General features: G+C 42.3%; 13 protein-coding genes and 1 long non-coding RNA gene across 19 annotated transcripts; 5 read left to right on the plus strand and 9 right to left on the minus strand.

The window, feature by feature from the left end:
- Positions 1-911: 911 nt before the first annotated feature.
- LOC134659901 (uncharacterized) lies at positions 912-55,373 on the minus strand. Its single transcript, XM_063515607.1, has 43 exons — positions 55,135-55,373; positions 54,992-55,050; positions 54,886-54,915; positions 54,697-54,756; positions 53,763-53,994; positions 51,106-51,293; positions 50,072-50,287; positions 48,742-48,962; positions 47,376-47,571; positions 45,662-45,697; positions 44,933-45,001; positions 43,301-43,453; positions 41,712-41,942; positions 39,061-39,225; positions 38,409-38,596; positions 35,098-38,359; positions 34,977-35,059; positions 34,058-34,205; positions 31,555-31,715; positions 31,064-31,090; positions 30,148-30,234; positions 26,946-27,138; positions 25,520-25,609; positions 24,441-24,667; positions 22,617-22,844; positions 19,661-19,802; positions 19,250-19,375; positions 18,387-18,520; positions 17,430-17,526; positions 16,908-17,037; positions 14,513-14,664; positions 12,291-12,429; positions 11,034-11,192; positions 8,882-8,965; positions 8,511-8,647; positions 8,350-8,443; positions 7,744-7,892; positions 5,831-5,949; positions 4,412-4,561; positions 3,522-3,594; positions 2,509-2,655; positions 1,807-1,942; positions 912-1,024 (listed from the first exon to the last, which is right to left on the minus strand). Exons 1-43 carry the CDS (start codon positions 55,169-55,171, stop codon positions 927-929), a joined length of 8,853 nt encoding a protein of 2,950 aa, XP_063371677.1. The 5' UTR covers positions 55,172-55,373; the 3' UTR covers positions 912-926.
- LOC134659769 (uncharacterized) lies at positions 8,511-11,131 on the minus strand. Its single transcript, XR_010097831.1, has 3 exons — positions 11,034-11,131; positions 8,882-8,965; positions 8,511-8,647 (listed from the first exon to the last, which is right to left on the minus strand). It is a non-coding gene; the product is annotated as an uncharacterized LOC134659769 (long non-coding RNA).
- Positions 55,374-55,595: 222 nt separating the features above from the next.
- Positions 55,596-79,254, plus strand: LOC134659902 (E3 ubiquitin-protein ligase COP1-like). Its single transcript, XM_063515608.1, is given in 17 exon segments — positions 55,596-55,870; positions 56,565-56,750; positions 61,495-61,702; positions 62,144-62,342; positions 62,344-62,462; positions 62,563-62,655; positions 63,765-63,874; positions 65,327-66,324; positions 66,623-66,797; positions 67,137-67,286; positions 67,963-68,036; positions 69,441-69,607; positions 70,204-70,394; positions 71,132-71,287; positions 73,780-73,861; positions 74,729-74,924; positions 79,100-79,254. Coding segments are annotated over 16 exon segments (3,231 nt in total). The 5' UTR covers positions 55,596-55,870; positions 56,565-56,568; the 3' UTR covers positions 79,231-79,254.
- Positions 79,255-90,760: 11,506 nt separating this feature from the next.
- Positions 90,761-101,539, minus strand: LOC134659767 (cysteine-rich with EGF-like domain protein 2). Of its 2 annotated transcripts, none has more exons than XM_063515469.1 (8): positions 101,443-101,539; positions 101,150-101,320; positions 99,644-99,843; positions 98,783-98,957; positions 97,682-97,787; positions 95,562-95,700; positions 93,923-94,041; positions 90,761-90,947 (listed from the first exon to the last, which is right to left on the minus strand). In XM_063515469.1, the coding sequence occupies exons 2-8, from the start codon at positions 101,295-101,297 to the stop codon at positions 90,776-90,778; spliced, it is 1,059 nt and encodes a 352-aa protein (XP_063371539.1). In that variant the 5' UTR covers positions 101,298-101,320; positions 101,443-101,539; the 3' UTR covers positions 90,761-90,775. The 2 variants fall into 2 exon arrangements, with proteins under 2 accessions (XP_063371539.1, XP_063371540.1); XM_063515470.1 differs by lacking the exon at positions 90,761-90,947 and adding an exon at positions 92,772-92,852.
- A 7,009-nt stretch (positions 101,540-108,548) lies between these two features.
- Positions 108,549-113,511, minus strand: LOC134659904 (phenoloxidase-activating factor 2-like). The gene is made up of 6 exons (XM_063515609.1): positions 113,466-113,511; positions 112,615-112,750; positions 111,031-111,254; positions 110,409-110,587; positions 109,186-109,350; positions 108,549-108,725 (listed from the first exon to the last, which is right to left on the minus strand). The coding sequence occupies exons 1-6, from the start codon at positions 113,509-113,511 to the stop codon at positions 108,561-108,563; spliced, it is 915 nt and encodes a 304-aa protein (XP_063371679.1). The 3' UTR covers positions 108,549-108,560.
- A 2,753-nt stretch (positions 113,512-116,264) lies between these two features.
- On the minus strand, positions 116,265-126,149 carry LOC134659716 (phenoloxidase-activating factor 2-like). The gene is made up of 10 exons (XM_063515407.1): positions 125,995-126,149; positions 123,117-123,285; positions 122,531-122,645; positions 122,080-122,179; positions 120,789-120,901; positions 120,141-120,342; positions 119,683-119,710; positions 118,500-118,684; positions 117,756-117,920; positions 116,265-116,452 (listed from the first exon to the last, which is right to left on the minus strand). The coding sequence occupies exons 2-10, from the start codon at positions 123,283-123,285 to the stop codon at positions 116,288-116,290; spliced, it is 1,242 nt and encodes a 413-aa protein (XP_063371477.1). The 5' UTR covers positions 125,995-126,149; the 3' UTR covers positions 116,265-116,287.
- Positions 126,150-127,743: 1,594 nt separating this feature from the next.
- Positions 127,744-138,481, plus strand: LOC134659825 (phenoloxidase-activating factor 2-like). 2 transcript variants are annotated; one of them, XM_063515531.1, is made up of 10 exons: positions 127,744-127,846; positions 129,944-130,080; positions 130,769-130,858; positions 133,337-133,454; positions 134,009-134,197; positions 134,430-134,547; positions 135,092-135,197; positions 135,643-135,824; positions 136,771-136,935; positions 138,274-138,481. In XM_063515531.1, exons 1-10 carry the CDS (start codon positions 127,842-127,844, stop codon positions 138,451-138,453), a joined length of 1,290 nt encoding a protein of 429 aa, XP_063371601.1. In that variant the 5' UTR covers positions 127,744-127,841; the 3' UTR covers positions 138,454-138,481. The 2 variants fall into 2 exon arrangements, with proteins under 2 accessions (XP_063371601.1, XP_063371602.1); XM_063515532.1 differs by lacking the exon at positions 130,769-130,858.
- A 5,981-nt stretch (positions 138,482-144,462) lies between these two features.
- Positions 144,463-148,009, minus strand: LOC134659693 (V-type proton ATPase subunit S1). The gene is made up of 3 exons (XM_063515381.1): positions 147,052-148,009; positions 145,447-145,604; positions 144,463-144,691 (listed from the first exon to the last, which is right to left on the minus strand). The coding sequence occupies exons 1-3, from the start codon at positions 147,878-147,880 to the stop codon at positions 144,473-144,475; spliced, it is 1,206 nt and encodes a 401-aa protein (XP_063371451.1). The 5' UTR covers positions 147,881-148,009; the 3' UTR covers positions 144,463-144,472.
- Positions 148,010-148,452: 443 nt separating this feature from the next.
- LOC134659905 (zinc finger protein 107-like) lies at positions 148,453-150,061 on the plus strand. The gene is made up of 2 exons (XM_063515610.1): positions 148,453-148,855; positions 149,202-150,061. Exons 1-2 carry the CDS (start codon positions 148,564-148,566, stop codon positions 150,059-150,061), a joined length of 1,152 nt encoding a protein of 383 aa, XP_063371680.1. The 5' UTR covers positions 148,453-148,563.
- Positions 150,062-158,031: 7,970 nt separating this feature from the next.
- On the plus strand, positions 158,032-163,893 carry LOC134659747 (uncharacterized). The gene is made up of 3 exons (XM_063515440.1): positions 158,032-158,182; positions 159,561-159,634; positions 163,499-163,893. Exons 1-3 carry the CDS (start codon positions 158,086-158,088, stop codon positions 163,679-163,681), a joined length of 354 nt encoding a protein of 117 aa, XP_063371510.1. The 5' UTR covers positions 158,032-158,085; the 3' UTR covers positions 163,682-163,893.
- Positions 163,894-169,440: 5,547 nt separating this feature from the next.
- LOC134659756 (Fanconi anemia group D2 protein) lies at positions 169,441-174,548 on the minus strand. The gene is made up of 2 exons (XM_063515449.1): positions 173,951-174,548; positions 169,441-172,916 (listed from the first exon to the last, which is right to left on the minus strand). Exons 1-2 carry the CDS (start codon positions 174,513-174,515, stop codon positions 169,495-169,497), a joined length of 3,987 nt encoding a protein of 1,328 aa, XP_063371519.1. The 5' UTR covers positions 174,516-174,548; the 3' UTR covers positions 169,441-169,494.
- Positions 174,549-176,398: 1,850 nt separating this feature from the next.
- Positions 176,399-201,042, minus strand: LOC134659766 (heat shock 70 kDa protein cognate 5). Of its 4 annotated transcripts, XM_063515465.1 has the most exons (15): positions 200,809-201,042; positions 200,546-200,598; positions 198,084-198,171; positions 194,267-194,504; positions 192,790-192,951; positions 191,493-191,583; positions 190,059-190,221; positions 188,717-188,872; positions 187,556-187,702; positions 184,578-184,818; positions 183,326-183,535; positions 180,646-180,833; positions 179,677-179,817; positions 177,726-177,815; positions 176,399-176,516 (listed from the first exon to the last, which is right to left on the minus strand). In XM_063515465.1, the coding sequence occupies exons 1-14, from the start codon at positions 200,908-200,910 to the stop codon at positions 177,732-177,734; spliced, it is 2,064 nt and encodes a 687-aa protein (XP_063371535.1). In that variant the 5' UTR covers positions 200,911-201,042; the 3' UTR covers positions 176,399-176,516; positions 177,726-177,731. The 4 variants fall into 4 exon arrangements, with proteins under 4 accessions (XP_063371535.1, XP_063371538.1, XP_063371536.1 ...); XM_063515468.1 differs by lacking the exons at positions 194,267-194,504; positions 198,084-198,171; positions 200,546-200,598; positions 200,809-201,042 and adding an exon at positions 194,075-194,214; XM_063515466.1 differs by lacking the exons at positions 194,267-194,504; positions 198,084-198,171; positions 200,546-200,598; positions 200,809-201,042 and adding an exon at positions 193,853-193,996.
- A 637-nt stretch (positions 201,043-201,679) lies between these two features.
- LOC134659906 (zinc finger protein Xfin-like) lies at positions 201,680-214,118 on the plus strand. The gene is made up of 12 exons (XM_063515611.1): positions 201,680-201,891; positions 203,419-203,642; positions 204,794-205,441; positions 208,437-208,665; positions 209,422-209,588; positions 209,924-210,246; positions 210,286-210,417; positions 211,425-211,605; positions 211,796-212,116; positions 212,307-212,627; positions 212,670-212,801; positions 213,902-214,118. The coding sequence occupies exons 1-12, from the start codon at positions 201,766-201,768 to the stop codon at positions 214,116-214,118; spliced, it is 3,021 nt and encodes a 1,006-aa protein (XP_063371681.1). The 5' UTR covers positions 201,680-201,765.
- Positions 214,119-222,426: 8,308 nt separating this feature from the next.
- Positions 222,427-234,723, minus strand: LOC134659676 (uncharacterized). Its single transcript, XM_063515361.1, has 10 exons — positions 234,634-234,723; positions 234,380-234,436; positions 233,249-233,314; positions 231,888-231,998; positions 228,688-228,744; positions 227,462-227,575; positions 227,134-227,243; positions 225,883-226,064; positions 224,684-224,867; positions 222,427-222,594 (listed from the first exon to the last, which is right to left on the minus strand). The coding sequence occupies exons 1-10, from the start codon at positions 234,658-234,660 to the stop codon at positions 222,459-222,461; spliced, it is 1,044 nt and encodes a 347-aa protein (XP_063371431.1). The 5' UTR covers positions 234,661-234,723; the 3' UTR covers positions 222,427-222,458.
- Positions 234,724-257,111: the final 22,388 nt, after the last annotated feature.

Consider the following 257,111-nt stretch of genomic DNA (forward strand, 5'->3'; position numbering starts at 1 on the left):
GAGCATAGTAGCGCTACCCCCTCTGTCACAAATATACGGTAGTTTTACTCCATTTTCGAGTCAAAGTGTCTTTGTGTGACGTCAGTGTCTTTGAACGGACCAATCACGGCACGGGACTCGCTCACCTCGTCCCCCGCACCCCAGTATTTTTTACAGCGTCGGTTTCATGAAATAATTGCTCTAAACTCCGTCTAGTCTAGAGGATTCCTAGTCTATGGGTTCGACTGACGGTCAGTCAAGTCACATACAAAATAAACTAACTTATGTATACTTAATTTATCACACTGATTGGACGCGAGTTCTTAAAGTTACGCTGTTTACATTACTCCTATATTTTAATGTAAATCCTCGTAAGGCCCAATATGCTTTACGATGAACACTGCTTCTATGGAATTAGAACCTTTTATAAACCAAATAAAGTCGAATTTCATTTGTTTCATTATTCGTCCACCTGAATTAACTATGTTGTCACTTGAGATCATTAACAAAAAAATATATCCGTAACTAGTACAGTCGCCATCAGTTATATCAGAGCGGCCGAAGTGCTCTAAAATATCTGAACACACACTTTAGCGCCTTGATAATAGAGGTGTGGGGGCTATTCATAAATTTTAGGCGGGGTCAAAAATCGACAAAAATAGATAACGTAATTTATGAACAGCCCCTGTGTTCACATATTTGTGAGCACCTCGGCCGCTCCGATATATCTGATGTCGACTGTACATAAGGTCAGTATATTGAAGAGGCAGCCCACAGCTGATCGCGGTTCAATCCATACATATTCGTAAAACGTGTCTTTTTTCTTCAAGTTTCCGGAAATTTCGGAGAACTTTCCCAACATTCAGGAAACGTTCCGCAACTCGTACATTCGTCCAGGCCACCAGACTCCTCACACGTTCAGATACTGTGCAAAGTTAGTGTGGTGTTCACTCCCGCAGCAGGCCCCTGGCCTTGGCGGTGAGCTTGCGCACGCGGCCTCGCGACGATATGGACACCGCGGGGGCCTCCGACCGAGAGCTTGATGCTGTAAGTAAAGAACACACTGTACCAGGCGTGTCTCACTCCGCGATTTCGTCGCTTTGCTACAGGTAGCTAAAAGTACATCCGTTCCGCCCCAATTTTGGGGAAAACCATAAGCCGCGCGTGGCGCTGTCGCCACCTAGCAAAGTGCCGTGGCAAAATGCCGGGCAAAAGTAAAATAATATGATTCTTCCCGCAGTGCCGGCCTCGTGTCACAAGCGCATAGACTAGGAATCCTCTAGACGCAGTTTAGAGCAATTATTTCGTGAAACCGATGCTGCCAAAAATACTGGGGTGCGGGGGACGAGGTGAGCGAGTCCCGTGCCGTGATTGGTCCGTTCAAAGACACGGACGTCACACAAAGACACTTTGACTCGAAAATGGAGTAAAACTACTATGCTCAGTCTGGAGGATGTCTTGTCTGTGCACAAGTGTCGTGTGCCAGGCTGTTAAATTAATTAAATTAAAATTCATTTATTTCAAGTAGCGGTGACTCATATGTACAAAATTCAAATATTATCATTAAACAAACAAACACAAACATTTATATTTAAAACATATAACATTAAAATATAAAAAAATATTACAGCAACCGTGGTAGGCACATTGACACCCATCATCTACTTCTCAATGTGTCTACCACAGTGCTGCCGGGCGTATGCAGTCCGCAGCAAAATGTGATATGCGGACAAAGCTTGTCCGCAATCATTCCCAGGACGCTGTTGGAGCTGGCGCGCACACGTCGCACCAGGGACGCGGCACGTGGTGTGGTGTGGTGGTACGTACCGTGGCCGTTGTGGTGGTCGTGGGGCTGGCTGGTCGAGTTGACGTAGTCGTGGTCGGCGATGGCGGGCGCGCTCGCGCCGGCCGAGCGCCGCAGCAGCAGGGCCCCGGCCTCCATAGCGGCCTCTGTGGCTGCACTCTGAAATTACACTTATAGGTTATGACACGTCGCTAATAACCATAGCTGGTCAAGCAGATCTTGTCAGTAGAAAAAGGTGGCAAATCTGAAAAATGTAGGCGCGGAGGGATAACGTCCCATAGAAAATTTGAATATCGCGCCTTTTTTTACTGACAAGATTTGCTTGACCAGCTTTAGAATAGAATGCACGGGAAGAACCTAAAGTTTTTTAACAAATAATCCTAAGACTAGAAGCAAAACTATACGTTTTTATACTTCGACTTTACTTGGCCTAGTCGGTAGCACAGAATAATAGTATTATCATACAGAACGGACACGCACCGCCCCGCCCCGACTCGGATTACCTCGCCCCGCGACAGGCCGCGACATGAATGTGTGCCTAAGTCGCTCTACTGAGAGCATGCCAGAAGTCCGTCAGATACATAATGACGCGTGTACAGACGTGCCGCGCACACATATAAACGCAAATCATTGTTGATGTATGGCGTGTCCGCCCTGTCTCGGTAGTGACCCTGTCTTCAAAGGCAGCCAATAGTCCTGGGTTCGAATCCCGGTGAGTGCTTTACCTGTGCCGCGTGGTGCCTCCTCCGCTGATGGTGCGGCGTGGCGCGCGAATGATGCGGCGCGCGTTTACTGATAGCGGCTGCCGAGTCTTCCTCGCTGTCTTCGTTATATATCGCCGGCCTGCGAATTCGTAGCTTCACGCCGCCTCTCTAGAAAACGTTAATTAATTTTATTGTTTGTCAGAAAGATTAACTTTTCGACGCCGTGTCAAACACAAAAGCTGTCTCTCAGACGCCACGTCACCGAAGTGTCAAAACTGAAATTGAACTTTATGCATATGCACCTAGGTCTATGTTGCTCTGTGGTCTATGACCGATTAATACGTTTTTGGCATTGGACCTGCGGTACGTATATATCGGTCATTGGCGTCCAAAAGGTTAATCAAGCAAATATATAGTTTTGTTTAGTTGTTAGTGTAGTCCATTGTAGTGTATTGGGCCAGCGTGGGGAATATAGCCAAAACCCTCTCGCGGAAGACCAGCGCTATAGCATATGTATTATGAGCATATGCTGAGTGGTGTTCATTTGTAGCCTCTATAGCATCATCGATACTGTAATTATTGCATGTTAGTTACAGCTACAAGTTTAACTGTTTAGTGTATAAGACCTTCTTTTTAGGGTTCCGTACCCAAAGGGTAAAAACGGGACCCTATTACTAAGACTCCGCTGTCCGTCTGTCCGTCCGTCCGTCTGTCACCAGGCTGTATCTCATGAACCGCGATAGCTAGACAGTTGAAATTTTCACAAATGATGTATCTCTGTTGCCGCTATAACAAATACAAAAAAAAAAAAAAAATATTCAAGGGGGGCTCCCATATACCAAACACGATTTTTTTGCTCTATTTTTTGTGGATGGTGCGGAACCCTCCGTGCGCGAGTCCGACTCGCACTTAGCCGGTTTTTTTATATTTTATTCTATTATTCTCGTGCTTGAGAGGAGGCCTGTGCCCAGCAGTGGGACGTATATAGGCTGAATTATTATTATTATGTACATAGTTTTACTGGAAGAACTCACCCGACTGTGCGAAGGCCTCGATCTACTCGTGCCCGAGTGTTCTCCTTGTGACGCGTCGTTTTCTTGTCTTTCTCTGTAACAAAACCATTTACTGCATTTTTAGACCTCCGCACAACTGTTCTCGAAGCTCGTATGAGATAACTTCGGTCTTGCAAATCGGTTAAATGAGTTTTTCTCACAGACCGTTTGATGTAGGTACCTAAAATTTCGCACAGCTATAGCAAGTACCATCACTAACACTATGAATAAGTCAAAACCGCTTATTTCTGATTTTAGGGGGTTGAGAGGGGTAGGGTGAATATTATTTTATACCACAACGTTGACAAACAAGCAAGCGGACCGCCTGATCTTTACAGCCACCGCAGTCTATGGTCGTCCATAGACTGCGGTGGTTGCGTTTTGGTAAGAAAACTGATGTATGGAGTTAGAACTATTTCCTCTCTTTGGTAACACTGGAAACCTTACACACCATCAAGAAAGGAACACAACGCTACATACCTACCTAACTATCATGGTTGTGATAATAAAGTGTCCTTTTCATTTTCGACATTTTGGTCTGATTGTATTGAAAAGTTACCAAAGTTAATACAGGCGTATTATTGAAGTGGTTCGTTTTCACTACAACAACGAGTGGTTAAACTTAGTTAAGCTCATAGCAAAGCTTGGAAATCGGCATTTTTGGTTTGGTTGCGTCAATATCCTGTATAGTTGAAGTATTTTATGGTATGGTGATGTATTGCTGGTGGTGATGTTATGCTGAGTTAGGTCCATTTCGTGATGCACACTTATTGTTCTCTTCTGTTCTTGCTGTTGTTGTTTGTACATGTCCGTACATGTTTGTGATCGTCACGAATAAAAAATCTTTTAACTTTATCTTTTTATTGGGTTACCTGTATCGCTGAAGCGGTTCGTCGTCGCTAGAGCAGCGCGGGTGGTACGAGTGGTCGGACTCGTAGCGACGCTGCCCGTCTCTCTCTGGCGAATGCTCGGAATTGGATGAGCTGGACTGCGAAGAACCGTCTGTGAACCTCTCTCGTGTCCTGTAATAGTATGTGAAGTATTATGTATAGGGACCGTATTTAATTATTTGCTATTTTATTTATTTACTAGCGACCCGCCCCGGTTTCGCACGGGTTAACAAATTATACATAAACCTTCCTTTTGAATCACTCTATCTATTAAAAAAACCGCATCATAATCCGTTGCGTAGTTTTAAAGATCTAAGCATACATAGGGACAGACTGCGGGAAGCGACTTTGTTTTATACTATGTATGTAGTGATTACATACACACAACACAACCATCGTTACAGGCCAGGTATCCTAATTCGACAGTATGGAATTTGACACACAAGAGAAAAAGATTTTTATTTTTATTTGTAACATGACTGCCTCGAAGGCGTCCTTTATTTCTTTATTTTCACGCATATCTATTTATTGTCAATTCGGTCAGCTATTTCTTGGTAAAAATATTTTACTCGGGTGAAGTTGGGCACTGACGGTGAAGTTAGGTTTGGGCGTCCGCTCGTGTGAGCCCGCTTACTCTCATATCTCCATTCAAGACATCGAGCCATAGCTTTTTTTGTCTGCCGTGGGGCCGAGGCCGCCAAGGCCATTTCCGTCAGTAGAAAAAGGTGGCAAATTTAAAAAAACCGGCCAAGTGCGAGAGTCGGACTCGCGCACGGAGGGTTCCGCACCATCAACAAAAAACAAGCAAAAAAGCGGTCACCCATCCAAGTACTGACCCCGCCCGACGTTGCTTAACTTCGGTCAAAAATCACGTTTGTTGTATGGGAGCCCCACTTAAATCTTTATTTTATTCTGTTTTTAGTATTTGTTTTTATAGCGGCAACAGAATTACATCATCTGTGAAAATGTCAACTGTCTAGCTATCGCGGTTCGTGAGATACAGCCTGGTGACAGACGGACGGACAGCGGAGTCTTAGTAATAGGGTCCCGTTTTTACCCTTTGGGTACGGAACCCTAAAAATGGGCGCGTAGGGTTGTCTTTCCATAGAAAATTAGAAATTCCCGCCTTTTTCTAGTGACTGCGTGCGTTTGGCAGAGTATTAGCACAGGGCGGACACGCCATACATCAAAAATGATTTGCGTTTATATGTGTGCGCGGCACGTCTGTACACGCGCCATTGTGTTTCTGACGGAATCCTGACATGTTCCCAGTAGAGCGACTTACGCACACATTCAAGTCGCGGCCTGTCGCGGGCTAGGTAATCCGAATCGGGGCGGGGCGGTGCGTGTCCGTTCTGTATGGTAATACTATTACTTATTCTGTGGTATTAGTGTACATACCGCTTGGGCAGCTTGTTCCGGTGGCGGTGGCGGTGGCGGTGCGGGTGCGGGGCGCGGCGCGGCGGGGAGGGCGCGCTGTCGGAGCCCCGCGCTCGCTTGCGCCGCGCGTGCGGACGGAACTGGGGGGTCAGACAATACCACTCAATATTTTCCTAAGGCTCACGGTATAAAATGAACTGTCAAGATATTTCGCAGACGCCCCAGAGCAACGATGCCGCAGTACCGGTCGTGACATGCGATTTCTGAGCACGTGTGATTAGATAAAGCGGTGTATATAACTGTAACTATACATAATTAAGCATTCATCATTGGCGTTCGAGTCTATTACAGACTATACGAACAGTGTCAGGTAGGGCGACAGCGTTTTTCGTGGCTATGTAAGCCAATACGGGAGCGGCAAATACGACCACAGCAATTAAGCATTATAACACTCGAAATTCATCATTATACCCCAATCAGCGGCGGCTGGTAGCTATGTATTATGGGTTTTCACTCACAATAAAAAACAAAAACTAAACCTACACATTCAATTAACCGTCGCAAAGTACCTAGATGTCGGTTTCCGTCCACCCGGTCATTGAACTCTCTCATAGATTTTCGGTATTACGAATATCTTGACGACCGATAGACGCCAACTGCAGTTCATTTTACAAATGGATGTAATGTTTTTATTTAAATTTTATGGAAAGATATACTAAATTGTTAACACACCTACTTACTTATTTCGCTCCAAACAAACTCACCGCACGTCGCCCGCGCCCGAGCCAAACACAAAAGATATACTTTAAGACCTTTAAGTAACACGAAAAATAAAATAAGCTAGTTACTTTTATCACATTCACACAACACAACCACGGTGTTTTTGCATATTGATCTGAATAGTAAATATATAAGTTTTTGTTTTTGACTAACATTGTTACGAAAGTTCAAGGTCGTCCATAATTGAACTCGAGTCAATTTTGTAAACTTTTTCACATTCTCACGTTAAATTCATTAATTTTTAAACACCTCACAACAAACAAATTATGTGCTTTCGCTGTTTAAACTCTTGTTTCATTATTTATAATGAAAAAAAAGCCAAAATTGACTAAGGTCTGTTTAGAAGCAAGTGACAACAACAACATGAACATGGCGCGCGGGATGCGCGCGCAAGGTCAACCGGGCTCGGAGCGCCGCACCGATTTTGCCTGTTCCCTCATAGAAAATGTTCTGTTTCACCTGCGGACCTGTGTCGAAACTTCTCTTTCGCTCTTATTGAATTTCCTATTGATCGAATGTACTAAATCTTTTTCCATAGGAGCGCAATCCAAAGCGCTCCGCTTCGCACGTTACCTTTGATTTCTATGAAATTACGCCGAGTAGGTAGTGGTGAGCTGTCTATAAACTTATAATGAATAAAGGTTATTATTTAATTGGTATTGAGTTTTTTACGATAGATCTTAAATAGTAATATATTAAATAGGTGGTATAATTACATTTTGATTATTTATGGGAGTGCACCGCACAAGCGCTCCTTAAGGCCAGCCGCGCCTGACCCCAATTGGTAGAGAATGCCATTTGGCATAAAGTTCGCCAATTGTACATTGTAGTATATATTTTGTGCAATAAAGTTTAAATAAATAAATTATGCTGATGTCACATAATAACTAATATCGTGGAGACCGAGCTTTGCTCGGAATACATAGAAACTCAAAAATGCGCGTTTTCCCAGAGATAAGACCTAGGTAGATCGATTTTTCGCCCCCCAAAATCCCCATATAACAAATTTCATCGTAACCGTTAGAGCCGATTCCGAGATCCCCGAAATATATATATATATATGTATAAATAAATATACAAGAATAGCTCATTTAAAGGTATTAGATAGATAGATAATTTGTCTAAAATATTAATAATCAGTAATCAGAGCTCACCTCTGGACTCGGTTCATGTGCGGGTGAATCGTCGTCGTAAGTTAACGACGCGTCGTCGGCCGGTATCGACAACTGTTCCACTTCTATCTGCTCCGTGGACGATGATAAACCGTTAGAGGATGGTAAGTATAAAGTGTTGATAATGACAGCTCACCTCTGGACTAGGTTCTGTGCGGGTGAATCGTCGTCGTAAGTTAACGACGCGTCGTCGGCCGGTATCGACAACTGTTCCACTTCTATCTGCTCCGTGGACGATGATAAACCGTTAGAGGATGGTAAGTATAAAGTGTTGATAATGACAGCTCACCTCTGGACTAGGTTCTGTGCGGGTGAATCGTCGTCGTAAGTTAACGACGCGTCGTCGGCCGGTATCGACAACTGTTCCACTTCTATCTGCTCCGTGGACGATGATAAACCGTTAGAGGATGGTAAGTATAAAGTGTTGATAATGACAGCTCACCTCTGGACTAGGTTCTGTGCGGGTGAATCGTCGTCGTAAGTTAACGACGCGTCGTCGGCCGGTATCGACAACTGTTCCACTTCTATCTGCTCCGTGGACGATGATAAACCGTTAGAGGATGGTAAGTATAAAGTATAGATAATGACAGCTCACCTCTGGACTAGGTTCATGTGCGGGTGAATCGTCGTCGTAAGTTAACGACGCGTCGTCCGCCGGTATCGACAACTGTTCCACTTCTATCTGCTCCGTGGACGATGATAAACCATTAGGGGATGGTAAATATAAAGTACTGATAATGACAGCTCACCTCTGGACTAGGTTCATGTGCGGGTGAATCGTCGTCGTAAGTTAACGACGCGTCGTCGGCCGGTATCGACAACTGTTCCACTTCTATCTGCTCCGTGGACGATGATGATAATCCATTGGGAGACGGTATGTAGGTGTCTGCAAACAATACGTACATTTAGCGAGAAAATAACACAATCACTACATAGTATAAAACAAAGTCGCTTCCCACTGTCTCCCTATGCATGCTTAGATCTTTAAAACTACGCAACGGATTTTGATGCCATTTTTATTATAGATAAGAGTGATTAAATATGAATGTTTATGTATAATTAGTTAACCCGTGCGAAGTCGGGGCGGGTTGCTAGTATAACAATAAATAAGGTGTCGTACCTCTCTCATACGCGGGCCCGGGCTCCGGTGACGCGGTCGGCACGTGACCGTTCGCTATCTTTGTCTTTTTGCCCACTCCTTTACCTACAAAAATACATTAACATAGTCACATAAATAAAATTTCATTATATTATATTGGTTGTTGTATTTATAATTGTTGCTATATTTATGATTCTAGTGTCATACAGAAATATAGTACCTAAGCATAGAGTGCTCACTCCATACATAATTTTGGTACCAAAACGCCTATTATTTTCGTAGTCAAAATCTAGCATATAGCGGAATTATCAGACCCGCTACTTGATACTAGATGTCTCGAGTGTCGCGAGTGTCGCGACTCGCGAAAATTGTATTGAACAACAATTTATAACTAATATTACAAGTAGAAGGGGTAAACAATAGAGTTCCGGCTAATCCGGTTACATTATTATAGGTAGCTGAAAATTGTTGAGCATTAGACTTTTCGGTCGTAGCATCTATTGTCAAGTAGCAGTACTGATAATTCCGCTACTCGACGCTAGATGTCGACTACCGTCACAGAATAAATAAGAACAGAAGACTCACTCTCTTACAAAACGCGTCTGTTACGATCAGCACAGATATGGCCGCTAGGTGGCGACAGCGCCACGCGCGGCTTATGGCTTTCCCGAAAATAGGGGCCGAACGAATGTACTTTTAGCTACCTGTAGCAAAGCGACGAAATCGCGGAGTGAGACACGCCTGCCACTATAGTTCGTTTTTTTAGCATTAGAAAGAACTTGAAAGAAGATAAGCGATTTTGACATGTCTTTTAATTGAAAAACACTTTTTAAAAATCAATAACTATTACTTATGAAAGCAGAAGACTAATAAAAGATCGTATTAGATTCATAATTGTTACATATTTGCCGTAACTTATTTTTAAAATGTGTTTTTCAATTAAAAGACACATCAAGATTGTTTACCTTATTTCTAATGCTAAAAAAACGAACTATAGTAGGAGGGGCCTGAGGTCTCGAGCCTTCAACTTTGCCCGTCATTATTACTCTTTCCAGGCTATCAGGAGAGCGACGTGAGAGGTGTCCGAAGTATGCAAGCATTCGGTCTTGGCATATCGTCGACAACCAGCATTTTATGCGTAGCTCCTCCAGTATGGAGTGATTGGTACGCATTGCTGTCCTATTCGATGCCAATGATTTATAACTCAAGATAGGTTATAGGCGTTCCAAAATTGAAGCGCTTAACTTGTGACAAATTGGACAAGTTGCCTTTAGACAAGCGAGAAATGCGCACGTGCTAACGAGCTCCCGCACACCGAAAGAGAAAGAGACGACCTTATGTTTAATAAGTTAATAACGAGTGTGACAAATATGGATGGAATGAGAACATTAATCAAAAATAACAGATTTTTTTCGTAGGCACAGAAATAAATATGGAAGTATTTTTTGTGCTCCTCAAGTATGAGTATAACGTATCTATGGTTATATGTTATATAATATCATTGCTCGATGCTAGATGTCGACTACTGCGTATAGTTTGTAGCTTTCTAGTAGAGCCCGAAGGCTTATCCTATTGTCTATTGTTCAGTAAAACCGCACGTGCTACTTACCTGCAAAAAAGGGTCCTAATTATTCTATTTGGCACCTGAGCGCGGGCTAGTCCAACGCTCAAAAAACCAGTGTAGGTGCGCTCTCCGATAACGCGCCTTTGTTACGCATCTCGATGACACATTTTAGACTGGTGCTGTAGCGTTCGACTCGCCGGCACTCAGTAACCGAAGTACCGATTTTTTATGCAGGTGGTTGTGGCACGTGGCACGAGCGGTTTTTCTTAACAATAGACAATAGGATTAGCCTTCGGGGTCTATTAGAAAGCTACAAACTATACCTACCTGGTTTCTATTAGCACGTCTTCCCATCTTGCCGTTTAATAGATACATTTTTTGGAAACAGACTCACTAAATTATTAATGTTTTTTTTTCTCATGGACGTTTAAGGCTCCGACACAGGCGCATTTTGAGGGCGGCGCGTGAGCGGGACGCGCCGTTTTTACATATAAAACGCTCACGCCCCGCCCGGAAAACGCGCCTGTGTGACGGAACCTTTAGGTAAATGCGCGTAGCACTGATTTTGTCGAAAGTAATGTGTTATACTGTGACCGGGCAGTATCTCACCTTTCCTGTGCGCCCGGAGTGGCACGTCGCTGTCCGAGGAGGCCGGGTGCTGCAGGCGCGCCTGCGCGAGCGCGGCGAGGGGCTCCGAGCCCGAGCTGCAGCTGTCCGACTGCAGCCCGGGGGACGCCGGCCCCGAGACCACGTCGCCGTTCATGCTCTCTGCAAACATTCAACCGTTTAGGCTGCTATTCTACCTGGCCAACTTCAAATAGTACATTACTGCAGAGGCCGTGAAGTAAGGGATTGCAGGACGAGATTGCGGTAGACGGATAAAGCGAGTCTTGCAATCCCTGTTCCGGCCAAGGATTGTATAGTGCTTTTCTCAAACATTGATCGCTTTCGATCCGCGATGTACTTAGTCACTAAATCGGCTGGAAAACTATCCAACCAGCGATATTTTTGGCTAAAGTTAATTGGAACGTAAGTCGCTCCGCATTCGGGCCGGGAACGTGCGTCATCGTGCCTGCCGCGGGGAGCGGGGTTCGGGCCCGGGAAGCGGGCAGCCTCGCGAGCAACGCAGGGTGCCGCACTTCAATAGAGCAGCGGACAATAATGTACGTTTCATACTAACTCCCTACATTACTTCTTGGCCTAGGTCAAGAAGTAATGTAAGGAGCCATAAATGAGCAACTTCATGTCTTCATTTCGTGACATTAACACATACATTTTGGAGTATGTTTGAGAAAATGTGCATTGCGTCTCACTCTCTCACTAATTAAAGTGTGAGGCGCATATACACATTGGACAGGAGGAATACCGACGCATTACAGCCACGCGTAGGTTTGCGTAGGTACTCGTAGTTCCCTTGCCACGCGTCGGTAAATATAATGAAACTATAGTTGAAATCTTCTCAGAAGGCCGTTTTCGGCTTAATCCTTAAATCTATTAAACAAAAAGCGTTTCTTTGATATAGCTACCCGATGATTCGAAATAGATCTGAACCGAGAAAAATTTGCAACGATTATGATAGCACACGCAGTGTTATTTTAAACGTCAAACTTCTATGAAATTGAGACGAATAAATAACACTTGCACTGCGTGTGCTATCAAAATCGTTGCAGACTTAGCGTAAGGCCTGAGTGGACGCTCGAAACGGAGCGTTCGGCGGGGCGTGCAGCGTGGCGTCGGGCTCCCAAGTGATTTGAGCAGCGTGCACTAAGGCCGCTCCTATACGCTTGCATTTGTGCATAACATGCACGCTGCACGCCCAACTCGAGCGTCCACTCAGGCCTTACACTTATCCTGGTCTAACTTTACCTGCGTGTGACTCGATGCGTTTGCGGCGAGCGCGGCGCGTCACGCGCGTGGCGGAGCCGGAAGCGGAGGCGGCGGCGGGCACGTGCGCCTCCCAAAGCGCCGCGAACAACGCGGACAACCGGACCGTCATCGAGTAGATCTGCACAAGTAATGGAACATAACAACAATATCTTTATCTTATATCTTAAGCGTTGTACAGTCTTTTCATTTTTGTAAAAGGTCCTGGCAGAATATCAGCGATGTGGCTTGCCGCATCACCATGCTGAGCCAGCGCCTATTCTCTGCCACGACACATGGTTTTGTATTTGTTTTATTTTCTTTTGCTTTAAGATATTGTAAACTAATTTTTATGTTAATTTTAAGCTGCATGTCTTCTTTCATCTATGTACCATGTATGTTGTGGAAACGAATAAAGTTTTTATCTATCTATCTGGGAGACCGGCTCGGAAAACATATAAAAACTCAAAACGTGCATTCTCCTAGGGATGATACCTAGCTGGATCGATTTTTAGACCCCGAAAACCCCCATTCCCCAGCCCCAAAATCGTAGCTAACGTCCCAAAGATATAACCTTAAGAACAAGATGATTTTTAAGAACATTTAAAAAGGTGGCTCTAGGTGTAAAAGATCTAGAAAAAATAATAAACCCACAGTACACAACAGGTACATATAAAAAGTTATATGGACGACTAATAAGAATATAGGTACCAACAGTACGCGGCAGAAGTAGCTAAGCGGGCGAGGTAATCAAAATTATCTGCACAAGCTCGTATTTTCATAACCTCGTAAGACCCACCATATAAAGTTTTCAGATTTTTAATTTCAACCTTATTCTATACGCAAATTAGAACGAATTTAGTTTGTTTTAAAAAGCAATGAAAGAAAAGAAATGCTTCTTTATTTGGTTCATGAAAGGTTCAATTAGATTGCACGAATATGTACATTGTAATGTTTTCTTTTTTTTTATCACAAAGTACACAACAATTTATAACAATTTATATTCCTCGCCAAACTGCGATTGCAGTTTGTTGGCGAGATCGCGTTCATTTTTAAGTTTTAAACATACATATTAAGGTATTGCCCAATGCACTATATACTAAACTTAAATACATACTATCCAAAAAGCGAACATGCATGGCGATTATGATGATGATGATGACAATGACATGTACATTAAGTTTCAGGAGTTTAACAATAAGATAGTGCTATGATATGGTGCATTTTGAATACCTCCCCCGCCTAGCTACTTCTCACTGCGAACTGTAAATGACCAATATCTTTTAATGTTCGCATTACCTGACTCGTGTCCTGGACGAGCAAGCGGAGCAACACACAAACACACATCAACGTGCAATATTTACACACACATCGACATATTACGGAAGGGTCTCTATTGTTTCCCAAATAGTTTTAAGCCATAATGTATTGTTTGGCCGCATTTTCGTTAGTCATAATTCATTTGGTTCAGAAACGCGTCACTTATCAGGATTGCCATAAAACAAACCTAACCTATCTATAGGATAATGTAACGAAAATCCTGAAATGTTAACAATATGACAAACAATACATTATGACCTAAAACTTTATGGGAAACAACGGGACCCCATTATGGAAGCATGCGGACATAGTAGGCATCTACGAATAACCAAATACGAATACCGTCAATTGACAATAACAGGGTTTCAAAAGATAATTATTAATAATAGTTATCTTGATAATTAACGCGATAATTATCGTGATTTTTATGCCTGTTAATTATCGATTTGATAATAACCTAATAAAATGTATAAATAAATAACAAAAAATGTTTAATTATTTTTTACTATCAAATAATTCAAAGAAAATAAATATTGCACCATCCATACTTGGGATAATTATCCGATATTAGTCGGATAATTATCGCGATAATTATCAAAGACTTTAATTATCTGGATAATTTCGAACCCTGGACAATGAGGTATTCTACCAGAATTCCTATATACGCGATTATGATACTAATGCGAATCGTACGTCATTTCGGTGCGTGAGGAAGTGCTATTATATAATGTCGGCGGCCGATCGTAAAATTAGGCGGAACGTAAAGTCCCTGTGTAACGTTTTGACGGTAGTCACATTAAACCAATAGATAGGTAGGAAAGTTAGTTAGGTTGCCTCAGATGCCCGAAGGGCAAACCGTCCAGAAATAGCTACGCTACACTACTGTAGTATATGTAGTTACTCACCCGACTGCGCTTGTTGGTGTTGTACAGCCTGCTGTTGTGGAACACGAGCGCGAGGTCGCGGTGCACTTGTGCCGGGCGGGAGTAGCGGCAGGCAGCTAGCTTTTGTGATATGGTGCCCAGGTCCATGGGGTTCTTCACTATGCTTAGGTAATCTGGAGTATTACAAGTATATGAGATGAAGTTATGTACCGAGTGAACATGAGCAGGTTCGATAATTTAATTTTCTCAAACATACTCCAAAATGTATGCGTAATGTCACGAAATGAAGACATGAAGTTGCTCATTTATGGCTAATTTACATTTTTATTTTCTTACAATGTTTGAGAAAAGCACTATTCAATCCTTGGCCGGAACAGGGATTGCAAGACTCGCTTTATCCGTCTACCGCAATCTCGTCCTGCAATCCCTTACTTTACGGCCTCTACAGTAATGTACTATTGTTTAACCCTTTAAGGACTCATGTAGACGGCACGCGAACTCGTATACGATTTTAGTTACATTGTGGACCATTGAGGTTACAACACTTCAGCCGACAGATCAAATGACGCAATGTAATGAAACTCGCATGCGAGTTCTCGCACCGTCTAAATGAGCCCTAAACGTCACGCTTATTGTATACGGCGCGTCTTCGGGAACCTTGTGGGAACGCACGCAGGTTGATATTGGGTTGTAGCCGCGTGTGTCATTTGACGTTTTTGGCGGTTAAGAGCCAACAGGAGTGGTCATTTCTCCATACAAACGTACTCGACTGTTTCCTCCGTGGGTTTTGAAGCTAGAGCAATGATTTTTTCAACACATTTTAATATTGTCAATATCTGTGTCGGACTGTTTTGCTTTTTTTTATTTTTTGTTTTTTAAGGCGCTAGAGCCTTTCAAAAATGGCCAAAATGGCCTAATTGACTATGCCGCAATGAGAGGCGTGGTATTCAAAACTGATATCAATTAGCCAAAAAAGCAAAACGGTCCGACACAGATAATTTCATAATCATTTAGATTTACAAATTTGGTTACGATTGGTTAAGTTTTGGAGGAGGAAACAGTCGAGTACGAAACCTCGTTTTTTGAGATTTTTACGCAGGATTTTTCGCCTTGTCCTTATCGCACTAGTTTTAGGAACCGCTCCCGTTAGCGAGACGGGTATATTTACCTAAAATATTTAAATCTCAGCTCCTGTTTCGTCTTAAAGGGGTGATGGCGGACTCAGAGGTCTACAGGGCAACTAGTACATGACATGACTCACCTGGGACTTGTTCTAGCGACACGGGCTCGCGGAAGGGCCCGGCGTCGCTGGAGCCCGTCAGCTCCTGCAGCACGCGGGTGCACGCCGCGCGCCACGAGGTGGAGCCGGCGCGGCCCCGGGCGCGACGAGACTGTACATGTACAGAGCAACTAGTACATGACTCACCTGGGACTTGTTCTAGCGACACGGGCTCGCGGAAGGGCCCGGCGTCGCTGGAGCCCGTCAGCTCCTGCAGCACGCGGGTGCACGCCGCGCGCCACGAGGTGGAGCCGGCGCGGCCCCGGGCGCGACGAGACTGTACATGTACAGAGCAACTAGTACATGACTCACCTGGGACTTGTTCTAGCGACACGGGCTCGCGGAAGGGCCCGGCGTCGCTGGAGCCCGTCAGCTCCTGCAGCACGCGGGTGCACGCCGCGCGCCACGAGGTGGAGCCGGCGCGGCCCCGGGCGCGACGAGACTGTACATGTACAGAGCAACTAGTACATGACTCACCTGGGACTTGTTCTAGCGACACGGGCTCGCGGAAGGGCCCGGCGTCGCTGGAGCCCGTCAGCTCCTGCAGCACGCGGGTGCACGCCGCGCGCCACGAGGTGGAGCCGGCGCGGCCCCGGGCGCGACGAGACTGTACATGTACAGAGCAACTAGTACATGACTCACCTGGGACTTGTTCTAGCGACACGGGCTCGCGGAAGGGCCCGGCGTCGCTGGAGCCCGTCAGCTCCTGCAGCACGCGGGTGCACGCCGCGCGCCACGAGGTGGAGCCGGCGCGGCCCCGGGCGCGACGAGACTGTACATGTACAGAGCAACTAGTACATGACTCACCTGGGACTTGTTCTAGCGACACGGGCTCGCGGAAGGGCCCGGCGTCGCTGGAGCCCGTCAGCTCCTGCAGCACGCGGGTGCACGCCGCGCGCCACGAGGTGGAGCCGGCGCGGCCCCGGGCGCGACGAGACTGTACATGTACAGAGCAACTAGTACATGACTCACCTGGGACTTGTTCTAGCGACACGGGCTCGCGGAAGGGCCCGGCGTCGCTGGAGCCCGTCAGCTCCTGCAGCACGCGGGTGCACGCCGCGCGCCACGAGGTGGAGCCGGCGCGGCCCCGGGCGCGACGAGACTGTACATGTACAGAGCAACTAGTACATGACTCACCTGGGACTTGTTCTAGCGACACGGGCTCGCGGAAGGGCCCGGCGTCGCTGGAGCCCGTCAGCTCCTGCAGCACGCGGGTGCACGCCGCGCGCCACGAGGTGGAGCCGGCGCGGCCCCGGGCGCGACGAGACTGTACATGTACAGATATACGTTTACATTTTTAGGTTTAAAAACATCGCTTTTTGACAATAAAAACCACCAATTGAACTTTCAATACTTCGCTAAACTTAGCAAAAAACTATAGTTCGTTTTTTTAGCATTAAAAAGAAGGTAAGCGATCTTGACACGTCTTTTAATTGAATAACGCTTTTTAAATATCAGTAACTATTACTTATGAAAGCAGAAGAATATAAATGAACGTATTGGATTCATAATTGTTACATATTTGCCATTATTTATTTTTAAAACGTGTTTTTCAATAAAAAGACACGTCATGATTGCTAAAAAAAAACGAACTATAGAGGGTCATAAGAATAGAATAGAATATTCAAACAGAATGTTTTGAAGATCATCCCGTGTTACCTTAGTGGGCTGACTGGGCGCAGGTTCGTCATCCTCGGAGCGATAGGCGGCGGCCAGCTCATGGTACTTCGCCACCACATCTACTTCGCGCCAGTGGCTGTTGACATTAAATACATATGTGTAACGGTCAATATTAGTCTTGCCTCATAAATGTTAGGTAGGGTTGAATAAGTTTCATGTAGTAACAGTTTATGATGAGTCAAAAATTATAAATTACGCTTAATTATGTATTCAAGCTTAATTTATGCGACAATAATGTTGCATAAAAATTACAGTATTTGTTTCGCTCACAACATCATTAGTCTCACGCGCAAAAAAAGTTGAAACAGGCGTCCGTTTAAAATTAATCTTCAGCCAGCAATTACCTATCCCCCTAGACAATGATGTACTATTTCATAACATTTGCTCGTAAAACATGTCTCAGCACGCAGGCGCATATGAGTTATAACCGAAATAGTTACTGGACATTTTATGTTCAAATAGGGTATTTGACAATTTTTATGGTATGAGTTGATCAGGTTTGTTTTGAGGATCAAATGTCTGTATGGGACTCATTGTCTTAAAGCAATACAACAGTCACAAATGAAGGTCAAAGTACTCGCACTTTACTGACGAAACGCTTCTAACAAAATGGCTATACATCGTGACGTCACCATGTAACGTTAGAAGCCATTTCAATGTATGAAAAACAAGGAAATTGCGATTTTGTCGGTGAGATATTGCGTTCATGTATATGGTTGCTATACAATATTTTTTTAAATAAAATGTAAGAAATCGAATGGTATCATTTTTTTTTTCCTATATAACTTTAAGGCCTTGTATTTTTTTATTATTCCCATATATTATTATTTAAATTTCCAATGCATTGTGATAAATTGCTCATTTTCTATCTATTTAACTAGATTTAGTTATAAAATTCAACATGTGTCAAATACCCTATGTATTAGCACAGTTTACCTGATAATATAGAGCAGTAAGTCTGTGATAAGCCGTGCCTGGCGGACGATGGGCGAATGTGGTTCGTTGAAACGCTCCGCGTTGCTCGCTAGATAGCGTACGTCGAATTGCGCGGCCGCAGCTCGCCGATAGAACTGTCGAGAGAAATCATATTGTAATCTATTTAGAAATAGAATTATTTGATACATATAATTCTACTAGCGACCCGCCCCGGCTTCGCACAGGTTAAGAAATTATATATAAACCTTCCTCTTGAATGTCTGAACTGTCTATTAATAAAAAAACCGTTGCGTAGTTTTAAAGATCTAAGCATACATACAGACAGACATACAGCGGGAAGCGACTTTGTTTTATATTATGTAGTGATACGAGTTAAGGTCGTGTAGAAGGATAGAACAGGTTATTTTCAACGTTCGACGATATCACACCGCGTTTGGTAAGCGACAGATTCGTATCGCGCCGTGAAGTGTCTTACTACTGTATAAGGACACAAATCCTTTGACTGTAAGTGTAAGGCCTGAGTGGACGCTCGAGTTGGGCGTGCAGCGGGGCGGGGCGTGCGGCGTGCATGTTAAACTAATGCAAGCGTATAGGAGCGGCCTTAGTGCACGCTGCTCACATCACGCGTGAGCCCACAGCCACGCTGCACGCCCCGCCGAACGCTCCGCTTCGAGCGTCCACTCAGGCCTTACACTAAGACCATATTGTAAGGAGTGCGTTCGCCGCGGGCGGTTCCATACAAAATTGAACTATCGTTTGTGCAATCGCAGTTTCATATGGTCCCCAATACAACGCGCACCAACTCCAGTTTAATGTGAATCGTACATTTAACATTAAATTTTCTAAAATAAAGTTTAACTCACCAAGTGGTCGAACCTAGAACGAATGGTGCTGAGATCGATGGGGTATGGCACGACCAGCGCGTAAGTGGGGTACAACTGAAGATCCACCGGCGCTACGAAGGGTTCCGCCGCGGATAGGGACATCACCTATAAACAAAGATACATTTTATTACCTTTTTTTTCTGCCAAAAAAATTTTTTTGTATAAAAATGGTATGCTGTTACAAACTTATTTTGATTTTATATAAGACTTCAAACTCGTGATCCCAATACGATGTATCGATGACGTCAGCACGTCCGTATTGCACGTGCTATTCCGTAGTGCCAAAGTCATCTGTCCTTTGAAGTGGTAGTATTTTCGTCAGTTTTCTTGCTCGCACCCGTGCCGCTCCATCGTTTTGTCTCTTTCGCTAATTACAAGTATAATAGTTACCAGGTTGAGATGATGGGCTATAGCGCGGCACGCGGCCGCCCGGTCGCCTCGCGGCGGCCACTCGCTCGCTTCAGCTTTGTATAAGACTGCTTCTAGCTCGTGAGGCAACACTGGTACGGCACCGCCGGGCGCTGATGGTAATCTGGAAGGGAAAATAATCGGTTATTTACTTGAAATAGAGTCTATTTTCGGATGTACTCTGGAATCGGATAGGTTGTCCGCTGTCGATAATCTACGATTATAGTTTTAAGTAGCTTTCAGCAAATAGTCCCTTAGGGTGGTATGCCACCTGTCCAATAGGGTATTTGACTGTATTTACAATAAATTATTTTACACCATGCATGAAATAAAGCACCAAAAGATTAATTAACCTTTTGGCCGCCGGACCTAGTCCGCAAAGACGCTCACTCACACGCCAGAGCAAATTTTAAGTAAACAACTAATAAAAAGTTTAGGGATTGCAAATAGTGATATCGATATTTACAATTTATGGTAAAAATCTTCTCAATTTGGCTTTGTTCTTATCCAACTTTAATTTATTTCGAAAATGCCAAAAATTAACATATTTTTTACACACGACAATGTTAAAAATAAAGGTCTTTCTCATTAAAAACAACCACTAAACAATATCGATTCATGACGTAATATCACCGCACTAGGCTGTACAAGAAGTCGTTTATACAAGACAACGGCGCGCGTGGACTGTCCGCAGTGCAGACCGACAAGGACTGTTTCCGCGCGGATTAAGTAATAATAGTCTCTAGATCAACGGCGTAAGCGCTTGTCGGTACATAAACTTTATAAGCGTAACGTTAGAGCCGCGCATCGTGTGTCGATAATATAAATGTAAGTACCGGAACTGCATTGGGGAAAATTGCACGTGGGTTAATTGAATTGTCAATGAGTGAAGAACAATAATATTGGAAAAGGGTGGGGATCGGAAATGTTCGGGAATGCATGTTTCACATTCGACATGTTCCTTAGATGAGCTTCTCAGTTCCCGTATTACATCCTCCCTACCATGACAATTTTTCGTCAATTTCAAATATATAACATTCTCATAGTTAGGCGACACTGACTATATACTCCTAGCGTCCGCCTGTACCATTCTTGTGCGAAGCGGTCACTGCAGGGTATCACTCCCCACTACACTATCATCTTAAAATGAATCTTTTGTTCTGCAAATAAACCACAAGGACAGATTTACTTGTCTGACTCTACTATCAACAGCTGAAGAAGCTCCCTGAACTTCAGCTATAGTTAATGCCTGTCTCTCTCGTCTCGTTTCACGTATTCTAGTTACTAGTTACGACCAATTGGCATTTAACAAGTGTTCAAATGCTTAAATAAAACCAGATTTGCGATTTGATATTTATTTTGAATAGTCTCATATCGAGTTAACATTCCCATCCCTAGCTGTCTTGTATACAGGACAACGGCGACGAGGAACAAGAAAAACGTTGAAATCTGGAGCAATTTTTTTGAGAGCCTTATTATAAAAGAATGGATTTCTATAGCTGCAATAAATGCAATTTTTTTTTAAACAAGGACCTAAAACATTAACATGAGTGTAAAAAAGTATATAATTGATATTTTTTGCACATTTACCGAGCGGTTGAATTTTTGTCTTGTATACAAGACAGCGGCGCCAGTGTATCGTTCTATCGTTGTCTTGTATACATGCCAACGGCGGTCAAAGGGTTAATAGATAAACGTAGAACAGCAGATATTTTTAGACACAATTTCAATTTTAAAACCCGTAAAAACTAAAAAGAGTAGGTAATTTGATTGTGACGTCACAAGCTGGTGTTTCATATAAATTCCATAGTAGCAAAATCGTCTTGACAGTTCGAAAAAAGAAACTGATTTAACTAGTAGTCAAATACCCTATTTCTTTGTCCAATGTGTGTTTCGCCTCACATTTTGCTTGAGAGTGTGAGACGCCATGAGATTGCACAAACATATTGGACAGATGGGATACCACCCTTACATAAATCTAAGTCGTATGTGAAATAATAGTAGGAAAAACCGGCCTAGTGAGAGTCGGACTCGCGTTCCAAGGGTTCTGTACATTAAGTCCGACTCACGCTTGACTGCACATTTCTAATAGGTTTTCCTGTCATCTATAGGTAAAGAGCTATTTTGTGTATTTTTTTTCAAAATTTTAGACCCAGTAGTTTCGGAGATAAGGGGGAAATGGTCATTTTTTGCCTATTTTCTTGAATAACTGCTAAACTATCTATCCTCAAATTATAAAAAAAAATACATTTGAGATTCTTACAATGAGCTCTTTCATTTGATATGTAACACGATATAGTTTGAAAAACTTTATTTTTTAATTTTCTCATTTATCCCCCAAAAATGGCCTCCATATTTAAAATTCATTTATTTACGTTACACGTCCATCTTTGGGTCACAAACTTAGATATGTGTGCCAAATCTCAACTTAATTGGTCCAGTAGTTTCGGAGAAAATAGGCCGTGACAGACGGACGGACAGACAGACGAGTGATCCTATTAGGGTTCCGTATTTTCGTTTTGAGGTACGGAACCCTAATGAAGAGTATATCCATCATCATCATCCTCGCGTTGTCCCGGCATTTTGCCACGGCTCATGGTAGCCTGGGGTCCGCTTGGCAACTAATCCCAGGAATTGGCGTGGGCACTAGTCTTTACGAAAGCGACTGCCATCTGACCTTCCAACCCAGAGGGTAAACTAGGCCCGTATCGGGATTAGTCCGGTTTCCTCACGATGTTTTCCTTCACCGAAAAGCCACTGGTAAATATCAAATGATATTTCGTACATAAGTTCCGAAAAACTCATTGGTACGAGCCGGGGGTTTGAACCCGCGACCTCCGGATTGCAAGTCGCACGCTCTTACCGCTAGGCCACCAGCGCTTTTGAAGAATATATGAAGAAGAGTATATCCATATTAAACTGATGTACAGCAACGTACCTCTCCGGGTCCATGGGCTCGAGGTCCCACGGCGACAGCCGCTCCACTTCGCCGTTGTCCCAACGCACTTTGAGCGACAGGAAGTTGGCGGCGGCGGCCCGCGCCCAGCGCGCCGCCGCGTCCGGCTCGTCCGGCGCGTCCGGCACCGCGCCGCCGTCGCCGGACGAGCCGGACGTGTTCTCCAGCACCACGCCCGTCCACCACGAGTCGTCGATCATGCAGCGGAACCTGGGGCAAGAAAATCACTACATAGGTAGGGGGTAGGTAGGTAGGTTTAATTTAGGTTATATTTATATATGTACTGTGACGTCCAGGCGCCGTTGTGTACTGGGTGACCAAATGAAACAACTGTTATCGCTTGTGCACTCCGCAGCCACGCGCACGCCATGACACTTCCCTATGGAGTGAAGCTAGCGGGTAGTTGCGTCGTACTGTTTATTGTGTAACCGTCACATGTACGCTTTATTTTTATTTATTTAAGTATTTCTATTTATGTTTATGTATATTATTTGTAACAATGTGTATTCAAAACTTGCATTTCATTAACTTTAGTGATTGTACACTATTGTTTTGTTTGTCATTCATCGTTACTTCTGTTTTGTTTTATTCGTTTCCTCAAAGGTTAACTGGAAGAGATCCCATACAGGGATAAGTTCGCCTTTGTTGTATTTAATTTACTCTGTAACTATGTTTCTCGTGTTTTTATTTCTATGTGCAATAAAGTATATACATACATACATACATACATACATACATAGTATAAAACAAAGTCGCTTCCCGCTGTCTGTCTGTATGTATGCTTAGATCTTTAAAACTACGCAACGGGTTTTGATGCGGTTTTTTTTAATAGATAAGAGTTCAAGAGGAAGGTTTATGTATAATTTGTTAACCCGTGCCATAGAGAAATATAGTAAGACAAGAGTGCTCACTCCATACATCAGTTAGACTATTAATTTCAGTGTCTACATCTAGCATGTACCATATGTTCTTGTGAATAAATGATAATTCAATTCAATTCTAGCATCGAGTAGCGGAACTATCAGTACTGCTACTTGACAATAGATGTAGCATCGACCGGAAAGTCTTATGCTGTTGAGATAAGACTGTCCAGTCGGTGCTACATCTATTGTCAAGTAGCAGTACTGATAGTTCCGCTACTCGATGCTAGATGCTAATAGTCTTTTTGGTACTAAAACTGATGTATGGAGTGAGCAATCTATGTATTTTTTCTCTATGCCCGGTCGAAGCCGGGGCGGGTCGCTAGTATATGTATAAAGCACAGTTTTCCCTTTGGGCTGAAAAGTCTGCAGTCGCTGTGGAAAAACTAGTGTCTACTTCGGATTGATTGCCAAGTGGACTCCGGGCTCCCATGAGCCGTGGCAAACAGCCGAGATAACGCGAGGAAGTTAAAAAGTTAGGAGTGCTACGTGCGTAGAGGATACATAAGTGTACTAAGTAGTGATCCTGGGTCAGTACGACCCATAAAGGCTGCGTGTGAGTGACGTGCACTGTTGGATGTTGGAGCCGTACACGCACTCGTCACGCAAGCGGTGTGCCGTCTCTCATAAGGATCTGTATAGTACAACACCGCACGCGCACGTGCACGTCACGCACACGCAGCCGGTGTGCACAGGCCTTAAATGGTTTGCGCAATATTAGTGCTGTAATATAGCCTTAGTGTAGTTCAGCGGTCGGCAACCTTTTAGCAGCCAAGGGCCACATAGTAGTTAACGAAGTTGACGCGGGCCGCACTTTGTTAATATTTATGACTTTATCAGACATTGTCGTTTGTCAATATTATATACACATAAATACGCTACGCACCGATCGCCCTGAGTCCATCCGCGCGCGCAGCCCGCGCTATACTGCTGTCGCAGCACGAGGAAGTCGATGACATCCGGCATGTCATGGTACACGACCACAATACTGCCGCCGCCGGTCGCCGTGGAACTGCCGGCAGGGCGGGGTAGCGAACACGCCAGCCGCACGCACGCCACACGCGGCGGCTTGATGGCGTATTTGATGCCCACGACTTTAGCCGCTTCGCAGTCCTGAAGTGTTACGATAAGAAGACACAATTTAATGCTATATGTCGTACAGTTGAGTTCAAAAACATGTTCAGAAGCCATAATTCCAAAAATATTTTTACGGCCTTATGGGTGAATCAACTTTTTCTTGTCACTCGTTGCCATGGTTACGTTCCCCTGGGTCACTCTTTAAAACCTGATTTTTAGACATTTAAATTCTCCAAGTACGCTTTTTTGTGTAACTTATAAACCCTTTCCATAGAGGGTCGTCTACCAAGCGTGTCAGAAGGTGGTATACAATGTCTTCTAACAACTATGCTACTACTGTCTCTTGGCTGACCAGACAGAATAACAACAAGAAATAGTTGATCCACCTTTATAGCCAATGTATTAGAGCCATATAAACATGACATGAGAGGCGTACATAGACTAGGAATCCTCTAGACGGAGTTTAGAGCAATTATTTTATGAAACCGATGCTGCCAAAAATACGGGGGTGCGGGGGGACGAGGTGAGCGAATCCCGTGCCGTGATTGGTCCGTTCAAAGACACGGACCAATCACGGCACGGGATTCTGACACTTTAACTCGTAGATGGAGTAAAACTACCGTATATAGTGGCAGAGGGGGTAGCGTTACTATGCTCAGTCTAGAGGATGTCTTGTCTGTGGAGGCGTATAAGATAATTCGTATATGGGGCATTATTTATAAAAAGGGACGTTATTGTCGATGGCGCTTACGCCGCACGGCGTCGCGCGGCATTGTATTTATATCGGAGCATCGTTAATAATGGCGTAAGCGGCATCGACAATAAGGTCCCTTTTCACAGATAACGTCACAAATATCGATAGAAATAAACCACTATTTTTGAACTTACGTAGACATGAACGTTTTCCCACGGCCTGTCCCGTGGCGACACCGGGTACAAGTCCTTTTCTGACACGGCTTCCATATATTTTTGATGACCCTGAAATTGATGAAAAACGAAGGCATATTTTAGAAGAAAAAAGAGTAGACATTTCAAATCTTCTTCTTCCTCGCGTTATCCCGGCATTTTTGCCACGGCTCATGGGAGCCTGGGGTCCGCTTGACAACTAATCCCATGATTTGACGTAGGCACTAGTTTTACGAAAGCGACTGCCATCTGCCCTTCCAACCCGGAGGGGAAACTAGGCCTTATTGGGATTAGTCCGGTTTCCTCACGATGTTTTCCTTCACCGAAAAGCAACTGGTAAATATCAAATGACATTTCGTACATAAGTTCTGAAAAACTCATTGGTACGAGCCGGGGTTTGAACCCGCGACCTCCGGATTGAAAGTCGCACGCTCTTACCGCTAGGCCACCAGCGCTTTTTTTCTGCGCCCGAGTTATCTGTAAATAAAGGATAGGTTGCACGTTGCATCTGTATATAGGCCCCGTGCATGAACTATAGGGGGTAGCACAGGAGTTGTCAGATTTTTGGCGCGAGGCGTAAATGTGTCGTTTATGCTTCCGATGTAGCCCACAAGATGGCAGAACCTAATATGCACAAGGAAACGTGCCGACGAAAACGGTAGATGGTAGTACTTGCTTTGGCAATGTACATGTGCACATATGTTTCCGATTCAGGCCACAAGGTGGCAGACCCTCCAACGCGCACGGTCACTATGCAGATAGGTTGAGTCATTTGCTATCTTCTCATGCCTAGAAAAAAAAATTGCCCACTGTTTTACTGACTGCTGCCAAGGACCATATGGTCCTTGCTACTGCGCACGTAACAATTTGAAATTTACGAAAACTGGTGTAGAGCTGAAAAAAAAGTCCCCATTTTTTTTTTAAGCATGAGAAGATAGCAAATTATTCAACCTATCTGCCATTTTAATTTGGCAAATGATGTACCAAGCACTCTGCTTGCTTAGATCTTTAAACCTACGCAACGGATTTTGATGCGGTTTTTTTAAATAGAGTGATTCAAGAGGAAGGTTTATGTATAATTTGTTAACCCGTGCGAAGCAGGGGCGGGTCGCTAGTATATTTACTTATTTATTTAAACTTTATTGCACAAATTTATACAAAAATAGTACAAATGGCGGACTTAACGCCTCGGGGTATTCTCTACCAGTCAACCATTGGGCTAAACATAGACATTATGTTTGGTGCAGAATTGTAAATGGTGGATATGGTGATATATTATATAAACTTGGTCAACCAGATCTTGACAGTAGAAAAAGGCGGCAAATTTGAAATATGTAGGCTCGAAGGGATATCGTCCCATAGAAAATTTTACTGACAAGATTTGGTTGACCAGCTATAGTACACTCACCATCCTGAAGTACACGACGGCGTCACCCATCTGCGGGTGGTAGGGCGCCTTGCGCGGCGACACGGCCGTGAGCCACTCCCCGGGCCGGTACAGTTCCGGCAACTCCGCCGGCGCCGCGCCGGACCCGGAGCCGGACGCGGCGGCGCCGTTAGCGGCCGCCGGGCGCTTCGGAGCTGACACGCTGGGACTGTATCTGGATATGAAGATGATTAGATTTTGACATAGACTAGGAATCCTCTAGACGGAGTTTAGAGCAATTATTTCATGACACCGATGCTGCCAAAAATACTGGGGCGCGGGGGACGAGGTGAGCGAGTCCCGTGCCGTGATTGGTCCGTTCAAAGACACGGACGTCACACAAAGGCACTTTGACTCGAAAATGGGGTAAAACTACAGTATATTTGTGGCGGAGGGGGTAGCGCTACTATGCTCAGTCTGGAGGATGTCTTGTCTGTGGGTTTTGATAATTGAACAATTGATTGCTGGTGTGATTATGTAAAGTGAAGACAGAAGTCGTCATAGCTCGTCCAAACTTCGAGCGTCACCGGCTTCCGGCACGTCGGAAGGAAGGAGCCCAAGCGATATCTTACCATACAAATCGTTCTGCCCTTTTTTGGGTGGGGAAAGTGCAGAATTCGATAAAACCACAAAAACCGGCCAAATGCGAGTCGGACTCGCGCACGGACGGTTCCGCACCATCAACAAAAAATAGAGCAAAACAAGCAAAAAAACGGTCACCCATCCAAGTACTGACCATAGAATTAATATGACTAGAACAACTGTCAATCTTCAAAAGTGCGACCAAAAATGAAATGCAAGTGTGTGCGTAAATTGTCTATGTGAGATCAAAAATAGTGATATCATGTTACAACAGATTAATAATCTGTCGATGTTTCATTGCTTTATCGAGTACTTTTTCAAATGTGTTATTTTAAACGTTAAAATTCTACGACATTATGATGTATAAATAACACTTGCACTGCGTGTGCTATCAAAATCGTTGCAGACTTATCTTAATGTAACTCTTACTGTGTTGGAAAGTGAAGTTTAAATTTACCGCTAAACATGAGCACCTTCAAAAAGGTATAATAATCGTTATTATTTGAAGTCGGTTATAAAAGCTAATATCTTAATGATGTCTTGTGAAGAAATAATTACATAGCTATTAATATACCGACAAGTTATCGATACTGTCATATGAACATTTTGTCAAGCCCTAGCGTAAAGTAACAGGTTATGTTTTTACACAAAATATTTTAAATTATAGACTAATATGATAAAATATTAGCACACGAAGGAAGAAAAACTTATAATGAACTTTATAAACCGGCTTATGTATGTATGTATGTATGTCACTTTATTGCACATAAACAGGTTTACATAAAACGGACAAAAACACACACTCGTACACTTTTTTCGCTGTTAATTTGACAAAATATCGTTATGAAAATTTCGCTCGGAATATCATAAATCCTCTGAAATGAGTATTTGCTTGGATTATTTTGCACTGTAACACTGAAATCCGGCACACTACAAGACACCATCTTCACTGAATTACTTTATTTAATACTTTTCGTCCTAATCCATGTATATTTTTCAATTTGAAAATTACCGTGATACGCTCTTGGCCGTCCGCGGCCGTCGTCAAACTCAAAAGTGGTTACGTTTTCTCATTGGTAGTCTGACTTTTTCGCACTCATGGGATGTTCATATACGTGATGGCTTCCCTTTCGCACACTTCAGCTGTCTGTCAAGCGCGAGCGCGAATTGTATGTCTGTGGTACTGACCCCGCCCGACGTTGCTTAACTTCGGTCAAAAATCACGTTTGTTGTATGGGAGCCCCACTTAAATCTTTATTTTATTCTGTTTTTAGTATTTGTTGTTATAGCGGCAACAGAAATACATCATCTGTGAAAATTTCAACTGTCTAGCTATCACGGTTCGTGAGATACAGCCTGGTGACAGACGGACGGACGAACGGACGGACGGACAGCGGAGTCTTAGTAATAGGGTCACGTTTTTACCCTTTGGGTACGGAACCCTAAAAAAGTATCATGTTGTCTTGATGTTTTGTACCAGAGAGCCTTTCGGCTTTAATCGATAAAAACTAGTAGCCGATATCTGAATACGAATACTATGGCGCTAAATATTCATTCTAAAGGGGCCCACTGATTACCAGTCCGCCGGACGGTATCGGCCTGTCAGTTGTTCGGAACTGTAAACTTTTTGTTCTAACTGACATGCCGATACCGTCCGACGGACTGTTAATCAGTGGGCCCCTTTATATAGGCTCGATTCATCGCACAATACTCGTAGCAACATATGAGTAGTTCATGCAAACCAACTTCAGAGGGAACTACACGAGTCTGTAAAATGAGTTTTAAAGCATCCTAAATTTTGTTTCCTTAGGTTATATACTTTAGTGCAAGATATGACATTTAGCAATTACGTATTCCGAGTTAGGGCGGTGTCAGTCAAACTAAATTGTAAAAGCCTTTAGATGGTCGTTAGGCCTGAATTTAGCAAGTTGACAATCTGGGGCCTATTGCATAACATTTTACAACTCATAATACAAGCGGACGCCTGTTTTCGTTCCCTTTTATTAGAAATAGACTTCCGCTTGTATTATGAGTTGTAAAATGTTATGCAATAGGCCCCTGTAAAGCTTTGGATTCCTCCGAAAACGGTGCCGTCATATAGCGGCCGCAAAAGACGGCCGTCTTTACGGTGGCGACATGTGGAAAGTACCACGGCGTCATAACACACCGTCATCCACCAAGGTCAAAGCGGCAAATTTGAAAAATGTAGGCGCGATGGGATAACGTCCCATAGAAAATTTGAATTTCGCGCCTTTTCCTACTGACAAGATTTGCTTGATCATCTATAATTTACTTGGAGGATGAAATATCATCAGAAGAGGAAAATAATCGTAGTACGGAATCACTTATTCAAATCTCGTGTCATTTATTCCAAAATGGCGTCACCGCTATCTAATAAAACGTTCACGAAACTATCGACACCGTCATGACGGCCGTCATCTTACGTTACGTTGACAATCAACGTAACGTAACGTCGTCTGGGAAACCGCGCCATCTTGTTTACATAGACAACGTTCTAGTGACGTCAGTCAACGCTATATAGCGGCCGTAATATGACGGCACCGTTTTCGGAGGAATCCAATGCTTAACAGTGTAGACGTACCGTCTAGCAGCCACGGGGCGTCGCCGAGCGCGGGTGGGCGGCGCCAAAGCAGCGCCCGCCTCCCAGTCTGAATATGCTGACGAAGAACTGGTGACAATACACAAACATAACTCGTATACATATGTAAAAAAAACCGGCCAAGTGCGAGTCGGACTCGCGCACGGAGGGTACCGCACCATCAACAAAAAATAGAGCAAAACAAGCAAAAAAACGGTCACCCATCCAAGTACTGACCCCGCCCGACGTTGCTTAACTTCGGTCAAAAATCACGTTTGTTGTATGGGAGCCCCACTTGAATCTTTATTTTATTCTGTTTTTAGTATTTGTTGTTATAGCGGCAACAGAAATACATCACCTGTGAAAATTTCAACTGTCTAGCTATCACGGTTCGTGAGATACAGCCTGGTGACAGACGGACGGACGGACAGCGGAGTCTTAGTAATAGGGTCCCGTTTTTACCCTTTGGGTACGGAACCCTAAAAACTTAGCTATAGTCGGAGTATAGTCGGGTAAGGAAAGGAATTATATTTGACGGTTATAAAATTACAATGTACTTCTTAATATCCTGTCTAAATGTAATCACTTTTATTTGAAGATTTAACAAAAATTACAGTTTGTTTGAACCGGATCCCTTTCTTTGGCATAATGATTGAAAGTCATAATGTAACGATTGTCAGATTAACATTAGTCATAATTCTGAAACCGTTAACTTTTTAGGATTGTCGTAAGATTACGAAAATGCGTACAAACAATAGGTACATTATGATTTGAAACTTTATGGGAAACAATAGAGACCCTGTTTGAACACACTGAGCTGAACTGTCACTTAGTATTTGGGACAAACAAAATTCAAACCTGTTAACGTTTCTAAGACAAAACAGAAATTTATTGTTAAACTATGTTGGTATGTACTTACTTGCCACTTTTGGTACCGGAATGTGAACTGAAAGATAAAAAAACAAGTTTATAATTAATACTAAAATAAGGTTTTTAATTACACAACTAATACTACAAAGTTGAGGTAATAAACAAGAACTTTAACCCTATTCTTGGCAAAATTAAAAAAAAATCGTGAATTTTAGCCTCTTAAAATACAAGATGGTGCATGTATCTCTATCTTGTAAGATATCTATACTTGGTCAACCAGATCTTGACAGTAGAAAATGGCGGCAAATTTGAAAAATGTAGGCGCGAAGGGATATCGTCCCATAGAAAATTTGAATTTCGCGCCTTTTTTACTGACAAGATTTGGTTGACCAGCTATACATTGTCAGAAAAGGTGTTTTAACAACATATGAAAATAGATTTACATTCTGACCAAGTATTTTAAATAACAAGCAGTAATAAACTTTATTGGAATGCACGAAGCCGCATTTTGAGTTGTAATGAAATTAATTGATATCATACCTAGAGTCGGTGAGATCCAAGGAGGACCGGCTCGAGCGCGAGTGAGATCGCGAGCGAGAGGAGCGCGAGTGCGAGCGGGACAGCCGCACGGACTCGTCGGAGGTGTCATTGTCCGAGCTGACCACTTCCAGCGCCGACGGCTCTTCCACAACTCGACGGACCTAAGAGAAATATACGAAAATATAGCCAAGGAACTTAGACCCTTGTTGTATTTTCAATTAGGTTGAATTTCATTTGTTCGAAAATTATACGAGACACATGAAATGCTACCATGAATCTAGTATTTTAACTGGATCGGGCATGAGGGGTGGGGAGAAATGACCGAACGGGACAGTCTTATGTATCTTTCAGTAGGAGTAGCAGCGAAAGCGCTATTATTGTTTGTCCTTGTCACAGTCTCACTTTTTTTATTCCCCATCATAAATTAGTATGGATTATGGTGGGCAACAAATAAATTCGACTAATCATAGTGTCGTATTGCCTATCTTTTGTCCCTCACGGAGGCACGCGTATACTACTTCTATAGGATCCTACCTTCTATGGAAATATACGAAAATATAGCCTCGTGCCGCCCACCACACAAAATTATAGCCAAGGAACTTAGAACCTTGTTGTATTTTCAATTAGGTTGAATTTCATTTGTTCGAAAATTATACGAGACACATGAAATGCTACCATGAATCTAGTATTTTAACTGGATCGGGCATGAGGGGTGGGGGGAAATGACCGAACGGGACGGTCTTATGTATCTTTCAGTAGGAGTAGCAGCGAAAGCGCTATTATTGTTTGTCCTTGTCACAGTCTCACTTTTTTTTATTCCCCACCGTAAATTAGTATGTATTATGGTGGGCAACAAATAAATTCGACCAATCATAGTGTCGCATTGCCTATGTTTTGTCGCTCACGGAGACACGCGTATACTACTTCTATAGGACCCTACCTTCTATCTTCTATGGAAATATACGAAAATATAGCCTCGTGCAGCCCACCACACAAAATTATAGCCAAGGAACTTAGAACCTTGTTGTATTTTCAATTAGGTTGAATTTCATTTGTTCGAAAATTATACGAGACAAATGAAATGCTACCTACTTTGTTATTCATTAACGTTGACATTCCATCGAAACTGAGTGTACATACTTAGTGTAAGGCCTGAGTGGACGCTCGAGTTGGGCGTGCAGCGGGGCGGGGCGTGCGGCGTGCATGTTAAACAAATGCAAGCGTATAGGAGCGGCCTTAGTGCGCGCTGCTCACATCACGCGTGAGCCCACAGCCACGCTGCACGCCCCGCCGAACGCTCCGCTCCGAGCGTCCACCCAGGCCTTACACTAATGTACATTGGGCGGCACGAGGATAGTAGATGTTCATAATACCAAAGATAATTTAGTAATAGAGGCGTATTGTCAAAGTACATTTCCATCGCTCGAAAAGATGGCGCTATACCTTTGGCCTATCTCCTGTAGATGGCGACACCTTTTGATATTGATTTAATAAACTTATCATCATCATCATCATGATAAATTTAACTATTTAACACATATCAGTAAAATAACAAGAATCAAAGTCAAGTTGCGTTCTAAAAGTTTTAGTGCTGTGTCGAAAGATGGCGGTAAATTTGCTGTGACTATAACATCTCTCTCTCGTAGAAAAACGCTGTAATTCACGTACCACAAAAATGACGCAATGACGCAAATGACGTACCTACCTAGTTAAGTTAGATTGTATAAGTTATTTGTTGACATTTTATATTCATTATTTTATATACTTTAATAAAATAACCTCAAGAGAAAAAACAACAACAAATATTTTATTAAATATTTCAGTACTGTATTCAGTACGTATAATTATGTCAGTCAAGTTCTTAGCACAGCTCCATACAAAATATCAAACAGATCCATCACTATTCACACTTATTTTATATTGTTCTGTACCTATATATGTAGTTTGCTATTGTGTCGTTTAAGTACTTGTATTATGTATTGTGTTATTTGTCTCAGTGTTTTATGGGCTAAAAGCCTGAAATAAGTTTTTTTTGAAGTGAAAACTTCTTTAGCGGCGCTGGGCACTTTTTAAGGTGGGGAATAAATCATAAATTCGAGACAGCGTAAGGCGATCACGTGACCGTAAGGTCCGTAAGGTTTAGATGGCCACTCATTTAGATGGCATTTAAATCAATAAAGAAAAACTCAATGACATAATTAAATAAAGCTACACCTTGATGAAATCGCTAATAAAAGTGAACTCTAGTACTGGTGAATAAAACTCAAAATATCATGACCAAATATATTTAGATGCGAGGTCTGCAAGGTAACTTTACAATTTCTATTCGAATTTTAAACAAGCTCACTGACCAGCAAATAGCAATTTCGGAACTAAAGTTTTTCAATAGAAAGGAGGATGGGTCAATTATACATAGTGCTGCAGACATTTTGGACTATAGTCATTGAGTTTTCACTTCTGTCGGCATTCCCGGAGTGCAACCCGTTGCTTTTTTTATAGTTACCGGCTGCGCCTGCGGTCTGGGGCGTGGCTGGGGCCTGGGGCGGGCGCGCGCGCGGCGCCGCTGCGGCTCGGGCGCCGTGCTGATCATGATGGGGCGCCGCCGCATCTCCCGCCGGTACCACGCCAGCTCGAACGCGTTCATCGCCGACCTGAAGTAACATGTTATTGTTAAAAAAAACCGGCCAAGTGCGAGTCGGACTCGCGCACGGCGGGTTCCGCACCATCAACAAAAAATATAGAAAAAAAATCGTGTTTGTTAAATATTTATTTTATTTTATTTTTAGTATTTGTTGTTGTAGCGGCAACGGAGATACATCATTTGTGAAAATTTCAACTGTCTAGCTATCGCGGTTCATGAGATACAGCCTGGTGACAGACGGACGGACGGACAGCGAAGTCTTAGTAATAGGGTCCTTTGGGTACGGAAGTCGCAAGTACGCAAAGTCGCTTCCCGCTGTCTGTCCTTATGTATGCTTAGATCTTTAAAACTACGCAACGGATTTTGATGCGGTTTTTTTAAATAGATAAGAGTGATTCAAGAGGAAGATTTATGTACGTGCGAAGCCGGGGCGGGTCGCTAGTAATATTGTAATGAAAAGTCTGTCTGTTAATCTGTTACCTCTTCACCGCTGAACGGATTTAGATGAAATTTCGTATGTTTGAAGTCCAGTAAAGGACATAAGGTAGTTAATTTTTATTAATCATCAGACAGATCATTATGTACTCCACTCAGACGAAGACGCGGGCAAAGCAGAGAGTTCACTGAATTCTTCATCAATCGACTCTCGTGGTTCATTTAATGCTTTATCTATATCGTTTAATAAAATTGGACAGCTTAAATTGAGTAGCCGATGAACAGATGGCATCATGGCAGGCATGAGTCTGACATGAGCCCGCCGTGTGGTGTACTGTGTACTCACCCCTGCTGGTGCTGCAGCGCGGTGACGGCGGGGGGCGGGGGCGCCACGAGCGGGCGGGAGGAGGGCGGCACGGGCACGTCCCGCTGCCACGAGCCCGCCGTGTGCCGGCCGTGTGGTGTACTGTGTACTCACCCCTGCTGGTGCTGCAGCGCGGTGACGGCGGGGGGCGGGGGCGCCACGAGCGGGCGGGAGGAGGGCGGCACGGGCACGTCCCGCTGCCACGAGCCCGCCGTGTGCCGGCCGTGTGGTGTACTGTGTACTCACCCCTGCTGGTGCTGCAGCGCGGTGACGGCGGGGGGCGGGGGCGCCACGAGCGGGCGGGAGGAGGGCGGCACGGGCACGTCCCGCTGCCACGAGCCCGCCGTGTGCCGGCCGTGTGGTGTACTGTGTACTCACCCCTGCTGGTGCTGCAGCGCGGTGACGGCGGGGGGCGGGGGCGCCACGAGCGGGCGGGAGGAGGGCGGCACGGGCACGTCCCGCTGCCACGAGCCCGCCGTGTGCCGGCCGTGTGGTGTACTGTGTACTCACCCCTGCTGGTGCTGCAGCGCGGTGACGGCGGGGGGCGGGGGCGCCACGAGCGGGCGGGAGGAGGGCGGCACGGGCACGTCCCGCTGCCACGAGCCCGCCGTGTGCCGGCCGTGTGGTGTACTGTGTACTCACCCCTGCTGGTGCTGCAGCGCGGTGACGGCGGGGGGCGGGGGCGCCACGAGCGGGCGGGAGGAGGGCGGCACGGGCACGTCCCGCTGCCACGAGCCCGCCGTGTGCCGGCCGTGTGGTGTACTGTGTACTCACCCCTGCTGGTGCTGCAGCGCGGTGACGGCGGGGGGCGGGGGCGCCACGAGCGGGCGGGAGGAGGGCGGCACGGGCACGTCCCGCTGCCACGAGCCCGCCGTGTGCCGGCCGTGTGGTGTACTGTGTACTCACCCCTGCTGGTGCTGCAGCGCGGTGACGGCGGGGGGCGGGGGCGCCACGAGCGGGCGGGAGGAGGGCGGCACGGGCACGTCCCGCTGCCACGAGCCCGCCGTGTGCCGGCCGTGTGGTGTACTGTGTACTCACCCCTGCTGGTGCTGCAGCGCGGTGACGGCGGGGGGCGGGGGCGCCACGAGCGGGCGGGAGGAGGGCGGCACGGGCACGTCCCGCTGCCACGAGCCCGCCGTGTGCCGGCCGTGTGGTGTACTGTGTACTCACCCCTGCTGGTGCTGCAGCGCGGTGACGGCGGGGGGCGGGGGCGCCACGAGCGGGCGGGAGGAGGGCGGCACGGGCACGTCCCGCTGCCACGAGCCCGCCGTGTGCCGGCCGTGTGGTGTACTGTGTACTCACCCCTGCTGGTGCTGCAGCGCGGTGACGGCGGGGGGCGGGGGCGCCACGAGCGGGCGGGAGGAGGGCGGCACGGGCACGTCCCGCTGCCACGAGCCCGCCGTGTGCCGGCCGTGTGGTGTACTGTGTACTCACCCCTGCTGGTGCTGCAGCGCGGTGACGGCGGGGGGCGGGGGCGCCACGAGCGGGCGGGAGGAGGGCGGCACGGGCACGTCCCGCTGCCACGAGCCCGCCGTGTGCCGGCCGTGTGGTGTACTGTGTACTCACCCCTGCTGGTGCTGCAGCGCGGTGACGGCGGGGGGCGGGGGCGCCACGAGCGGGCGGGAGGAGGGCGGCACGGGCACGTCCCGCTGCCACGAGCCCGCCGTGTGCCGGCCGTGTGGTGTACTGTGTACTCACCCCTGCTGGTGCTGCAGCGCGGTGACGGCGGGGGGCGGGGGCGCCACGAGCGGGCGGGAGGAGGGCGGCACGGGCACGTCCCGCTGCCACGAGCCCGCCGTGTGCCGGCCGTGTGGTGTACTGTGTACTCACCCCTGCTGGTGCTGCAGCGCGGTGACGGCGGGGGGCGGGGGCGCCACGAGCGGGCGGGAGGAGGGCGGCACGGGCACGTCCCGCTGCCACAAGCCCGCCGTGTGCCGGCCGTGTGGTGTACTGTGTACTCACCCCTGCTGGTGCTGCAGCGCGGTGACGGCGGGGGGCGGGGGCGCCACGAGCGGGCGGGAGGAGGGCGGCACGGGCACGTCCCGCTGCCACAAGCCCGCCGTGTGCCGGCCGTGTGGTGTACTGTGTACTCACCCCTGCTGGTGCTGCAGCGCGGTGACGGCGGGGGGCGGGGGCGCCACGAGCGGGCGGGAGGAGGGCGGCACGGGCACGTCCCGCTGCCACAAGCCCGCCGTGTGCCGGCCGTGTGGTGTACTGTGTACTCACCCCTGCTGGTGCTGCAGCGCGGTGACGGCGGGGGGCGGGGGCGCCACGAGCGGGCGGGAGGAGGGCGGCACGGGCACGTCCCGCTGCCACGAGCCCGCCGTGTGCCGGCCGTGTGGTGTACTGTGTACTCACCCCTGCTGGTGCTGCAGCGCGGTGACGGCGGGGGGCGGGGGCGCCACGAGCGGGCGGGAGGAGGGCGGCACGGGCACGTCCCGCTGCCACGAGCCCGCCGTGTGCCGGCCGTGTGGTGTACTGTGTACTCACCCCTGCTGGTGCTGCAGCGCGGTGACGGCGGGGGGCGGGGGCGCCACGAGCGGGCGGGAGGAGGGCGGCACGGGCACGTCCCGCTGCCACGAGCCCGCCGTGTGCCGGCCGTGTGGTGTACTGTGTACTCACCCCTGCTGGTGCTGCAGCGCGGTGACGGCGGGGGGCGGGGGCGCCACGAGCGGGCGGGAGGAGGGCGGCACGGGCACGTCCCGCTGCCACGAGCCCGCCGTGTGCCGGCCGTGTGGTGTACTGTGTACTCACCCCTGCTGGTGCTGCAGCGCGGTGACGGCGGGGGGCGGGGGCGCCACGAGCGGGCGGGAGGAGGGCGGCACGGGCACGTCCCGCTGCCACGAGCCCGCCGTGTGCCGGCCGTGTGGTGTACTGTGTACTCACCCCTGCTGGTGCTGCAGCGCGGTGACGGCGGGGGGCGGGGGCGCCACGAGCGGGCGGGAGGAGGGCGGCACGGGCACGTCCCGCTGCCACGAGCCCGCCGTGTGCCGGCCGTGTGGTGTACTGTGTACTCACCCCTGCTGGTGCTGCAGCGCGGTGACGGCGGGGGGCGGGGGCGCCACGAGCGGGCGGGAGGAGGGCGGCACGGGCACGTCCCGCTGCCACGAGCCCGCCGTGTGCCGGCCGTGTGGTGTACTGTGTACTCACCCCTGCTGGTGCTGCAGCGCGGTGACGGCGGGGGGCGGGGGCGCCACGAGCGGGCGGGAGGAGGGCGGCACGGGCACGTCCCGCTGCCACGAGCCCGCCGTGTGCCGGCCGTGTGGTGTACTGTGTACTCACCCCTGCTGGTGCTGCAGCGCGGTGACGGCGGGGGGCGGGGGCGCCACGAGCGGGCGGGAGGAGGGCGGCACGGGCACGTCCCGCTGCCACGAGCCCGCCGTGTGCCGGCCGTGTGGTGTACTGTGTACTCACCCCTGCTGGTGCTGCAGCGCGGTGACGGCGGGGGGCGGGGGCGCCACGAGCGGGCGGGAGGAGGGCGGCACGGGCACGTCCCGCTGCCACGAGCCCGCCGTGTGCCGGACGCCCTCGTTGCGCCACACGCCGCCCCCGCCGAAGCCGAGGCCGTTGACGAGGCCGGGAGTCCGCTCGGCCGCTAAAGCCTGGTGAGAATGAACATGGCTTCATGACACAAATAGTGGATACTTCAATCCAAATACTAGACGATTCGTCGGGGACTTTCGCAGTGGTTACCCTGTAAATGATAACTCATTTACACATCTACTGTCATCTGGTGTCATTGTTTCATTTTGACTAACAGCTCAAACTCATAATTTAAACTACAAACCGGTTACACGCAGCAAAACATATAATGACACCGCAATCAACGACAATAACTAGCAACTAGAGATAGGTACATATCTCAAATAATTGGTAGACCTTACAACACACTAGGTACTTTCAAACCTAGCGTGTTTGCTGTTCCGTCCCTAAAAGTTAGGTGTATTCCCAACATAACATGGGACGGGTACTAATAGTAATACATCAGTTGCTAACGGAACTCTACACTGATATTTTTTTAGAGGGGGAGGGGGAAGGTTGGTGTTGGGGGCTGATTGTGACCGACCTCAATCATGACGTCGATGCGGCTCCTGGCGTCGGCGAGGGGGATGAGCTGGTCGAGCGCCAGGTTCTCGCGGCCCGGCACGAGGCGCTGGTACTCCGGCGGGTGCGGCGCGCCCTCCACGTCCACCAGGAAGGGGGGAGGCATCAGGTGTGGGGGGATCTCGGTCTGTCAACAAAAATGACGAATATTGATATCGTAAAACTATTGTCCGTAAGTCCAAAAACAAAAATCTTTCAATGGTAGACGTTACCTGCTCATCAAGGGCTTTTCCAGTAGCGTCTCTCAACAGAGGCCGATAGTCCGTGTGGAAGAACAGCTCCGGAGGCAGCTTGGACATCAGCTTCGGTCCTGAAGCCACCGACAGCAGCAGTAGGTGTCTACGAGCCTCTAAACCTAGCTGTGACTCAATCTAGTCAAGTTACCTGCTCATCAAGAGCTGTGCCAGTAGCGTCTCTCAACAGAGGCCTATAGTCGATATGGAAGAACAGCTCCGGAGGCAGCTTGGACATCAGCTTCAGCCCTGAAGCCACCGACAACAGCAGTAGGTGTCTACGAGCCTCTAAACCTAGCTGTGACTCAATCTAGTCAAGTTACCTGTTCATCAAGGGCTGTTCCAGTAGCGTCTCTCAACAGAGGCTTATAGTCGATATGGAAGAACAGCTCCAGAGGCAGTTTGGACATCAGCTTCAGCCCTGAAGCCACCGACGGCAGCAGTAGGTGTGTACGAGCCTCTAAACCTAGCTGTGACTCAATCTAGTCAAGTTACCTGCTCATCAAGGGCTGTTCCAGTAGCGTCTCTCAACAGAGGCCGATAGTCCGTGTGGAAGAACAGCTCCAGAGGCAGTTTGGACATCAGCTTCAGCCCTGAAATCACCGACGGCAGCAGTAGGTGTGTACGAGCCTCTAAACCTAGCTGTGACTCAATCTAGTCAAGTTACCTGCTCATCAAGAGCTATCCCAGTAGCGTCTCTCAACAGAGGCCTATAGTCGATATGGAAGAACAGCTCCGGAGGCAGTTTGGACATCAGCTTCAGCCCTGAAGCCACCGACTGCAGCAGTAGGTGTGTACGAGCCTCTAAACCTAGCTGTGACTCAATCTAGTCAAGTTACCTGCTCATCAAGAGCTATCCCAGTAGCGTCTCTCAACAGAGGCCTATAGTCGATATGGAAGAACAGCTCCGGAGGCAGTTTGGACATCAGCTTCAGCCCTGAAGCCACCGACAGCAGCAGTAGGTGTCTACGAACCTCTAAACCTAGCTGTGACTCAATCTAGTCGTTACCTGCTCATCAAGGGCTGTTCCAGTAGCGTCTCTCAACAGAGGCCTATAGTGATATGGAAGAACAGCTCCGGAGGCAGTTTGGACATCAGCTTCAGCCCTGAAGCCACCGACAGCAGCAGTAGGCTACGAGCCTCTAAACCTAGCTGTGACTCAATCTAGTCAAGTTACCTGCTTATCAAGGGCTGTTCCAGTAGCGTCTCTCAACAGAGGCCGATAGTCCGTGTGGAAGAACAGCTCCGGAGGAAGCTTGGACATCAGCTTCAGCCCTGAAGCCACCGACAGCAGCAGTAGGTGTCTACAAGCCTCTAAACCTAGCGGTGACTCAATCTAGTCAAGTTACCTGCTCATCAAGAGCTGTGCCAGTAGCGTCTCTCAACAGAGGCCTATAGTCGATATGGAAGAACAGCTCCGGAGGCAGCTTGGACATCAGCTTCAGCCCTGAAGCCACCGACAACAGCAGTAGGTGTCTACGAGCCTCTAAACCTAGCTGTGACTCAATCTAGTCAAGTTACCGGCTCATCAAGGGCTGTTCCAGTAGCGTCTCTCAACAGAGGCTTATAGTCGATATGGAAGAACAGCTCCGGAGGCAGTTTGGACATCAGCTTCAGCCCTGAAGCCACCGACAGCAGCAGTAGGCGTCTACGAGCCTCTAAACCTAGCTGTGACTCAATCTAGTCAAGTTACCTGCTCATCAAGGGCTGTTCCAGTAGCGTCTCTCAACAGAGGCTTATAGTCGATATGGAAGAACAGCTCCGGAGGCAGTTTGGACATCAGCTTCGGCCTGAAGCCACCGACAACAGCAGTAGGTGTCTACGAGCCTCTAAACCTAGCTGTGACTCAATCTAGTCAAGTTACCTGCTCATCAAGAGCTGTTCCAGTAGCGTCTCTCAACAGAGGCCGATAGTCCGTATGGAAGAACAGCTCCGGAGGCAGTTTGGACATCAGCTTCAGGCCTGAAGCCACCGACAGCAGCAGTAGGCGTCTACGAGCCTCTTAACCTAGCTGTGACTCAATCTAGTCAAGTTACCTGCTCATCAAGGGCTGTTCCAGTAGCGTCTCTCAACAGAGGCCTATAGTCGATATGGAAGAACAGCTCCGGAGGCAGTTTGGACATCAGCTTCAGCCCTGAAGCCACCGACAGCAGCAGTAGGTGTCTACGAGCCTCTAAACCTAGCTGTGACTCAATCTAGTCAAGTTACCTGCTCATCAAGGGCTGTGCCAGTAGCGTCTCTCAACAGAGGCCTATAGTCGATATGGAAGAACAGCTCCGGAGGCAGTTTGGACATCAGCTTCAGCCCTGAAGCCACCGACAGCAGCAGTAGGTGTCTGCAAGCCTCTAAACCTAGCTGTGACTCAATCTAGTCAAGTTACCTGCTCATCAAGGGCTGTGCCAGTAGCGTCTCTCAACAGAGGCCGATAGTCCGTGTGGAAGAACAGCTCCGGGGGCAGTTTGGACATCAGCTTCGGTCCCGAGGCCACTGACAGCAGCAGGAGGTGTCCGTGGGCGTCTGCGGCGGCCAGGGCGCAGCCGCCGCCCCATTTCGCATCGAAGATCGCGCCTTCCCCTTGCCCTTCGATTTTGTTCAGGAATGAAGCCAGGATCTGTGAATGAGATTCAAATTCAAATTCAAAATTCAAAATTTCTTTATTACATAAGACACACTTTGTTTATAATGTACAGTGATGGAGCCACCCGGTAAGCAAAAATGCCTGTGTTGGGTGGCGCCGCTCTTCCTTTAGGTGACATAACTATTATAATAGAACATATGCTAAGCTAATTAACTCTAATTTACTGGCTAAAATTCTAGCTTATAGCTACTACTTACATTTAATCTAGACTTATGATAGGTACAAGAATCCAAAAAAGAAATGTATATGTATCCCTCTTTATGTGTGTGTGTGTGTGTGTGTGGGTGTGTGCGTGCATGTGTTCTTGTCTGTTTGTGTGATATTTCAGTCAAGTTCAATGTAGTAAAGTCTCTGTCTCATCGTAGGTTAAGGTCACCAGCCAATTTGTAACTTCTCTCTTGCAGTCATAATAATGTTTCAAGTAAATTTCAAGTTGTTTGTTCACTTTAACTTTTTGTAAACATGTGAAGATTTTGGGCAGAACTGTCTGCGAGCAATTGAGGTCCTTGTATTTACAACTTCCGCTACTACAGCTTTTTTTCTTTTGTTCTTGTGATTTGTATTATAGGGTAATATTTTATGTTTTTTTAATGTGATATTTAGAATATTGAGAGATATTTCTTAGCCTCAGAGTAAAAATACTGTTGTATCGAGTACCCTAAACTATTTCTTTTTTTGTGTCATAAGAGTTCATCATCCTCGCGTTGTCCCGTCATTTTGCCACGGCTCATGGGAGCCTGTGATCCGCTTGGCAACTAACCCCTAGAATTGGCGTAGGCACTAGTTTTTACGAAAGCTACTGCCATCAGGCCTTCAAACTTAAACTAGACCTTATTGGGATTAGTCCGGTTTCCTCACGATGTTTTCCTTCACCGAAAAGAGACTGGTAAATATTATACATATGATATTTCGTACATTAGTTCCGAAAAACTCATTGGTACAGTCAGCAGCAGAAGTTGCTACGCGGGCGAAGTGTTCAAAATGATCTTGACGAGACTTTATTGTTAAGAAAATAAGATCGTGTCAAGATAATTTTGAACACCTCGCCCGCTTAGCAACTTCTGCTGCTGACTGTACGAGCCGGGGTTTGAACCCGCGACCTCCGGATTGCAAGTCGCACGCTCTTACCGCTAGGCCACCAGCGCTTACATCATAAGATCTAGTTATGAACATAATTGTGACGTTATCTATGAAAAGGGACCTTATTGTCGATGGCGCTTACGCCATTATTAACTCCGATATAAATACAATGCCGCGCGACGCTGTGCGGCGTTAGCGCCATCGACAATAAGGTCCCTTTTCATGGATAATGACCCAATTAGCGAACTTACCTCGCCAGTGCTAGCGTCCCATATGAACAGCTGGCCGTCGTGGCCCGCGGACAGCAGAACCCCGGGTAATAACGGATGGGCCTCCAGTACATAGGCCTCGTCCTTGTGGCCTCTTAGGACTCGCACCATGCCGCACGTACGGGAACACCACACCTGTTAACCAAGCAGTGTATTAACATAGTGATGTAATGAATGATACTTTTTAGGGTTCCGTAACCAGAGGATAAAAACGGGACCCAATTACTAAGACTCCGCTGCCCGTCTGTCTGTCTTCGGGCAAACTCGGCTGCTTTCGGCTCAGCATTGCTCCGAGCAATTATTAGGGTTGACACAACTTGACGTCCCTTAGCGAGCACTATAGTATCTAATTTAGAATCTTGAGCGTAGTTAGGGACTCAAAAGCGCACGAGATGTAAATAACTTTGATCTCGTGTAGTTCACAAAACTTTTCACCTCAGCAGTGAGAACATATTAGACAACCTGAAAAATGGAATCCTTCTTCATCACTTACCTATTCACTCATGTTTGCTTAAGATATACTAACAATTAAGTTTAATTACCGCAATCAAACACAACAACAAAACTTAATAAATTTCAGTAAAATTGGTAATAATATATGGAATCAACGACCATCAATTGATTGACACTTCAATCAACCACTTTTTTTTTGTTAAAAAAAAAACATTGTAAGATACGGTCCGAATTGCGGATACTTAATATTTGTAAACTATAGTAGAGATTCTTAAAAGTATAATTATTTATTTTACGTGATATTCTGTGTATTTTTTGAGTTTATTATTTTAATCGTACAACGTAAAATATAGTGTTTTTTATCAAACCTTAAACTTTATTTTCATTAATTAATTATTAAGAATTCATACTCGTACGTGTTTTGGAATGATGCGTTCTGACGTTTTTCGGGGGTCTATTATAAACCGTTAATATACCGTTGAATGTTGTTTGAACATTTTTTGTCTCTTTCTTTTTGTTAACGACGTGAAAGGGACAGAGATAATAGAATCCAAGTACTTCGAACTTGTATTAGACCCCGCATGTTGAAATGACATATGAATATTAAGGTCACTTGAGTGTAATTTTGTCTCACTCAGTGAGCAAAATGCGATTTTGCTCACTGTTTTTAAGTAGCAAAGTACCCTTGGTCGAGCTGCTGAGGTGAAAAAGATATAGCTAATTTAAATCACTCACTCGCGAACGACACATGTCTATAGTTCGTTTTTTTTAGCATTAGAAATAAGGTAAACAATCTTAATGTGTCTTTTAATTGAAAAACACATTTTAAAAATAAGTTACGGCAAATATGGAACAATTATGAATCTAATACGATCATTTATAGTCTTCTGCTTTCATAAGTAATAGTTTTTGATTTTTAAAAAGCGTTTTTCAATTAAAAGACATGTCAAGATCGCTTACCTTCTTGCAAGTTCTTTCTAATGCTAAAAAAAACGAACTATAGTCAACTCCACAGTATAGTATAGTGCATTTGAACGCGGCCCGCCTCACGGCACGCACATAGCGTCTGAGCCTTTGAGATTACGTCATTTACGTCACCCAAAAATGAACAACTTCAGTTCAAGTTTTGTCTCATTTCTGAACCCTCTTAACACAACTTACTCGAATGGAGCAGTCGGAGACAGCAGTAATGATGTAAGCATCGCTTAGGTCCCAGCATACCATTGTAACCTGTAAACAAACAATGAATTTCTATATATTTTTTGGACCCATGGTGTAAAAGTTAAGGGGGGGGGGGAGGACATTTTAGCTAGTTTTTAGGGTTCCGTGCCTCAAAAGGAAAAAACGGAACCCTAATAGGATAGGAACTCGCGTGTCTGTCTGTCCGTCTGTCACAGCCTATTTTCTCCGAAACTACTGGACCAATTAAGTTGAAATTTGGTACACATATGTAAGTTTGTGACCCAAAGATGGACGTGTAACGTAAATAAATGAATTTTAAATATGGAGGCTATTTTTGGGAGGGTAAATGAGAAAATTAATAAATAAAGTTTTTCAAACTATATCGTGTTACATATCAAATGAAAGAGCTCATTGTAAGAATCTCAAATTTTTTTTTTTTTATAATTTTAGGATAAATAGTTTAGCAGTTATTCAAGAAAATAGGCAAAAAATGACCATTCCCCCCCCTTATCTCCGAAACTACTGGGTCGAAAATTTTGAAAAAAATACACAAAATAGTTCTTTACCTATAGATGACAGGAAAACCTATTAGAAATGTGCAGTCAAGCGTGAGTCGGACTTAATGTACGGAACCCTTGGAACGCGAGTCCGACTCGCACTTGGCCGGTTTTTTGCTGTTGTTTGTAAAATCAAAATAATATAACCAACCTTTAATTTCTTGCCGTCATCCTTGCCTGCGTCATCCTGTTGAGGAAAGTTTACTATTAAGTTTCCGTCACACAGGCGCGTTTTCCGGGCGGGGCGTGAGCGTTTTATATGTAAAAGCGGCGCGCCCCGCTCACGTGCCGCCCGCAAAACGCGCCTGTGTGACGGAGCCTTTAGATATCTTGACAAAATATATTTTTAGACAAGATATAAACTTGGGATAATCACCGCATCGAGTAAATATAGAATTGGACATTCTTCTGTGAGAAATGTTACTACTTAAGAGGATAGGGAGCGATCGATTCTCAATACATAGTTCTTATTTTCCTCCCAGGATATTGACATTATGGAAATATTTTTAACACAATTTGATGTATTTTATTTAATTTTAATCATAGTTATGCCCCACTGTTTAATTTTTTTCGATTTTATTTTATTATAAGTCTTAGAAGCTTTTAAACATTTGTATGAAACCTGTTTTTCGCTCCTAACTCTTACAATAATTATAAATTAAAAAAAAAAACCCAAACGTTTGATATTTTCAATTATGTTAACGTGAGGGTTCGCCAAAAGAAGGTGTATTTGAGGCTTAATTTAACAAAAGGGGGCCCACTGATTACCAGTCCGCAGGAGGGTATCGGCCTGTCAGTTACAACAAAAAGCTGACAGCTCCGAACATAGAAGGTAGCATCCTATAGAAGTGGTCTACGCGTGCCTCCGTGAGGGACAAAACATATAAATTCAACCAATCACAGCGTCGCATGCGACGCTATGATTGGTCGAATTTATTTGGTATGGTGGGCAACAAATAGATTCGACCAATCATCCATACTAATCTATGGTGGGGAATAAAGAAAAATGTGAGACTGTGACAAGGACAAACAATAATAGCGCTTTCGCTGCTACTCCTACTGAAAGATACATAAGACTATCCCGTTCTGTCAGTTATCCCCACCACTCATGCCCAATCCAGTTACACTAGATTCATGGCTCCGAACAACTGACAGGCCAATACCGTCCGGCGGACTGGTAATCAGTGGGCCCCCTTTAGAGCAAAATAACGGACGGAGTAGTCTAAAATAACGGACACATATTTTTTTAAGCTAGAAATTGGCCTCCAAAGTACTGAAAAGTGTCAAAACGCTCTAACTTCTGTAGAGAGTTTTGTTCAAGAAAATGGCTAGTTAATTACTGGTTTGAATATGTTGGAGAACATGAAATAAGGATGTAAAAAACCGGCCAAGTGCGAGTCGTCCTCGCGCACGGAGGGTTCCGCACCATCAACAAAAAAAAGAGCAAAAAAATCGTGTTTGTTGTATGGGCCCCCCAATATTTATTTTATTTTATTTTTAATATTTGTTGTTATACCGGCAACAGAGATACATCATTTGTGAAAATATCAACTGTCTAGCTATCGCGGTTCATGAGATACAGCCTGGCGGTCTAGCACAGCTTACGTTCTCGCGCGCTAGTCCATACTTGAAGTCGCGCCAGATGTATGGAGTCGCGCGCGAGAACGCAACTCATGCTAGATCGCCTGGTGACAGACGGACGGATAGACAGCGAAGTCTTAGTAATAGGGAACTCACTAGACTGGCACAGTGTAACTTGGAGCCCGACACGAAGCGCAGCCCGCGGTGCGCCCAGGCTATACTGTCCACCGCCTCCGTGTGGACGGCCGTCTCGAGGACTCTACGGTAGTCTATGGTCAACTCACTAGACTGGCACAGTATAACACCGTGTGGCGCCAGGCGGAGGCGTGCAGCGCCCACACGCAGGCGGCGCCGTCCTTGGAGCCCGACACGAAGCGCAGCCCGCGGTGCGCCCAGGCTATACTGTCCACCGCCTCCGTGTGGACGGCCGTTTCGAGGACTCTGCGGGGCCCGCCGCCTTCGCCGTCGACCATGTACACCCTGAGGAATAATTAAGGTTATAGTTTGTCGATTTCTAACAGACCCCGAACGGCTTATCCTTTGTCTATTGTTAAGTAAAACCGCATGTGCTTCTACCTGCCGAAAAAAATGGTTGGGCCGTTTTTACCGGTTATTGAGTTACTGCTATAAGGAGATTGCAATAAGGTCAAAATGAACTAATGGAAAAATATTTTTCAAGGCTGTGTGTGGCCCATTTGACTCGCCGGCACTCAGTACTTCGGTTACTGAGTGCCGGCGAGTCGAACGCTACAGAACTAGTCTAAAATGTGTCATCGAGATGCGTAACAAAGGCGCGTTATCGGAGAGCGCACCTACACTGGTTTTATGAGCGATGGACTAGCCCGCGTTCAGGTGCGAATTAGAATAAATAAGACCCTTTTTTTTTCAAGGTAAGTAACACGTGCTGTTTTACTTAACAATAGACAAAGGATTCGCCGTCGGGGTCTGTTAGAAATCGACAAACTATACCTTCAGGACTTTAAAAATAAAGTCACAATTTAATCTAATCTACAAGTCTTCCCCCTAGAGTCCCATAGTTTACGATAGCTAAGACAATCTAAATTCAATACTTTGAAATTTAAAGTTCAGTATTTGGCTTTCAGCTTTCCCGGTGGCGGTTAAGTCAAATTTCCAAGAGACTTCTCCGATCGCGATGACATCCGCTCCATGTACTGAACAGGCTGGAACAGGAACTGGCCATCACGGGACTACGTCCAGAAGACCGTGGAGTGGAAACTAATGGTCCTTCGAGCCAGATCCTCACCTGACGTGATGATCCTGCGACCCTGCAGCTAAGAACGCTCCTCCGGCAGACCAGGCAGCACATATTATGTGGCAGGCGCCTGGTCGCATCCTCTCCATGTACTGAACAGGCTGGGACAGGAACTGGCCGTCACGGGACTACGTCCAGAAGACCGTGGAGTATAAACTAATGGTCCTTCGAGCCAGATCCTCACCTGACGTGATGATCCTGCGACCCTGCAGCTAAGAACGCTCCTCCGGCAGACCAGGCAGCACATATCATGTGGCAAGCGCCTGGTCGCATCCTCTCCATGTACTGAACAGGCTGGGACAGGAACTGGCCATCACGGGACTACGTCCAGAAGACCGTGGAGTATAAACGAATGGTCCTTCGAGCCAGATCCTCACCTGACGTGATGATCCTGCGACCCTGCAGCTAAGAACGCTCCTCCGGCAGACCAGGCAGCACATATCATGTGGCAGGCGCCTGGTCGCATCCTCTCCATGTACTGAACAGGCTGGGACAGGAACTGGCCGTCGCGGGAACATGTCCAGAAGGCCACTGAGCCGTCGGTGGACGTGGACGCGAGCCAGCGGACGTCGCCGCGCGCCCAGGGCGACCAGTGGACCTGCAAGTAACTTAACCTTGTAACCTCTCATACATTTTATAATAATTATCAGAGCCCGGAATTCTCGTAGCATTTTTGAGCTGTCATAGGGACTTCTCGTTTATTGACTTCCGATTATACATATGTATATCGATAAATACAGAATACAATATGTAAAATATGATTACGAGTAGAAGTAAACAACATGCAGTCTTATCGCGAATGAGCGATCTCTTCGAGATAACCTTTGGATACCAACTTTTAGGAAATATAACTGATAATTATACTATGAAATATACCCTTATTTTCAAGAGTTTTGAAAGTTCATTCAGGAAGTAGTTTTGGTGAATTTACTGAGGTTTTTTTTCAAGTGCATCAATAGGGGGTATTACTGCAATGTTCTGCTGCCAGAGTGCAGCACTAAGCTAGCGAGTAAACCATAGAGTAACTTATACATACTGTTTTTTTACAAGTTTTCACAGACAATAATATATGACATTGATGCATCAAGGCTGTTTGTTAACAAGGGCCTACCGGTAAACGCGAAAATCGAAATTTAGTTATCTGTGTAAGAGTGATAGAGAGGTTAGATATCCATCAGGATAGTGGTAGTAGCGCCCCCTACGCAGTTTTGCGTAATATTCCCTATTTGAAGAAATGAAAATGATGGCTTTAGTGCAAAACAGACGAATGGGGCATGAGCCTATCAAATGACCACGAACGAACGAACGACTGTCACGAACTGTCAAAACGATTTGCTAATATCATAGAGAAAAAAATACATAGATTGCTCACTCCATACACCACAATAGACGTAACGCCGACCGGAAAGTCTTATCTCAACAGCATAAGACTTTCCGGTCGGTGCTACATCTATTGTCAAGTAGCAGTACTTATAGTTCCGCTACTCGATGCTAGATGTAGACACTGAAATTAATAGTCTAACTGATGTATGAAGTGAGCACTCTTGTCTTACTTATATTTCTCTATGCTAATATGGAATTTATATGAAAACATGCGTAGATGTTTTTCTAATAATTATCTGGTGTTTTATTTCGTGCACAGTTTGAAACAATTTATTTCAAGTAGTGGAAGGTCTCAATTCGAAAATGTAATCTGTTGGTACTTACAGACGTAATGGTTCCAGCATGCGCGTGTAGGACAGCTAGCGGAGCGCCAGTAGCGAGGCACCACACCCGCACAAGTCTGTCGACGCTCCCGCACGCCAGTAGGGCTCCGTCGCGGGACAGACACACGTCGGTGATCTCGGCGCCGGCGCCGCGAAGCGTCGCGACGAGCCGCCCGTCGTACGCGCTCCATACTTTTACTAGAAGATCGTCGGCGCCCTGGAAAGAAGACGGAACCGAATATTTAATATACAGTGTTTAAGTCAAATACGGGCAATAAATTAAACCAGATATAGAATTTACCCATCTTATCATTAATTAAGATGTTTTTTTAAGTTACACTTAATTATGACCCCGTGATTAATTTTTTCCACATGTACCGAGCAGCAATGTACTGTAAACATTAAGAAACAGAAGATGATAATGACATTACGAGATACGAGCTTTTCATAGTAACTGCCAACAAGCGTTGACAGTTACTTTAAAAAGCTCGTATCCCGTAACGTGTGTGGTGTATTACATTGCGGGCCGAATGTTAAAATTTAAATGGTTAAAATTTTCAATGCATTTCTAAGTAAAATCTATCTCAATATACTTTTTAGGTTCTATGCTAACCAGTTAAATATTCGCCCGTATTGGATTTACACACTGTATTTTATTTTTATGACAGTGACAGTGGTCACGAAAAAATCACGAAAGATCACGTTGGGGGAGGGGGGGGAGGGGGGTATAAAAAGACCTCACGTGTATTTTTCTACAGTGAACGAAACTAAGAAAAAATACCTACCACATCATGATTAGATACTTTTTCTCGGTCTCGTTAAACATAAAGCTCGCTATTATCTTATTTTACGAAATTTTGGAGCGCGTAACTTAAAATTAGGTCGAATGAAAAAAAAAAACGAAACCACGTGAGGTTACGTGGGGGAGCGGGGGTAACCAAAAACCTCACCAAATATCACTAAGGGGGGGGGGGGAGTCAAAAAGTAGCCGAAATCACCTCGCGTGATTTGTGCACAACCCCTTACATAACTCACCGTCACAACATATCGACCGGAGCAGTCAAACGCCAGACAATAGACAGCAGACAGATGTCCCAGGGTCCTCCGTCTTAACTGTAGGCCTCCAAGCAGCCTTGGTGGCAGGAGCTGCGCCGCCGGCGCCCGGGGAGCGGTCGCTCGGCCTCCGATGATGCCTCCAAGCTCACGGGAGAGCAAACGGCGGGCTGTAAATAAAACAATCACGTTGATCTTTTTATTGTGAATGATCGGACCAAGCTAAATTTTCATAAAAAGCAACGGGTTGCACTCAGGGAGTGCCGGCAGAAGTGAAAACTCAATGACTAGTGCAAAATGCACTATGTATAATTGAGGTTAACGCCATCTAGCGTTACTCGAGTTATATTAATACCAGTTAGAGCGAAACTCACTAGATGGCATTTAAATCAATAAAGAAAAACTCAATGACATTACATGTAACAGTTTTTCATGACATTCGAGTTTTTCTTTATTGATTTAAATGACATCTAAATGAGTGGCCATCTAAATCTTACGGTCACGTGATCGTCTTACGCTGTCTCGAGTTTAACATTTTTCCCCCAACTCAAAAAGTGCACAGCGCCGCTAAAGAAGTTTTCACTTCAACAAGTGCTACTTAGTATGTAGCTTACAGGGATATGTAAGACATTCTTATGGCCTAGTATGTGCAAAGCTAGCGTGGTCAGAGTCTAGTTTCTTTCTATACAAAATAGTTGGTTTCTATCATGTGTAAGGCTCCAACAAGAAAAGCCTCCAAAGCAAATTTTGCCTGAATGTTTATTTACATTCTTTGACTTATTAAGTTATTACATTTTCCTTGTAGTAGAATAATAAAAGAATTATGTAGCACAGCCCTTAGTTCCCACACAGACGTGTAGACACACCCTCATACACACGTCTGTGAACCCTCTTATCTTCATACATTCACCATTCATCACATTCACTCTAAACCAATCACTCAATCACCTCGCGTGCGCCATACTGGCAGTCCGATTCCGTTTGCCTTCCGAGATGCAACGCAGGCGACCTTACTATAATAGGACCTTATGACACATCAGAGGTCTGTCATCATCAGAGATCGGACAAATTTGCGACATTGCTCGCAATAATGTGGACAAGACTCCGAAATTGATTAAATAATTATTCATTTAATTATTTCAATTAATTTTTTACTTGAGATTTAATTTTGTTCCCTCGTCAATAAATAGCACTTAAATATATTATTGATATAAAAAAATGAGTACCTACAGAAAATTTGGAAAACATACTGATTAATTTCTTTAATAAATTTACATTATAAGAAATCTTTGTGTTTTTTATTGATTAGGAATCAAAATTAAACCTCAGGTAAGAAATTAATTAAATGATTAATTATTTAATCAATTTTGGAGTCATGTCCACATTATTGCGAGCAATGTCGCAAATTTGTCCGATCTCTGGTCATCATCCCTATTGTCGTAAGGTCTACCGTCTGAGAGGTCATCACTTAAAGTTAGAAAGGCATAAGTCCCACAGTAACCCATATAAGCACTTTTTGAGCAACCGAGTAGTGAGGGCTTGGAACAAACTCCCTGAAGATGTGGTTTCAGCACAAAATGTGAACCAATTTAAAAATAAACTAGACAAGCACACCTATACATCTACTTGTCAATGACAACTGTCAATGATTACTGGATACAGGCAATATCAGTTGTCACAACTGCCTGCCTGCTTATAGAATAATAATAATAATAACTGCAGCCCTGACCACCGGCAGCTTGGGTCTTGCCCCGCTGCTGGCGGCACCCTAGGTTAGGTTTTGTAGCGGTAACTCGCTACCCGCTCCGCTCAACTTATGGCACTTGGACCATCGGCTAGGCGGCATACGTCACACGCCCCGCACGCTGCGCGCATCACCCGCCGTCGCCCGGCGGGCCGGTTCCCTCGCGGCATCGGCACCCACCACTCGCTCTCAGACCGCGCTCGCATGCGCCCGCGCACTTGTTTTATATAGCTTCTGCTTACGCGTAGTTTAAATTGTAACGCTTTAACTTGTTTGTTTATTATATGTAGTTTAAAAAGTTGAAGTTGCTTTTGTCATTTCATCGCTTCTACGCTGTCGCCCTCGCTTCGCACAAACAAAGGCTTACGTGTAGTGACTTATACAGTTACTACAGTTTTTTATAATATGTTTATAAGTATTTTGTATTGTTTTTGTAAGTGTTTTTGTATTTTATTTTTATATCCATATTGTAAAAAAACAACCTAAGAGAAATAAATAAAAGAATAATAACTATATCCATAAACGCAATATTTCACCGACAAAAACGCAATTTTCTTGTTTTGTCCATACTACAAGATGGGCTCCCAGAGACCTTGACGTCACGTTCCCTTATCGTTTTGTACGAAACGTTTCGCGAGTGAAGTGCGACTGTCGGCCTTTGACTACAATTTCTGACTTTTGTGTTACTTTAATGCAATGGGTCCCATATAGACATTTGATCCTAAAAACAAACCCGATCGATTGATACCATAAATGAAAATTAGTCATGTAGCCTATTATAATTTGTTTTTATTTTTATAACGTAGGAACCCAGTCGCAGCGAGATAGAGGGAAAGAGATGAGATAGTCATGTTAGACAGAGACACTGCACTATCTATTATACTCAATAACCCACCGAGCGTATGGTCCTTCTTGAACGCTGAATATTTCGGTCTGGTCCGAACCAACGCGTCTCCGAGCAGCGAGAGTCGCATGCGCAGCGATGAAGCGGGAGCGAGAGGGAGCAAGCTCGTCGAAGGCGAGGGAGCGAGAGGGAGCGAGCTCGTCGAAGGCGAGGGAGCGAGACGCAATGCGCTCGCGCATACTGCTGCCAGACGGTGCCATGGCACGTCTCTGTACTGTGCTGCCTGTGGGATTTAAAACGAAAATTCATAAATTGCATAATATGTACATAATTTCGTTATCTAACCTCTCTCTTCTGTGAAAACTTAAGGCACAGTATGTAGGTAAGTTTTTTTTCTCGGGAAACCATTTTTTTTTTGTTGATACATTACAAAAATAACAATCGTCACTTGTAGAGAATAAAAGCTTATGAATATTTTATTTTATATTCAGATTATTAACTGCATGTTAAAATACAAGTGTAAAATAACAACAATCAGTTCAAAAACTAAAAACAAGTATTTCCATGTTTCGAACTTTGCCGCCATTGACGTAGGCAACAGCGTTCGTGCGTCATCGCCGCGCGTCAGCCAATCGCGAGTCAGAGCGGGGGCGGTCGGCGGCTAGAGCGAGACAGCGCTTTCTAGTCAACGCTGCCGCCGCAGGATAAACAGAGACGACAATACATGCTATTACGCCAGCATCCGTCCTTGTGATGCATGATATTACGAGATTTTTGCAAATTCTATAAAATCATGTTTTTTATCACTAAAACCCCCCAAAAACATTTTTCACTATTTCCCAGCACATTTTTACGATCATTTTGATGCATCACACGATTTAAGAAATTTCGTCGATTTCTAGCATTTTACTTATTTCAGGACGCACATCTTGTTAGAAAATGTAAATAAACGTGAAAACTCCTGAAAAAATTAATGAAAACTCACCAATTCATTGTACGACTGGGAGTGCTCTTCGCCCTGCCAGTCAAGGCGGCGGGGTAGGACCTGCGGAAGGCAAAGTATGTAAAAACTTTTCAGCAAACTTTCAGCGTCTTTGACAGCCCCTACCACGTGCGTTTGCTTTCAAAACAATAATAAGCTCTAAACCCGGCACTAGGAAAAGCTCAGACTCACCTCTACGCTCTCGAGCTCTTTCAACAATGTCTGCAAGAGAAAACGTCTAAATTAGTAACTTATCGGACACAAAATTATATTCTACGTAAATTTTCAGTCGAATTACCTTTGCAGTTTCCCTCAGCGGACCGCCCGAAAGAAATTTCGCTATCAGAAAGTAGAGTTCTGAAACCGGGAAAGGTAACATTACAGTTCTCGTATGTCAGTTGATCGTAACTTGCATCTCGGTTTTTGAAGCACTGCACTTACCGGGAACGACCCTAGGGTCCTCGTTGGGTTCCTCCATTATCCTAGTATTTTATCCTGGGTATAAAACACCACACACATATCACAAACACTGGAAAAATCGAACAAACATTTCACCATCCGCTTTACATTGTTGACGAACGATAGTGCAAACCTTTTGTAAGTAAAATGGCGTACGCTCGGTTGATAAAGCAGGCAAACACCTTGTTTTTTCCCAAGCTGCCAGTGCGTTGTTCTAGTTCCGTGCATAGAACATAGATGGCATGTCAAAGAAAATCATTTTAAATGTTGTACAAAATTATACATATTCAGATTATAATTCAGATTTCAATTCTTATTATTAGTAAACAATTTCGTACATTGGTGTATTCTAAAATGCACGTACTGGTTAAAATTTCTATAAATTATGCCGCATGTCATCATGACTATTTTTTATTGTTTTGACATGGTTTTGACTTTTGACATAGCAACACTGGTGCTCAAAAGTCAATCGAGGATGCAGCGATGGCAGGCGGTGGTATCAAATATTTGCTAAAAAATGATGGGTTCTATTAGAAAACTGTTATTTCGAGGTACTAAAAATCGCTTGCGAGCTGGTGTACAACTAGCAAAAGGTCGCAGTGCTCAAGTGACGAAGCCTAAACGCGTGCAAACAGTGGTCTCATGAAAGACAAAGTGGTGCCCAGAAAAACCACTAGAACTGCTGGATTACAAGCTCTACGCGGGATCAGACGACTAGGTAAAGTTATAAATGGTATAGTTGTCTTATTTTGAGCTTATTTATTCATATAAATCGCGGGAAAAGGCTGAAATTATGATTGTTTTGATCTGTATAACCACTCCTGATCAATAATTGTTTATTGATCAACACCTATTATTAGATGACCCTTATTGTTCACAGCCTAATAAATTTAATGCCCTTAAGGACAGCCAAATTATATTTAGCAGTTGAATTGTTGCTAAAGTTGGAAAAAGTTCTTTGCAGTCAAAACAAAGATAGAGATCTATCTATAATTTCACTATCAATCTGTATAAAATAAATAAAATGTAAAATTAAGGATCTATTTATCAGCTATTTGTTTTTTACTAACAATAAAAAAGGATTATATGTATTGAACATCAACTCACTGTTCACACTATATTGGGACATCCCGATAAATTTGGGGAACCTAGTCACCCTCTATACTAGGCTTAAAAATACAAATAACGGTTTATAATACTTAATACTTCTAAATCTGAAGTAACCACGACTTAGAGTAGAGGCCTTTGCCAAGCAGTGAAATATAGTCTTGCAACCCAAATTGATAATATGGCTGGCTAAACGAAATATAATAATAGAAAATGTATTCAGGTTACCTGTAACCTTTTCTTACTATGGCCAATTGTGGCATTAAGACTTAATAAATTTTTAACAACATTCTGATTTTAAACAGCACCATGTCAGGAACGGCTGGTTCAAGCAGCAGCGCAGCCCTGGGAGGGCTCGGGGGCTCCTTAGAAGACAAGGACTGCGAGCTATTATGTCCGGTCTGCTTTGAGCTCATTGATGAGGCATATGTGACGAGATGCGGTCACTCATTCTGCTACGCCTGTATTGCAAAGAGTGTTGAACAACATAGGTAAGTTTTTGTTTACAATTTTGTTTCTGCCCTCCGGCCGGAAAGCTTAGACTTTCGGCCTGCTGCGCTAAACGAGCATGCAGATTTCCTGCTCCGTCAAGCAGAAAAATAGTAGCAGTTGTATCGTTGTATGTAACTAGTACCTCTGGGTTGTAAATAAAGCCTCAGATTTTGACAATTGCAAGTGATCTGAGACATTTCTTAATGTTCGTGAAACGGAAAACGATAAACAAATTATCGGGCCCGACATCGCTTCCGATCGCAGGGCGTCCGTCAGGATGGATGGATGTAAAGCCTTTAAAAAAAGAAAGGGAAAGAAGTCTCTGTTTATACTTACTTGAATTTTTAGTCGCTATCACGAAAGTTTAATATCGAGGAAAGAAGTCTCCCTCAAATTATCTCGCTCGACATGTCTTTTGGGGGCGAGAACGCACTCATGTCTCAAGTTTGGCTTAAAGGATTCGCATCCAGGCCATAACTGTTAAAAAAAATGTCTCATACTCGTTTATAGCCGGTTTAGGCTCGCGGCTCGGCTCGCGGCGCGTCTCGTGGCTCGCCTCGAGCGCGTAAGCCCGTCGAGCTACTGATTACACTCTCGCCTCGTGGCTCGGCTTGTGGCTCGTCCCGTGGCTCGTAAGCTCGTCGAGCTAATATATTTTAAACACTAACAGCACGGCATAAGGTTTATAACCGAATGACAAGCCGAACGCGAGTGTGAACGCAAGCGCGCGTCCCGCGCAAGCCCCTTTGGCTCGTGCCCAAAAAACCGCTCCTCCACGCGAGCCAGGCGAGCGCGAGCCGAGCCGCGAGACGAGCCACGAGCCCAGCGCTTACACTCTCGTCTCGTGGCTCGGCTCGCGTGGAGGAGCGGTTTTTGGGTACGAGTCAAAGGGGTTTACACTCGCGTTCGGCTTATCATTCGGATACAAACCTTATACCGTGCCGTTAGTGTTTAAAGTGGATTAGCCGGACGAGCTTACGAGACAAGAGACGAGCCACGAGGCGACAGTGTAATCATTAGCTCGTCGTGCTTACGCACTCGAGGCGAGCACCGAGCCGCGAATGTAAGCGGCCATCAAGTGTTTCTTTTCGTTTCGAGTCGAACATTTCTGTCTATGTCCAGGAAGTCGAGTTATACGTAAGCGCTGGCAACAGTATTGTTACCTTCCGGTAGTTCCCAGAACTGACAATTGAAAACAAAACAAAATTACAAAGTAAAGACAAGCTCAAATAAGGTCAAGACGTAGTGGATTGCTGACTTCAGGGGTATCAAATATCCTGCGAAGCTTCTACTCGCCATTTTAGTCCCACATTCAATATAGTGCTCTTTCTTGTAGTACTATTTAACATCTCGGAAAGAAAATAAGTACAATTAAAATGGATTCGTTCGAAAATTTGTTAAAAACACTTGAAGGCATTGAATTTGATAATTACCCTATGAATTGGAGGTTACGGCTCTGGGGGTTTTGTTTTAGGCATACAAGAGAACAATTTGAGGCAATGGCAAAAAAACACGCTGCAAGTACCGAGGACGAACCTATAACTGTCTTCCAAAATATGAAACTGTTTGAAAAGTGCCACCTGGAAGAAGATTTGACCTTTTTCATCCACGTGTTCTTTAAATACGGTAACGTATGCAGGGCAATGAGAGGAGCCGGAGAGACTGCGTCGGCTGTCATTAAACAGAAATGCGAGTTTTATAAAATTAAACTCGAAACATCACCAGGGCCTAAGCTGACTTATGAACTTACCCTGTCTCGAGTGGTACGGGCTTTTCCAGTGCATGCTGCTACTGTGATCTTGAAGGAAAATATCCAAGGAATTTTGGCATATTCCTCATTCTTCAAACAGGAACTGCCGTTGATAATGCAACACCAAATCTTCTCCGGCTTGATTCCGTCTACAGAAACAAAAGCTGAAATAGAACGCATCAGAAACATTCTGGAGCCAATTGCAAACATTTTAAACATGGAAATACACGTAAATCTTTCAGAATCTGAAAAGAAGAGAGAATTGATGAACAAAACAGTTAGTGAGGTGCTTTTATCTTCGAGGGGACATGTTTTTAGAGCGATTGAGAGCAGAGTGGATGAGGATGATGTGAAGTTAGATATGCTGACTAAAGCGGGGATCCTCGAGGTACAAGATGGTGAGTTCAAAATCACGGCCACAACTGCTGGACTTGTGAACAAGTATAAAGATATAAACTCTGTCTTCTCTTTGAAATATTCAGTAGCAGTAGCAAAACCACTGTTATCTTTAGGAGAAGTTTAAGAGCATAAGATGTGTTAAAAGAAGATGTTTAAGTATATAAGATGTGTTTTTTTAGAATATATTTCAGTGTATGTGTTTGTGTTTTTCAACTATTCAATAGCAGCAAAATCAAACTTATCTTAGTAGCAAAATCAAACTAACTATGTCTGCCGTTACCACAAATGTCTCTGGAGTTATCAAAAAATCACATTTACAATTGAATATTTGTTAAATTTCAGGTTTCATATCGCAAATCACTTGTTTTAATTTTTAATATAAAATGATATAAATAATTATGTTTAACCGCTCATGCTAATATTGATTACTCCATCAAGCGAAATATTCCAAATTTTAAAAGTGGTTCTGAAAGTGGAATCTTGAGCATTGTAAGAGTTACACTTTGCCACTAAGTGAAACACAAAAAAAAAATCACCACACCAACGCGAGAAAAACATAATCTGTAAAACATCAAACAAAATTAAACCAAATTAAATTAGTAATTAAATAGTAACCAATTAAGTTATTAAATATTTATCATTCAAAATCATATTTTAAAAGTAAATCCTACCAACCAACATTAGGAAACAACTCAAACTTTGGTTGTAATTACTTTGCGACTCTTGTGGATAAAATGCAACTTTCTCATCACTTTGTGAACGATCAAGAGAGCTTTTACGAGCTGGTGTCGTGTAAAAAAAATTGATTACCTTATCATCTCTCTAGAATACTTTAAAGCTTTTGGTTTTAAATAAATAGAGGTGTCTAATCGTATCTATGTAGTACGTAGGTTCACATTGTATCCTTAATATGTAAGTACTTGTTTGTTTTACATTTTATAGCCATTATAATTTTGTTTATTAATAAAGAATTGTGTAATGATGTTTGTTTTTATTTGATAAGTCTTTTTTTCTTACTTTTAATCTTTATCAATGATCTTCCTAAAAATCTTTCTCTTCTTCCTCGCGTTATCCCGGCATTTTTGCCACGGCTCATGGGAGCCTGGGGTCCGCTTGACAACTAATCCCATGATTTGACGTAGGCACTAGTTTTTACGAAAGCGACTGCCATCTGACCTTCCAACCCAGAGGGGAAACTAGGCCTTATTGGGATTAGTCCGGTTTCTTCACGATGTTTTCCTTCACCGAAAAGCAACTGGTAAATATCAAATGATATTTCGTACATAAGTTCCGAAAAACTCATTGGTACGAGCCGGGGTTTGAACCCGCGACCTCCGGATTGAAAGTCGCACGCTCTTACCGCTAGGCCACCAGCGCTTCCAATGATCTTCCTAAAAATACAAAGTCTAAAACCATACTTTTTGCGGTTGATACTTAGAACCATCATAGTCAGGAGACAAAACCACCTTACATACGAGTCAGATATCAATGATGCATTGACAGACATACATAATTGGATACCTACTTGATAATAATCTACTTAACAATCTGAGTAAAACACAGTACATATATGCAATTTAATTCTTCTAGAACGACGCCTTGATAAGTTCCTCATATTGCATCATAGATATTTTGCTAAGACTGGAATTTTTGTATAGTCAACAAAACTTACATATTTGCGATTTTTTTATTATAAAAATGGTATTAGAATTCTTGTTTTTTAATGTAAATATTAAAATAAAAATGTCGGAATCTAGCAAGTTTTGTCGTGGATAGATGACTCTTAATAACACCTGTTCCTTGTAGTTAAGATAGTTAGGTACTAGTTAAGACTATCGATTATTGCGATGCAATATTTTCAAGTTTTTTAGTTATGTTTTAGTTAAGTACCTAGTTTTTTAGACCGGATTCCTGGCTGAATTAATTTTGGTTTGATATGATTTCATATAAATATATTAAGAAACTTTGCTTAAAATATCCACACCCACACACACTTCCCATAATTTGTCATTACAAAATCTGTGCAGAGTTAGCTAATTTTCGTAATGAGTACCATACATTTTCTGGGTAACTTTGTTTACGAACACTGTTCATAAACAAAATTGTTTATAGATGCTGATAATCTGAACATCGAATCGAATGTTCGCAGAATTTAAAGCCGGGTCCTGACGGGTGTAACGTAAGCGTAAGAATACGCGTAATGGTGTAATACAGCGTCAACGTGTGGACGGCATTGCGAGCGCCTTTGTGTTCGCGCTAAATACCTACAGCCGATGGATCGGGTACGAGCGTTATATGTAATATCTCGTAGTGCTATCCACACGGAGAATTCCTGTTACATTACACAATACACTTGTCTGGACTCAGCTTAAGCAGATTCGGCGAATTGTTCAACGAACGCCAGTAGCGGGAACACAAAGGAGCTTGCAATGTCGTCCACACGTTGGCGTTGAACACGTAATCTTACGTTACACCCGTCTAGACCCGACTTAATATATACGCGACGACTAGTCGAATACTTTCTTCTTTTAAAGTATAGTCAGTAATAAATGTTTTTAAAAAGGAAATGTTTGTCAAAAACTTATTATATTCAGACGGTGTCCAAAATGCGGCGCAGCAGTCGCCAGCCGCGACCACATGTTCCCAAACTTCATGCTCAACGAGCTGGTCGCGCGGCGGAGGCTACGCGCCACTCGGCCTCCCTCGCAGGCCTCCGAGGGGGGCGATGCGGCGAGGCTACGGGCGTTACTAGCGGCAGAGAGCGCGAGGCTGGCTATGCCTGACGTAGAGCTTATGTTAGAGGTGAGTCCGTCTCTATAGGTCTCGACGTGAGGCTCCCGGCGCAACTGTAACCAAAATTTATGCTCAACGAGCTGGTTGCGCGGCAGAGGCTGCGCGGTGCTCGGCCTCCCTCGCAGGGAGCTTATATTAGAGGTATTATGAAGACAATCTAGGGTTATTAGTTATTACTCAAATGTCAGTTCCTAATGGTTAGATATGCTAACAATGATGCTTTTGCTATAATGTTAAATTAAAGATAACGATAAAAGATTTTTATACGTGACGATCACAAAACATCTACGGACGTGTACAGACAATAACAACAGCAAGAAAAGAAGAACTCAATAAGTGTGCATCACGAAATTCCTCTTTGTGGTATGGCATGTATTGTTTGTTTACATTCTTTTAAGGTCCTAATGGAAAGGTAAGTGGTTAAGTCTGACTGTATTTTAACTTGTCCAGGTGCTAACGCGGCGGAAGCGTCTGCTTGAAGCCGAGTCAGCGGCCGCGCACCACCGTCTCCTGTACGAGTTCCTGGCCCAGCTGCACCGGCATCGCCAGCAGCAGCTCCAGCAGCTCGCTCGTGAAGCGGCCCTTGTTCAAGCCGACATGGAGCACGTGGCCGACACGCTGCGGGTGAGTGCAGTGGCCAGTACTCCACCGTCTCCTGTACGAGTTCCTGGCCCAGCTGCACCGGCATCGCCAGCAGCAGCTCCAGCAGCTCGCTCGTGAAGCGGCCCTTGTTCAAGCCGACATGGAGCACGTGGCCGACACGCTGCGGGTGAGTGCAGTGCACCGTCTCCTGTACGAGTTCCTGGCCCAGCTGCAAATGTTTGCCAATCCCAATATGATGATGGTGTTAATGGATGTGATGTTCACAGGAGTTGAAGGCGGGCGCGGCGGGGCTGGCCTCATTCCCTTCGGAAGACGGAGAGTCCGGACCAGCGTCAGATGCTGTTAAAGCTCTGAGAAAGGTGAGCTATTCTATTGTTTTCTATGTCATGAGTGACACAATCCATACTTAATGTAAGGCCTGAGTGGACGCTCGAGTTGGGCGTGCAGCGGGGCGGGGCGTGCGGCGTGCATGTTAAACAAATGCAAGCGTATAGGAGCGGCCTTAGTGCACGCTGCTCACATCACGCGTGAGCCCACAGCCACACTGCACGCCCCGCCGAACGCTCCGCTTTGAGCGTCCACTCAGGCCTTACCCTTAGAATAGAATAGTTTTTTATTTGTATACACACAGACAATAGACATACATAGAAATAACATAGTGACAAATAAAGTGTCACGAAATGGCCCCATCTCAGCATGTTGCTGGCGACTTCCAGCGCTGATCTGACTTCCATACTAATATTATAAATGCGAAAGTGTGTCTGTCTGTTACCTTTTCACGCTTATACCGCTGAACCGATTTGGAAAAAATTAGGTATGGAGATAGTTTTGGTCCCGAGAAAGGATATAGGGTAGTTTTTATCAATCATCATCATTAATCATTCCACGCAGACGAAGTCGCGGGCAGAAGCTAGTATAATAATAAATCCTGAATTTAGGAAGTAGTACCTATGTTAATTATTTTGTGCCCTACTCTGGTCCTGTAAAGAGGTTTGACAAAAAAAGGAAGATTCGTGAATGGGGGCAGCGCACAGTCTGCTATTAAGGGGTCTTTTGCCCAACAGTGGGCGTCTTTCGTCAGATTAGATGGACTTTAGGCAGCTTCTCGCCAATCGTCGCTGATCGGCCAATCGGAAATACGTATACTTTAGCCATCAAACCAACAGGGAACACGAAAAATCGTAATTTTAACCGTTAAATGTATGATTTTTTGTATAATTTCCTAATAAATTGAAATAGATGGGTAATGTTGTATGGATTGTGGGAAAAATAAAGAAAAAAAATCATAGTAATTAAAAAATAATTGCATATTGTGCCGTGGGCCATCAAAATATACGATGTAGATCTACATCATAATGCATTTAAGGGTTAAATCTCCAATAGGTAAAGTTATGTCCAATATTCTTTGACTTGATCGAGTGAAGACTTTAAAAGAACATAATACTTAATCATTATCATGTCTTTTTAGGAACTAACGGAGCTGGCTGGTTCCGTCTCCGACAGCGCGGCGGCGCCACCGTCGCCGGACGACGAGGAGGGCTTCGCTGGCGCCGCGGGCGAGAACCCGCTACACAACAGGTAAGTATCTATAGCACAGAATAAGTAAAGTATCATCATACAGAACGGCCACGCACCGCCCCGCCCCGACTCGCATTACCTCGCCCCGCGACATGAATCTGGCGGACTTCTGGCGTACTCTCAGTACAGCGACTTACCCATACGGGTGTCATTCTGAATCCCTAACAACGTTTGTCCTAAAGTCACTTGCCCTAACTGGTTTGTCCTAATGGGCACATGCCCTAACGATCAATTCTCATAACGATTATTTTCCATAATGTAAGGTTCTGAAAAATGGTTAGGTTTTAGAACTTGCTGCCACAAGGGTTAGGTTAGGGTTAAAACCCTCGCAAAAAAGAAAATATGCTTAATAACATTAGGATAAGAAACCAAAATTAGGGTTTTTAGTGTTAGGACAACTGATCATTATGACAAACAGTATTAGGAAATGCAAAGATAGGAGAAAAGACTTTAGGGATTCAGATATAGATCCTACCCACACATACACAATGACGCGTGTACAGTACAGACCAGGGCTCAGAACCGGTTTTTTTGTAAAACCCAAAATAGCCGAATATTTTTAATTATTTTATGCTTTTTTCCGTAGGACTGAATCATGTATTTGGGTAATAACTTCGTATTATTAGATTGTCCCAATAAAAATGAAATAATAAACCAAAGAACGAAAAAGAACGTAATAATACAGGTATTTTTTGTATGAAGAAAAAACCGGTTCCGAGCCTTGGTACAGACGTGCCGCGCACACATATAAACGCAAATGATTTTTGATGTATGGCGTGTCCGCCCTGTGTCTATAGCTGGTCAAGCAGATCTTGTCAGTAGAAAAAGGCGCGAAATTAAAATTTTCCATGGGACTATATCCCTTTGCGCTTACATTTTTCAAATTTGCCGCCTTTTTCTACTATACTATACTATATATACAGTGCAAGTTGCACCATCCACGCGTGAATTTGAAGCCAGGCGACGCACAGAACTCTACACTAAGTGTAAGGCCTGAGTGGACGCTCGAGTTGGGCGTGCAGCAGCGCGGCGGGGCGTGCGGTGTGCATGTCAAACAAATGCAAGCGTATAGGAGCGGCCTTAGTGCACGCTGCTCACATCACGCGTGAGCCCACAGCCACGCTGCACGCCCCGCCGAACGCTCCGCTTCGGGTGTGCACTCAGGCCTTACACTAAGCGTGACGAGCTAAAGGCCAGACCACCTGTGGCCATCACATATAATTACGTCGGAGGGGTGCTGACCTGCAGCGAGTGTGGCCGCACATTTGCTGCAAAGATTGGCTACGTCAGTCACCTGAGAGCGCACCAGCGACACTCAACAGTAGAAAGCAGTCTTTCGTTAGAGCTATCGTACCGATCTTCCGATCGTTCGTCGTTTCTTACTCGACGCTGAATTTTCCAATCTTTTATTTAAACTAACCAATCGCTACTGACCCCAGTTCTCTATTCTAGCACGTTCAACAGATGGCGCCGCCTGGTGGCACACTTCGAGGACTTCGTGCAGTGCTACTTCGCGCACCGGGCGGACGAGCTGTACTTCCCCGCGCCCGCGGGCACGCCCGCCCCGCTCGTCACGTCCGCGCCGTCCGTCACCACCGTGGCCTCGGTCACTACCGTGGCTGGGCACGATGACCAGGTCCCGGACAACGATCCTACCAGTAAGGACACTACTTGCTACTTCCTCGCACCCGCTAGCACGCTCGTGACGTCGGCGCCGTCCGTCACCACCGTGGCCTCGGTCACTACCGTGGCGGGGCACGATGACCAGGTCCCGGACAACGATCCTACCAGTAAGGACACTACTTGCTACTTCCCCGCCCCCGCTAGCACGTTCGTGACGTCCGCGCCGTCCGTCACCACCGTGGCCTCGGTCACTACCGTGGCGGGGCACTATGACCAGGTCCCGAACAACGATCCTACCAGTAAGGACGCTACTTGCTACTTCCTCGCACCCGCTAGCACGCTCGTGACGTCGGCGCCGTCCGTCACCACCGTGGCCTCGGTCACTACCGTGGCGGGGCACGATGACCAGGTCCCGGACAACGATCCTACCAGTAAGGACACTACTTGCTACTTCCCCGCCCCCGCTAGCACGTTCGTGACGTCCACGCCGTCCGTCACCACCGTGGCCTCGGTCACTACTGTGGCGGGGCACTATGACCAGGTCCCGAACAACGATCCTACCAGTAAGGACGCTACTTGCTACTTCCTCGCCCCCGCTAGCACGTTCGTGACGTGCGCGCCGTCCGTCACCACCGTGGCCTCGGTCACTACCGTGGCGGGGCACTATGACCAGGTCCCGGACAACGATCCTACCAGTAAGGACGCTACTTGCTACTTCCTCGCACCCGCTAGCACGTTCGTGACTTCCGAACCGTCCGTCACCACCGTGGCCTCGGTCACTACAATGCCTGGGCACGATGATCGGGTCCCGGACAACGATCCTACCAGTAAGGACGCTACTTGCTACTTCCTCGCACCCGCTAGCACACTCGTCACGTTCGCGCCGTAGGTCACCACCGTGGCCTCGGTCGCTACCGTGGCGGGGCACGATGACCAGGTCCCGGACAACGATCCTACAAGTAAGCACACCCGCTTAAATTAACCTACGGAGCGGCAGCTGACGTCAACAATCGAAATTTTGTTTGAAGTAATAAATGGACGATCCCTTACTTGCTACACTACCTCTTAGGTACTTTTCAATTTTTACTTTTCCCAGCGAAATATTAATCAAATCTTTATTTTCAGCCACAATGAAGCCCTCCTTCGTGAATGGCGACCAACGGCTACCTGAAGGCTCCCCCACCGAGCCCCCCCGCGCGCCGCCCGCTCCCTCCCCCTCCGCCACCCTCAGCAAGGGGGAGGGCGGGGGGGGGGGCTTGGACGCCTTTAGGGAGGACCTCGTCGCCTTCACTAGATACAGGTTAGTGTAACTAATGTGACCAACGGCTACCTGAAGGCTCCCCCACCGAGCCCCCCCGCGCGCCGCCCGCTCCCTCCCCCCCCGCCACCCTCAGCAAGGGGCAGGGCGGGGGAGGGGGCTTGGACGCCTTTAGAGAGGACCTCGTCGCCTTCACTAGATATAGGTTAGTGTAACTAATGCGACCAACGGCTACCTGAAGGCTCCCCCACCGAGCCCCCCCGCGCGCCGCCCGCTCCCTCCCCCTCCGCCACCCTCAGCAAGGGGCAGGGCGGGGGAGGGGGCTTGGACGCCTTTAGAGAGGACCTCGTCGCCTTCACTAGATATAGGTTAGTGTAACTAATGCGACCAACGGCTACCTGAAGGCTCCCCCACCGAGCCCCCCCGCGCGCCGCCCGCTCCCTCCCCCTCCGCCACCCTCAGCAAGGGGCAGGGCGGGGGAGGGGGCTTGGACGCCTTTAGAGAGGACCTCGTCGCCTTCACTAGATATAGGTTAGTGTATTTAAGGGGCTTCCTCACGCCAATGACCTTCGATCTGAGTCACTTCCCTTAGTTTTCTAATGTTTTTTGTACATTATTGTATTAACAGCAACGGCTTTAAGCAATACAGTATCCGATATTCACTTCAAAGTTCATAGTCTTCGAGATATTTGGCATCAGAGTAGAACAATATTAGGCCAAAAAACTGGTTTTCTGGCCGTAACTTTTTGTTAATTATTTTAAAATTAAAATCCTCGACACGTTTTTCGAGACGTCAAAGACGAACCCAAATATGTAGATTTCGTATATCTAAGATCCTTCACAGCAAACTAGATACGATAAAAGTGGTTTTTTAGACAATGTTTAAAAAAATCATAAAAAATAAGCATTCATTTCTTTAAAAATTCGGTCGACAAAAATGGAGATAAAAGATTGAAGAACTGATAGCCGTTTGTCTTATAATTCTATCTGTGGTGCAAAATTTTAGTTTCCTTTCTTGTAGTGACTGTTTGTTTACCTAAATAAATTAAAAAAATATATATTAGGAGATACGATTCAAAACTTGTCAAAAATCGATGAAAACCGCAGGTAGCCCCTTAATGCGACCAACGACTGCCTGAAGGATCTCCCATCGATGGAACACAAAATTTATTTATTATACTTATTTAAAATTTCGTTTTATTTTCAGGGCACTGAGGCCGTTAGCTACACTATCATATTCCAGCGATGCCATTAATTATTCCACCATCGTGTCTACTATAGGTTAGTACCATGACTATCCCTTTTAATGCTGAATTCAAATTTGTCTGTAGTATCGTAACGCCACCATTACTGTGTTCTGACTTCTGACGCGTCATATATTTGTCTCATTTGAAAACACTACTGAGTCCGCAAGCAGATTGTTCTACAGATTGAATGAATGAATGAATGAATGATAATTTATTCGAAACACACATACACAACAACACTAAAATAGATTGCACTTCGGGGAGTGTGCTCAAGAGCTACACGAGCTTATTCCACCGTCCCCATTCTACCATCGGACTTTTAGACGCACGGCCGGTTTCCATCCTTACTTGGTAGATATTCCACGAATCTGCACGAAGCGCTTTGCTTCCTCTTTCCTTATGCGCACTGCCAAGGAATGTAATTCCTTGCCGGCGTCTATATATCCGAGCACATATAACCCGGCAACCTTCAAATCAAGGGTGAACAGGCACTTTCTGGGCAGGCTCGCTCCATCGTAGGCCACGTCTTCGCCTCGGCCAGTCTGTGGCCATGAGTAAGCCCATTTTTAATAATAATAAAAAAGCCTATAGTTGGTCAAACCAAATGTCAGTAAATGAGAACAAAAAAAAACTATACTCATGCTTTTCTTTTGGGTGCTAGTACTAGTGTAAGACAAAGATAGTATGATTCTCTCTGTCTATGTTTGAAATGAGACAGTCCTTTGACAAACTATAAGTGATATCGTAGGACTAAGGTAGAAAGTCATTAGACGCAATCAACAGATAGATGAGAACACTAGTAAAACTATTAGAGTCGGGTTTTTTATGCAATAAACTTGCCAATTTAGATTGCAAATTTTGATTGGTCAAAGTTAAAATTCAATATCATATGGAACGGGCAACCTTCCCTTCCTACAGATCTCTAGGCGGCTTGAGGATATCGCAGCAATAACTACATATTATATAAAACAAAGTCGCTTCCCGCTGTCTGTCCCTATGTATGCTTAGATCTTTAAAACTACGCAACGGATTTTGATGCGGTTTTTTTTAAATGGAGTGATTCAAGAGAAAGGGCTCATTTAGACGGCGCGCGAACTCGTATACGATTTTAGATACATTGCGCACCATTGAGGTTACATCAATTCAGCCAGATCAAACAAATGACGCAATGTAATCAAACTCGCATGCGAGTTCTTGTCCCGTCTAAGGGCTCAATTAGACGGTGCGAGAACTCGCATGCGAGTTTTACTGCATTGCGTCATTTGATCGGTCGGCTGAATTGATGTAACCTCAATGGTGCGCAATGTAACTAAAATCGTATACGAGTTCGCGCGCCGTCTAATTCAGCCCTAAATGAGCCCGAAGGTTTATGTATAATTTGTTAACCCGTGCGAAGCCGGGGCGGGTCGCTAGTAGTCTATAACTTCCACGTTTCCAGAGTTCGACAAAGACGAAGAGTTCTTCGCCATCGCCGGCGTGACGAAGCGGATCAAGGTGTTTGAATACGAGGCCGTGGTTCGCGATGCCGTGGACGTGCACTACCCCTGCGCTGAGATGCAGTGCGCTCATAAAATTAGCTGCGTGTCATGGAACGCGTATCATAAGGTAGTGTATATAGCATCAAAGTAATACGAGGCCGTGGGTCGTGACGCCGTGGAAATGCACTACCCCTGCGCTGAGATGCAGTGCGCTCATAAAATTAGCTGCGTGTCGTGGAACGCGTATCATAAGGTACCTTGTTTATCTTTCAACTTATCGACAATATCGACATTCCTTTATGTGGGTTTACTACCTGCACTAATGGTCTCCGCTCGCTCCGTGCAATACAATGGGAAACTGATAACGCGAGCTCAAGGGTTTTATTGCCCTAGTCGTCTTTTGGGTTGAGGGCGAGTATAGGATGTTAGCTGACTGTGACTAGGCACTCTTGACAGTGATAATGGTAGGCCGCGCCATACTTTACGTAAAACTTAGTTGCGTAGTCGCCCAGCCGAAATTAGGTCTAACTTGGTTGGTTAAAGTGGCCGAAAATTAGAAAATTTAAACTTTTTATTTGGAACGAAAACGAATTATTCTGAGCTGCTATCAAGTAGTCGGTGTAGATGTACGAGTATTGTCCATCTTTTGTGAAAATAGGTTTAATTTCACAAAATGAGTGTCTAAACAAAGGTACAATTGACGATGAATTGTTTGTCGTACAGAATGTGCTGGCGTCAGCAGACTACGAAGGCACAGTAGCGGTGTGGGACGCGGGCACCGGGCAGCGCACGCGAGCGCTACTCGAGCACGACAAGCGCTGCTGGTCCGTGCACTTCAACCGTGCCGACGTGCGGCTGCTAGCTAGTGGTTCTGACGACGCGCGCGTCAAGCTGTGGGCGCTCAACGCCGAGAGGTAAGGTAGTATGGGACACACGAGCGCTACTCACTTGCGTTACTGGTCCGTGCATCAAATGTGCCGACGTGCGACTATTAGCTAGTAACTAACTAAGTAACAGTGTGACACACGAGCGCTAATAGAGCACGAGCGCTACTAGAGCACGAGCGCTGGTCTCCCGCGCTCTTTAATAGTGATAAAACTTGCATTGTGCCATCGCAACTTAATGTAGCTGTAGTGTGCGTGCTACACTCACCATTATGATCCTAGTTGTCCAAAAAAAAACATATGGTTGATATAGGTAAGCGTAGCCTCTACTATTTCTATTTCACTTATAAGTCAGAATAAAACTATACTCCATCGATACTAAGTTGTTCCCCTTTTACCAACATCACATAGCATAGTGTCTGCTTTACAGATCTTTAACACATTCAGTGCTAGCGCGAGTTACGCGCTACAAGCGTAGCCGATAACACGGGAAAAACCGTATGTAGCGAAAAGCGCCTACGAACAGTGAACTCGCCTAGCGAGTCGCTGGCACTGAATGTGTTAATGTTGGTTCGAAAATAAAACATAGCACTGCGAATACTGTTTGGCGGCTGACATCTGATTCAGAACTTGGAGCGATCATTAAAATATGGGAATATGAAAAATACTCAATACATTTTGCCCCCTAAAACCCGATTTCTGATATACAGATCACTAAATAAATGACAAATTTGAAAAGAAATCTAAAATTATACTGTTTTCTTCAGATCCGTGGCAACGCTAGAAGCGCGCTTCAACGTGTGCTGCGTGCGTTTCAACCCCCGTTCCTCCTGCCACCTGGCGTTCGGCTCCGCTGACCACTGCGTGCACTACTACGACCTTAGGGCCCCCAGGGCGCCACTAGCTGTCTTCAGGGACCACAGGTACCTTATGACCCACGACTCCTCGAGAACCACGGCAAGAATTGATGAGAGGGACGGAGATAGCACACATACCTTATAGTTACGATAGGTTGAAAGTGTGCTACGTGCGTTTCAACCCCCGTTCCTCCTGCCACCTGGCGTTCGGCTCCGCTGACCACTGCGTGCATTACTACGACCTCAGGGCCCCCAGGGCGCCACTGGCTGTCTTCAGGGACCACAGGTACCATATGACCCACGACTCCTCAAGAACCACGGCAAGAATTGATGAGAGGGACGGAGATAGCACACATACCTTATAGTTACGATAGGTTGAAAGTGTGCTACGTGCGTTTCAACCCCCGTTCCTCCTGCCACCTGGCGTTCGCCACACTGCGTGCATTACTACGACCTCAGGGCCCCCAGGGCGCCACTAGCTGTGTTCAGGGACCACAGGTACCATATGACCAACGACTCTTCAACGTGGCAAGAATAGAGAGGGACGGAGATAGCACTAGTGCATCGCGCGCTAGCGCATATTACACACATACCTTATAGTTACGATAGGTAAGTGTGCTACGTGCGATACAACCCCCTTTCCTCCTGCCACCTGGCGTTCGCCACACTGCGTGCATTACTACGACCTTAGGGCCCCCAGGGCGCCACTAGCTGTCTTCAGGGACCACAGGTACCTTATGACCCACGACTCCTCAAGAACCACGGCAAGAATTGATGAGAGGGACGGAGATAGCACACATACCTTATAGTTACGATAGGTTGAAAGTGTGCTACGTGCGTTTCAACCCCCGTTCCTCCTGCCACCTGGCGTTCGCCACACTGCGTGCATTACTACGACCTCAGGGCCCCCAGGGCGCCACTAGCTGTCTTCAGGGACCACAGGTACCTTGTGACCCACGACTCTTCGACGTGGCAAGAATAGAGAGGGACGGAGATAGCACTAGTGCATCGCGCGCTAGCGCATATTACACACATACCTTATAGTTACGATAGGTAAGTGTGCTACGTGCGTTTCAACCCCCGTTCCTCCTGCCACCTGGCGTTCGCCACACTGCGTGCATTACTACGACCTCAGGGCCCCCAGGGCGCCACTAGCTGTGTTCAGGGACCACAGGTACCATATGACCAACGACTCTTCAACGTGGCAAGAATAGAGAGGGACGGAGATAGCACTAGTGCATCGCGCGCTAGCGCATATTACACACATACCTTATAGTTACGATAGGTAAGTGTGCTACGTGCGATACAACCCCCTTTCCTCCTGCCACCTGGCGTTCGCCACACTGCGTGCATTACTACGACCTTAGGGCCCCCAGGGCGCCACTAGCTGTCTTCAGGGACCACAGGTACCTTATGACCCACGACTCCTCAAGAACCACGGCAAGAATTGATGAGAGGGACGGAGATAGCACACATACCTTATAGTTACGATAGGTTGAAAATGTGCTACGTGCGATACAACCCCCTTTCCTCCTGCCACCTGGCGTTCGCCACACTGCGTGCATTACTACGACCTTAGGGCCCCCAGGGCGCCACTAGCTGTCTTCAGGGACCACAGGTACCTTGTGACCCACGACTCTTCGACGTGGCAAGAATAGAGAGGGACGGAGATAGCACTAGTGCATCGCGCGCTAGCGCATATTACACATATACCTTATAGTTACGATAGGTTGAAAGTGTGCTACGTGCGATACAACCCCCTTTCCTCCTGCCACCTGGTTCGCCACACTGCGTGCATTACTACAACCTCTGGGCCCCCAGGGCGCCACTAGCTGTCTTCAGGGACCACAGGTACCTTATGACCCACGACTCTTCAACGTGGCAAGAATAAAGAGGGACGGAGATAGCACTAGTGCATCGCGCGCTAGCGCATATTACACACATAACTTATAGTTACGATAGGTTGAAAGTGTGCTACGTGCGTTTCAACCCCCTTTCCTCCTGTCACCTGGTTCACCACACTGCGTGCATTACTACGACCTTAGGGCCCCCAGGGCGCCACTAGCTGTCTTCAGGGACCACAGGTGAGGTGATGACTGACATGATGATGATAACAAGGAACAGTAAGGACCAGTTGCACCAAGCACAATAAGTGGACTGGTCACTCTGGCTGGAAATTAGGGTAAAATGCCATTTCTGACCGCAGCCGCACTACTGGTACTGAACGCGTCGCTGTTACTGTCAATTTCCATAGTAAAATGAACAGTAGTGCAGCTACGGTTGGAAATGGACTGTCACCTGACGATATGGTCCATATTTTCCTGTTTTTTTTGCCTTAAGTTCTTTTTTTTAATTATAAATGGGCTTACTCATGGCCACAGACTAGCCGAGGCGAAGACGTGGCCTACGATGGAGCGAGACTGCCCAGAAAGTGCCTGTTCACCCTTGATTTGAAGGTTGCCGGGTTATATGTGCTCGGATATATAGACGCCGGCAAGGAATTCCATACTAAACTAACACTTTTACTAACACTTTACTAATACTTATATTGTAAACAGGAAAGCGGTCTCATACGTGAAGTTCCTCGACGCGCGCACGCTGGTGTCCGCCTCAACAGACTCGCAACTAAAACTATGGAAGGTATGAAGATTTCCACTTTAATATCTCTTTGACAAATTTACTCATTTGTACTTTTACTGTACATTTGACTGTTAAGCCTTAACACAGGAAAAAAACCGGCCAAGTGCGAGTCGGACTCGCGCACGGAGGGTTCCGCACCATCAACAAAAAATAGAGCAAAACAAGCAAAAAAACGGTCACCCATCCAAGTACTGACCCCGCCCGACGTTGCTTAACTTCGGTCAAAAATCACGTTTGTTGTATGGGAGCCCCACTTAAATCTTTATTTTATTCTGTTTTTAGTATTTGTTGTTATAGCGGCAACAGAAATACATCATCTGTGAAAATTTCAACTGTCTAGCTATCACGGTTCGTGAGATACAGCCTGGTGACAGACGGACGGATGGACGGACAGCGGAGTCTTAGTAATAGGGTCCCATTTTTACCCTTTGGGTACGGAACCCTAAAAACGGGTTGCACTTAGGGAGTGCCGGCAGAAGTGAAAACTCAATCACTATTGCAAAATGTCTGCAGCACTATACATGTATAATTGAGGTTAACGCCATCGTTATTTCGTCGCATTACTTGACACCTCTAAGCACATCACTGTTAGTACTCGAGTTATATTAATACCAATTAGAGCGAAATTCGCTAGATGGCATTTAAATTAATAAAGAAAAACTCAATGACATTGAAGTAACAGTTTTTCGATCAGGTCACGTGTCCGTCTTACGGTCACGTGACACCTGTTCGAGTTTAACATTTTTTCCCCATCACAAAATGTGCACAGCGCCGCTAAAGAAGTTTTTTCACTTCAAAAGTTAAAATTAGGAATCTGATTTACTTGGTGGTCAAAGGGTTAAAATGTGTAATGTTTTTGTTTATCAGGTTGAATCCCCCCGCTGCGTCCGCTCGTTCACCGGGCACGCGAACGAGAAGAACTTCGTAGGCCTCGCGACGGAGGCCAGCGGGCGCTACGTGGCCTGCGGCTCCGAGAACAACGCGCTGTACGTGTACTACGCGGGCCTGTCCAAGCCCCTGCTCGCGCACCGCTTCGACGCCGTGCGGGGCTTCCTGGAGAGAGGTGGGTCCACACACTTGTAGGGCTCCCACCGAGGCCAGCGGGCGCTACGTGGCCTGCGGCTCCGAGAACAACGCGCTGTACGTGTACTACGCGGGCCTGTCCAAGCCCCTGCTCGCGCACCGCTTCGACGCCGTGCGGGGCTTCCTGGAGAGAGGTGGGTCCACACACTTGTAGGGCTCCCACCGAGGCCGACGTGCGCTACGAGGCCTGCGGCTCCGAGAACAACGCGCTGTACGTGTACTACGCGGGCCTGTCCAAGCCCCTGCTCGCGCACCGCTTCGACGCCGTGCGGGGCTTCCTGGAGAGAGGTGGGTCCACACACTTGTAGGGCTCCCACCGAGGCCGACGTGCGCTACGAGGCCTGCGGCTCCGAGAACAACGCGCTGTACGTGTACTACGCGGGCCTGTCCAAGCCCCTGCTCGCGCACCGCTTCGACGCCGTGCGGGGCTTCCTGGAGAGAGGTGGGTCCACACACTTGTAGGGCTCCCACCGAGGCCAGCGGGCGCTACGTGGCCTGCGGCTCCGAGAACAACGCGCTGTACGTGTACTACGCGGGCCTGTCCAAGCCCCTGCTCGCGCACCGCTTCGACGCCGTGCGGGGCTTCCTGGAGAGAGGTGGGTCCACACACTTGTAGGGCTCCCACCGAGGCCGACGTGCGCTACGAGGCCTGCGGCTCCGAGAACAACGCGCTGTACGTGTACTACGCGGGCCTGTCCAAGCCCCTGCTCGCGCACCGCTTCGACGCCGTGCGGGGCTTCCTGGAGAGAGGTGGGTCCACACACTTGTAGGGCTCCCACCGAGGCCGACGTGCGCTACGAGGCCTGTGGCTCCGAGAACAACGCGCTGTACGTGTACTACGCGGGCCTGTCCAAGCCCCTGCTCGCGCACCGCTTCGACGCCGTGCGGGGCTTCCTGGAGAGAGGTGGGTCCACACACTTGTAGGGCTCCCACCGAGGCCGACGTGCGCTACGAGGCCTGTGGCTCCGAGAACAACGCGCTGTACGTGTACTACGCGGGCCTGTCCAAGCCCCTGCTCGCGCACCGCTTCGACGCCGTGCGGGGCTTCCTGGAGAGAGGTGGGTCCACACACTTGTAGGGCTCCCACCGAGGCCGACGTGCGCTACGAGGCCTGCGGCTCCGAGAACAACGCGCTGTACGTGTACTACGCGGGCCTGTCCAAGCCCCTGCTCGCGCACCGCTTCGACGCCGTGCGGGGCTTCCTGGAGAGAGATGGGTCCACACACTTGTAGGGCTCCCACCGAGGCCGACGTGCGCTACGAGGCCTGTGGCTCCGAGAACAACGCGCTGTACGTGTACTACGCGGGCCTGTCCAAGCCCCTGCTCGCGCACCGCTTCGACGCCGTGCGGGGCTTCCTGGAGAGAGGTGGGTCCACACACTTGTAGGGCTCCCACCGAGGCCGACGTGCGCTACGAGGCCTGTGGCTCCGAGAACAACGCGCTGTACGTGTACTACGCGGGCCTGTCCAAGCCCCTGCTCGCGCACCGCTTCGACGCCGTGCGGGGCTTCCTGGAGAGAGGTGGGTCCACACACTTGTAGGGCTCCCACCGAGGCCGACGTGCGCTACGAGGCCTGTGGCTCCGAGAACAACGCGCTGTACGTGTACTACGCGGGCCTGTCCAAGCCCCTGCTCGCGCACCGCTTCGACGCCGTGCGGGGCTTCCTGGAGAGAGGTGGGTCCACACACTTGTAGGGCTCCCACCGAGGCCGACGTGCGCTACGAGGCCTGCGGCTCCGAGAACAACGCGCTGTACGTGTACTACGCGGGCCTGTCCAAGCCCCTGCTCGCGCACCGCTTCGACGCCGTGCGGGGCTTCCTGGAGAGAGGTGGGTCCACACACTTGTAGGGCTCCCACCGAGGCCGACGTGCGCTACGAGGCCTGTGGCTCCGAGAACAACGCGCTGTACGTGTACTACGCGGGCCTGTCCAAGCCCCTGCTCGCGCACCGCTTCGACGCCGTGCGGGGTTTCCTGGAGAGAGGTGGGTCCACACACTTGTAGGGCTCCCACCGAGGCCAGCGGGCGCTACGTGGCCTGCGGCTCCGAGAACAACGCGCTGTACGTGTACTACGCGGGCCTGTCCAAGCCCCTGCTCGCGCACCGCTTCGACGCCGTGCGGGGCTCCCTGGAGAGAGGTGGGTCCACACACTTGTAGGGCTCCCACCGAGGCCGACGTGCGCTACGAGGCCTGCGGCTCCGAGAACAACGCGCTGTACGTGTACTACGCGGGCCTGTCCAAGCCCCTGCTCGCGCACCGCTTCGACGCCGTGCGGGGCTTCCTGGAGAGAGGTGGGTCCACACACTTGTAGGGCTCCCACCGAGGCCAGCGGGCGCTACGTGGCCTGCGGCTCCGAGAACAACGCGCTGTACGTGTACTACGCGGGCCTGTCCAAGCCCCTGCTCGCGCACCGCTTCGACGCCGTGCGGGGCTTCCTGGAGAGAGGTGGGTCCACACACTTGTAGGGCTCCCACCGAGGCCGACGTGCGCTACGAGGCCTGCGGCTCCGAGAACAACGCGCTGTACGTGTACTACGCGGGCCTGTCCAAGCCCCTGCTCGCGCACCGCTTCGACGCCGCGCGGGGCTTCCTGGAGAGAGGTGGGTCCACACACTTGTAGGGCTCCCACCGAGGCCAGCGGGCGCTACGTGGCCTGCGGCTCCGAGAACAACGCGCTGTACGTGTACTACGCGGGCCTGTCCAAGCCCCTGCTCGCGCACCGCTTCGACGCCGTGCGGGGCTTCCTGGAGAGAGGTGGGTCCACACACTTGTAGGGCTCCCACCGAGGCCGACGTGCGCTACGAGGCCTGCGGCTCCGAGAACAACGCGCTGTACGTGTACTACGCGGGCCTGTCCAAGCCCCTGCTCGCGCACCGCTTCGACGCCGTGCGGGGCTTCCTGGAGAGAGGTGGGTCCACACACTTGTAGGGCTCCCACCGAGGCCGACGTGCGCTACGAGGCCTGCGGCTCCGAGAACAACGCGCTGTACGTGTACTACGCGGGCCTGTCCAAGCCCCTGCTCGCGCACCGCTTCGACGCCGTGCGGGGCTTCCTGGAGAGAGGTGGGTCCACACACTTGTAGGGCTCCCACCGAGGCCGACGTGCGCTACGAGGCCTGCGGCTCCGAGAACAACGCGCTGTACGTGTACTACGCGGGCCTGTCCAAGCCCCTGCTCGCGCACCGCTTCGACGCCGTGCGGGGCTTCCTGGAGAGAGGTGGGTCCACACACTTGTAGGGCTCCCACCGAGGCCAGCGGGCGCTACGTGGCCTGCGGCTCCGAGAACAACGCGCTGTACGTGTACTACGCGGGCCTGTCCAAGCCCCTGCTCGCGCACCGCTTCGACGCCGTGCGGGGCTTCCTGGAGAGAGGTGGGTCCACACACTTGTAGGGCTCCCACCGAGGCCAGCGGGCGCTACGTGGCCTGCGGCTCCGAGAACAACGCGCTGTACGTGTACTACGCGGGCCTGTCCAAGCCCCTGCTCGCGCACCGCTTCGACGCCGTGCGGGGCTTCCTGGAGAGAGGTGGGTCCACACACTTGTAGGGCTCCCACCGAGGCCGACGTGCGCTACGAGGCCTGCGGAACTTATATTTGCTCATATATACAGCGCTCCGACTCTCTTGTCACCCTACACTACACTCTACCGTACAGTCTTAATTTAATGTATGTACCATTTCGCATCCTGTCACAGTGACCATGACTTATAGAAGTAAGAAATGGCCCAGAAATCTAATTGAATGGCTGAATAATGACCATATAATTAGATTAGTGGCGGGTAAGCTTGTATAGTGGCTAAAATCTCACAATTTAAGTTGAGGCGAAAATTTAACGATGAATCAAAGGGAAAAATATGTTTCTAACAGCGACGGTGTCATGATATGACAGTAATTAGCAAATCACTATCTATGTATGTATGATGTATGTATAACACTGTAGAATAGACATAACAAAGTAAAAGATGTAAGTATATACACAGTCGCCATCAGATATATCGGAGCGACCGAGAGGTGTTCACACGCAATCTAACTCCTTGCCAATAGAGTGCGGGTTCCGATATTTGTGAGCACCTTGGCCGCTCCGATATATCTGATAGCCACAGTACAAAAGTATGTTTTCTTCTTGATAGTTAAATAATGTTTATTTTCAGGTACAGGAGGTGAAAGGCGGGAGGACGAGCCCTCAGAGTTTGTCTCGGCGGTGTGCTGGCGCCGCGCCCCGCCGTCAGAAAGACAAGTACTCCTTGCAGCTAACAGTCAGGGCACGATAAAAGTACTAGAACTTGTCTAGTCTGCCTAGGTTTCCTCTCGGAACTAGTGTAAGTTCTTCAAAAACTGTACAGATTTTGAAAGGGTCTTGGAGTTGCAGTAACAACTAGTAACCGTTGCTTGAGAGACTATATTGAGTACAGGGGCCTGTTTCTCGAAAGCTTGTAACTTGTAATACAAGTGGAAGTCCCTTTCTAGCAAAAGCTGTCGAAAAGTGACATCCGCTTGTATTACAAGTTACAAGCTTTTGAGTAACGGAGCCTAGATTGTTCTCTTGCTGTTGTACGGTAAATAACCGCTTACCGTCAGGCCTGTGTGTTTGTTATCCACGTATCGACATGTTAGGGTGTTACCACACCAATCGATCTATAGTCGATCGATGGTAGAATGGAACAGTCGACATCGATCTATCATCGATCGAGTTTCTACCTAGACCCTAAACCAATCGATCGATTGATATGGAGAATACACTACCGCTGCAAATCTATACAAACATGTATATGTACAGCTTTAAATAAATTAGCCCACATACATGCTATTAAAACAAAGAGATAATAAATAAAGTTTTAAATCGCCCATTACGGAAGGTTCTCTAATTCTAATAAATGTTCTATTTAGTCTGGTATTTTATCTTATAATATTACCCTCGTGCCAAAACCGGGTACTTCGAATAATCGGGAAGTAGAGAAATAACAGTGAAAGATGCATAAAATAGAAGTAATATTGAAGAACCAAATTATCATGTTTCTACAATTATTTACCTCATCTTTCTGATCAAGTTACAAATTGACTGACTTACGCTGGCGTGACTCACAGATCTAGAACAGGGATGTTGCGAATATCTGCATCCGCATCCGCAACCGCGGAACTTCCGCATTATTTTCAACATCGGCATCCGCATTAAATCGATGTGGATTTAATGCGGATGCGGATGTGGAACAGGTCGGTACAGGAACGTCTTAGCATCGGCGTAAGTGCTAGACTGCTAGGTAATTTAGTCATTAACCAAAAAACCTATTAGAAATGAGCAGTCAAGCGTGAGTGGGACTTAATGTACGGAACCCTTGGAACGCGAGTCCGACTCGCACTTGGCCGGTTTTTTTAAATAAAAATTACTAAAATGTAATATTTGACGTTTTTTATGGTACTATCTTGACATCTGCATCCGCGGATGTGAGCCTTTAAAAATCCGCATCCGCGGATGTCAAAAAATCGGCATCCGCAACATCCCTGATCTAGAATAACGCTAAAACGAATGTCTGGTCGCGTTTTATTCGAGAGGTGTAACAATGACCCTATCATCTCCCGGTAAAGCTCATGAGACTTTGCTTGGAGGATACAACTAAACGGAGTAGCCATTAACAGGCTTTCCCCTCTGTCGAAAATAGGCGGCCAACGGTCATACACAATGTATGGACTGACGTTTATCTGACATGGCTATTTTTACGTTACGCATACATTTGACGTTCCCCTCCCCCGCAAAAATCGGCAGACTGTTTTGTACAGAAAATTACAGACATGGCGTCTCCGTTTGATTATATCCTCCAAGAGACTTTGTATCAACTTTAACAGATGGATGTTCTTCCATCATAATCGTTGGGCATCTACATTCTTTTGCATTTTCAAGATTGAATTTTTTCATGATTTTCTCACTATAATAATATGTCTTCTGAAAAAATTTAATCCCTTTTTATCTTGCTTTATATCCAAACCTATACAGGGTGCTTCCTGTAACAGGAGCAATAAATTCAACTGTAGGCTGTACTCCTCAAACTGACCAACATTTGTTCAGCAACATTTGAAAATAACTCGTGTTTTGATTTTTATTACACTTTAAAGTTTATTCTAAGACGCAATGTATTGCAAATTTAGTTATGTTTAAAGCGTGACAAGCAACGTCAAACACACTGGTGTCAGCGTACATTGAAGGCAATATTTATTTTGTATGAAAAAGAGGAAGTCTAAAGGATTCATAATGTTGGTCAGTTTGAGGAGTTCAGCCTTTAGTTTAATTTATTGCTCCTGTTACAGGAAGCACCCTGTATAATTAGTTACTTCATCTAAGTAGACGACCGGTCTGGCCTAGTGGGTAGTGACCCTGCCTATGAAGCCGATGGTCCCGGGTTCGAATCCTGGTAAGGGCATTTATTTGTATGATGATACAGATATTTGTTCCTGAGGCATGGTTGTTTTCTATGTATTTAAGTATTTATATATATTATATATATCGTTGTCTGAGTACCCACAACACAAGCCTTCTTGAGCTTACCGTGGGGCTTAGTAAATTTGTGTAAGAATGTCCCTATAATATTTATTATTTATTTATTTATCTAAAATTCTTATTTCGAAGGATTTTTGAATTGTATCTATTATATGCAATAGATCTTCTCTTTCTCCGAGTACTAATCCGTCATCGACATATACTGCAAGGATAATTTTCCTTTCACCTTCCATGACAAAGATGCATTGATCAAGTTTCATTTGTTTAAACCCCATCTTTGTTAAGAACTCTGTAAACTTGATATTCCACATTAGTGGAGCTTGTTTTAAGCCATACAAGCTCTTGTTTAGTTACTGGATCTGTGGCTTGAATGGAACGAATACGCGATTACTAAGTGTAAGGCCTGAGTGGACGCTCGGAGCGGAGCGTTCGGCGGGGCGTGCAGCGTGGCTGTGGGCTCACGCGTGATGTGAGCAGCGCGCACTAAGGCCGCTCCTATACGCTTGCATTTGTTTAACATGCACGCCGCACACCCCGCCCCGCTGCACGCCCAACTCGAGCGTCCACTCAGGCCTTACACTAAGGATGTGTATAACTCGTAATGTGCGTAAGACCAATGTGTCTAATTCCGTCATAGGGGCTATTCCGTCCACGGGCGTATATTTGTTTCATTTTCAATCGTAGTAAAAAAACCATCTGCTTTTGATTGCTGAATCTAAAAGCAATCGCTGCTTTGTCAATGAATTTTTCAATTTTGTTCGTTGTTCGAGAAAAACGCGAAAAGCTCATTTAGACGGCGCGCGAACTCGTATACGATTTTAGTTACATTGCGGGTCATTGAGATTACGTCAATTCAGCCGATCGATCAAATGACCCAATGAAATGAAACTCGCATGCGAGTTCTCCCTCCGTCTAAATGAGCCCTAATGGACGGAATAGCCTCTATGCTTACATCAAAAGCCAGCTGTGGTGAGTTTACTATGCGAAGTACTCTAGTATTGTGTCGCTAGTACCCCGTGCCTATCCGTCTATGTGTTAGAAGTGGCTGATTGTGAGTAAGATAAAAATGTGTTGTAAAATATTCTACTTTTTTTCTTAGTACTAGAAAGAACTCCGTAGAAGTAAGCAGAGGGCCTACCGCGAACCACGTTCGACGTGTTGCCTCCCTGTCACACTTACGTACGAATTTACAAGTGCGACAAAGAGGCAAGGGAATATTTCATCTTCCTCGCTTTGTCCCGGCATTTAGCCACGGCTCATGGGAGCCCTGGGTCTTCTTGGCAACTAATCTCAAGACTTGGCGTAGGCACTAGTTGTAACGAAAGCGACTGCCATCTGACCTTCCAACCCAGAGGGTAAACTAGGCCTTATATCCTAACGAATGTTTTCCTTCACCAAAAAGCGACTGGTGAATATCAAATGATATTTCGTACATAAGTTCCGAAAAAGTCATTGATACGAGCCGGGGTTTGAACCCGCGCCGCTTACCGCTGAGCCACCAGCGCATTAGGAGAATATTTGGGGCATTATCTATGAAAAGGGACCTTATTGTCGATGGCGCTTACGCCGCACAGCGTCGCGCGGCATTGTATTTATATCGGAGTATCGTTCATTATTAACGATCGAACGTAACCGCCATCGACAATAAGGTCCCTTTTCATAGATAACGTCACATGAAACGCTTAATTAACTTCTGCGGAGTTATTTCTAGTCCTTTATAGGATGTTAATTACACCGTTGTAAATGTTGTTATGTAAAATATTTCACAATTTTATCGGTTAATAATTATATTATGAAATTTATGAATCTATTGTAAATGTTATATATTTTCCTCAAACAATGTAGCTTTATTTACCTCCATAAGTGAAGGGATGAGTTAAAAATAAGGACTTCCAATTTAGGTACATAATAAGTTGCGTTGCTTCGAAAATGACGCAGCTATTTCATGGAAAGAGATCGCAATATCGCTTGCTCCCTCTGACCCATAATTGCGTCTTTATTCATCTACAGGATGGCCTAAAAATACATACGTTGACATAATTATTTTGATAATTTTATAAACGTTTTACGATTGTGTACAAAATCTAAAGGATAATATTTTAAAAACAATACGTGTTGCTTTAGTTAAATGGTTGTAGTTTAGTAAAAGACGTGTAAGTAAGAAAATATTCCTGAAATTATTTGTCAACTAGCGTCCCGCTCCGGCTTCGTACGGGTTACCCTTTACAAATTATACACCTAAACCTTCCTCAATAATCACTCTACTGATAGGTGAAAACCGCATGAAAATCCGTTCAGTAGTTTTTGATTATCGTAACATACAAACAGACATACGCGGCGGGGGACTTTGTTTTATAAGATTTATAGATGTATTTTCGGGCCATTCTGTATTTAAATTGAGAGATGCTTTGTCTTAGCGATCAAGTACATTTTTCTGTGAGATTTATGTTCATAAGTCATTTTTTATATTAAATAAAGTGTGGTAGCAGAAACATCCCAGTTCGTGCACGAAAACTGAGGACTCATAGGCGAGGCCTGCACACGCTCTGTCAGCTGGCGATTCCTGGCCTGAGTGGACGCTCGAAGCGGAGCGTTCGGCGGGGCGTGCAGCGTGGCTGTGGGCTCACGCGTGATGTGAGCAGCGTGCACTAAGCCCGCTCCTATACGCTTGCATTTGTTTAACATGCACGCCGCACGCCCCGCCACGCTGCACGCCCAACTCGAGCGTCCACTCAGGCCTTACACTTAGTGTAAGGCCTGAGTGGACTCTCGAAAGCGGAACGTTCGGCGGGGCTGCCAAGGGATTTGAGCAACGTGCACTAAGGCCGCTCCTATACGTTTGCATTTGTTTAACATGCACGCCGCACGCCCCGCCCCGCTGCACGCCCAACTCGAGCGTCCACTCAGGCCTTACACAGACTTCATGCGCGAACTTTACTTTATGTTAATAAAGTGACTATATGTATTTGGCTTGGGAAATGTATGAAAAACTAATTCTTTGTGTAGGCTTTTAAATGGTATTAGTGTAATATAGATAGGTAAATCTCGCTCCATATGGTGCCAATATACTGGTCTCTCCCAAGTTGAAGTTTTATTTAAATACCCTAGAATTGAAGTAACGGATATACCTACATCCCGGATAGTACCCCCAAGTAAAACAATTAATTATCCTTTCCCACGCCATGTCAAACACAAACGCTGTCACTCAGACGCCACATCATTGAAGTGTCAAAACTGAAGTTGAACTGTATGTATATGCACGTAGGTCGATGTTGCTCTGTGGTCTGTGACCGATTAATCGGTCTTTGGCGTTGAACCTACGGTGCGGATATATCGGTCATTGGCGTCCAAAAGGTTCTAAGTATATTACGGTATATTTCTGTAACATAATAAAAAAATCCAGTCCAGTGCCTTAGAATTATTTTACTTAAAACGAAACAATGTTAGAAAGAAAAGAAATGAGTTGAAAAAGCTGATACTTATTCATCAAAGAATTTGGGGTACAGATGTGCAATACAAGGGTTCCTAACTCCAGAATAGATCTCGAGGCCAAATTTTAGATTAGGGGGTCTTATTAATCACGATGTGGGTAACTTCTCTAAGCGGGGTGGGGAGGTTACAGAGAGCTTTTCCACTGCCTCAGAATATTTCATAGAGTAGAGCGCGTTAATGCTCGGAAACTTGTTTATCAGCGCCACGGTGAGGGCAGACAGTTTGAAGCCACCATTCGCGCGTTCTAAAACGCCTGCCTTCGACAATATCTCCAGCTTCTCTTCATCCTCGTCTAAACGACTAACTTTGTCAACATGCAACTCCGAGTGCTGAATCGCGTCTTGGACAGTTCTAATCATCAGATCCTTTTTTCTTCTGGTTTTGCAAGTTTTACAGAAATTTCGATGTTTAAAACAACTGCTATAGCTTTTATTGCGTAATAGGGTCCCTTTGGAATCAGGCCAGAGAAGATGGTATGCTGCATTATTAGCGGCAGGTCCTGTTGAAAGAACGATGAAAATGTCAAAATCCCCGGACACTTCTCTTTTAATATCACTTTAGCCGTTTGGACGGGAAATGCCCTTGCGATTCTGGAAAGGGTGATGTCATTACAATGTCCTCGAGAAGGATATTGCATTTCAGTGCTGATGCCGTAGAGAGCGCACTTGTTGCGAATAAACACCGTGCTAGCTCCAGCTTTTGATAAAACCTTCTGTATATTACCGTATTTGAGGAATACGTGGATAAAGAAATTCAAATCTTGTTCCCGGTGACACTTTCCGTATAGTTCTAAGCCTTGAAAGACTGTTACAGGCGTATCCTCAAGAGCTGCGGGCTTTGCGGCTGCTACCTTATTAAATAGCTTTCTAGTTCGGCGTGGCTCATATTTAAAAGGTGACACAAAAGGATTGATCCAGATGTCACTGCTGTCAATAAGAGTACACTTCCTTATTAATTCCGAAATCTTTTCTTCTGGTGTTAAACGCCTCCCGGCCATTTTGTAATGAATTATGAAGTTAAATAAAATCGTAGCCCACTTTCCAGTCGGAGCACTAAAGCAGTTGTGGCAGCAAGTTGATTCACTTGATATGCGGCGACATATTTTAGTAAGCACTATAGCTACAATGGGGTTTTAAATTAGCAAAAAGCTAACTGAGGTCTAATCATATCTCAATAATCTAAGATGTAATATCATTTATTTACAAACAAGATATATACAGTGGTATTACTAAAAGAAATTACCTATAGACTAGCTTAAATCTAAAATAGGCCCTTGAGGCATTAAGATTAGTAATTGTTGTTTAATTTTTTGGCATAATTAAAAAACAAAACTGACAGGTAAAACCCCATTCTGTAACATGAGTTTACCTCAAATTTTGGGACCTGTCCACAGTATCCGCTCTAGTCCTTTTTTTTTAGCTCATCCTGATTATGATAACAATCAAAGGTGCATTGAAGTACCTTCGAACGCGAGAGAGCTTACACTACCTTCCCGAAGTTACCCAAATGAACCTTACTACTTCTCTATTCGCTTTTAGGTACAAAGCTGAAAAAGCACGCTATCGATGACAAGCGTAGCGCGTTGCTCGCGCTGACAGTAAATGAACTAGGTATTAAGCCAAATGGTTATGAATTTGCCTCTGTAAACCCCCGATGCTTCGGTACTTAGTTTACGGAGAATATCATAATGACATTGCTAATGTTGTCGCATGATCCGTGCATTGTTAATCGGTTCGTCGAATAAACATCACATAGATATGCCAATGTTTACGGACCGACTTATCTGACAAAACTTATGGACGGAAGAATGTACTTATTGGTGCATTTTATAAAATAGTTGTTAATGTAACTGGTATATGCATTAGGTATATAGGTTAAATTGCGGTGTTCGACAGGGGGGGGTTAACTTCGCCATTGTTTTATTCGTTTCCTCAAAGATTAACTGGAAGAGATCCCATACAGGGATAAGTTCGCCTTTGTTGTATTTAATTTACTCTGTAACTGTGTTTCTCGTGTTTTTATTTCCATGTGGAATAAAGTATATAGGTACATACATATACATAACTAATCTCTACTGGGTCAAGCAGATCTTGTCAGTAGAAAAAGGCGGCAAATTTGAAAAATGTAGGCGCGAAAGGATATCGTCCCATAGAAAATTTTAATTTTGCGCCTTTTTCTACTGACAAGATTTGCTTGACCATCTATATCATCCATGAGATATATGTACCAGTTAACAACTATTTTATAAATGCACTATGAATACACTAATGCATTTTTCCATTAATTCGTTTCGTGATTAGATAAGTAAGTCGTAATCTTTGGCATATTTGTGTGGATTGTTTATTAAGTTTGTTTATTCGACGAACCGATAACAATTTAAACCAGCGCCAGCGACTCAACCTGATGGCACGGCTAAATTTTTAGGTGGCATGCAAGGTGATGCTGATATAGCCTCCTAAGGCCAGCCATACAAATGAAAAATATAATATTCATCACTGAACGTACCTAACAAACAAATGCAACTCTGCTCCAATGGGGTATTACTGCAATGTTCTGCCGCCAGAGTGCAGCACTGGTATACCTACCTATCGTAAACCATAGAATAACTTATAGATATATGTTGTGCCTTAAACCTGTTTTTTGACAAGTTTTCACAGATAATAAAATATGACATAGATGCATCAAGGCGGTTTGATTATGAAGGCCTACCGGGAAACGCAAAAATCTAAATTTAGTTATCTGCCTCTTTATCGCTCGAATATGCAAGAGTGATAGAGGTTAGATAACGAAATTTAGATTCTTGTTTCGCGGTAGACCCTCAGATTGTGATGGATTGTGGTAGTGGCGACCCCTACGCAGAGTTTCGCATGATATTCCCTATTGAATATGACTAAAATTTCATCGAACTGATTAAATAGTACTTATTCATTCAGATAGGACCGTGAGCTTTAGGAGGATAAATACATTATAACTTTGCCACCCGAACGTCACCAAATTCATCTTGCGGTCCGGGGCTACAATGCAAAACCGTCTTTGTGGCCCTCATAAAAAAAAAGGTTGAGTACGGCTGATTTAAACGGATCATGCGATAAAGGCCACAACATACAATCAACAATGTAATTATGATATGCTCCGGAAACCAAACACCGTAGCAAACGGGGGTTTTACAGAAGCAAATTGATAACCATTTGACTTTCAAGTTACCCATATTGTTATCATAATCAGGATGAGCTAAAATAATTTGGACTAGAGCGGATACTAAGGACAGGTACCAAAATTATGAACTAAATTTGTTGAATGAATATCCCAGTCTTTCTATGGAACATACTAACTATGATATCATAGTTAGCAAGTTCCATAGAATGACAAAAGTTACATAAGTACATGTATTACAATGGGTTTGGCCGGTCAATGGTATTATGGCGCCGCCATGGTTTTAACTGTTAGGACGCATTTATGTGTTAGATGGAGCAAGTGATATTGCTATCTCATTCTACGGCATGGCTGCGTCCCTTGGAATGGCAGGCGCTAGCCCATTGTGTACACCTTTCCTTTCCTTTACTGGTCATCTTCTTGTTTTTTTAATGGCCTGAATGGTAATAGTATAAGCCAAATTTCAGAGGTAAATTATAAAAAGGCTCAACATACCTCCAATTTTCAAACTGCTAGTATTCCTAAAATACACATCACAGCCCAATAAATTGTACCTTGTGCCTCAAAAATTGTTAGAAATGAGACAATCCTTTGACAAACTATACATACCTACAAATTTTCAATATTACCCATGTACTTGGATATTCAAAAGTTCCTGTCTGAAGTATTTTAATGCACTTAATAAATTAATGTCCTTAAACTGAAGCCCCTTCGACGATATTTAAATTATCATAATCCGAAGTTCCTTGGATGTTCTAACCTTAGATACTTATCTACTTAATTAACACTTACTTATAATTAGTTAGGTAAGGTAAACGTACTAATGCTCGACATGCTAATGCCCAATAGATGACACCTTGTTGTCACCTCTATTGACAATGGCTTAAGTTTCAAGATGCCATGTACTGGGACCGCGTCGAGCACCAGTACGTTTGCCTTACTTAATGTGTAAAAAAATAAAGGCGTACTGAGTGGATCACAGTTTAAAATAATACACGTAATAAAACATGAACGGTTAGCTTTTTGATAATTTAAAACCCAATTGTAACTACCAGTATCCAGTACCTCCTAGTAAAATATGTAGCCGCTGTGCCACAACTGCTTTAGTGTTCCGAGTGTTCCGACGCGTAAAGACTACAAAGAGTAAGGATTTTCGTTACAAAATGGCCAAGCCTTATTTTGGTTCATGGGCCAAACAGATGGCTGAAATTACAAGGATTATAGATGAACATGGGGACGAGTGGATAGCAGCTCTTAGTTACAGATTTGAGCCACGCCTAACTAGAAAGCTATTTAAGAAGAAGGCGGCCGCACAACCCGCAGCTCCTGAGGATGAACCAATAACTGTATTCGAAGGCCTGGATCTCTACGAAAAGTGTCACCGGGAACATGATTTGACGTTCTTTATCCACGTATTCCTCAAATACGGTAGTATACAGAAGGTTTTATCGAAAGCTGGAGCTAGCTCGGCGTTTATTAGCAGGAAGTGCGCTCTCTACGGCATCAGCACTAAAATGCGATACCCTTCCCGAAGTCATTATGAGGACATCACTCTATCCAGAATCGCAAGGGCATTTCCCGTCGAAACGGCTAAAGCGATTTTAAAAGAAAAGTGTCCGGGGATTTTGACATTTTCATCGTTCTTTCAACAGGACCTGCCGCTAATAATGCAGCATACCATCTTCGCTGGCCTGATTCCAAAGGGACAATCGTATCAAGAAATAATAGATATCGCAGCGGTTTTAAACATGGAAATGTCTGTGAAACTTGCAAAGCCGGAAGAAAAAAAGGATCTGATGATTAAAACTGTTGAAGACGCAATTAAGCACTCGAAGTTGCATATTGGTAAAGTTAGTAGTTTGGACGAGGATGATGACAAACTGGAGATATTGACGAAGGCAGGCGTTTTAAAACGCGCAAATGGTGGCTTCGAACTGTCGGCTGTCACCGTGGCGCTGAGGAACAAGTTACCGAGCATTCGAGCGCTCTACTCGTTGAAATATTCTGAGGCAGTGGAGAAACTGAAGTCTAACTTATCTTTGTAAGCGTTCCCAATTAATTACATCCATTTGTTTGCAAAAAATAAGTTACGATATTCTTTTGTCACTTTTCTAGTTTTTTGGAGTATTAAATAATTTAAAAAAATACAATCGTTTGATTTTATAAATTAAGACAAGCTTCGTGGATAAGACAGGCTTATTACATGTTTAGTTAGGTTTTAGGTTACCGTCATAGGGCATTAACTCGCGTATTTGAATTACTTTGACAATTGCACTATATTTAGTAATAAAACAGCGCTTAACCACACCCGCTTTAGGCTACCCTCCCTTAAACTATCTTTCTATAGAACTTGCTATGTAAACAAAAGTGACTAGTAAATTGACATTCAGAGACAATTTTAATATGGCGGTTTGCAATACATAGTTAGCAATTTCCATAGAATGACACTTTACATATCTGAAGGAACCAAAATATTTTATGAAACCGCTTAAGCTTTATGCTTTGGTTTCCTCCGAAAGCGGTGCCGTCATATAGCGGACGTCTCCATACAAATACTACGACATCCATATTTAGCCGTATTTACGGAGACGGCCGCTATATGACGGCACCGCTATCCTAGGAAAACCGATCTTTAGGATAGGATAAAAGATGTATTAAATAAAAAGATTTAATAATAATTTTAGATTTATTGTTAAGATTTTTAAATAGTAAACAGCGGGTAGTCCAGCAGCGAGGCGTGCCCGCTGACTCTGCAGTAGTATTCTGCGAGCGCGATGTAGGAGATGGTGAGCGCGCCCACCCCGGCCGCCAGCGCGGGCGCGCGGCCCCATAGGACTCCGCCCGCCACCAGCAGGCCCAGGTACGTCATGTATCTGGGGACAAGTTGTTCAATACACTGACTTAAGAGCCAACAGGAGTGGTCATTTCTCCATACAAACGTACTCGACTGTTTCCTCCGTGGGTTTTGAAGCTAGAGCAATGATTTTTTCAACACAGATTAATATTATCAATATCTGTGTCGGACCGTTTTGCTTTTTTTGATATTTTTGTTTTTTAAGGCGCTAGAGCCCTTCAAAAATGGCCAAAATGGCCTAATTGACTATGCCGCAATGAGAGGCGTGCTATTCAAAACTGACATCAATTAGTCAAAAAAGCAAAACGGTCCGTCACAGATAATGTCATAATCATTTAGATTTCCCAATTTGGTTACGATTGGTTAAGTTTTGGAGGAGGAAACAGTCGAGTACGAAACCTCGATTTTTTATATTTTTACGCAGGATTTTTCGCCTTGTCCTTATCGCACTAGTTTTAGGAGCCGCTTCCGTTAGCGAGACGGATATATTTACCTAAAATATTTAAATCTTAGCTCCTGTTGGCTCTTAAACTTTCACGATTATTAATAGTAGTTTGTGTTACAAAGGATCAAAATGATGTATTTCCGTCAAGGGCGTACATTGAATCCTGAATGAGGGATTCGAGTGTTAACACCCAAGGCGAAATAATTTTGATACCGTGTGACACATACTGCTTTTCACATCAACTATGAGGAAATTGTTGTTCGAAAATATGTATTATTTTACAAAAAAAAAATAGTATGCAAGAAAGAAAAAATCGTGTCCTAGAACAGAAAAGTACCACTTTGATCCCTCCTATCGGGGAAGAAAGCCCTTTTTCGAATAGGTGATGTTAAAACATTATTAAATTGCACAAAGGGACAACGCCGTCCTCGAAACGTCGGAGGTAAATCATAAAAAAAAACATAATGTCTTCAGTTGGCGCAGCCCAATAGCGGCCTCTAACGTCAGAGTGGAGTGGACAGACGTGATGTCAAAATAATTAAACTTTCGTGCAATAGATGGCGCTGGGTATTGGAGGAACGCGAATTTGGATAGCAATGTTAGTCGCGCCTTGTTTTATTTTGTCCATGGTTCAAATTGACGATTTTGAAGTTAGTTAGGTATACTGGATCAACCAAATCTTGTCAGTAGTAAAAGGCGGCAAATTTGAAAAATCGCGGGTTAGCAACACTGTGTTCGAATAATTCCAAAATCGCGTCTCATCTGTGTGTTATCTGTGGAATGTGGATCGTGAATGACAGCCATCATCTTATTGTTTACATTCTGAATCGTTTCTATTTCAAGAGAAATCTCTGCTGTCACCATTACATACCAATATTATGCATGCCCTCAAGCAAAGCTAAGGTGCCTACAATGTACAATCATGCTCGTTGACGGTAAACATTACTAAAATTTGAGGTTATGATAATTCACTCGAACTGACGTATGAAGGGCGGAAAAATAAACACGTTTTGGTTCGATGTACATTGCTGCTTTTCTTAGCGCAATTCTGCTCTTTGAGTGTTACATGGTGTTACCCTACTTTAATTTGCAGTACATTGCTACTGACAAGATTTGCTTGACGCACTATATTAATGTTTTTATGTGAAGATGGTTATATTAAGATGAGAAGATATATACTTTGATACCGAATACCGATATGGCAAATAAAGAATATGATAAATAAAAAACCTAATGAGATTTATTAATACACATGATTTAAATGATTACTTACTTACTTACTAGTGCTAGGTAGTACCTATAAATAACTGCTTCCTAATAAATGTTATCATACATATATAAATACTGAAAGGGTTTTTAGTGTGTAGTATCCATCAATATACTACGATGTAAATAATTAAATATCCCACCACCAATAATGAATAACTGATTTACCACACAGTTCATCCGTTATCAAGAAGTTTCACATCTTCATTTATTCTGAAAATAAAAACGAAATATGCAAACAATTCAAAATAAATCACAAACTTATTTCGTCAGTCGGGTAAATTAAAAATTAACATTTTGGACGCCAATGACCGATATATACGCACCGCAGGTCCAACGCCAAAGACGTATTAATCGGTCACAGACCACAGAGCAACATAGACCTAGGTGCATATGCATAAAGTTCAACTTCAGTTTTGACACTTCGGTGACGTGGCGTCTGAGAGACAGCTTTTGTGTTTGACACGGCGTCGAAAAGGTTAAAATAGCAGACAACAAATGTTTAATACGGGTCAGTTAATTTTGCCCTTAGTTAAACTAAACCGATGGATATTGCCATCGTCATGCTAACCTGGTGGGTCAGTATTGCCCATAGTCAAGCTAATCAGAAGGGTCCATTATTCGTATAGTCAAGCTAAACTGGTGGGTCTATAATGCCCATGCAGTCATGCTAACTTGGTGGGCCAATATTGTCCATAGTCAAGCTATCCTGGTGGGTCTATTTTGCCCATAATAATGCTAACCTGCAGGGTCAATATTACCCATTCTTAAGAGCCCATCAACGTGCACACTAGCGCCACTGCTAAATAATCATGATTATTTGAATTTAACGAAAGATATTTAAAAAAGGAGTTAAAACGGACGTTTTTGTTTTGAGTTCATAGATCGACGAATCCAGGAACATAAAAACTAGCTTGATGTATGAAAAAGGTACTTTAATATAAGATACAGTACGTAGCGGCCCCCTTTTTTAAAATATCTTTCGTTAAATTTAAATAGTCACGATTATTTAGCAGTGGCGCTAGTGTGCACGTTGATGGGCTCTTAATCTTAAGTGGGTAAATTTTGCCCATAGTCAAGCTTACCTGGTGCGTCAAATTTGCCTATATTCTAACTAACCTGGTAGGTCAATTTTGCCCATAGTTAAGCAAATCTGGTGGGTCAATTTTGCCCATAGTTAAGCAAATCTGGTGGGTCAATTTCGCCCATAGTTAAGCACACCTGGTGGGTCAATTTATCCCATAGTAACTAATACGGTGGGTCAATTTCGGCCGTACTCTCACCTGGTGGTGGTCATCTGGTCCAACTCCTCGTCCTCGCGGTCGCGGACGCACATGTCGCCCTTCTTCGAGTACCCTTTTGCGCACTTCCGACACATGTCCGGACTGTCGCCGTAGCACCCCTGAGAAACAACGGGAAAATAATATGGCACTCGTTTATACTGACATGGTGTATGTATGTATGTATGTATAAACTCTTTATTGTACAAAACACAAATTTATGGCACAGGATAGGCAGTACAAAGGCGAACTTATCCTTTTAAGGGATTTCTTCCAGTTAACCTTTGTAGTAGATGAGAATTGATGAAGAACGGTAGACAAATATAGCACTGAGTACAATAGACTAGACTCTAGAGGATAGTATTGTATTGACTCTCAGGGTGTCAGTATCCTATTGGAAATGACTGAGCTTGTTTCAAATGACCTAAGTTGAAATGGAAATGGGGTTGGCCGGATGAAGTATTTTACATATGTCCTGCATAGGTTTTTCCTATTAATCCGCCAAATTGTTGTTTCTTTTTAGGGTTCCGTACCCAAAGGGTAAAAACGGGACCCTATTACTAAGACTCCGCTGTCCGTCCGTCCGTCTGTCACCAGGCTGTATCTCACGAACCGTGATAGCTAGACAGTTGACATTTTCACAGATGATGTATTTCTGTTGCCGCTATAACAACAAATACTAAAAACAGAATAAAATAAAGATTTAAGTGGGGCTCCCATACAACAAACGTGATTTTTGACCGAAGTTAAGCAACGTCGGGCGGGGTCAGTACTTGGATGGGTGACCGTTTTTTTTGCTTGTTTTGCTCTATTCTTTGTTGATGGTGCGGAACCCTCCGTGCGCGAGTCCGACTCGCACTTGGCCGGTTTTTTTAATTTAATGGCTAGCCTTTTAAGCTAAATATAATAGAACCAAACTAGAAACAATAAGTAACTTTGCTGGAGCGATGGGATACCGGTATTTTTTGTATGGGAACGAAAACGGTATTTTATCGTTCTTCGCTAATTATTTAATTTCTAATTGAGCAATCTAATAATACGAAGTCGTTACCTATAAACACAACTGAGTCCTACATTTCCAGTATTAAAAAAACGAAAAATATCGTTATTTCATTTGATATTTACTAGTCGCTTTTCGGTGACGGAAAACATCGTGAGGAAACCGGACTAATCCCAACAAGTTTACCCTCTGGGTTGGAAGGTCAGATGGCAGTCGCTTTCGTAAAAACTAGTGCCTACGCCAATTCTCGGGATTAGTTGCCAAGCGGACCCCAGGCTCCCATGAGCCGTGGCAAAAACCGGGACAACGCGAGGAAGATGATGATGATTGTTATTTCGAAGTTTTTGCCAAAAACCGCTTCTGATCCCTGGCTGGCGACCTCTATGCAAACTTTTGACTGACTCCCATGACCCTGATTGACCCCAACCACAGAATAAATAATAGTACTAAGTACAGAAGACTCACTCTCTAACAAAACGCGTCTGTTACTATCAGCACAGATATGGCCGCTAGGTGGCGACAGCGCCACGCGCGGCTTATGGCTTTCCCCAAAATTGGGGCCGAACCGATGTACTTTTAGCTACCTGTAGCAAAGCGACGAAATCGCGGAGTTAGACACGCCTGACCCAACTTCCTTGTTACCTTGCACGCGCGGTCGCACGCCATACATTTGTATGAGCCCATCGAGTTGAGACAGAACTCGTTCTTGCCGCAGATGCTGATGTCGTTACACTCGTTAATGTCGTGGCACCCGACATCCGGCTCAAACGTGAAGCCAGGCCTGCAGTGACAATAAGTTTCTTAAATAGGCTACAGGACTATTTTTTTATGGTATCAATCGATCGGGTTTGTTTTTAGGATCAAATGTCTATATGGGACCCATTGCATTAAAGTAACACAAAAGTCAGAAATTGTAGTCAAAGGCCGACAGTCGCACTTCACTCGCGAAACGCCCTATACAAAACGGCCATAGGCCGTGACGTCATCGCCCATCTTGTAGTATGGACAAAACAAGAAAATTGCGTTTTTGTCGGTGAAATATTGCGTTTATGTATATAGTTGCTATACAATATTTTTTTGGATGAAATGTAAGGAATCAAATGGTACCCTTACTTTTATCGTTTTTGGAAGTTAAAAAAAAAATTTTGAAACTTTCAGGTCCTGTAATTTTGTAATTTTTCAATATTTTATTTTAATATCCACATTATTGTGATAAATTTCTCGTTTGCTATCTATCTATTTTACTACATTTTGTTATAAAATTCAACATGTGTCATCATCCCTATTAATTTTGTATTAAGCAGAAACATCTGCGTCTGCGTCTTACGGTAGATAATCATAATTATTTATTTGCACATAAAAAGGGTTTTACATACAGGTGTTATTAAGTTACATTTCCAAGCATTTTTAGCTGTTTTTGACAGCATGCAAATGGGTCCTTAAATTTGTACTACATACGACTACCTTAAATTAACTTAATTACTAAATACATTAACTTAAATTAAACTAAAATAGAAAGCACAATAACTTAACTTTACAATATACACATACAGTCCCAGCCATTGATAGTAAAATAATTGAGTATGTCATGGTAATAAAACTAATAAAATATTAATAATGTAAATTTGACTAAAATTAATTTTATACATTATTATGCGCAATAAATTCATTAATGGAGTGAAAAATTTTCGCCAGTAGCCATTTAAAAAGCGCTATTTTAAATATAGTGTATGGTATCTTTTATATGCTGTGGTAGCTGGTTGTATATGGTGACACCCATACCCATATTGTATATGGTGATATCGTTAAGAGCCTCCCTAGGGCTCATATATGGTGGAAATATTCCCTGAATTGGGTACGGTCTTGGTAGCTCAGATGGCAGAGCACTGTACTAGTGATCCAGTGGTCGTGGGTTCAAGTCCCATCCAAGACAGTGAATTTTTCCACTTTTAATTTATTTCGAAGCTTAATAAGTCTCTTGTCAAAAATTCTGATACAGTCAGCAGCAGAAGTTGTTAAGCGGGCGAGGTGTTCAAAATTACCCTGACGCGCTCTCATTCTCTTAGCAATAAAGTCGCGTCAAGTTCATTTTGAACACCTCGCCCGCTTAGCAACTATTGCTGCTGACTGTACAAGCTTTTCACAAATGAAAGAAAAAGGTTTTGATCCGGATTTAATCTGAAGACCGCCTAAAGCAGTGGTCCCTAACCTTTTCAGTCCGGTCACCCCTATGACTAACTAGGAAACCTGATTTTACCCCTCCTCCCAATGGTAATAAAAAATAAAACGTGTACGTTTGTTGTATTGTTTAGGTTAGCTTATTTACCCCCGTAAAATACCAGTTTTACCCCCAGGTTAGGAACCACTTGACGACCGGTCTGGCCTAGTGGGTAGTGACCCTGCCTGTGAAGCCGCGGTCCTGGGTTCGAATCCCAGTAAGGGCATTTATTTGTGTGATGAGCACAGATATTTGTTCCTGAGTCATGGTTGTTTTCTATGTATTTAAGTATTTGTATATTATATCTATCGTTGTCTGAGTATCCACAACACAAGCCTTCTTGAGCTTACCGTGGGGCTTAGTTAATTTGTGTAAAAATGTCCATTAATATTTATTTACTGGCCTAAAGGAGCCGTTTGAACGCCACGCCTGTCGTGTGCGGCGCTGCATTGTGAACCTTCTTGGAATGCACTAAGGTTGATATTGGGCTGTAGCTGTGGACGTCCGAAGACGTCTGTCACGGTCAAGAGGTAAGATGGCTTACCGGCAAGCTACGCAGTCTAGTGGCGCCCCCCCGCGGCAGCCGCCCGAGCACGAGTAGTGGCACCGCTTACATTCCGGTCCTGAGCCTTCCGTAGCTTTGTAATAACCTGTAAGACAAGATTATGATACTATTAGAAGTATTAGAAGATTAAAACAAATTAAATTATTCTCAGAAAATATTTTAATTTGGTTTTTTCAAGTAGTAACACTACTAGGGTAATTCGCCAGTAACTGGCCACCCTAAACTAAAAATGAATTCTATTCAGCTATAAACAGAATTCGTTTTAGTATAAGGTGGCTAGTTATTGCACGACCACAGATAAGATAATTACTTGATATTTGACAACCCTAATTAGCCGAAACTCCGAAAGGGATAGTGCCTTACATTAGAAAGGGACAGCATGATTCGTCCCTGAATCGCTGCCAAACTTCGGTTTTGTAGGAAGTGTCCTTTTTGTACGGTAGTATTATTACTTATTCTGTGTCAATTCAATACGCGCCAGTGACACAGCGGTAAGAGCGTGCGACTTTCAATCCGGAGGTCACGGGTTCAAACCCCGGCTCGTACCAATGAGTTTTTCAGAACTTATGTACGAAATATCATTTGATATTTACCAGTCGCTTTTCGGTGAAGGAAAACATCGTGAGTAAACCGGACTAATCCCAATAAAGCCTAGTGTTCCCTCTGGGTTGGAAGGTCAGATGGCAGTCGCTTTTGTAAAAACTAGTGCCTACGTCAATTTTTGGGATTTGTTGTCAAGCGGACCCCAGCCGAAAATGCCGGGATAACACGAGGAAGAAGACTCACCAGTGACACAGTGTTGACACAGCTCGCCCTCGTGCCCCGCGTCGCAGTGGCAAGTCCCGTTCCCGAGCCTGGTGCCGTCCCTGGGCCCTAACACTCACCAGTGACACAGTGTTGACACAGCTCGCCCTCGTGCCCCGCGTCGCAGTGGCAAGTCCCGTTCCCGAGCCTGGTGCCGTCCCTGGGTCCTAACACTCACCAGTGACACAGTGTTGACACAGCTCGCCCTCGTGCCCCGCGTCGCAGTGGCAAGTCCCGTTCCCGAGCCTGGTGCCGTCCCCGGGCCCTAACACTCACCGGTGACACAGTGTTGACGCAGCTCGCCCTCGTGCCCCGCGTCGCAGTGGCAAGTCCCGTTCCCGAGCCGCGTGCCGTCCCCGCGGCAGCGCCCGCGCCCCCCGCACACCGCGCCGCCCGCGTCGCGGGGGCACGGCTGGCATGAGCGACTGTACTCGTGCTTCGGGCAGCATACCTGGGGCCGATTGCATAACAAACTACAACTAATATTACAAGCGGAACTCCTTATTTAATAAGTGAAATTAGAAAAGGAGTTCCGCTTGTAATATTAGTTTGTAGTTTGTTATGCAATCGGCCCCTGGTTAGAACATTATTACTAAATATTTTAAATAATCAAGTTGACAAATGTATTAAGAACTCTAAATTAAATTAGGTGGAAGACTTCACATAGATATGTGGTAAAACAAGAGCTGAGTCACATGGGTCACTTATAAAAAAAATATCTAATCTAAGAGTTACCTAATAGGAAGAATTAAGAGAGGATAAATATATTGACATACAAATAGAGCCTGTCTAAAGCTAACTCTACACTGATTGATAGCACAGCATTGAGAATTTAAAATAACACTAGGCTGTCCAACATGGTGCAGAGTTAACTTTATAGGTTTTTTTTGGTTCGTTTAAAAAAAATTATACAACTAAAACTGTGATTACTGTAAATTTTTAGTTTAATAGACTCTGCACTGCATTTTTTCTTTTCCTTTATCAGTGTTCTGACCAAAAGACTTTTAAATGGTCTGCATTATCGTTATTAATTCCAGAATTCTAGTATTGAGGGGAAATATCAGATTTCAATGCAGTATTGAGAGTTGTCCAATACTGGATGTCCTAATCATCATCAATTTACGTCTTTAAACCTACCTCAAGTTTATCAATACATATGTACTGGAAGAACTCCGGAGGCTCCTGCTGCCACCACCACTGTTCAATATGGGGTCGGGCCACACCAGCAGTCTCGAGGCACTTGCTCTTGTAGCGGGGCTCCTCACATACCCCCTGCAGGATGTTTGTCAGGCGTTCTTGGCTCCGGGTCTCAAAGATTGGGGCTGTGCGGTGTAGACCTGAAATGGAACATGCTGTGTCAATGAGCACAGTAAAAATTATAGAATATCAGATTGTATATAACGTATTATTTCATACTGGTCTTCAAACCAATAGTTACAAAAAACACACAATGTTGGGGGCGATCACTAGCATATAGAAGGAGCATCGATAATTGAGTTTATCAATATAGGAAGTCCCTACCTGTCAAGAAAATTTGCCCCACGGATTCCTATGTCTGGTCATAAGGCACAAACTATCGTATTTGTATAAGTATGTCGCTCAGATACACGTAATTATTGAAACATAAACATACTCCTAATTATTAAAATATAAACTGTAGCGAATCATACAGCTAACAACCGTCAACCGTTTACGCTTTATCCAAAGAAACTATATTAGTCCTATATTTTAGTAGTAGTAGAATGCTCTGCGGTATACAATCACAAAGGAAGAGCTTCACTTCTTCTGCTCTAAGTGTAAGGCCTGAGTTGACGCTCGAGTTGGGCGTGCAGCGGGGTGGGTGGGTGTTCAACAAATGCAAGTGTATAGGAGCGGCCTTAGTGCACGCTGCTCACATCACGCGTCAGCTCGACGCCACGCTGCACGCCCCGCTGAACGCTCTGCTTCGAGCGTCCACTCAGGCCTTACTAAGAGCATTCCATCGTAACGTAAGGGACATTCGGACACATTTTTTGATCTCCCAAGCCTGGATCTCGTTTGGCTTGCCATTTTTTAATGTAATATTGATATCATCTTAAAGCTGCTTGTTTTCTTAATAAACAGTTTAAGTTACTTTTACTATAATACGCAATTCAACAAATTAATTCGGAATTAAAGCAAATATTTCGTAAGAGAATTGTTACGCCAATACTTTGTCCTACACGTAACCATTACATAGTTAAAGAATTTTGTTAAACTTTTGACCGCCACAGTCGGCTGTGGCCATCATCGGAAAGTCTTGCCCAGGACGCCAACGACGGCTACAGCCGACAGCTCCGCCAATGCAATAGGGACTTGCGCGAGATTCCGTAAATTTGAATTTCGCTTGAATAATCGCGATCGCCTGGCGTCCAGGGTACGGGGTAATTCCTTCGCTGTCTGGCGTTCGAAAGGAATAACTAGATGAAAAACTTACCTCTACCCACATTGATCATAATCTATAAAGTTTTTATAAAACTATTAAAATTTTGTATAATTTCCATCTGCTGTTTCTGAGAAAGTTACATATAAATAACGTGGAAATATAGGTTATTATTCTTTATTATTTTATACTCTTGACTTCAGAACATAGAAGAAGAAAACAAATTAGAGCATATATGTTACCCTTTTCGAAGGACTCCGCGAAGACTTTACATGCATTACACGGGCCCGGGTCGTCGTTTCTAGTCCGGTGTTCCTCGGACGCTCTCACAACTTTGCTCGCAATAAACAGCGAAAACACGACCCAAAACATCTTAAAGCACAGCGTCATATCACCGCATGCACTCCTCAGACCTTTAATAAAGAAAAAATAAAACGAATACGCTACAAATGTTGACTTTTCTATGTTTAATCACTGACAGAAATATAGCATACAAAAAAGCTACTATTGTGACGTTAAATGAGTGTTAACTCACTATTTCATATAATTGACGCTGTGTTCGGCGTGTACTTATAGTAAAAGGATTAAATAGTCATGGAATTGAGCACTAGTTTCTACATATAGATAATATTATTATGATTTCATAATAGCATAAAATCAATAATGTGAATTCAAAGTATTCAAACTACATTTTGACATAATTTTGACATCTCGTTTCATGACAGTTATGTTTAAGACATCAAAAAACACGCCGTATTTGCTTTAAAAAAGGATGAATTAAAATGAAATATAGTTGGTCAAACCCATTTGTCAGTAAATAAGAACAAAAAAACCCAATGACATCTTACGTCTTACGCTCTCGCGAGTTTAACATTTTTTCCCCCATCACAAAAAGTGCACAGCGCCGCTAAAGAAGTTTTCACTTCAAAAACTCGTCCTTTTCTTTTGGTTGCTAGTAAAGGCCCCAGTACACAGTGGTGAAGGAATGTCCATGCCAAGCCATGCTTTGCAATGCGCAACTGTACTGTAGGCTAACATCACGTACCGTCATTGTAGCCAACTTTGCCTCCAGGGGAAACATTGCCCAAAACGACAATTTTAAACAAATTCCATACATAAGGTTTAAGTTTCCTGCCCCTGGATAGGACCAAATGATGCGAGGGTTTTTTTTTTCAGATATAAAATGTCAGTCCCGTCTACCGTGATGTTGGTGGTCGCGCCCTGGGCATTGCCGTTGGTCGTGGCTGCGACCGCGGCGATGGTCGCGATGGCGATGGCGATAGTCGTGGTCGCCACCGCCACGTGTGCGTTACTAATACGGGTAGCGCACAGGGTTCCGCCTGGGAAGTATGCCTTTTTCATTAGATTAGGAAAATAGGCTTTTAGCCTTTTGGGCGTCAAGAGATGAGGCGAGCCCTAAAAAAAGAGCTAACGTGCGTGATCACTACTCGACACTTCCCACTCTTATAATATTTAAAACCTTCGCGTTTTGAACACATATTAACTCACATTTATAGACGTCTATTGACAATAATTAACATTATGTGTAGTGGGTGGTTTGAAAATGTGATGTCTACCCCAAACTTTTTCATACACTTTTCGTCGGGTAGTTTCACAAATCTCTGTTTTGACATTTTGCTGGGACATCAGTTAGCCGCGACTATGACCAGTGAAACCTGTGTCGAAACGTCGGTAAATAAAGGTAATTGAATAAATTTTGCGTTAAGCCCTTGCTACACGGTCGCCGACAAGCCTTCTAACCGTCTGACCTTGGTCAGTTTTGGTCAAATTTTGTTGGAAACAACTGTCTACACGGTCCGTCCAGACCAAGGCCACGCGGTCTGAGGGGCTTGTCGGCGACCGTGTAGCAAGGGCTTAATACTCTACACCAAGGCTCTCCAAACCCCGGCCCGCAGGCCAAATCCGGGACGCGTTCCAATCCGGCCCGCCCGACAACCAAAGCGTCCGGCTAGCGGGAGCCAGGCTTCAGGGCTTCAGCCCTAACAGCAGCAACCAGATACCCCCCACACGACACCTCCCAGGCACAACATCTATTTTGAACTACAGTATATTTTAAATATTTTTATAATTATTTTGGACATTTTTATTTTTTATATTCTTAATTATTTTGACTGATTTTTAACCGACTTCAATTTCATAGTTACGTTTAGTCTTTTTTATTTTAAAGAAAATGGTTAATTTATATTAATTACTGTTTTTATTTTTAGATTATTATTCTATTCCTTTATTCAACTAGGATCTTAGGTTAGGATTTTACAATGTGAGTATAAAAGTAAAATATAAAAACACTTACAAAACATTACAAAAAATATTTAAACACATTATAAAAAACCTAAACTAGGGTGCCGCCGGCAGCGGGGCAAGGCCCAAGCTGCCGGTGGTCAGGGCCGCAGAGTGAGGAACCGACGTACTATACGCGCCGTGTCCAAAATTACCGCTTTCTGGCTTCTGCATCTGACTTATTCTATTAATTATTATTATTGATATTGCGTTGTGACGATCTTTTTGTGAATGCATTTTATTTTGACATGTGAAATTTAATGTACCTACATTTTCAATAAGAAATAAATGAAACTATGACTAAACTAAACTAGTGGCTCTGTGAGCTGTAGACCTCGCGAGCAGAGCTTAAAACTGAATAAATATATGGCAAAAATATTTATTAAAATATAGGTATAGTACATGTAATATAAACAAAAAATTAAAAACTACATAAAGCTACACACAAAAATTAAACGAATACGCTTAACCCGCGCTTGATAAATAAAAAATGCGAAATTTTTAATTTTTTCAAAATAAAAAAATAAAATAAAAAACAACTAACTATACGAAATTTAAGTATAAAAAAATACAAAAAGTTATGTAGCGTTTACAAAATACGCCATTCTAGTTCTTACTAAAGCTGACGAAATTTAGCTACTCATTCTCAAGTAAAAACTAAATATCTAAATACCGCCAAAACCAGCGATACAAATTTTCTGAATTTTTGGCCATTTAATCTATAAACATATCTCAAAAAGAAAAAACTCTTATGATACGGGTCAATTTCACCAAACGAGCATTTTTGTCTAATTCCCATGGAATTTTGAAATACTAACATTACACAAAAAAAATTATGCTGATAATTTGATAAAAAATATAATAAACATTAATTTTCTTATGGGGTAAAAATATTCATAAAACTATAAAAGTTATTTCAATTTAAAATTTTGGTCAGGGCACGGGAATTAGTGTGTCCATGGGAATTAGATTTTACTAGCACGGAAATTAGAACATGGCACAGGAATTGTTTTCTTAACTTATTTTGGTAGTTAAAACTATTATTTATGTATATTTTAATCTACAATAATGTACTTTAACCATACTGAAGCGGCATCGAACATATTTACCTTCTTTAATTTTAGTTTCGGACCACAAATCTACGAAAGTATGATACACTAAAAACTACGTATTTGACTAATCGTTTCCTTGATTTTAATGGCAACTAATCTCTCTTTCTTAGTAAAATGTACATATTTCAAAACAATACCTACTTACATACATACATACATACAAAACTATTCATTAAATTAAAAAGTGTCATGATGTATCTGCATGTAGATAGGTACAAGGTGTATGATCTGGTATATGGCCGTATAGGAAATGATACTAAGAAATAAGTAAATAGGGGCACAGTGAGAAGAAGTTATTGTGTAAGTTAATCTGAAGAAATCGAATATGCTGTCTTCATAAATTCATAACACAAAAAATTGTTTGACCACATATGAGGTAAGGTGGGGTAAGACTATCACAGACAGACAGACATGACGAATCCATAAGGGTTCCGTTTTTTGCCATTTGGCTACGGAACCCTAATAAGGTATCTAATAGTATTACGATTTTAATACCCCCTGGCACTGACTAAAATAACCGACTTGGTTTCCCATTACATCTCAAAACTTTTTTGTAGTAGAAGAACTGCGTTGCGAGACTTGCATCTTTTTACATGTAATGTTTTTGATAGGATCCCATCTCTTTTTGTAGGCTGTCCTTCTTTTCAGGTAATCATACCCATACCATACTGATACTATGTATACACATCTTTATTCATACTCACATCGTACGTCGTAGTGTACCTTTACTTTCCCTACTAATTGTAAGAACTAAAAGGTAACGTTGTTATCGCATATATTTCTATGGGATTACAAACTTATTTATGCAGTTATTAGATCTTTAGAACGTGACTAATATTGCAGTATTATTAGATTTTTATTGGCTTAAAAAGCTAAAACCAAATTACGTTTCAAATTTGGGTATGCTAGAAGTACCTTAAAATAATGATGATCGTGAGTGATTGTGTCAGTGACAAAACTAAGGGATTGTAAAGTGCATTAAATGTTATTTTGATAGAATGTTATTGAGATTTGATGGTACGGCCGTGCCACTTTGTTTTGCTCGACTTGGCGGCGGCACTGCCGTGCCCCCAGATCCTTTGTCCTTCCCCGGGTCTCAAACTATCTCCATGCCAAATATCATCAAGATGATATTGGTTCAGCGGTTTAAGCGTGACGAGATAACAGACAGACAGACAGAGATACTTTCGCATTTATAATATAGTAAGAATAGGATATATATTTATTTTTTCTTGTATTAGAAAAGCTAATTTATAACAACTAATCTATTAAACGAGCAATTCTTGTATATATTTCGGGGATCTCGGAAACGGCTCTAACGATTTCGAATGAAATTTGATCATATATGAGGGTTTTTTGGGGTGAAAAATCGATCTAGCTAGGTGTTATCTCTGGGAAAACGCGCATTTTTGAGTTTTTAGGTAGGTATATGTTTTCCAAGCAAAGCTCGGTCTCCCAGATATTTAAACTTTATACGGTATACGCTGTCAGCTGTCAAATTTACAAAAAAAAAACATTGCAAATTTGATTCATTTTGTTTCATGTAACCTTAGGTACAGGTATTATAATATGTAATAATTCCAGAAATAGTTTTATGTTTATATAATATTTTAATTTTATAATATGATCAATGAATAAGGTAAGGTGGGGCAAGACTAACAGTACAAGGATTCCATACAAGTGATAGTCTTACCCCGGTGTCGTCTTACCCCACCTTACCTTACGTATTAAAATTGCCCGGGTTATTCGGGTCCACCCTGTATGTACTATAGTACTTATACTAAAAAACCGTTCACAAATTTTTGTGCATTCTTTAAGATTTCCTTAAATGCAAAATAGAAAGATATACGTCATATTATTATTACATATAATATATATTCAATGCCAATATACATAAATGTAATAATAATATGACGTAAACATTGCCAATTAACTTAAAGTGCCCCCAATAAAAGATTTGTTGACAATAAATGTAATATTTTCTAATTCCCGTGCCACTTAATCAGCTATTTTAGGTAAATTTGCTATGGGAATTAGGGCACGGAAATTAGAATTCGTAATAAAAAAATTCGCCAAAAATTTAAATCGTGTTTGACCAAACTGTTATGTTATCGCTTACATAAAGATACATAAAGGGCTCCTAAATATGACAATTGTTATTGAAAAGCTATCTGGAAAATAAAATTTATAAGGGGCATCGAAATTAGAAAAAAATTGTCGCCCACCCGGATTCCGAAATACTTACGCGATTTGCTCAAACACGCCACGGCTTGACGTACATCCGTTTGCTTTGAAAGACAGCCGAATACTGCCAGTACAGGTGAGGCGGGACACGAGGCGGTTCAAATACAGACGTCGGCTGTCAGAGCCCTGTGAGTTTTGCCGACGAAATTGTACTCGCGCGCTCGGACAAAATTTAAACATCGATCACGAGTTATTTACCACAATTAAGTTAATAGTGTATGTGCTCAGTGATAGTAAATATCATCTAGTTTAAGTATTTGACACTAAATTAGTGATACTAATGTAGAATTTTTCGTAGGATTTTTCATTATGCTCAAAAGTAGATTCCGGACAGGGCACGGGAGCAGTAATTTGAGCCTTTAGGTATTTTTAAGTGTACTCTAAAAACCAATTAATCAGTGAATTCATATGGAACTCGGTGTGAAAGTGTGACTTCTTTATGTAAAAAAAAAATGGTAAGTATTATCTGATGCTAACCCGCGATTTTCATCACGGACAGAAAAAAAATCGTGTTCAGAAATTGACCCATACCGATACGGCTATTTGTTTAGGCGGGAGCTATCACGACTCCGCCATTTTGAAAAATTTCCAAAAACTGGATCGACAAAAAAAATTATTTAGTCATAGAATTTGGTCACAAAATTTCACGAAAATCGGTTAAGAATTGCGACCTGTAGAGGAGAACATCCGGACATACAAAAGCAAAATGCCCGAGTCAAAACGTAGACCTTCGCTACGCTTCGGTCAACTAAACATCTACTATTTATAATAATCAATTTAGTCGAAATACCCATGCAACAGCAATGACCAAAATGAAGATCTAGGAAGCTGAAAAGGTCAAAAAATTGTAAAAAAAACTGTAAAATTGAAATAGTTATTTTCGATACAAGCATAGAATAAAGAATATTACTTTATGATACAAGTGCGAAAAAGAGGAAATTCGAAACGAGTGTTTTAAATCGACACGAGTTGCGAATTACCTATTCGCACGTGTATCGAACAACGTTTTACAGTACATATGGCACTTTAAAGTTTCGACATACGCACGAAAAGTGCTATTTTACGCACTAGTGCGGAAAAGTAGCCCCATATGTACTGTAAAATATTTTACAGTACATATGGGGGGCATACTTTTCCGTATGTCGAAACTTTAAAGTGCCATATGTACTGTAAAACGTTGTTCGATACACGTGCGAATAGGTAATTCGCAACTCGTGTCGATTTAAAACACTCCCTTCGGTCGTGTTTTAATTTATCGCCACTCGTTTCGAATTTCCTCTTTTTCGCACTTGTATCGAAAATAACTATGTACCTATATTACCTGTTTAAATAAAAACAGAATAAAACTGCCATTATTTATTGCACGATTGAGTACCTACCTATTTTAGCACTTACTTTACAAGTAGGTACCTATTTATAAGACAAAAGTAGAACCTATCGAAATCATTAATTTCATAGGTCTAGTTTTAGGCTTAACCGCGAACATCGAAACACGAAATTGTCTGCCTTTCCATCGGTCTTGTAAAATACTGCCACTGATAGAGAGGCAAATAGACAAACGAATCACCGACATAGTTCGCGGCACCTAGAGGGTTGTTGCGAATATTCGCATCCGCAACCGCGGAACTTCCGCATTATTTTCAAAATCCGCTACCGCATAAAATCGATGCGGAGCTTAATGCGGATGCGGATGTCGAACAAGTCGGTACAGAGGGGCTACCGCGAAAACCGTTTTTCGTAAATTGCGGGGATCTTTCTCTTTTACTCCAATGAAGGCGTAATAAGAATGATTGTGAATAATGCCCGCAATTTGCGAACTTCGATTTTCGCGGTTATAGCCCAGGAACGTCTTAGCGGCGGCGTAAGCCGCGTAAGTGCTAGGCACGTGCTAGGTTAATTTCATCATTACCTATAACAAAATCGTCTAGATCCAGAATAGTCGGCCAAAAGTTACTGTTTATTGAATATAACAACCACCTCCAGGACATAAGTAACTCTAGTCTAGGTAAGTGTAAACTGTCTGGTCGTATCCGTGTCCGCGGACCTTGTCGTCTATCCACGGCCGGAGGTGCCCAACGTCGACGTACGCCGCCGGGGTCTGCTCGTCACAACCGATGCCCCACGCCACGATTCCGTGCTGGATGTAGCGGTCCTGCTCGTACTGGAATGAAATAATCAAATATTATAGGATATTATTAATATCAAATCGACAAATCGTACCTTATTGTAACGAGATAAGCTCCCAGCGAAAAAAACCCATAATTAAATCCCGGAATGGAGTTACCGCGTAAGGCGCCAGTAGGGTCCAACCTGAAATAAGCGGCAGATTCCTGCAGCCGACCTGTCTCCATACGTATTGGCTCGCCTTTCCTGTGGGATAAGACAGTGAAGCCGAGAGGGTAATGCAGGTGCTGGGCATCCCTGCATTTCCTCAATTCCATCCCAGGAGGTGGTAAATTGTCTGCATTAGACGCAATGGTCTATGTAGGTCCACCGATGAGTTAACCAGCACAGCTGCAGTGCAGCTGCAGTGCAGCTGTGCTGCTTTAAAGGAGCTGTGCGACTCGGAGATGTTGCCGAGGCGGGTCTCCACCGATGATCAGCTGTGAGAGTGTTAGTACCTGAGCAGGACACACGAGGGGCGCGCCGGAGTCGATCTTGCACGTGTCGGCGCCGGCCACGCCTCCAGCACACATGAAGGAGCTGTGCAACTCGAAGATGCTGCCGAGGCGGGTCTTGCGCAGCTCCTGTTGGCAGCGAGCTCGGTCTACCACGGGAACCTCCGCCTGGGGATCAAATGTAGAAGAACTATTTATTTACCAAACATTGTCGTTCTTACTTTTTATTATGTATCATTCCATCATTGCTGAGGATTAATTACCACCACATGTAATTTGGTTCTACTTTGTGCGGTCATCTTCCACGTGGACTGCGCGGTACAAACTGCCGCCACCCGACTTTTTATTACGCTGGCCATGCTACCCTATCCCGAGCACGTTTGCCATTCATCCGGCCTAAAATTATATGTGTCTCCAACTTATGGAAATTGCATAATATGTCCGAAGGTAATCCGCTTATTATGTTGAGGAGAGCCGACGCTTGGCAACGTTGAACTCTCTTCTATATGGAGAGGTTCCTTTTTAGGGTTCCGTACCCAAAGGGTAAAAACGGGACCCTATTACTAAGACTCCGCAGTCCGTCCGTCCGTCCGTCCGTCCGTCCGTCCGTCCGTCCGTCCGTCTGTCACCAGGCTGTATCTCACGAACCGTGATAGCTAGACAGTTGAAATTTTCACATATGATGTATTTCTGTTGCCGCTATAACAACAAATACTAAAAACAGAATAAAATAAAGATTTAAGTGGGGCTCCCATACAACAAACGTGATTTTTGACCGAAGTTAAGCAACGTCGGGCGGGGTCAGTACTTGGATGGGTGACCGTTTTTTTGCTCAATTTTTTGTTGATGGTGCGGAACCCTCCGTGCGCGAGTCCGACTCGCACTTGGCCGGTTTTATTTACTATAGAAATTTCCAATACTGTAATACTGCTATGGATACCTAGAAAAGATCTCTTACCTTAAGGGCTTTAGTTAAATTAAGAAGCCTATACCCGCGACTTTGTCCGCGTAGAAGTCGTTAAAATACTTCTACCCCTTTTCGTTCTCTTAGGGATTTAATTTCAACAAATAATTTGTTAGTAGTGCGAAGAATATACCTTTAGCTTTCCGGCTGTGCGGTGACTATCAATATCTACAAAGCGCCACTATTATAATTATTATACATATTTAGAAAGATAGTAGGTATAAGAAATAGCAGGCAATAAAATAAGGCAATGAGGACCCACCCGTTTCATTACAGGCTGGTACTTCCCATTTCCGAAATCCTTGCCCCACCCACTGGCGAGGCAGCGCGTGCCGGCGGCGGCGCGCGCGCCGGCGTTAGGCAGGCAGGCCACGCCTACGTTCGGAGCCAGATCGACAGGCGAAGATAGGAAGAGGAGCGCAATGTCGTAGAACAAATTGCCTGTAACAGGTCAACACGAAACACATCAACTAAGAGTGTAAAGGGGCCCACTGATTGATTATCAATTTATCAATCCGCCGGACGACATCAGCCTGTCAGTTAGACCAAAAAGTTGACAGTTCCGAACAACTGACAGGCAGATATCGTCCGGCGGACTGATAATCAGTGGACCCCTTTATATGATACGAGTATGTGTCTTTTACGCGATGTCATTACTCACGAGAGTAGATTCAGTAGAAAAATGCGACCGACGCATGCGAATCTGGCTTTTACTTAGGGCCACCCCACATCTGGCGTCTTTAGGGCGTCGGCATCGGTCAGCGCTATGCAAAATGACGTCGCTGCGCAGGGCCATAGAGTTGTAGACGCCGACGCTCGAAAGACGCTAGATGTGGGGTGGCCCTTAATTAGACGTGTGGTGTGCAATCAAGGCAACCACATACCTTCGTTAAAGTCCTTATGCACGACCACCTCCTTGACATCGCGGTCCTGGTGAAGATACAGCTCGTTTTGAGTCTGCGTGTCCCATTCGCCAACACGCACGCGAAACTGGCTACTGGACGCGTGGTGTGCCGCGGTGAGCACTACGCTAGGGTGGATGAGAGAGCCGCCGCCAACGTACACGTTGAGTTTTTCACTGTTTGACGTGTTGTTCAGTGGTTCTATCCTGAGAAAATGTCGGTATGTCAACGGTTTTTTAGGGTTCCGTACCTCAAAAGGAAAAAACGGAACCCTTATAGGATCACTCGTGTTTCTGTCTGTCTGTCCGTCTGTCACATCCTATTTTATCCGAAACTACTGGACCAATTAAATTGAAATTTGGCACACATAAGTAAGTTTGTGACTCAAAGATGGAGGTGTAACGTAAATAAATGAATTTTAAATATGGAAGCCATTTTTGGGGGGTAAATGAGAAAATTAAAAAATAAAGTTTTTCAAACTATATCGTGTTACATATCTAATTAAAGAGCTCATTGTAAGAATCTCAAATATATAATTTTTATAATTTTAGGATAAATAGTTTACCAGTTATTTAAGAAAATAGGCAAAAAATTACCATTGCCCGCCCTTATCGCCGAAACTACTGGGTCTAAAATTTTGAAAAAAATACACTAAAGAGTTCTTTAGATGACAGGAAAACCTATTAGAAATGTGCAGTCAAGCGTGAGTCGGACTTAACGTATGGAACCCTTGGAACGCGAGTCCAACTCGCACTTGGCCGGTTTTTAATTAACATTACGACTGTCGCATCCATGGACGTTGGGCTAATTAATCCGTATGATTCGCTTAGTGCTTCAGCCTACCCCCTACTCTCTCATAACTCTTGCTCATAACAAGCGAGCAATGGAAATTGTTTTTTGCTCCTAACTTTTATGTTGAAACAGTGTCTGATACTGCACTGTATATTTGACAGACTTCATTAAAATTGTCCTAGAGGAATATCGGTTATTACCCAGCACGGATAACACCTTATGAGCTCTGGCAGTGCCGCCCCGAGCCCTTGATCAGGGTAGAGCGAAATCGGGTTTTGGCGCCCTTCGTTGAAGTTTACAAGCGTATTTTCCACCCTCGCCACACTCGCGTCTTTTATAAAACTTTTTTTTTCATTTGCCATTTTGGCGCCCCCCTTGCCATTCGGCGCCTAAAGCGGCCGCTCCACTCGCTCTACCCTAGATCCGGCCCTGAGCTCTGGTATAACAAGACACCTTATAGTAGTAACACACTAAAAGAAAGAGATATCTGTTTCTCGCTCTCACTTATGGGTGCGACGCACCAAGGTCGCGGTGCGGTGCGATAGTGTGTTACGGCCTTTATATTGACCATCTACGTATTTTCGCCACAGAATGTTTTGTACATAACAAGCAAATAATCGAGTCAAAGTCAATCGAAAGGGCAAAGCTATTGTTAATATACACCAAATTATGAAACATTGTTCATAATGTCAATATCCAGAGAGGAAAATGGGGACGTTTGTATGGAGAAGCTCTCGTCCCCTACTCGTCCCCTTTCCTCTTCACTATACATACTTGAAGATGGCAACCGTCCAGGGGAACTCGCCGAACTTGGCCTCTCCGTCGGCTCCGCCGGTGATACGGAACCCGATCCCGTCGGGGTTGCGCCAGCCGCAGCCTTCGCGAATCTGTAACACATGCAGGGCCGGATCTAGGGTAGAGCGAGTGGAGCGGCCGCTCTAGGCGCCAAATGGTAGGGGGGCGCCAAAATGGCAAATATTGTGAAAACAAACATCTTGAAAAAACGGACGGCTAACTACTACGGAACCTAATACTGAGCATGGAGCGCCAAAACTTAATCTCGCTCTACCCTGATCGAGCACTCGGGCCGGCGCTGAAAACATGCAACATCATGCAGCTCAGGCAGATCACACTGGATCACACGCACGTAACCCCTCTCATAGCTGAAATAACATAAAATTTGACATAAACATTCAAGTGACATTATTATTTTTGAAGTCGGCTTAACATGGACGAAGCCGCAGGCAGAGCTGGGACTTATTAAAAGACATTTAATATCAATGTTTCAATTTAATATCAATTAAAATTATTTTCTAACGCCAAGCGCGAGGCAGACGCGACGGCGGCAGGGTGAGTAGACAAGATGGCAATCGCGTACGCTCTGTAGCGAACGAAACGCAACTGTCTCAGTCGCACTAATATGGAAGAGTGATAGAGTCAGACCAAAAAAAGTCTGCAGCGAATTTGATAGCCCACGCAGTGCAAGTGTTGTTTATAAGTCACAATTTCATAGAAGTTTGACGTTTAAACTAACACTTGCACTGCGTGAGCTATCAAATCCGCTGCAGACTTTTCTTGGTCTGACTCTAGTGAGAGATAACTACACTACGCTACGGAGCGCTAACGATTGGCATGTTGTCCACGCACCCGGTCAGTAGAGCAGCGTGCCATATGCTATTGGGCTTTTCACTTGGAGGAGTGTGCGTTTTAATTTTGTTTAATCAAATTTTGATATCCGACCCTAATTGTCCATATATAGTTTTTAAAATTCATTATTAAAAATTATTTAATTATTAAAACTAAAGTTAGACCAAGAAAAGTCTGCAGCGATTTTGATAGCCCACGCAGTGCAGGTGTTATTTACACGTCATAAATTCATAGAAGTTCGACGTTTAAAATGACACTTGCACTGCGTGGGCTATCAAAATCGCGGCAGACTTTTCTCGGTCTGACTCTAAATGTTTTCCGCCTGTCCATTGTTGGTCTGATTCGTCACCTGTTTGGTGCTGGAGTCCGGGCCGCCGCTTTGCGCGAACGATGATGCCATCAGAAGACCCAGAAACACGAGGGTTGATAACAATTTGTACATCTGGAAAAGTATACTAAATAAAGGAATTCTGAATACATACTAGTAAAAACCCACAAACATTTTTTTGACATTTTACAAATTACTAGCGACCCGCCCCGGTTTCGCGCGGGTTAACAAATTATACAATAAACCTTCCTCTTGAATCGAGTGATTCAAGATTTCGTGATTCAATATCTATTAAAAAAAAAACCGCCACAAAATCCGTTGCGTAGTTTTAAAGATCTAAGCATACATAGGGACAGAGAGACAACGGGAAGCGACTTTGTTATTTCGCGACTTTCGGTTTAATTTTGGAAACTTTCGCTTGCTCGGGTATCAATATATATATTAGCACAAACGGTCAAACAACAACTTTGCCCTCTTGTAAAACAAATAACATACCTACTTACGTAAAGTCTATTTTTTTATTCGGTAGACTAAAATAACATTTCATATTATGAAATGACATTTTATGTTCATACAATGTTCATATTAGTAGTTTGTGCAAATAAAAGCCCCAATTTACTTTGGCGCTCTTGCGGATAAAATGCAAACTTTCTCATCAGTTTTTGAAGTATAAAGAGAGCCTTTACGAGTTTTTGTGCTAAAAAAATAGTAGTTTTTCCTAAGTTACGCAGTAAAATATATTTTATAAGCACTAATACAAACCTTAGTGTTCTCAACCTCACACAACAAACTGGTTTACGGAAGTAAAGATCAAATATATTAAGATTTTGTTTTGTTTTCCTCATTGGGTGGGGATTCCAGCATTAAGCTACTGTTTTCGCTCACCAGTTGTCGCCACTTGTTGTTTTAAAACTGGTTTTGCCTGCGGCCCTGCCCGCGTGGGATGTTGTTTTTTCCTTCTCTTCCTTTAGATAAGAGCTAGTAGATTTAAAAAAAGCTGTACATTGTCCATCCCTAGAGCTGTATACAAGGTATAACAAAAATATGGCATATTCGGTATCATGTTAAGAAAAATTAGAAGAAAACATTTTTCGCGTCAAAAAGTCAGTACTTAGCTTCTATTATGGCTCTATGGTCTCACTTTTTAGCCGTAAAAAGATTTAGTTTCTAATAGGTACGTCGACAATTTCTGATTTCTCATCTCATTAATCTCATGACCATCCTCAAAGAGACGGTGCATTTTAGTATTTTTCAAACAGCTTGGGTACGGTGTCAGATAATATGTCATCTCAATACAATTTTGCGAGATTTTGCATTTCAAGGTTAGGTGTAAATTGTATGGATATCACATCTGTCACCGTACCCAGGCTATTTGAAAAATACTATTGGCGTTATTCATAAACGGATACTAACTTAATCAGTTGATAATCGTCGTTTGTCCCTATCTGTCGTTATGCCGTAGAGAGGGACAAACGATGATCATCAGCTGATTAACTTAGCAGACGTTTATGAATAAGGGGGTATATATGAGGAGTGTCTTTTCAAAAGGGTTTATTTTTTCTGGGAATCTATTTCCAAATTGGACCTTAAGTTTTCTTGAGCAAGGTTCTCTCTAGAAGTACCGCTAAGAAAAAATTAAACCCTTTTGAAAAGACACTCCTCATATATAATTAACTCGGTCGACTGCCCAGCAACAGCAATGATCAAAATGAAGATACAGGAATCGAATTTAAACTGTTGTGAGACATGCTAACATTGAATAAATGCTAAATTATTCAAAGATACAGGAAACTGAAAGGGTTATAAAATAATTAAAGAAACTGTACAATTGAAAAATCTTTATTACAAGCTTAAATTAAAACATAATTAAACTGCCATTATTTATTGCACGATTGAGTATTTTAGCACTTTTACTGTATAAGTAGGTATTTATGTTTCAGAGACAAAAGTAGAACCTATCGAAATCATTAATTTGATTGGTCTAGTTTTAGGGCCTGCCGCGAACATCTAAACACGAAATTTTGTCTGCCTTTCTATCGGTTGTGCATTTGCCACTGATAGAGCGGAAAATAGACGAACGAATCAACGACATGGTTCGCGTAAAGCCTTCCCCACACTTACACTTAAGGCCCTCTTAAGGTTTCGGCACACAGGCGCGTTTTTCGGGCGGGGCGTGAGCGCAGCGTGAGTGTTTTGTATGTAAAAGCGGCGCGCCCCGCTCACGCCGCGCGCGGAAAACGCGCCTGTGTGACGAAGCCTTTCTTGTCGATATAAAACTCCTATCACACCCACCCACTTCTCCCAATTGACCTTTATTACAATGAATCTATTTGTGTCTGTGGGTCTTAAAATTTGTATGTACCTATACCTAACTCATTTTCATTACGTGTTTGGCGCTGTATATTATGAAGTAGCCGCAGAGAAAATAGCCGACGAAACAACATGCTAACCGCCATCAAGACATTTGCAAGCCTAGTCGAGGTAAGTGTAAACTTTCTCGTCGTATCCGTGCCCGCGGACCTTGTCGTCGACCCAGGACCGGAGGTGGCCGACGTCGACGTACACGGCTGGCGTTTGGTCGCCGCAGCCGATGCCCCACGCGACGATCCCGTGCTGGATGTAGCGGTCCTTCTCGTACTGGAAAACGTTGGAATGTTTGACATGCTTGTTGCATACCATCATGCTATACCTACATAACACATTCGCTGCGTTACGGGAAGCATTTGGCCGTATTTGACTTTCCGCCGGTGCGGAAGCTATCTGCGCTTGTCTTACCCCCGGTGCGGCGGTGGATAAAATTCCCGTAAAATTAAGGGTTTTGAAAAATGCCTATATATTATGGAATTTTATACATTTCAGCGGGCGACGGCAGCTGTATATACACAAGAATATAGTGTATTGATCAGAATGACTTTTAGTTCAAATCGATAACATTCCAGGTCTGAAGGGACCTTTAAAGTCAGGACATGGCACGGGAAAATGTAGGTCGTGCCGCAAATTTGGCTTTCTCAATACGGGAAGTATATGACTCGTAACGCACTGGCAGTAAGTTTGGGTTTCGCGCTGCCGTACCGAATGTGTTAACCATAATAAGCCCCCTCCAGACTATGTGCGTGAATTGCGGGCGAAGCCGCGAACGCGAGTGTGGAGTCGATTTCGCTGTCTGCGAAAATTGGCTCCACACTCGCGTTCGCGCTTGGAGGATATAATCAAACGGAGACGCCATGTCTGTAATTTTCTGTACAAAACAGTCTGCCGATTTTTGCGGGGGAGGGGAACGTCAAATGTATGCGTAACGTAAAAATAGCCATGTCAGATAAACGTCAGTCCATACATTGTGTATGACCGTTGGCCGCCTATTTTCGACAGAGGGGAAAGCCTGTCAATGGCTACTCCGTTTAGTTGTATCCTCCAAGCGTTCGCGGTTTCGCGCCGCGATTCGCTCACGAGTGTGGGGGGGAGGCAATACTCAATACTTAAGTGCCACCCCGGAATAGAACCGCGAAAATCGAAATCGCAACTGTCACTATCATACTAATATGGAAGAGAGATATACGCGGATTAGACTCTCGCGCGAGCCACGAGACGAGCCGCGAGCCGCGCCACGAGACGCGAGTCCACCGCTTACACTCGCGTTCGGCTTGTCATTCGGTTATAAACCTTATGCCGTGCCGTTAGTGTTTAAATTATATTAGCTCGACGAGCTTGCGAGCCACGAGACGAGCCGCGAGCCCACCGCTTACACTCGCGTCTCGTGGCGCGGCTCGCGGCTCGTCTCGTGGCTCGCGCGAGAGTCTAATCCGCCTAATAGAGAGACACAAAGCGATTCGATGGCGAAGCGACAGCCATTGTAACCTTGGCTAGGCCGCCTGGTCTGGGTTAGTGTCATTTGGTCCTGGGACGATATCTAGTTAAGATACCAAAAAAAAAAGTAGTTTACCTCAGAAGGACAGACGAGGGGCGACCCGCCGTCACCCTTGCACGTATCGGCGCCGGCCTCGCCGCCCGCGCACATGAAGGAGCTGTGCAGCTCGAAGTACTTGCCGAGGCGGGTCTTGCGCAGCTCCTGCTGGCAGCGCGCGCGGTCTACCACTGGGACTTCCACCTGGGACAATAAACAACCTCTCAAATACAAATGCCATACAACGTAGCAATGCTGCCAGCCTTCTGGGCACGCCGCTGCCAATAGACGGCGATTTGGGGCAAATTTTCTATCTATGTATATAGTTTATTTCTAATGCTTAGTTTTTAAAATTAGTTTGTATTATTTGTTATACCTATACTACTTGTTTTAATCTTTAATAACAGATAAAAAAGTTACATATTGAGTCATAATAGTATAGGTCTACCGCCAGCATCGGCAAATTGCCAACATAGATCTTCTCGATCGCTCTTGCATATTCGAGCGACAGAGGCAGATAAAAGTTGTTTCGTTTTTTCAATGTTGGCGGTAGGTGCTGTGTACCTGGTACAAATATGCCCATAACGCTCGACATTACCACATTAGCCATGGACAGCCTCTTTGACAGTCAAAGACGCCAACTGACGCGCGCGGATACAGCCCAAAATCAACCTTCGTGCATTCCGATAAGGTTCAAGATGACGCGCCACACACGTGGCGTTCAAAGGGTTAAAAATCAACCAAAAAACAGCTCTAGAAGACTAAAGAAAAGTAATAACATACCCGTTTAAGTATGACCTGGTAACGGCCCTCCTTCCCGAAGTGGTCCTTGCCCCACCCGCTGGCGAGGCAGCGCTTGCCGCCGACGGCGCGCGCGCCGGGGCTCGGCAGGCACGCTACGCCTATGTTCGGCGCCGCGTCCACGGGGGACGACAGGAAGAGGAGACCGATGTCGTAGAACAGGTTGCCTGGGAAAAATAACACCAATGAACAGCTAGCCTAAAGGGGCCCACGGAATCGGCCTGTCAGTTAGAACAAAATGTTGACAGTTCCGAACAACTGACAGGCCGATACCGTCCGGCGGACTGTTAATCTGTGGGCCCCAGTTAAAGCCTCGTCCTAAAGAGGTCCCTGGATAAACTGGCTTGATTTACTACCTAAATTACCTGATGGCCATATATATATTCTTGACAATAGATCTGTTAGCGTAAGCTCCTTGGATTAGATTTCCTGCTTCACAATTTACTGCTACCAAGACCAAAATATGCTGGCTCTATGACCCAAACCATCTACGACTTCCAACCAACTTATGCACCACATTTTAGGCAGAATAATGATTTATTACTTTAATTATAAGAGTTACAAGAGAGATATATATTCCACGGAAGTCCAGCGTCATGGTACTCATACAGAGTCATAAGATACATTGACACCAAGCTGAGTGGAAACCTTTTCAGTGACGTTTTAAACCGTTTTTGTGACATGTTTTTATAAAATGTTGTTGTATAAGCGTCCTGAATAAATCTTATTCTATTCTATTCTACTTAGATAGCGTTTTCCGCTTGCGACGCCTACATACTTTACGTTGGTTGACTCTATCCTAAGGTGTCTGAAGACTCTGAAGTATTATGAGATTTAAATTACGACAATCAATATCAACATACTTTTATTAAAGTCCTTATGAACCACCACCTCCTTAACATCTCGGTCCTGGTACGGATACAGTTCGTTCTTCGTCTGTGTGTCCCACTCGCCAGCGCGGATCCGCAGCTGGTTGCCGTTGGAGACATAGTGGGCCGCCGTTAGCACCACGCTGGGGTGGATGATAATAATAATCACCGCCGCAGTTCCTGGCATTATTATCATACGTGGTTGCCGTTGGCCACGTAGTTAGGCCGCTTTTAGCACCACGCTTAAGTGAGTGATAATCACCGCCGACGCGTTGAGCTTCCGCCATCTTACATACCTTTGTTAAAGTCCTTATGAACCACCACCTCCTTAACATCTCGGTCCTGGTAAGGGTACAGCTCGTTCTTCGTCTGTGTGTCCCACTCGCCAGCGCGGATCCGCAGCTGGTTGCCGTTGGAGACGTAGTGGGCCGCCGTTAGCACCACGCTGGGGTGAATGATAATGATAATCACCGCCGACACATTGAGTTCCTAGCATTATTATCATACGTACCTTTATTAAAGTCCTTATGAACCACCACCTCCTTAACATCTCGGTCCTGGTACGGGTACAGCTCGTTCTTCGTCTGTGTGTCCCACTCGCCAGCGCGGATCCGCAGCTGGTTGCTGTTGGAGACGTAGTGGGCCGCCGTTAGTACCACGCTGGGGTGGATGATAATGATAATCACCGCCGACACATTGAGTTCCTGGCATTATTATCATACGTACCTTTATTAAAGTCCTTATGGACCACCACCTCCTTAACATCTCGGTCCTGGTACGGATATAGCTCGTTCTTCGTCTGTGTGTCCCACTCGCCAGCGCGGATCCGCAGCTGGTTGCCGTTGGAGACGTAGTGGGCCGCCGTTAGTACCACGCTGGGGTGGATGAGGGAGCCACCGCCGACGTACACGTTGAGTTTCTGGCCGTTTGGCTCGTTCTCATTTACTGGTTCTATTCTGGAAATAATTATAAAAATATGTAATTAAGGTTTCACACCTTATATTATAATGAATTCTGTTTATAAGTAAATATAATTCATTTTTAGAATAATAAGGTGGCCATGTTAAAACAGTGGCCAGTAATTGACGATTTACCCCAATCCATATCACGATATTTTTTTCTGTTTGTCACCGTTAGGTATGCTACGATATGCAGCTTTCTGGGTTCTATATCACCGACTGTTCCTTTATTTAAGATGTATTTGTTATATATACGGAACTAGCGACCCGCCCCGGCTTCGCACGGGTTAACAAATTATATTAAACCTTCCTCTTGAATCACTTTATCTATTAAAAAAACCGCATCAAAATCCATTGGGTAGTTTTAAAGATCTAAGCATACATTCAGACAGACAGACAGCGGGAAGCGACTTTGTTTTATAGGTACTATGTAGATTACGAACTTGAGGATGGCCACCATCCAGGGGAACTCCCCGAAGTTGGCCTCCCCGTCGGCGGCGCCGGTGATGCGGAACCCGAGCCCGTCGGGGTTGCGCCAGCCGCAGCCTTCTCGGTTCTAGAACAAATGCACAATTATACTTTTACGGTACTCAAGTCACTGGCGCGACATCTTTCGGAGAAGATTTCCGGTTGCACGGCAATTTAAATATTCATAAAATGTTATGGACATTAAATTTTGCAGCTTGCTTTGCCTAAATTTTCAGAGAACTTTCCTTTCGCCATAGAGTTTATGCCTTTCGCAAACACTTTAGAGATGAAATAGGCTACCGATGTTTGATGATAATAATTACGGGGGTCCTAAAATGTGGGTATGGGGCTATTTATAAATTACGTCATTTCAAATTTCTGGACATCGGATGATGGTAGCATGACTTAGGAGGAAACGGGGTTATTCGAAGCATGATTTTTGGATGATTTTAGGGGGGGGAGGGTCAAAAATCGTCAGACGTAATTTATGAACAGCACCTATCGCGTATGATACAGCTAAGTCTCTTAAACTAGAACAAAGGCATGAACGAATGATGATCTAATGTGATAATGGATACCTACAAGCTAAATTAACTTCCAATATACTTAAAAAAACCGGGAAGCACACAATACCGCTATGCATCATAATCATATTCGTCATCGACATTGCTGTGGCAACTTAATAGCAATATAATGACTTGTTTGATGTAACACCTACAAACTTAATTATGCCGCTCGCAAAGCAACAGTGAAGGCAACCGCGTATTCATTGTTCGGGGATCGCTCGATCAATGGCCCTGAGAACGGCAATGATAAGTTTGTGGTTAGAATAATGAGTTGAAACTGTTGAAAGTCATGGCCGTTATGGTCAGTCGTCTCTGACGCTTTTAATATTTAAGGAAACCGTATTTTGGAAATACCTAGATTGAAATTCATTGAAAGATATCATGTTGATGTTGTAATGAGATTTATGAGATATAATTAGAATGATGTCAATGTCAATGTTAACCTCAGATCCAAAAATATATTAAGTAAAATATTGATTATGAGACTGAGACTAAAGGCCACCCCACACTAGCATCTCCCGAGCGTCAGCGTCTAGTCAAGTAGTCATCTCTATGGCCGCTGCTCGACGCAACGTCGGCGCAACTGCGCAGCGACGTCATTTTCCATAGCGCTGACTAGACGCCGACGTTCAAAAAACGCTAGTCTGGGGTGGCCTTAGAGTTGAGATGGTTTAACGTTTAACAATTAAAGTCCGTGTACCTTAGCGGGGGGCGCAGGAGTGATGGGGTTGTCAGGAGTCTTGCGGTCTGGCGGCAGGCAGCAGGTGTCCAAGTAGGACTTGCATTCGCCGTCCTTCACTCTGAAAACATGTTTAATTAAAAACTGATAAAATCCGTTAGGTTCATAAAAAATATTATGATTTTTCTTTCAAGTTGAAATTGTTGGCCATGGACACTTTGCAAGTTCGAATTTGTCACGTGTCGTAACATTTTGTGGTAGTAAATGGATTATTTTATACTTTATCGTGGTAAACCACGGTAACAACACGATTTTATGGTCATGGCATGATGTAACAGAGGCGCAAAATGATTGTATTGAGATTGTAGGTATGCAGTCGCTATATTAGCTATATAATACTGTACTACTGTGTTGTTACTGTAGTGCCTGTGCTGTCAAGCAGAACCTGTCTTGAAACATGATCTAAGCTGACCTGATGTCGATGATGCCGACCCCATCATTAATGATGGTATCATTGGCGCCGCACAAGTAGTACGGCACACATTCGCCATTCTGGTTGTCTGCTGTCATACAGGACTTGTCGCCATCTGAAACGAACATTTCTTTACTAATAGGTACCTACTTATGGCCTTAGTCTTCAGTAACACATTCACTGCCAACGTTTTCATAGCTCGCATTAAGAAAAATGTGAGACGCAAATACACATTGGACAAAGATATTATGGCTCCTCTACACGATGGGCCAACGTCGGCCACTCCAAGGGACGCAGCCATGCGGTAGAATGAGATAGCAATATCACTTGCTCCCTCTAACGCATAAATGCGTCCCTTGGAGTGGCCGGCGTTGGCCCATCGTGTAGAGGAGTGATTAGGCAGATGGAATAGGCATAGGTAATTAGGTACCACCCTCAGCTGGTCACCAAAGTGGAGGTAGCGTTGCGTCTTCCCGAGGTTGTTCTTCTGGAACTCATTGTTGATGAACTCTCATATCTGTTGTCGGCAAAGCGTCTAATATACAACAAGGAATCAAACTGATTACAGCGCCATCTAGTGTCTCACCGTCAGCGTTATTGTTGACTATGCTCGGCACCAAAGTTGACGACTGCGGCGCTTGCGTCGCGCCATTATTCTGGTTCTGGAGCTGCTTAATGATGGACTCCAGGTCGCCGCCGTCGTCTTGAGCGAGGCACGATGCCAGGAGTACCAGGATTGAGAGGAATTTGTACATCTGGAAAATAATAACAGGAAGAAATATATTATGTTAGGATCAAAGAATCGAATAAAAAGAAGAAATATTTTAGCACCCTGCCGGCTTACCATTTTGTTGGCTTGATTAATTTAGACGCCAGATAATTTACATTGGGAACATTCGACATAGGCCGCCATGGCTGTGGTCGAGCGGTCTAGGCATCTTCCGCGAATGCGAATGTTAAAGTAGGTAGAGGTCATCTAGATCTTTTTGATCTTGATTGCGTTTTGCCAAACCCTTGGTTTGACCTTCAATCAAAATAGTTATTAAATTTGGTGGTCAATGATGACACAAAAACGAGTCCTCTACAGACTGGAAGCGAGGATATAACTTTAAAAATGGAGGGGAAAAAGTCCTCCATTTAAGTTTGACTAATTAAGTACCTATTAATACTGTCAAAAAATATAGTTTAATTGCTGACTGTACTTCTTTTGTATAACATAAAGCGATGAAGTCCTTCATACACTGCAAAGACAGAATATCCATAAAAACAGCGTTCTGAATTGAATTGTCATTTGAAGATTGTCACAAATAAAATGGTAGCGTAGGGACCAATTTCACTCGAGATAGTAATAGAACATTCTTACGGTAGTTGTCGCTATGCGCATCCCTAAGGCCTGTTGTAAAACGAAAAGGAAGACATGAAAAGATTCGTACGCTTCTGTCCTCATACCTATGTATAGTTTGTCAAAGGACTGTCTCATTTCAAACATAGACAGAAGAGAATCATATTATCTTTGTCTTACACTAGTACTAGCACCCAAAAGAAAATAAATGGAATTCCTTGCCGGCGTCTATATTTCCGAGCTCATATAACCCGGCAACCTTCAAATCAAGGGTGAACAGGCACCTTCTGGGTAGGCTCGCTCCATCGTAGGCCACGTCTTCGCCCCGGCTGGTCTGTGGCCATGAGTAAGCCCATTTATAATATAAAAAAGAAAATAAAAGGATGAGTATCTATAGTTTTTCTGCTTCTTACTGACTGACAAATTGGTTTGACCAACTTTATCTTCCGTTACTTCTCTCTGTCCGATTATATCTCGAGTCAAATAGGGCCCCTGAGCTTCATGTCATCACGAACATTATTAAAAAAATATATTCTACAATACAAGTACGTAAGTTCTCCTTGTAAGTTATGAATCTCCCCTGCATCAACATGTCTCTGACCCAACTGTTAACTGGTAGAGAATACTTTCGGCATTAAGTCCGCCATGTGCCCATTTTCTTTGTATGTAGAATAAAGTTTAAATAAATAAAATAAATAAGTGTATCTAAGGCTACAAGTCTAGGAGCTGGAAAACTGACGCAGGAGCAAATAAAAAGCCAATAAAGACCGCAAACATCTTAACAACAGGTTTAGTCACACAGTATAATTTCGACACAACCTGTTTGAATGCTATTTAACTACTCGAACGTTTTTGTCAGTCTACTGCTTTAATTAATACAGCACCTATTAGTTTTTATTAGGGTTCCGGCGACAATCAACATGATCAATAAGAAGGTTAGAATGAACATTAAATTGTCATTCCTAATAGGTATATTCGTCCGTCTTTCGGTCTTAAAATGTCTCCTAACCTTCACATTTAACCTAGGTAGGGTTGCCAACCGAACTATATTATATAGTATTGTACTATATTTTGGCTCTCTGTACTATATACTTTTGGAAAAATATATAGTACGCTAAAATACTATATTTCCGATTAAACGTATATTACACTTATGTTTAGTATTTTATCTAACAGTACTATATTTGTTTGAAATGTACTATAGTACATTATACCTTTTTGTAGCCTTATATATTTTTGATGCCTTATTCTGGAAAAAACTATATTCCACCAAAAAATAGTTGGCAACCCTAAACCTAATAGGTAATAGTAATATGTTCACTATCAAACCTAATTATACCTATTAATTGTAAACCATTTGTAAACAAAAAGATGATAATAGAAACAAGATCATACAAGAACTATGATGTATGAGACGGTACATTTAGATTTAAGTAAAAAAACTAAAACAACTTGAATATCAACCTGTTAAATTTTTCTTAAATTGCTAACACTTTTAATTTTCTGTGTATACTTATGATGGTATTTTCATTCAAGATAGTTAATTGGTTAATTTTTAAAAACGATTCGGGTCATAAGCAATATGATTGTGGTTTAAATCAACTGTGTAACTATTTTTAAAATTAATTTAGCGAAATCATTTTTTAAATAATAACAAATATAAGGGCAACAACTGCGTAAGGTAATTTATACGTTTTAAGAACTATATATACACCTAAGAATAAATAGATAGGAAAGTAAGTACCTTCGGATGAATCTTCTGCATCTTTACATTTTCTATTCTAGATTCCTATGTTTTTACACAAAGACAAAACTTATATTAATGGTTATTAAACAGTTTATATAATCACAAAAACTGGAAACGTTTTATTTCCAAAAAAAGGGATATACTTGTCACTATACTATATATGTATAACTTAAGAATGGCTTAATTGTCTTTATAAATGTACACCATTTAAATTAAAAACGTAACCGACCACATTTACAATTTTTAACGGAAATTTAAAGTAGTTATATTATTAAAATTTAGCCTCCATTAATTTTTAATATCCTATTTAACTAATAAACACAGCGTAGTTTGATACACATTAAAAAAAACATGTTGTACAAGCACTATACCAACCTTGTCACTTCACACACCACACTGCTTCTCGGAACGTATTGTGGTATATTTTCCTCATAAAGTGGGGATACGACCTCACATTATCAGTTTATTTAAAACTGAACCTTGATTTTGAAGTTTAAGGTCGATTTTCGAATGTAAAAGAGTTGGATTAATAAGTCTTTTTGTCAAGAAACTCACCCGGCGACTTATTTTATTCGCAGCAGAGGTTATCGACGAGTTGTGATTACACAAACTCGTCCCAGGGTCTTGTTTGGGCTAATACCTATTTGTATGCTCGAAGCTAGTGCAAGCAAGAATAGATAGACCGGTACACAATATGCCATCGCCAGACAAAGCTTAGGATATTCCATACTACCGCCACCTTCGCTACCGAAAAAGAGAAGAAGTACATACCTATATAATATTGAGAACAAATTCAGTAAATTGAGACGTCTGGCTGCATAGGTGGAGACCAGAGTGAGTGTTTTAATTTTAAACTTAACCATGCATTGTAATTTTAATAAAAAATTTAGATACATAGTATACCCACATACGTAAGCCTTTTCTCACTTTAGCACTTTTGTCTCAATTCCAACAAAGACCTTGCTAAATTATTTTGTAGGAAACTAGTACCATTTTAAATTACAAACTTATAAATGCAGTCAGCAAAACTGTGTATGTATTGACGTAAATACTTAGAAACTTTGTTAAAACATACGAAACGAGCAATTATTTCTTGGGTGGCGGGTAGTCCCCTATTATGCTAGTGAGCTAGTGGACACTGGACACAATCGTCAAAAGACACTGGAAAATTCTTGTAGCCAGTATATTAACTCGTCAATTAAAAAATCTTTATAAATTCTTGTAGCCAGTATATTAACTCGTAAATTTTAAAAAAATTGTGGTTTAGAGCGCGCACTCCCATCTTAAACGTCGGCAGGGCACTTACAACCCCTCTGGTGTTGCGGGTGTCTATTGAGCGACGGTAAACGCCACAGACAATGTCTCCTTCAATATCATTAAATACGTGAAGAAACCCGTTAAATGTCAATTAGCGTTAACTGCAAATTAATGTGTTATTTATAACTGTTCTTAGATTCACATGCGCTAAAACCGTGAAACCATTTTTACTAAGGTACTACTAAAAAGTCCATGATCGAGTAATGTAGGTACCTAACATAAGGTAATTCGCCAGTAACTGACCACACTAAACTAATTTTATTATGAATTCTATTCACCTATAAACATAATAAAAATAAAATAAAATAAAATAATTCATTTTATAGTTCGTTTTTTTTAGCATTAGAAAGAAGGTAAGCGATCTTTTAATTAAAAACGCTTTTTAAAAATCAGTCACTATTACTTATGAAAGCAGAAGAATATAAAATGATCGTATTAGATTCATAATTGTTACACGTCAAGATTGTTTACTTATTTCTAATACAAAAAAACGAATTATATGCGAACTACAATAGTATAAGGTGGCTAAGTTATTGAAGGCTGGCACTGGCCAGTGGCCAGCCTATAACTGTATTGAAACCTTATATGTAAATGAATTCTGTTTATAGGTGAATAGAATTCATTTTTAGTTTAGGGTGGCCTGTTCTTGGCCGGTGGCCAGTTACTGGCGACTTACCCTAACTACTTTTAATTCTATTGCTAAAAATTGGAATACTTATTATCATAACAACCTTTTATGTCATTGTATCAAAATAATCAAAGTATATCAACGACGTCTTCGTTAAAGATCTCAAATAAACAAGTTTATTTTCCTCAAAGCAGGCAGTCGAGCGCGGTCCGTCGGCGCGCCACCCGCCATCTTGAACGACATTAAAATCTAGTCAAAACATTTACTTTTAACTGACATGAGGTGAGTGAACTTTCATAAATTAACTTTAACGTGTTTATTAAAACTTTTAGGTAAGTATAGTAACTATGCGGTGTGGAATTGTTTTTTAATTTATTTGTTATCGCAATTTAATAGAACCTGTTGGTCGAGTTTGTGACGACGTCAAGAAAGTACCGTCCCATATACCTAAACTTGAACTTTGCTGTACACTCATTGCTTTTATTATCATATCCAGTTTGAGGAATTGTGTATACTTTTCTTCGCAGGTCAAGTCATTTGCCTAAGCTATCTCTCCATTATTTTGCAAACCTGTAAATTATTCAGAAATCTGTATATCACTATCACTACGTATATATAGTATACATCTATATAACAACGCAACGTCGTTTTGGTCGGCAACGCGCATGTAACACCTCTGGAGTTGCAGGCGTCCATAGGCTACGGTGACTGCTTACCATCAGGCGGGCCGCCTGTATGCTTGTTTGCCACCGATGTAGTATAAAAAATATAACATAGTCGCTTCCCGCTGTCTGTCGATCGGTCTGTATGTATGCTTAGATCTTTTAAACTACTTACGCAACGGATTTTGATGTGGTTTTTTTAAACAGATACGAGTAATTCAAGAGGAAGGTTTATGTATAAGGTCTTTTTGATTCCTCCTGGGTCAAAGTGGCATTTTGTATTCCCTCCTAATGGAGAAAACAAAGTGGCACTTTTCTTAGCTTAAATAATATTTCGAAATATCATATTTTCCTCATAGCTGACGTGACAAGCAATATATGTATGTGTCACATTGGTACCTAGCATAATTATTTCCACCTTTTGCGTAACCACTTGAACCCTCACTATGCTCTGCAGGGTTTCCTTTTAGAATCCCTCGCAACTCTCGGGATTCAATTGTGAAATCCTTCTCTTCGTTCAGGATTCAATGTACGCCCTCGCCGTAAATATGTGCATTTTGCTCCTTTGTGACAGAAAACTACTATTTGTTAAAATTATCAACTGATGATGCCAATTTAAAAAACATTTTTGTGACATTGGGGTTTCCTAATAAAATATCGACAATACGCGAGAAGTTATTAAATCCATTATCGTCTCACATTGACCTTAATTCATTGATAACCTATACTTGATTATTCTGCATATTAACGAAATTATGACTTTTATAGAAACAAAATACCTATAAGCGTAAAATTAAATTAAAAATCTATGAAATTGCATTATACCCGCAAGAGTGGCAAAGCAATTTCGCGTAAATTGTGAGAATTTATGTATATATTGTTTGGTGAACGTGATTGTTATTATTAAATTAAACAGGTTCGAAGGAAAAATAAGGCCCATCGCCACTCTATGGTACTAAAGTAGTACCATAATTTGAACTCATTGGTTATAAAAGTATGAAATGTTGGAAGTTCGAAGTTAGCAAGCCTAAGAAATCGGGCCTTATAAGGTACGTTAGGTAGTTGAGTGGTTTTAAGGTAATAAAAAAAATTGCATATACTTAAATTTAAATATAAACGACAGGGTTGAGTTGAGGAAAGGAGCCTCCGCCTTTGCCCCAGAGTGTCCCACACACTAAACCAGGGTAACAAAAAAGAAAAAAAAAACTTTTATAAGCCTGTGAAGCCGCGGTCCTGGGTTCGAATCCCAGTAAGGGCATTTATTTGTGTGATGAGCACAGATATTTGTTCCTGAGTCATGGTTGTTTTCTATGTATTTAAGTACCTATTTGTATATTATATCTATCGTTGTCTGAGTACCCACAACACAAGCCTTCTTGAGCATACCGTGGGGCTTAGTCGATTTGTGTAAAAATGTCCATTAATATTTATTTATTTATTTACAGACGACCGGTCTGGCCTAGTAGGTAGTGACCCTGCCTGTGAAGCCGATGGTCCCGGGTTCGAATCCCGGTAAGGGCATTTATTTGTGTGATGAACACAAATATTTGTTCCCGAGTCATGGATGTTTTCTATGTATATAAGTATGTATTTATCTATATAAGTATGTATATCGTCGCCTAGCACCCATAGTACAAGCTTTGCTTAGTTTGGGGCTAGGTTGATCTGTGTAAGATGTCCCCCAATATTTATTTATTTATTTATTTATTTATTACAGGTACTCATTTATCTTGGTGCTGCTGTGCCTGTCTTGGACGAGATGTCAGGACGTTACGGATGAAGAGAGGAAGAGGCTAGAGGCCCTCTTCGGGACCCAGGACAGAGATGCCGACGTTGACCTTACACCGGGCAAAGGTAAACCACAGTTCAGTACAGGGTGCGTAGACAAGATGCCAATCGTTAACGCTCCGAAGCGTAGTGTACCGTAAAACGGGGTGAGTAGGTTTCGCGGAGAGAGGTGGGTTATGAATGGGGAGAGAAGGTTTGAGAGGGGGGTGAGAAGGGATTTTAAGGCTACTGCTACAAAAATAATGTATTCCAATTTAAAATGGAGCTATAGTAATACGCATTAATAAAAAAAAATTGATCCAACAATCTTCCAAAATCACCTTTGTATGAAAACCCCTCTCATCCCAAATACGAGGCACTACGGGATGAGGTGGGTTTTCCTCTTTATCGTCAAAGTTATGAAATGGAACTAGGTACCCAAAATAAAATAAAAACTAGAATACAAACGTCCGGAACACTTATTATATACACCATTCAGTTTTCATATGTAAAAATAAAATGTTATCGAGGTTTGAATTTCAGTTTTGACGACCCTACTCACCCCATTTTACGGTAGTTATTTCTCTATCACTAATCCATTATGCGATAGAGACAGTTTGCGATGCACATTGTCTCACAAATCACAGACGGTAGGGTCAAAACTATACTTAGGTACTTCTAAAAATATACTTACTTTTACTCTTTGGGCAAAACTTACGAAAAATGTGACTTTAGAGACCATCTGGCAACACTGCAATAAAATATATTTCTTCAGTGCCTTCCACACCATCCAGAGGGCCAGAAATCAGTCCAGCCGAGAGGGAGCGTCTGGAAGCCTTATATGGCAAGCCGGACACCACCAATGGTGAGAATCATGGCAACCTCCTGTGTACAGTCACCTTGAATAATAAGGCACAATGAAACAACGCAAAAATATATCTTATGCCGACATGCGACATGAAAGGTGCCTAACTGGGTCTCTATTGTTTCCCAAAAAGTTTTAAGTCATTTTCGTTACTAGTCATAATTCGCCCGCATTTTCTTTAGTCGTAATCCATTTGGTTCAAAAACGCGTCACTTTTCAGGATTGCCATAAAACGAAAATCCTGAAAAGTTAACGGTTTCAGTTTTATGACTAATGATAATATGACAAACAATACATTATGACTTAAAACTTTATGGGAAACAAAGAGCAGAGATGCGATTTATTTGAAATATTTCTATTTAAAATGCAAATACAAAATGCAAAATACCTATTTTGTATTTTGCATTTAAATGCCTTTTAGTAAAAAACATTTTGTATTTTATTTGAAATACTTTTCGAGATGTATTTTGCATTTTTAATATTCATTTCAAAATGCAAAATACTTTGTGATTAAGTTTAGCCAACATTACCAGTCAAACAAAATGAAAAGAACGAATGACGCTTGTATTGCTGAATTTGACCGATAGAGGCGTCTGCTAGCCATGCGCGTCCTTTTTTTTTCTTTGGTCAGAGAGCGCGCCTTATAGCCGTTTAGACTCGCGGCTCGGCTCGCGGCGCGTCTCGTGGCTCGCCTCGACACACTCGCATTCGGCTTGTCATTCGGTTATAAACCTTATGCCGTGCCGTTAGTGTTTAAATTATATTAGCTCGACGAGCTTGCGAGCCACGAGAGTCTAAACCGGCTATTATGTCTGACTAGTGTCAATGTGAAACGAAAATGACGAACATTATCTATTCTATTGCTATTCTCATGATAAATACCTAAATAAATATCTGAGATTTGGTCAAAAGGTATTTTATTTTGAAAAAGTATTTTGAAAATACCTATTTTGCATTTAGCATTTGAAATACAAAACGCAAAACTATTTGGTATTTTGCATTTGAAATAGTAAATCTGAAAAGTATTTTGCATTTTGTATTTAAATGCTTTTTTAAAACCATTTTGTACATCTCTGACAAAGAGACCTAATATATGGTGGTATTTACCTACATATTTTTGTCGCATTCTCCTTAATATCGCAAAGAAAAACGACGCACCGACGCGATAACCAACTCTGTAACAAATTAAGTGCTGATGCTATGCTTCAGGAGGAATCTCTGTAACATTTGGTACTTAAATTATATTGGTGTAAGATATTTTTGCTTCGTTGTGCAAGATGTGTCAGTTTAGGTGACTGTCTCAGACCAGACTTCAAAGTTAATATGTTCTGTGCTTCAAAGCATGAGATCTAAGTCCTAACTAGTGTTCATTGTTCTATATATAACGATATATATATGTATATGACACCGTAAGATTGTGAACCCGTTAGTTTATAATCTAACATAGGTTAGGTTAGGTTAGTTTATAATCTCCCTACCGTCAGTTAATAATTTAACTAGCGAGATTATAATCTGACGAGTGTTTACAATTTTACGGTGACATATATATTGCTAAACTATGAAACATATAATTATAAATTACCTGAAAAACAATTGAATAGCGTGGCTAATAGGCATTTACAGTGCATGAATTACATAGTACCGTAAAACGGGGTGAGTAGGTTTCGCGGGGAGAGGTGGGTTATGAATGGGGAGAGAAGGTTTGAGAGAGAAGGGGGTGAGAAGGGATTTTAAGGCTACTGCTACAAAAATAATGTATTCCAATTTAAAATGGAGCTATAGTAATACGCATAATAAAAAAAATCGATCCAACAATCTTCCAAAATCACCTTTGTATGAAAACCCCTCTCACCCCAAATACGAGGCACTACGGGGTGAGGTGGGTTTTCCTCTTTATCGTCAAAGTTATGAAATGGAACTACTCAAAATAAAATAAAAACTAAAATACAAACGTCCGGAACACTTATTATATACACCATTCAGTTTTCATATGTAAAAATAAAATGTTATCGAGGTTTGAATTTCAGTTTTGACCCTACTCACCCCATTTTACGGTATTATATGGCTGAGGTATGGTATGGTATGGTTTAGTATTATGACAGTATTGAAATGGATTCCCAATGGTGGCCGGGTTTTATCGTGCTTATAACCACACTGATGCAGGATTAAAACGAATGTTGTGTTTATCATCACATAATAAATATCATATATAACATAGTGGGCCACTCCACACTAGCGTCTCCCGAGCGTCTAGTCAACTCTATAACTGCTGCTCGACGCAACGTTGGCGCAACTGCGCAGCGACGCCATTTTCCATATCGCTGACTAGACGCCGACGCTCAAAAGAAACTAACTGGGGTGGAACTGGTGGAAGAATACATATTAGGCGAAGTCGCGAACCTAGAGGAATAAAACAAAATAGATCATGTTGCTGGGTCAGCTGCCCTAATTATTCCAATATATGTAATTCGTTTCCAGACAACAGCACGGATTGCGAGACGAAGGATGGCAAGGAGGGCGTCTGCGTGCTGCACTACCAGTGCAACCCGGAGGTCGGCACCGTCAACACGGATGGAAACTCTATCATTGACATACGGTAAAAGAGAGGAGCAGTTATTTATCCACACAATACTCAAAGGTTTACCACCCCACTTCATTATTTTAATGCCATTTATTCCCAATGCCAATTATGAATACCACGACATAAAAACAATCATGTTTCTTGTAAAACTCATCTTGAAATTGCCTGGTTTCTTGGAATTTTGGTGCTTTTCTGGGTGATCATTCATTATAAACGTTCTCTTTTACATTTCCTTCATTCGCGTCTTAGATTAGCAACCCGGGTTCAGCTTAGCTGCCAAATCTGTCGATTTCCACAACTTAATGTTTACCTTTGTCTAGAAATGGACATCTTTCAATTGATACTCATTGGTTAGCTGGTTATTTGAATATCCTTATAAATGTCGCTGTTAATAAATAAATTAGTACACGATTGACCTTTTTAGGATATACCTACTATTAAAGTTACTTACATAACATACGCTAAGGTAACAATACTCTTTATAGAAAGTGGTCCTTCTAGCCGGATATATGTGACGTGAGTTGACCATTTTAAACTCTTACAATAATATTATAACCTATTCTTTTCAGACAACGGGAGTGCCCCCACTACCTGGAGGTGTGCTGTCTCCTGAACCAGAAGCAGGAAAAGCCCCCTCCCCCAGTGGTGGAGCAGACCGAGTGTGGCTGGGCCAACCCTGGGGCGCAGGCCTTCCGCATCGTCAACGACGGGACCTCGGCAGAGTTCGGGGAGTACCCGTGGATGGTCGCTATACTCAAGTAATTTTGGCTCTCTATGTAGCCCGGTGATTCAAGTCACTTTAAAATTACCTATAGGAGCGCACCCAGATCGACCCATTCGTCATCGTACGCCCGACTCTTTTAGCTTGAGGGCGCCAAAGGCGCCCGGTGTTGGAGCGCGCGCATCGTGCCCCGTACGTCAGGCTGCGCCTATTTATTATCCATCATCATTCTGATACTTTTCTTGTACCTATTAGCGCTCTGTTTTCAGGCGATCTGACGGCAACACGGCGTGGTCCCAGAGCGACTACATGGGCGGCGGCTCGATCATCCATCCGCAGGTTGTGCTCACGGGGGCGCACAAAGTTGACGGGAAGGAGGCCAATGAGGTATGTTGGTTTCAATCAATTTCCATCCTAAAACAATTTATTCAATGACCAGACCAATATCCATAACCCTGCCTGTCTAAGTGTAAAACCTGAATGGACGCTCGAGTTGGGCGTGCAGCGGGGCGGGGCGGCGTGCATGTTAAACAAATGCAAGCGTATCTATAGGAGCGGCCTTAGTGCACGCTGCTCAAATCAGTTGTGAGCCCGACGCCACGCTGCACGCCCCGCCGCACGCTCCGCTTCGAGCGTCCACTCAGGCCTTACACTTTGAGACGTGCGGAAACAACCAATGTTATCCCGCGGAATGGACAAGAGATGTGGAATACCTACAACCTCTGGACTGCAATCAGGTAGAAGTATATAGAAGCAGGTACTGTACTGGGTCTCCGTGCACTTTAAGGAAGCAACGAAAACCTTGATAGGTTTCGTGGAGGAGCTTGGGAGGTGAGAGTAGTGCTGTCTAACTTTTTACTCAAAATAGGCACAATGGCTGTCGATTTGCGGAAAAATTCCAGTAAAACTAACTGAACGTTCGTGTTTTTAGATAAAATGCCGTGCTGGCGAATGGGACACGCAGACGAACAAGGAGATCTACCCGCACCAGGAGCGTAATGTTAAGAAGGTCGTCAAGCACGCTGACTACTACCGACGTAAGTGTTCAACCCTGAATGACAATCCTCCTTTTTACCTTAGAAAAGCACTAAGGAGCGCTGAAGGAGTCTGAGGCCACTTTTGGTAGATGATCCTAAGAGTAAGAATGAAATGAATGAAGTGTATTAAATAAAGCGTATCTTTCTACCCTCTCTAGTCTCTAGTGGTCTTTCTTTCTAGTTTTAACTACTATGTGGCCCTTGGCCGCTAAAAGGTTGCCGACCGCTGGTTTAGATAGAAAGGGAGAGGGTAGAAAGATACGAAAACGATGCTGACGCGGGCCGTACTTTGTTAATATTTATGACTTTATCAGACATTGTCGTTCGTCAATATTACATACAAAATAGCCAGGGAGGCTCGCGGGCCGCAAGTGCCAGGTTCACGGGCCGCAGGTTGCCGACCGCTGACTAAACCTTTGTATTAATTTGAAGTATTACTCCTCAGCGTCAGTATACAACAGCGTGGCCCTCCTAATCCTGGAGTCACCGTACGCGCTGGGCAACGCCCCGCACATCGGCGTGGCGTGCCTCGCCCCGCACGCGCCCCCCGCTGGCGCCCGCTGCCAGAGCATGGGATGGGGCAAGGAATTTAATGACAAGGACAAATATGCTGTCGTGCTTAAGAAGGTGAGGGGTAATGGAAGACAAAATGAAGATTCCACAGAACATATTAAAGAGGTTAGAATGGTTATCGCGCGCAGTTAGTATCGGAACCGGTGTCGCCGCTCGTTCCTCTCCACATTTACTAACACTCGCGCAACGCTAGTAAAAACTAGCTAGCGCCTTGTGTGCGTGGTGAATGGATACGCCTCCTTTAGACAGATTTGATGTCTGGCTTCTTAATCTGGTTATTGTGGCGCAAAAAGGCATGTTTACTTCGTTTTTCGGTCAGCGCAGGCGAGTAGCATGCGAGCGTTTGCTCAAAACCGGCGGCGACACGTACCCTGCTCGCATTGCCATTCTAACTTGTTCTGTGGAAGATTCTGTATGAAAATGTTCACAAAATTACGACCAGTTGCCCTAATCACACGACGGAATGGTGGACCTAATTTATGATTTATCCCTTTATTGCAAACTAGCGACCCGCCCCAGCTTCGCACGGGTTAACACATTATACATAAAGCTTCCTCCTGAATCACTCTATTAAAGAAAACCACATAAAAATCCGTTGCGTAGTTTTAAAGATAGATCTAAGCATACATACAGACAGACAAACAGGGAAGCGACTTTGTTTTATACTATGTAGTGATAGCACGTGATAGTGATGATACATAGTGAAAATGACAGATTAAAACAAACGATTATTAGCTATGGGGTTGGCTGGTCGAAGTATTTAGTAGATGGCGCTAGCATAGCTTGCCCTGTCAACCCCTAGAATTGTGTCCAATTAATGCCCTGCATGCCAGCCCTTTAAGCCAAATCTCATAGAAAAAGGGGCAATCTATAATGGCGCCATCTATGCAAACCTTTGATAGTTGCCAACAACATTGAGGCTTGTGGTAGTGCATTTATTTATGATAAAATGAATAATTTTAAGGGTTTACTGTAATTTTTTATTTGACCCATATTTCAGGTGGAGCTCCCCTGGGTCCCTCGCGACAAATGCCAGAAGGAGCTGAGAAAGACTCGCCTCGGCTCGCACTTCGTGCTGCACCCCTCGCTGACGTGTGCGGGGGGTGAGGCGGGCAGGGACACCTGCGCGGGCGACGGGGGGTCCTCCCTCGTGTGTCCTATAGGGGTAAGTCGAGTACACATTTATTTAGTTACAAGCGACCTGCCCTGGCTTCGGCACGGGTTAACAAATTATACATAAACCTTCGTGGGTCACTCTTATCTATTAAAAAAAAACCGCCCAAGTGCGAGTCGGACTCGCGCACGGAGGGTTCCGCACCATCAACAAAAAATAGAGCAAAACAAGCAAAAAAACGGTCACCCATCCAAGTACTGACCCCGCCCGACGTTGTTTAACTTCGGTCAAAAATCACGTTTGTTGTATGGGAGCCCCACTTAGATCTTTATTTTATTCTGTTTTTAGTATTTGTTGTTATAGCGGCAACAGAAATACATCATCTGTGAAAATTTCAACTGTCTAGCTATCACGGTTCGTGAGATACAGCCTGGTGACAGACGGACGGACGGACGGACGGACGGACGGACAGCGGAGTCTTAGTAATAGGGTCCCGTTTTTACCCTTTGGGTACGGAACCCTAAAAACCGCATCAAAATCCGCGAGAATTGGCGAGAATATTCCCTCCTTCTAAAGCGATGTATAACGCAGCCCTCGCGGTGCACCCCACTTGTCACGATCTTCAGCGTTATGGAAAAATTTGTGGATTGTGCTTCAACTTTTATTTATCAGGCCCCGTTGTCTATGCCAATCGCTAACGCTCCGTAGCGAACGAAACGCAACCGTCACTGTCACACTAATATAGAAGAGTGATAGAGAGACACAAAGCGATTCGATGGCGAAGCGCAAGCGATTGTCACCTTGGCTAGGCCGCCAGGTCTATCCAACGAGGTGACCGACCACGGGACTTGGCTTCCACTCGTCCTTGGACGACTAAGATTACCCTCCCAAGGCCCAGCCACAGATCATATAATACTACCCAGCCATACAAACGAAACAAACATCCAAAAATTGCTACTGAAATTTGAACCTAAACTGTAGGAAATAGAGTTCATTTTGCATTGTTTCAAAATTGAACGAAACAAAAGCAAAAGCGAGCCCAGACGAGCTAGGCAAATCGACCGATTTGATCAGGAAAATAATTGGCGCCAATCTCATCTAGCGTCCACACGTACACAAATTTAATCACTAATTTTTGCATTCCATAGAATACTAACTTCGAAAATTAAATTGGCATTTTTGTGTCCGCACCTGCTGATTTGATCGGGGAATCAAATTGGTGTTTGCGTTTGCATAGCCAGATTCGATCGGAAAGTTTCATCAGATTGGCGAAAAATTGTCTCGTCTGGACTCCACTTTAAATTACCTACATCGAACTGAATAGGTACTATAGGTAGGACCGTGGGCCTTAGGAGGTTACTAAGGCATTTATCATTCTGTCTGTTTCAGAACGTCGATCCGAAGCAAGACTCCCTCCGTTTCGCGATCTACGGCATGGTGGCGTGGGGCATCGGCTGCGGCGACGCCGTGCCCGGGGTCTACGTCAACGTGCCGCAGTTCTACGACTGGATTGGAGAGAAAATGGCCGCCGAAGGCTTATCTACCGACTCTTACACCTTCAAGTTATAGACTACATCGGCTGCGGGAACTTGCTCGGCGTATAAGGGTCTCCCCAAACTTATCGACGCGGAATCGGCAATGCCAATAGAAATGAAACTTTATGTCCACGCAATAAGAGCGAAAAAGACGCCGACGCGTCGGCCGTCGACGGCCGAACCGAACCTTACCTGTTTATGCTGTTTACTAAGTATCGGCTTTCGCCGAATCCGCGTCGATAAGTATGGGGAGACCCTAAGTCAACGTGCTAGCCGCGTAGCCAACATGCCAATCGCTTACGCTCCATAACGATCGAAACGCCACTAATATGGAAAAGTGATAGAGAGACGCAAAGCGTTTCGTTGTCGAAGCAATATCGATTGTCACCTTGGCTAGGCCGGCAGTTTTATGACTGTCGAGGGTTTCCCCATCGGCTCTTAGACCATCAAGTTATAGGCTTGTCTGTTAGGTAGTCGTGAAAATCGGAGTTCGCAAATTACGGGCATTTTCCTCTGTCACTCTAATTACGCCTTCATTGGAGTAAAACTAGTAAAAGAGAAAGATCTTTCTCTGGGCACACCGGGTGCGTGTGCGTAGACGTCGGGTACGCGTTGTAATATACAGATTCTTATGGGAGACGGCACACCGCTTGCGTGACGTGTGCGTGTGGCTTCAACATTTAAGCGTTCGTGGACGTCTACGGACACGCAGCCGGTGTGCTCTGGACTTTAATCCGCTTGCATAGCAGTTGACTTAATTGCTAATCTGACCGTAGACCAGTCAAAGGGAGTTCGATCAGTTAAATTGCAATATCTCTATACGAGATTATTTTTCTTGTATGCTTAAATCACGATTGATGTTGAATATCATTTCGTATGGGTTCAGAATGCTCTTTCAGGTTACGTAAAAGGTAAACAGGACCCAAGATCACTTGTGTATCTGTTTATCTGTTCCATTTGCCATGTCAGTTAGTATTTACTAAATTTCATACAAATCGGTTCAGCGACTTAAGCGTAAAGAGGTAACTGACAGACAGTCAGTTACTTATGAGACTCGCCCCCTTCCCTTCCAATGATTAGACTCTTAAACCTTATTTTAAGGATTGGTGACTTTCTTACAAAAATGGGGACTAAATGTCTGTAAAGGATCAGTCATTGCGTGATTTACCCTATTTGAGAATTGTTTTTATAAGTTATACACAGTTAGGGGTGTATATAAGAATTAAATTAATAAATATTAATACTCTATAGAAAATATTGGATAACCAGTTTGAATGGTTAAATTGGTGAAGTAAACAAATGTTAGGTACTAAAGAAAATATTACTACCTATGTATTTTTATGAAACATTAAATAAATAGTCACAAATGTTTGTTTAACTCATAATCCTGTCAATTAACAACCAGATCAGCTAGAAGGATTTCCTAAGCGTATGAATCTTTCCATTCCTTCCTTTTTTTGGTTGTTACACGCCGTAGGGATAAAAGTATCTATCAATAAAAAAAACAACGGGTTGCACTCCGGGAGTGCCGGCAGAAGTGAAAACTCAATGACTAGTGCAAAATGTCTGCAGCACTATGTATAATTGAGGTTAACGCCATCTAGCGTTATTTCGTCGCATTACATGAAACCCCTAAGCACATCACTGTTAGTACTCGAGTTATATTAATACCAGTTGGAGGGAACCTCACTAGATGGCATATCAATAAAGAAAAATTCAATGACATTGTAAGTTTTTCAGGTCACGTGTCCGTTAACATTTTTTCCCCACCTCAAAAAGTGCACAGCGCCGCTAAAAAAGTTTTCACTTCAAAAATTGCGTTGTTTTACGAACAGGGCGTATAGACAGGTCAATTTTATTGCCGTCATGCGAAGGCATTATGAGCAGAGATCGGCGGGGGTGAGCTATTTACCTTGTAATTTGACAAGTCTTACGTCATCTATATAATACAGTGTGTAAATCCAATACGGGCGAATATTTAAACGGTGGTTAGCATAGGACCTAAAAAGTATATTGAGATAGATTTTACTTAGAAATGCATTGAAAATTATAACCATACAAAATAATTCGGCCCGCAATGTAATACACCACACACGTTACGGGATACGAGCTTTTTAAAGTAACTGTCAACGCTTGTTGGCAGTTACTATGAAAAGTTCGTATCTCGTAATGTCATTATCATCTTGTTTCTTAATGTTTACAGTACATTGCTGCTCGGTACATGTGGAAAAAATTAATCACGGGGTCATAATTAAGTGTAACTTAAAAAAACATCTTAATTAATGATAAGACGGGTAAATTCTATATCTGGTTTAATTTATTGCCCGTATTTGACTTACACACTGTATATATCTTATACCTTTAAACGAGCAATTCTTGTTTATTTGTTTATATATATATATTTCGGGGATCTCGGAGACGGCTCTAACGATTTCGATGAAATTTACTATATGGGGGTTTTGGGGGCGAAAAATCGATCTAGCTAGGTCTTATCTCTGGGAAAACGCGCATTTTCGAGTTTTTATATGTTTTCCGAGCGAAGCTCGGTCACCCAGATATTATCATATTATTATAAGGAAAATAGCTCACGCTATCTAATGCTATTAGAATATGATGGTAATAAAACTTGCCTAAATTATAAGTCGTGTCGTGGGCTGTCCCCATAAAGATAAGTAATACGGAACATAATAATGACGACCTTTTTATTGGGGTCAACCGACTAATACGATTCTTTGGGAAAAATCGCAGTTTTGAGTTTTTATTTTAGGTATACGTTTTCTGAGCAAAGCTCGGTCTCCCAGATATTTACGACATTTCAATTAGCATTGATTAGATTGCCACTGAATGAACATTTGGCGGCGGTTCGTGCGTTACAGTAATAAAACGCCTAAATTACAAGCCATGGGCTGTTCCCATAAAGATAAATAATATAGGACATAATAATGACGGTTTTATTCGGGTGAATAGTCCATTTTCACCTGTCCAATGTCATTGCGTCTCACTCTCACATTAAGCAAAATGTGAGACGCAATACAAATTGGACAAAGAAATTGGAATTTGGAATACCATCCTAAGCTAATAAAGTTCGGAACCGAATGACCATGTCACGTGGTATATTTGTTTAGGTACAGTCGCCATCAGATATATCGGAGCGGCCAAGGAGCTCACAAATATCTGAACACGCCTTTATTGTCAAGGCGTTAGAGTGCGTGTTCACATATTTTTGAGCTCCTTTGCCGCTCCGATATATCTGATGGCGACTGTAAATTGTTTTGTAATAGAATTGCAAAAAAAAAAACCGGTTAAGTGCGAGTCGGACTCGCGCACGGAGGGTTCCGCACCATCAACAAAAATAGAGCAAAAGAATCGTGTTTGTTGTATGGGAGCAGTGAAATATGGGAGCCCCCCTTAAATATTTATTTTATTATATTTTTAGTATAGCGGCAACAGAGATACATCATTTGTGAAAATTTCAATTGTCTAGCTATCGCGGTTCATGAGATACAGCCTGTTGACAGACGGACGGACAGCGAAGTCTTAGTAATAGGGTCCCGTTTTTACCCTTTGGGTACGGAACCCTAAAAAGGGGTGTTAAAAAAACACAAATTGGTCTCACGATTTAATACTTCTCGAAAAAACAAAACAATTATACAGAAAAAGCTGAAATTATTTACAGAAATGAATCGAAACTTGATTGCAGTACACTTACATCTACGGACCTTTAAAATATATTTCAAGTGTCACAGTCACAACACTTCATTTTAAAGGCCTTATACATTTCTATAGCTCGCTACTCGCTTCCCAAATATTAAGACCATTGCAGCGATTTTTACGAACAGAAACGCACGATTCAATCGCGCGATTAAATCGCTGCAATTTATCAAAGTCATAAAACTCATAAAAGGATAGTAGAGTGTTCTGCCTTTGTCTAACCTAACACATCCCATCCTCTTTTAACAGTTGGGTCGCGAACAGCTTAACAACACGATTAATAATTTCACATTTTTAATTATGGAATGACATTGGCACTAAACTGGAGGGCACACAATTTTCAAACCATTTGTGTCGTTGTCACGCAAAAAGGTGGTTGGTCACCTTTCGCGTGATAACGACACATTTTTACTCGTTTTTACGCTACGTTCAGAAGCTCAGATTATTTGTCGTTGTTGGAATCAGACTTGATATACTAAGGCCTTTCGTCTATACAGATTGTGACGATTCGATTATAAGCACATGAAGAATAAAACGTGTCCACTAACGTAGCGTACAGTCACCATCAGATATATCGGAGCGGCCAAGGTGTTCACAAATATCTGAACACAGGCTCTATTAAAAAGACGTAAAAGTACATGTTTAGATGTTTTTAAGCGGCTTGACCGCTCCGATATATCTGATGGCGTACTGTACGTAAACAATTCGCCCGTTAGAGGTAGGATTGCCAACCGTACTAAAAATAGTTGGCAACCCTAGTTAGAGGACGCATTAAAAAAAATCCTTGTGATTTAATCCATCGACACATAACTTGAAATTAATATTGTTTTGTTTCAATTCATATTATCACACGTCCTACTGACTTTAATCGGTGTTCAGCTTAACATTAAAAACAGTCCTTTAACTTTGTATGTAGTGTTCTATTCGCACCTTCTAATATATCTAAGAAGCTATAACAATCTACGTGTCCATGTTTAAAAGCAAAAGTATCCCAAATAATAAATGGAATGAACCTTAACGCGATTCAATAGAGTCGAAAATCAAAAATTTTTTGCTTTTAAACATGCATTTTATAAACTACTTTAATTATGTAGATCGTAGGCACATGATCGGTTTTAATTCTATATGTTACTGGTTGACAAAATCTTTAAAGTGGAACATGAAACAGTATACTTTCTGCTTAATACACTCTTAATAGGCTGACATATGGCAAATAATTGTATACTGTATACATGTGAAGTAAAAACAAGAAAATAACAGTTACTATCCACAAGTTTTCTCGGTTTTTATAATCAATTAATAATATTAATATATTTTTTTGTGTTTATGGTAGGAGGCAACCCTAACTTCTTATACTGGTTGACCTTGAGAGATCTTATGACCTGAGTGACGCATCTGTACATTTTTGTATTTACACAAACGGACTTCAACAAGATATAACAAGCTATACCGAACATAAGCATTATATTTTTTTTTAATAATTTAAGCAATACTGAATATATTCATTCAATCGAATTTAAAAGCATTAGAAATATATTAAACACTAGTATTGTGAATAGAGGCACCAATTTTCATATATATCCGTATATTACTAGGAACACAGGCTAATTTCAGCGAGTTATATGCATATTCGATCGTAGGTATTTCCTTTGTCATAAAGGCTTAAATCGCATGAATCCAGCCGTATTTTTATATTTGTAATAAATAGTTGGAAATTTTTTGAGCTCTATAGAGGTTCTATACTTACTTTAGGCTTACGCTAGGGGTTTAAGACAATTACATTCATAGAATTTGAATCGTTAGGCCGGTTGAAAATCACTATGTAACACTTATAAAATTAAATATTTAAAAAATGCTGTTTGAAAAACAAACTGACATACATCCAAACTTTAATAAACAAGAACACGCCATTTAATACTTAAACTATTAAAATAAACACTGTACAAATTACAAAAATGTTTATGAAGACATCCTAAAGGGACAAAAAGCTAAAAAAATCCAAAAGGACTTTGCTTATTTATAATTGTCTCAACCCCGCCATAGAGAAAAAAATACATAGAGTGCTCACTCCATACATCAGTTTTAGTACTAAGACTATTAGCATCTAGCATCGAGTAGGGGAACTATCAGTACTGCTACTTGACAATAGATGTAGCACCGACCGGAAAGCCTTATCTCAACAGTATAAGACTTTCCGGTTGGTGCTACATCTATTGTCAAGTAGCAGTACTGATAGTTCCGCTACTCGATGCGAGATGTAGACACTGAAATTAATAGTCTGAACTGATGTATGGAGTGAGCACTCTAGTCTGACTTATTTCTCTAAGACCTCGCTTAGAAACTTACTCAGCCGCATTGATGGTGATGGTCTTGCCCTTGGGGTCGTCGAAGCGGTCCATGGTGCGAATGTCCATCATCATCATGATGCCGAAGAACATTATGGAGAGGAGTATGAAGGTGACGAAGAGGGAGGCCCAGATGGGGGCCGTGAAGAACCCGACGCAGTTGAGCGAGTCTCCGAACACGAGTCCGGAGGAGTTGCTGGTGAAGAACGGCTGAATCTGGAAAGAAAACAATATTTTCAACGAGTGATTGAAATATTAGATCTTAAGCCTAGTTCAATTGAGTAATAGTGAAGAAAAAGACCAGCCGTTTGTTGTATGGGAGCCCTGCTTAATATTTTTTTTTGTAGTATTTGTTGTTATAGCGGCAACAGAAATACCTATTACTTATTCTGTGGAAATACAACATCTGTGATATTTTCAACTGTCTACTATCAGTCTTAGTCTTACATTACAAGGAAGGGTACCCGACTGTCCGGCTCCGATATGACTTATTTTTAACCGACTTCCAAATCTAAAAGGAGGAGGTTATCAATTCGGTTGTATGTTTTTTTTATATATGTTATAGAGTAGTCTAAAATAACAGACGAATTTTTTTTCAGCTACCCATAACCAACTACTTGGAGAAATTGGCCTCCAAAGTTCTGAAAAGTGACAAAACCCTCTAATTTCTGTAAAGAGTTTTGTTCATTAAATGGTAGGATCCTTATAGATGTGGTATACGCGTGCGCCCGTGAGGGACAAAATATACGCAATGCGACACTATGATTGGTCGAATTTATTTGTTGCCCACCATAATCCATACTAATTTACAATAGGCAATAAAAAAAAATGTGAGATTGTGATAAGGACAAACAATATTAGCGCTTTCACTGCTACTCCTACTAAAAGATACATAAAGACTATCCCGTTCGGTCATTTCCGCCCACCCCTCATGCCTGATCGAGTTAAAATACTAAATTCATAATAGATACCTTCAGATCGGTGAAGGTCAGGGTGAAATGCTTGGAGTCGTTGACGTGCGTGAAGGAGACGTTCTGCGCGCAGCGGTAGCTGAAGCCCAGCGGCACCGTCAGGTCCTGGGCTGGTGTTAGATCCTTGGAGTCGGTGCTGTTGGACCAGGAGGCCTTTTCTGTGGGCATTAGTCAAAAAACTATTACTAAAAAAGCTGCTAAGGTTAGGTTTGACTGCCGGTACCTAAATCACTGTCATATGCTTCACTGTAATGTATGTAACTCCTGTATGGATGCGAGACATGGCCCGTCAAGCAAGACATAACCAGTAGACTCCAGGTGTTTGTAAACAAGTGTCTGCGGCGAATCATAGGAGTCTACTGGCCACGGACCATCTCCAATATTAAATTATGGGAGTTGACCGGACAAAATCCTTTAGCTAAGGAGATACTTCTGCGGAAATGGCGCTGGATAGGTCATGTTTTACGAAGGCCAAACAACCACATATCCAAGCAAGGGCTGACTTGGAAAATTCCCGGAAAAAGGGGGCCAAGTCGCCCACGTATCACCTGCAGGCGCACAGTGGAAAAGGAGGCTGCACCAGTTGGCCTCAGCTGGGCGGAGCTGGAGGAGGCCGCGCTGGACTGCGACAAATGGAAATCCCTTCTGAGAGCCCTATGTCCCTGATGAGGGATAACAGTATAATAGTAGTAGTAGTAGTAGTAGTAGTAAGGCTTGTGTTGTTGGTTAAGTACCAACAATACAAGCCTTATTGAGCTGTCTGTGCAACAATATATGATTATATATAAAATATTATTTAGTATGTTACAAAAATTAATTGTGTGTTTATGTACATAAAAGGATAGAAAACATCAATGACTCATGAACAAATAACGCAGATCACACAAATAAATGCCCTTAACGGGATTTGAAGTTTGAACCCAGGACCATTGGCGTCATAAACAGGGTCACTATCACATAAATACACACACACACATCAAACATGAAATGCATTGAAAGTATATTTTATGCTATTTCTTAATTTATTTAGTAATTAATAGAATTAGAGCTGTGTTAAGATGCTGCCAATTTCAATAAGCAAATGTTTATTTATAATAAAAAAAATAATAGGAGACTATAATATATATTAAATCTCTGTAGTTTAATGCTTTTCATTAATATCATATTACCTATGCCTAATAAGAATTATGTGTTATTGTATTGATTTGCTTATCAGTGGATGATAACCAACTCTGATAATTGTGAACGAGAACATATGTATCTAGAACTATCACAAAAGACTAGTAGTTGTAGGCTACCAAATGTGCATCAGACATTATTAGTGACAATGTGTTTTAGGTATTATCATCATAACATAATAGCCGGGTCCACACAAGGCAATTTCCTCTCGCACAAAACAGCTGTAGACGTGACTTGGCCGCATTGCCTTGGCCTGTGTGGCTGTGTGGACCCGGCTATTTAGCATAAATAAATAATAAACTGATATAGATACCATATATTAAAGAAGTGACCAAGCCAAGATAGTTATTACAGATGAATGGGCCAGTTTGTATAGACTTTAGCATGCTAAACTCAAGATTCTCAAGTGTCAAATATAGTACTTACGCAAAATCCAATATCCCGGCTCCTGTGTGAAGTAGAGTACAATGGTGTTCTCTCCCGAAGTGAGGGTGGAGTTCTGCGTAGGTGTCGTAGCATTAGCATCAATGACGGAAGACCCAGTGATGGCCGTCAACACAGTCTCATCATTATCATCAATCAGTCTCATGCTTTTGTAGGCCAGGAGCAGCCCGTCGAACATCAATGTGGAGCTATCGCTCTGGGTCTCGTTGCTTTGAGCCTGGCGACGGGCGCGGGAGTGGCTCACCGTCCAAGACGGGAAGTGAGCAGTGTAAATAGCCACAACTGTCTCGTAACGCTCCTGAAGCTTGCTGAACATATCTTCCATGAAGTCATTGTGGCGGCGCAGCAGGTCAAAGCGTGATTCCCCCTCTTTAGCGTCCTTAAGGTTGATAAATAAGAATTTACCACTTTCTGGCTCGATTTCAGCAGACAGACCATTCTCGGTAAGCTTCACGTGATTCACTTTCTCGGGATCGGCGAGCTTGTTCAGCGCGCCTAGCGCGTTCTCCACCGACGGCAAATAAGCCGAATTACGGACGTTGGCCCTCAGAAACGGGAACGAGGTTTTACCTTCGGCGTTCTTACGTGAAAAATCTTCAACAGACAACGTTTCTTCGATGAATATCACCGTGAAAGGGTCCCTGGACAGTTCCTCCTTCAGAATACCACTGAATTCTTCGGGTTCCACGGTGTATAAGGGGCTCGCTTTTAACGAAGTCTTGGCCAGATCACCCCATAGGTACACTGGCACATTGGTCGCGTAACTTACCGCGCTAAGGGCTAACAACGTGAACACTAAGCTAAACGCCATTTTGAAGGCTTATTACTAAAGCTAGTGGACGTTTGCGGACTAAAAGTAAGTATTTAGCCCAGAATTGTCATAAAACGACAGAAAATGGGCGATGACGATAGACCATCGGTCATGTGAAAAGTGATCATATGATTGGTTTGACGCTTGTCTATGGTCATTAGTAAGGCAGGTGTAAAATTTATATTTTACCAACTTTTCACGTTCAATCACCATACAAACCATACATTCAATGCATATAAAATTAATATGTATTCATAATATTTTATAAAATTGGCAATTTATTTATTTATGTACTCAATAGTGCTAATATATTATTAATTCTTTATTTTGTACGCTAATATTACCCTACTGTCAGGGTAATATCAATCAAACCATAATGCATTATTTGTATTTTTAATTCAATGCGACACGCTTTTATGACTGGTTTACACGACGAGTTGTACATTTGACGATGTGTGAAACTGCATGATAATAAACAGCTTTCTTTATTACAAATGTTGTATAATCTGTATACAGCTGTCAATGTCAAAGAAAACGTGGGTAGAGGTCGTAGAGGTGGGTATTTTAAAATTTTCACTAGTTTCCGAAACAAAAGCTAGTATACGTATTTATTTATAATCCCTACATATAATACGATAGCTGTGCTCATATTATATGTGGAAACTACGTCATTTGGTGTTTTAATGCTAATACCAATGTCATTGGAACGTGAGAATTTTGAGATTAAGGTGGAACCTGGTTGGGAGGAGCTCGGGGCTGCCCTGGCCATGTACACGGACCATGAAACAGAGAAACTGGACCCACAGACCGGCCATTTAGAGGAGATAAAGCTTGAGCCTGGTTGGACAATCGAGGACAGCAAGATTAACGAGAGTGTTGCGGGGGCCGGCCTGTACGTAGACCACATTGTTAAGGAGGAGATTGTGCTGGGCCCTGAGGTGATAGAGCGGCCTAAAGTACCCTTACCTTACCCAGGTTGGTTGTTTGTTCTACAAATTCTACAACTGGCAGTAAATAAATAATAACTGGTTTCAATATTATTGTTGTAACAGCTACCCACAAAATTATATTCTTATTTTTTTATATATTTCTAAAAAAAGGGCTGATTTAGAAGGCGCGCGAACTCGCATGCGATTTTAGTTACATTGCTGACCCGACCGATCAAAAACCGCATTATAATTAAACTCGCATGCGAGTTCTCGCATCGTCTAAATGAGACCTTCGTGAACTCGAATTCGTGAGTCATACCGCTGAACTAGTACAATTTTTAGTGCCCGTAAGGCCAGACTTAGATATACGTCAATGGTTGATCTGTTTTCAGAATACAGTGCAGCTTGTAGCCACACAGTGCCGTTGTGGCCTAAATCCAATAATCAAGAGAGATTTTATAAGTGCCATGCATGTCGGAAAACATTTGACCTAGAAGATAGTCTAACAAGGCATATTTTTGCAGTTCATGCTAAAAACGAAATACCCAAAATTAATAAAATGCACGTTTGCAAGATTTGTTGCCAAATTTTTCTATCTAAAAATGGTTTGACGGAACATTTGATGATTCACTTTAAAAGTTCCAGAAACCTAAAGGAAAATGTTTTTGTTAACAAAAGACGTAATACGGGTATATTGAGGCGAGACAAAATTATTCCGCTTAACACTTTGACCAACAACACATATATGCGTTCACCGTCATACAATAGCACGCCCCCTGGCAGTGAATATGTTAATTTTGAATGTAAATATGATAAGACAGCATCCACAGAAGATGAAGATTGCTGTTCACCCAATATAAAGCCATACACATGTCACGCATGTCAGGAAAGTTTCGTCCTAGAAAAGTCCTTTGATAAGCATATGTTAGATATTCATGCGGAACCTAAATTTCAAGAAGAACTTACTATTGTACAAGCTCTATCTGGCTCACGCGGTAAGGCACCATACAATTGTCAAAAATGTCATAAAACATTTGACTCGGTAGAGAGTCTCACAAGGCATAGGTTTGCTATCCACACAAAACGTGAACCCGGCACACCCGAAATTCAACAATTAAGTTTAACCACCAGTAACAACTTGGTGGTAACAAGTGGCAAAAACCGAATGCGTCCCTGCTATTTTTGCTATCAATGGTTTGAAGATAGAGATGATTTAATGAAACATGGAATTTCACATAGAATTTGCCAGTGAGATAAACAATTGATTTACAAAAGATTACAGAATAATCAGAATTGAATAAACATAAGTTGGTAGTGGTACAAACTATATACATACTATAGTTCGTTTTTTTTTAGCATTAGAAAGAACTTGCAAGAAGGTAAGCGATTTAATTGAAAAACGCTTTTTAAAAATCAAAAACGATTACTTATGAAAACAGAAGAATATAAATGATCGTACCGTAAACCGGGGTGACTTTCAAATGCAGGGGCGACTTCGATATTTCAGTTTTTCAGCCGTTACATATTTTTATTCGGATTTTTTAGTAGTAGGTAAACAAGTATGTATAATAATCTAACTTGTTACACGAACAGTTCGAGAAAATAATGAATAATGATAATTTAGTGGCAGTTTTAAAACTATCAAAGTATCCCCAAAATTTCCTAAAGTCACCTCGTTTTACGGTATTAGATGTGGTATTAGATTCATAATTGTTACATATTTGCAGTAACTTATTTTTAAAATGTGTTTTTCAATTAAAAGACACATCAAGATTGTTTACCTTATTTCTAATGCTAAAAAAAACGAACTTAAGAACAGTTCAGTTGAGAACATAATTCTATATTATATCACCCTGAATAAATATAAAAATGCATCCCTATTTCCCTTGGTCACGGCATCACGAGTGAATGGCTGGACCAATTTCGCTGATCCTTTTTTGTGTTGTGTTTGTTTTTGTCAGGAGTTTCTTTTTTTTAATAGCCTAGTAGTTTAGTAGCCTTTTAGTTTAGTGTCTCACTGCTAGTGCCCACTTTCCTCCACTAAACCCTATCGTTGTACTTTCCGGCCAATCCGGATAAAAAGCTTAAGTGGGACTGGGCGGGACATGTCTGCCGCATGCACCAAAATGAGAAAGATGGGCCAAAATGGAGAAGTTTCTTATGAAAGAAAAATTAAGAAAAAATAGATAGATGTAGGTAGGTGAAACGAAGTTCACCTGGTCATCTAGTATAACTAATAACATTGACACTATTCAACCAACAAGCCAATGTTTGTTGTCAATGTTTTACAGTCGAAAGTGCCGCCTAGGAGCCCCCCGCGTGCTCAATAGAAATTAATACAAATAATATATGGAATAGAGTGAATATTGAAAACCAATGGGCTTGGGATAAAGAGCCCAAGAATGCTGACATTGCATAGAGTAGAGGGTAGTGGGAAGTGTGAACGAAACAGTTCATATCTAATTGTTTTTGGCACTTACAAAACTAATAATAAAACCAATTTTGTATAACTAAGTTTTGTTTTAATAATCTACCCACCCCATCCCATTACGTTAAACCTGGCCCCTATTTCACCACGGTGACAGACAGGTGCGACAATTCGACAAATCTCACTGTTGCTGACGTCACAGGCATCCATGGGCTACGGTTACTGCTTACCATCAGGCGGGCCGTATTCCTGTTTGTCACCATCATTGTATTATTTAAAAAAACTTTATTATATCGGCAATAAAGCCTTCATCAAGTATGACAAATTAGTAATCGTTGGAAAATCAACAGACACAACATCCAACAAAAAAAGGAACCTCCAAATATCACCAGAGAACAACCAACGCCAGAATGACTATAGAACACAGGTTTCAAAGAAAAATAAAACCCAACCTATGCATTCACCATTACAAAGACCACAAAGTGTATCGGAAACAGTTCTAAAGCCAGGAATATTAAATTATTTAGTAAACAAAAATCCAAACAACAAAGAAAAACAAGACATGAACTTATAGAATTAGTACCCTACCCCTCCTCTACACAGAAATTACTTAACAAAAATCAAGAATAGAAAAAAACAAAATACATCTTCCAACACGGCTGGTCACCGGGGAAGATTATGACCAAAACCCTCCAAAGAACAAAGAAACACGCCAAATACAGATTGCAACATACAAAGTCAGAACACTCGTTATATGATTGATTAATAGAAATAGAAATAGAAGAATCAAGAAAATAAATCAAGTATTTACGACATAACAGGCATATCGGAAGTGCGAAGAGTAGGAAAGTCAAAAAGAAAAATATAAGAATTTCATAAGCACAAGACCGAATTAAATAGGCATCTTCGGAGGAGGCCTTCACCCAAACTTGGGGTTCTTGCAGAAACAAAATTAATCACACTTACCTAAATATAATTACTAACACACTAGAAATTAAGTTGTTTCCAAAATGTTAAAAAAAAAAAAATCAAATGTTATATAATATTAATAAGTTACTACTTAACTAAATAACCTATACTTACACTATTGTTTAATGTAATTTTTTTACATGCAAGAAATAATAAAGGCTTTATTATTATTATATTATTATATCGGCAATAAACAGGTATTTCTCTTGCGATGTTTATGATGATAATGATGACAATTGTCACCAGATTTAAAAGAACTGTCGGTAATTCTTGACAGCAAATGAGTTCTGTGTCGGAATTTCGTGACAATTGTCGTGTTTCTTGTGACAATTGTCATTAGCTTCGCAAAATAAGTACTTATTAACTGGCGATATAGTGGAGTTTTTTTTTATTAACATGTTGGTGGCAAACAAGCACACCGCCCGTTTGATGGTAAGCGGTTACCGTAGCATATGGAGGCCTGTGACGTCGGTAACAGTGATGTAGACAATTGTCGCACCTGTCACGGTGGTGAAATAGGGGCCTGGTACGATATAATTATTTACCAGTCGCTTTTCGGTGAAAGGAAACTTCGTGACAAAAACGGACTAATCCTAAAAATGGCCTAATATCTCCTCTTGGTTGTAAGATCAATGGCAGTCGCTTTTGTAAAAACTAGTGCCTACGCTTCGGTAATTCATGGGATTAGTGTTGCCAAGCGGACCCTAGGCTCCCATGAGCCTTGGCAATAAAGCTCAATGCATGCTCAATGCACACACGCAGAGTGCCGGCGCGTGCGCGCGTTTCATTTTTCATTAAATAAAAGTAAACAAACAATTTGTAGTACATTTTCGGGTAGTTATAACATTTATTGGTTAACCGACCAAATGCAAAACCACCTGGATCTGTCACTGAACAACCTGACTTTAACCTACATTATTTGATCGTGTAATGTTTTCATCTACCCTCAACTGGCTTAAGAAGCCATTAGCCATTTGAGGGTAGATTTGGTTTACTTTAATTTAACTACCGAAAGATACAAAGTTATAGTTTAGTAAATTTATGCCATTTTCAAAATTACCCCTCCTTCGAAGCAAAGGGAATTCGAAATAGAGGGATATTGTCAAAGTGAATTATGTAGTCAGTCCATTTACTGCCATCTTTCGGCACCAATGATTAACACTTCAACGCCATTTGACTTTGATCCTTATTTTTTCACTGATAAAGATCGCTCGAAAAGATGGCACCATACCTTTGGCCTATTCTGGACTAAATAGCGATACTTTTTGACATTTCACAAATTTAACACATATCAGTGAAAAAATAAAGAGCAAAGTCAAATGGCGTTCTAAAAGTGTTAATTATTTGTGTCAAAAGATGGCAGTAAATGTACTGAGTACATGGGTCAATTTCTGAACACGATTTTTTTTCTGTCCGTGATGAAAATCGCGGGTTAGCATCAGACAATACTTACCATTTTTTTTTTACATAAAGAAGTCACACTTTCACACCGAGTTCCATATGAATTCACTGATTAGTTGGTTTTTAGAGTACACATAAAAATACCTAAAGGCTCAAATTACTACTCCCGTGCCCTGTCCGGAATCTACTTTTGAGCATAATGAAAAATCCTACGAAAAATTCTACATTAGTATCACTAATTTAGTGTCAAATACTTAAACTAGATGATATTTACTATCACTGAGCACATATACTATTAACTTCATTGTGGTAAATAACTCGTGATCGATGTTTAAATTTTGTCCGAGCGCGCGAGTAAAATTTCGTCGGCAAAACTCAAAGGGCTCTGACAGCCGACGTGTGTATTTGAACCGCCTCGTGTCCCGCCTCACCTGTACTGGCAGTATTCGGCTGTCTCTCAAAGCAAGCGGATGTAAGTCAAGCCGCGGCGTGTTCGAGCAAATCGCGTAAGTATTTCGGAATCCGGGTGGGCGACAATTTTTTTCTAATTTCGATGCCCCTTATAAATTTTATTTTCCACGTAGCTTTTCAATAGCAATTGTCATATTTAGGAGCCCTTTATGTATCTTTATGTAAGCGATAACATAACAGTTTGGTCAAACACGATTTAAATTTTTGGCGAATTTTTTTATTACGAATTCTAATTTCCGTGCCCTAATTCCCATAACAAATTTACCTAAAACAGCTGATTAAGTGGCACGGGAATTAGAAAGTATTACATATATTGTCAACAAATCTTTTATTGGGGGCACTGTAAGTTAATTGGCAATGTTTACGTCATATTATTATTACTTATATATATTGGCATTGAATATATATTATATGTAATAATAATACGACGTATATCTTTCTATTTTACATTTAAGGAAATCTTAAAGAATGCACAAAAATCTGTGAATAGTTTTTTAGTATAAGTACTATAGTACTTACATACAGGATCGACCCGAATAACCCGGGCAATTTTAATACGTAAGGTAAGGTGGGGTAAGACGACACCGGGGTAAGACTATCACTTGTATGGAATCCTTGTACTGTTAGTCTTGCCCCACCTTACCTTATTCATTGATCATATTATAACATTAAAATATTATATAAACATAAAACTATTTCTGGAATTATTACATATTATAATACCTGTACCTAAGGTTACATGAAACAAAATGAATCACATTTGCAATGTTTTGTTTTTGTAAATTTGACAGCTGACAGCGTATGCCGTATAAAGTTTAAATATCTGGGAGACCTAGCTTTGCTTGGAAAACATATAGGTACCTACCTACCTAAAAACTCAAAAATGCGCGTTTTTCCAGAGATAACACCTACCTAGATAGATTTTTCACCCCAGAAAACCCTCATATATGATAAAATTTCATCGAAATCGTTAGAGCCGTTTCCGAGATCCCCGAAATATATACAAGAATTGCTCGTTTAATAGATTAGTTGTTATAAATTAGCTTTTCTAATACAAGAAAAATTAAATATATCCTATTCTTACTATATTATAAATGCGAAAGTATCTCTGTCTGTCTGTCTGTTATCTCGTCACGCTTAAATCGCTGAACCAATATCATGTTGATGATATTTGGCATGGAGATAGTTTGAGGCCCGGGGAAGGACAAAGGATCTGGGGACACGGCAGTGCCGCCGCCAAGTCGAGCAAAACAAAGTGGCACGGTCAAAATAACATTTAATTTGAACATGTGATCTAAGAATTAATGCACTTTAAAATCCCTTAGTTTAGTCACTGACACAATCACTCACGATCATCATTATTCTAAGGTACTTCTAGCATACCCACAAGTTCCAAATTTGAAACGTAATTAGGTTTAAGCTTTTTAAGCCAATAAAAATCTAATAATACTGCAATATTAGTCACGTTCTAAAGATCTAATAACTGCATAAATAAGTTTGTAATCCTATAGAAATATATGCGATAACAAATTTACCTTTTAGTTCTTACAATTAGTAGGGAAAGTAAAGGTACACTACGATGTACGATGTGAGTATGAATAAAGATGTATATAGTTATGATATGTGTATACATAGTATCAGTATGGTATGGGTATGATTACCTGAAAAGAAGGACAGCCTACAAAAAGAGATGGGATCCTATCAAAAACATTACATGTAAAAAGATGCAAATCTCGCAACGCAGTTCTTCTACTACAAAAAAAGTTTTGAGATGTAATGTGAAACCAAATCGGTTATTTTAGACAATGCCAGGGGGGTATTAAAACCGTAATACTATTAGATACCTTATTAGGGTTCCGTAGCCAAATGGCAAAAAACGGAACCCTTATGGATTCGTCATGTCTGTCTGTCTGTGATAGTCTTACCCCGGTGATAGTCTTACCCCACCTTACCTCATATGTGGTTAAACAATTGTTTGTGTTATGAATTTATGAAGGCAGCATATTCGATTTCTTCAGATTAACTTACACAATAACTTCTTCTCTCTGTGCCCCTATTTATTTCTTAGTATCATTTCCTATACGGCCATAAATCAGATCATACACCTTGTACCTATCTACATGCAGATACATAATGACACTTTTTAATGAATAGTTTTGTATGTAAGGCGGACATGTTTACGCAACTACTCAAAGTATTGTTTTGAAATATATATATTTTACTAAGAAAGAGAGATTAGTTGCCATTAAAATCAAGGAAACTATTAGTCAAATACGTAGTTTTTAGTGTATCATACTTTCGTAGATTTGTCGTCCGAAACTAAAATTAAAGTAGATAAATATGTTCGATGCCGCTTCAGTATGGTTGAAGTATATTATTGTAGATTAAAATATACATAAATAATAGTTTTAACTACCAAAATAAGCTAAGAAAACAATTCCTGTGCCATGTTCTAATTTCCGTGCTAGTAAAATCTAATTCCCATGGACACACTAATTCCCGTGCCCTGACCAAAATTTTAAATTGAAATAACTTTTATAGTTTTATGAATATTTTTACCCCATAAGAAAATTAATGTTTATTATATTTTTTATCAAATTATCAGCATATTTTTTTTTGTGTAATGTTGGTATTTCAAAATTCCATGGGAATTAGACAAAAATGCTCGTTTGGTGAAATTGACCCACATAATTCACATTGACAATATGCCTCTAGGCAGTCTAGGCTAAATTCTCTTTGTTCGAAGTTACCATGCACCCAGGCCCGGATCTAGGGTAGAGCGAGTGGAGCGGCCGCTCTAGGCGCGAATGGCAAGGGGGGGGGCCAAAATGGCAAATGAGAATAAAAAAAGTTTTAAAAGACGCGAGTGTGGCGGGGGCCCAAAATACGCTTGAAAATTTCAACGAAGGGCGCCAAAACCCGATTTCGCTCTACCCTGATCAAGGGCTCGGGCCGGCACGCATGCACCAATATCTAATGGCATGATGTTAATTATGATTTCATTGCGATTTTGAACGCCCAACCAATTCTCATGTGGTCTTCAGAAACTTTATCTAGCCCATTGTTTTCAGGTGACGTGGTACTCCCTGGGTACTCCACGTTAACCTAACCTTAACTTAATTATCAGTATCACTAGGCTAGAAATTAGTATATGGCAACGGTTCTTAAACTGTTTTGGTTACAGAAGCCTTTGATATATTTGACGGAGTCCCAAATAAAAAAAAATATCGACATTACTTTTACCTAAAGCGTTTTACGCGTTTACCTAAAGGTTCCGTCACACAGGCGCGTTTTCCGGGCGGGGCGTGAGCGTTTTATATGTAAAAACGGCGCGTCCCGCTCACGCGCCGCCCTCAAAACGCGCCTGTGTCGGAGCCTTAAACGTCCATCAGAAAAAAAAAAACATTAATAATTTAGTGAGTCTGTTTCCAAAAAATGTATCTATTAAACGGCAAGATGAGAAGACGTGCTAATAGAAACCAGGTAGGTACCTTGTTATTTCTATTACGTAACAAAAGGTGTACAATTTCAACGACTAAGGGTCAGTATTGCACCAACCACACTTAGCAGACTGATCAACATCACTCAACAGACTATTATGAAAATTCCTATATAATAAAATTAAGCGAACGCTTTAAAGGTGACAGACGGTTTGGTGCAACCGACCCTTAATCTATAAATTTTACATTTTTGCTCTAAAATCGTTACCAGGCTCACTGTGGACCAGGGACCAGCCATATATACAGAAGAGCTGGATTTTGTTTTTTTTTAGCGAAGCTCCTACAAAGGCTTTGCCGAGACCTAGGGCTCCGCGGAGCACACTTTGAGAATGGCTGGTTTATGGCCTCTTCAAAATATTATTTAATTTGACTCGGTTAATTGCTTAATTGCAATATCATCGAACAAATTGAGTTAAGCGATTGGCTAAGGCCGGTGTTTGTGTTATATATGACGATGGCAGTAGCAACAGAGGTTTTGATCTGTTGGGAATATTCACTCTCGCTACCATGCCGATGCCGCTCGTTCGCTTGCTTGCGCTCATCGCGCTAGTCACCGTAGTCGCTGCCTTCACCGACGATAAAAAATGTGCCTCAAAGAACATTGGTTAGTATATTATTTACGTATAATGATACCTCGCAAATGAAGTTTACGAAGTAGTACTCGTACCTGTCTGTATGTTACCTCTTCACCCTTGTTGAACCAATATAGATCAGTTTGAGGCCCGGGAAAGGACATAGAGTTAGATTAGACCAAGCTACAGATGTAGTGCATTATTGTTTTCCATCGTATTTTCTCGGAAACGTTAGTATTTGTCATGCTACTTCAGTCAACCTCAGTTCTTTTTGTAGGTATCGAGACGAGACTTACTGAAATAGCAAGACGCGTTCGTACGTTTCCGTGAAAATACGATGGAAAATAATTATGCACTACATCTGTAAGTATAAATACAAACTAAAAATATAAAAAATAACTACTTACTAAAACCCGTCCTGGGCTGTCCCTGACGCAAAGGTGCCCATCACGCTCGCTGCGTTGCCGCGTTGTATTGCGATGGACAGCCTGTAAGTTGGTAGCGATTTTGATAGACAAAGTTCTATGAGATTATAACGTTTAAATTACACTTGCTGGGCTGGGGAGGTGATCCTAAAAGTTCCATAATATAGAGAAGAGGGGAGAATTTCTTTTAAAAAACTGGCCAAGTGCGAGTTGGACTCGCGTTCCAAGAGTTCCGTACATTACCCAATTTTTAACAATGTTATTTTATATGTGAAACGCGAGTGAATTGTCTTTAAAAAACCCGTAGGGGTCGGATCAAAAACTAAGTAATTAGTCCACCTATTAGAAATATGCAGTCACGCTTGACTGCATATTTCTAATAGGTTTTCCTGTCATCTATAGGTAAAGAACTATTTCGTATATTTTTTACAAAATTTTAGACCCAGTAGTTTCGGGGATAAAGGGGGGAATGATCATTTTTTGGCTATTTTTAAATAACTTCTAAACTATTTGTTTTAAAATTACATAAAATATATATTTGAGCTCTTTCATTTGATATGTAACACGATATAGTTTAAAAAACATTATTTTTTAATTTTCTCATTTACCCCCCAAAAGTGGCATCCATGTTTAAAATTCATTTGTTTACGTAACATGTCCGTCTTTGGATCACGAATTTACATATGTGTACTAAATTTTAGCTTAATTGGTCCAGTACTTTTGAAGAAAATGGGCTGTGACAGACGGACAGACAGACAGACAGACAGACGCACGGGCCGGATCTAGGGTAGAGCGAATGGAGCGGCCGCTCTAGGCGCCGGATGGCAAGGGGGGCGCCAAAATGGCAAATGAGAAAAAAAAATTTTTTTTAAAGACGCTGCCTATAAGGGTTCCGTTTTTTAGCTTTTGAGGTACGGACGGAACCCTAAAATAGTGGTTTCGGTAATTTTTTGTTATTAAAGTTATAATCAATCTTTATTTGCAGGTTCTTTTGGCGACCACTTACATAGATTTGTCGAGAAAATTCCATACGGGAAGACAAGAAAAGACTTTATTAACGTACGTAGATTTTTACTGTTGTTAATATATAATTATTATTCTTCTTTTATTTTAAACCATTGGTCGAAAAAGTTTGGGTACTTATATCAGAAAATATTCACTTTATCCAAAAATGACTTTTGTAGATCCCGACCCGACCTATAAAAAAAACCGGCCAAGTGCGAGTTGGACTCGCGTTTCTAGTACATAAGTCAGACTCACGCTTGACTGCACATTTCTAATAGGTTTTCCTGTCATCTACAGGTAAATAACTATTTTGTGTATTTTTTTTTTCAAACTTTTAGATCTAGATCCTAGTTTCGGAGATAAAGAGGGAATGGTAATTTTTTGGCTATTTTCTTAAATAACTTCCAACCTATGTATTTTAAAATTATAAAAAAAAAACATGTGCATCTTTGGGTCACTAATTTACATATGTGTACCAAATTTAAACTTAATTGGTCCAGTAGTTTCCGAGAAAATATGCTGTGACAGACGGACAGACGCACGAGTGATCCTATAAGGGTTCCATTTTTTCCTTTTGAGGTACGGAACCCTAATAATATTTGCAAGCAAAATTAATGAAATCTTACCGGTAATAAGAATTAGTAATACTCGTAAATATCGCCGTTGTTTATTTGATATTTTTTTTTTATAATTCTATAGTGGTACGTGGTACTAAATAATAGGATTAATTGTACCTAATTATTCGTTTAGACTTAAGACAACATAACTTGGAGGATATAATCAAACGGAGACGCCATGTCTGTAATTTTCTGTACAAAACAGTCTGCCGATTTTTGCGGGGGAGGGGAACGTCAAATGTATGCGTAACGTAAAAATAGCCATGTCAGATAAACGTCAGTCCATACATTGTGTATGACCGTTGGCCGCCTATTTTCGACAGAGGGGAAAGCCTGTCAATGGCTACTCCGTTTAGTTGTATCCTCCAAGCAACATAAGCTTGGATTTGAAAATGTCATCAGTTTCTAAATCCGCGCTCCCTAATACCTATAAAACGACATCCATGTGATCCATGATGATTTTTATGACAAATAAGTGCATGACCGCTATGTTGTATTCCAAAATCGTCATGATTTTCAAAATCAGCACTCCCTAACACCTATAAAACGACATCATTGCGACTTTTATGACGATGTGCATGGCCGTCATGTTAGATTCCACTATGGTCATCCTTTTCGAAATCGGAACTCCCTAAAACCTATAAAACGACATCCATGACGACTATGACCAAGTGCATGGCCGCCATCATGGATTCCAAAACCTATAAAACGATATCCACTGACGACTTTATGACATAGTGCATGGCCGCCATCTTGGATTCCTAAATGGTCATCATTTTTGAAATATGCACTCCCTAAAACCTATAAAATGACATCCATGACGACTTTATGACATAGTGCATGGCCGACAATATTCAACAAGGAATCCAAATAAATGTGTAATTTTCAAGCAAAAGGTATCACTTTGTCGCTTGCCATAAGGACTCGGTTTAATTCCTCACTCGGCGATGCTTAAGCGTAAAGCGGTATCGACCAACCAAATCGACCGATTTGATCAGAAATGAAATTGGCGTCAATCAATCTCCAATTTAATCACCAATTATAGATTTATGGTGATATGAGAGCCCTCTAAATTGAAAAAAAAAAATGCCCCAGAACGAAAATACTGGCGTTACAAATTGGTATTCTTGCGTCCGCACCTCATTTTATCGGTAATGATCGGCGGTTGAATTCGGCGAGCCAAATTTGGCGTTTGCGTCCGCACGTCCTGATTCGATCGGGCAATTTAATCTGATTGGCGAAAAATTGACTAGTCTGGACTCTGGATACGCCTTAAATAAACATTCGCTTGATATCAGTAAATCAAACGGTAAATAAGCTGTCATTAACGTTACCTAATAACGTTAAAAATGGTTTAACGATTAACGTTACTTAACGTTAGCTCAATGCACAGTTGGTAACATTACCATTTTAATTACCTACCGGCTTAGAGCAGGGGTCTCCAAACTTTTTTACCTGAGGGCCATATTGCGCCTCAGAATTTTCGCGCGGGCCACCGTCGCTGCTGAACATCTGGAGCCTGACTCCCGCGGACCGGATTGGAACGCTGTCGGCGGGCCGCTTTTGGAACGCTTCGCGGGCCGGATTTCGCCCGCGGGCCGGGATTTGGAGAGCCCTGGCTTAGAGCATTTAATACTGGAGTCGCCTTTAAGAGCTTACCCTTCTACCGAAAAACTTGGACAATTTATTTATTATTTATTTATATTGTTTAATACACTAGCAGCTGAAAGCTGATGCGTGTATATCACTGCACTTGTTTTTTTAACGATTAATGTTCATTTGCAATTGTGCAAACTTTTCACAAAAATCAGCAATATTGTGCAGTGCAGACTGTTTCGTACAGAAAATGACAGCCATGACGTCTCCAGTTACTAAATGTTCTAAGCCTACCGGTAATGAATAGCATAACTAATATAAGTAACGGTACATGGTTTAACGTTAACGTTAATTACAACTTAACGTTAAAATCTGTCTCCCAGTGATGGTAACGATACCAACTTTAAAACGGTATTTAAAGCCCTACATTCTAACGTCAACTATTGTTATTAACACTCTACTATTATTACAGTACGCCTTTAAGTAGCACCTACTTTACCACTCTAGTGCGGCAATTAGTACTTTAGCCTATGTCAAAAATTTAAAGGGCCATATTATGTACTGTAATACATACGCACTTGTATCCTACTGTATCGTAAAATGGGGTGAGTAGGGACAAACTGACATTCAAACCTCGATAACATTTTATTTTTACATTTTATGCAAACTTAATTTCATTAATAAATGATGTTCCGGCCGTTTGTATTTTAGTTTTTAGGGTTCCGTAGCCAAATGGCAAAAAACGGAACCCTTATAGATTCGTCATGTCTGTCTGTCTGTCCGTCTGTCTGTCCGTCCGTATGTCACAGCCACTTTTCTCCGAAACTATAAGAACTATACTGTTGAAACTTGGTAAGTAGATGTATTCTGTGAACCGCATTAAGATTTTCACACAAAAATAGAAAAAAAACAATAAATTTTTGGGGTTCCCCATACTTCGAACTAAAACTCAAAAATTTTTTTTTTCATCAAACCCATACGTGTGGGGTATCTATATAGGTCTTCAAAAATGATATTGAGGTTTCTAATATCATTTTTTTCTAAACTGAATAGTTTGCGCGAGAGACACTTCCAAAGTGGTAAAATGTGTCCCCCCCCCCCCTGTAACTTCTAAAATAAGAGAATGATAAAACTAAAAAAAATATATGATGTACATTTACATTACCATGTAAACTTCCACCGAAAATTGGTTTGAACGAGATCTAGTAAGTAGTTTTTTTTATACGTCTTAAATCGCCTAAATACGGAACCCTTCATGGGCGAGTCCGACTCGCACTTGGCCACTTTTTATGATTTTAGGTAGTTTCATTTCATAACTTTAACGATAAACACAAAATCCCTCACCCCGTAGTCCCTTTTTAGTAATTTGTTTATTTTTATATAGCAGTAGCCTTTAAAAACAATCTCACCCCCCTGTCATCCCTTCTCTCCCCATTCATAACCCGACTCTCCTCGCAATCCCTACTCACCCCATTTTACGGTACTATTTTCATTGAAGAGACTTCAACCTAGTTATTCATAGAATAAATTTAAAACTGGAAAAATTACTGTCTTGAGTGAGACTTGAACTCACGGCCTCTGGATAGATACTCCAGCGCTCTGCCATCTGAGCCACCATGACCTCATCCATAGCCAGCAAATCTTTCCACCATATGGGTCAAGGGTCTACTTATTCATATTGTTATTTTGTACCTATGTATTCCAGAGACCTTGCAAGCCAGACAAGTGGGTCGGTGAACAGATACTGGTGTGCAACATAAAGAACACCACTACAGAGTTCCCATCCATCGAAGGACCTCCCGAAGGAAAGTTAACACCCGTGAATATCACTTGTAAAGATCATGACGGATGTGACTTATCTTATGTTTATCAATGTATGAGTAAGTAAACTGACCTTTAGGCCTTGTTTCAAAATTAAACACTTTCAGTAGGAGGTTAGTTTGTTGCGGTTTCAGTCTTGCAAGTGAGACGTGCGTGCGCTGAAGCGTGCCGTAGGTTACACGTTTTGCGGAAACCGCAAGAAATTAATAGCAGTGCGTGCTAAGCCTTAAATAGGTACTTAACACGAAGTTCCAAATTCAAAAACGAAACTTAAGCTTGGGAAAACTTAGCCCGTACCATGAGTCACTGACAGTGTCAAAACTGACATTTACGCTATTGAGAACGTAATTTACTTTCTATACATCTCATTTGCACTAATATGCGAGTACGAGCGAGATGTATAGAAAGTAAATTACGTTCTCGACGGCGTTTATGTCAGTGCCAAACTGATGGTAGCCGTATTTAATAACTTTGAAAACGGAATAATTTTGAAAATGCCAAACATCTATGAAACGAGAAGCACTCCAGTGACCATACTATAGCAACATTTTCGATACACGCTTACCAAAGCATCTTGCTAGTAGGTATTTATAGACAGCAGTAGGTAGGTACCTAAAAAGTGCTTCTAGTTTAATAGATATTGCCCACCCAATGCATCCTACAGCTCTTATAGGAGTATATTTGATTTAAATTTGGTTTTTCCTATTGTCTTAACATATAAACATACTTATATGAATAAAGATTTAATAGTATTTCTTGTGTTTTATTAAATTATGTTGGCACAGAACTGTAGCAAGGGTTACAAAGGTACTTATAACATAACATTATTAACAATCTTTAGGGTGGGGTTGGTCAACTTGGAGCCTGTCAAAAATATGACCTTTATCTCGCAACCTGTATGTTTTTTCCAAAATCTGTAAAAGCCAATCTTCAATAATTTGAAATCGAGGGAAGGTCTTCTAAGACCGTTTTCTCGTAGCAGCACGGGATCTGGTAGCTGCCCTCACTGACCCAAAAAGAAAATCCACCCTGTATAATAAAATTTAGCGAACGCTTTAAAGGTGGCAGACGGTTTGGTGCAACCGACCCTTAATCTATAAATTTTACATTTCTGCTCTAAAATCGTTACCAGGCTCACTGTGGACCAACCATATATAGAACAGCTAGATTTTGATTTTTTTTTAGCGAAGCTCCTACAAAGGCTTTGCGGATATCTAGGGCTCCGCGGAGCACACTTTGAGAATGGCTGGTTTATGGCCTCTTCAAAATACCTATTATTTAATTTGACTCGGTTAATTGCTTAATTGCAATATCATCGAACAAATTGAGTTAAGCGATTGGCTAAGGCCGGTGTTTGTGTTATATATGACGTTGGCAGAAGCAACAGAGAACCATTCAAGGTTTTGATCTGTTGGTAACATTCAGTCTCGCTACCATGCAGTGGCGTAGCTAGAGGATATGGCGCCCGGGGCAGGCACCAAATTTGCGCCCCCACCCCCCAAACGAAATGAACTAACGAAAGGGTTACTTTTTACTTATTAAAGTTTACTTTTGATTTAGACAAATAAGTGTTTTTTTACCACATTTCTGGCAAATAAACGATATTTCTATTTTTATTTTTAGTCCATCGGTGGCTAACAAGCTTACGACTCACCTGATGGTAAGCGGTCACCGCATCCTATGGACGTCTACACTCCAGGGGCGTTACATGCGCGTTGCCGACCATTTTAAAACTTATACACTTCTTTTTTGGAGATCTCCTTAGACTTGAAGATTCAATATCGCTTGTAAATTTGGGATCGTAGACTATTCATAGCGCGCCTTTGGACTGATTTGAAGGGACCAAGGTGGCATCTAGGTGCTCCTGCCCAAAGGTGACAGCAGTACTCATTATATGGGATCTGTCCATGGCCGTACGCAGCATTTTTTAAGGGGTGGGGCAGAAGTAGGGGAGGCTGGGGACGTTGTAACAGGGTACGGTTGAAACAGAGATTCTTAGCTTATGGTCAGAGACCAGGGTGGGACAACTGCCCCACCTTGCCCCACCGTGGGTACGCCTATGGATCTGTCTGCCCCAGAGTAAAGTATCGCCTCCCTTTATTGAGCACACCGAGTTTTTTAGATACGAGCGCAGCCTACCCAGCAAGGTGGCTACGAAATTATTGGACGTCACTGATGGAGATGTCAACACCGAGGCTCCCAATACTCCCTGACATGGGAAGGGTTGTGCCTTGAAAAATGAGGTTTTCTTAGCGGTAAACAAAATTGTGCCTTGGTGGGATTGAATTGGACTAAATTCTCCCGATCCCACACCGAAACTCTGGGTAGAATGCTCTCAATACCTGACACAGGTTTTTCACGGCATTCTAAGTATCACAGCACGAGCGATGTTGGCACGGCATGTGTTATACAGGTTGGTCCAAACCTTGCCGTCCAAAAATTTTTTTTAGATTCCTCACGCTGTGGGCTATCAGAATATGTATGTTAGCCGACTTTTCGTAGTTTTCGAATTATGATTTTTATTTTTATTACTTTTAACTATTGTTGAGAAATTCCGGGGTGAAGCAATTATTTATTAAAAAAAACTATTGAACTTTTTTGAATATTACTTTTTGTAACATAATCCTTCACAAACGGCGCAGTTGCTAAAAATCAGCATTCTCACTTGGCCGAGTTGGGAAAAAAAGACAAACTTTTACGTTCAAGCATGTCAAGCTTAGATGTTGCCCTTACCTATATAAATAAAAAATACAAGCGATTTCAAGGACTTTTGGTTATTTTAGAAACTGCTAAACCCTACGTTTTTTTAATAGGTCAAAAAAGTGATACTTAATAGTCATAAGATGTCAGAGTCGCCGGTCAAAGGAACTGAGGTGGAAAGCTTCCAAATTAGTAATTCATTACAAAAATCCTCTTTTGTTATTTCTACTATTATTTTATGGGGTCACTTCCCCATCGCTATTTCATGTTATCAGTGCAAATACCACGAACAATTATTAGAAGGCATACAAGTAACGCAAAGCTTCACTCCGGAATTTCTTAACAAAAGTTAAACTCGAAAACTACGAAAAATCTGATATGATATGATATTCTGATTACCAACGACGAGGATTTAAAAAAAAATTTTTGGACGTCAAGGTTTGGACCACCGTGTATATAGGCCAATTACAGGGTGGCTAAAAAATAACTGCATTTCCGTTGCCAGGGAGGTTTTGCGATTATACTGAGCAATTTTTACTATGAGACCAACCCCTAAGTAGCTAAAAAAAAATTTGACTGTTGCCTACATTTTGGCTGGTCCATTTTCTATGGGAGGTCTTTTGCCCATTTTGGCGCCCCCCCCTTGGACGGCGCCCGGGGCACGTGCCCCCCCCAGCACCCCCCTAGTTACGCCACTGCTACCATGCCGCTCGTTCGCTCGCTCGCGCTCATCGCGCTGGTCACTGTGGTCGCTGCCTTCACCGACGTTATTGGTGATAGAAAATGCGTCAACAAGAACATTGGTTAGTATATTACGTATCATTCACGAAGTTCACAAAGTAGTACCTACTCGTACCTAACTGTCTGTATGTTAAAGTTAGACCAAGAAACGTATGCAGCCATTTTGATACCCCACGCAGTGCAAGTGTTATCAGTTTGAGGCCCGGGGATGGACACAGAGTTGCACTTGGTGACCAAGCTAAAGTGGCTTGGCAACAATGTTGATAGACAAAGTTCTATGACAGCCATACTCTAAGTGTGTTCCGCGACACCCCTGCAGGAGTTCCGCGACAATTTAGAATTATGTGCTTATTAATAAAAAAATATAGGTACACTTCTAAAAACTATTGTTTTATTGTAGTATAGGGTCCCATCAAGTATTTCGCTTTCCAAAAGGGTTCCGTCAAAAAAAAAGATCGAGAACCGCTGTTCTATAAGATTATGACGTTTAAATAACACTTGCATCGTCTGGGCTATTAGCTCCTGATAGTTCCATATTATAGGGAAGAGGGAAGAATTTCTTTAAAAAAATATGAAGTCGGTTATTTTTTTGTTATTAAAGGTATTTAAAATATAATCTTTATTTGCAGGTTCTAAAGGCGACCACATAGTTGAAATTGCTCAAAAAATTCCATACGGGAAGACAAGAAAAAACTTTTTTTAAAGTAAGATTATTTTATTACTTATTTTGTGGTAAGATTTTTACTTGTGTTAAATATTATTCTTTCTTTTTTTTACCATTGGTCGAAAAGGTTTGAAATGAAAAATTAGAAAGAGACTTCCGCTAATATTATTAGTTACAAGTTGTTATGCAATGGCCCCTGGTGTCAATACTCCTAGTATTGATAGTTTCAGTACTTGACGTTAGATGTCGACTCCGAAATAACTAGCGTTTTGTAAGATAACTATTGTAGATATGGAGTTACTACCTACTCTTTCTTTACTTATATTTCTCAATGTTAGCTTATGTCGTCGTATGTGTCCACTTTAGCGTATGCTGCGTATGTGTCGACTTTAGCGTATGCGTGTGTGCTTGAGCACTTGTATCGTAATGTACAATTTTCATTGAAGTCATCAACTTATTTAGTTATTCTTATTGTTATTTTGTATGTATTCCAGAGCATTTGCAGGCCAATGAAGTGGGTCGGTGAACATGTAATGGTGTGCAACAAAAATGACATCACTACAGAGTTGCCGTCCATCGACGGACCACCCGAAGGAAAGTTAACACCCATAAATATCACTTGTAAAGATCATGACGGATGTGACTTCTTTTATGCCTATCAATGTAAGGGTAAATGCCCCTTGTAAAGGCCATTCTAAATTTTAAAACTTTTAAGTTTAGCACGCACTACGATTAATTTCTCCCGGTTTCAGTCTTGCAAGTGCGTGCGCTACGTTACACTTTTTGCGGTTCTGAAACCGCAATAAATTAATCGCAGTGCGTGCTAAGCCTAAAATAGGTACTTATCACAAGGTTCCAAGTGGACGAAAACTAGAGGATGGAGGGAAACTAGCTCAATGACCCTACTTATATAAAACCAGAAGCACTCCATACTATAGCAGCAACACTTACGATACCTACACGCCTACCAAAACATCATCCTTACTGCATGTTGCTCTAGGTAAAAAGTGATTCTAGTTTAATAGACATTGCCATCCCAATGCACTTTACAACTCTTATAGGTAGTCTGTTCGGAAAGAGAAGAGTCGTGGAATGTATTGGGCCTCATACATTACACGACTCTTTTTCCGCACAGACTCTAGATTTGATTTTAATATGGTCGTTCCTATACTTATATGAATAAATAATTAATGGTATATCTTCTGTTTTTATTAAGTTATGTTGGACATAACTGAAACAAATGTTGCGATGGTACAACATTCGGGGTTCGTCAACTTCGGGCCTGCTAATTTGGTTCAAATTAGACAAATTCCATTCAGCCCACTATAAGAAATGCTCATGGCGAAAAGCTGCCTGCTCTAGTGGGAAGCGAGGCAATTTGACACAAGGGGTACAATTGTACACTCCCTTATTTTCACGCCCACAATTAGGTATAAAATTAGCTGTACTGTGCGAAACTAAAATGTGTCTAAATGCATGCAAGTAATAGTCTAAGTACTTTGTCGGGATGTGACGCGTATGGCAGCTTTCAATAACCTGCAGAAATTACGATTATACCATTGAATTTAAAACTCTTAGCTTTATTAGAAGTGTTAAAAAATAATGTCACGTATCCGACACATTTTTGGATTGCCCCACCAAAAGTATGAAACTATCACTGAAGGATACGCCTTCTGAAGAGAAATCAATAATCAACCTTTTATATTTATAACGTAACGTTTATTATAAAGACTTTAACACAAATTAAACATGGCATTGTTTAAACACTAAATTCCTTATATAATGTCACTGACACTATTAACGTCACCATCGTCACTGGCACCGCTCTCGTCTTCCGGTAACTGCTCATCGCAGTCGTCCACCGACTCCTCCCCCTCGCTCGCCTGCGTGGCGATCACTTCACCGTGTATATCCTTATTCTTCAGATTCCCCATCCAAAACGCTTCCGAACAATTGTTCGCCGCAAGCACGGCCTTCACTTTATACACCAACGTTTCTAACATCTGTCTCATGTATGGCACTTTACTCATCAGCGCCATATCTTTTTTTATCCTAGCGTGACAGCAGAGCGACTGGAGAAACCTGGTCGACTGTTGCAAAATCTTCAGCACCTCCAACACCTCCTGCGTTCTCGTTTTAAAATTCAACTCCATCATAGGAACGCCCTGTGAAATGAAGAGTTTCAAAATTGGTAGCGACTTCTTGAAGAAGGCGAGCAAGTTGTTTCTGTTCTCCAAAGTTTTGGCGACGTCCGACATGTACTTCAGAACAGTGACCACGTCTTTCCATACTTCTAAGTGTTCGGCGTTCGTTAGGCCTTGGTTCAGCCGCGTTTTAGCGGCCTCGTGCACTGCCGTCCCTAAATTCCTATAAAGTATAGGAAAATTGCTTTTATTGATGCATTTGAAGGTCTCTAACGTATCGTTTTTTCCTTTGAGATTCTGAATTTCTGTATTCAGTTGGAGAGCCAGATTTTTCAAAGAAATGATCTCGTTGTTTGTGAAATAAATTTGGAACAACTTATCAACACTTTGATTGAAAACTAGGCCCTTTTCTGGTACGCCGTCAAAGGTTTTCCATTGTTGGGAAAGGAAATTTTTCGCCATGTCTCTCAGTATCTTTATTAAAATACTACTGCTGGAGTATTCTTGGAAAGTTTTCATCAAACCTATCAAAGACACTGCAGTAGATAATTGTAAACAGTATTTCTCATGCTTCTGGAGATATTTTGAGACACCTAGAAGCAGTTCTTTCAAAGAAACTGCATCAGGATTGTCCTTTGATACAGTTCTCAGAGAAACCTTAAATAAGGCGACATGGTGGTTCCTGAATCCGAGCCACTTGAAATATGTAGTGAGGAAAATGTACATGTATTCCAAGCATGTCAGATATTCTTCGAGGTCTGGTGGGTACATGAAGCCACTGTCATTTTGGGAATGTACAGTGGAGTTTCTCTCTATATAAGCAGTCAACGATTCCAAATGAGACATCACCTTTGGCAGCACTTCGTTGACTGTCTTCGCGCACTCTTCCGCCTTTTTTGCATCGTAAGCCACGCAGTTTTCTGGTTTAGAGAGGAAAGTAATCCTCTTCACTTTTGAGATAAGAATCTTCTCCAAATTAGCGTTCAGGCACATTAGTAAGAATTTTAAGGATTTCATATTTAGATTCTCCATTCCGTCTGACAGCTCGTTGCTTAGTAGATTAAGCAGGTCCAAGCTTAGTTCGCGGAGTGGCAACTTGTGGATAGTTTCCAGTTTGTTCTTTATCGGCGCATTTGGTGTCGGTTGAGTCTTAGCCGTCTCTGGCAATACAGTATCGTTGTGTGCGGGTTTCTTTTGTGGCTTTTGCTTGGGCGCTGACTTGACCACCCCTCTGTCTGGGTGCCCCGTGTACCCGCTAAGATTAAACGTACAAACGGGAGGTTTGTAAGCGATATTCGCTTTTATCAAAACATTTAATATCAACGACTCCATTTCTTGAACTTGGTGAAGTCTGCTAAGAATTTTCGGAGTCAAATTGGCGTCATTTTGTATCGCAAAAGCGTTCAATAACTCTCTGAACCAATTTGTGCAATGGATTAAGCAATCTAGGACGCCACTGACGGCGGTACTGTCCAGTTCTTCGATTTCGTCGATGTCAAACTCTGGCATGACAACAGGGCACCCCAGCAACGCGTCAATGGTGGATAGATCTCCCTCGTGCTGCCGGGAATGGAGCGTCGCCACCAATCGAAAGAGAGGAGACAGTATAGCTACATTGACTTCCTTCTCGTCCAACGCCATTCCAGCAATATTAATAGCTATAACTTCGTCCATCTCTCCTTCAGCATTGAGACAATATTGCATCGTCAACTTCAAATTTTTGATGCGAGGTTTATTTATGTTATCGACAATGAAGTTTTGCTGCAGATCATTGGTGGCGGCGTCGGTGAGCCACGCCAGAAAATTCTTGCTCATGCACGTAGCTGACGATATGACGGCAGACATTTCATCGTAAAACAAGGCTGTCATGTCAGGGTAGTTGGATGCACTTCTGCTGATAAATTCTATGATTTCCGCAGCTTCCCTGAGGTCTCCTGTGGAGAGAAGCGTAGTGGAACTGTAACTAACATCGTCAGGTAACTCTATCGTTGGTTCATCGTCATCCTTTGCTATGAGGTATTTGATGGCATGTACGCCGGATATGATGCCTTGGATTTTCACTTTAAGTCTCGACGTGCCGAGTTGTTTTCTTATGATCATGTGCATGTCGTCTCTTATTACCGAGTTGTCGTAGCTGTAGGCGAGTCCGCAGACGATGTTGACGACGGCTTTGAACTCGTTTAGAGTCATCTTGTCCGTGTAGTCAAGAAGGTTCAGCATCTGCAAGCTCTGAGGTTTCAAGAGGCCCATGTCTTTAGCCGCCACATTGTTCAGTATAACCAATGTGTTCATGAGACACTCTTTGTTGTATAAGCCAACGTGCAGCAACTCTGCGACTATGGTCTGCCTGTCACGGGCATGGGAGAACATCAGAACGTAAATATGTGACGCTAAAGATATCACTAATGGCTCCGAATGAATTCTCATCAGGGCGTTGGTCAGCCTGATTAACGTATCGAATTTATCTTTCAAAATCGGCTCGAATTTTTCAAACGCATCACTGATCAGGGGCTCCTTAAGGATATTAAATTTTACCTGTTTTTTAATCAAATTTTCTACAAGCTTCTCTTTGTCTTCTGATGTTGAATACAGAATTAAGAGTATGATGAAGTCGATAGGATTATGGTCAGTGTCAGTTTTACAATTTGAAACCACTTTCAGCCATGCATTGGCTATGGCTTTCGATCCTACCATGGAGTGTCTAATTGCTGTGGCAGTTAATACTTGGCTCGTGGCTATTTCTTGAGGGGAGGCTAAGGATGTGGGCCAGCCTAGGGAATCTCTTAGTCCTTGGACAATTTCCATGCATGAGCTTTCATTGGATCTTTCACTAAGAAGGAACTTGATGAAATTAGGATAGTACATACACTTGGGGATAGTTTTGACGATGGCCAGAGCTTTCTGCTGCAGCTGACTGTATTGTTCATCGGAGAGGCTGAGATAGGTGAAGCAGTCTAGTATGGCCGGAACTAGTTCTAGGTCATCACGCAGAACCCTGCTTAGTTCAGTTACTACATTATCAAGTTCTTGATCACCTATGATGTCCGGGATTGCTGCAACAATATGAATATATCTGTTTTAAGAACTATTACAATATGTATTAGTATTACATTTCCTTTAGTTTCATCTGTCTGTAATATAGTTGTCACTAATGGTGAATTATATCAATAAAGCGAGTAAAACCTCAAATACATGTCATATGCTATATGCTAAAATAAGTTTATAGTCAAAAATTCATTTCTGATGTAAACTTTATTGCTAACTGCACTTTTCTTTCAACAGGCAACTAATAGTCACCAAGAGAATCCTAACGAACCCAAACACAACTAGGTTGCGTTGTTTTATCACAGAGTTCCTTTGGCGGCCTCCCGTGTCCATCATCAGATCAGCTCAATGGTACCATAATATTGCATGTCACCCAATTTGCAGTTTGCAATAGGCATTTTATAGGTATAATTTTTAATAGGAGAGCCACAGTACTAAAGTATAGGAAACATGGAAAAACACCAAAGGTATCATAAAACCTACCAATTTACAGAACCTCAAATTCATTACAGAAAATAACAAAATTAGATATATTAAACAAACAGTTTCTTCTTCAAATGCAAGGTATTTTCAACCTTTTGCCAAATTTTCAAGATGACTTTATATATCATGCATACTGAGCAAATTTTACTATGGGACCAATGCCAAAATCATAAAAAATAAGTTCGGCTCAGCCATTATTTTTCACAAGTTCAGAGTTGGTTTCAGAGTAGAAGTTATTTGATATGACCTATGAATTCACTTCTTAAAATATAGGTAAGAGTTTAAAAAACACTCTGTGTATGATACATGCACTTAAGATCGAGTGGCCCACTTATACAATAAATATTTATGTTTTAAAACATTCAGCAGCAATCCTTACAGTGGTAGCCATAATGTTCAAATTAAAGTTTAAACTCAAACATGTTCAAATAAAACAAAACAAAAGCAACTCATTGTTTTGAATTTCATTGGAGTTTGTACTACTGTTAAGACAGTGGGTCAAGAGGTGAAAGCTATTTGTTCTGTGCCATCACGGGTAAAAGTAGTACCTATGACCTACCTGTAATGATCTCCAACTTCACTGGCTTCTCGGACGCAATTACCAGTAAATTTATCAAGTACGTCGAGATTTTCTGCAGATCCACGATCTGATCTAAACCTGAGAAACACTTCAGAATCTTCTGGATCCAGGGCCCGCAAGCATTTAATGCGGCCAAGTCTATTGCCTTGTTAAATATATAGTCTGTGAGTTTCTTCTGCAATACAGGAATGCTTAGTAATATTTTGACTACGCTCTGGCTCACTCTGGGACTACCTTCACAGTTCTCATCGGTAACCCTAACGATGTTAGGGAACACGTAATGTTGCAAGATGTTTTGGTCTTTGCACTCATTTTCAAAGTCTGTCAGCAGTTCGGAGACGTTGCGAGGATAATTCATATGGTTCTTGAGGGATTTCTCTACATTCCTCACTATTTTGACTGTTTCTTCGGACGCTTCGCACTTTTCCGGAGGATGCTTTAAGATCAAACCGCTTTCTTTCAAGCATTTGTGGAAATAGGTTTCGGAAACACAGAGTTTCTTTCTCTGACTGCTCTGAGCAATACTAGAGCGTTTTAAGCTCATATTTATGATTCAAATCGGTATGCAAACATAAATTAGTAGATTAAGATTAGCAGGAAACTTGTACCTCACAAAATAATAACAAACCCAAAGAGCCCGCCTTTTATTTAATTTTGGTCAAGAACAACTCTCAATGTCAAGAATGACTTAGTGCGGTAGTCTGATACGGCTTTTAAGCCCCCTCCAGACTATGTGCGTGAACGCGCCGCCATAGATTAGTATATGTTATTTTATTACCGCGCCGCAATTCGGTGTATGTTCCCATATATGGCATTGATTTATACGATACTAACAAATTATACATAAACGCTAAAATGGGGTAAAGCTTTGGTTTCCTCCGAAAAGATCGGTTTTCCTAGGATAGCGGTGCCGGCATATAGCGGCCGTCTCTATACTAAATATGGATGTCGTAGTATTTGTATGGAGACGGCCGCTATATGACGGCACCGCTTTCGGAGGAAACCAAAGCGGTGCCGTCATATAGCGGCCGTCTCCATACAAATACTACGACATCCATATTTAGCCGTATTATTTAGTATGCAGACAGCCGCTATATGACGGCACCGCTATCCTAGGAAAACTGATCTTGAGAAACATTGAGACAAGAGAAACGCTTGCAGGGAATCCTCAGTTTCACTTGCCACAAGCAAAAACTATATTTGTCTGTACAGATTTTTCATACATTTTCTGTGACGCCGCCGCAAACCGCGAGTGCCGTATTGACGGTGGGGTGGCGATTGCCGGGTAAGTAGTTAAATGAAATAAAACAAATCTCTATTTTAATATATTTAACTATTCTAAATCAACGCACATACATACTATTTAGCGGCAACACCGCTCTCTCTGTCCATACAAACAATTTAAAATATTATTGTGGTATAACATATCTAAATTTTGAGCATACCTTTTCAATACATATATTTCCTTTTAAAGCTATGTAACTAATTGGGTGAAATATATGTAAAGAACCACATGCTTTTTTTGTGAATGTAGAAAAAACAAAACAATAATACAGTTTTTCGACACATCTCTCGGCTTCCGTAATAATTAAAAAAAAAACGAATAAATGCCAAAAAGTTACGCTCTGCAACTCAAATGAATGAGGTGATATACATTTTGATAAGTATTTATTCATCTTTTTACATAGAAATCACTGTTTTTGTTGTGGCTTTTCTGGATTTAATAAAACCACCATAAACATCAAATGTAACACCGTCTGTGTTGCTTAAAAAAACTTCAACTTTAAGCTTTAGTTTCCTCCGAAAGCGGTGCCGTCATATAGCGGCCGTCTCCATACAAATACTACGACATCCATATTTAGCCGTATTATTTAGTATGGAGACGGCCGCTATATGACGGCACCGCTATCCTAGGAAAACCTATCTTTACCGGTTTTGATATATGCGCCACGTCTGTCGTGCGCAAATCGGTGTTAACATAGTCAGTCTATATTAGATTTTCACGTCATCAAATCATACAAGAATATCACATCAGTCATCAGAAATTCTGAACGAAAACCCCCTCCCGACGAGACATATGTAGAAAAACCGTTAACAAAATCGTCCATACACACCAATTAAAAAATATATTACATTCGTAACACTAGGCAATACCAGTCCTCGCACTAAATAACAATTTCTCACTACAGTGAACCAAAATGCATGAAACCAAGCCGTAATAGATTACTTTAGATATGCCACTGTCAAAGAAAAAGTTTCCACATAACTAAAGTCATTAAATCTAAGATAAAATTGGTAGGACAATATGTATAACTTATCGTGCATTTTTGTTAAGAGTGACGTATCTGTTTTTTCAATAATCTATGATTATGGCTCGAAAATTATGCATTTTCGAATCTAAAATACTCTCCAAAGAAAAACTAGATGCTATTTGGATATATTTTATTATATAGAATACATTAGGAGGCGGAATACCAATATGCTCCATAAGTCTTCAACGAAAGGGCCCGAAGGCCGCATTTAGACTTATACTGGTGACACAAGTCTGCAAGCAAAAATGTATTATAAATACTTGAAACAAAAACGTTATTATATAATCTACCTACGTAACCTACTTAGTCTAAAACCAAGCAAGGATTTTACTATGCATAGTTTTTAGTTGAGTACTAAGTAGATGACATACATACACATATATACCTAAATAAATACATAGGAATAGTATGGTTTCAAATTCAGTTTTTATAAGGAGAGTATTAAATATTTTCAACTACATTTCGAGTGAAATTAACATTTTAATTATAAACCTAACACAATTGGTTTCTAAAACGGGCGAACAAAAAATTCAGTTGCTATAATTTCTTATAGTTAATGAATAAAATGTGACTGACTCGAGTAAAAGGTTCAAATTTCTCAATTGTTAATAAGGTTGATTTCGTAATACATATTTATTATGCAAGTACCTTAATAACACCAAAAAAGTGGAAACTTTTGTCTGAGAATGCCACAAATAACTATAATGAGCTTATATGTAATATTTATAAAACACTTCTGCCATCTTCAATCAAACTTTAAATTAAAGAAAAGTAGCCACAGCCAATGGGGTTGGCAACTGTCAAAGGTTTGCATAAATCGCGCCATCATAGCTTGCCCCTTTCTCTAGTTTTGTTCTATGAGATTTGGGTTAAAGGGCTGGCATTCAGGCCATAATATAAAAAAAAACAAGAATTTGACACAATTCTAGGGATTGACAGGACAAGCTGTGCGAGCGCCATATGTAAAATACTTCGACAGGCCAATCCCATTGGCCGATAATATCCGCATTTGGTAGACGACAGGTTAGCCCCCATTCCCACGGGCGCTTTTAAAACGCGCGTTTGAATAACACAAATGAATACATGTGTTTTTATTCACACGACAGCGGTGGCGCTTTTTATCAAACGTTGTTGGATTTTCGACTTTAAGCCTTGGTCGTTAAATCGAATTTAGAGTGCGGACAGATTCAAGCGCTTTTTTAACGCGCGTTGAAAAAGCTCTCGTGCGAATGGGGGCTTAAGAGTGGTGTACGCCTATGCGCCTATGTGTGGTGAGTGGTGAGCTCGCGCTCTTCATAATGTGGTGTCAGGCTATAACCCCAAAAATCGGGCATCTTTCTCTGTCACTCTTAATACGCATTTAATGGAGTAAAAGAGAAAGATCCCCGCAGTTTTCGCGGTAGGCCCGTGTTTCTGTGTTCAGTGGCAGAGTGTCAACTAACATCTCTTTAGTTCTTCTTCTCTTCTTGTTTCTCTTCTTGCTGTTGCTGGCTCTCTCCCGCGGGCCGTTGGCCCTCTCGCTCTGCCGCCATCTGAAACAACATTGTGTTGTTTTACATTATTCGCATCAAAATAACGTCGTTGCGTCAATGGATTAATACCTTGACTGTATTAATTGTACCATAGAGAAATATAGTAAGAATAGAGTGCTCACTATATATCAGTTATGGTACCAAAAAACATCACAGACATCTAGCATCGAGTAGCGGAATTATCAGTACCGCTACTTGATACTAGATGTCTAGTGAGTCGCGACTCGCGAAAATTGTATTGGACAACAATTTACAACTAATATTAAAGCAAAAGGTTTTGAAAATAGAGTTCCGGCTAATCCGATATTATTATTAGCTGAAAATTGTTGAGCATTAAGATCGGGTTTCCTAGGATAGCGGTGCCATCATATAGCGGCCGTCTCCATACTAAATAATACGGCTAAATATGGATGTCGTAGTATTTGTATGGAGACGGCCGCTATATGACAGCACCGCTTTCGGAGGAAACCAAAGCTTTAGAGTTTTGGGTCGGTGCAACATCTATTGGTTGTCAAGTAGCAGTACTGATAATTCCGCTACGTGATGTCGACTATGAAACTAATAGTCTTTTTGGCACCAAAACTGATGTATGGAATGAGCACTTTATGTATTTTTTTCTCTACGATTGTAGTTGAAGTGTAGGAAGCAGGAATCGTCCAGTAAACTATGTCAGTGAGACTGGCTGATAAATTGCCTCCGTCATTATAGCACAGCTGCTTGACCGCCGCACGCTCGAGGCGGTGCGATGGCTCAAATGTGTGCACAACTAGGCGTGGTTCACTCGGCGATTTCGTCGCGTCGCTACAAGTACATGCGGCCCACACCAATTTTGGTGTCTAGCCATAGTAGTTGCCGCGCACCGCTACGGAACGGACGCCTGCTCACGCTAGCCAACGTAATTTTACTAAGGTATAATTATAATTGCTAGGTGGTAAAATCTTATCTCAAAATATTATTTACGGTCGGTTGCACCAAACTGAGCGTATCGTTAAAGAGTTCGCTAAATTTGTATGTATGGAAAGTTTCATAGTAAAGCGACGGGGCGCGCCGGCTGACGTTGATCAATCTGTCAAATGTGGTTGGTGCAACTGGCCCTTAAGCTTTGGATTCCTCCGAAAACGGTGCCGTCATATGACGGCCGTCATATAGCGGCAGCAAAAGACGGCCGTCTTTACGGTGACATGTGGAAAGTACCACGGCGTCATAACACACCGTCAGCCACCAAGGTCAAAGCGGCAAATTTGAAAAATGTAGGCGCGAAGATATATAGTCCCATAGAAAATTTGAGTTTCGCGCCTTTTTCTACTGACAAGATTTGCTTGACCATCTATAATTTACTTGGAGGATGAAATATCATCAGAAGAGGAAAATAATCGTAGTACGGAATCATTTATTCAAATCTCGTGTCATTTATTCAAAATGGCGTTACCGCTATCTAATAAAACGTTCACAAAACTATCGACAAGGTCATGGCGGCCGTCATATAGCGGCCGTCTCCATACTAAATTATACGGCTAAATATGGATGTCGTAGTATTTGTATGGAGACGGCCGCTATATGACGGCACCGCTTTCGGAGGAAACCAAAGCTTTACGTTGACAATCAACGCCGTCTAGGAAACCGCGCCATCTTGTTTACATAGACAACGTTCTAGTGACGTCATTCACCGCTATATTACGGCCGTAATATGACGGCACCGTTTTCGGAGGAATCCAAAGCTTTAGTCGCCTTGATTTGCCGCTCGCCACGCCGCTTGCATCCAATGCAGTCCAGTCGGAGGGTGTGTAAAGTAAACGGGGCGCGTGCAGGGCTCCGCTGCGATTCCTTGAACGTCATGTGAGAAGGAATAGTATTGAAGTACCTTCTTGTAGGCCTGCTCGAAGAGCTTGAGGCTGGCCTGCTGCAGGGTGCTGGTGGCGGTGCGGATGGCCTCAGGGTCGGCGCTGTCCTTGTTGGCTAGCAGCTCGCGCAGTTTGGTGATCTCTTCACGGAGCTTGTCGCACTGGAATTATACACAAATTATAAGCATAGAGAAATATATAGAGTGCTCACTCCATACATCAGTTTTGCTACCAAAAAGACTATTATTTTCAGTGTCGACATCTAGCATCGAGTAGCGGAATTATCAGTACTGCTACTTGACAATAGATGTAGCACCGCGATATGGAGATGAGGCTTTCGGCATGACATGCGAACATTTTGAGTCACAATTATTATGGAAACTGATCGTCAACAAAGCACAACGTTTGCCAAGATATATTTTTTGTTGAACAGTATTAATGAATGTAGTTAGAGTCAAACAAATCAGACCCATGATAAAAATGAAATGTTGTTTAATCAACAAATGCTCAAAAAAGGGTCTTCGTATTTAACAACTTTACAAGAACAAATTCTAAATATTAAATATACCTAGTTTTTGGTTATTTTTTTCTTTTTATGGTGCAACATATATTCGAATACCGAATATTCGGCAAAGTGGCCGAAGACCGAATAGTTGCCGAATATTCGCGGCATCTCTAGTGTCAAGCGTGCACACTACTATTATTTATTCTGTGACACTCTCGACACAGAATAAATAATAGTACTAGGTACAGAAAACTCACTCTCTAACAAAACGCGTCTGTTACGATCAGCACAGATATGGCCGCTAGGTGGCGACAGCGCCACGCGCGGCTTATGGCTAACCACCAAAATTGGGACGGAGACGGAACGGATGTACTTTTAGCTACCTGTAGCAAAGCGACGAAATCGCGGAGTGAGCCACGCCTGCTCTCGATTAATCTACCATTTAACTGAGGCGGTTAGTAAGAAGTCATTATGATCAGCTCACCTCGTCTTGAGGCAGCTGGCTCTTGTACTCGTCCATCTTGGTCTCCGTGTCGTGGAGTACTCCCTCGGCCTGGTTGGCGACCTCGACGCGCTCGCGCCGGGTCTTGTCGGCCGCGGCGAACTGCTCGGCCGCCTTCACCATGTTCTCGATCTCGTCCTTCGATAGACCGCCCGATGACTGGATCACGACTGTCGGATAAATATTAGAGATGCACCGGATATCCGGTTACTATCCGGTATCCGGCCGTTATTTTAGTATCCGGCCGGACACCGGATAGTGACCTACTATCCGGCCGGATACCGGATAGTAAAATTATCACATTTTGAGGTAAAAAATGGTATCTAAAAACAGTCACGGTAATAATTGAATAAGTTTATTCTTTTAAAAGTGATAAAACTCGTTACGATCCTAGAAATGTGTCCGCGCGAACGTTCACTACGAAACAGGTCGAACCCTGCACGACACGCACCTGCAAAACTCAAAATGTAGGCATAGTTCCGCCGGCCGAATATCCGGCGGCCGGATACCGGATATTCGACCAGTGTCCAGGCCGGATATCCGGTATCCGGTATCCGGCCAAACAACTATCCGTTGCATCTCTAATAAATATTTGTTAAAAATATGTTTTACACAAAACTTGACAAAAATAAGTGGGGAGTTCCTAAAGCATCGGAGTTAGTGTAAGGCCTGAGTAAACGCTCGGAGCGGAGCGTTCCGCAGGGCGTGCAGCGTGGCGTCAGGGTCACACGTGATGTGAGCAGCGTGCACTAAGGCCGCTCCTATACGTTTGCATTTGTTTAACATGCACGCCGCACGCCCCGCCCCGTTGCACGCCCAACTCGAGCGTCTACTCAGGCTTTACACTTATGCTATCATTGGAGCATCGGAATCTGTCTGTCTGTTACATCTTCACGCTTAAATCATTGAACTAATTCAGATGAAATTAGATATGGAGATAGGATGAGGCCTGGGGAAGGACATAGGGTACATATAGTTTTTATCAATCCTTGTCATCATACAGACAAAGTCGCGGGCAGAAGATAGTACTGATAAATAATGAAAGTCTTTAAAGTGCTTGTATTGGGGAGAATAATCCGGAAGAACACAAGGTCAACCGGTGAATATATCCCAAGTTGCTCTAGCACCAGTCTTGGACAACCTAGACGGCCAGATAGGGCCGCCATTGGTTTGCTTGGTGCAAATGTTAATTTACAATTATTGGTACAATCCGTAACACTCCTAACTGTACATTGGTGGAGCTTATTACAAAAGACAAGTCCACCGATGTACGGTTAACAGTGTGGGCTATGGTACATGATTTCACAACTTCATTTGGCCATCTAGAATCTAGGAAAGCTTTTTCAGCTCTCCTCTGAGGAGAATTTTTATTTAATAATCTCATGCTTATCCTTGTCTTGGTCTCCGGTTGACGCGACGTCTGCTATAAAAACGAACTGGGATGAACAGTTTTGAATGATTCACGGTTAGTTTCACTAGACTTATATACAAAAGGTAATCACGGTTCATATCCCGGTCGATATAAGTCTAGCGAACTGAAATGGTGTCTGGTTGACGCTATATTAGGTCTAGCGTTAGCGTTTGGACGCTGTGCGACGTGCATGCATTCGGAGTTCTAATTGTTTACGAGAATTGGGGTTAAATTTCGAGAAAAAAACTACACGCGACAGCAGTGCCCTATGCGTAGTATAGCGGTTGCTGACGCTATGACTATAGACCGGTGTTTTGATATGGACCGGAGCGTTTAGGACAAGGCTGTCCTGTTTAACAGATAAGTAATACAATACAATCTGCAAACTAAACAGACTACCAGGGTCGCAGAACTTCTCATTCACACGCGAGGTCGTAGATAGAGCGAGAGATAGTCACATGACCTTAGTCCTCAGTTTGCCCAGAGCAATATAAGTAAAGAAAGAGTGGTAATTCCATACATCAGTTTTCTTACCAAACCGCGAGTTATTTCGTAGTCGACATCTAGCGTCAAGTAGCGGACATTATCAGTTCTGCTAGTTGACAATAGATGTCGCGGCAAAGTAAAACTTTAATGCTCAACAACTAATATTATAACCGGATGCACCGGAAGCATAGAGAAAATAATACATAGATTGCTCACTCCATACATCAGTTTTAGTACCAAAAAGACTATTAGCAAATAGCATCGAGTAGCGGAACTATCAGTACTGCTAGTTGACAATAGATGTAGCACCGACCGGAAAGTCTTATGCTGTTGAGATAAGGCTTGCCGGTTGGTGCTACATCTATTGTCAAGTAGCAGTACTGATAGTTCCGCTACTCGATGCTAGATGTAGACACTGAAATTAATAGTCTAACTGATGTATGTAACTGTTATTAGTTGTAAATTGTTTTAGTACTACATTTTTCGTCAGTAGCGACACTTGTGACATCTGGTGTCAAGTAGCAGTACTGATAGTTCCGCTACTTGACCTTAGATGTCGACAATGAAATAACTAACGTTTTTGTAAGAAAACCGATGTATGGAGTTACAACTCTTTCTTTACTTATATTTCTGTAGATTCGTAGCAAGTGGAAATCCGTGGTCTCTGCCTACCCCTCCGGGAAATAGGCGTGATTATATGTATGTATGTATGTTCTGTATGGTTTGGCTTGCAGCTACTAAGTATAGTCCGCACTGTGCACTCACTCTGTTGCTCCTTGCCGGTGCCCTTGTCCCTGGCGGACACGTGCACGATGCCGTTGGCGTCGATGTCGAAGGTGACCTCGACCTGCGGCACGCCGCGCGGCGCCGGCGGGATGCCCACCAGCGAGAACTGCCCGAGCAGCTTGTTGTCCGCCGCCATCTCGCGCTCGCCCTGGTGGACCTTGATCTCGACTTGGGTTTGCCCGTCGGCCGCTGTAACAACGGATACATTGTATTACAATTTAAATTAATAATACACAAGACATTCTTCAACAGTGGCATCATCGGCAAAAACACCACCCTATAGGCATAGAGAATAGTGTATAGAGTTACTGTCATGGTAAATTATGTAGCCACAGTACATTTACTGCCATCTTTCGAAAGTCGATTAAAACTGTTATAGCCGGTTTAGACTCTCGCGCGAGCCACGAGACGAGCCGCGAGCCGCGCCACGAGACGCGAGTGTAAGCGGGGGGCTCGCGGCTCGTCTCGGGGCTCGCAAGCTCGTCGAGCTAATATAATTTAAACACTAACGGCACGGCATAAAGTTTATAACCGAATGACAAGCCGAACGCTAGTGTAAACGGTGGACTCGCGTCTCGTGGCGCGGCTCGCGGCTCGTCTCGTGGCTCGCCCGAGAGTCTAAAGCGGCTATTAGAACGCCATTTGACTTTGATCCTTATTCTCACCATACCTTCGGCTTAATGTCGAGTAAATGGCGATAATTTTAATATTTGCAAATTAACACATATCTTTGAAAGAATAAGGATCAAAGTCGAATGGCGTTCTAACAGTTTTAATCTTTTATCGAAAGACATCAGTAAATTTACTGTGGCTACGTAATTTATTTTGACAATCCGCCTCTATTTCAAATTCTCTTTGATAATAGGTATCTAGAAACTCACCGGTAGAGAACACTTGACTCTTCTTAGTAGGTATAGTGGTATTTCTGGTGATAAGCTTGGTGAACACTCCTCCCAGCGTCTCAATTCCCAGTGACAGAGGGATAACATAAAGCAGTAGAATGTCAGTGTCTAGAACACCACCTTAGACGATGATGAGATGGGTATCTAGAAACTCACCGGTAGAGAACACCTGACTCTTCTTAGTAGGTATAGTGGTATTTCTGGTGATAAGCTTGGTGAACACTCCTCCCAGCGTCTCAATTCCCAGTGACAGCAAGGTAACATAAAGCAGTAGAATATCAGTGGCTAGAACACCACCCTAGACCCTAGATGGGTATCTAGAAACTCACCGGTAGAGAAAACTTGACTCTTCTTAGTAGGTATAGTGGTATTCCTGGTGATAAGCTTGGTGAACACTCCTCCCAGCGTCTCAATTCCCAGCGACAGAGGTGTAACATCCAACAACAGGATGTCGGTGACGTCACCGGCGAGGACTCCGCCCTGCACGGCCGCGCCCACGGCGACCGCCTCGTCGGGGTTCACGGCCTTGGACGGCGCGCGACCGAAGATCTCTTGGACTGTTGATTGGACCTGGCAATTACAAAATCACCTGTTCAAACTGTAATTAAAAAAAACATCCATGGCCATAGAGAAATATAGTAAGACAAGAGTGCTCACTCCATACATCAGTTCAGACTATTAATTTCAGTGTCTACATCTATTGTCAAGTAGCAGTACTGATAGTTCCGCTACTCGATGCTAGATGCTAATAGTCTTTTTGGTACTAAAACTGATGTATGGAGTGAGCATTCTATGTATTTTTTTCTCTATGTCCATGGCACAGGGCGGACACGCCATACATCAAAAATCATTTGCGTTTATGTGTGCACGGCACGTCTGTACACGCGTCATTGTGTATGTGTGCCTGTGTGGGTAAGTCGCTTTACTTAGAGTACGCCAGAAGTCCGTCAGATTCATGTCGCGGGGCGAGGTAATGCGTGTTGGGGCGGGGCGGTGCGTGACCGTTCGGTATGATAATACTATTACTTATTCTGTGTCCATGTTTCACACCAAACAAAATGAGCTTACACCATCCTTACAGGCACTAAATATAAAAATGTGGGCCATGTGACTTATAAAATTAGGTAAGAGTTTACTTTGTATTGGGGAGAATAATCCGGAAGAACATGGGCGCAACCGGTGAATATATCCCAAGTTGCTCTAGCACCAGTCCGAGTGACAGCCTAGACAACCAAATGGAGCTGCCATCGGCTTTGTGCATTTGGTGCTTATCAATACAACTCAATCCATCAAAATTACTAGTATAAAAAAAAGCAAACAGCTAATAGATCTTATGCTGAGGGAGGTAAAAGTGGCCGAGCATTGAAAGATATTGAAAAAAATGTACGAAAATGACGTAAGTAATAAATAAATAACACATTCTTACACAAATTGACTAACCCCCACGGTAAGCTCAAGAAGGCTCGTGTTATACGTACTCGGACAACGATATATGATATTTTATTTATTTATTTTATTTAAGCCTTTTATTTTTCCTTAAATAGTTTGCATAATAAAAGTTTTCTATTATTATTGTTGTTTATTTTACTATATTAAGGACCCCTGTCGGGTATAGGCCTCCTCCAAATCTTTCCACCTTTCTCGGTCTTTAGCCTTGATTAGCCAATTTTCTCCAGCTGTGGCTATGATATCCCTGGACCATCTTGTTATGGGTTTTCCCGCCTTCCTTTTGCCATGGGGTCCAGGCCACTTTGTGACTTTGTTGGTCCATCTGTCATCTGTCAATCTTCCTATGTGGCCGGCCCATCTCCACTTCTGTTTCAGCGCAAACTCGAGTGCATCTATGATGTTTGTTTGGGATCGGATGTACTTGCTGTTAACCTTGTCCTTTAGTTTTATGCTGAGAATGCTCCTTTCCATTGCTCTCTGGCATGTTCTTATCTTTAATTTGTTCTTGTTTGTGTGCACCCAAGTTTGAGAACCGTATGTAAGGCATGGTAAGATGCATGTGTCCATTATTGTTTTCTTGTGTTTGAGACTGTAGTTTCCTTTTAGAAGCTCTTTAAAGCTCCAATACTTCCACACAAGAAATCAAAGAAGAATTCGAGAAACAAACTCAAACCCTAACTGAAACCTTTAATAAAAGCATGGGGACAGTACTAGACGAAAAGCTGAACCCGTTCATGGAAGAGAACAACAAACTTAAAAACGAAGTAGCATTACTAAAGGGGAAAATTCACAACCTAGAAAAACACGCAAGGAAAAATAATATTATTCTGCATGGAGTAGAAGAGCAGGAAGGAAACCACCATAACCTTATGCAAATTGTCCTAAAAACGCTCAATGCCATGACCAAGGCTGCAAAATTAGACGAGTTTGACATTTGGGAGATCAGCGAGACCTACAGGCTGGGGAGAAAAGACGGCAAGAAAAAAAGACCAATACTAATAAAAGTCACCCTGGCTTGGCGGAAATTCGCGATTCTACAAAACAACAAACATTTCCCCGAAAACATATACGCGACAGAAGACTTCCCGAAAGAGGTCCTGCAGGCTAGAAAAGACTTAAAGGCAGCGCAGCAGGAGGAGACGAGGAAAGGAAACGTGGCCACTATTCGCTACGACAAACTTATAATCAAGGAAAAATTACCAGCGAAAAAACATACCAAAAGAAATCGTTCACCTACAAAAACACCTGAAAACAAACAAATAAATGAAGACAGAGCCAACCAAACGGCCCGTAACAAAATAAATAAAACAAACAATCTTGAATTTAGTCGTTCCAGAACAAATTCAGTATCTGAAACTCAAATTCCAAAAAACTTATAATACCCTCCAAGAACCGGAAGACCCCAACTAAGCATACAACTAAAACTAAAACATATACACCAAAAAATGATCCCAACCCGGCTGATCCCCGTGGGATGTCAGATCAAAACCCTCCAAAGGTACACCACGATATATGATATACAAATACTTAAATACAAAAAAAACACCCATAAATAATACATAGGAATAAAATTAAATATCTGTGCCCATCACACAAATAAATACAATTACCGGGATTCGAACCCAGGATCATCGGCTTCATAAGCAGGGTCACTACCAACTAGGCCAGAGTGGTCGTCAAATAATTAGTAGTTTACCTGAGTTGCCAAATTTATCAATACCAATTAATTCAATTTCTATCTGGGTTAATTTCATCTAGAAAATAGATCTAGATTATCACGGTTTATATCCCGGTCGATATAAGTCTAGTTCATTTAGAAGACTTATTTCGGTCACTTATTTAGCCTTAGTAGACTCACCTTGGGCATTCTGGTCATGCCTCCGACGAGTAGCACCTCTCCAATATCAGACCGCTGAACCTCGGCGTCCTGCAGCGCCTTCTGGCACGGCGCGATCGTTCGCTTGATCAAGTCTCCGACCAGGGATTCCAACTTTGAGCGGGTCATCTGAAAGAACAAGTTATGTTTGCACTTATGTATTGTTAATAAGGTTTTTTCTTTTAAACGTTTCTTTTCTTTTAAGGTTTTTTTAAATAAATATTATTCTTTATTCTATTTATTTATTTTTTACTTACAATTTTAGAAAACCTACTCCAGTCTTAGACTAAGTTTTTTTTTCTCTAATTTTATTTGCAACCGGCTGTTTTAGTCATAATCAGATGTTATGTCTTTTTTTAGGGTTTTGAGAGGTATTCCATTAAGTACTCTCTCTTGACTTTGACAGAATTTATCTTCTAGTGCCTCTGGTCTAGCTACTAAGTCATGCAAAATATTTTATCGGCAAGTTAGACGGCTGAATTAGATGGCGCGGAACACTAATAGTCGATACAATTACGATAAAAATTATAGCACCGTAGATACACATCTGCATAAGCTGTCAAATCCTGCGTTACTTTAGGTACACATGTTAGTATTTGTGACGTTTTCAACCGAAAACCACATTGTCGGTTGTCGATAAGGTTGATTTCAAATTGAAGCTATATGGAAATAGCGCCTTATTGACAACCGACAATAAGTAGTACCCTTTTGATTGAGAATGGCACATTTTTTGTCTAAACGTTTTATTTGTTACGAATATCTTTTGATCTACTCAAATATGAGTATTTGAGTGGATGGTTTCGTTCCGTATTTGTTATAGCACTGTTACATAACAATCAAACGTATGGTGACAGTTTGATAGCCTAAAACACAGTGCATTGTATGATGGGCTTAAGATCGGTTTTCCTAGGATAGCGGTGCCGTCATATAGCGGCCGTCTCCATACTAAATAATACGGCTAAATATGGATGTCGTAGTATTTGTATGGAGACGGCCGCTATATGACGGCACCGCTATCGGAGGAAACCAAAGCTTTATTCATTTAGATCACCTCGCCCACTTAGCAACTTCTGCTGCCGACTGTACTAGAGAACTAGTAAGAAAAAAGAATAACTACTGTAGGGATTGTTGCAAAAAGCTTACCTTGAGGTTCATGTGCTTGGGGCCAGACGCGTCCATTGTGAGGTACGGCAGGTTGATGTCGGTCTGCAGGGAGCCCGACAGCTCGATCTTGGCCTTCTCGGCCGCTTCCTTCAGCCGCTGCATGGCCATCGCGTCCTTGCGGACGTTGATGCCTTGCTGTAAACGTAGATTGAAAATGAAAGTTTAATAATTAATAAATTATATATGCAACTGTGAATTCAAGTAGTTGTAGGGTGTTCTCCTACTAGTCAAATCAGTTTCTTTTTTAGAACTGTCAAAACTATTTGCTAATATGGAATTTATATGAAACATTACACAATGACGTTCACGGTCAACTCGCCTGCTTTTTATAATTGGTACTTTCCTCTACTTAAAATAAATTATTTCACACCGTGCACGAAATAAAGCACCAGATAATTATTATAGAAAAATATAGATAGCAGTCATTTTTAAATACTATTTCTATTTAATAAATTGAATTGAAACATAAAAAGTAGGCGAGTTGACCGTGACGTCACTACACACGTTTTCATATAAATTCCATATTAGAAAATCGTTTTGACAGTTCTAAAAAATAAGCTGATTTGACTAGTAGGAAAGTAGCCAATTCTATCCGATTTATTAAATAGAACTTGTGTTTAAAAATAACTGCAATCTATTATAAACTGAAATGGATGTCATATATTAAAGAAAAAGTGACGAAGCCCTCCAGTGGTGAAGGCCGGATTCGAACCGGCGTCTTTGGGCGTTTCCGAGAAAATACGATGGAAAACAATTATTATTACGACTAGTTAAGCTTTGGATTCCTCCGAAAGCGGTGCCGTCATATAGCGGCCGCTATATAGCGGTGAATGACGTCACTAGAACGTTGTCTATGTAAACAAGATGGCGCGGTTTCCTAAACGGCGCTGATTGTCAACGTAACGTAAAAAAGCGGTGCCGTCATTTGGATGACGGCCGCCATGACGGCGTCGATAGTTTCGTGAACGTTTTATTAGATAGCGTGAAGCCATTTTGAATAAATGACACGAGATTTGAATAAATGATCTTCCGTACTACGATTATTTTCCTCTTCTGATGATATTTCATCCTCCAAGTAAATTATAGCTGGTCAAGCAAATCTTGTCAGTAGAAAAAGGCGCGAAATTCCAATTTTCTATGGGACGATATCCCTTCGCGCCTACATTTTTCAAATTTGCCGCTTTGACCTTGGTGGCTGACGGTGTGTTATGACGCCGTGGTACTTTCCACATGTCGTCACCGTAAAGACGGCCGTCTTTTGCGGCCGCTATATGACGGCACCGCTTTCGGAGGAAACCATAAAGCTTTAGCCAATGCTTACGTCGCGTTTGAACTCGTCGACAAGGAAGTTGACGATGACGTTGTCGAAGTCCTCTCCGCCGAGCAGCGTGTCCCCGTTGGTGGACTTCACCTCGAACACCCCCTTCTGGATCTCCAGCACGGAGATGTCGAACGTGCCGCCGCCCAAGTCGTATACGGCGATACTGGACGGAAATATACTCATTAATATTAAATGAAAAAAAGCGTTGGTGGGTGAATCAACTTTTTCTTGTCACTCGTTGCCATGGTTACGTTCTCCTGGGTCACTCTTTAAAACCTGATTTTTAGGCATTTAAATTCACCAAACACGCTTTTTTGTGAAACTAAAAAACCCGTTCCATTGAGGGTCGTCTACTAAGCGTGTCAGAAGAAGGTGGTGTACAATGTCTTCTAACAAACTATGCTACTATTGTCTCTTGGCATAGAAAAATATAATAAGACAATAGTGCTCACTCCATACATCCGTTAGACTATTAATTTCAGTGTCTACATCTAGCATCGAGTAGCGGAACTATCAGTACTGCATGCTACATATATTGTCAAGTAGCAGTACTGATAGTTCCGCTACTCGATGCTAGATGCTAATAGTCTTTTTGGTACTAAAACTGATGTATGGAGTGAGCAATCTATGTATTCTTTCTCTATGCTCTTGGCTGACCGGACAGAATAACAACAAGAAATAGTTGATCCACCCACTACCATAATATTGCATTGCTGTATCGCCAAATGTAACGTGCTTGTCAAGTATTGCCCATCCGTGCTTAAGCCCCGTCTCCATATCGCGCGGCAAACTATCGAACATTGGCTCGCGCGGCTGCCGCGCGCAATGGATACCCGGTTGGCTCGCGAGCCGGCGAGTTGGCTCGCGAGCCAACCCGGTATCATTTGCGCGCGGCTGCCGCGCGAGCCAATGTTCGATGGTTTGCCGCGCGATATGGAGACGGGGCTTTACTTGAATATATTTTGCATGCAATTAATGTTGATTCGACGGCAAAAAACCGCCATGTAGCATAGTTATACCTTCAAACTAGTTTTTTAAATACTAGATATGTATGTAGCATAGGGCATAATATCGAGCCGGATTTTTTTGTCTAGCGAAAAAACTAGAAATCTGTCTCGAGATTGAATGGTATCACGTAGGTATCCAAGGTGGATTGTTTAATAAGTTTCTATAGGCAGTTACTAGACGCTATGTCGCTATGCTAAAACAGTATTTAAAGATCATTCATAACTGTGTAACTAATGGCCATTGGCCTTTAAACGTAATCTTAGTAGTAGTACAGTCGCCATCAGATATATCGGAGCGGCCAAGGTGCTCACAAATATCTAAACACGCCTCTATTTTCAAGGCGTTAGTTAGACTGCGTGTTCAGATATTTGTGAGCACCTCGACAGCTCCGATATATTTGATGGCGACTGTACAAGATATAATTACATTTTGTCGTCAGTCTTGTCCATGCCGTAAGCCAGCGCCGCGGCGGTGGGCTCGTTGATCACTCGCAGCACGTTCAGGCCCGAGATCTGACCTGTAACAGACACACACCATTTCATCAGTGACACCATAGAGAAATATAGTATGACAAGAGTGCTCACTCCATACATCAGTTCAGACTATTAATTTCAGTGTCTACATCTAGCATCGAGTAGCGGAACTATCAGTACTGCTACATCTATTGTCAAGTAGCAGTACTGATAGTTCCGCTACACGATGCTGGATGTAGACACTGAAATTAATAGTCTGAACTGATGTATGGAGTGAGCACTCTATGTATTTTTTTCTCTATGCCTTTTGTAACGCTGTTAACAAACGTGTACTAGCAACGTACCAGCGTCCTTGGTGGCCTGTCGCTGCGAGTCGTTGAAGTAGGCGGGCACGGTGATGACGGCGTCCTTGACGCGTGTTAGTCATTAAACGCAGTAGTGTGAGAGAAATTGGCCTTTTGTAACGCTGCTATCAAACATTTACTAGCAACGTACCAGCGTCCTTGGTGGCCTGTCGCTGCGAGTCGTTGAAGTAGGCGGGCACGGTGATGACGGCGTCCTTGACGCGTGTTAGTCATTAAACGCAGTAGTGTGAGAGAAATTGGCCTTTTGTAACGCTGCTATCAAACATTTACTAGCAACGTACCAGCGTCCTTGGTGGCCTGTCGCTGCGAGTCGTTGAAGTAGGCGGGCACGGTGATGACGGCGTCCTTGACGCGTGTTAGTCATTAAACGCAGTAGTGTGAGAGAAATTGGCCTTTTGTAACGCTGCTATCAAACATTTACTAGCAACGTACCAGCGTCCTTGGTGGCCTGTCGCTGCGAGTCGTTGAAGTAGGCGGGCACGGTGATGACGGCGTCCTTGACGCGTGTTAGTCATTAAACGCAGTAGTGTGAGAGAAATTGGCCTTTTGTAACGCTGCTATCAAACATTTACTAGCAACGTACCAGCGTCCTTGGTGGCCTGTCGCTGCGAGTCGTTGAAGTAGGCGGGCACGGTGATGACGGCGTCCTTGACGCGTGTTAGTCATTAAACGCAGTAGTGTGAGAGATATTGGCCTTTTGTGACGCTGTTAACAAACGTGTACTAGCAACGTACCAGCGTCCTTGGTGGCCTGTCGCTGCGAGTCGTTGAAGTAGGCGGGCACGGTGATGACGGCATCCTTGACGCGTGTTAGTCATTAAACGCAGTAGTGTGAGAGAAATTGGCCTTTTGTAACGCTGCTATCAAACATTTACTAGCAACGTACCAGCGTCCTTGGTGGCCTGTCGCTGCGAGTCGTTGAAGTAGGCGGGCACGGTGATGACGGCGTTCTTGACGCTCGTGTTGAGGTACGCCTCCGCGGTCTCCTTCATCTTAACCAGCACGAACGCGCCGATCTGGCTCGGAGAGTACACCTTGCCGTCGGTTCCTGACAATATTAATATATTTCTTGAATATCTTTTAGATCTATACATAGAACATAGGTGTTTTTCAGGATTCAGTTTGTTTTTCGTGATATTCGAGAAATTTCTTTGCGTGACTAGCATATAACAAAAAAAACCGGCCAAGTTCGAGTCGAACTCCCGTTCCAAGGGTTCCGTACATTAAGTCCGACTCACGCTTGACTGCACATTTCTAATAGGTTTTCCTCTTCCTCGCGTTGTCCCGGCATTTTGCCACGGCTCGTGGGAGCCTGGGGTCCGCTTGGCAACTAATCCCAGTCATTGGCGTGGGCACTAGTTTTTACGAAAGCGACTGCCATCTGACCTTCCAACCCAGAGGGTAAACTAGGCCCGTATTGGGATTAGTCCGGTTTCCTCACGATGTTTTCCTTCACCGAAAAGCGACTGGTAAATATCAAATGATATTTCGTACATAAGTTCCGAAAAACTCATTGGTACGAGCCAGGGTTCGAACCCGCGACCTCCGGATTGCAAGTCGCACGCTCTTACCGCTAGGCCACCAGCGCTTCAACACTTCACTCAGCGCGTAAAGATCTATTGTGTATTTTTTTCAAAATTGTAGACTCAGTAGTTTCGGAGATATAGGGGCCCGGGGAATGGTCGGACAATCAGACAGACGCACGAGTGATCCTATAAGGGTTCCGTTTTTTTATTTTGAAATAAACCTAACAAATTAAACCTTACCTTGGACCCACGCATCTCCATTACAGGCCTTCACAACCTTGTAGGAAAGATTCTTCATATCCTTCTGAACCTCTGGGTCCTCAAACCGTCTTCCAATAAGCCGTTTGGTGGCGTAGAAGGTGTTGCCACTGTTGGTTACCTTCTAGCAGTTGACTAAAAGAAATAAAACAAAGTAAAACCCACCTTGGACCCACGCATCTCCATTAGAGGCCTTCACAACCTTGTAGGAAAGATTCTTCATATCCTTCTGAACCTCGGGGTCCTCAAACCGTCTTCCTATAAGCCGTTTAGTAGCGTAGGTGTTGCCGCTGTTGGTGACGGCCTGACATTTGGTAGCATATATGATTTTGCCACTGTTAATAACCACCTAGCACTAATAGCAACTAAAAATAAAGTTAAACCCACCTTGGACCCACGCATCTCCATTAGAGGCCTTCACAACCTTGTAGGAAAGATTCTTCATATCCTTCTGAACCTCTGGGTCCTCAAACCGTCTTCCAATAAGCCGTTTGGCAGCGTAGAAGGTGTTGCCGCTGTTAATAACCACCTAGCACTTATTAGTGCTGCTATTGCAGATCAACAAATAGTTAAACCCACCTTGGACCCACGCATCTCCATTAGAGGCCTTCACTACTTTATAGGAAAGATTCTTCATATCCTTCTGAACCTCTGGGTCCTCAAACCGTCTTCCAATAAGCCGTTTGGTGGCGTAGAAGGTGTTGCCGCTGTTGGTGACGGCCTGCCGCTTGGCGGGCATGCCGACCAGACGCTCCCCCTCTTTGGTGAAGGCTACGTGGGAGGGGGTGGTACGGGAGCCTTCGCTGTTTTCGACAACCTGTGGAGGAGGGTTGGAATAGGTTGTTTAAAGCCCTTGCTACACGGTCGCCGACAAGCCTTCTAACCGTCTGTCCTTGGTCAGTTTTGGTCAAATTTTGTTGGAAACAACTGTCTACACGGTCCGTCCAGACCAAGGCCACGCGGTCTGAGGGGCTTGTCGGCGACCGTGTAGCAAGGGCTTAATGTTGCAACTTGATTTTAAATAGAAGCCCCGATACTCTTATGAGGACTATTATCACTACATAGTATAAAACAAAGTCGCTTCCCGCTGTCTGTTCCTATGTATGCTTAGATCTTTAAAACTGCGCAACGGATTTTGATGCGGTTTCTTAATAGATAGATTGATTCAAGAGGAAGGTTTATGTATAATTTGTTATACCGTGTGAAGCCGGGGCGGGTCGCTAGTTACTTTATAGGTAAGCTTGCTAGAGGCCCGAGATTTATGAAATTATGATATTTGAATAATTTGTTATACGCCTAAAAGCCGCCACTCTGCGCCACAGTCATGAACACAACCAAGTTCTGAATATGATTTTAATTGTGCAAGAAATATTTTTCGTTTTAATTATAAACCTAATCATTGAAACTGTACTCCTTTTAATGATTATTGTATTTTCCTGAAATAAATATATTTTGAATTTGAATTTGAAATACCTATGATGATAAAAATGTAATACAATAACAACAGTTAATCTCCGTAACATTCAGTTTAATTTATCAAATTGTTAAACAGTCTAATTATACGGTTTAATCATTGTTACATAGTAAACTAATTTTACGGTTTACACCCTAAAATGCGTGAGTTAAACCGTTAAGTTACTGTTACACCATGCTTCAAACAGGTTGGTTGAGAGTTGAGAAATTTCCGATATTTCATAATTTTGGATTTTTTTCGACAGCACATCAGCAGTCACATCCAAGTCCAAAGTTTTTTTTACAACTTTACAGATAACATAGCATAGTAACCTAAATCCATCAGTCACGCATGGTGTTTTATCGGCCGATGCTAACATTGCTAACACATTATCTCTATGTTACGCTTACGTATATCTTAATATAGCGAATTAAATTATCTGATAGATACGATTTATAAAGCACTAGCGACCCGCCCCGGCTTCGCACGGGTTAAGAAATTACACATAAACCTTCCTCTTGAATCACTCTATCTATTAAAAAAAAGCGGCCAAGTGCGAGTCGGACTCGCCCATGAAGGGTTCCGTATTTAGGGGATTTATGACGTACTAGCTGTTGCCCGCGACTTCGTACCCGTGGATTAATATATTTTCCCCATACAAACTTTGGACCCCCATCATTTCACCCCTTTAGGGGATGAATTTTGAAAAATCCTTTCTTAGTGGACCCCTAGACCTTATAAGGAACCTACTTGCCAAATTTGGACTTTCTAGTCCCAGCGGTTTGGCCTGTGCGTTGATTTAAGTCAGTCAGTCAGGTCTTTCACGTTTATATATATATATATAGATAAAAAAAAACTACTTACTAAAGTCAATTTTTTTATTCGGTAGACTGAAATGACAGTTCATAGTATGAACATAAAATGTCATTTCATGCTATGAAATGTCATTTTAGTCTACCGAATAAAAAAATAGATCTCGTTCAAACCAATTTTCGGTGGAAGTTTGGATGGTAATGTACATCATATATTTTTTTTAGTTATATCATTCTCTTATTTTAGAAGTTACAGGGGGGGGACACATTTTACCACTTTGGAAGTGTCTCTCGCGCAAACTATTCAGTTTAGAAATAAATGATATTAGAAACCTCAATATCATTTTTGAAGACCTATCCATAGATACCCCACACGTATGGATTTGATGAAAAAAAAAACTTTTTGGAGTTTCAGTTCTAAGTATGGGGACATACTTAGAACTGAAACTCCAAAAAAAAATGTTTTTTTTTTGACCACCAAAATTTATTGTTTTTTTTTCTATTTTTGTATGAAAATCTTAATGCGGTTCACAGAATAAGTACATCTACTTACAAGTTTCAACAGTATAGTTCTTATAGTTCGGAAAAAAGTGGCTGTGACATACGGACGGACAGACAGACAGACAGAATCCATAAGGGTTCCGTTTTTTGCCATTTGGCTACGGAACCCTAAAAACGGCATCAAAATCCATTGCGTAGTTTTAAAGATCTAAGCATACATAGGGACAGACAGCAGGAGAAGCGACTTTGTTTTATACTATGTAGTGAGAATAGTAAATATTTGTGAAAATAATAAATTGTTATTGCAAGTTGGTTTAAATCCGTTGATTAAAAGTCTAGAATCTTTGTCCGAAAAGTGGTAAACGGCTGATGAAAGATTTCCTAAAATCAGGAAATAAAAAAACCTTGACTTCAACCCTCGTTTGCGCCACATGAAGTAAAACTCCAAAAAATAACTAAACACGTGCATGCATAAAAAGAAACGTAAAAAATACCTATTTGCATAACAAAAATAATATTAAAAAACTTTACTTAAAACTTTAATTTTATATGTATGTTACAAAGCTCTTATGAGCCATGTTGCTTGATTTAAATAAATACAATTACAAAAACAACTGAATAAATATTTTTATAAGTAACAAACAAATGTAACCAATTAAAAAAAAGAAAATTAAAAAATGTAGCACGGTATCTAGGAAAGCCAGCGACCACAGGGCCGCGGCTAGCTGGTTCCGCGCGTCACTCTCGCACCGCTGCAAGAGCGTACCGCGCACAGGGCTCGGACGCTGATCGTCGGTGCGAAATAAATGGAAAAAGACGCCGCCGGGGATCGAACTCGGGTCACTAGCGCACGGAAGTTTTACCGCCATGGTTTACAATGGGCCATGAGTAAGACTGTGGGAACGACGAAATTTGGCATGGTATTAAGATTGCGTGCAGGACAGTGGCGCCGCCTTAATTTAAAATTGTTTGACAGTTGAAATGTGTCTAAAGCAGGGATGTTGCGGATGCAGATTTTTTGACATCCGCGGATGCGGATATTTAAAGTCACATCCGCGGATGCGGATGTCAAGATTTGGTACTTAAAAACGTCAAATATTAGATTTTTATATAGCATTTTTTATTTGAAAAAAAAAAAAAAACAAACAACGTTTAGTATTTGAGCAAGAATATAGTAGAGCAGTAACTTGGCCGACTTTTCGGGATCTAGACGATTTCGTTATATATAATGACGAAATTACTTAGCACTTACGCCGCCGGCGCCGCCGCTAATACGTTCGTGTTACCAACTTGGTCGACATCCGCATCATGCGGATGCGGATGTTGAAAATAATGCGGATGTTCCGCGGATGCGGATGTGAATATGCGCAACATCCCTGGTCTAAAGGCCTGTGCACACCGGATGCGTGTGCGTAGACGTGCGCGTTGTAGTATACAGATCCTTATGAGAGACGGCAGACCGCTTGCGTGACGTGTGAGGCTCCAACATGTGCACGTCACGCACACGCAGCCGGCGTGCTCTGGCCTTAATTGTCTACTTGAAGCAGCGTTTTGGTTACGCGCATGTCAAGGGTTGGCGGTCTAGTATTATTAGTGTATGGCGTCGGCCTAAAACAAAAAGGGGCCTTACCTTGGGGGTCTTGCCTTCCATGACCGCCACACAGGAGTTGGTGGTACCCAGGTCAATGCCGATGACGGCGCCGCGGACGCCATCGGATCTGTAAATTAAATTGTTGTTTGTAGCAGGGATGTTGCGGATGCCGATTTTTTGACATCTGCGGATGCGGATTTTTAAAGGCTCACATCCGCGGATGCGGATGTCAAGATAGTACCATAAAAAACGTCAAATATTACATTATAGTAATTTTTATTTCAAAAAACCGGCCAAGTGCGAGTAGGACTCGCGTTCCAAGGGTTCCGTACATTAAGTCCCATTTACGCTTGACTGCTCATTTCTAATAGGTTTTTTTGGCTAATGACTAAATTACCTAGCAGTCTAGCACATGCCGATGCTAAGACGTTCCTGTACCAACCTGTTCCACATCCGCATCCGCATTAAACTCCGCATTGATTTTATGCGGATGTTGAAAATAATGCGGAAGTTCCGCGGTTGCGGATGCGGATATTCGCAACATCCCTGGTTTGTAGACAATAGACATACATTACTTCTAAAGACGAGACGCTTTCCCACATAGATTTTCCTACATTGATTGAGCTGTCTGTTGCTATGTCTGCTCTCTGCATTATTATATTGCTGTCCCGCCAATGATGCCGCCGGTTGTCAATGTCACTGTGCGAGCGTGACCGCAATATAGGTAACTACTTTGTCACATGGATACTAAGCTAACTTCTATCCTAATTAAATATTTACAAACGAATAACATTAAACTCTAAATAACGTCTTATCTTTTCTAATTTAATTCATATCAATTTATACTCGTTATATTTAGTTTGTAATTGACAGGTTTTAGTTATACCATAGAGAAAAAAATACATAGATTGCTCACTCCATACATCAGTTTTAGTACCAAAAAGACTATTAGCATTATGGGGTGCATTATGTTAATGATGTTTCTTTTTTAATTATATGATGAGGTAGAAAATCAAAGTACAAAAACTTTTCACTGTCACAAACTATAATTGGTATTTTTAGTATTAAAAAAAGACTACGCGCTCTCGACGTATTTTTTAATTGAAAAATGCTTTTTTAAAATCAGCAAAGAACTATTAAGTGTTTTTCAATAAAAAGACACATCAAGATTGTTTACCTTTTATTCTAATGCTAAAAAAACGAACTATAAAGGCAACCTATTTATAAAGATCCATTTTAAACAGCCTCATTGTATAATTGCTAATATGACTATAATATCCTTTCAAATTTAGCTGTGTATTTGGACTGGAAAAATCTATAGCTATAGATATAAAAGATACAAGAAAATTGTCTGTAGCTGTTGTTAATTTTTCAAGAGTATTGTCAAAATTTTTAAAGAATGAGATAGCTTATAACAAAGTAGGTTATTTCAAGTGGTCTTGACTGAAAGTTTCATACATATGGATTAATATGAGCTAACATGCAATCTCTTGAGTTAAACAGAATATTTGGTTTTTGATAAAACAAAGTATACTAGTAGTTACAAAACTAAGGCACTATAACCTAAGGCCCAGCCATACAAATGAAAAATCCAAGATTTGCCGCTGAAATTTGATGCTATAGTGTACAAAAAAGAGTTTATCTTGCGTTGTTGGAAAATTGAGCAAAACAAAGCAACAGTGTCTCCGTTCCAATTGAATAGGATTTAAATTTCATCGAACTGAGGAAGTACTATAGGTAGAATCTTGGGCCTTTGGAGGATAAGGGCAAGTTGAAAAGGACAATGTGGTCTTGTTGTCTGATAGCGTAGCCACAATCCAAGAAAATGTGCCTTCAACACCAGACGTTAGTATTGCACTGCCGCAAAGGCTGCACGCAATGATGCGGCGGCCGGAAAGGGTGCTATTACATGTTTGCCATTTGCTGAGATTGTTGGTGGAAGTTATTATTGTTTAGTAACCTACAAAGTATCATACAGGAAAATACTCGCCGGGCAAACTCGGCTCCATTCGGCTCAGCATTGCTTCAAGCAGTTATTAGGGTTGACACAACTGGACGTCCCTTTGCGTGCACGACCACAGATAATTACATGAATTTTGATAACCCTAAATAGTTGAAAGGGATAGTGCCATAAGTTAGAAGGGGATATCATGATTCGACCCTGAATTGCTGTCAAACTTCGGTTTTGTAGGAAGTGTCCTATCTGTATGGTAGTACTATTACTTATTCTGTGGTGATAATGGGAAGAGACCATACATATCTATTACTTTCTAGGAATAGTTACAATTCTTTGAAGCAAGTATCTACCATCCTGACTTAAAAACCTGGCAATAGTTTAAGTACCTACTTTCTTATGTTCATTTCACAAAAACATGACGCAATTCTCGAAATCAATCGGAATAGGTGACTTATGTTCGGTTTATGGCTAGTATACAAAGGTCGACCCAAAATGTTAGGTTATGATGAAACTATTACGATTCAGATAAGGTTTAAGGACTTACTTGTTTCTGTACTGTACATGTCGCTGATAAATAGGCACTGTAGGGGCTGCGGTCTGAAATAACGGAAAATAAGGGGGAATATTAAGTGAAATCGTAGTTTAAACGCACTCCATGTGCCCCCCGCGGACCGGTGAGAATACTATGGAAATTAACAAGGAGGGATAGAGAACTTAAGACCAACATTTTAGGGAATATTAAATTGACATTTAAAGAGTTATGACAAGCGACTTTCTTTCGTTTTAGAAATAAAAATGGTCACTTACACTTTTCAGGATTGTGCTGAAATTTCTCTGTGTATAGAAGTCCGTACCAATGCCAGAACACTCCAAAGCCTTTCGGCCGACCACCCGCGTAGCGCACAACATTTTTAGTAATTTATTAGCAACTATTCAATTTATTTCTGGTTTTAATTCACTTCAGACAGAACATGTGGGTGACGCAACTTCATGAAAGAACCTTTTTAATTTTTTCTGGCATCGAGTATTCTTGCCACACGTAAAATGGCGCGTGCTGTAGAATATTCTCGTTTAAAAATCTAATTAGGCTAGTTCTCTTTGATCATAGATTTGAATTTAAATGCTTAGTATTGGTCAAAATAGCTCACATTGAAAATAGAAGACCAATGGCAGGACAAAACCAGTTTTCAACGAGAAGTGTAATAGACAACGTACTGATTATTACATAATGGCGAAAATATTAAATTTAATGATAAATAAAAAAATACGCATGTAAATATAAATGAAATAAAAATGTTCATAAAAAAAGGATATTAAAATAAAAGTTCCTAGCTTTTCTGTGTTCTAAAACAGCGGGCTCACCGCGAACCACCAACGGAGTTTTGATTCTCTGTCGGTCGCACTTAAGTGCAATCTTGTCAGTGGAAAAAGGCGGCAAAATTAAAAATGTATCGTCCAATAGAAAATTTTAATTTCGCGCCTTTTTTTACTGACAAGATTTGCTTGACCAGATATAATATTACACGGTCCTGCATGAACATTCTACATGCTGGATCGTGAAAACAAAGTTTAACTGAATTTAAACTAAAATATATTTTTTAGTTTTACTAGCAACACACTTTAGCTGTCAATGTCAACATGTCATTCAACACGTATTATCAATGTTTTTATTGCTTTCATTACAGTTATTCATTATTTTTCTCTATAATTCGTGCTAAATGTTAACTCCTTTCACAAAAAATTGACAATAGCAAAGCATTAACAATGGAAAATGTTTTGAGAACCGATACAGCATGTAGAATATGTTTAGTTCATGGCGAGGGCATGCAAGCCTTGTTTGTTGAAGGGACTGGTATCATTGAACAGATAGAATATTGTACTGGAATAAGAGTAAGTTAAACAAAGTAATTACGTTCTTTAAGTACATAGGATTCCGAGTTACCAATACTGGACAAATTTAAAACGTAACTCTTTCCACTTCTTAATTCTTATAAAGAAATATATTCTAGTTGGAAAAATATTACTTATTTTCCATTAGTATTTTATTACATACGTACACATAGTGCTAACATTTAGTTCAGTAGATATAATTTACAATTTTGACCACCGGTTCTAATTGTATACATTACTAAGTCTGCCTGTTCATTTGTAAGTAACAGCAGAAAAAAAACTGTATGTACCCTTTCTTTGGGGAGTTTGTTTAAACACTATATTATAGTGTAACATATTGTATGATTCTCCCTGTCTGTTCTTGAGTGAGTGATTGTTGTGTAAACTATAACTGGAATACTTTAAAGTGTCATTCAATAGAACTTGCTGACTATGTAAACAAACCGCCATACTAAAATTGACACTGAATGTCAATTTACTAGTAACTTTTGTTTACATAGTTAGCAAATTCTATTGAATGACACTTTACAAGTGCATTTAATTTATTCAAATCTGGGGCCTGTTTCTCAAAAGCTTGTAACTTGTAATACAAGCGGATGTCACTTTTTGACATCTGTTGTTAGAAAGGGGCTTCCACTTGTATTAAAAGTTACAAGCTTATGTGAAACGGGCCCCTGCTGTACGTAAGTCAGACAGTTGATAAGCTGTGTGTGTGCTAGTATTCTATTAATAGTTAGGTTGTATTTTAGTTTTGAATTAAATTAAAAGTACCTGTCTATTAATTGACCGAAGCGTAGCGAAGGTCTACGTTTTGACTCGGGCATTTTGCTTTTGTATGTCCGGATGTTCTCCTCTACAGGTCACAATTCTCAACCGATTCTTGTGAAATTTTGTGACCAGATTCTATGAGTAAATAAAAAAAATTTTGTCGATCCCGTTTTTGGAAATTTTCAAAAATGGAGGAGTTGTGATACCTCGCGCTTAAACAAATAGTCGTATCGATATCATAAGAGTATTTTCTTTTTGAGACATATTTACATAGTAAATGGCAAAAAATGCAGAAAAATTGTATTGCTGGTTTAGGCGGTATTTAGATATTTAGTTTGTACTCGAGAATGAGTAGCCGAATTTCGTCAGCTTAGCTAAGAACTATCATGGCGCATTTTGTAAACAATCGCTTTTTTGTTGAACACAGAAAGTCTGGGTTCGATCCCCAGTAAACACAAAACTTTTTGTATTTTTTTTTCACTTAAACTTCGTATTTTTTTTAATAAATTAATATCTTTGTATTGTTGATTGATCAAACCGCTGTGTGGCGCTGTCATCGTGCACGGTCCCAATAAGCTATGCTCGCGAGGTCTACAGCTCACAGAGCCACTAGTAATAGCTATAGACACTTATAGGTGCCCACAAACTTCTTGAGCATGTGACCTTGCCTTTACATTCAAGAAGTTTGCTGGCACCTGTACCAGACGTACCTGCATCTTGATCAATGTTTAAACTAATAATATAATTTTAAAATTCCAGCTCCTCAATGAACCTACCCTCCCCTCCCACATCTGCCCCCCCTGCCTCACGCACCTCTCCATCGCGCACTCCTTCAAGTCCACCTGCTTGTCGTCGCACCACACGCTGCACCCGCACGCTCAGACGCTGGTCAACACCGATGTGAAGATAGAGCAAGACGACGATTGGGTGAAGGAGGAAAGGAAGAGTAAGAGGGTTAAGATGAAGAAAGAGAAAGAAGACAGGTGAGAATTTGTTACTACTAAGCCTTAGGTTGAGAGTGGCGTTATAGTTTTGGCCATTTGTGGTGTTAAGCCAACTTAACATATACCTAACATTGTTTATAATTGTACATCTTTGTCTAGATATAGGGTAGGTGTGTCAGTTTTCATCCGGCTCTAGTTTTCGTCCACTTGATGAAATTTGAATATAAGCCTACATTGCTGTACAAATTTGGACTTATTGCAATTCTTAATGTCTAAACAATAGATCTATCTACATAAAAATGATCTTGCTACCAAATTCAAAATCAAATATATTATTTGCTAATCTGTCAAGTGGACGAAAACTAGAGCATGGACGGAAACTAGCACAATGGCCCTATGTATATTTATTTTTTGCAATTACCAACAAAAAATTAACTAGAAGAAATCTCTGTTATTTTATTACCATGGAAAAGTTCCAGTCATAGATACATTTTTTGACATGAAACTATGTTTGTAAGCATACCTCTTGCTGTTTTCAGTTTTTTGCATGAATTTAGTATTTCCGTTACCTTACATATTTAATAAAAATAAAACTGTTAACTATCGTAAGATCGTATATCTGCAGTTACTTTAAAATTTCCTCTACCTAGATAAAACTACATATTAAACGAAAATATTTGAGATTTAAGTGTTGTCCAAAAATAGTGTTTCAAGTGAATTGAAAAAAAGTGAACTGTGTGAAGATAAAATAATACTGACTGGTAACTCTCGCAAGCTCGTACGAGGCTATATTGCGTTTGTTACGATTTTGAGATCTATTTGCATGTCTTAAGGATGCTTAAGCAAATGCATAACTTGCAGAGATACGATCTTGCGAAGTTGCCAGTCGTATTTTTTTAAGTGGTAAGTCTATTATTCCGTGTAATTTATCCCTTATGGCTTTAATGGGGTTGGCCAGTCGAAGTATCACACAGATGGCGCCAGCATAGGTTTTACCTGTCAATCCTACGAATAGTGTAGTTTATGGCCTGGATTCTAGTCCTTTAAGCCAAATCCCATAGAACAAAACAGAAACAGGGCAAGCATATGCGGGCGCCACCTATAAAAAACCTTTGACAGTTGCCAACCCCATTGCATATTGCCTCTTTTGATATTCGTAAAACTTGAACTAATTCCAATTTTTCTTTTAGAAATAAACGCCGAAAACCATCCCAGGCCCACGAATATATCTACACAGAAAACAATCAGACCATGTACGTCAATATTGGGAACAGTTTCACCGAACCGAGTATATCTTCAACCAGCGACAGAATTCCTGGCGACTCGGTCTTACATGACAAAACACCAAAGAAGAGATCCAAAAAGGGCTCTGCTGATGCCTCAAACTGGGAGATCAATAGAGTGAAGAAAGCCAGAGAATCCGGGAGAGCATATTTGAGTCAAAAGCGCTTAAAAGGTGTAAAAGTCGGATTTGAAACTAGAAAGGAGCGTAAAATGGGACCTCCTTGCTACTCAAGCTTATGTCGTAAAAGCGCGAAACGAAGATGCGACATTATAAAAGATAAGGATAGAAAATACTGCTTTAACAAGTTTTGGGGGCTAAATTGGATGGATAAGAAACAATATATAGTAGATTTAGTTGATGTTACTAACTGTAAAAAGGTGAATGGGGAGTCTAGAAGAACGAAGACTATCAAGTATAATCTGGAGGTTAATAATGAGTGCTGGCCAGTTTGTAAAAAGATGTTTTTGAATACGTTGAGTGTGGGCGAGAAGACGGTGTTGGGGTGGTTGGAGAGAGCTTGTGAGCAGGCGGCCATTAATAACACAAATGATGTGTAAATTATAGAATATTCCTTATACAAATGTTGTAAATAATTGACTAAACGCGTACGATCGTGATTTTTTTAACTTCTGCTCCATAATCACTACATAGTATAAAACAAAGTCGCTTCCCGCTGTCTGTCGGTCCCTATGTATGCTTAGATCTTTAAAACGCAACGGATTTTGATGCGGTTTTTTTTTAATAAATAGAGTGATTCAAGAGGAAGGTTTATGTATAGGTAATTTGTAAACCCGTGCGAAGCAAGGGCGGGTCGCTAGTGTAACAATGATAAAGTACAATATCTATTCTTACAGAACAAAGACAATATGTTACCCATGAACCTATAATATTACGGACAGAGTTTCGCTTACAACACAACTGTGATTCCAACATCCACCAGTTTCATAGTATTTACGTGTGACACACACACATTGACAGCCCACATCCACCAGTTTGCCGTCAGACGAATCGAAACGTCATTGAAGTAAACATGTCGAAGAAAAATATAAAATATGCCGGCATGCGTAGTTAAATCCTGCTAGAATTGTACCGATCGAAAGAAAAAAAGTCACGGATTAACTTTTCATACTTAAGTTAATCAATTAGTACGTAAAATCACAATAATTTATTGTTTATAAATTATCAAACTGCAAAACAGGAGTGTGACCAGTAACATAAATAGGGTAATTTCCCGAAAGTAGGGTAATTGATACCCTTCTTATTAAATCATTATGTATATAAGAGATCATTTAGGTAAATGGTTAAATTATTGATTGTGCATTTCAAACTAGGTCGGTATGGTAATTTCCCGATACTAAGGAGATTAGACGCTTACATGCATGTTTGATAGGATTGATATTGATATTGATATTTATTGAACAAAATAGGATAGTTAACGTTTGTTTGTTATGTATTATAATATTTATATTTTTTTGTTGTTTCAAGTTAAATGTATAAATTAAAAAAACATGACGAACTGATTTCATTACGATGCTAAATATCATTAGGTATTGAAAATAATGTTTGCACAATGTAATTGTGCAATATTGCGCATTTTCAAGACCTATAAAATCAGATACGTACACACCTTTTTTATTGTCTAACGTAAAACGGTCCTAATTTTTTTATTTGAAAACAAGGACGATATTAAAAATAATTGTTTCACCATTAGGGGAGAATTTGTGTTACATGGTAACACTCGTCTACACGCGCATATTCAAAACGTCCGCCATTGCAGTGTCACAGTTTCTCTTAAGTGACATTCTCTCTGTCAAATATATACCTCTATGATTTCACATTTAGGGGAGAATTTGTGTGACATGGTAACACTCGTCTACACGCACACTATCAAACCGTCCGCCATTGCAGTGTCACAGTTTGTCTTAGGTGACAGTCCGTCCGTAATATTCTAGGTCCATGATGTTACCTTTTCACACAAAAAGGAAGAGTTCTTTATTTCAGCCGTTTTCTACACATTCGTTAATTAGACACTATTATTAATTAAATAATCATTTACCTAATTTTACTCCTTCGATATGACTAATAGTTAATTATATCATGACTCTGTAATGATAACATTAAATCATATTGTATTCTGATCAAGTTGTTTACATTGTCTCCCATTTGTCTTAATACCCACAGTGTACACATAGGTACAGTCACGCTCCGTGATTGTTACGCTATTTAAGATTATACTCGTAGCTAAATTGGACATTCCATAGCGTTAGTATAGAACAACCAATTTAGCTAGGACCCTAAATGGCGTAACAATCTCGTGTGGTGACTGTACCTACAGGAGTCACTCCTTGCTTGCATTTTCTAACAGGCGGCCGATTTTTGAATTTCGATCGCTCGATTTCGTCACTCCAAAATGGGTAGAAAACGGCGAAAGTCTAATTTTTGAAAAACGAGCGATAGAAATCGGGAATCTAGTGGTATTGACCACTCGTTTTCTAATCTTTTCGTACAATTTAAATGTCTAGTAGTGGAGATATTATTGCACGAAATACACGAAATTGAGCGGTCGAAATTCAAAAATCGGCCCCCAGGTAGTTTAACAAAACAGACTGCCCCTGTTTGTAGAACAATTAGACTAACAGATAACCTACTTTAGTCGATATTAAACTTTCGTGAGACACATTTTAAGCTTGTTAGACGACAACGGTTTCACTTACTTGAATTTTTAGTCGCTATTGGCTCGAAGGGCCCGAAACATGTCGCCAATAGCGACAAAAAAAAATTCAAGTGAGTGAAACCGTTGTCGCCTAAACAACCTGCTTTAGATCGCGAAATGCACTTTGTCAGTAGAAAAATCGCGAAATTTAAATTTTTCAAGTGGGATGGCATGTCGACCCTTCGCGCCTACATTTTTTAATTTCGCCGCCTTTGTCTTCTAGAGTTTATGCGGAAAGAGAAGAGTCGTGGAATGTATTGGGCCCCATACATTCCACGACTCTTCCCTTTCCGCACAGACTCTAACAAAGTGGATGTGCCAGAGTATAGGTATAGGTATCTTTCGAAGTTCGCAGGTACTTTTGGATAATTTCATCCGTTACTAGTTTACTAATAATACTGACTGTATTAAGTTATAATTAAGCTATATTGCAGTGCCCTACAGGGTTTCATAGCTGAACCAATAAAATGTACCAACCTGTATAACCTATGAAAGCAATAAACACACTGATTACTGACTTGACTGATTTGCCACGGCTCATGACTCTCATAAGAGCCTGGGATCCACTTGGCAACTAATCCCAGTAATTGGCGTGGGCACTAGTTTTTATGAAAGCGACTGCCATCTGACCTTCCAACCCAGAGGGTAAACTAGGCCCGTATTGCGATTAGTCCGGTTTCCTCACGATGTTTTCTTTCACCGAAAAGCGACTGGTAAATATCAAATGATATTTCGTACATAAGTTCCGAAGCCACCAGCGCTTACTAACTGCACCCCTATTTAAATAAACTAGGGTAACTATTAACTAGCCTCCGTATTTATTCTACAATTGCAGTCCAGACCCAGATCTAGACCCAGATCCAGACCCAGACCCGCCCAGCCCAGAACCAGACATCAAGCCCCCCAAGTGCAAGCGGACGTACAAGAAGTCCAGCGGTCGGCGACCGAAGAAATTCAAGTTCAGGAGGTTGTGGTGTGTGGCCTGTGAGATAAAGTTTGACTCGAAAGAAGAAAGCGATGCTCACAGGCTTGCTAAGCACCCGGAGGATCCTTGGATGTGCGAGGTAAGTCGTTATCTTACGAGCAATTCTTGTACAGTCAGCAGCAGAAGTTGCTAAGCGGGCGAGGTGTTCAAAATTAGCTTGATACGCTCTTATTCTCTTAACAATAAAGTCGCGACAAGACCATTTAGAACACCTCGCCCGCTTAGCAAATTCTGCTGCTGACTGTTTATTTATTTATAGATATATTTAGGTGATCTCGGAAACGGTTCTAACGATTTCGATGAAATTTGCTATATGGGGGGTTGCGAGGGCAAAAAATCGATCTAGCTAGGTCTTATGTCTGGGAACGCGCATTTGTGAGTTTTAATAGTTTTAAAAATAATTTGGTATTGCTGAAAAGCTTCCAACCTTTATATAGGGGTTATATAAAACTTCAGGAAAAGAAAAATGAAACCAAGTCGGAGGACTTATTACTTCTTAGGGTGGAATTACTTTGGATTGTTCGCCGAACCAAACAATTCCGGTTGCTTAGTAACCCCGTACTTTGATACTGCTATCACATTTTAAGTGCACCTTAGCACAGATTAAATAATAATACTAGGTACAGAAGGTTCACTCTCTAACAAAACGCGTCTATTAGGACAGATATGACCGCTAGGTCGCGCAAACGCGAGCAGGTGTCCGTTCCGTAGCGGTGCGCGGCAACTACTATGGCTAGACACCAACATTGGTGTGGGCCGCATGTACTTGTAGCGACGCGGAGTGGGCCACGCCTGACCTTAGTTAACACAAAAAATAATCATGTTTTTCTACCAGATATGCGGCAAAGTGTTCGCGCACCGCGGCTCCCACTACACGCACGTGCGCTCCCACCTCCCGCCCCTGCACGGCTGCGCGCACTGCGACTACAAGACCTGGCACCGCCACGACCTGGTCAAGCACCTCCGTATCCACGCTGGTGAGTCTTCAACATACAACTACATGTAAACTGACAAAGTGTTTCGCGCACCGCGGCTCCCACTACACGCACGTGCGCTCCCACCTCCCGCCCCTGCACGGCTGCGCGCACTGCGACTACAAGACCTGGCACCGCCACGACCTGGTCAAGCACCTCCGTATCCACGCTGGTGAGTCTTCAACATACAACTACATGTAAACTGACAAAGTGTTTCGCGCACCGCGGCTCCCACTACACGCACGTGCGCTCCCACCTCCCCCCCCCCTGCACGGCTGCGCGCACTGCGACTACAAGACCTGGCACCGCCACGACCTGGTCAAGCACCTCCGTATCCACGCTGGTGAGTCTTCAACATTCTAGTACATGTAAACTGACAAAGTGTTTCGCGCACCGCGGCTCCCACTACACGCACGTGCGCTCCCACCTCCCCCCCCCCTGCACGGCTGCGCGCACTGCGACTACAAGACCTGGCACCGCCACGACCTGGTCAAGCACCTCCGTATCCACGCTGGTGAGTCTTCAACATGCAACTACATGTAAACTGACAAAGTGTTTCGCGCACCGCGGCTCCCACTACATGCACGTGCGCTCCCACCTCCCCCCCCCCCTGCACGGCTGCGCGCACTGCGACTACAAGACCTGGCACCGCCACGACCTGGTCAAGCACCTCCGTATCCACGCTGGTGAGTCTTCAACATGCAACTACATGTAAACTGACAAAGTGTTTCGCGCACCGCGGCTCCCACTACACGCACGTGCGCTCCCACCTCCCCCCCCCCTGCACGGCTGCGCGCACTGCGACTACAAGACCTGGCACCGCCACGACCTGGTCAAGCACCTCCGTATCCACGCTGGTGAGTCCTCGACATACAACTAGATCATAGAGAAAAAAATACATAGAATACTCACTCCATACATCAGTTTTGGTACCAAAAGACTATTATTTTCATAGTCGACATCTAGTATCGAGTAGCGGAATTATCAGTACTGCTACTTGATACTAGATGTCTAGTGAGTCGCGACTCACGATAATAGGGAGTATTACTGCAATGTTTTGCCGCCAGAGTGCAGTACTAGCGACGTATGTATACCATAGAGTAACTTATACGTACTATACCTTAAACTGTTTTTGACAAGTTTTCACAGACAATAAAATATGACATTGATACATCAAGGCGGTTTGTTTACAAAGGGCCTACCGGGAAACGCGAAATCGAAACTCAGCTATCTGCCTCTTTATCGCTCGAATATGTAAGAGTGATAGAGAGGTTACATAACAAAATTTCGACTCTCTCGTTTGCGATAGACCCTTAGATTGTGACGGACTGTGGAAGTGGCGCCCCCTACGCAGAGTTTCGCGTAATATTCCCTATTTACCGTGGTCAGAAAACGTCATATCGTTGACGTCAATAGGGAATATTACGCGAAAGTCTGCGTAGGGGGCGCCACTCCAACAACAAGTGAACAATCTAAGGGTCTACCACAAACGAGAGAGTCTACATTTTGTTATCTAACCTCTCTATCACTCTTGCATATTCAAGCGATAAAGGGGCAGATAGCTGAGTTTCGATTTCGCGTTTCCCGGTAAGCCCTTTGTGAACAAACCGCCTAGATGTATCAATGTCATATTTGATTGTCTGTGAAAACTTGTCAAAAACAGTTTAAGGTACAGTATGCATAAGTTACTCTATGGTATACTTAAGTTGTATTGTATCAATCAAATTAGCATAAGTTTTAAATGAATAAATATTATCTTATCTCTTATCTAAGTCACTAGTGCTGCACTCTGGCGGCAAAACATTGCAGTAATACTCCCTATTAACAGTAATTAATGATTCAACACTTCTTGTTAATTACCCAGGTGTGAAGCAATACCAATGCACGCAATGCGCGCGGACGTTCCACACGTCCTCCAACCTGGTGTCACATGTGCGTCGCCTGCACGACCGCGCGCGCCCGCACCAGTGCAGCCAGTGCCAGCGGCGGTTCTTCGACAAAACTAAACTGAGGCGGCACATGGACAGCCACAACGACGTCAAACGGTAACAACAACATCACTAGTAACACACACGGTTCCACACATCTAACCTGGTGTCACACGTGCGTCGCCTGCACGACCGCGCGCGCCCGCACCAGTGCAGCCAGTGCCAGCGGCGGTTCTTCGACAAAACTAAACTGCGGCGGCACATGGACAGCCACAACGACGTCAAACGGTAACAACAACATCACTAGTAACACACACGGTTCCACACATCTAACCTGGTGTCACACGTGCGTCGCCTGCACGACCGCGCGCGCCCGCACCAGTGCAGCCAGTGCCAGCGGCGGTTCTTCGACAAAACTAAACTGCGGCGGCACATGGACAGCCACAACGACGTCAAACGGTAACAACAACATTACGAGTAACACACACGGCTCCACACATCTAACCTGGTGTCACACGTGCGTCGCCTGCACGACCGCGCGCCCGCACCAGTGCAGCCAGTGCCAGCGGCGGTTCTTCGACAAAACTAAACTGAGGCGGCACATGGACAGCCACAACGACGTCAAACGGTAACAACAACATCACTAGTAACACACACGGTTCCACACATCTAACCTGGTGTCACACGTGCGTCGCCTGCACGACCGCGCGCGCCCGCACCAGTGCAGCCAGTGCCAGCGGCGGTTCTTCGACAAAACTAAACTGAGGCGGCACATGGACAGCCACAACGACGTCAAACGGTAACAACAACATCACTAGTAACACACACGGTTCCACACATCTAACCTGGTGTCACACGTGCGTCGCCTGCACGACCGCGCGCGCCCGCACCAGTGCAGCCAGTGCCAGCGGCGGTTCTTCGACAAAACTAAACTGCGGCGGCACATGGACAGCCACAACGACGTCAAACGGTAACAACAACATTACGAGTAACACACACGGCTCCACACATCTAACCTGGTGTCACACGTGCGTCGCCTGCACGACCGCGCGCCCGCACCAGTGCAGCCAGTGCCAGCGGCGGTTCTTCGACAAAACTAAACTGCGGCGGCACATGGACAGCCACAACGACGTCAAACGGTAACAACAATAACATTACGAGTAACACACACGGTTCCACACATCCAACCTGGTGTCACACGTGCGTCGCCTGCACGACCGCGCGCGCCCGCACCAGTGCAGCCAGTGCCAGCGGCGGTTCTTCGACAAAACTAAACTGAGGCGGCACATGGACAGCCACAACGACGTCAAACGGTAACAACAACAACATTACGAGTAACACACACGGTTCCACACATCTAACCTGGTGTCACACGTGCGGCGTCTGCAGGACTGCGCAGGCGTCAGGTAGGTACCTGTACCCTACCCTTACGCTCCTCATTTGTAAAGTAAATCATCTACAAAGTCTCGCAGTAACCACATTTTGGCCATAAGCGCCATTTTACTTGGTTGCTTTTTATATAACTATATATTACTTTACCTGTCCATTTTACCTACATCAATTCTTGGGATTAGTTATCAAGCGGACCCCAGGCTTCCATGAGCCGTGGCAAAATGCCGGGACACGAGGAAGAAGAATTATAACCTGTCCATGCCTACTCCTCAAGCTCAAATTAAAGACTCGTGTAAAATGCACGCTCATCTTATATTAGTCGATGGAAGCGCCAATGTATCATACGTTGTCGTTCGATTCGTCTTTAGACGTTGCTTACCGTTAACGTTACGCTATAGAATTAGAAGACACTTGAACTTAGTTACTAAACTTAATCATTAGGGCTCATTTAGACGGTGCCAGAACTCGCATGCGAGTTTCATTACATTGCGTCATTTGATCGGTCGGCTTAATGGTCCGCAATGTAACTATATAAAATCGTATACGAGTTCGTTCGCCGTCTAAATGAGCCCTTAGTTCATGTGATCAAGTAACAACAACAACACACGGGAATATTACGCCATTTAGGGTCCTAGCTAAATTGGTTTTTTCATACTTACGCTATGGAATGTCCAACTTAGCTAGAACCCTAAATGGCGTAACAACGGAGCGTGACTGTCATGAAAATGCGCTTTTCCCATGAATCTAATATATAACTGCATCTGGCATGAGGGGTGGGGAAATGACCGAACGGGATAGTCTTATGTATCTTTCAGTAGGAGTAGCAGCGAAAGCGCTATTATTGTTTGTCCTTGTCACAGTCTCACATCTTTTTTATTCCCCACCGTAAATTTAGTATGTATTATGGTGGGCAACAAATAAATTCGACCAATCGTAGTGTCGCATTGCCTATATTTTGTCCCTCACGGAGTCACACGTATGTACCACTTCTATAGGATCCTACTTTCTATGGCTTTTCCAGGTTTGAATGCGAAGTGTGCCATTCGTGTTTCACCCGGCGCTGCTACTGGAAGAAACACCTGCAGAAGATGCACGGCATCACGGTGCCCCCGCAGCGGCCGGGTCGGCAGAAGGTCAACTTCCTGGTGGGCCAGGAGCTCATACAGGACACCACGCCGGATCCGAAGTGTGGGAAGAGTGCGGGGCTGACTTACTCCCTCGCACCGCGCTCCGAGTAGCTCTGGAGCCCATTCCACCAACGTGCACACTAGCGCCGCTGCTACTCGAAGAAGCACCTGCAGAAGATGCACGGCATCACGGTGCCTCCGCAGCGGCCGGGCCGGCAGAAGGTCAACTTCCTGGTGGGCCAGGAGCTCATACAGGACACCACGCCGGATCCGAAGTGTGGGAAGAGTGCGGGGCTGACTTACTCCCTCGCACCCCGCTCCGAGTAGCTCTGGAGCCCATCCCACCAACGTGCACACTAGCGCCGCTGCTACTGGAAGAAGCACCTGCAGAAGATGCACGGCATCACGGTGCCCCCGCAGCGGCCGGGCCGGCAGAAGGTCAACTTCCTGGTGGGCCAGGAGCTCATACAGGACACCACGCCGGATCCGAAGTGTGGGAAGAGTGCGGGGCTGACTTACTCCCTCGCACCGCGCTCCGAGTAGCTCTGGAGCCCATCCCACCAACGTGCACACTAGCGCCGCTGCTACTGGAAGAAACACCTGCAGAAGATGCACGGCATCACGGTGCCTCCGCAGCGACCGGGTCGGCAGAAGGTCAACTTCCTGGTGGGCCAGGAGCTCATACAGGACAGGGATGTTGCGGATGCCAATTTTTTGACATCCGCGGATGCGGATGCGGATGCGGATTTTTAAAGGCTCACATCCGCGGATGCGGATGTCAAGATAGTACCATAAAAAACGTCAAATATTACATTTTAGTAATTTTTATTTCAAAAAACCGGCCAAGTGCGAGTCGGACTCGCGTTCCAAGGGTTCCGTACATTAAGTCCCACTCACGCTTGACTGCTCATTTCTAATAGGTTTTTTTGGTTAATTACTAAATTACCTTAGCAGTCTAGCACTTACGCCGATGCTAAGACGTTCCTGTACCGACCTGTTCCACATCCGCATCCGCATTTAATCCGCATCGATTTTATGCGGATGCGGATGCGGATGTTGAAAATAATGCGGAAGTTCCGCGGTTGCGGATATTCGCAACATCCCTGATACAGGACACCACGCCGGATCCGAAGTGTGGGAAGAGTGCGGGGCTGACTTACTCCCTCGCACCGCGCTCCGAGTAGCTCGGCAGTTTCACCCTTAGCACCATTCACTAACCCGGGGTTAACCAGTTAAACCTGGAGTTACCATGGTTACCAGTACAATTTGACACTGGGTTAACCCCGGGTTAGTGGAGTGGTGCAAGTGGCGTTTAGAGCCTATCAGCGTGCACACGAGCGCCACTGGTAAATAATTGTGATTATTTCAATTTAACGATAGATAAAAAAAAAGGGGTTGAAAAAGGGGGCCGCTATGTACTGTATTTTGTATTTAAGTACCTTTTGCATACATTGTAATAGATTTTACGTTGCTGGATTCGTCAATCTATGCGTCCAAAGTTAAAGCGGCCGTTTTTGTTTCGAGTTCATAGATCAACGTTCCAGCAACATAAAAACTAGTTAGATGTATTCAAAAGGTCATCCACAGTTTTGCTAAATTAATATAAACCATAAACGGTGTTGCGGGGTTGGCGTCATAGTACCCCGTAGGCGACGAGGAAATCACGTTGCTATAGTTCGTTTTTTTAGCATTAGAAAGAAGGTAAGCGATCTTGACATGTCTTTTAATTGAAAAACGCTTTTTAAAAATCAGTAACTATTACTTATGAAAGCAGAAGAATATAAATGATCGTATTAGATTCATAATTGTTACATATTTGCCATTATTTATTTTTAAAACGTGTTTTTCAATAAAAAGACACGTCAAGATTGTTTACCTTATTTCTAATGCTACAAAAACGAACTATGGTCTGATTTATTACTTCGATTTATTCATTTAACACTTAATAATGGCTGAGGTGTTAAATGAAACAAAAACCTGTATTTTTTAACCTAATTTGCTGTGTTAGGTTCGAAAAAGTTAGAAAATACTACGTGAGAAGCAATAAAGATTAAGCATATTTTTTTACTAAGTTTCTTAATAGTTCACATCGTCTGGTGACAAGCAAAAGTCACTAATTACTATAAAATATATATTTAAACAAAAATCAACCTTATTTTCGTACTAATATGGTTCACTGTGGCTATGAACGTGTGGTGGTACTTAGTGAATTTTGCTTGTCACCTGACGACATATTAAAGAGTCTAAATTTAATGTTCATTTTTATTGTCTCTTCTTACTCCTTATTTTATTTGTAAATAATTCAATAAAATACGTCACACGGTTAAGGGTGGTATTCCACCTGTCCAATTTCGTTGTCCAATGTGCATTGCTTGCGTCTCAATCTCTTATTAAGCAAAATATGAGACGCACATACAGACTGGACCAAGATATTGGACAGATGGAATATTATGGATGGATAGTTAGGGGAAAAGTGGTATTAAGGAGCCGGGTTATGAAAGCTACATTTCATTTCATTTATTTCCCACATATAAGCTAACAGTATTTCACCAAAACGCTTACACGGTATAGGTACAATAAAAAATAAAAACTTAAAACTAAACAGTTGTGCGTAACAGGCATGCAATAAAAATTATGTCAGAAAATATACCAATTAATTACACAGAAATCACAGAATAAATAAATGTCGCTATCAATAAAAGTCAGTAAAACGTAAACAAAAAAAAATAAGTCAATAAAAATAATAATAATACAATTCATTTACATAGAGTCGAGAACAGGTATGACAGCTTCTAGGAAAATGCCTAACTGGTTAGCAAAGATGTCGGCATCCGGGACCTGCATCAGCAGATTATTTATAAGTGCGATGGCCCGAGCGGAGGGCGCACTCGCAGCACGTACAGTCCGCGTCACAGGGTAAATGCATTATTTTCGTAGTTTCGAAACGAATTTTGTACGAGTTTTATTTTTTAACTAGCGACCCACCCCGGCTTCTCACGGATTAACAAATTATACGTAAACCTTCTTCTTGAATCACTCTATCTATTAAAAAACCGCATCAAAATCTGTTGCGTAGTTATAAGATCTATTAAGCATACATAGGGACAGATAGACAGACAGCGGGAAGCGACTTTGTTTTATACTATGTAGTGATAGTGAAGTGAAAACACTTTTACTTTCAAACATGTGACTTGTACAAAATTCGCTCTGAAACTATCGAAATAATGCAAGTCGAGGTTGTTATGTAGGTATGTATATTGGCTATTGGTATAGTCTCGCCGCGCGCCCTCTGGCGCCGGTAATATTGTAATTGTTTGTAAGTCCAGTAATAAACCTATGACTGAACGCACGGTCTTCTGTTTTACACCCGCGAGAACCCTCCGTACCATTCCCTGGGGCTTATATATACCAGAGGTTTCAAAATCTGGCTCCTTCATGCCACTTCTCCCCTTTGGCTCGAACGACATAAATGGCATTATGGGACACAATGTTGTTGTAAGAAATTGTTGTTATACTATAATATGGAATACATTTATATTAAGTTGAATGTGTTTTTTTACAATATCTGTCAATTTTCATTGGGTGGCTGGAGAGATGGTATATGCAACCTCGACGCCATTTTCCCTGTACTGTCACCAGCAATAGTTGCTAAGCGGGCGAAGTGTTTAAATGATCTTGGCGCGACTTTATAGTTCGTTTTTCTTAGCATAAGGTAAACAATCTTGATGTGTCTTTTAATTGAAAAACACATTTTAAAAATAAGTTACGGTAAATATGTAACAATTATGAATCTAATACGATCTTTTATAGTCTTCTGCTTTCATAAGTAATAGTTATTGATTTTTAAAAAGTGTTTTTCAATTAAAAGACATGTCAAAATCGCTTACCTTCTTTCAAGTTCTTTCTAATCACAGAACAAGTAGAATGGCGATGCGAGCAGGGTACGTGTCGCCGCCGGTTATGAGCAAACGCTCGCATGCTAGTACTCGCCCGCGCTGACCGAAAAACGTAAACATGCCTTTTGCGCCACAATAACGTTCAGATTAAGAAGCCAGACATCAAATCTGTCTAAAGGAGGCGTATCCATTCACCAGGCACACAAGTTTTTACTACCGTTGCGCGAAAAATGTGGAAATGTGGAGAGGAACGGGCGGCGACACTGGTTCCGATACTAACTGCGCGCGATAGCCGTTCTAACCTCTTTAATATGTTCTGTGTTTCTAATGCTAAAAAAACGGAACTATAGTTAAGAGAATAAGAGCGCGCCTTAGCAACTTCTGCTGCTGACTGTATAGTTTGTCGCTGTGGTTATTCACACAACGTCGCCAGCGAAAAGCTTTCCAAAAAGCTCCCTCCACACTCGTGCGCGAAATGCGGCGCGAAGCCGTGAACGCGAGTATGTCGTCGATTTCGCAGATCTGCGAACTCAACTCCACACTCGCGTTCGCGGCTTCGCGCTGCAATTCGCGCACGAGTGTGAAGGGGGCTAAAGAAAACTCGTAAACGAACACTAGATCATCGTTTATTGCTTTTCTACCCAAGTCACTAACACTAAATCATATCGAACCTGCATTAAATACTGAACAGAGAACGTGAAAATGGCACCGCCTGCAGAGTTATGATTGAGGATAACGTGTCCCGCCAGGCCCCGTTCTTGGTTGTTGAGTTGTCTTGCTCGTCGAACGCCGTATCTACGAGACAAATCGTCGCTATACTTACTTACTCAACCTCATATCTGCAACAATCATTTGATGGAAATGTCGCTTTTCTTTCATTCGGAATACGGGTGTTTTTGTCATCAAATGAGTGTTGCAGATACGAGGTTGAGTAAGTATAGCGGCGAAATACAATAGAACTTGCAGGTTTCCGTGACAGACAATCATAAATAATAGTACTACCTAGGTACAGAAGGTTCACTCTCTAACAAAACGATTACGACAGATGAGTATGACCGCTAGGTGGCTCGAGCGCGAGCAGGCGTCCGTTCCGTAGCCGTGCGCGGCATAGAGTAACTTATATATACTGAGAGTGCGCGGCACCTACTATGGCTAGACACCAAAACTGGTGTGGGCCGCATGTACTTGTAGCGACGCGACGAAATCGCGGAGTGAGCCGTGCCTGCCAGAGCCAATAAGTACTTGTCCTGTTCTGAACTCGGAATGTTCTGTAACCCTCTCTATACAGCTATGAACAGGTGAGTGCTGTGACGAGGCTGGCACACAATGTGTACAAACATCAACACTCTTAACTGTCCATCGGTGGACCTTATGCCTTTTGTAATAAGGTTTACGAACTGTCAGTTAAGAGTGCGGAGTATGCACATTACGAGACGTGCCAGCCTCACAGGCATGGAAGATTATATATGAGATATATATCATATATATATATCTAAGGACGGCCCTTGGGGGCAATAAGAATGGAGCGAGTACACAACAACACGCACACGAATTCGAGCCAATCGTGCAGTCTAACGCCACAACGCGATTGGTTGATGAGTTCGCATAACGCGCGTGATTGGTCGCAACTAGTTGCGTTAGACTGCACGAATGGCTCGAGTTTGTGAGTGACACCGCTGAGCTAGTGCATTCTTAGTGCCCGTAAGACCCGTCCTTAGATGTCAATGGTTCCAGTAGTGAGCAGCACGCGTAGTCACTTAACGCGCACGCTCAGTAGGTAAGTTATGCTGTTGTTTGGGTAAGATGGTCGTAAGCAGCACGCAGTCACTCTATGAATGTCTTGTAGTTAGACTATACAGGTAATACCAGGCAAGTTTTGCGGCGAGTTTGCGACGTAATGTGCCTCCCAGGGCATACAGTGGATCTCCCATGGTTCGGTGATGGTGGTAAGCAAAGCGCGTAGTCTCTCAACGCGCACGAGCTGCGTTATGCTGCCTGTGCTAGCTCGTTGCATGTCTACAATATAAATATTATACTTGGTCAACCAGATCTTGACAGTAGAAAAGGGCGGCAAATTTGAAAAATATTGGCGCGAAGGGATATAGTCCCATAGAAAATTTGAAATTTTACTGACAAGATTTGGTTGACCAGCTATATTTAATAATGCACATCTAATATCGGAAGAAACGGTAGGTACATGCAACATAAGCAACACAGTATACATGTCACCGTAAAATTGACAATTGTAAACCTTCGTCAGTTTATAATCTCGCTAGTTAAATTATAAACTGACGGTAGGGAGATTATATAAACTAACCTAACCTACGTTAGATTGTAAACTAACGGGTTCACAATCTTACGGTGGCATACAGATTCGGAAGATTGCGGGTCACTCGGATGACATTGACCCAGGACCGGGATAATTGGCGTAGCTACCTAATACTCGAAGAGAGGCAGCAGTGGGTTATAAAAGGCTGATATGATGATGATAGCAGATACCTATTGGTACACAGCAGGCGTGAACATGAGCATCATATATCGCTGTACTAAGATATGTACGATAAATATCCCGCCAAATAGTATAGAGTCCGTGCGGAAAGAGAAGAGTCGTGGAATGTATGGTGTATTGGCGCACAGACTCTAGTAAGTATATTTGTGCGTAGCTACGAGTTGATGGAACCTAGAACCTGTTATAGTAGATTGTTAACCAAGGGATGAAAGGCACCCATTTCTGTCGAGGTATAGTTTGGCGCTCGAACGCAGTGAGGCCGATCGCGTACCATAGCAGTTTCCTTTACTTACCTTTAGCACTAATGTACTTAATTCGTAAATAAAATTAATAAATATTTGCACAATGAAACGAAAACGCTCGTTTTTATGACAAGTCGATTTTTTTTTCTTTTACATAATTGTCAAATGTTAAAGGAGGAGGAGGTCATATGAGTTTAAAAACATGGTTTAAAAATTCTTCAAACCCAAAAAAGTCTAGTCTGTGGTTTCATAATTATAAATTAAGTTTATATGTATAGTTTGGTCAAACCAAATTTGTCAGTAAATATAGTGTGTCAAAGGTCTGTTTGATTTCAAACATAGACAGAGAGAATCATACTATCTTTGTCTTACACTAGTACTAGCACCCAAAAGAAAAGGATGAGTATAGTTTTTTTGTTCCTATTTACTGACAAGATTTGGTTGACCCAGTATAAGAACAAAAAAACTGTAGGTGATCCTTTTTATTTGGGTGCTAGTACTAGTGTAAGACAATGATAGTACAATTCTCTCCGACTATGTTTGAAATGAGACAGTCCTTTGACAAACTATATTTAATATTGTAAGTGAATCACTCCGCGCGCAGACAGCGGTCGGAGCAGTGCTTGAGGCAGTCGGTGTCGTTGCGGCAGTGCCCGTGGCAATCACCTGACAGCACAGCATTACTTATCACATACAGCGTCACCTTTTTCTCGATCGTCTCGTAAGAACGGGTAGTAAAAATGAAACAAGGTTTTATAATTAAGTTTATATAATATTGTAAGTGAATCACTCTGCGCGCAGTCAGCGGTCGGAGCAGTGCTTGAGGCAGTCTGCGTCGTTACGGCAGTGCCCGTGGCAATCACCTGACAGCACAGCATTACTTATCACAGCACATACAGCGTCACCTTTTTCTCGTCTCGTAAGAACGGGTAGTAAAAATGAAACAAGGTTCTATAATCAAGTTATATAATATTGTAAGTGAATCACTCTGCGCGTAGACAGCGGTCGGAGCAGCGCTCGAGGCAGTCTGCGTCGTTACGGCAGTGCCCGTGGCAATCACCTGACAGCACAGCATTACTTATCACAGAACATATAGCGGATTACGGCGTCACCTTTTTATCGACTCGTAAGAACGGGTAGTAAAAATGAAACTAGGTTTTTTAATTAAGTTTATATAATATTGTAAGTGAATCACTCTGCGCGCAGTCAGCGGTCGGAGCAGTGCTTGAGGCAGTCTGCGTCGTTACGGCAGTGCCCGTGGCAATCACCTGACAGCACAGCATTACTTATCACAGCACATACAGCGCCACCTTTTTCTCGTCTCGAAAGAACGGGTAGTAAAAATGAAACTAGGTTCTATAATCAAGTTTATATAATATTGTAAGTGAATCACTCTGCGCGCAGGCAGCGGTCGGAGCAGTGCTTGAGGCAGTCTGCGTCGTTGCGGCAGTGCGCGCGGCAATCACCTGACAGCACTGCACAGCATTACTCTTCCCAGATATTGCGGATTACGGCGTCACCTTTTTCTCGTCTCGTAAGAACGGGTAGTAAAAATGAAACAAGGTTCTATAATCAAGTATATATAATATTGTAAGTGAATCACTCTGCGCGCAGGCAGCGGTCGGAGCAGCGCTTGAGGCAGTCTGCGTCGTTGCGGCAGTGCGCGCGGCAATCACCTGACAGCACAGCATTACTCTTCCCAGATATTGCGGATTACGGCGTCACCTTTTTCTCGTCTCGTAAGAACGGGTAGTAAAAATGAAACAAGGTTCTATAATCAAGTATATATAATATTGTAAGCGAATCACTCCGCGCGCAGGCAGCGGTCGGAGCAGCGCTTGAGGCAGTCTGCGTCGTTGCGGCAGTGCGCGCGGCAGCTCGCCTGGCAGCGCGTCGTCGTGCGGACGTTCGTGCGCTCTAGCTTCTCATCGAACATCACGCTGTAATAGGGATGATGACACATGTTGAATTTTATAACAAAATCTAGTAAAATAGATAGTATATAAATGAGCAATTTATCACAATATTGTAGATATTAAAAAAATATATGGAAATAATAATACAAAAATACAGCACCTGAAAGTTTCAAAATTAAAGTTTTTTATAACTTTCAAAAACGAAATACCTAAGTAAGGATACCATTCGATTCCTCACATTTTATCCAAAAAGATTGTATAGCAACTATTACATAAACGCAATATTTCACAGCCAAAAATGCAAGATGCGCTCTCAGTGACCTTTACATCACGTTCACATAGCGATTTGTTAGGGGCGTTTCGCGAGTGAAGTACGACTGTCGGACTTTGACTATCATTCATTTCTGACTTTTGTATTGCTTTAACTTTAATGCAATGGGTCCCATTTGATCCTAATAACAAACCTGATTGATTGAATACCATAAATGAAAATTTGTCATGTAGCCTAAAGTAGAAAAGTGAATACATCACTACATAGCATAAAACAAAGTCGCTTCCCGCTGTATGTCTGTCCCTAATGCTTAGATATTTAAAACTACGCAACGGATTTTGATGCGGCTTTTTTAATAGATAGAGTGATTCAAGAGAAAGGTTTATATATAATTTGATAACCAGTGCGAAGCCGGGGCTGGTCGCTAGTGAAATATATTGTGAAGTTTTGACAACTACCGTACTCAGATTACTTATTTGGTGGTAAACTATGTACAGTAGTAGGCCAAAGGTATGGCGCCATCGCTCGAAAAGATTGCACTATACCTTTGGCCTAGTGTCGAGTAGATGGCGTTACTTTTTGATATTTGACGAATTAACACATCAGTGAAAGAATAAGGATCAAAGTCAAGTGGCTCTGTCGAGCAAGCTAGATGAAGAAGAAGCATATATGGAAAGAAGGCAGTTTTACTGTCTACATAATTTACTTTGACAATCCACCTCTATTTCAAATTCTCTTTGATCACAGTATAACCAGGTAAGGCATGTAGTCGAGGAATATTGTCGAAGAGATTTACACCTTAATTATAGGGTTATTGAGCTTATAATCACCTGTCAATGAAGGTACTCTGGTGCAAGTAGAAGCGTCACAGTGTAACACGGGGGAGCGACGGCGGCCATCAAAGAGCTGTCCTCGCCAACTACGTAAGGGATGTAGTCGAGGAACATTGTCGAAGAGATTTACACCTTAATTATAGGGTTATTGAGCTTATAATCACCTGTCAATGAACGGTACGCTGGTGCAAGTAGAAGCGTCACAGAGTAACACGGGGGGAGCGACGGCGGCCATCAAAGAGCTGTCCTCGCCAACTACGTAAGGGATGTGGTCGAGGAACATTGTCGAAGAGATTTACACCTTAATTAAAGGGTTATTGAGCTTATAATCACCTGTCAATGAACGGTACGCTGGTGCAAGTAGAAGCGTCACAGTGTAACACGGGGGGAGCGACTGCGGTCATCAAAGAGCTGTCCTCGCCAACTACGTAAGGGATGTGGTCGAGGAACATTGTCGAAGAGATTTACACCTTAATTAAAGGGTTATTGAGCTTATAATCACCTGTCAATGAACGGTACGCTGGTGCAAGTAGAAGCGTCACAGTGTAACACGGGGGGAGCGACTGCGGTCATCAAAGAGCTGTCCTCGCCTACTACGTAAGGGATGTGGTCGAGGAACATTGTCGAAGAGATTTACACCTTAATTAAAGGGTTATTGAGCTTATAATCACCTGTCAATGAACGGTACGCTGGTGCAAGTAGAAGCGTCACAGTGTAACACGGGGGGAGCGACTGCGGTCATCAAAGAGCTGTCCTCGCCTACTACGTAAGGGATGTGGTTGAGGAACATTGTTGAAGAGATTTACACCTTATTTATAGGGATATTTAGCTTATAATCACCTGTCAATGAACGGTACGCTGGTGCAAGTAGAAGCGTCACAGTGTAACACGGGGGCAGCGGCGGCGGCCATCAAAGAGCTGTCCTCGCCAACTACGTAAGGGATGTGGTCGAGGAACATTGTCGAAGAGATTTACACCTTAATTATAGCGATATTGAGCTTATAATCACCTGTCAATGAACGGTACGCTGGTACAAGTAGAAGCGTCACAGTGTAACACGGGGGGAGCGACGGCAGCCATTAAAGAGCTGTCCTCGCCAACTACGTAAGGGATGTGGTCGAGGTACACGTTGTCGAAGAGGCACATGCGTTTCATATACTCCTCAGGGTGCGTCCAAATTGTGGGGGGGATGCCTGGAAAAAGGAAATAAAGTTGTAGCAAATTTGACTGCCTCTTAGCTTATTCGCATAGAGAAATATAAGTAAAGAAAGAGTGGTAACTCATACATCAGTTTTCTTACCAAAACGCGAGTTACTACGTAGTCGACATCTAGCGTCAAATAGCGGTTTTATCAGTACTGCGCTTGACACTAGATGTCACGAGTGTCGCGATTGACGAAAAGTGTATTGCTCAACAATTTACAACTAATATTACAAGCAGAAGGGGTTGAAAAGAGGTCCCATTAATCCGGTTATATTTGCTGAAAATTGTTGAGTATTACACTTTTCGTTTGTCGCGACATCTATTGTCGAGTAGCAGTACTGATAAATCCGCTACTTGACGCTAGATGTCGACTATGAAAATAATAAACGTTTTGGTAAGAAAACTGATATTCGAGTATGGAGTTAGCACTCTATGCTATCTTATTTCTCTACTAGCGAACCGCCCCGGTTTCGCATGGGTTAACAAATTATACATAAACCTTCCTCTTGAATCACTCTCCTTATTGAAAGCATTCCTCGGACAAAAACAGGTGTATTAACGGAGACTTGTATTCTATGAAACAAAGGCCGGGTTTGTTTTCTTATCCGGGGTACGTTACGGCAAGCGGCGGTTAATGACACGCAAAATTCCCATCTATTAAAAAAACGCATCAAAATCCGTTGCGTAGTTTTAAAGATCTAAGCATACATAGGGTCAGACAGACAGCGGGAAGCGACTTTGTTTTATACTATGTAGTGATACAGTCAAATACCCTCTTGTAATGAATATGCACCGACGGCGAGGTAGCGAGTGTTGCAAGCGTGCTCTTGCACCAGCAGCGAGCGGTTCCGGAACCACCCGACCAGCCAGCGCAGGTCCTCGAACTTGGTGATCTCATCGTTGATGACCTTGCGCGTGAGCCGGAGGTACTCCACGTCCGCCTCGATCACGGACTCGTCCTAGTCTTCGCCGTAACTGGAAACGGACGCTAATATTAATACGCACCGACGGCGAGGTAGCGAGTGTTGCAGGCGTGCTCTTGCACCAGCAGCGAGCGGTTCCGGAACCAGCCGACCAGCCAGCGCAGGTCCTCGAACTTGGTGATCTCATCGTTGATGACCTTGCGCGTGAGCCGGAGGTACTCCACGTCCGCCTCGATCACGGACTCGTCCTTGTCTTCGCCGTAACTGGAAACCATAGAGAAATATAGTAAGACAAGAGTGCTCACTCCATACATCAGTTCAGACTATTAATTTCAGTGTCTACATCTAGCATCGAGTAGCGGAACTATCAGTACTGCTACTTGACAATAGATGTAGCACCGACCGGAAAGTCTTATCTCAACAGCATAAGACTTTCTGCTCGGTGCTACATCTATTGTCAAGTAGCAGTACTGATAGTTCAGCTACTCGATGCTAGATGCTAATAGTCTTTTTGGTACTAAAACTGATGTATGGAGTGAGCACTTGTATTGTTTTCTCTATGCTGGAAACGGACGCTAACATTAAAATGGCTGATAGATAGAATACTCTTTATTGGCACACCTCAGTAAAAAGATACACAAGAAAAGAACAATTGATTAAATGTAGAGGCAGACAACAGGCGGTCTTATCGCTTAAGAGCGAGCTGATCTAAGATCTTCTCCTGAAAGTTATTTAAATTACAATGGGGTTGGCCGGTCGAAGTATTTAGCAGATGGCGCCATCATAGCTTGCCCTGTCAATTCTAGAATTGTGTCAAATTTTTGTTTTTTTTAATGCTCTGTATGCCAGCCCTTTAAACCAAATCTCATAGAAAAGGGGGCAAGCTATGATGGCGCCATCTATACAAACCTTTGACAGTTGCCAACCCCATTCCATAATGTCTGTTTTTAACCGAAAATTATTCACTCCATCAACTTAAGCCGAAAATTTCACCTGATACTTTAGGTAGGTACTATTCTGAAGTATGATTAAAGTATACTTCCTAATTACTAATGTGTGTCTAGGTATCGGAGCACCGGTGCACCGTAACTTGATTTATAAAACATATCGAACGTAACTATAACCTACGGCAAAACAATGATTGTGCTATTTCGTTGACAATAATCATCATTGGCCACAACATTATAGCAGATGATTGTTGCAGCGTCAGGTAAAATCAGGTGTTGCAGCGTGTGCGATGACTTAAAGAGTCCAATACCAGAGCGGCATTCTGCCACAGCAATCACAAACATGACGAGAGTCCAAGGGGAGAGTAGAAGATAAGTTGACTTACTTGCGGTACTGCATCTTAAGGATGGCCTCCGACATGTGTATACGGAAGATGACCCCGGGCCGCAGGTGAGCCTGGTACAGGTCCTTGGGCATCTCCACGAACTTCCCATCCTGTACAATTAAATACTGCTTGTTTAGGTACTAGATGGCGCTGACTTTGATTACCACAGATACAGTCAGCAGAAGTTGCTAAGCAGGGGAGGTGTTCAAAATTACCTTGTCGCGCTCTTATTCTCTTAATGAAGTCGCGTCAAGATCGTTTTGAACACCTCGCCCGCTTAGCAACGTCTGCTGCTGACTGTACCTGCTGTTACTGCATGTATACGAACCTCGGTCCTCCTCTGGTCGGGTCCTAGCCACGTGTCGTACACAGGTTTCTTCTCCTTGCGGCGGCGTCGGCTGCGGCGCGCCACCGGGACTTCGGTCGTCGCGCTGCCATTCCCCTACCACAGACACGGATTTATATAAACAATGAAGTCGGAAAGGTGCAAGCTGTTTAGGCACAGTACAAGAACAGTAGTGAATCTTCATAGAAATGTGCCGCTGCCGGCTTGAATGTGTTTAGCATAATATACGGGGGAATACGGTGGCGGCAGTGTGGGCCGTACCGCGACTGTGATCGCGCGCATTCGAGTACGCTCGCATTTGCCTGCTCTTACCGGCCTTAATTTATACCTCATTTATAAATTGATAGAACATTTCATTATATTATATAAATAGAAACCTAGTGCTACTCATAATACGCAAATAATAATTAACTAAAAATAAAAGTGACAACCCTAAGCGCCAACGCAAGAGTAGGTAAATAACTTGCCGAGCGGCCTTAGATTCACTACTGTTCTTACTTAGTGTACTGTGGTTTAGGGCTCATTTAGACGGCGCGCGAACTCGTACCTATACGATTTTAGTTACATTGAATGCGGACCATTGAGGTTACATCAATTCAACCGACTGATCAAATGACACAATGTAATGAAACTCGCATGCGAGTTCTAGCGTCGTCTAAATGAGCCCAAGATTTTGGTAGTCCTACTACTATTTAACTACTGTTTGAGGTGCTTCGATATTAATAAATATGGACTAAACAAGTAGACACGTGTTTTACATATGTTCTGATTGGCAGATATGTGCTATAACTATTACACTGTAATCTTGTTTTTGGATTAAACAAATTAAAAACCGGCCTTAAACGGTTTAAAAAAATCACGTTTGTTGTATGGGAGCCCCACTTAAATATTTATTTTACTTATTTTGTTTTGAGTATTTGTTGTTATAGCGGCAACAGAAATATATCATCTGTGTTTTCAATTGTCTAGCTATCACGGTTCATGATTTACAGCCTGGTGACATACACACAGCAGAGTCTTAGTAATAGGGTCCCATTTTTACCCCTTGGGTACGGAACCCTAAAAAACATCGAAGTTTCTTTTAACATCGCTCAAAACATACCTAAAAGAGCTGTAAGGTGCAGGATGGAGATAGGGAGGTAGGACCTATATACATAGAGTATACAATTTTGAATTTACAGTAAGTATTACGTATGTCAACCACATACCTCTTTCGGTGGAGCTCCGGTGCGGCCCTGGCGTCGCTGCACGCGTCCGCGCCGCCGCTGCATCAATATGATTGTTATTCCTCACTATTTTTATATACACACAGGCTGATTTTTTAACCCTAGCGTTAACTTTTAAGTGGTTAAACCAAGGTTAAACATCAACTTTGCAAAACAAATAACAATTTGAACATCAGTCGCGTTGCAACTTTTTCTGCAGAGTGCCGACTTGTCTACAAAATAATCCACACCATGAGTGTGGTATAAACCCTGGTGCAGGAACAAAGTTATATAGTCTTATGAGTGATACATACGGTGGTCAAGAGAGATGTATACCTAATGAAGTTTCGTAAACGTCAGCTACCGCTGCGTTGGTACTTCGTGGGCTGAGGAACAGTAGCCACTTAAACAATCAGGTAAAAGTATTTTCCTCCCGGTAGAGAATTTGTCAAGGCTACTTAACAGAAAGAAAAAAGTCACCTAACTTATTATTTACTTTATTTAGTAGCACGTCCTTACAAAGTCAGTTAAAAAGGTAGATAAGTAGCATGCGTTATCACTACATAGTTATAAAACAAAGTCGCTTCCCGCTGTCTGTCTGTATGTATGCTTAGATCTTAAAAACTGCGCAACGGATTTTGATGCGGTTTTTTTTAATAGATAGAGTGATTCAAGAGGAAGGTTTTTGTATAATTTGTTAAGAGCCCATCAACGTGCACACTAGCGCCACTACTAAATAATCGTGATTATTTAATTTAACGAAATATATTGAAAAAAGGAGGCCGCTACGTGATGTATCTTATATTAAAGTACCTTTTGAATACATCAAACTAGTTCTTATGTTGCTGGATTCGTCGATCTGTGAACTCAAAATAAAAACGGCCGTTTTAACTTTGGACGCATAGATTGATGAATCCACCAACATAAAAACTAAGTTTATGTATTCAAAAGGTACTTTAATACAAGATACAGTACGTAGCGGCCCCCTTTTTTAAATATATTTCGTTAAATTTAAATAATCACGATTATTTAGCAGTGGCGCTAGTGTGCACGTTGATGCTCTTAACCCGTGCGAAGCCGGGGCGGGTCGCTAGTAAACTTATAAATGATACAACCAACTAAATCCCCACAATTTATTGCCAAATCACTCCTCAACATCCTTAGGCTCCGTGATGGAATCCACAAACACGATAGAGTTACATTCCGCCGCGTCACACTGAAGCATTGGGGGCACTTCCACCGGCGTCACAGAATACTCGTCACCAATCACATACGGACTCCCATCTATCCATAGAGCATCAAACAGACAGTATATATGCACCTTTATAGTCATATAACTTATAAACTTGTAGATTCTTCCTCCACACTCGCCTAGATGCTCTTTAATGCTCTTATCCGTCTTATACATGAGTAACAAGTTGTGAAATTTAGTGATTTCATCCATTACAACTTTTTTTATTAAATTGGTATAGATTATATCTGATTCTATATGTCTCTCCGGGTCTTCGTACATTCGCTGTTTGATTCTTAAAATCGCATCTGACATACGCACTCTGAAGATAACTCCGGGTGACATTTGTTCCGGTAGTATAGAGGGTTTTTTGGTTGACGTGGTGAATTCTAAAACCCGATCTTTTACGGGTTCCGGGTACACGTAGTGGTGGGGTCTTTCTCGTATTTTAGGGCCTTGTTGGGTGAGGAAGCGGCGCGTTCTCTGCACAGATAAAAAAAGTATTTTGAACCAAACATGTGTAAAAAAAATTGTTTTAAAAATATTGGAACTTTCAAGGTATCTTGAACACAACAAACTTTGAATACTAAAAAAGTATAGGTATCAAATTATAGTTAAAATATTAGTTCCAATTTATGATATGAGAAGGTTTCTTGGTTCAAAATACCTTTTTTATAGGTGTGCAAATAATCTTTGTGCTATCTAACGTTGCCTAGATACTGAATGCATTTAAACAATTGTCGGACCACGCATAATGGAGGGTTCTGTAACCGGTTTATTTAGGTTAAAATAAAGTTCATTAAACGTTCGCGTTCTTATAAAAGTTCGGAGTAAAACCGAAATAAACCGGTATTAACCGCTATTTTTAAAACCGGTTCCGAGCCATGGTTCTGTTCTTTGATATGAGACGAAAAAGTAATATACCAAAAACTGTAGGTACATAAAAAAGAAGATTTGTCATTGTCTAAACGAGCAAATATTTTTCTTTAAACCGCGGGCGCTTCATATCACAACACTATAGGTAACTACTAAAATAAATGCGATCCGGTAAAATAAATGCAAGTGGTTATCGCGTATCAGAAAATAAGAACGATCAAAAACTAGAAGCAGCGAGCGAGTAACAACCTTGTTACCCCATCCTAGCGGTCATATCTGTCGTAACAGACGCGTTTTGTTAGAGAGTGAATCTTCTGTACCAGGGATGTTGCGGATGCCGATTTTTTGACATCCGCGGACGCGGATGCGGATTTTTAAAGGCTCACATCCGCGGATGCGGATGTCAAGATAGGTACATACAAAACGTCAAATATTACATTTTAGTAATTTTTATTTAAAAAAACCGGCCAAGTGCGAGTCGGACTCGCGTTCCAAGGGTTCCGTACATTAAGTTCAACTCGCGCTTGACTGCTAATTTGCAATAGGTTTTTTTGGCTAATGACTAAATTACCTAGCAGTTTAGCACTTACGCCGATGCTAAGACGTTCCTGTACCGACCTGTTCCAATGCGGATACCGGATACAGATGCGGATGTTGAAAATAATGCGGAAGTTTCGCGGTTGCGGATGCGGATGCGGATATTCGCAACATCCCTGTTCTGTACCTAGTACTATTATTCATTCTGTGTCTATGGTATCAATCACAGAACATATTAAAGAGGTTAGAACGGCTATCGCGCGCAGTTAGTATCGGAACCGGTGTCGCCGCTCGTTCCTCTCCACATTTACTAACACTCGCGCAACGGTAGTAAAAACTAGCTAGCGCCTTGTGTGCGTGGTGAATGGATACGCCTCCTTTAGACAGATTTGATGTCTGACTTCTTAATCTGAACGTTAATGTGGCGCAAAAAGGCATGTTTACTGCATTTTCGGTCAGCGCGGGCGAGTAGCATGCGAGCGTTTGCTCAAAACCCCGCGGCGACACGTACCCTGGTCGCATCGCCATCCTAACTTGTTCTGTGGTATCAATAGCGTACCTTGGCCCGTCGTTTAAGTCTGTTGTGTTCGGGCGCGTCGTCGGCCAGCTCCTCGGCTTTCCCGGCGATGTCGTACGGCGCCCACGGCTCGGACCCGCGGTCTAGCTCGCCCTGACCATAGAGAAAATAAGTTTTTGGCAAAAATTTCATTTTTGGTACACGCTTTTAACGCTGACTGTACTTTTCTTACGACAGACAACTAATACTCATCGAGACAATTCTAAAAACCCCTAACACAATTAGGTTGCGTTGTTTCATCACAGAGTTCCTATGGCCACCTCCTGTCTCCATCATCAGATCAGCTCGATGGTACCATAATATCGCATTGTCACCCGACTCACATGTGTATGCAAAATTTCAGCTCAATCGGAAACCGGGAAGTGGGACAAATTTAACTTGCAAGATTCCATTACAAGTTAGTTACATACAGGTCGACCTAATAAAAGCGTGTTTTTAACAATACATAGATTGCTCACTCCATACATCCGTTTTAGTACCAAAAAGACTATTAGCATCTAGCATCGAGTAGCGGAACTATCAGTACTGCTACTTGACAATAGATGTAGCACCGACCGGAGTCTTATGCTGTTGAGATAAGACTTTCCGGTCGGTGCTACATCTATTGTCAAGTAGCAGTACTGATAGTTCCGCTACTCGATACTAGATGTAGACACTGAAATTAATAGTCTAACTGATGTATGGAGTGAGCACTCTTGTCTTACTTATATTTCTCTATGCCCTGACACAAACACATGTCACAACTTACATAACATCATGCCATCCAGTCATAGACAAATATCATCATCATCATATCAGCCTTTTATCGCCCAGTGCTGAGCATAGGCCTCTCTTCGAGTACGCCACTTATCCCGGTCCTGAGCCAATCTCATACAGATATAGAGAAATATAGTAAGCAATATCTGGGTGACCGAGCTCATATAAAAACTCGAAAATTCAACGCGCATTTTAGGCCAAAGGTTATGGCGCCATCTCTCGAAAAGATTGCACCATACCTATGGCCTACTGTCCAGTAGATGGCGTTAATTTCAATATTTAACAAATTAACACACATCAGTGAAAGAATAAGGGTCAAAGTCAAATGGCGTTCTAACAGTTTTAATCTTTTGTCAAAAGATGGCAGTGAATGTACTGTGGTTACATAATTTACTTTGACAATCCGCCTCTATTTCAAATTCTCTTTGCTATATATGGGGCATTATCTATGAAAAGGGACCTTGTTGTCGATGGCGCTTACGCCGCACGGCGTCGCGCGGCATTGTATTTATATCGGAGCATCGTTAATAATGGCGTAAGCGCCATCGACAATAAGGTCCCTTTTCATAGATAACGTCACATATTACCTTCATGTGCGGGACTTTCTTCGGTGACATAAGATTGACGGGCTGCTCGTAGATGTCATCTTTTAACTGCAAAATTATATGTACAGTCAGCAGCAGAAGTTGCTAAGCGGGCGAGGTGTTCACAATTACCTTGACACGCTCTTATTCTATTAACAATAAAGTCGCGTCTACATCATTTTGAACACTTGGCGTGCTTAGCAACTTCTGCTGCTGTAGTAGGTACTGTAGGTACATTAATTAAAAATTAAGTATTAATTGTATAAGGTAAGGTAGTAGGGCAAAAGGGCATTTAAATGTAGGTATGTACCAGGGATGTAACGGATGTGGTTTTATCGGAACCGAAAGCGGAACCAGATGTTTTAAATTTAGTTTATCGGAACCAGAAACGGAATCGGAACCGAAAACGGAACCGGAACCAGAACCGGAGCCTGAGTCAGTACTATCAGTAGGTATACATTACACAACACAACACATACGAATAGGTACTTTAAATTCAAAAACACGGATAAACCACAACATCTAATTACTGCAGCACGTGGCAAGCGGGGCTATGAGCGAATGACTGGTATAAACCTGTTTGTTTTTGATGTACATCGCTCATGTCCCGCTGCCGCGCTAAGCATTGACATCCGATATAACTTCCGTTTCAAAAGTAACGGAACCGGAACAGAAACGGATGTGTAATACCAAACGGAAGTTCCGACTTAACGGAAACGGAGCTCCGTAACATCCCTGGTATGTACACAGAGTTGACAGATGAGGTATGACCACATAAGATACACGGTGACTTCTTGATAATCAAACCAAAACCAAATATATATATGGTGATTGGTACCAAATCAGATAATGTCAATGTGGCTAATTCGGTCATAGGGAATATTCTGTCCACTAGCATTTTTCTCAATGAACAAAATTGATAATTTCAACGACAAAGCAGCAATTGCTTTTAGTTTCAGCTATCAAAAGCAGATCCTGGATTTTTTTTCTTGCGATGGCAATCAAAGAAATATACGCTCGGAGACGGAATAGTCTCTATGACGGAATTAGCCACATTGACCTTATTGCAATAAATAAATTACGTAAGTAATCCCGATTGAGAAATGTATGCCTTGTGTGGTAATTATTACTTACGTTGTGGAAATTAAATCCGAAGCTGGGCTCAGGGTCCGCGCACGCCGCGCTCAGAAACTAAAACAAGCAATACAGTTACCTCAATACTCAATACATTTATTGCACATAATGGTTACAGAGGTGGTATATTCATATAATTATAGATCACATTATGTATTTTGGGCGCAGCAAATAAAAAAGTCTCTAAGTCTTACTATATTATCCAATCTCTTATGTTAATCTGCACTTTAAATAGGTAATAAAAAAACTCTTACCAGTAGCCCACAAAACGTTAAAAACATGTCTTCGAGCCAGCCTCGGGCAGCGAATGACTATGTTCGCAGTTAGCAAGAGTTATTCAACTTTTACTAATTGATTGTTAGTTTTAATTGATTGGGATATAAAAAATACTGCATAAGTTTTATTAACTAGTAAAGGCTTGGCCATAAGAGAACCCCACAAGAGCGTCTTACTACCCAACTATAACCATCAGAGATAAGTGTATTGGGAAACTGGGGTTATGGGGGCTAGATCAAAATCTTGTAGCTTTTTTTATTTTTAAATAATTCCTACATGAAAGTATTCACATCTTACAGGTGGCTGGCGAAAACTACACATATGATATCATTTTTATACCTTGAGAGAACAAGAAACCTCTAACAAGATGGGAGGATGAACTCAATCTCACAGCGGGCCCTAAATGGAGAAGAGTGGCCCACGACAGACCCCAATGGAAAGAGCTAGAGGAGGCCTTTGCCAAGCGGCACACTGAGCTTAGAGACATACTCTAACTCAGAACAAAAGGGCTTAATAGATAGATAGGATAGACCTTGAGACAACTGAAAAAAACCGGCCAAGTGCGAGTCGGACTCGCGCACGGAGGGTTCCGCACCATCACCAAAAAATTGAGCAAAAAAATCGTGTTTGTTGTATGGGAGTCCCCCTTAAATATTTATTTTATTTTATTTTTAGTATTTGTTGTTATAGTGGCAACAGAGATACATCATTTGTGAAAATTTCAACTGTCTAGCTATCGCGGTTCATGAGATACAGCCTGGTGACAGACGGACGGACGGACGGACAGCAAAGTCTTAGTAATAGGGTCCCGTTTTTTACCCTTTGGGTACGGAACCCAAAAAATTACCATGTTAAAATATGTGACATAACTATTTATTATTACCTTGAACATACAGCTAGCACCATTTTAGTTTGTAGTGCCTCTTAGCTTAGTCAAACAGTGCTCCAATAATGTTGGACTGATGTGTTGCTGTATGTGTCTTAGGCATACCACTGCTTAGCTGCGCTGAAAAAAATTGCTATCTTCACAAACAAATATTTTGTTTTACTAACAGCTTTTTAAATGTTAGGCTACACTTTTCTTAAATCAATGTGTTTAATTAGCATTCCCCTTAATACATTTACATGAGGTTTACTTTTTGAACTGTTTTGTACTACTACTAGGCTCTATTAAATTGTACAACGGGACTTAATCGCGTATCTAAGTTTTAAAATTTACCTCCGACGTTTCGAGGACGGCGTTGTCCCCGTGGTCTCACGTAGTGATTTAATTCTCTTTGGTTGACATCAGCATCTTCTAACCGCGCGAGTTTTTCGAACTACCCGCACTTGGTCTTGTTTATCAGCTTGAACGTTTTGCGCACGTCGGAGGTAAATCTTAAAACTTAGATACGCGATTAAGTCCCGTTGTACAATTTAATAATGTTTAAAAATCGTGAGTTTAAATCAGTACTAGGCTCTAATTTATACTTGATAATTCTCTTTTACTGCATTTTTATTAGAAAATGGCAATTATTGGAGTATTATTTACCGGATTTGATTATTCCTTTGGGCGCATAACTGTGCGTTACTGGTTGTGTACGAGCCGGGGAAGTGGGTGCCTCTGAGTAAGTCTAGAGTTTCCTCTTCTGTGTTCGTAAAAGTGCCATCTGGTCTTTTAAGAAGACCGATATAGTTGGTTGATGTCTTTGAGAGTATCTTGTGAATTCGTGCTCCTTTATGAGTTTGGGCAATGTCTTCACAAAATATTCTCCATGACCTCCTTTTTGCCTTCCTGATTAGTTTATTATATTCAGTCATCGCTCTACGATACCTTTCCCACTCATTCGGCGTGGTCGAGTAATAGGCTACATGACTAATTTTTTTTTATGGTATCAATCGATCGGGTTTGTTTTTAGGATCAAATGTCTATATGGGACCCATTGCATTAAAGTAACACAAAAGTCAGAAATTGTAGTCAAAGGCCGACAGTCGCACTTCACTCGCGAAACGCCCTATACAAGGGCGTGACGTCATCCATCACCCATCTTGTAGTATGGACAAAACAAGAAAATTGCGTTTTTGTCGGTGAAATATTGCGTTTATGTATATAGTTGCTATACAATATTTTATTGCATGAAATGTAAGGAATCGAATGGTACCCTTACTTTTATCGTTTTTGGAAGTTAAAAAATATATAAATTTTGAAACTTTCAGGTCCTGTATTTTTGTAATTTTTCAATATTTTATTTTAATATCCACATTATTGTGATAAATTGCTCGTTTGCTATCTATTTTACTAGATTTTGTTATAAAATTCAACATGTGTCATCATCCCTATTGAATATGCGACGTGTGGACCTACGGAGGTTTTCTAGCCTTTTGTTCCACCACGTCGTTGTGTTAGTCTTAGTAGTTTTAGTCTCAAAGGACAGCTTTGTTCGTAGGCCCTATGTATGCCTTCAGATATTAGGTTAACTGTTAGGTTGAGAGAGTCTGGTGATTTTACATATTTTGGTACATCCTTTAGACGGTTTTCGAGGTCAGCCCTATAGGCTTCCCATGACGTTCTATTTTGGATTTCTACGCGTTAGTGGTTCCCTATCTAGAGAATCTTTAACACTGAACAAAATATGTCTGTGGTCCGACATTGAGTTTTCACTGCTGACACGCCAGTTGGCTAGGCAGCTTGCCGCCTTTTCAGTAGCGAAGGTTATATCTAATACTTCTTGCCTAGCTCTGGTTACGAAGGTGGGCGTGTTGCCTTATTCAACAAGTGCAAATTGGTAAAGATAAATTAGGATAGTAACTCACCCCTTTTGTTGATTCCAGTACTTCCCCGGATGTTGTGGTGGGCATTGGCGTCGCAACCCACGATAAGTTCCACCTTTTGTGATGGAGCGTACTCTAGCACTTTAGTCAGTTCTTCTGTGGGATCTTGCTTCCCTCCGGGCAGGTAGGCAGGCGGAGCAGACTATTACCTTGAGTGCTCCTCTCCCTTTGAGATCTACGTAGGCAGCTACTTGATCTTCACTGCATAGTTCTGTAACAGGCAAGAAGTTAATATTTTTGTTCAATACGATGCAGGCTCTCGGTTTGGCTCCTTTTTCGTAGATCAGTACCTTTCCTGCTCTGTTCAGTCCTGCTGCCATGGACTTGGTGTTGATCCATGGTTCTTGTATGAGAGCGATGTTCAGGCCATTTTTGCCAAAAAGTTTCTCTATGACCGCTGTGGCCGCTATGGCGTGGTGGAGATTGGCCTGGAGGAACATCACCCCCCTTACCCCCGAATGCGTCTTTTTTATTTTTGTTGTTTGCCACCGCGGTTGGCACTGGTGCGCCCTTGGTGGCCTCTTCTGTCCCCTATGCCCCTTGGGCGGTTAATGCCCCTAAGTCCTCCCCGGTTGGCGAGAAACCGCTGCAAACCCGATGGTCCTGGTCTGGGACTGGGTGTCGAGGGAGCCGCCCGTTTTGGACCTGAAGGCACCTTTCGGGCAGGCTTTTGGGATAAGGTGGTGGGTGGGGTAGGGTTTGCATCCTGCGGTGGTGGGTCTTGGGAGGGTTGGGTTTCAGGCTGTTGGGTCTTTGGTTGGCCCTTTAGCCGAAACTGGACCTCTCGGAAACCTAAGTTTGCCTTTAGGCCCTTTTTCTGTAGGGTCTCCACCGATACGTCGTCTAGAGATAGGGTTACCATGACCCCACTCTTCTCGACTTTAGTGTGGAGAATCTTCCAGTACTCTGTGTGCAGCCCCTGGTTCTGTGCATAGAGTAGAGATAGCGACTGCTTTACTTTGGAGTTGTCTATCTCTGGGATAAACACCATCCCTATGTTACGCTTGGGAAGCTCATTTTCAGGGATGACCCCGAGGTTGGCTTCCGGCCATGGTTTTAGGGAAGGTGTTATTTGTTCAAGCCAGGCTTTTGATCGTTGGTCACTACAGGTGATGAGTAACCAGCCTGGCTTGTATGCGTACCCCTTGAACTTCGGTCCCTCGTCCATCTCCAGAGTCGCAATCTTTAGCAAGATGGTGTTGCAGAGGGTCTCCAATTGCGCGACACTCATCGGCTTGGAGTCCTTGATTCCGACTCGGACTTGGCTGAGGACCTCGTTGTAGGGTTGGGGTTGGGTTGGTGGGGTCACGGTCACCCTTGGGTTCTTGCAGATGTTACCCTGCGGTGACTTCTCCTCCGAGAGCGGCCGTTTGACCAATTTTGGCTCAGGTCTGGATTGTATGGACCCGAACTTGTGCCCCATTTTCTTCAGTTCCGCGAAGCTCTTTGCGGACAGTTGTAGCGCCTCCTCATGCGCAACTCCTAGTCCTCTAAGAGCTTTATAGCGGCCCTTCGCAGAGCCCGTCAATTTTGGGTTGTTTGGGCAACGAGTGTCGCTCCTTTCAGCCGTGTCGGCGCTCTCCACTCCCTCCATTGCTTGCTCTATTATTTTCAGTAGTTATTAATTTAAAATAAACGTAAGCACAAACATGGCACAAACACGGATTTAGAGTTAATAAACTGGATCGAGTACATTGACCAAAAAGTGTGTCCACATGAGAAGTCAAACTAGAGCCCTGCATCTCGTTCTAATTAGGGTGACCATAAGACATCTGTATGTGGGATATTAGGATAACATGAAATATATCAGTAGGGTGTGACATTTTCTAAATAAAGTGAAATTTTAAGTAGTCGGGTTTTTTCTTTCATTTGTAGTCGGCCTCTTTAGCACTCACTCATGGTATGTTCATAAAGGTAGGCTTCCCTTTTGTCCACTTCAGCTTTTTTTAAGTGTAAGCGTCATTGAAGATCTGTTTAGCAAATATGACGTTTTTTTTAAAGGTGGTGCCTTTTTTCTATTGACGGAAATGTGTCCTACCTATAAAGAATCGATTGCATATATATAAACAGTTTGACACACCTTTTCCGTAACAAAATATTATGTATAAATGAGAGTCTGTAATGTTTAAGGAGTTAAGCACTTTGGTTTTTAATTTTGGCAATTGAAGGGATGTTTACAAAAACAACATAACTGACTACACTGGTTGACACCTGAAACGATTAACATGTTCTTAAAAAAAAATGACAACCGCTCTAATCAGTTATGTTGTCTTTGTAAACATCCCTTCAATTAGGTATTCTATAACAAATCTTAAATTAAACATGCCGAAATAAAGACATACCTATTAAGTTAAACTTACTTTTATACTGGATCAACCAAATCTTGTCAGTAGTAAAAGGCGGCAAATTTGAAAAATCGCGGGTTAGCAACACTGTGTTCGAATAATTCCAAAATCGCGTGTCATCTGTGTGTTATCTGTGGAATGTGGATCGTGAATGACAGCCATCATCTTATTGTTTACATTCTGAATCGTTTCTATTTCAAGAGAAATTTCTGCTGTCACCATTAAATACCAAGATTATGCATGACCTCAAGCAAAGCTAAGGTGCCTGCAATGTACAATCATACTCGTTGACGGTAAACATTACTAAAATTTGAGGTTATGATAATTCCATAGATGGTAGTATTAAGGGCGGAAAATAAACACGTTTTGGTTCGATGTACATTGCTGCTATTCCTAGCGCAATTCTGCTCTTTGAGTGTTACATGATGTTACCCTACTTTAATTTGCAGTACATTGCTACTGACAAGATTTGCTTGATGCACTATACATTACCTACGTTAATAATAAGAATTCTGTGAGACCGATTCACAACGTGCCGACATCATAGTCACCCTAATGAGTTTGACAATGTTGTCTTGTATTTTTATAGTAAAATGTAATAATTGTGGCTTTCTTGTGAAACAATATTCCACAATTAGCAATTATTTCACTCCAACAACCTTTAACATAACATTTCTTCACAATTTTTAAGAAATTTCGCATTCACGTGTTTTGAAGAAATGTCATCAAGTTGGGGATACCAATTAATATTTAAAGTTACTACAAATCCTACCATACTAAAATTTAGGTTTTTTTTGCTGTGTATGCATGTATGTATGTATGGTTTAATCAGTTAATAATATTGGCATCATAATTATTTACAAATTACTTAAAATATATCAGAACTGTAATCTGAATATAGCACTAAAATTGTATAAGAAGGTAATTAAATTCAGTAGTTTAATGATATAATTTCTACCACAATGGTATCTTTTTAACATTGGCAACATGTGCGAGTGAGACACAGGGCTCGGGTTTTTCTATCTCAAGTGGACCGTTTTCTCTAGTCTGGTACGAACAACTTTCTGTCTCGGTGATAAGGTTCAAATTAGTATGGCAAAAAAAGTGACAACTCGCTCCAGTTTAAAAAATATAACTTCATGGGCACAAATAAACAAACCAAGACAAGATGACCATAGACAATACGTCACCTATCTAGTGTTGTCACCAAAGGTTGTAACTTAGCTTTATCGATTTTTTTAGCCAAGTTTACTAACTGGATACTTGGCCTTTATGTTCGTTAGTGAATGGCTTAATTTATTCCTAGTTTATGGTTTGCGAAACGTCATCACTACAAGAATTCTTCACTGTGTCAGTATGTCTCCTAGTGTCATGTCATATGAAATGTATAAATCTCTCTTCTAAAGTGAATTGTAATATATATTCAGACTCTAATATTTATTTATAAATTATTACCAAGTTCGTTTGTGTCTTGGTTACGAGCCGACGTATTCCAGTAAGTTTTTTACCATTTAATTTTAGGTTATGTCGACGCAGCTACAATTTTGTTTACGGTTCCATATAATCTGTTTTAAGTCAATATTTGAATGCTGATTTGCGCGTTATCTATCGGATAACGGCGTATTTAATCCTCCTTGGTAACAGATTTCTTGATATAGATAGTTATCTGCAGTGTTCGCAACTTTAAGTATATGTATTGATTTAGGTTTTTGTGGATGTTTCCGCGTCAAAATAACTTATTTTATACTACACTCAGTTCAGTTATGTGAAATGCTGACGACACTATTTAAATTTGTACATTATACATTCATTCAAAAGTGTGGTTTCCATTACACAATACTCAAGTACTTTTACATCTTACCATTTATTTTATCAATAATATTGATAGTAAATCGTTTGACAATTGTAGTCATCAATTTGGTCATCTTACTATTTATAGTAAATCAATAAATCATTGATAGTTAACATTTGACAATAAATGTACACAGCTCTATGTTGAAAATGAAAAATCAAGTGAAAATATTTTATTACATTCATAAATGTTACATAACAGGGTAACAGGTTGGGACTCCCTATTAAGTATATTATACCTGTATCAGGAAGCCCCGCTCCTCCGTAGCAACAAGTTGTAGATTTGAGAAATATTTAACTAACATACAGAAAGAAAACTTAAGCTAATAAATAGTACATTTTATTCTAACTTTGTGTGTGTGTGTGTGTGTGTGTGTCTGTGTGTGTCTGTGTGTGTGTGTGTGTGTGTGTGTGTGTGTGTGTGTGTGTGTGTGTGTGTGTGTGTGTGTGTGTGTGTGTGTGTGTGTGTGTGTGTGTGTGTGTGTGTGTGTTTCGGAACTTCTTATACAATAGATACTGTAAAGCATAATATCGTATTTTAAAAACTGGTAAGTACTTAAGAATTTAAGTTAATTAAATAATACCAACTTAGTATATCAGAGCCTCTGTCTCGTCATAGTTAAGTATTTTAAGCCATTCAGTTAGTGTTTTTTTACATTTGTACAGTTGCAGATTATATATATTTAATACTTTGTTTATTATATTGTACACATATTCAGATTGCGCCCCAAATTGTCTCTTAGCAAATACAGATTTTGTAGTTAATGTTATAGTCATCAATTTGATCATCTTACTATTTATTCGCTAGGTGCACGACTGGTACTGCCCTCATTTTGGCGGACTTTCTACGTTAAATCTTATGGAGTAAAATTAGTTCAAGCGGCTGCCGCTAGTACTAATGGCGGACATTCCATAAGATTACCTGTGTTTGTGACGATCAGCGCCACTTCCCCCTCCACCGACTTCGCACCTTGCCAATAGTATTTGTCAATGATATTAAAGGTTTGGCATAATAATCCACATGGTTCTCTCTCTCTCTCTCTTTAGCCCTTTTCTACCCTTCAGGTGTAGGCCTCCTTCATTCTTCGCCATTCGTCCCGGTTCTGTGCAACCTGGAGCCACATGGTTCTATGTTATAATAACTAAACAGTGGTCGCTGAGCTATTGATCTGACTGATAATTAAATGATACTGATTAATAAGAACCTCTTTTAATCACTCTGAATTTAAGTTGGTACTTCATCTGTTAAGATCGGTTTTCCTAGGATAGCGGTGCCGTCATATAGCGGCCGTCTCCATACTAAATAATACGGCTAAATATGGATGTCATAGTAGCTTTCGGAGGAAACCAAAGCTTTATGGCTATTAAATTTAAGATTAAGTGCCAAATGCTAACAAAGTCATACTGATGACACTATTATTGACTTCTACCGTAGATGTAGATGTAGATGTAGTGTAGGGACGCCCGGCCGGATGCAGGCGGGCTGTCGATCGCGTGTCGCGTTCATTCGGCCCTGTTCCCTGGAGTTGGAGCTGCAGGTTACTGTCCCGGCGGCATTCCCACACTATTCTCCTCGAATCTTCTTGTTTTCCTGCAGAACAGAAGGACATCTTTGAGTTCGACGTCCTTTAGTTCGTGTTCTTTCAGTGTGTCTCTACCGAATGTATTATATCGCGGTGCCGCGTACATAGTACATTCTGCTAGTAAATGTAAGCTAGTCTCCTCCTTACCACAGTGTGGGCAGGAGGCATCTCTACTAATTTCCATTATCTTAAGGTGTCTGTTGAGAGTATTGTGACCTGTAATGATACCTGTCAGTAGTCTCAGACTGCTCTTACCTAGTTTCAAAAGATACCTGGTTCTCCTGTGGTCTAACCCTTTGATCATCATCTTCGACTGTCTACACCCAGTCTCTTTTTCCCATTCTCTCTGTGCTTCCATCTCTTTTATCTTCTCTATTACTCCCTTCGTGACATCCGCTGACATAGGCAGAGCCGGTTCCGGACCTATATATTCCGTCTCCGCCCCTATCCTCGCCAGCTCGTCTGCTTTCTCATTTCCCGTTACTCCCTGGTGTCCTGGTACCCATGCCACCGTGACACTTCTTTGCTTGCCTATCAAGTTGAGCTCCTCTCGACATTCTCTCACGAGAGAGGACTGACTTCTACCGTGCTTCTATCGGTCCTCAATTTATTTGACTGTAATATGTTAGAATAAATTCCTCCTAATACAATATTTTGCCGTCCATTTTTTTTTCATTACATTTAAATAATTTGGTAAGTTTGAAGAGCAAAATCCCAATTTGGGACAAAAAAAAATGAAATTTTCTGTAGATTTACAAAAATGACACAATTTTTGTAACTCAAGACAAAGGTTTTATAAGACATATGGTGAAATTGCGCTTTCATTGTACATAATAGGGAACTCTACACTCAGACGAAAAAAAATGACAACGAAATTAAACCCTTGTATGGTATGACAGATGTAAATTAGACAAAAAACATCATTCTTTATAACATATTTAAGTATTTTATTGAAATATAAAGAAACAAGTACTTCTCTGATAATAGAAATGGAAATATCCGTATTGCATATTGCAATTGTTTTGTGGTTCCCTTTATTAACCACAATAGATAAGAACAGAACCATAATGGGGGTCACCATATCTAACTAATATGGCCTGTCCACACCGTCTATGTGTGCGTAAACGTGCGCGTTGTAAATGCCTATGAGAAACTTAAAAAACTTAAGTTTAAACTTTTTAGCGCACGCACACGTGTACTCTGGCCTTTATGGTGGCCTTTATTTAGCTGGGGTTCCATTTTGTAATGGATACCCTTTTATGTCTTGCTCCTGCCGCCACAGGGCCTCAAAAGTTTGGATACATTTTGTTTATTGCTGATTTATCGCTTTTAAGTAACATGCTGACTGCTGAGTTTCTCAAAGGACTCCTTTTTAGGGTTCCGTAGCCAAATGGCAGAAAACGGAACCCTTATAGATTCGTCATGTCTGTCTGTCTGTCTGTCTGTCCGTCTGTCCGTCTGTCCGTCTGTCCGTCTGTCTGTCCGTCCGTATGTCACAGCCACTTTTCTCCGAAACTATAAGAACTATACTGTTGAAACTTGGTAAGTAGATGTATTCTGTGAACCGCATTAAGATTTTCACACAAAAATAGAAAAAAAAAACAATAAATTTTTGGGGTTCCCCATACTTCGAACTGAAACTCAAAAATTTTTTTTTCATCAAACCCATACGTGTGGGGTATCTATGGATAGGTCTTCAAAAATGATATTGAGGTTTCTAATATCATTTTTTTCTAAACTGAATAGTTTGCGCGAGAGACACTTCCAAAGTGGTAAAATGTGTGTCCCCCCCTGTAACTTCTAAAATAAGAGAATGATAAAACTAAAAAAAATATATGATGTACATTACCATGTAAACTTCCACCGAAAATTGGTTTGAACGAGATCTAGTAAGTAGTTTTTTTTTATACGTCATAAATCGCCTAAATACGGAACCCTTCATGGGCGAGTCCGACTCGCACTTGGCCGCTTTTTGTAGAACCAGAAGAGTTCACAAGTCTAGCGGGAAAGCGAATTAAGATTACTATACACTATAGCGTTATCAACGTGGTAATTAATTGATTATAAATGCGTAATAATTTTTGTAATTTTCGCGAATGTTTTGATTAAAGTTGCAAGGTTTTTCATTCTTCGGACGCCTTTTGTGACGAGAGTTTATTTTTATTTTAGTTTAGTTTATTTCTTTCTTAAATAGATGTATCAGATGTATGCATCAAAATCTTTAATATCGAAAAAGACAAATAACATTTTAGTAATAAAAATAGGTAAAAACATATATCCTCTATATTTTTTTAATTCAGCCCAAGCAGGAGAGATTTAAAGGAACTGCCATTGGGATCATTCGGCGCGACAGGTATAATACATGAATGAAAATATATAAATATTATAGGACGTTCTTACACAGATTGACTGTAAGTCCCACAGTAAGCTCAAGAAGGCTTGTGTTGTGGGTCTGAGTACCCGATATATATATATATATATAATATACAAATACATAAATACATAGAAAACACCCAAGACTCAGGAACAAACATCTGCGCTCAGTGTGCTCATCACACAAATAAATGCCCTTGCTGGGAAATAATGTAATATTTCCAAAGTTCTTTCAATTTTGAATGTTTTTGATCAAGGTTACGTTTTCGTTTCCTCAAACGCCCTCTGCTGTCCGCTTACGCAAGAGGACACCGCGACATTGAAGCGACATTGCGCTATCTCCTCACGCACGACCCCCGACCCGCACGGGTCGAGTCAGGAAGTATGTGTATGATGATACGATGCGCGGACGAAGAAAGTATTTTTGAGAACCTTTGTCAAGTCGAGGGTCAGGGAAATTCGAAATTTTTCATAAAATAATGTTTTTATGACATTGAAGTGACATTGCGCTATCTCCCGACCCCGAACCCAGGGTTCGAGTCAGGAAGTTTAATCTTCGGAGTATGATACAATATGGTTTCTGAAGAAAGTTTGCTTTCTGAATACCTTTGTCAACTTTTAGGGCTTTTTGAATACATTGGAGCGACATTGCGCTATCTCAAGACCATCGACCCCATGGGTCGAGAGTGATATCTAATCCAGGCACACTTTACTCCCTTTGGTGTACCTATAATACAATGCGTTTCTGAAAGTGTATTGAAGCCTTTGTCAACTTTAGGTCAGAGATTTTCAAAAACAAAATTCAAATATGTATTCTACAAGTACGTAGACCTCAAAGTCTTTTTCACCAGTTAAGAAAACATTTACACAATGACAAAACTGTTTAAAAATGTATAAATATGAATAATGTAAAAATAATTTTAACAAAGTTTTGCGTTTGTGTATCAAAGTCAAAGGAGAATATTGTAAAGACACTATGTTTTATTTCAGTTAAATTATCAGTAATCAGTAATCAGTGTGTTTATTGCTTTCATAGGTTATACAGGTTGATACATTTTATTGGTTCAGCTATGAAATACGGCACTGCAATATAACATAAATCTAACTTAATTATAATGACTTAAGGCTATCTCTTATAATGGACCATGCGATCATGCATCATAATAATTATTATAAACAGTTCCAAATATTTTTAAGTTGCGATATCTAAAATACTATGCTAAATACTATTACTATAATTAACTATCTAAGAACTCTTGCAGTGTGTAAAAGCAGCTGTCTAATTGTTAACGCGATACTGGCGTTAACTATATTCTTGTCTTTGTTGTAGAATTATTGAAACTAGTTTTATGATGATAAATTAGCAATATTTGTTGTAGTTTTTACATTAAGATGTTGACATTAAGTGAATTGTTTTTTCTTGTTCTTGACATATTTCAAGTATTTCAAAATTAGAATGCGCGCCGCATCGTAGATTCTTCTGGCGGCGCTAATGTATAAAGGTTGGATCATTGACATTCTGCCCGCCTTGAAAGCCTAGCTTTCAAGAGGCTCATGGGAGCCTAATCCTTCTAAGGCTGATAGCCTTGATACGGCTCGCTTGATAATGCCGTTCTTCGTTTTTAGGTCGACTACTCTGCAGACTCCATCATTTCCAGTATACAGTTTCACGATGCGCCCTAGTAGCCATTTCATTGGTGGCAGCTGATCGTCCATGACAAGGACTAGGTCGTCGATCTTGATGGATCCCTTACTGGTTTTCCACTTGATACGTTGCTGGAGAGTAGCGAGATAATCTTTAGTCCATCTCGTCCAGAAATGTTCCCGAAGTCGCTGTACGAGCTGGTATCTATTGACCGTCATCGTCTTCACTTCAGGCGATGGCAAGGACATCAATGGTCGCCCGACAAGGAAGTGCCCAGGCGTGAGTGGAGCTAGTTCAGATGGATCCTCAGACAAAGGTGTCAGAGGACGTGAATTCATAATAGCCTCAATTTGTGTAAACAGAGTAGCTAATTCCTCGAAAGTCAAACTGGTATTAGCAGCAATACGTTTCAAATGATATTTTGCAGATTTTACTGCTGCCTCCCAGACTCCACCAAAGTTAGGAGCGTAAACCGGAGAGAAGTGAAAGAGAAGTTCCTCACTGCAGGCGAATTCTCCGATTTGCCGTTTACACGTTTGTAGCATTCTGTTCAATTCATTCTTAGCCCCTACAAAGTTTTTTCCATTGTCACAATAGATATTTTCTGGCTTACCACGTCTAGCGATAAATCTACGTAAACACATGATAAAGGCATTTGCGCTTAGGTCACTAACGACCTCAAGGTGAACAGCCTTTGTCGAAAAGCAGACGAATACACAAAGGTAACATTTGGAAGTCTTGGCCCCACGACCCTTCTTATTTAAAATCAGAAATGGGCCTGCAAAATCGGTCCCACAGTTTGTGAAGGGTGGAGCAGGAGTAACATGTGGAGCGGGTAAGTTTCCCATAATTGGTTGCATAGGGTTTACCTTAAATCTTTGACATTTCATACATCTATTTACAACCTTAACTGCCAAAATCCGACCACCGATTGGCCAGAATCGCTCTCGCACAGAACTTAACAATAATTGAGCTCCTCCGTGCAACAACCTGATATGTTCCCTTTCGAATAAAAGTCTCGTGAGTAAATGCTTGCTATCAATGAGAATTGGGTGTCGCTGTTCATATGGACAGTGAGAAGCATTAACAATGCGACCACCAACACGTAAGATATCATTTTCATCAAGGAATGGATTTAATCCTAATAGTTTTGATTTGCGGTTAAGATTCTTTGTCGTTTTGAGAGAATGAATATCTGTAGCAAAGGATTCCCTTTGCGATGCAGTCGCTAATACTGTCATACTCGATTGTAATTCAGTAACATTTAAGTTTCCGGATATTTTGGCTTTATTTTTGTTACAGTTGTTAAGAAAACGTAGCACAAATGCGAATATTCTTTGCAAGGTTTGTAGTTTTGAATATTTGTTAAATGGAATAACATTAGATTCACATTGTACAGTCATAAACGATTTAATCTCTGGTAATAATGTATCAACGTGTTTAGCTGCCGGCCATTCAGACTCTGGGTTTTTAAGGAAGCAGGGTCCTTCCCACCACAAAACACTGGTGAGTAATTGTTGAGGTTTGACCCCCCTTGAAGCCAATCTGCTGGGTTCAAATTTGTTGGCACGTGACGCCAGGCATTTGGATCTGATAGTTCGCGAATTTGGTCTATTCGATTACATACGAAGGTTTTCAATGTTTTCGGTTGCGTCTGAAGCCAGCCCAAGACAATTGTGCTGTCAGTCCAAAATATAGATTTAGTAATCGTCACACGTAGAGCTTGCGTAACCTTGGCATGTAAACGAGCACCTAATAATGCTCCTAGTAATTCTAAACGAGGAATTGTCATCTCAGGTTTGAGTGGTGCCACTCTTGCCTTAGCGCACATTAGGCGGACACATATGTTGCCTTGACTGTCAATGGATTTCATATACAGGCATGCTCCGTAAGCATCCTTTGAAGCATCAGTAAATGTATGAATCTCAATCGTGACAGGTGCGTGACAAAGAGCGTGGCGTGGTACGTTTAGATCCGCAAAATGACGCGATTCATTTACGAATTCACGCCATGAAATCTCAAGCTCCTTGGGTACTGAATCATCCCAATCCAATTTGTTTAACCACAACCGTTGAAGCAGTATTTTATGAAATATAGTGCAAGCAGACAGAAGACCGAGCGGGTCAAATATTTTACATGAGCTAGACAGGATATTGCGTTTTGTCACCTTTTCAATGTCTTCAAATTCTGAAGAAAACTGTAGTGTGTCATTTGTAGGTGACCATTTCAACCCTAGCACTGTTGACTGCTTGCAAAAGTCTTGAGGATTATTTCGTACGCTATCGATATTGTCAAAAATGTCAATGGCGTTTGTTCTAAACTTCCTCAATGGAAATCCCGCACAAGACAATTCGTCAATAACACCCTTAACAGTTTGAGCTAAATCAGTTTTTGAATCAGACCCAGTATTCAAGTCATCAACATAGAAATCGTGTTTTATTGTATTAGCCACTATATCGTCCGTACACTCATTAGCAACTTGCACCAAGCATCTTGTACTTAGGTAGGGGGCAGACGAAGTGCCGTAAGTCACGGTATTTAATTTAAGTATTTTGAGTGGCTGACTCTCCTCGTCCCTCCATAAAATCAATTGAAGATGACGTTGAGACTCGTCCACCATTATTTGACGATACATTTTTTCTATATCTCCCGTTACAACATAAGTATTTTGTCTAAATCGTAGTAATATGGACAGTAAATCGTCTTGAACTACAGGTCCTACCATCTGAATGTCATTAAATGACTTATTGGTTGACGTTTTGCACGACGCGTCAAAAACGACTCTTAAGCGCGTCGTCTCACTATTTTCGCGAATAACGCAATGATGTGGGATAAAATACCCAAAGACGGGACGCTCCGTTTCGGTCAGGTGTCCTAAGCTCTCGTACTCTTTAAGAAAAGCAGCATAATCAGTTTTCATATTAGATTTCTTTAATTTATTTTCTAGGTTGAAGAACCGCCTTCTAGCAATGTAATAAGAGTCTCCTAAGGCGTCCTCCGGGGCCTCACGGAGTGGTAGCTTGACACAGAAACGACCATCATCAAGTCGCACGGTATTTTCCTCAAAATGAGTCTCGCAGTACTCTTCCTCCTTTGACAGCTTTGATTCAGGAGGAGAGTTGGGGATATCTTCAAGCTCCCAAAACCTAGCAATACTATCCCTGATCTCTTGAATAAAGTTGCACCTAGTGGAAGAGCTTGAACCCTGACCTGTCGGACCAGAAACAAGCCAACCTAGTTTTGATTCTTTAAGCGTTGGTTTGTTTTTACCTAATTTAATTTTTTTACACCCTACAATATCCCAAAACACATCGCCCCCCAGCAATAAATGAATTGTAGACGGATGATAAAAACTGGGGTCCGCTAACTCAATCGATTCAGGAATATCGAAGCGTGATGTGTCAATTTCCAAACTCGGCGTAGTTTGTGTTACTTGGTCCATGAGCAGACAAGAAACATCTATTTCATATTGACCGGTTCTGGATTGCACGAGAACACCACACTGTTTTGAAGCAATGCCAATCAAGCAATCGTTTAAGCCTGTTATAGTAGTGGGCTCGCTTTCATCGTAGGTAAGGTTCAACCTTCTTTGCATTGTTGTAGATATATAAGAAGATTGACTCCCTATGTCTAATAGAGCTTTCGTAGTGTGAGTTTCCTTTGTTACAGGATTAACTAAATTCACTTCAGCAGTACACAAAAGCACATAACCCTTCTTAGTCGGAGTGAATGAAGTCATTGCAGTAGTAGTATTTGTGTTTTCAGGCAAATTTGTACTATTGCTGTCATTTATTTCAATGTGCAATAGTGTGTTGTGTTTTTTATGACATATTGTACATGGGCCTAACCGGCAACGAGAGTGGTGATGACCAGGGCGCAGACAATTTTTACATAATTTGTATTTAGAAACTTCATTTTGCCTGCAATCCACTGACATTTCCTTAAACTTGTCACACTTATGATTGAAGTGATTTTGTTTGCAAAACGCACAAGTTATTTCTGTTTTTGTATCTAAGTTATTAGCACTAGCTGTGTCACTTGTACCTAGCATTGTTGCAACACGTTTGTTTTCTTTTATTTGATTAGTAGGTTTATCATGTTTTTGTGTAGAAGCACCGCACTGTATTGTTTCCAAGACATCCGCTCGATTACGAAGGAACACTAAGAAATCATCGAGCTTAGGAGTAACTTTGAGTGTGTTTTTGTGTTCTTCCCACTTCCTACTAGTGGCGCCATCTAGTTTCGACACCATCATATATATAACTAATGTGTCCCAACTGTCTGTGGGCTCTTTGAGTGTGTGTAAAGCACGCAGGTTTTTGGTATAAAAATCAATCATGTACCTTATAGCTTTATGAGATTCCCTAGTAATTGGTTCAAAGTTGAACAATGACCTAATATGGTTATTGATCAAAATTCTCTCGTTGTTGTATCGCTCGCACAGTAAATCCCATGCGATTTTGTAATTAGTACTTGTAAACTCAATAGATTTTATGACTATAGCTGCTCCACCTTCCAAAGATGCGCGCAAATAGTGAAATTTGCTTATTGTAGGGATGGACTCGTTTTCATTTATTAATGAATCAAAGGTATCGCGAAACTCCATCCATTTTGCATAACTGCCGTCAAAGGAAGGTAATTTTATAGAAGGAAGCCGAATGTGATGGTTGACAGACGTCTGAGAACTGTCATTTGAATGAATTGAACCTTCGGCTCGAGAAACAGCGGTAGCATATTTAGTAGTCACTGGTTGGTTCGACTCAAGTATCAATTGTGACAATGAAATCAACTTTATGATAGAATCCTCAACTTGCTCACGTTCTAAAAGCTGATCGGCTAAGTTGATGTCATCTAAATTTTCAATTTCTGACTGTACTTCATCAAATTGAGATAATAATTCTTGAAATCGACCTAGTTTCAACTGGAGTTCACCGAATAAAGCCTTAGTGAAGTTCTCCGTCGAAATCGCTTTTATTGTGTCAATATATTTCTCAAATAAAGTAACCTTTGCCTTGATAGTGCCGCGCTTGCGAACTAAAGGCTTTAATAGTTCTTCAGACATTTTGTAGAATCAATTAAACGCACATACATAAATATACTAAGAAACAGGCATAAATAAATTGAACAGACTGTACTAAGTATAAATTAAGTTTCAAACCGTGCAGGCCACCGTATTAAACAGGTGGCAAATAGGATAGCTGTCCACGTGCAGTGATGTCATCCTCGCGATTAAGCGGAAGATCCACGGAAAATGACAGCTTACACCCGTACCTCCGGCAGAATCTTGAAGGCAACATATAGCTTATTCCCTGAAATTTTAATTACGCTAATATCAGAGCATGCTAATATGCTGCAAATTATGCACAAATCTGCTTTCTTACGTATGCTTTGATGTTTATTAAGTCTTAGAACTTTGAAGAAAATTTTCAATATTTTAAATAATTTACTGGACTATCTGTCTAAAGCGACTGGACTATTTGTATTTTAACGAAAATTGTTGTAAATCTGAATAAAATTGAATGTAACTAGTGAATTAATGCAATATTTTTGCTTTTAACATAATAATAGAAGAATACAACCTGATGCAGAGCAGGATTTAAGGCAACCATGAAATTCGTAATTTACGTTAGGTACTCAAACACTTCACGCAAGGGTTCCTTTGTAATCTCTGTGCTCGTGGTTGATGCTGTTGTAGACTGGACTCGGGGATTCCGCTTGTTACCAAGGATCCATGCGCCGCTTGTACTTCGAAGAAGATTGTTGTCCAAAGAACGTAGAGGGTCACCAAATGTTAACGCGATACTGGCGTTAACTATATTCTTGTCTTTGTTGTAGAATTATTGAAACTAGTTTTATGATGATAAATTAGCAATATTTGTTGTAGTTTTTACATTAAGATGTTGACATTAAGTGAATTGTTTTTTCTTGTTCTTGACATATTTCAAGTATTTCAAAATTAGAATGCGCGCCGCATCGTAGATTCTTCTGGCGGCGCTAATGTATAAAGGTTGGATCATTGACACTAATAAATAATCAGTAATTTTTCTGTTAAATACAGTATTTGTTTCTTCGTCTCTAATTATTGTAGTTTTATTTTAATGACATTTCTTAAAACACGTGTAAGTAAGAAAATTATACCTAAAAAAATAGTGGTGTATTTTTGTAAATAGACATTGAGTTTTACAACTTTTATATGTAGCGTATAGTCGACAATAAAACAATAAAAGTTGGTTTTATCGGATACTAATAATATATATATACGAGGGGTATTCAAAATATTCTCGGTATGAGAATGAAAACAAACAAGTACGAAAAGTTTGATATTTTTATTTTTCAATATACTCCCCCCCTATGTTCATACAATTAAAAGATCGATCAATTATTTTTTTTAATCCCTCGTAAAAATATTTTTTATCTTTCGTGTAAAAATGCTCCTCCACTGCCGCCTTCAATGCTTCATCGTCAGAAAATTTATTTCCACGCAGATCCTTTTTAAGATTGGGGAGCAAAAAGAAGTCGCTGGGGGCTAAGTCCGGACTATACGGTGGGTGAGTAACAGTTTTAAACCCACATTCAACAATAGCTGCCTTGGCAATATGAGCAGTATGGACGGGGGCGTTGTCATGCAGAAGCAGAATACCTTTGGTTAACTTTCCTCGCCTCTTTTCTTTAATTACATCCTTTAATTGACGTAGAATGTTAGCGTAGTACTGTCCTGTGATATTTACACCTTTTTCTTTATAATCGATTAGTAATACTCCTTCACAATCCCAAAATATCGTGGCCATGACCTTGCCAGCTGAAGGGATGACCTTCAACTTCTTGGGATGAGCTGAACCCTTAATGTGCCACTGCATGGACTCTTGTTTACTCTCTGGGTCATAATGATGAACCCAGGTTTCATCTCCAGTAACTATTCTTTGCAGCACCTCATCAGGATTTTCACCGCACAGGTCAATAAAATCGGAACAACAAGCTACACGCATGTCTTTTTGAAGCCGAGTCAGCATTCGCGGAACCCATCTTGCACTTACTTTTGACATATTAAGATGGTCATAGTTAAGGAACGCTTCCCACGTATCCCCGACCTCCAGCAACACACCGACGGCAAGACATTAAAGATTATCTTCAGCGTCGATAGAAGGAATGCAGACGCACCTAATGGGATAAACAAACGCACCCTTTGATACAAGTACAGGCGCATGTAATGCATCACCTATTTTATGGCGGTTGTCAATTAATGCCGGTCCCACGGGATCGACTCTTCATTATCTTAATGGCAGCGACAGCATAAACGCTCCAGAAACTTCTCATGGCCTACGTGACTCCAGACAACGCATCCCCACGGTTTCGGGATGAATATAAGCGGCCATCCCGACCAGCGGAAGACAGTTCTCATAGAGTTCTCATCGAGTCCTCATCTAGTTCGCATCCAGCGACCAGGCTACACGTGAGCTCCGAATCGCTCGGTGTACCGGTACACCCTCGCGCTTCTAAACTATATTGAATTAAACTCGTAATTGTAAAATCAAATAAAGTAAATACCTCCTCATCGGTGTTTTATAAGAAGACCTCCGTTCTCTCAAGACACTTAACTGGTGACAGCGACGGGCGAGTCTCCCAGCGAGCAGCGGCTACACATCGTCGGCGCGAACTGGAAGGTTTCAACCTGAAGAGATTCGACCACTGCCTTATGAAGACCACAGTACTCATCGCACTGGCGGCTACCCTGTGAGTTTTCCTACATTTTCCTTTCATTTTCCTAATTATTTTGTACGCATTTCCACCATTTTTTTTTCTTTAAAAAAAAAAAGAGACAGTTCTATTCTGTGATAGGATTTAATTAATTTAATATCAAAATGGCTCTGAATCATACTACGATCGAAAAATATTTGCCCAAATATGAAGGTGATAGACAAACTTTAGATTTCTTTTTAAATCAAGTTACTATGTTAGCTAGAGCAGCAGACGCTGACGCAAGGGCCCTGTTTCCAATTATATTAAAAAGCAAGTTACGCGGGGAAGCAATTAAAGCAATTGCTCACATGCCAAACAACACGGTAGAAGAAATTGTAAATTCCTTAAGGTCTAAATTTGGTGACACTAGAAGTATAGAACAAATTCTTTCTGAAATCACTCGCATTAAACGGTTCCCTAACGAAAGTGCTCTAGGATTTGCTGATAAAATAAAAGAACTTTTGTACGCAGCGAAAAATAAAGCGGATTCACCGCAAGCAACAGCCATTTTGGAGAACGTTTGCATCGACCAATTATGTAAACACTTGGATATCGCGACTGATCGATTAATCCGTTCCGCGCAACACACCACTTTTGATGACGCGTATAATCAATTAAAACACGAGTTAGAAGTCCACCCCGAGTACTTCCAGAGAAAACAAGAAAAATCATTTAAATCTAATCCAAGATTTAACTATAATAATAAAAACTATAATCAACATACTATACTAAAACCGAATATCAATCAAAACCGCGTAAATCAACACCAATCTAACCAATTCGCACAAATATCTTATCCTAATCTGCAGTTAAATAACAACAACAATCAAATGCATTGGGCCAACCAACCGCGACCAACTCCGGAACAATGGCGACAAACATACCCGCCAAAACACCAACCTCAAAGATTAACTGACCATTTAGATAGTGATATTTCAATGAGAACCGCGACTAGTAGGCGACCTGTAAATCGTCCGCCAAGACCGCGACCGGTAGAAGTTTTTAATACACAAATAAATACCAATGAACATAATGGTAATTACGAACATAATTATGACCCCAACACGTATGATGGCGATGATTTTTTTCAAGAAACAGGACCACAAAACGAATTGACGTAAAATTAAATTATTTAGATAAAGATCATCTCCCATATATCACTATAGATGAATGGGGAGGAAAAATCTTAATAGATTCTGGTAGTAATAGGTGCCTTATTGGATCATCAATATTGAAGTCTAATAGGAATTTTAATAATAAAGTTATCGATAAAGAGTTTACAATTACGACTGCTCATAGTAAAACAAAACATCGAGGAGCTATTAATTTAAAATTATACCCGTTAGGCGAAGACATAGAACATGAATTTTTGATCTATGACTTTGACCCCAAATATGCGGGAATGATAGGATGGGACCTGATTTTAAAGCTTAACGCAATAATTCATCCAAAAAAGTGTGAACTTATCATGCCAAACAAAATAATTCCAATTAGCATAGACTATCCGGAGAAAATCTCAAAAATCGATCCGCTCTCGGATAATCTAATTACATGTGTATCTAACAAACCGGACGGCGAATACTTTATCCCTGAAATCGGGACAAACACCGTCCTCATTAATTGTGCATTAGTGTCAGTGATAGATGGCAAATATAGATTAGGTGTCACAAACCTAAGTCCTAGGCCCCAAAAATTCAAAAATAATTTTGATAATTTCTTACAACCAATACCGAATGGATTAAAATCTGTATCGGAAGTATTAGACAATGTTAAAATAAACAAAACGGAAGCTAGTAAATTAACGATTCGAACGGATCACATGAATATGGAAGAAAAAGCTAAGATTACCAAGTTAGTACACGAATTTAAAGACGTGTTTCATACGGGTCAAGAGCCACTTACCTTTACCCATACAGTTAAACATAAATTACGTTTGACAGATGATACACCCATTTATGTGCGCAATTACAGGAAACCACCAAAACAACAAGAGGAAATAGACAAACAAGTTAACGAGTTACTTAAAAATGGCATTATTCGTGAGTCTAATTCCCCTTGGAGTTGTCCTGTTCACATTGTACCAAAAAAACCTGACGCATCCGGTAAGGTTA

The sequence above is a fragment of the Cydia amplana genome, chromosome 25 (assembly GCF_948474715.1).
Source record: "Cydia amplana chromosome 25, ilCydAmpl1.1, whole genome shotgun sequence".
Lineage (NCBI taxonomy): Eukaryota > Metazoa > Arthropoda > Insecta > Lepidoptera > Tortricidae > Cydia > Cydia amplana.

Bases quoted from the DNA above. Each gene is read 5' to 3' on its own strand.
- LOC134659901 (XM_063515607.1), bottom strand. From the start codon at position 55,171: ATGGAGGAACCCAACGAGGACCCTAGGGTCGTTCCCG. The intron at 51,294-53,762 runs GTGGGTTATTGA...TTTTATTTACAG, and splicing joins CAAGAAGGACCATACGCTCG to CCCGCCGTTTGCTCTCCCGT. The intron at 19,803-22,616 runs GTACGTTGCTGT...TTTCCCTTCCAG, and splicing joins GAGCCCATGGACCCGGAGAG to ATTACCATCAGCGCCCGGCG.
- LOC134659767 (XM_063515469.1), bottom strand. From the start codon at position 101,297: ATGACGCTGTGCTTTAAGATGTTTTGGGTCGTGTTTTCGCTGTTTATT. The intron at 98,958-99,643 runs GTAGGTTTAAAG...AATCGGCCCCAG, and splicing joins TATGTATTGATAAACTTGAG to GTATGCTGCCCGAAGCACGA. The intron at 90,948-93,922 runs GTGAGAGTACGG...ACTTGTCCCCAG, and splicing joins GACCAGATGACCACCACCAG to ATACATGACGTACCTGGGCC.
- LOC134659904 (XM_063515609.1), bottom strand. From the start codon at position 113,511: ATGGCACGCTGCTCTACTGACCGGGTGCGTGGACAACATGCCAATC. The intron at 110,588-111,030 runs GTATGTGGTTGC...GACCTGTTACAG, and splicing joins GCATAAGGACTTTAACGAAG to GCAATTTGTTCTACGACATT. The intron at 108,726-109,185 runs GTACTAACACTC...ATTTCATTCCAG, and splicing joins CCCTCGTGTGTCCTGCTCAG to TACGAGCAGGACCGCTACAT.
- LOC134659716 (XM_063515407.1), bottom strand. From the start codon at position 123,285: ATGTACAAATTCCTCTCAATCCTGGTACTCCTGGCATCGTGCCTCGCT. The intron at 122,646-123,116 runs GTGAGACACTAG...TGTTCGTTTCAG, and splicing joins AGTCAACAATAACGCTGACG to ATGGCGACAAGTCCTGTATG. The intron at 117,921-118,499 runs GTATGTTATTAC...TTATTGTCCCAG, and splicing joins ACCAGGTCATACTTAAACGG to GTGGAAGTCCCAGTGGTAGA.
- LOC134659825 (XM_063515531.1), top strand. The intron at 134,198-134,429 runs GTAATTTTGGCT...CTCTGTTTTCAG, and splicing joins TGGATGGTCGCTATACTCAA to GCGATCTGACGGCAACACGG. The intron at 135,825-136,770 runs GTGAGGGGTAAT...CCCATATTTCAG, and splicing joins ATGCTGTCGTGCTTAAGAAG to GTGGAGCTCCCCTGGGTCCC.
- LOC134659693 (XM_063515381.1), bottom strand. From the start codon at position 147,880: ATGGCGTTTAGCTTAGTGTTCACGTTGTTAGCCCTTAGCGCGGTAAGT. The intron at 145,605-147,051 runs GTAAGTACTATA...TAATGCCCACAG, and splicing joins GCCGGGATATTGGATTTTGC to AAAAGGCCTCCTGGTCCAAC. The intron at 144,692-145,446 runs GTATCTATTATG...TTTTCTTTCCAG, and splicing joins TGACCTTCACCGATCTGAAG to ATTCAGCCGTTCTTCACCAG.
- LOC134659905 (XM_063515610.1), top strand. From the start codon at position 148,564: ATGCTAATACCAATGTCATTGGAACGTGAGAATTTTGAGATTAAGGTG. The intron at 148,856-149,201 runs GTTGGTTGTTTG...ATCTGTTTTCAG, and splicing joins AGTACCCTTACCTTACCCAG to AATACAGTGCAGCTTGTAGC.
- LOC134659747 (XM_063515440.1), top strand. From the start codon at position 158,086: ATGCCGATGCCGCTCGTTCGCTTGCTTGCGCTCATCGCGCTAGTCACC. The intron at 158,183-159,560 runs GTTAGTATATTA...CTTTATTTGCAG, and splicing joins ATGTGCCTCAAAGAACATTG to GTTCTTTTGGCGACCACTTA. The intron at 159,635-163,498 runs GTACGTAGATTT...TATGTATTCCAG, and splicing joins CAAGAAAAGACTTTATTAAC to AGACCTTGCAAGCCAGACAA.
- LOC134659756 (XM_063515449.1), bottom strand. From the start codon at position 174,515: ATGAGCTTAAAACGCTCTAGTATTGCTCAGAGCAGTCAGAGAAAGAAA. The intron at 172,917-173,950 runs GTAGGTCATAGG...ATATTGTTGCAG, and splicing joins GAAGTTGGAGATCATTACAG to CAATCCCGGACATCATAGGT.
- LOC134659766 (XM_063515465.1), bottom strand. From the start codon at position 200,910: ATGTTGTGCGCTACGCGGGTGGTCGGCCGAAAGGCTTTGGAGTGTTCT. The intron at 194,505-198,083 runs GTAAGGCCCCTT...CCTCCTCCACAG, and splicing joins TGGAAGGCAAGACCCCCAAG to GTTGTCGAAAACAGCGAAGG. The intron at 191,584-192,789 runs GTACGTTGCTAG...TGTCTGTTACAG, and splicing joins ACAGGCCACCAAGGACGCTG to GTCAGATCTCGGGCCTGAAC.
- LOC134659906 (XM_063515611.1), top strand. From the start codon at position 201,766: ATGGAAAATGTTTTGAGAACCGATACAGCATGTAGAATATGTTTAGTT. The intron at 203,643-204,793 runs GTGAGAATTTGT...TTTTTCTTTTAG, and splicing joins AAGAAAGAGAAAGAAGACAG to AAATAAACGCCGAAAACCAT. The intron at 210,418-211,424 runs GTGAGTCCTCGA...TTAATTACCCAG, and splicing joins GCACCTCCGTATCCACGCTG to GTGTGAAGCAATACCAATGC.
- LOC134659676 (XM_063515361.1), bottom strand. From the start codon at position 234,660: ATGTTTTTAACGTTTTGTGGGCTACTG. The intron at 233,315-234,379 runs GTAAGTAATAAT...ATAATTTTGCAG, and splicing joins TCGGATTTAATTTCCACAAC to TTAAAAGATGACATCTACGA. The intron at 231,999-233,248 runs GTAATATGTGAC...CTCTATGGTCAG, and splicing joins AGAAAGTCCCGCACATGAAG to GGCGAGCTAGACCGCGGGTC.